The sequence below is a fragment of the Ranitomeya variabilis genome, chromosome 1 (assembly GCF_051348905.1).
Source record: "Ranitomeya variabilis isolate aRanVar5 chromosome 1, aRanVar5.hap1, whole genome shotgun sequence".
Taxonomy (NCBI): domain Eukaryota; kingdom Metazoa; phylum Chordata; class Amphibia; order Anura; family Dendrobatidae; genus Ranitomeya; species Ranitomeya variabilis.
In genome coordinates, this window is record NC_135232.1 from 874,635,500 (window position 1) to 874,923,857 (window position 288,358).

General features: G+C 43.7%; 1 protein-coding gene across 1 annotated transcript; it reads left to right on the plus strand.

The window, feature by feature from the left end:
* The first annotated feature begins 47,973 nt into the window (after window positions 1-47,973).
* LOC143788222 (alcohol dehydrogenase 1-like) lies at window positions 47,974-225,930 on the plus strand. Its single transcript, XM_077277730.1, has 9 exons — window positions 47,974-48,090; window positions 86,852-86,953; window positions 91,115-91,256; window positions 99,810-99,897; window positions 111,877-112,096; window positions 124,032-124,292; window positions 171,811-171,946; window positions 172,158-172,296; window positions 225,658-225,930. Exons 1-9 carry the CDS (start codon window positions 48,073-48,075, stop codon window positions 225,680-225,682), a joined length of 1,131 nt encoding a protein of 376 aa, XP_077133845.1. The 5' UTR covers window positions 47,974-48,072; the 3' UTR covers window positions 225,683-225,930.
* The last annotated feature ends 62,428 nt before the right edge of the window (window positions 225,931-288,358 follow it).

The following is a 288,358-nucleotide window of genomic DNA, read 5'->3' on the forward strand; positions in this document are numbered from 1 at the left end:
CAGACAACTAAAGGTTCGGGCCCGAGAACACATTCGGGGCATTCTTGCTGCTAAAGAAATAAAAGAGATATCCTTATTGAAAACAATCCCGAAGCACTTCAAGTTATATCATGAGTGTGACGCGTCACTACTAAAGATAACAGGGATTGATATGATAAGAACTAATGAGAGAGGAGGCAATATAAGTACAATTTTAGCGAAGAAAGAAACCAGATGGATTTGGACCTTGGATACTGTGTCACCTAAGGGATTGAATGAAAACTTGAGCTTTATACCCTTTTTATAATACTGTTTTATTAATTCTTGCTATCCCCCTTTTTATTCCCCCTTTTTATTTTTTATTTATTTTTTATTTATTTTTTTATTGCTTTTATAAAAAAAATTTTTAGGTCTCTTATGGCATATCTTGTTGTTTGGTGTGGCTAATTTTATAATGTAATATACTATATTGTTTTTCACAATTCTAGCCATCCACTTACCTTTCATTGGGATTGATTGCCCAGGTTATCGTCCGTGCGTATATGGATGGAGGTTTTTATCTGATCCATCAGAAGAATGTTCCTGGAAGATAGAAGAAATAATGCAATTGATGAGATACTTTGTGGAAAATGCAATTATATGTTGTCCCCCCTTTCTGATATGCTGTATCACGTATTATTTGTTTCTTCTTTTGGGTGAGCTTGTGCATTGATTAAAATGGTTGTATAATATATGTGGGATTAAAATTGTGGTATATTTGTATATATAGATTCTGTATTACCACTATCTACTGTATTGGCACATTTGTATATGTGCATATATGCGATCTGAGTGGATGGGGTAAATCCACGGCACTAAAAGGTCTTTACACGGCTAGTAAATGTCCATCGCTGCCCGGCACGTTATTGATCTTTGACGATCTGATTTGGGTTGTTTATTTACACCTATTCCCACGCTGTGTCCCTTGGTTGTGCGCATGCGTGGTCTGTGTCTGGGGGCTCGGGCTCCTTGTATCCATGTATCTGTGGTTACGCTGGGTACTCCGCCCCCATGCGGCCGATCATGTGATGCGGTGGGCCAGAGCTTCTGGACCTCCAGACTGCGCATGCGCCGATTATATCCGGGACGCAGCGCTCGGTTTTAGTCAACTATAAAAAGCCTCTCTTACCACCGTTTATTTAACCCCTGACGAAGGAGAGGAATTTTCCGAAACGTACGTAGGGTGTGCAAGAAGAGCTATTTGTCCCCTCAGGTATCTATGCATGTGATATTGCTGCACTTTATCTTATGCACTCATTTGCACATTGTGGCACTGATTTAGGTATTGGGTTACTCTCAGCATAAGCTGATTGAGCAACCAACACCCTATTGTGAGACACTTTTTGCACTTTAACAAGATTATCACCTGCGCTAAGAAGATGCGTTGGAGAATAAAGTCAGTATGAGGACATAGGTATATTAGTGCAAATGTGATGATTAGAGGGGAATTACCATCAAAACACAATAGTTGTTGCACAAGCACTTACTGAATAGAACCGAAGCCACGCCGCGGCGTGACTGGAACTAAGTCCGTCAGATGTCCAGTAAATAGTCCCGTAAGTTGGTGGAGCAGGAGGGGTGAAATCCGTAGGATAACTGTTCGTTTATCGCCGGAGATTCGGACGAGCCGCCAGCCTCTAGCGTGCCCCGGCCGGAAGCAACGCCGAAGCAGTGGCGGGGTGTGGAGAGGGCGTGGCTAAGGTGTGACGTCACACGAAGAGTAAGGACGGGGAGCGTGCAGGGACAAACCAACGCGTTTCGAAGGGTGAATACCTTCTTCGTCAGGGCTGTAGTTCCCTGTGGGTCCCGTCCTTATATAGTGCTAGATCATTAACCCTTTCCAGTCCAGTTCATAACATTCCCCAGAGAAGTAGCGAACAGTTCAGTTAGTATTTCTAAAGGCAGCATTTATATTTAGGACACTAATAACTGGGATAATATACAGATTGTACTGGATGTGTATTGCAAAATCAAAAACAAAACCAATAAACCGCTAATTGGTACATGCATAAATAAATGAATAAATAAACAAATGGATGAATAAATAAATCAATGAAAGCATGCCACACTTGCAAAAAATAAACCGACAATGAGTCCCTCAGGAACATGCCTTAATGGCTAATAGATTGGGAGTATCAGGGAGTAAATAGGAAATAATGTACAAATAGAATGGACAGTAATTAATTAAAAACACGCCTTTATTGAAATATTGGGCTGAAAAGTATATGTGTGTACATAAGTGCAATAAAATTGATCAGAAACAACTGATCTAAAGACTTCTTTCTATTTAATAAAACACCCCACACTAATGGGGCAAAAATAATGGGTATAATAGGAATATAATATGTGAGATTTAAAATACTAAATAATCCTAAAAAAGATAAAATAGTAGCAGGATGCTCGATAAAAAACTAGAAAACTAAAAGACTAGACTAGAAAGCATATAGTTCAATCTCCTGGTTGAGTCCTTTAGGTGCTAGAGTATCAAGAGTGAAAATCCATTTGGATTCCACCCTCGACATTTCTTTAATAAAATTACCACCTCTAGCATTCTGTTGAACTAATTGAATCCCACAAAAGAAAACATTAGAACACGAACAATTGTGATATTCAGCAAAGTGCCGGGAAAGAGGGTGTCCTTTATACCCTTTATTTATGTTATCCAAATGTTCTTTTATTCTGATTCTAAGGCGCCTTTTAGTACGGCCAACATAAATTTTGTTGCACGGGCATTTAAGTACATAAATCACTCCAGCTGTCTCACAGGATATTCTACTTTTGATGTTGAATTTTTGTGTCCCACTCGAGTCCAAAAACATGGTTTGTAGTGCCTTGTTGAAAGTAGTACGAGTGCAACAAGGACATATACCACATGGTTTAAATCCACAAGTGGGGCGTGTAGTGGTTAATTGGAGTGTAGTCTGATTCTGGTGCACCGATTTTGTAGTTGGTGCTAAAAGAAGGCCCAAGTTTCTGGCTTTCTTATAAACGAATCTTGGGTTACTAGGCAGTAAGTCTCCAATATTTTTGTCACCCTGTAAGATGGGCCAGTATTTATGGACAATATTATTGAACGTCTTATACCCTGAGTGAAACTCAGTCACTATTGGTAATTTATTGATTTGTTGTTGAATATTAGGCAAATCATTATTGTGTTTTACTTTGTTCAATAAAGTTGTTCTCGGTATAAGGCCTACTTGCTGCCTTATCGTATCTAAAGCTTGGATATCATAACCTTTGGCTTCAAATTGTTTGGTAATGCGCATAGTTTCCTTATTATAATTGTCTATATCCGTACAGTTTCTCCTAATGCGCATATATTGCCCTTTTGGGATATTCGTCAGCCAAATAGGGAGATGACAACTAGATATGTGTATAAAACTGTTAGAATCCACATCTTTGTGGTAGCATTTAGTTTTCAGTATATTGTTTTCCACATAAATTGTGAGATCTAAAAAATTGACCGACACCCTGCTGGTGGTGGGTGTGAATTCCAGACCAAACTGGTTATTATTTAGGTTCAAAATGAACTGATCCAGTTCAGTAGCCGATCCTTCCCAAATGAATAGAACATCGTCGATGAAGCGACGCCAGAACTTTAATCCTGTTTGGAGGGTACCGCTTTGGAAGATATGATGTCGTTCCCAGTTGCCTACATACAGATTCGCATAACTGGGCGCAAAGCGCGTACCCATTGCGGTACCCCACGTTTGCAGATAATATTGACCCTCATATTTAAAATAATTATGAGTAAGGATGAATTTAATACTATCCAAAATAAATTGAATTTGGGGTTCTTTATACGTCCCTAAAGAATGCAGAAAAAAATCTGCTGACAGGCAACCCTTCTCATGATTGATCACAGTGTAAAGTGATTTAATGTCCAGCGTACCCAAAATATACTCATTCTGCCAAGTAATGGATTCCAAAGTTTTTATAGTATGTGTGGTGTCTTTTAGGTACGCCGGCAATAATGGCATACATTTTTGTAGGTGTTGATCCACATATTTAGATAAATTAGCGGTTAAACAATTGATGCCAGAAATGATCGGACGACCAGGAGGGTTGGAAAAATCCTTATGTATTTTAGGCAGATGGTAAAAGACGGCTATTGTTGGGGTTTGGTTATTGATAAAATGAAATTCTTTTTTATTAAGAATACCCAAAGATTTCCCTTTTTGGGCTAAATGGTTCAATTCTTTAGTATAATTGCTAGTGGGATTAAAGCTCAACTTCTTATAAGTTATAGAGTCATTCAAAAGTCTTAAGGACTCGTTAGGACTCGTTAGGACTTAACGAGTCCTTAAGACTTTTGAATGACTCTATAACTTATAAGAAGTTGAGCTTTAATCCCACTAGCAATTATACTAAAGAATTGAACCATTTAGCCCAAAAAGGGAAATCTTTGGGTATTCTTAATAAAAAAGAATTTCATTTTATCAATAACCAAACCCCAACAATAGCCGTCTTTTACCATCTGCCTAAAATACATAAGGATTTTTCCAACCCTCCTGGTCGTCCGATCATTTCTGGCATCAATTGTTTAACCGCTAATTTATCTAAATATGTGGATCAACACCTACAAAAATGTATGCCATTATTGCCGGCGTACCTAAAAGACACCACACATACTATAAAAACTTTGGAATCCATTACTTGGCAGAATGAGTATATTTTGGGTACGCTGGACATTAAATCACTTTACACTGTGATCAATCATGAGAAGGGTTGCCTGTCAGCAGATTTTTTTCTGCATTCTTTAGGGACGTATAAAGAACCCCAAATTCAATTTATTTTGGATAGTATTAAATTCATCCTTACTCATAATTATTTTAAATATGAGGGTCAATATTATCTGCAAACGTGGGGTACCGCAATGGGTACGCGCTTTGCGCCCAGTTATGCGAATCTGTATGTAGGCAACTGGGAACGACATCATATCTTCCAAAGCGGTACCCTCCAAACAGGATTAAAGTTCTGGCGTCGCTTCATCGACGATGTTCTATTCATTTGGGAAGGATCGGCTACTGAACTGGATCAGTTCATTTTGAACCTAAATAATAACCAGTTTGGTCTGGAATTCACACCCACCACCAGCAGGGTGTCGGTCAATTTTTTAGATCTCACAATTTATGTGGAAAACAATATACTGAAAACTAAATGCTACCACAAAGATGTGGATTCTAACAGTTTTATACACATATCTAGTTGTCATCTCCCTATTTGGCTGACGAATATCCCAAAAGGGCAATATATGCGCATTAGGAGAAACTGTACGGATATAGACAATTATAATAAGGAAACTATGCGCATTACCAAACAATTTGAAGCCAAAGGTTATGATATCCAAGCTTTAGATACGATAAGGCAGCAAGTAGGCCTTATACCGAGAACAACTTTATTGAACAAAGTAAAACACAATAATGATTTGCCTAATATTCAACAACAAATCAATAAATTACCAATAGTGACTGAGTTTCACTCAGGGTATAAGACGTTCAATAATATTGTCCGTAAATACTGGCCCATCTTACAGGGTGACAAAAATATTGGAGACTTACTGCCTAGTAACCCAAGATTCGTTTATAAGAAAGCCAGAAACTTGGGCCTTCTTTTAGCACCAACTACAAAATCGGTGCACCAGAATCAGACTACACTCCAATTAACCACTACACGCCCCACTTGTGGATTTAAACCATGTGGTATATGTCCTTGTTGCACTCGTACTACTTTCAACAAGGCACTACAAACCATGTTTTTGGACTCGAGTGGGACACAAAAATTCAACATCAAAAGTAGAATATCCTGTGAGACAGCTGGAGTGATTTATGTACTTAAATGCCCGTGCAACAAAATTTATGTTGGCCGTACTAAAAGGCGCCTTAGAATCAGAATAAAAGAACATTTGGATAACATAAATAAAGGGTATAAAGGACACCCTCTTTCCCGGCACTTTGCTGAATATCACAATTGTTCGTGTTCTAATGTTTTCTTTTGTGGGATTCAATTAGTTCAACAGAATGCTAGAGGTGGTAATTTTATTAAAGAAATGTCGAGGGTGGAATCCAAATGGATTTTCACTCTTGATACTCTAGCACCTAAAGGACTCAACCAGGAGATTGAACTATATGCTTTCTAGTCTAGTCTTTTAGTTTTCTAGTTTTTTATCGAGCATCCTGCTACTATTTTATCTTTTTTAGGATTATTTAGTATTTTAAATCTCACATATTATATTCCTATTATACCCATTATTTTTGCCCCATTAGTGTGGGGTGTTTTATTAAATAGAAAGAAGTCTTTAGATCAGTTGTTTCTGATCAATTTTATTGCACTTATGTACACACATATACTTTTCAGCCCAATATTTCAATAAAGGCGTGTTTTTAATTAATTACTGTCCATTCTATTTGTACATTATTTCCTATTTACTCCCTGATACTCCCAATCTATTAGCCATTAAGGCATGTTCCTGAGGGACTCATTGTCGGTTTATTTTTTGCAAGTGTGGCATGCTTTCATTGATTTATTTATTCATCCATTTGTTTATTTATTCATTTATTTATGCATGTACCAATTAGCGGTTTATTGGTTTTGTTTTTGATTTTGCAATACACATCCAGTACAATCTGTATATTATCCCAGTTATTAGTGTCCTAAATATAAATGCTGCCTTTAGAAATACTAACTGAACTGTTCGCTACTTCTCTGGGGAATGTTATGAACTGGACTGGAAAGGGTTAATGATCTAGCACTATATAAGGATGGGACCCACAGGGAACTACAGCCCTGACGAAGAAGGTATTCACCCTTCGAAACGCGTTGGTTTGTCCCTGCACGCTCCCCGTCCTTACTCTTCGTGTGACGTCACACCTTAGCCACGCCCTCTCCACACCCCGCCACTGCTTCGGCGTTGCTTCCGGCCGGGGCACGCTAGAGGCTGGCGGCTCGTCCGAATCTCCGGCGATAAACGAACAGTTATCCTACGGATTTCACCCCTCCTGCTCCACCAACTTACGGGACTATTTACTGGACATCTGACGGACTTAGTTCCAGTCACGCCGCGGCGTGGCTTCGGTTCTATTCAGTAAGTGCTTGTGCAACAACTATTGTGTTTTGATGGTAATTCCCCTCTAATCATCACATTTGCACTAATATACCTATGTCCTCATACTGACTTTATTCTCCAACGCATCTTCTTAGCGCAGGTGATAATCTTGTTGTAGTTTTATACCTTTTATTAAACAGGGGTTACACAGACCCTGCCTGATCACCAGCAGCAGCGTTGTTTTAGCGTTCTTTCATATAGTGTAGCGCCAGTGTATCATTTTTATACATTACTTTTTGCACTTTAGTCTGGTTTTTATATAATCCAAAGGTTTTTTTTGAGTGACTTATAATATTTTACTCCTCTTTATAACATTTTGATGCACTTGGTCACTTTATTATATTTATTTACACTTTTTTGTAATAAAAGTTGAAGCAATAATTTGCAAAGAATTTTTTGTTAATCCTATGGGGACTAAGCTAGGATTTAATTTTTTACCCTGCGTGTTGAATATTTATATATGTTTTTAATTAATTGTTATTATTATCAATTCCATTGAATAAAAGATATATTGCACGATTCCCATGGGTGTATAGTTGTTTCTATCTTGGATCCACACCATATTGCGTTGTCTTACCTTGTAGGCAGTGGTCTCCACTGTAAACTTGCACAGTGCACCTGGTGGTCATTTCTCTGGTATCTATTATAGGGATTTTCTTTATAACATTGTATATGGTAATAGGAGATAAAAGGATCACCAGGGTTTGCATTGTGTTATTAATTATCTCGCGACAAGGAAGGCCACCAAAAGGACCTAGCCACCAAATATCTGGTACCAAAATCCCCGGATGACCCGCCAACACTGAACAATGAACCTCGGAAATAACTCTACTGGTCCATCTATCAGGGACAAACAGTCTCTCCGGTGGACAACGGTCAGGTCTATCGACCTGAAACTCCTGCAGCACCCGCCGCAAATCAGGGGAGATGACAGACAGAATCACCCCCTCTCTGAGGATACCAGCCGGTTCAGGAACTCCTGGGGAGTCAGGCACAAAACTCCTAGAAATGTCATCAGCCTTCACATTCTTAGAGCCCGGAAGGTACGAAACCACAAAATCGAAATGGGAGAAAAACAGTGACAATCGAGCCTGTCTAGGATTTAGCCGCTTGGCCGACTCGAGATAAATCAAATTCTTGTGATCCGTCAAGACCACCACACGATGTTTGGCTCCCTCAAGCCAATGACGCCACTCCTCAAATGCCCACTTCATTGCCAACAACTCCCGATTACCAACATCATAATTACGCTCGGCAGGCGAAAACTTTCTAGAAAAGAAAGCACATGGCTTCATCACAGAGCCATCGGAGCTTCTCTGAGACAAGACAGCCCCTGCTCCAATCTCAGAAGCATCAACCTGGACCTGGAAAGGGAGAGAAACATCCGGCTGACATAAGACAGGAGCCGAAGAAAACCGACATTTCAGCTCCTGAAAGGCCTCAACGGCCGCAGGAGACCAATTCGTCACATCAGCACCTTTTTTGGTCAGATCAGTCAAAGGCTTAACCACACTAGAAAAATTAGTGATGAAGCGACGGTAAAAATTAGCAAAGCCCAGGAACTTCTGAAGACTCTTCACAGATGTAGGTTGAGTCCAATCATAAATGGCCTGGACTTTAACTGGATCCATCTCGATAGTAGAAGGGGAAAAAATAAAGCCCAAAAAGGAAACCTTCTGGACTCCGAAGAGACATTTAGAGCCCTTCACAAACAAGGCATTAGCACGCAGGACCTGAAATACCATCCTGACCTGCTTCACATGAGATTCCCAATCATCAGAAAAGACCAGAATATCATCCAGGTATACAATCATGAATCTATCCAGATACTCTCGGAAGATGTTGGGCATAAAGGACTGAAACACAGAAGGGGCATTAGAAAGCCCAAATGGCATCACCAAGTACTCAAAATGACCTTCGGGCGTATTAAATGCTGTTTTCCATTCATCGCCCTGTTTTATACGCACAAGATTATACACTCCTCGAAGATCTATCTTGGTGAACCAACTAGCCCCCTTAATCCGAGCAAACAGATCTGTCAGCAGAGGCAGAGGGTACTGAAATTTGACCGTGATTTTATTAAGAAGGCGATAATCTATACAGGGTCTCAGAGAACCATCCATCTTGGCCACAAAAAAGAAAACTGCTCCCAAGGGTGACGAGGATGGGCGAATATGCCCTTTCTCCAAGGACTCCTTTATATAACACCGCATAGCGGCATGCTCTGGCACAGATAAATTGAAAAGTCAACCCTTAGGGAACTTACTACCAGGAATCAAATTTATAGCACAATCACAATCCCTATGAGGAGGTAGGGTACTGGATTTGGGCTCATCAAATACATCCTGGTAATCCGACAAAAATTCAGGGACTTCAGAAGGAGTAGAAGAGGCAATTGATACCAAGGGAACATCGCCATGTACCCCTTGACAACCCCAACTAGACACAGACATTGATTTCCAATCCAATACTGGATTATGAACCTGCAGCCATGGCAACCCCAAGACGACAACATCATGCAAATTATGCAACACCAGAAAGCGAATATCCTCCTGGTGTGCAGGAGTCATGCACATGGTCACTTGAGTCCAGTACTGAGGCTTATTCTTGGCCAATGGCGTAGCATCGATTCCCCTCAGTGGAATAGGGAACTGCAATGGCTCCAAGAAAAAACTGCAGCGCCTGGCAAAATCCAAATCCATCAAATTCAGGGCAGCGCCTGAATCCACAAATGCCATAACTGAGTAGGATGACAGAGAGCAAATCAAAGTAACAGACAAAATAAATTTAGACTGTACAGTACCAATGGTGACAGACCTAGCGAACCTTTTAGTGTGCTTAGGACATTCAGAGATAGCATGAGTGGAGTCACCACAGTAGAAACACAACCCATTCTGACGTCTGTGATTTTGCCGTTCAATTCTGGTCAGAATCCTACCACATTGCATAGACTCAGGCTTCTGCTCAGAGAACACCGCCAGATGGTGCACAGGTTTGCGATCCCGCAAACGCCGATCAATCTCAATGGCCAAGGACATTGATTCATTCAGACCAGCAGGCGTGGGGAACCCCACCATAACATCCTTAAGGGCTTCAGAAAGACCCTTTCTGAAAATCGCTGCCAGGGCACACTCATTCCATTGGGTGAGCACAGACCACTTCCTAAACCTCTGGCAGTAAACCTCCGCTTCATCCTGACCCTGAGACAGAGCCAGCAAGATCTTTTCTGCCTGGTCTACTAAATTAGGTTCCTCATAAAGCAATCCAAGCACCAGAAAAAACGCATCCACATTTAGCAATGCAGGATCTCCTGGAGCCAGGGAAAATGCCCAATCTTGAGGGTCACCACGCAACAAAGAAATAATAATTTTAACTTGCTGAGTAGGGTCACCAGAAGAGCGGGGTTTCAGAGCAAGAAACAATTTACAATTATTTTTGAAATTCAAAAACTTAGATCTATCTCCAGAAAACAAATCAGGAATTGGTATTTTAGGCTCTAACATAGGATTCCGAACTACATAATCCTGAATGCCTTGTACCCTTGCAGTGAGATGATCCACACTAGAGGTCAGACTTTGAATATCCATTTCTGCAGCTGAGTCCTGAACCACCCAGAGATTAAGGGGAGGAGAGAGGCAAAACACACTGCAGAGAAAAAAAAATGAGCTCAGAACTTCTCTTATCCCTCTTTTGCGATGCATTAACTCTTTAACGGCCAGCTGTACTGTTATGACGCTGGTGGTTAGGAACACTTGGAATGACCTGATAGGTAAACCAGAAATATAGGACAAGCTCTGGGGACGTGGGAACTTTACTGACCGCAAACCTGATCCTATCACACACACTATAGACAGCCGTGGAGCGTACCTAACTCTCCCTAGACGCCTCTTCACAGCCTGAGAGCTAGCTACCCCTAGAGAGAAACAAAAGCCTCACTTGCCTCAGATAAATTTTCCCCAAAGTAAAGTAAGCCCCCCACAAATAATGACAGTGAGTTAAGAGGAAAATACAAACATAGGAATGAAAACAGGATTTAGCAAAAGAGGCCCACTAGTACTAAATAGTATGAAGATAGCAAGGGAACTGTGCGGTCAGTATAAAATACTACAAAAATATCCACGCAGAGAATACAAAAGACCCTCACACCGACTCACGATGTGAGGGAGCACTCTGCTCCCCAGAGCTTCCAGCTAGCAAGAAAATAGTATATAAGCAAGCTGGACTGAACTTATCATATACTGAGAAACATTTTCCAAAAGCAATGAGCAAAAATGAACTAGCATGAACTTAGCTTCTCCAGGAGGAGACAGGTCACAAGGGAAGTCCCAGAGAGATCTGAACCAATACTGAATACAACGACAGCTGGCAACAAGTAAAGATCTAGGTGGAGTTAAATAGGCAACCAGCACAGCAGAAAATGAAGCAGCTGGGAGCCCAGCTAAAGACCAGCAGTATCACTCAAAGCCACCAGAGGGAGCCCACGAACAGAACTCAACAAAGCACCACTCATGACCACAGGAGGGAGCCCGAGAACGGAATTCACAACAGGTAATCCAGTGATCACCGGTGACATTATACACAGGAGCTCTGCATATAGTATACAGTGTATAGTGTCAGTGTATAGGTAACACACTGACTCACCAGTGGCGTCTCTAGGTGAAGTCCTTCATCTTTCATCCCGCACAGACCGCCATCACTTCATCCAGCCAGGACTCGTCTCTGCAGGAAATAACACTGTTATCTCGAGTTCCACTTGTAGAACACATTACTTAATTTTCCCAACTTCTACATTACACCACATGAAGAAGGCGCCCCTCCATTTAAAACAGTATACTCAAAAAATAAAATAAGTTCATCACTGCAGTAATAATATCCCTTAATTATCCCCTATGGTAATAATATTCGCCATCCTGGCCCCAGTGTGTCTCATTCCTGGCATCAGCCATATGTTCTCCCATCCTGCCCTAATGAGTATCCATCCTGCCCCATATGATCTCCCCATCCTGCCCCATCTGTCTCCATCATATGCATCCTGCCCCATCAGTCTCCAATCCTGCCTCCAGTGTCTCCAATCATGCCCGTATCACCATTCTTCCCCATCTCCAATCATGCCCCCAGTGTCTCCAGCATTCTGCCCCAGTGTCTCCAGCGTTCTGCCCCACTGTGTCCAGCCGTTCTGCCCCACTGTGTCCAGCCGTTCTGCCCCACTGTGTCCAGCCGTTCTGCCCCACTGTGTCCAGCCGTTCTGCCCCACTGTGTCCAGCTGTTCTGCCCCACTGTGTCCAGCCGTTCTGCCCCACTGTGTCCAGCCATTCTGCCCCACTGTGTCCAGCCGTTCTGCCCCACTGGGTCCAGCCGTTCTGCCCCACTGGGTCCAGCCGTTCTGCCCAACTGTGTCCAGCGTTCTGCCCCAGTGTGTCCAGCGTTCTGCCCCAGTGTTCTGCCCCAGTGTGTCCAGCCGTTCTGCCCCACTGTGTCCAGCGTTCTGCCCCACTGTGTCCAGCGTTCTGCCCCAGTGTGTCCAGCGTTTTGCCCCAGTGTTCTGCCCCAGTGTGTCCAGCCGTTCTGCCCCACTGTGTCCAGCGTTCTGCCCCACTGTGTCCAGCCGTTCTGCCCCACTGTGTCCAGCCATTCTGCCCCACTGGGTCCAGCCGTTCTGCCCCACTGTGTCCAGCGTTCTGCCCCAGTGTGTCCAGCGTTCTGCCCCAGTGTGTCCAGCCGTTCTGCCCCACTGTGTCCAGCGTTCTGCCCCACTGTGTCCAGCCGTTCTGCCCCACTGTGTCCAGCCGTTCTGCCCCACTGTGTCCAGCCGTTCTGCCCCACTGTGTCCAGCCGTTCTGCCCCACTGTGTCCAGCCATTCTGCCCCACTGTGTCCAGCCGTTCTGCCCCACTGTGTCCACGCGTTCTGCCCCACTGTGTCCAGCCGTTCTGCCCCACTGTGTCCAGCCGTTCTGCCCCACTGTGTCCAGCCGTTCTGCCCCACTGTATCCAGCCGTTCTGCCCCAGTGTGTCCAGCCGTTCTGCCCCAGTGTGTACAGCCCTTCTGCCCCAGTGAGTCCAGCCATTCTGCCCCAGTGAGTCCAGCCATTCTGTCCCACTGTGTCCAGCCGTTCTGCCCCACTGTGTCCAGCGTTCTGCCCCATTGTGTCCAGCCGTTCTGCCCCATTGTGTCGAGGGTTCTGCCCCACTGTGTCCAGCGTTCTGCCCCACTGTGTCCAGCCGTCCTGCCCCACTGTGTCCAGCCGTTATGCCCTGGGCCCCCCGGATCGCCGCTCAAAATAAAAAAAACAAAAAACAAAACACAAGTTCTGCTTACCTGCCGGCTGCTGCGCTCCTGCTCTCTCCACGCAGCTGCAGCGTGCACTCGCCGGCGACTGACAATGACGTCAGACGCCGGCGACATGCACGCTGCGGCTGACCCCAGCTGCCAGCCTCAGATTGGCTGGCGGCTGTTAACTATTGACGTGCGGGCGCAGGCCCGCACGTCAATAGCTTTAAAGAGCTGCAGCGCCGGCCGCCGCTAAGGGCCCGGTTCAGCCTGCGGCTGCCGGTAGGGGCCCGATGAGCAGATGAGAGGGCCCCTCTGCCCACCGGGCCCCATACGCCAGTCACGGCTGTAATGCCCTGATGGCGGCCCTGATTGTTATTGTAGTACAGTCCCTTTTTTATATATGTCTTCCAACCACTTTCTGCCACTTATACTGTGTAGTGTAATACAGTGGACCTGTTTTTTTTTCGCAGCAGTCTCCCACACATAAAAAGGGAGATTTATATTGCCACTAAGTGCATCTGGGTCAGTTCTGTGTGGCGTATATCTGCCAGTCACTTTCTGCCACTTATACTGTGTAGTGTAAAACAGTGGGCCTTATTTTTGCCGCAGTTTCCCACACAAAAAAAGGGAGATTGATATTGCCACTAAGTGCATCTGTGTCAGTTCTGTTTGGGGTATATCTGCCAGCCACGTTCTGCCACCTATACTGTATAGTGTAATACAGTGGGCCTGTTTGTTTTTTTTTGCAGCAGTCTCCCACACATAAAAAGGGAGATTTATATTGCCACTAAGTGCATCTGGGTCAGTTCTGTTTGGCGAATATCTGCCAGTCATTTTCTGCCACTTATACTGTGTAGTGTAATACAGTGGGCCTTATTTTTGCCGCAGTTTCCCACACAAAAAAAGGGAGATTTATATAGCCACTAAGTGCATCTGCGTCAGTTCTGTTTGGGGTATATCTGCCAGCCACGTTCTGCCACTTATACTGTGTAGTATAACACAGTGGGCCTGTTTTTTTTTTTGCAGCAGTCTCCCACACAAAAAAAGGGAGATTTATATTGCCACTAAGTGCATGTGCGTCAGTTCTGTTTGGGGTATATCTGCCAGCCACATTCTGCCACTTATACTGTGTAGTGTAATACAGTGGGCCTGTTATTTTGCAGCAGCAGCAGTCTCCCACACATAAAAAGGAGATTTATATTGCCACTAAATGCATCTGGGTCAGTTCTGTTTGGCGTATATCTGCCAGTCACTTTCTGCCACTTATACTGTGTAGTGTAATACAGTGGGCCTTATTTTTGCCACAGTTTCCCACACATAAAAAGGGAGATTTATATTGCCACTAAGTGCATCTGGGTCATTTCTGTTTGGCGTATATCTGCCAGTCACTTTATGCCACTTATACTGTGTAGTGTAAAACAGTGGGCCTTATTTTTGCCGCAGTTTCCCACACAAAAAAAGGGAGATTTATATTGCCACTAAGTGCATCTGCGTCAGTTCTGTTTGGGGTATATCTGCCAGCCACGTTCTGCCACCTATACTGTATAGTGTAATACAGTGAGCCTGTTTGTTTTTTTTGCAGCAGTCTGCCACACATAAAAAGGAGATTTATATTGCCACTAAGTGCATCTGGGTCAGTTCTGTTTGGCGTATATCTGCCAGTCACTTTCTGCCACTTATACTGTGTAGTGTAATACAGTGGGCCTTATTTTTGCCGCAGTCTCCCACACATAAAAAGGGAGAGTTAAATTCTCAGTAAGTTTACATACACCTTCTACCTTGCTTTACAGTACCATATAATGGTTGATAGTTTGTTTACACTTTCCCAAAAATGAGAAAGTCTGGTGGAATAGGCCGTGGGCGGTCGTTGCCAGCTGGTAATGATGGTGGTGGTGGTGGAAGAGCATCTGGTGGTAGTGGGAAAAGCAAAATAGCACCTAAGGCTCGAGTTGTTGAGCCAGCGTCATCATCTAGCTACACAAGGCCTCGAAGGCTCCCTTTTCTGGGAGTAGGAAAACCGCTTTTAAAGCCGGAGCAGCAGGAAAAAGTTTTGGCTTTCCTTGCTGACTCAGCCTCTAGCTCTTTCGCCTCCTCTTCCGAAAGTTCCAAATTTAAAAGCAGAGAGTCATCAGTGGATGCTCACGGTCAGTAACAAGTCGCTTCCTTGTGTCCTTCACCCAAAGCAAAAGTGAAGGATGCGGCAGGTGACACTACAGTTTACTCCATGGAGCTCTTTACACATACCGTGCCAGGGTTAGAAAGGGAAATAGTTCACAGCCCATTACAAGATGAATCGGACATGGAGTGCACAGATGCACAGCCACAGCTAGATTTTTATGCTGTTCCATTGACTCAGATCACAACATTGCCCTCGCAGTGTACTCAGCCAGAATCTGACCCTGATGAGACTATGGTGCCCCGTCCCGATTGCTGTAGCACCCTACACGGTGACACAGAGGAAGGTGCACAGGACATTGAAGAGGAGGTGATAAATGACCCAGTTGTAGACCCAGATTGGCAGCCATTGGGGGAACAGGGTGCCACTGGCAGTAGCTCTGAAGCCGAGGAGGATGAGCCGCAGCAGGCATCAACATCGCAACAGCTTTCATCTGGCAGGCACGTATCAGGCCAAAAATGTGTGTCGAAAACAAAACCATTTTTAGGACAGCGTGGCCATCCGGTGAAAGCAGCACAGCGTGCAATGCCTGAAAAGGTATTCGATAGTAGGAAGAGTGCAGTTTAGCAATTTTTTAACCAAGATCCGAATGATCAGTGCAAAGTTATCTGTAAGAAATGCTCAAAGACCTTTAGCAGAGAGCAGAATGTCAAAAATTTAAATACAACGTGCATGCATAGACATTTAACCAGCATGCACTTGCAAGCCTGGACTAACTACCAAATGTCCCGTACCATTGGTGCACCTGCTCAAAATGAATGTAGTCAGCAACGCTACATTGATTCCCTCACTGTAAGCCCACTGGTTAGGACACCACCAGCAGCAAATGTGGAGGTATCGTCGCAAGGCCAAAGCAGTCAGGGAATCACAAGGTATTTGGTAGGAAACACTGCATGTAGGTCAACATCAAGAATACCATCACCAACCCTCTCTCAATCCGCCATGTCCACCACCACCACCACCGCTTGTTCCACCATATGCACCTCTCCAGTCCAGCTCACCCTACAAGAGACTCTCATTAGGAAAAGAAAGTACTCAACCTCTCATCCGCGTACACAGGGTTTGAACGCCCACATTGCTAGACTAATCACATTAGAGATCATGCCCTACCGGTTGGTTGAAAGCGAAGCTTTCAAAGCCCTGATGGCCTACGTAGTACCACGCTATGACCTACCCAGTCGACACTTCTTTGCGAGAAAAGCCATCCAGCCCTCCACCAGCATGTCAAAGACCGCATTGTCCATGCACTCAGGCAATCAGTCAGTAGAAAGGTGCACCTCACAACAGATGCATGGACCAGTAGGCCAGGGATGTTACGTGTCCATCACGGTGCACTGGGTTAATGTGGTGGATGCAGGGTCCACAGGGGACAGCCATAGTGGGACAGTTCTGCCTAGCCCAACGTCTAGGAAACAGTTGGCAGTAGACTTTCGACAACCCTCCTCCTCCTCCACCTCCAGAAGTGAAAGCTCGTCCACAGAGCGCAGTCGCCCTACCACTCCATCCGCAGCTGCCAGTGTTGCACACGAGGTTTCCCATTATAAAACAGCTAGTGGTAAGTGTCAGCAGGCTGTGTTGGAAATGAATTGTTTGGGCAAAAACAGACACACGGCGGAAGTTCTGGCCGAGTTCTTGCAGCAAGAAACTCAGTCATGGCTGGGCAGTGTACATTTTGAGGCAAGCAAGGTAGTCAGTGATAACGGAAGGAATTTTATGGCTGCCATAGCCCTTTCTGAACTGAAACACATACCTTGCCTGGCTCACACCTTGAACCTGGTGGTGCAGTGCTTCTTGAAAAGTTATCCGGGGTTACCAGCCCTGCTCCTGAAGGTGAGAAGACTTTGCTCGCACATCCTCCGGTCGCCCGTACACTCCAGCCGTATGCAGAACCATCAGCGATCACTGAAGCTTCCCTAGCACCGCCTAATAATCGATGCTGCAACAAGGTGGAACTCCACACTGCACATGCTTCAGAGGCTGTGCGAAATTTGTTGAAATGATAGATGATAGTAAAAATATACAGGGGCCCTGCCCTCCATTGAGACCTGTGAATACTGTGCGCGAACTACCACTGCCTGCCTGCTACTCAGCAGAGGAACCCACCCCTGTACCTAGCTTTGCCACCTGTTTATTTAGGAACATTTTTTTGGCAGACATTTAGCCCACTTTACTATTTTGGCCAACTAACTGTGTCAGCCACTTCTTCCAGTTGTCCTCCACCGAACAAAGCAATGCTGCCAGTTCACTCCTGTTACCAGTTTTGAACTGCATTTAGCCAACTTATTTATTGTAGGCCTACTACCTGTGTCTGTCTGCGCCACTCATTACAGCTGTCCTCCACTGATCAAAGCAATGCCGCCCATTCACTCCTGTTACCTGTTTTGAACTGGATTTGGCCTACTTACTTTTTGGGCCTACAAACTGTGTCTGCTCCTCATTACAGCTGTCCTCCGCTGAACAAAGCAATGACGCCACTTTACTCCAGTTACCAATTTTTAACTGAATTTAGCCTACTTTTTTGTTTTAGGCCTACTACATGTGTCTGTCTGCGCCACTCGAGTCATTACAGCTGTCATCCACTGAACAAAGCTGAGCTTCAATCTTGAGGCTTTCGGCCTGTATTTAGAATATGAAACTGCATTTGGCCTACTAGTTTGGTTGGGCCCTACTAACGGTGTCTGCCGCTCCTTGGTGTTCTCCTCCACTGATCAAAGCTGAGCTTCAATCTTGAGGCTTTCGGCTTGTATTTAGAATATGAAATTGCATTTGGCCTACTAGTTTGGTTGGGCCCTACTAACGGTGTCTGCCGCGCCTTGGTGTTCTCCTCCACTGATCAAAGCTGAGCTTCAATCTTCAGGCTTTCGGCCTGTATTTAGAATATGAAACTGCATTTGGCCTACTAGTTTGGTTGGGCCCTACTAACGGTGTCTGCCGCTCCTTGGTGCTCTCCTCCACTGATCAAAGCTGAGCTTCAATCTTCAGGCTTTCGGCCTGTATTTAGAATATGAAACTGCATTTGGCCTACTAGTTTGGTTGGGCCTACTTATGGTGTCTGCCGCTCCTTGGTGTTCTCATCCACTGATCAAAGCTGAGTTCAATCTTCAGGCTTTCGGCCTGTATTTAGAATATGAAACTGCATTTGGCCTACTAGTTTGGTTGGGCCTACTTATGGTGTCTGCCGCTCCTTGGTGTTCTCCTGTGCTTCAATCTTCAGGCTTTTGGCCTATATTTAGAATATGAAACTGCATTTGGCCTACTAGATTGGTTGGGCCTACTTACGGTGTCTGCCGCTCCTTGGTGTTCTCCTCCACCGATCAAAGCTGAGCTTCAGTCTTCAGTCTTTCGGCCTGTATTTATAATATGAAACTGCATTTGGCCTACTAGTTTGGTTGGGCCCTACTTACGGTGTCTGCCGCTCCTTGGTGTTCTCCTCCACGGATCAAAGTTGAGCTTCCATCTTCAGGCTTTCGGCCTATGTTTAGAATATGAAACTGCATTTGGCCTACTAGTTTGGTTGGGCCTACTTACGGTTTCTGCCGCTCCTTGGTGTTCTCCTCAACTAATCAAAGCTGAGCTTCAATCTTCAGGCTCTCGGCCTGTATTTAGAATATGAAACTGCATTTGGCCTACTAGTTTGGTTGGGCCTACTTATGGTGTCTGACGCTCCTTGGAGTTCTTCTGTGCTTTTCTCCTGTGCTTCAATCATCAGGCTTTCGACCTGTATTTAGAATATGAAACTGCATTTGGCCTACTAGTTTGGTTGGGCCCTACTAACGGTGTCTGCCGCTCCTTGGTGTTCTCCTCCACTGATCAAAGCTGAGCTTCAATCTTCAGGCTTTCGGACTGTATTTAGAATATGAAACTGCATTTGGCCTACTAGTTTGGTTGGGCCTACTTATGGTGTCTGCCGCTCCTTGGTGTTCTCCTCCACTGTTCAAAGCTGAGCTTCAATCTTCAGGCTTTCAGCCTGTATTTGGAATATGAAACAGCATTTGGCCTACTAGTTTGCTTGGGCCCTACTAACGGTGTCTGCCGCTCCTTGGTGTTCTCCTCCACTGATCAAAGCTGAGCTTCAATCTTCAGGCTTTCGGCCTGTGTAACATATTAAACTGCATTTGCCCTTCTAGTTTGGTTGGGCCTACTAGTTTGGTTGGGCCTACTAACGGTGTCTGCTGCTGCTTGTTGTTCTCCTCCACTGAACAAATCAGTGCTGCCTGATTATTCCTGTTACCAATTTTGAACTTTATTTGGCCCACTTTATTATTTGGGCCTACTAACTGTGTCTAGCTGTCTGCCACTCATTACAGTTGTCCTCCACTGAAAAAAGCAATGCTGCCTGTTTAGTCCTGTTACCAATTTTGAACTGCATTTAGCCTACTTTATTATTCGGGCCTATATCTGTGTTTCCTCCTCATCCTGCCCATTGCCCAGCCACTGCTAGATGAGTCTGCTGGTACATTGACCCAGACCACTACATTCCCCTTGCACTCTACACAGCCAGTATCTGACCCTGCTGAATGTCTGGTTCCCCTTCCCGCATACTATACCACCTTACACGGGGACAAAGAGGAAGGTGCAGATGAAAGTGCAGGTTCCTTCATCAGGTGGGGGGGCATACTCGTTGGCGATGTCACTGGCACAGGGCCCCTCATAGTACGCAAAAGTGTCTCTGCCGGTGGGAGGAGCCCCCTCCGTCAAACACCGCCGTACTTTGAGGGGCCGTGTGCCAGTGCCAATGTGAACGAGTGTGCCCCCCCTGCTTGTTCAGGATCACAGCACTTGCAAAGTTGAAATACTTACCTCTCCCTGCTCCACTGCCATGACGTAGTCCGCGTTTCCTGGGCCCACGAAAAACTTGAGCCAGCCCTACCCCCCACAACTTTAGCCAAATGACCCCCAATTTTCAATGCCTAACTATTATTATAAGGTAAATTAAGATTGACAAGCTTAAGTAACAAGAATTGATGTTTTGGGCATTAAAATGGGCACTGTATGTGTTTTCCTGTCCTCCACTCAATGCTGACTTTGCTTCCCCATTGACTTGCATTGGGTTTCATGTTTCAGTCGGATCCCCGACTTTTCGCAATAATCGGCCGATTTCACCCGACCCGACTTTTGAGAAAGTCGGGTTTCGCGAAACCCGACTCGATCCTAAAAAAGTAAAAGTCGCTCAACTCTAGTAGTCAGAAATGGTTACTTTTTTTAACCAAGCATATGGAAAAATTATGGAATCACTCAATTCTGAGGAAAAAATTATGGAATCACCCTGTAAATTTTCATAACCAAAAATAACCCCTGCATCAAATTAGATCTGCTTGTTAGTCTTCATCTAAAAAGGAGTGATCACAACTTGGAGAGCTGTTGCACCAAGTGGACTGACATGAATCATGGCTCCAACACGAGAGATGTCAATTTAAACACAGGAGAGGATTATCAAACTCTTAAAAGAGGGTAAATCATACATACATGCTACATACATGCTACATACTACATATCTGCTACATACATGCTACATACTACATACATTCTACATACATACTACATACTAAATGCATGCTACAAACATACTACATACATGCTACATACTACATACATACTACTTGCTACATACATACTACATACATACTACATACATGCTACATACATGCTACATACATACTACATACATACTACATACATGCTACATACTACATACATACTACATGCTACATACATGCTACATACATGCTACATACATACTACATACATACCACATACATACTACATACATACATACACACACTACATACATACTACATACATGCTACATACATTACATACATACTACATACATGCTACATACAATACATTCATACATTACATACAATACATACATATAGACATACCGTACATTAAACATAGATTACATACTCACCATTACTTGTCACTTTGTTCCCCAAAGCCAGTGTCATCTGTAAAAAAAAGAATAACAAACAACCAATATACTCCTTGTCCACAGAAATCCACGAGTGTGCCACAACGATCTCCCGTGGAGAACGGCAGCATCAGCTGGTGCGACCGTTCTCCAGGGGCTCCAGGAACACAATGATGGGAGGAAGGTATCCTTCCGCACTGTATTCCTCCGCCGCTGTAAAAAAAAGTCCCTAGTCTCACTTTATGCCATTGCTGTGTGAGAAATTTTCCCACGCAGCAATTGCCATAAAGTAAGACTTTGAACTCAGGTAACCTCAGTGATACACTGCAGGAGCCATTGTCTCCTGTCAGTGTGTCACTGAGGGTCCTATAGAGCAGTGACATCACCCGATGTCACTGTTCTATAGGGGAGATCGTCGTGGGACACTCGTTATTAATTGGACTACGGCGGACAGGTAGTATATGGTTTATTATTTTACGTTTTTTGCAGGCGCTTAAGTATGGTTAAATGACGAATATTAAAATACTTTTTTCCTAATGTGTGTGTGTTTTATTAACCCTTTATTACTATTGGATTAATAATGGATAGGCGTCTTATTGACGCCTCTCCATTATTAACCCGGCTTAATGTCACCTTACAATAGCAAGGTGACATTAACCCCTTATTAAACATATCCCACCGCTGTGCTGTTTTTGATGTAGGTTTTTGGTGCAGTTTTTGATGCTGTTTTTCATGCAGTTTTTGGTGCTTTTTTGATGCAGGTTTTTGGTGCGGTTTTTGATGCAGTTTTTGGTGCAGTTTTGATGCAGTTTTTGGTGCAGTTTTGATGCAGTTTTTGGAAAATAAATAAACAGAAAATGTGCATGATTTGAAAGCAAACATGCATAAAAAAACGGATTTGGAGGCCGGATTCATCAGTTCACATCTCAGTTTCATATGTTTTTTGCCTGATCCATCGCTGTGCGTTTTTTCGCCGGACAGAAAAAACATTCCTCTGTATGTGTTTTCCGTCCGGCGGAAACAGCTTTTTTGACGGATCCGGCAAAAAACGGATGAAATGTGTGGCTGTCAGGCGCAATCCAGCGCTAATACAACTCTATGAGAAAAAACGGATCAGGCGGAAAAAACGGATCCAGCCGAAAAAAATGGATCCGGCAGAAAAAATGTATCCAGTGGAAAAAAAACGGATCTGGCGGAATAAAAAAAAAATCCGTCAAAAAAACCCGGATCCTGCGGAAAAAATGGATCCTGCAAATGTGCTCGCAGGATGCGTTTTTTACCCATAGACTTGTATTAGCGACGGATCACGACGGATGGCCACACGTCGCATCCGTAGTGCAATGGATCCGTCGTGTTTTGGCGGACCGTCGGCACAAAAAAACGTTCAAGTGAGCGTTTTTTTGTCCGTCGCGTCCGCCATTTTCTACTGTGCATGCGCGTCCAAAACTCTGCCCCATCCTCCCCGGACTTCAGAATGGGCAGCAGATGCGTTGAAATACTGCATCCGATGCCCACGTAGGGCACAAATTTCACAACATGCGTCGGTACGTCGGCCCGACGCATAGCAACGGACCCGTACCAATGCAAGGGTGAAAGAGACCTTAATGAGCGTTTAATTTAAGAAAAATGGAAAAAAAAGGCGTGAGCTTCTGCGCAATTTTCTGCGCCAGAGGGGGAAAGCTGACAGTCGGGGGCCAATATTTGTAGCCTGCTATGAATATCAGCCCGCAGCTGTCTGCGTAGCCTTTACTGGCTATTAAAATAGGGGACCCCCCCAAAAAATTACGTGGGGTCCCCCTATATTTTATAGCCAGAAAGGCTACGCAGACAGCTACGGGCTGATATTCATAGCCTAGAGAGGGGCCATGGATATTGCCCCCCCCGGCTACAAATACCTGTCCGCAGCCACCCCAGAAATGGCGTATCTGTAAGATGCACCAATTCCGGCACTTAGCCCCTCTCTTTCCACTCCCGTGTAGCGGTGGGATATGGGGTAATAAGGTGACATTAAGCCGGGTTAATAACGGAGTGGAGTCAATAAGACGCCTATCGATTATTAATCCAATAGTAATAAAGGGTTAATAAAACACACACACATTAGGAAAAAAGTATTTTAATATTCTTCATTTAACCATACTTACCATACTTCAGCGCCTGCAAAAACGTAAAATAATAAACCGTATACTACCTGTCCGCCGTAGTCCAATTAATAACAAGTGTCCCACGGCGATCTCCCCTATAGAACAGTGACATCAGGTGATGTCACTGCTCTATAGGAACTTCAGTGACACACTGACAGGAGACAATGGCTCCTGCAGTGTATCACTGAGGTTACCTGAGTTCAAAGTCTCACTTTATGGCATGCTGCCTGGGAAAATTTCTCACACAGCAATGCCAAAAGTGATACTAGGGACTATTTTATTTTCAGCGGCGGAGGAATAAAGTGCGGAAGGATACCTTCCTCCCGTCATTGTGTTCCTGAAGCCCATAGAGAGCGGTCGCACCAGCTGATGCTGCCGTTCTCCACTGGAGATCGTCGTGGGACACTCGTGGATTTCTGCGGACATGGACTATATTGGTTGTTTGTTATTTTAATCTTTTTTACAGATGGCACTGACTTTGGGAACAAAGTGACAAGTAACGGTGAGTATGTAATCTATGTTTAATGTACTGTATGTCTGTATGTATGTAATGTATGAATTTATTGTATGTAGTATGTATGTAGTATGTATGTATGTAGTATGTTGTATGTATGTAGCATGTATGTAGCATGTAGCATGTATGTAGTATGTATGTAGCATGTAGTATGTATGTAGCATGTATGTAGTATGTATGTGGCATGTATGTAGCATGTATGTAGCATATAGTATGTATGTAGTATGTATGTAGCATGTATGTAGCATGTAGTATGTAGTATGCATGTAGTATGTATGTAGTATGTTGTATGTAGCATGTATGTAGCATGTATGTAATATGTATGTAGCATGTATGTAGTATGTATGTATGTAGTATGTATGTAGCATGTATGTAGCATGTAGTATGTATGTAGAATGTTGTATGTAGCATGTATGTAGCATGTATGTAGTATGTATGTATGTAGTATGTATGTAGTATGTTGTATGTAGCATGTATGTAGCATGTATGTAGTATGTATGTAGTATTTTTTTTTTACATTCAACACATTAGCAGGATGATGGGACTACTACTGTCCCATCATTGGCTAATGTGTCAATCACTGTCACTGCAGCAGGCATCGTCCGATGGGACTTGTAGTCCCATCGGATGATGCCTGCAAACCGCACAGAGCCCCAGCAGCCCATAGAAAGCCCCGGCATGCCCGCACAGACCACCGGCAGCCCATACAGAGCCCCGGGAGGCCCGCACAGACCACCGGCAGCCCATACAGAGCCCCGGCACGCCCACACAGACCACAGGGAGCCCATACAGAGCCCCGCGAGGCCCGCACAGACCACCGGGAGCCCAGACAGAGCCCCGGGAGGCCCACACAGACCATCGGGAGCCCACACAGAGCTCCGGGAGGCCCACACAGACCACCGGGAGCCCATACAGAGCCCCGGGAGGCCCGCACAGACCACCGGGAGCCCATACAAAGCCCCGGGAGGCCCGCAAAGACCACCGGGAGCCCATACAGAGCCCCAAGAGACCCGCACAGACCACCAGGAGCCCATACACAGCCCCAGGAGGCCCGCACAGACCACCGGCAGCACATACAGAGCCCCATGAGGCCCACACAGACCACCGGCAGCTCATACAGAGGCCCGCACAGACCCCGCCCGCACACACAGACATGCAGTGTCCGCCCACGCACAGCCCACACTCTTCCTCTCTCCGGAACAGGATGTAGAAGCACAGAAAGGGCTTATTTACATTTCGATATTTCTGTCCCATTGACTTGCATTGGTATTGGATATTGGTATCGGCGATATCCGATATTTTTTGGATATCGGCCGATCCAATCCGATACCGACACTTTTGGATATCAGAAGGTATCGCTCAACACTACACATAAGGTGAATGTCATGGCCTGCAAATAGTCCAGATCTCAATCCATGATTCCATAATTTTTTATTCAGAATTGAGTGATTCCATAATTATTCCCTTATGCTTGGTTAACCCCTTCCCGACCTTTGATGCCACGTAGGCGTCATGAAAGTCGGTGCCAATCCGACCCATGACGCCTATGTGGCGTCATGGAATGATCGCGTCCCTGCAGATCAGGTGAAAGGGTTAACTCCAATTTCACCCGATCTGCAGGGACAGGGGGAGTGGTACTTCAGCCCAGGGGGGGTGGCTTCACCCGCTCGTGGCTACGATCGCTCTGATTGGCTGTTGAAAGTGAAACTGCCAATCAGAGCGATTTGTAATATTTCACCTAAAAAACTGGTGAAATATTACAATCCAGCCATGGCCGATGCTGCAATATCATCGGCCATGGCTGGAAACACTTATGTGACCACCCCCCCACCCCAACGATTGCCCCCCCAAGCCACCGATCTGTGCTCCGCTCCCCTCCGTCTTGTGCTCCGCTCCCCCATCCTCCTGTCCGCTCCCCCCGTGCTCCTATGCCACCCCCCGTGCTCCGACGCCCCCCGTGCCCCGATCTCCCCCCCTCATACTTACCGAGGCTCCCGGTGTCCATCAGTCTTCTCTATGGGCGCCGCCATCTTCCAAAATGGCGGGCGCATGCGCAGTGCCGGCAGATTCGTTACAAGTACATTTTGATCGCTGTGATAGGTTCTATCACAGCGATCAAAAAAAAAAAATCAATAAACCCCCCCCCTTTATCACCCCCATAGGTAGGGACAATAATAAAATAAAGAAAATATTTTTTTTTTCTTTTTCCACTAGGGTTAGGGTTAGAACTAGGGTTAGAACTAGGGGTAGGGTTAGGGGTAGGGGTAGGGTTAGGGTTATGGCATGTGCACACAGTGCGGATTTGGCTGCGGATCCGCAGTGGATTGGCCGCGGATCCGCAGCAGATTGGCCGCGGATCCGCAGCGGATTGGCCGCTGCGAATTCGTAGCAGTTTTCCATCAGGTTTACAGTACCATGTACACCTATGGAAAACCAAATCCGCTGTGCCCATGGTGCGGAAAATTCCGTGCAGAAACGCTGCGTTGTATTTTCCGCAGCATGTCAATTCTTTGTGCGGATTCCGCAGCGTTTTACACCTGTTCCTCAATAGGAATCCGCAGGTGAAATCCGCACAAAAAAACACTGGAAATCCGCTGTAAATCCGCAGGTAAAATGCAGTGCCTTTTACCTGCAGATTTTTCAAAAATCGTGCGGAAAAATCTCACACGAATCCGCAACGTGGGCACATAGCCTTAGGGTTAGGGTTGGAATTAGAGTTAGGGTTGGAAATAGGGTTAAGATTAGGCTTGTGGTTAGGGTTATGGATAGGGTTAGGGGTGTGTTGGGGTTACAGTTGTGGTTAGGGTTGGGATTAGGGTTAGGGTTGGGATTAGGGTTAGGATTAGGGTTAGGGTTGGAATTAGGGTTACGGGTGTGTTGGGGTTAGGGTTGTGGTTAGGGTTATGGCTACAGTTGGGATTAGGATTAGGGGTGTGTTGGGGTTAGTGTTTAAGTTAGAATTGAGGGGTTTCCACTGTTTAGGCACATCAGGGGTCTCCAAACGCAACATGGCACCACCATTGATTCCAGCCAATCTTGCGTTCAAAAAGTCAAATGGTGCTCCCTCCCTTCCAAGCCCCGACGTGCGCCCAAACAGTGGTTTACCCCCACATATGAGGTAGCAGCGTACTCAGAACAAACTGGGCAACAACTGTTGTGGTCCAATTTCTCCTGTTAACCTTGCAAAAATAAAAAATTACTTGCTAAAACATAATTTTTGAGGAAAGAACAATTATTTTTTATTTTCACGGCTCTGCGTTATAAACTTCTGTGAAGCACTTGGGGGTTGAAAGTGCTCACCACACATCTAGATAAGTTCCTTGGGGGGTCTAGTTTCCAAAATGGGGTCACTTGTGGGGTGTTTCTACTGTTTAGGCACATCAGGGGCTCTGCAAATGTAATGTGACGCCCGCAGACCATTCCATCAAAGTCTGCATGTCAAATGTCACTACTTCCCTTCCGAGCCCTGACGTGTGCCCAAACAGTGGTTTACCCCCACATATGGGGTATCAGCGTACTCACAACAAACTGGGCAACACATATTGGGGTCCAATTTCTCCTGTTACCCTTGTGAAAATAAAAAATTGCTTGCTAAAACATAATTTTTGAGGAAAGAAAAATGATTTTTTATTTTCACGGCTCTGCGTTGTAAACTTCTGTGAAGCACTTGGGGGCTGAAAGTTCTCACCACACATCTAGATTAGTTCCTTGGGGGGTCTAGTTTCCAAAATGGGGTCACTTGTGGGGGGTTTCTACTGTTTAGGCATATCAGGGGCTCTGCAAACGTAACATGATGCCCGCAGACCATTCCATCAAAGTCTGCATTCCAAAACGTCACTACTTCCCTTCCGAGCCCCGGCATGTGCCCAAACAGTGGTTTACCCCCACATATGGGGTATCAGCGTACTCAGGAGAAACTGGACAACAACTTTTGGGGTCAAATTTCTCCTGTTACCCTTGCAAAAATAAAACATTCTGGGCTAAAAAAATATTTTTGAGGAAAGGAAACACATTTATTATTTTCACGGCTCTGCATTATAAACTTCTGTGAAGCACTTGGGGGTTCAAAGTGCTCACCACACATCTAGATAAGTTCCCTTGGGGGTCTAGTTTCCAAAATGGAGTCACTTGTGGGGAGTTCCTACTGTTTAGGCACATCAGGGGCTCTGCAAACGCAACCTGACGCCCGCAGAGCATTCCATCAAAGTCTGCATTTCAAAACGTCACTACTTCCCTTCCAAACCCCGACGTGTTCCAAAACAGTGGTTTACCCCCACATATGGGGTATCAGCGTACTCATGAGAAACTGGACAACAACTTTTGGGGTCCAATTTCTCCTGTTACCCTTGGGAAAATAAAAAATTGTGGGCTAAAAAATCATTTTTGAGAAAAGAAAAATTATTTTTTATTTTCATGGCTCTGCGTTATAAACTTCTGTGAAGCAATTGGGGGTTCAAAGTGCTCACCACACATCTAGATTAGTTCCTTGGGAGGTCTAGTTTCCAAAATGGGGTCACTTGTTCGGGAGCTCCAATGTTTAGGCACACAGGGGCTCTCCAAACGCGACATGGTGTCCGCTAATGATTGGAGCTAATTTTCCATTCAAAAAGCCAAAAGGCGTGCCTTCCCTTCCAAGCCCTGCCGTGCGCCCAAACAGTGGTTTACCCCCACATATGGGGCATCATCGTACTCAGGACAAACTGGAAAACAACATTTGGGGTCCAATTTCTCCTATTACCCTTGGGAAAATAAAAAATTCTGGGCTAAAAATCATTTTTGAGGAAAGAAAAATTATTTTTTATTTTCACGGCTCTGCGTTATAAACTTCTGTGAAGCACCTGGGGGTTATAAGTGCTCACTATGCATCTAGATAAGTTCCTTGGGGGGTATAGTTTCCAAAATGGGGTCACTTGTAGGGGAGCTCCAATGTTTAGGCACACAGGGGCTCTCCAAACGCGACATGGTGTCCGCTAACGATCGGAGCTAATTTTCCATTCAAAAAGTCAAATGGCACGCCTCCCCTTCCGAGCCTTGCCGTGCACACAAACAGTGGTTTACCCCCAGATATGAGGTATCGGCGTACTCAAGAGAAATTGCCCAACAAATTTTAGGATCCATTTTATCCTGTTGCCTATGAGAAAATGAAAAAATTGAGGCTAAAAGAAATTTTGTGTGAAAAAAAAGTACTTTTTCATTTTTACGGATCAATTTGTGAAGCACCTGAGGGTTTAAAGTGCTCACTATGCTTCTAGATAAGTTCCTTGGGGGGTCTAGTTTCCAAAATGGGGTCACTTGTGGGGGAGCTCCAATGTTTAGGCACACGGGGGCTCTCCAAACGCGACATGGTGTCCGCTAAAGATTGGAGCCAATTTTTCATTCAAAAAGTCAAATGGCGCTCCTTCCCTTCCGAGCCCTGCCGTGCGCCCAATCAGTGGTTTACCCCCACATATGAGGTATCAGCGTACTCAGGACAAATTGTACAACAATGTTCGTGGTCCAGTTTCTCCTTTTACCCTTGGGAAAATAAAAAAATTGTTGCTAAAAATCATATTTGTGACTAAAAAGTTAAATGTTCATGTTTTACTTCAATGTTGCTTCTGCTGCTGTGAAACACCTGAAGGGTTAATAAACTTCTTGAATGTGGTTTTGAGCACCTTGAGGGGTGCAGTTTTTAGAATGGTGTAACTTTTGGGTATTTTCAGCCTTATAGAACCCTCAAACTGACTTCAAATGTGAGGTGGTCCCTAAAAAAAATGGTTTTGTAAATTTTGTTGTAAAAATGAGAAATCACTGGTCAAATTTTAACCCTTATAACTTCCTAGAAAAAAAAAAATTTGTTTCCAAAATTGTGCTGATGTAAAGTAGACATGTGGGAAATGTTATTTATTAACTATTTTGTGTCACATAACTCTCTGGTTTAACAGAATAAAAATTCAAAATGTGAAAATTGCGAAATTTTCAAAATTTTCGCCAAATTTCCGTTTTTTTCACAAATAAACTTAGAAATTACCAACCTAAATTTACCACTACCATGAAGCCCAATATGTCACGAAAAAACAGTCTCAGAATCGCTAGGATCCGTTGAAGCGTTCCTGAGTTATTACCTCATAAAAGGACACTGGTCAGAATTGCAAAAAACAGCAAGGTCATTAAGGCCAAAATAGGCTGGGTCATGAAGGGGTTAAAAACGTAACCATTACTGACTACCACAATTTTTGTTCTTGATATCTTTCAGTGTTTCTTAAAGCCAGAAAATTACCATTTGAAATGACTTTAGTTTTGTGCCATGTCTGTGATCTGCTTTTTTTCTACAAAATTAAACAACTGAATGAACTTCCTCCAAGGCCGATGATTCCATCATTTTTGCCCGGGGTTGTAGTATATAGTGTAATCACTTATTATGTATAGAACAGTCCCTTAGTGTATAGTGTATTCACTTTTTATATATAGTACATTCCCTTAGTATATAGTGTACTCACTTATGTATAGCACCATCCTTAGATGCATATTTTCCACTTTTATAATGTATAACACCGTCCCTTATTAAATACCATCCTCTCTAGTTATATATGATGCAGTCACTTATTATATAGCTTCCTCTGCTGTTATGTATAGCACTGTCTCTTACATAGTGTATTCTTTATTTTTTTTGTTTGTATTCACAGCACCCTCTTTTATTAATATAGTCTCCTTTCTTCTTAGAATATAAAATGAATGTTGATGGAGCAGCCAGTGACCAGACAAAAAGTCGATCAGCTTCTCCATTAGAAAAGAAACTCTCCCATGCTTAATCAGCTGTCATTGCATTTTGTATTTAAAAAGAGAGGACGCTATATAATAAAAAACAGGGCTCTATATAATCCGTAGTTTTGTCTCCATATAAGGAGGCAGGTCCAGACACATTTCTTGCACAGGGGCCCCAAGCTGTCAGTGTCCGCCCCTGCCCAAGTTCATTTATTTAATATAAAGTTCACTATGATTTCTTGTCAAAGCTTCCAGCTTTTTTAAATCCCTCTGTGATAAGATTATTTGACCTGCAACTTGGACAAATACACTCAATACATAGTTGTATAGTGCATGATTGCATGAGGAGTTTACACTCTGCAAAGAGATTTAATTTATTACATCATTGCATAGCATACTAAATTAATGTTTACATTTTGGCTGTTTACAGAAAATGAGATTGTGCAAGACACATATTCAGGATTAGACAGGCCCACAAGGAACCAAGTGAACATAGTTTCTACATTGTTTGCTTGGTCTCTGTTTTTTTTTTAAACTAAAAGGATATGGCCAAGTCAGTGGCGTATCAAGGGGGTCAAAGAAGGCGGGGCATGTGCCCCAGGAAGGCATCCAGCAGGGAGGCATCGTCTGGCAGCCTGATGCGGCAGTCCAAGGTGTTTCTCCGATGGCTGCATTTTGCCGCCCCCTGGACTGGGAGTCGGCCGTTCTCTGAACCAGCAGTCAAGCTAACAGCTGGCTCATAGAGCGTGCAGCATGTCAGCTCCCAGAGATAGAAAGTACTCTCATCTTTCAGACTGCCAGGTCAGGGCGACATCAGCAGCATGATAAGGTCATGTGATCACACTGTTAACCTTACTTGCCAGCGCGCGATCAAGATTGGTGAAAAGTTCGGGGAATGGGGAAGATTTAGTGAAGTGGGTGGAATATTTAGTGCAATTGGGGAAAATTTGAGGAAACAGTTTTGGAAGAGGGAGAAATTTGAGTGCACAATATTAGGAGCAAGGGGGGAGATGGGCACATGTACTGTATGAGGAAACAGTATGGTGGGATGGGTGCAGACATAGTATGGTGAGTGGGGGAATTGGTGTGGACACAAAATGGGGAGGATGGGTGCGGACATAGTATGGAAAGGAGAGAAAAGTTATTTATTCAGAGGCTCAGTGTAGGGCAGAGATTTTTATTGAGGAGAATTAAAATGACACTGCAATTTTTAATGGTATCGTTCTGTAGAAGACTGGAGGAAATGGATATCTGCAGAGACGAGCTGTGGCTGTGAGAAGTCATGAAGGCATCTGGGCAAGATGAAGAATAAATCAAAAAGGAAGACTCTAATCAAAGACAACGTCATCTATAAGGTACATAGATGTAAATGTTTATTTGAGACACTAATTCTCATCAGTACTGTGGTTCCTGTATGGTATGCAATCTGATGATGACTGGTAACTAGGGTTGAGCGAATTTTCATTTTTTGAGATCGAGTCGGGTTTCACGAAACCCGACTTTCTCAAAAGTCGGGTCGAGTGAAATCGGCCGATCTTATTGAAAAGTCGGGGTCGGGGATCGGCCAAAACACGAAACCCAATGCATTTCAATGGGGAAGCATACTTTTTTAATATTTGCTTCAACGCGATAATGTTGAAAAGCCGGTAATTCAATTGCCGGCTTTTCATTTCTCCTGCCTAAACCCGACATGATATGAGACATGGTTTACATACAGTAAACCATCTCATATCCCCCTTTTTTTGCATATTCCACACTACTAATGTTAGTAGTGTGTATGTGCAAAATTTCGGTGCTGTAGCTATTAAATTTAAGGGTTAAATCGCGGAAAAAATTGGCGTGGGCTCCCGCGCAATTTTCTCCGCCAGAGCGGTAAAGCCAGTGACTGTCGGCAGATATTAATAGCCAGGAGAGGGTCCAGGGTTATTGGCCCCCCCGTGGCTAAAAACATCTGCCCCCAGCCACCCCAGAAAAGGCACATCTGGAAGATGCGCCTATTCTGGCACTTGGCCTCTCTCTTCCCACTCCCGGGTAGCGGTGGGATATGGGGTAATGAAGGGTTAATGCCACCTTCCTATTGTAAGGTGACATTAAGCCAGATTAATAATGGAGAGGCGTCAATTATGACACCTATCCATTATTAATCCAATTGTTTGAAAGGGTTAAAAAACACACACACACATGATTTAAAAGTATTTTGATGAAATAAACACACCGGTTGTTTTAATATTTTATTGCTCTCTCAATCCATTTGAAGACCCTCGCTTGGAAAAATAATAAACCCACAATATACATACCCTCTGATGAACTGTCACGCCCCACGAGGTAATCCATCTGAAGGGGTTAAAATATTTTCCAGGCAGGAGCCCTGCTAATGCAGCTGTACTCGTGCCTGTAAGCCCCGGCGAATGAAGGAAATGTAGGTCAATGACCTATAGTTACCTTCAGTCGCGGTGATACGCCCCCTGCTGGATGTCCTCATATGACCTGGAGTGTGGGAAAAAGTTAAGTGAACTAGCTAAGTGAAAGCAAACAGCTGGGGGCTGGTATTCTCAGACTGGTAATGGGCCATAGATATTGCCCCCCCCCCCAGGTTGATGTCAGCTGTTATATAGCTGCTGATATCAAGCCCACATGTTAGTAATAGAGAGGCATCATTACTAATACCATAATTAAATTGTAAAAAACAAAAAAACAGAATAAAATCCTTTATTTGAAATAATGATAGACTCCTTCATTTGAAATAAAAAATAAAAATGCACAGTTATACTAACCTTTATGCCTAATCCATTGGATCCCATGTCACCTGTAAAAGACAGGAAATAACAAACAACCATAATAGTCACTGTGGAGATACGGGGGGTCAGCAGGTGCTGTAGTAATGATAATCCCTCCGAACGTCCTCTCTCCTTTTACCGTTTTCATAATACAACATACAACACAGGGTGAGGGTAAAAATGTGGCAACACCTTATTGAACTGCCAAACATGCAAATAACACATACAGCAGTCCCAGCATAATACCAAAGATGGTGCAAATGTACACCCTTACGCTGACTTGCTTTGATTAAAATTAAACCAGCTGCGTCTCCCATGGCCGACTATGGCTACATGTGGAATGCACAGCCAGGAGATAATGACAAGCTTAGAAAGCTGACAGTCCATTGAGGTACAAGGCCACTTGACCAGCGGGTCACACTCTAGCTTCTCCGAACATCTCCGTGGAGCCAGGAGACCTGTGGGTCCCAGTCCTGGCTTTCCAAAATGTATCCATGGAGCTCAGATGATGGGTGGGTCCAAACCTTGACTTCCCCAAATGTATACCTGGGTTAAGTGATCGTCAATGGAGCAGATCTGTATTCTTTCAGCCAGAGCTGGGGCTCCCTAAGCTGGCATTGTGTAGAATGTCAAATCTGTGTCCATCGTGTTGGAGCTATGATGTCTTGGCTGCTGACTGTAAGAGTGTTCCTGGTTGTAGTTTTGTAAAGATTCCATGGTTCTCTGGCTCTTTGGATCTCTTGCATGTCTGGATGTATTGTTACATCGACATATCCAATATTTTTAGTTCACAACTGTTCTTTGAGCCATTGTTCACAGGTCAAGGGGAAGAGGCAATGAGATTTGATTATTTAGCTTTTCCCTCAATGTTTGCAAGTCAACAAACTGCAAGTCCTGGTATAGTAAACAACATATCAGAAAACATCTTTGTTCAGTGACCCTGCATCCCTGTTTTGCAAATATAACATGTAGGAGCTGATATAAGAGGGAAATAACAACCATTCATCAATTTACAAATATCAATTCAGCCTACAAGAGGAGTCAACATTTCAGACTCTTAACCAACCAAATAAAGAAACACATACATTCAAAAGTGAACATATAGATAACAGTTTATGCCTCCTGGCTTACTGAAAGTTGACGTCTGAATAAATAAGATTAAATGATGTTTCGTCACACTCACCTTTATGCCTAATCCACCGATGCCCATGTCCCTTGGAAAAGAGAAAAAATTATAAACAAAAAACGGTCAAAGAGCTGCAGTTCTCACGCTGTCAGAAAGTTCCCACACAGTGAGCAGTACCGTAAGTGATGTTATCTGAGTTCATCAGCTATGAACTCCCGTGAACTTTCTCATGGCAGCAGATGACAGCGTGGCAAACAAAAGATGTTCATCTGAATGAGGTGCAAGTTCTGGTTCAGGTACCATTCTAGTACCCAAACGAAACTGTTTTTTTAGATGTTTTGCTGAACCTGCCAGACCCAAATATCCTCGGGTTGCACATCAATAGCTAGGAGTTATTATGTTTTTATTTATGTTAGGAACATTAAAGGGATTGTTCAGGTTTGTGATGAACTGAATTCTCATAGTGTGCACTGCATGCTGTCAGGATTCTCTGATGCTAGTAGTGAAAATGGGAAGTCACGAAACTGCATGTATTTAATTTGCATAAATGTGGTTACGTGCCAACTAGACATGCGTGGCCTCACTCAATTAAAATGAATTGAGTGAGACCAGACATATTTAGTTGGAATGTGGTGTAAGATGACCGCCGGACGAGTCCTTGAGGGAAATGTGTCATTACAGCTAATAGCTGCGGTGATATGAGCTCGGAAGTATGCTCCAGCATTCCAGGGTCAGGTTTTATGAGCGGTCATAAGAGATGAATGGAAGTGACCACTCACACATCCCAACCCCAGGGGCGTGGTTTGTCTAATAAAATGGAGGCCAAATGTCTCATTCAGTGTCTATGGCTGGAGGTGTGGAGACCTCCAGTGTGCGTTGCTAAAGACACTGACCAGAGGGGGTGGACCTGCACTACTATATGAACTGTTTATTTTTCTGTTTGCTTTTCACTTTGTGCCAGAAAAGGCTGTTCCTTTGTTTTCGCTATCCAGAGCAGAGCAATTTATGAAGTTTTAATAAACTTGCTTGGACATTTCAACTATACCGCTTCCTGTGCCTACCTCAACCGCATTTAAGTGAGTACAGATCCCTACAGTGGCCAGAAGTATATAAATGCTTGTCCTCACATGACTGTCCACTCCTGCTTCCAGCAAGGGAGAATCCTAAAAGTGTACAGTCCATCACTGTGAGAATTCAGAAGCCTGCAGTCATCTAGAGTGAATGCAGACTTTCATCTCAAACCTCGACAAGGCCTTTAATTATAAAATAAAGCACTGTGGCATGCTCAATCCTAACAGCGTGCAATGTGCTCACTGTCAGGATTCAGCTCTGTTCGATAGTTCTAGCAGTCATCACATGGTAACCTCACTCATATAAAATTTTCATACTTTTCAATGAAAGTTGAGAGAATTAGGGAGAGCAGCTAGTTAGCACATGACTGAGTATGTAAAATCTCATATGTGCTTAGGTTCCCTATGCAGATGAAGCTCCCAAATAAAGGAATGAATCATAGACTAAGGTAAAAGGATCATTAACGCACTCTTGTGCCCTTCCTATGGGCCAGGTAACAAGCTCTGATGACCACTTACACTAGAATTGTTACCTTTTTCACGATAAATACAAGCAAAAGAAAAAAAAAGGGATATACTGTAGTGGCAAGCCCCAATAGGAACAAATAGATGTAAAACAAATTAGTTAATAAAAACTAGTAATACATGACTATACTGGTTGTGGTTTGGTGGTTCTTAAATCCTATTCCTGTACTGATAGTGGTTCTGTTGTTGTATTCATACAATTATGACTGTTCTGGTGCTGGATTCATGTACTACTGATGGCTCTTGTGATGTATTCATGTAGTGATGATGGTTCTGGTGCTGTATTTATCACCAGAACCATCATCCCTACATGAATATGAAACCAAAATCATCATTAGAACATAAATAGAACCAGAGGAATCAATAGTAAATAAATACAGCACCAGATCCATAAACAGTAAATTAATACATTACTAGAATCACCATCAGCGCATGAATACATCACCAGAACCACCTTCAGAACATTAATAAGTGACTAGAACCTCAATCAGTACATGAATACATCACAAGAACCACAGTTTGTACCAGTATGTATATACAGTGCCTTGCGAAAGTATTTGGTCCCCTGGAACTTTTCAACCTTTTCCCAGATATCATGCTTCAAACATAAAGATACCAAATGCAAATTTTTGGAGAAGAATCAACAACAAGTGGAACAAAATTGTGAAGTTGGATGAAATTTATTGGTTATTTTAAATTTTAGTGGAAATTCAAAAACTGAAAAGTGTGGCGTGCAATATTATTCGGCGCCTTTAACTTAATACTTTGTTGTGCCACCTTTTGCTGCGATTACAGCTGCAAGTCGCTTGGGGTATGTCTCTATCAGTTTTGTATATTGAGAGACTGAAATTCTTGCCCATTCTTTCTTGGCAAACAGCTCGAGCTTAGTGAGGTTTGATGAAGAATGTTTGTGAACAGCAGTTTTCAGCTCTTTCCACAGATTCTCGATTGGATTGAGGTCTGGACTTTGACTTGGCCATTCTAACACCTGTATACGTTTATTTGTGAACCATTCCATTGTAGATTTTGCTTTATGTTTGGGATCATTGTCTTGTTGGAAGACAAATCTCCGTCCCAGTCTCAGGTCTTTTGCAGACTCCAACAGGTTTTCTTCAAAAATGGTCTTGTTTTTGCCTCCATCCATCTTCCCATCAATTTTAACCATCTTCCCTGTCCCTGCTGAAGAAAAGCAGGCCCAAACCATGATGCTGCCACCACCATGTTTGACAGTGGGGATGGTGTGTTCAGGGTGATGAACTGTGTTGCCTTTACGCGAAACATATCATTTGGCATTGTTGCCAAAAGTTTGATTTTGGTTTCATCTGACCAGAGCACCTTCTTACATATGTTTGGTGTGTATCCCAGGTGGCTTGTTGCAAACTTTAAAGGACACTTTTTAAGGATATCTTTGAGAAATGGCTTTCTTCTTGCCACTCTTCCATAAAGGCCAGATTTGTGCAGTGTACAACTGATTGTTGTCCTATGGACAGACTGTCCCACCTCAGCTGGTGATCTCTGAAGTTCATCCAGAGTGATCATGGGCCTCTTGGCTGCATCTCTGATCAGTCTTCTCCTTGTTTCAGATGAAAGTTTAGAGGGACGGCTGGGTCTTGGCAGATTTGCAGTAGTGTGATACTCCTTCCATTTCAATATGATCACTTGCACAGTGCTCCTTGGGATGTTTAAAGTTTTGGAAATCATTTTGTAACCAAATCCTGCTTTAACCCCTTCACCCCCAAGGGTGGTTTGCACGTTAATGACCGGGCCAATTTTTACAATTCTGACCACTGTCCCTTTATGAGGCTATAACTCTGGAACGCTTTGACGGATCTTGGCGATTCTGACATTGTTTTCTCGTGACACATTGTACTTCATGGTAGTGGTAAAATTTATTCGATATAACTTGCGTTTATTTGTGAAAAAAATGGAAATTTGGCGAAAATTTTGAAAATTTTGCAATTTTCCAACTTTGAATTTTTATGCCCTTAAATCACAGACATATGTCACGCAAAATACTTAATAAGTAACATTTCCCACATGTCTACTTTACATCAGTACAATTTTGGAACCAAAATTTTTTTTTGTGACGGAGTTATAAGGGTTAAAATTTGACCAGCAATTTCTCATTTTTACAACACCATTTTTTTTTAGGGACCACATCTCATTTGAAGTCATTTTGAGGGGTCTATATGATAGAAAATACCCAAGTGTGACACCATTCTAAAAACTGCACCCCTCAAGGTGCTCAAAACCACATTCAAGAAGTTTATTAACCCTTCAGGTGTTTCACAGGAATTTTTGGAATGTTTAAATAAAAATGAACATTTAACTTTTTTTCACACACAATTTATTTCAGCTCCAATTTGTTTTATTTTACCAAGGGTAACAGGAGAAAATGGACCCCAAAAGTTGTTGTACAATTTGTCCTGAGTACGCTGATACCCAATATGTGAGGGTAAACCACTGTTTGGGCGTATGGCAGAGCTCGGAAGGAAAGGAGCGCCATTTGACTTTTCAATGCAAAATTGACTGGAATTGAGATGGGACGCCATGTTGCGTTTGGAGAGCCCCTGATGTGCCTAAACACTGAAACCCCCTACAAGTGACATCATTTTGGAAAGTAGACCCCCTAAGGAACTTATCTTGATGTGTGGTGAGCACTTTGACCCACCAAGTGCTTCACAGAAGTTTATAATGCAGAGCCGTAAAAATAAAAAATCATATTTTTTCACAAAAATGATCTTTTCGCCCCCAATTTTTTATTTTCCCAAGGGTAAGAGAAGAAATTGGACCCCAAAAAATGTTGTGCAATTTGTCCTGAGTACGCTGATACCCCATATGTGGGTGTAAACCATTGTTTGGGCGCATGGCAGAGCTTGGAAGGGAAGGAGCGCCATTTGACTTTTCAATGCAAAATTGACTGGAATTGAGATGGGACGCCATGTTGCGTTTGGAGAGCCCCTGATGTGCCTAAACATTGAAACTCCCTGCAAGTGACACCATTTTGGAAAGTAGACCCCCTAAGGAACTTATCTAGATGTGTGGTGAGCACTTTGACCCACCAAGTGCTTCACAGAAGTTTATAATGCAGAGCCGTAAAAATAAAAAATCATATTTTTTCACAAAAATGATCTTTTTGCCGTCTATTTTTTATTTTCCCAAGGGTAAGAGAAGAAATTGGACCCCAAAAAATGTTGTGCAATTTGTCCTGAGTACGATGATACCCCATATGTGGGTGTAAACCATTGTTTGGGCGCATGGCAGAGCTTGGAAGGGAAGGAGCGCCATTTGACTTTTCAATGCAAAATTGACTGGAATTGAGATGGGACGCCATGTTGCGTTTGGAGAGCCCCTGATGTGCCTAAACATTGAAACTCCCTACAAGTGACACCATTTTGGAAAGTAGACCCCCTAAGGAACTTATCTAGATGTGTGGTGAGCACTTTGACCCACCAAGTGCTTCACAGAAGTTTATAATGCAGAGCCGTAAAAATAAAAAATCATATTTTTTCACAAAAATGATCTTTTTGCCCCCAATTTTTTATTTTCCCAAGGGTAAGAGAAGAAATTTGACCCCCAAAAATGTTGTGCAATTTGTCCTGAGTACGATGATACCCCATATGTGGGTGTAAACCATTGTTTGGGCGCATGGCAGAGCTTGGAAGGGAAGGAGCGCCATTTGACTTTTCAATGCAAAATTGACTGGAATTGAGATGGGACGCCATGTTGCATTTGGAGAGCCCCTGATGTGCCTAAACATTGAAACTCCATACAAGTGACACCATTTTGGAAAGTAGACCCCCTAAGGAACTTATCTAGATGTGTTTTGAGAGCTTTGAACCCCCAAGTGTTTCACTACAGATTATAACGCAGAGCCGTGAAAATAATTTTTATTTTTTTTCTCAAAAATGATTTTTTAGCACCCAGCTTTGTATTTTTACAAGGGTAACAGAATAAATTGGACCCCAAAATTTGTTTTCCAATTTGTCCTGAGTACGCTGATACCCCATATGTGGGGGGGAACCACTGTTTGGGCGCATGACAGAGCTCGGAAGGGAAGGAGCGCCATTTGGAATGCAGACTTAAATGGATTGGTCAGCAGCCGTCACGTTGCATTTGCAGAGCCCCTGATGTACCCAAACAGTACAAACCCCCCACAAGTGACCCCATATTGGAAACTAGACCTCCCAAGGAACTTATCTAGATGTGTTTTGAGAACTTTGAACCCCCAAGTGTTTCACTAAAGCTTATAGCGCAAAGCCGTGAAAATAAAAATTCTTTTTTTTTTTCACAAAAATGATTTTTTAGCCCCCAGTTTTGTATTTTCACAAGGGTAACAGGATAAATTAGACCCCAAAAGTTGTTGTCCAATTTGTCCTGAGTACGCTGATACCCCATATGTGGGGGGGAACCATTGTTTGGGTGCATGACAGAGCTCGGAAGGGAAGGAGCGCCATTTGGAATGCAGTCTAAATGGATTGGTCTGCAGGCGTCACGTTGCATTTGCAGAGCCCCTGATGTACCCAAACAGTACAAACCCCCCACAAGTGACCCCATATTGGAAACTAGACCTCCCAAGGAACTTATCTAGATGTGTTGTGAGAACTTTGAACCCCCAAGTGCTTCACTACAGTTTATAACGCAGAGCCGTGAAAATAAAACATCTTTTTTTTCCCACAAAAATGATTTTTAGCCTCCCAAATTTTTATTTTCCTAAGGATAACAAGAGAACTTGGATCCCAGAAGTTGTTGTTCAATTTGTCCCGAGTACGCTGATAACACATATGTTGGGGTAAACCCCTTTTTGGGCGCACGGGAGAGCTCGGAAGGGAAGGAGCACTGTTTTACTTTTTCAACGCAGAATTGGCTGGAATTGAGATTGGACGCCATGTCGCGCTTGTAGAGCCCCTGATGTGCCTGGACAGTGGAAACTCCCCAATTCTACCTGAAACCCTAACCCAAACACACCCCTAACCCTAATCCCAACGGTAACCCTAACCACACCCCTAGCCCTGACACACCCATAATTCTAATCCCAACCCTAATCCAAACGTAAATGTAATCCAAACCCTAACCCTAATTTTAGCCCCAACCCTAACTTTAGCCCCAACCCTAACTTTACCTCCAACCCTAGCCCTAACCCTAACCCTAACCCTAACCCTAAACGTGACTGAAATACGTGGCACTGAAATACGTGGCACTGAAATACGTGGCACTGAAATACGTGGCACTGAAATACGTGGCACTGAAATACGTGCAACTGAAATACGTGGTACTAAAATATGTGGCACTGAAATACGTGATACGTGGCACTGAAATACGTGATACGTGGCACTGAAATACGTGATACGTGGCACTGAAATACGTGGCACTGAAACACGTGGCACTGAAATACGTGGCACTGAAATACGTGGCACTGAAATACATGGCACTGAAATACGTGGCACTGAAATACGTGGCACTATGACTGTCAGAAAATGTTCATTAAACGGTTAGGGGTGAGGTTAGGGGTAGAGTTAGGGTTAGGGTTTGGATCCCTTTATCACCTTGATGGTGGTGGGTGGCTTTTCAGTGTGTTTTCTGTTTTTTTTCAATAAAAATGCATGCGTTTTTAACGCAAACAAACGCATGTGCTTAAAAACGCAAGAAAATACTGCAGGTTGTATTTCTGAAAATGAACGCATGCAGAAAAAAACCGCATGCGTTTGAAAACGCTACCAAACGCGTACAAAAAAACCGCATGCGTTTTCAATGTTAAATATAGGGAAAAAACGCATGCGTTTTTTTGTGCAAAAAACGCTGCAGACAAAAACGCAAGTGTGAAACCAGCGACGCTTTTTATAGCAAAAAAGTTTTTGCGTCTCCACATTTTGAGACCTATAATTTTTCCACATTTTGCTCCACAGAGTCATGTGAGGTCTTGTTTTTTGCGGGACGAGTTGACGTTTTTATTGGTAACATTTTCGGACACGTGACCATTTTTGATCGCTTTTTATTCCGATTTTTGTGAGGCAGAATGACCAAAAACCAGCTATTCATAAATTTCTTTTGGGAGAGGCGTTTATACCGTTCCGCGTTTGGTAAAATTGATAAAGCATTTTTATTCGTCGGGTCAGTATGATTACAGCGATATCTCATTTATATCATTTTTTTATGTTTTGGCGCTTTTATACGATAAAAACTAAAATATAGAAAAAATAATTATTTTGGTATCGCTTTATTCTCAGGACTATAACTTTTTTATTTTTTTGCTGATGATGCTGTATGGCAGCTTGTTTTTTGCGGGATAAGATGACGTTTTCAGCGGTACCATGGATATTTATATCAGTCTTTTTGATCGCGTGTTATTCCACTTTTTGTTCGGCGGTATGGTAATAAAGCGTTGTTTTTTGCCTCGTTTTTTATTTTTTTTTCTTACGGTGTTTACTGAAGGGGTTAACTAGTGGGGCAGTTTTATAGGTTGGGTCGTTACGGACGCGGCGATACTAAATATGTGTACTTTTATTGTTTTGTTTTTTTTATTTAGATAAAGAAATGTATTTATGGGAATATTATATATTTTTTTTTTATTATTTATTTAGGAATTTTTTTTTTTTTTTTTTTTACACATGTGGAAAAATTTTTTTTTTACTTTTTTACTTTGTCCCAGGGGGGGACATCACAGATCATTGATCTGGCAGTGTGCACAGCACTCTGCCAGATCGACGATCTGCTGTGCAGGGCTGCAGGCTTACCAAGTGTCTGCTCTGAGCAGACACTCGGTAAGCCACCTCCTTCCCTGCAGGACCCGGATGCCGCGGCCATCTTGGATCCGGGACTTGCAGCCAGGAAGGAGGTAGGAGACCCTCGCAGCAACGCAATCACATCGCGTTGCTCCGGGGGTCTCAGGGAAGCCCGCAGGGAGCCCCCTCCCTGCGCGATGCTTCCCTATACCGCCGGTACACTGTGATCATGTTTGATCGCGGTGTGCCGGGGGTTAATGTGCCGGGGGCGGTCCATGACCGCTCCTGGCACATAGTGCCGGATGTCGGCTGCGATATGCAGCTGACACCCGGCCGCGATCGGCCGCACTCCCCCCGTGAGCGCCGCTGATCGGTGATGACGTACTATCCCGTCGGCGGTCATACGGGCCCACCCCACCTCGACGGGATAGTACGTCTGATGTCAGGAAGGGGTTAAACTTCTCCACAACAGTATCACGGACCTGCCTGTTGTGTTCCTTCATGATGCTCTCTGTGCTTCAAACAGAACCCTGAGACTATCACAGAGCAGGTGCATTTATAAGGAGACTTGATTACACACAGGTGGATTATATTTATCATCATTAGGCATCTAGGACAACATTGGATCATTCAGAGATCTACAATGAACTTCTGTATTCAGTTTGCTGCACTGAAAGTAAAAGGGCCGAATAATATTGCATGCCCCAGTTTTCAGTTTTTGAGTTTGCACAAAAATTTTAAATAACCAATAAATTTCGATCAACTTCACAATTTTGTTCCAATTGTTGTTGATTCTTCACCAAAAATGGGGCTGAATACTTTCGCAAGGCACTGTATGTCACCAGAACCACCATCAGTACATGAATACATCACAAAAACAACCGTCAGTAAATGAATAAAAAACCAGTAGCATCAGCAGTACATGTATACATCACCAGAACCAAAATCAGTGCATGAATACTTCACTAAACTTAGTGGAGCAATCAATTCTAATGTCAAGTTAGGCATATATAGATTTGCATCTCATGGACCTACAACTTCCAATATGTCAATAACAATGGTAAGGAGATGATGGGAGTTGTTATCAGTCTATATCAAAATGCGGACCATGCAGGAACCACAGTACTGATAAGACATACCTGTAGTCAATATCAACAAGTAAACAATTACATCCAGGTACTACATTATAGGTGATATCTTCTCTGATTGAGTTGTTTTCATTTAATCTCCATCTTCTCCAGACACTATGGTAACCACAGCCTCCAATGCAGTGTTTACAGTTTACAGTTTGATGTCTCAATAGCCCCAATATTATGTCCCCCACAGTCCCCTATACATTATGATGTTCCCCACAGCCCCCTGTAAAATATGATGCCCTCCACAGCCCACTATGCAATATGATGCCTCCCAAGGTCCCCAGTATAATGTCCCCCACAGACCCTATACAATATCATGTCCCGAAGATATCCTATATAGTGTGATGTCCCTACAGCCCATGTATAATGTCCCTCACAGCTCTCAGTATCATGTTCCCCACAGTCTCTCAAATAAGGTGATATCTCCACAGCCAGCATCTCTTGTAATGTCCCCACAGCCGGTCCCAAGTGAGTTCCCACAGCCAGCTCCTCTTATGTCCCCACAGCCAGCCCCACATATATACTCACAGCCAACCCCATATACTGTATATATTCCCACAGACAGCATCTCTTGTTATGTCTCCACAGTCATCCCTTCCTTTTATTCTTTTTTTCATTTTTAGTTTTTATGCACTGTTACTTTAATGATTTCTATTGCACTGTCACTTTAAATTACTAATAAAGCATACTGAGTCCTTTTAATTTATATACTATTATAGGTCTGTGTTCCAATATGGGGTACCTGTGACTGCTATCTATCATTGATCTTGTATGTACTGTATATTAAATGCCACCAATTAATTAACTATATATTTAATATAAGGCATTCTTATTAATTATGCCCTGCTTTATTAACCTTCATTTTCCATTGTGGCATTATTACGATGGGTCTGATTTTTGCCCTTAATAGAGATGTCCATCCAAGCGATTGCCCTGACTTGAGAGACTGCCATCTATGCTGGTGCGCATGTGTTTTTTTTTTTTTTTAAGGCATTTCCAATTACCATGCATATCCTATTTTGAAGATATTTGGATGGAAGTTTTTGTCTTACCTCCTATTAAGGCCTTAAACCAGTACATGACATGGCACAAATGTTTTGTATGGTCACCAGCAGTGATATTTGTTTACTTTTATATTTTTTCCAGGTGATACAAACAGCACACCATTTGGGTTTATTTATTTTCACAACTGTTCTGTATTATATTTATAAAGATATAATGTACATCTTTTTTGTAACAGTGTGATATGTGTATACCAAATTACTGTAAGGTGATTATGCATCAACATTGTGTATACTGCTTTTTTCAGACTTTGCTCGTTATTCTGAAGAGTCCATGGATCCACTGGTCTTATTTCCATTGTACTGTTATCTGGATATTCCGTTCTGTGGCACAAATAGTTTCTGGCGGGCACTGCTACTATGGTTTCCTGCATGCCTATACTTTCCTGTTACCAGTATATGCTGACACAAAGTGCTTTTGTGCCACTACTTTTAGGGCGCCTCCGCAGTGGTATTGAACTTAGTTCTCTGACTTGCGTGGTATTGACACAGTCCGCGCATGTGCTGTATATATTGTTCTGACTTCCGGCGCTCCAGCGTTACACTTTTCCTGTCGGTCTCTGGGCGTCCCGGGTAAGCCTAACAGCTGATGTGAATACTGTTATTTATTTTGTATATATATTGCGCACAAAGCGTTCTAGGAGCAACCCTCCCCTGACGAAGCCACCGAGAGTGGCGACACGCGTCGGGCTTCTAGACCCTTTCTTGTGACACCTTTTTTGCAGGATCTGACTTATATATGCATTGACATATCTATTTACCTCCTGGGATCTCACGGCACTGACTCTTCTAGTGGCCAGCTGGTCTGTATACCATCTTCAGTATTATACTTGTGATCAGCTTGAATCTTTACATTTATGCCACTCATTTCACTTGCATCCTTATTAGGCCTTTATCCCCTGGCCATTTTTTTGCCCTGGTTATGGGGACACTTATATGTGGTGCCTATTGGATGTCTTTAAGGTGCTGATCCCATGTGGTTTTGGTATCTGGAGGGTTAAGTATACCGCGTTATCCTGCAATTGCTTTAGGCACCGACAGGTCACTTTTATGGACATATATACTTATTATTATCATCAATATTTTCTGCATTGATGCTTGAATCATGTTTTATGGGCTATGACTGGATAATAACTGTGTCATTTTTTTGACTGCACAATGCATGGCTTATATATTTGTATTGCCTCATGGCTCTTGATTGTCCATACACGCTATCATCGGTGTGGTGTGATGTTTGTATCCTGCACCTTTGCACCATTTAGGTTTTCATTAGTGTCACTTTGTTTTGGGTAGTACGCCATTATGGGTTATGATTGTATCTGATTAGTCACATGTGTGATGTTTTGAATGTTTTTAATTGTGTTGCTCTCACGCTTTTGTACTCAATAAACATTTTTTTACTATTTATTGTGTGGTGATCACCTACTTAGTGGCCTCAGCTTTCTTTTTTGTGCGTGTACCATTCCCGGACCACGTCACTGAAGGTCTCTGTAACTGGTGCATTCTGGTTGTATGACATCTGAAGGGGTGTTCCCCACCTGACTGCACGTGTTGAAGCCGGATGTGCGGCTCAGTGACGCGCCACACATGCGCCGATACAGCCCTGATGGTTGGAATTTAGTATTTAAAGGCAAGATAGTACACCTTTTGCCACAGCCCCCGAGGAAGCCCACACGAAACGCACGTTGGGGTTGCTGCGCTAGGTCCCCAGGTGGATAAAAATATGGGTAAGGACAGTTCTTGACTTATTGAGGGCACTCCTGTTCCCTTAAAGTGATACATACCTCCTTTTTTTACCAGTTGGTCTTATATGACTTCCTTGGTATTGATTGTTAGTATCCATCATATGCTATATTGTTCTGAATGAGCCATTTGTTATTTAGTGATCTTTATGGAATATTAGGCGAGTAACTGATTTGGGTGCTATTTCATTCTTTTGATTGACTGATATTAATAAGGGAACATCCCCATTTGAGTTGCACTTACACTTTCTTTATTTGGCTGTCACTTTCTGCCCTCCCTCCTCCTAGTACTCTGGGACCTAGTGTTTTACGCCTGTTATTCATTACTTGTATTTATCATGTATTTTGTTTGTATTGTATATGTGTTTTGAATAAATATTGAATTTTATCTTTGGGACGTTTTGTACTCTTTCTCCCTTTTCTGGAATTAAATATGCTTTGCTAACCTAGTCTGAATCATTCTTGGGTACAATCAGTGAAGACCATTTGGTCAACCCTGCCCTTCCATATGTGGATTGCTAAATGCACCCATAGTAAAGAGGTAAATTATTCACTCAGTTTTCTCAGAAACAAGAACTAAGGAATAACAAACATTTGTCTAAGAAATGTATAGAAGAAATAGCTCAGGATATAAACTAGGAATTTTTTTTCTCTATTTTTAGGAGTCCAATTCCATATCTAATTTCCTCATTCATGTGCAGGTAAATTAGGTATATGAAGAACTAAATGCAGAATTGAAGAGTGCTGCAAAATATCATATGGGAAGAAATGGGCGTTGTAATGTGACACTAATCCGATTTGCTGCATTAGTGTATGATTTTTGTCACACATTAGCTGTAAAAAAAACAAGAAAACTGCTGTTCTCAGAAAACAAGGCTGCATAGAAGCTGAAGTATTGGAATCATTTACAGGTACTGGGAGGGGTTATACATTTGTCTTGTACTTTTGTGCACAAATACCGTATACTCAAATATACTACACTACAAGTACTTGCAGTCCTCCGAAATCTTCTGTGATCGTTGAGCCAAAATGGATACTGCTGGAAAAGTAAGAAATTTTGCAATATACTTGGACATACTGATAATTACTGTAGGGGTTTCATTAGATCATTTGCTATAGGAGTAGACAACAAATTCAGTAGTTGTTGACAGATAAAAACTAGAACAATATAGATATACAATTCTGATACTTGAGATGCATTGAAATGTAATATTAAGGTTATTATTTGCAATATCAGTAAGAATTAGATAAGGTTACGGGAGTAGTAACTAATCCCTAGCATCCCAATTATTTTAGTGAGTGCTATGCGAATTACGTACTTAAAAGGATTGTGTCTCATCAGATCACTTCTGATTGACATAACTCTCGCTACTTGGCAGATCCAAAAGAAGAGAGATTATGACCATATTCTTGTAACAATAATAAAAGTGTACAAATTTGTCATTTTGGATGAATAATTTAAGAATGTTTCTTTATATAGTTGAAAATTAACTGAGTAACTTATGTGGTGTACAAACTTTTCTTATTGCCTTTTTTAGCCCTCACTTCCCCTTAACAGTGTGTGCTAGCAACAGATACTAAGGCTACGTGCACACGCTGTGGATTTTGCTGCGGATCTGCAGCAGATTTGACGCTGCGGATCCACAGCAGTTTTCCATACGGTGTACAGTACAATGTTACCCTATGGAAAACAAAATCCGCAGTGCCCACGATGCAGAAAAATCCGCGCGGATTCTCTGCAGAAAAAAAGGAGCATGTCACTTCTTTCTGCAGATTCCGCTGTGGATTTCAACTTGCACCAATAGGAAAGTGCAGTTGAAAACCCGCAGAGGAATCCGCAGAAGAAACCGCACAAAAATCCGCAGTGAAAACCGCAGCGGTTTTGCGCTGCAGATTTTGCAAATCCGCTGCGGAAAATTCCGCGGCAAAATCCACAGCGTGTCCACGTAGCCTGAAACTTCAGATACACAAAAAACCTAGGGCTTTAAGCTAAGTTCACACTAGGCATGTTTTCAACATTCTTTTATGTTTTTTTATGCACATTTTCAGCAGTGTTTTACAGAACCAGCAAAGCCTATGATATTTTACAAATCTCATTCACATACATTGTTTTTTTTGTCATCAGTATTATGTGCTTTTTTGCACAATGAAGAATGTCACTTCTTTTAGCACTTTTTCAGCATTTTTGACTTGAATGGGTGGTGAAAAAACTGTGAAAAAGCACACCAAAAACCGCAGGTGTGAAGTTTTGTGCCAAAACCTTGATTCTATGGAATAGTAAATTTTTTTTAACACTAAACTTTATCATTAGGGTTGAGCGAAACGGGTCGATCATTTTCAAAAGTCGCCGACTTTTGGCTAAGTCGGCGTCTCATGAAACCCGATCCGACCCCTGTGCTTGTCGGCCATGCGGTACGCGACTTTCGCGCCAAAGTCGCGTTTCAATGACGCGAAAAGCGCCATTTCTCAGCCAATGAAGGTGAACGCAGAGTGTGGGCAGCGTGATGACATAGATCCTGGTCCCCACCATCTTAGAGAAGGGCATTGCAGTGATTGGCTTGCTGTCTGCGGCGTCACAGGGGCTATAAAGGGGCGTTCCCGCCGACCGCCATCTTACTGCTGCTGATCTGAGCTTAGGGACAGGTTGCTGCCGCTTCGTCAGAAGCAGGGAGAGCGTTAGGCAGGGTCCACTAACCACCAAACCGCTTGTGCTGCAGCGATTTCCACTGTCCAACACCACCTTCGGTGTGCAGGGACTGTGGAAGCTATTTTTTTTTTTTTTTCCCCTCAGCGCTGTAGCTCATTGGGCTGCCCTAGAAGGCTCCGTGATAGCTGTATTGCTGTGTGTACGCCACTGTGGAAACCAACTGCTTTTTTCAAAGCACATATCCTCTTGTTCCTTCCTTTCTGCACAGCTATCTTTTTTGTTTGTCCACACCTTTTATTTAATTTGTGCATCAGTCCACTCCTATTGCTGCCTGCCATACCTGGCTTACATTACTGCAGGGAGATAGTAATTGTAGGACAGTTTTTTTTTTTTTTTTGTGGGAGATTAAGATTGGCATTTCTGCTACAGTGCCATCCCTGTGTGTGCCATCTCTCACTGAGTGGGCCATAGAAAGCCTATTTATTTTTTCCGTGATTTGTGTTCTAAAATCTACCTCAACACAAAAACACTACATCAATCAGTGGGAGAAAAATATTGGCCTCAGTCAGGGCTTGTGTGCCACTGCTGTGTGTGCTATCTCTCATTCAGTGGGCTATAGCAAGCCTATTTTTTTTTTTTTTTTTTAATATTATTTGGTTTCTAAAGTCTCCCTGAAAAAAAAAAAAAACCTAAAAAAACAGTGGGAGAGTAATATTGCCCTTTCAGCTTGTGTGCCAGTCTTGACTCCTGGGTGTGCCACCTCTCTCCCTCTCATTCAGTGGGCCATAGAAAGCCTATTTATTTTTTTTTTTAAATATTATTGGGTTTCTAAAGTCTCCCTGAAAAAACAAAAAATACATAAAAAAACAGTGGGAGAGTAATATTGCCCTTTCAGCTTGTGTGCCAGTCTTGACTCCTGGGTGTGCCACCTCTCTCCCTTTCATTCAGTGGGCCATAGAAAGCCTATTTATTTTTTCCGTGATTTGTGTTCTAAATTCTACCTCAACACAAAAACACTACATCAATCAGTGGGAGAAAAATATTGGCCTCAGTCAGGGCTTGTGTGCCACTGCTGTGTGTGCTATCTCTCATTCAGTGGGCTATAGCAAGCCTATTTTTTTTTTTTTTTTTTTTTTTTAATATTATTTGGTTTCTAAAGTCTCCCTGAAAAAAAAAAAAACCCTAAAAAAACAGTGGGAGAGTAATATTGCCCTTTCAGCTTGTGTGCCAGTCTTGACTCCTGGGTGTGCCACCTCTCTCCCTCTCATTCAGTGGGCCATAGAAAGCCTATTTATTTTTTTTTTTTAATATTATTTGGTTTCTAATTCTCCCTGAAAAAAAAAAAAAAACCTAAAAAAACAGTGGGAGAATAATATTGCCCTTTCAGCTTGTGTGCCAGTCTTGACTCCTGGGTGTGCCACCTCTCTCCCTCTCATTCAGTGGGCCATAGAAAGCCTATTTATTTTTTTTTTTAAATATTATTGGGTTTCTAAAGTCTCCCTGAAAAAACAAAAAATACATAAAAAAACAGTGGGAGAGTAATATTGCCCTTTCAGCTTGTGTGCCAGTCTTGACTCCTGGGTGTGCCACCTCTCTCCCTTTCATTCAGTGGGCCATAGAAAGCCTATTTATTTTTTCCGTGATTTGTGTTCTAAATTCTACCTCAACACAAAAACACTACATCAATCAGTGGGAGAAAAATATTGGCCTCAGTCAGGGCTTGTGTGCCACTGCTGTGTGTGCTATCTCTCATTCAGTGGGCTATAGCAAGCCTATTTTTTTTTTTTTTTTTTTTTTTTTTTTTAATATTATTTGGTTTCTAAAGTCTCCCTGAAAAAAAAAAAAAAAACCTAAAAAAACAGTGGGAGAGTAATATTGCCCTTTCAGCTTGTGTGCCAGTCTTGACTCCTGGGTGTGCCACCTCTCTCCCTCTCATTCAGTGGGCCATAGAAAGCCTATTTATTTATTTTTTTTAATATTATTTGGTTTCTAATTCTCCCTGAAAAAAAAAAAAAAAACCTAAAAAAACAGTGGGAGAATAATATTGCCCTTTCAGCTTGTGTGCCAGTCTTGACTCCTGGGTGTGCCACCTCTCTCCCTCTCATTCAGTGGGCCATAGAAAGCCTATTTATTTTTTTTTTAAAATATTATTGGGTTTCTAAAGTCTCCCTGAAAAAACAAAAAATACATAAAAAAACAGTGGGAGAGTAATATTGCCCTTTCAGCTTGTGTGCCAGTCTTGACTCCTGGGTGTGCCACCTCTCTCCCTTTCATTCAGTGGGCCATAGAAAGCCTATTTATTTTTTCCGTGATTTGTGTTCTAAATTCTACCTCAACACAAAAACACTACATCAATCAGTGGGAGAAAAATATTGGCCTCAGTCAGGGCTTGTGTGCCACTGCTGTGTGTGCTATCTCTCATTCAGTGGGCTATAGCAAGCCTATTTTTTTTTTTTTTTTTTTAATATTATTTGGTTTCTAAAGTCTCCCTGAAAAAAAAAAAAAAAACCTAAAAAAACAGTGGGAGAGTAATATTGCCCTTTCAGCTTGTGTGCCAGTCTTGACTCCTGGGTGTGCCACCTCTCTCCCTCTCATTCAGTGGGCCATAGAAAGCCTATTTATTTTTTTTTTTTAATATTATTTGGTTTCTAATTCTCCCTGAAAAAAAAAAAAAAAACCTAAAAAAACAGTGGGAGAATAATATTGCCCTTTCAGCTTGTGTGCCAGTCTTGACTCCTGGGTGTGCCACCTCTCTCCCTCTCATTCAGTGGGCCATAGAAAGCCTATTTATTTTTTTTTTTAAATATTATTGGGTTTCTAAAGTCTCCCTGAAAAAACAAAAAATACATAAAAAAACAGTGGGAGAGTAATATTGCCCTTTCAGCTTGTGTGCCAGTCTTGACTCCTGGGTGTGCCACCTCTCTCCCTTTCATTCAGTGGGCCATAGAAAGCCTATTTATTTTTTCCGTGATTTGTGTTCTAAATTCTACCTCAACACAAAAACACTACATCAATCAGTGGGAGAAAAATATTGGCCTCAGTCAGGGCTTGTGTGCCACTGCTGTGTGTGCTATCTCTCATTCAGTGGGCTATAGCAAGCCTATTTTTTTTTTTTTTTTTTTTTTTTTAAATATTATTTGGTTTCTAAAGTCTCCCTGAAAAAAAAAAAAAAACCTAAAAAAACAGTGGGAGAGTAATATTGCCCTTTCAGCTTGTGTGCCAGTCTTGACTCCTGGGTGTGCCACCTCTCTCCCTCTCATTCAGTGGGCCATAGAAAGCCTTTTTTTTTTTGGGTTTTTTTAATATTATTTGGCTTCTAAAGTCTCCCTGAAAAAAACAAAAAAAACATAAAAAACAGTGGGAGAGTAATATTGCCCTTTCAGCTTGTGCGCCAGTCTTGACTCCTGGTTGTGCCACCTCTCTCTCTCTAATTGTGGGCCATAGAAAGCCTTTTTTTTTTTTTTTTTTTAATATTATTTGGTTTCTAAAGTCTCCCTGAGAAAAAAAAAAAAATAAATTAGGTGGGAGATTAATATTGACATTAGTGCTTGAGTGACAGTCCTGCGTGTGTGTCATCTCTGTGATTTTGTGCCACAGAAAACAGAGTGTGTAACATTGTGCCTGATTTTCCTTGTGGTCTCACCAACCTGTTAAGGGATATTGAAATCATACTGAAGTTATAGCTCACCGTGTAAGTTGTTTGACAGCAACAAATAAAGTTACTTTGGTTAAGATTTTAAAACAATGAGGAAGTCTGGTGCAAGAGGTCGTCGTGGGCGTTCATTGTCAGCTGGTAATGATGGTAGTGGTAGTGGAGCATCAGGTGGTCGTGGGGATAAAAATATTCCACCTAAGTCTGGAGCTGTGGAGCCAGTTTCGTCGTCAGGCTACACAAGGCCTCGAACGCTCTCTTTTCTGGGAGTAGGAAAACCGCTTTTAAAGGCGGAGCAGCAACAGCAAGTTTTGGCTTACATTGCAGACTCAGCCTCTAGCTCTTTTGCCTCCTCTTCCGAAACTGGTAAATGTAAAAGCAGCGCGTCGCTTGTGGATGTTCACGGTCAGGGACAAGTCGCTTCCTTGTCCTCCTCAGCAAAAACTACAACAAGAGAGAAGGATGCAGCAGGCGACACAACGGGTCACTCCATGGAGCTCTTTACACATACCGTCCCTGGCTTAGAAAGTGAAACATTTAACAGGCCATGCCCATTACAAGTATATTCTGACATGGAGTGCACTGATGCACAGCCACAGCCAGAGTACTATGCTGCTCCTTTGACTCAGACCACCACATTGCCCTCTCAGGGTACAGATCCACAATCAGACCCTGATGAGACTATGTTGCCCCGCCACGAACGCTATACCACCGACCGACACAGTGACACAGACGAAGTTGCACACGAGCTCGAAGAGGAGGTAATAGATGACCCAGTTATTGACCCCGATTGGCAGCCATTGGGGGAACAGGGTGCAGGCGGCAGTAGTTCAGAAGCGGAGGTGGAGGAGGGGCCGCAGCAGGCATCAACATCGCAACAGGTTCCATCTGCCGGGCCCGTATCTGGACCAAAACGCGTGTCAAAGCCAAAACCTGTTGGAGCACAGCGTTGCCATCCGGTTAAAGCTCAGTCTGCAATCCCTGAAAAGGGATCCGAGTCTAGGAAGAGTGCAGTCTGGCATTTTTTTAAACAACATCCAACTGATCAGCGCAAAGTCATCTGTCAAAAATGTTCAACTAGCTTAAGCAGAGGTCAGAATCTGAAAAGTCTAAATACTAGTTGCATGCATAGACACTTAACCACCATGCATTTTCAAGCCTGGACTAACTACCAAACGTCCCTCAAGGTTGTAGCACCCTCGGCCAATGAAGCTAGTCAGCAACGCAACATCCCTTCCGTCACTGTAAGGCCACCATTTTCCGCACCACCGGCAGTATCTGTGCAGGTTTCTTTGCCAGCCAAAAGCAGTCAGGGTCAGGGAATCACCAGTTTTGTAGGAGGAAATATTGCATCTAGGGCACCGGCGGAAACAATACCGTCTCCAACCGTCTCTCAGTCTGCCATGTACACCGGCACACCCGAAAGTTCCACGATCTCCAGTTCTCCAGTCCAGCTCACCCTACATGAGACTCTGGTTAGAAAAAGGAAGTACTTATCCTCGCATCCGCGTACACAGGGTTTTAACGCCCACATAGCTAGACTAATCTCGTTAGAGATGATGCCCTACCGGTTAGTTGAAAGCGAAGCTTTCAAAGCCCTGATGGAGTACGCTGAACCACGATACGAGCTACCCAGTCGACACTTTTTTTCCAGAAAAGCCATCCCAGCCCTGCACCAGCATGTTAAACAGCGCATCGTCCATGCACTCAGGCAATCTGTGAGTACAAAGGTGCACCTGACTACAGATGCATGGACCAGTAGGCATGGCCAGGGACGTTATGTGTCCATCACGGCACACTGGGTGAATGTGGTGGATGCAGGGTCCACAGGCGACATCAATTTAGGGACAGTTGTGCCTAGCCCACGGTCTAGGAAACAGTTGGCTGTAGGCGTTCGCACCCCCTCCTCCTCCTCCTCCTCGTCCTCCTGCAGAAGCTACAGCTCTTCCACAGAACGCAGTCTGCCAACCACTCCATCGGCAGATGACACTGTTGCACACCAGTTGTCCCATTATGGGCCAGCTACTGCCAAGCGTCAGCAGGCTGTATTGGCTATGAAGTGCTTGGGCGACAATAGACACACCGCGGAAGTTCTGTCCGAGTTCTTGCAACAAGAAACGCAGTCGTGGCTGGGCACAGTAGATCTTGAGGCAGGCAAGGTAGTGAGTGATAACGGAAGGAATTTCATGGCTGCCATCTCCCTTTCCCAACTGAAACACATTCCTTGCCTGGCTCACACCTTAAACCTGGTGGTGCAGTGCTTATTGAAAACTTATCCTGGGTTCTCCGACCTGCTCCTCAAAGTGCGTGCACTTTGCTCACATATCCGACGTTCGCCTGTACACGCCAGCCGTATGCAGACCTATCAGCGGTCTTTGAACCTTCCCCAGCATCGCCTAATCATAGACGTTGCAACAAGGTGGAACTCAACACTGCACATGCTTCAGAGACTGTGCGAACAGAGGCGTGCTGTTATTTATTTGTGGGAGGATACACGGGCAGGCAGTAGGATGGCAGACATGGAGTTGTCAGGTGTGCAGTGGTCTAAGATACAAGACATGTGTCAAGTCCTTCAGTGCTTTGAGGAATGCACACGGCTGGTTAGTGCAGACAACGCCGTAATAAGCATGAGCATCCCCCTAATGCGTCTGCTGATGCAAAGTTTGACGCACATAAAGGAGCAGGCGTCTGCACCAGAGGAAGAGGAAAGCCTTGATGACAGTCAGCCATTGTCTGGTCAGGGCAGTGTACAGGACGAGGTAGCGGGCGAAGAGGAGGTGGAGGACGAGGAGGATGATGGGGATGAGTATATTTTTAATGCCGAACCTTTCCCGGGGGCACAGGAATTTGGTTGCGTGTCACGGCCGGGTTCTGGTTTTTTGAGGGACACAAGTGACGTAGATTTGCCTGCAACTGCCCCTCAACCAATCACAACCGGAGATTTGACAACTGGAACTTTGGCCCACATGGCGGATTATGCCTTACGTATCCTAAAAAGGGACACACGCATTACGAAAATGATGAACGATGACGATTACTGGTTGGCCTGCCTCCTTGATCCACGCTATAAAGGCAAATTGCAAAATATTATGCCACATGAGAACTTGGAACTAATATTAGCAACCAAACAATCAACTCTTGTTGACCGTTTGCTTCAGGCATTCCCAGCACACAGCGCACGTGATCGTTCTCACACGAGCTCCAGGGGGCAGCAGACTAGGAGTGTTAGGGGTGCACACATCAGAAGTGGCGTTGGACAGAGGGGTTTTCTGACCAGGTTGTGGAGTGATTTTGCTATGACCGCAGACAGGACAGGTACTGCTGCATCAATTGAAAGTGACAGGAGACAACATTTGTCCAGTATGGTTACTAACTATTTTTCATCCCTTATCGATGTTCTCCCTCAACCGTCATTCCCATTTGATTACTGGGCCTCCAAATTAGACACCTGGCCAGAATTGGCAGAATATGCATTGCAGGAGCTTGCTTGCCCGGCAGCAAGTGTCCTATCAGAAAGAGTATTCAGTGCTGCAGGTTCAATATTAACCGAAAAAAGGACTCGTCTGGCTACCCAAAATGTTGACGATCTAACATTCATTAAAATGAACCACAACTGGATTTCGAAATCTTTTGCCCCACCTTGCCCGGCCGACACCTAGCTTTCCTATGAAAAGCTCTTGCCTGTGAATTACTTTTCTAATGTCTAATTTGCTGCAGCTGATTGTACAGCATACGACATGTTTACACCTCCCTAAATGGCAAAACTCCCCACACGGGGCCGTGGTATCGCGACTTGGCGCAAGCACCCGTGAGACTGCTGTTTGTCTGAAGAGGTGGGTGTGCTCGCTTTTGGTTGACGGCATTGCTACTGGGTCCCTCATAGTACAATGTAGTGTCTCTGGCGGTGGTGGTGCGCACCCAACGTCAGACACACCGTTGTAACATGAGGGGCCCTGGGGCGGTCCCGCCGGCCTCAAGAGAGTTCCCCCCTACCCCAGCTCAAAATGTGCTCTACCACGTGCAAAATTATGTCGCACAGCTCCACCAATCTTTAGTCTATTCGCTGACATCATTCAATGTCTGGCACTGACAATACAAATTTGTAGACATCTATGATGCAACTTAAAGTAGTCTGTGTCTGTGTCCTATATTGGCACCATTAAATAGTTACTGCCAAATTACTATGTCAGAAACTCAGTAGATGAGCCCACCCCTGTACCTAAGTATGCCACCTTTTTTTTTTGTTTTGGTTGTTTTGCGAGACATTAACATCTATTTATATTTTGGGAGTACTGGGACAGACACTCCTTGCACTACTCCTCCACTCACCACCAAGCTGCCTGTGTATCCATGTAACCGCTGTAAAACTGCCATGAGCCTATTGTTTGTTATTTTAGGCCTTTGATAGCCTGTCTGCGGCCCCTACTTGCAATACTCCTCCACTGACCACCAAGCTGCCTGCCCGTGTATCCATGTAACCGCTGTAAAACTGCCATGAGCCTATTGTTTGTTATTTTAGGCCTTTGATAGCCTGTCTGCGGTCCCTACTTTAAATACTCCTCCACTGACCACCAAGCTGCCTGCCCGTGTATCCATGTAACCGCTGTAAAACTGCCATGAGCCTATTGTTTGTTATTTTAGGCCTTTGATAGCCTGTCTGCGGTCCCTACTTTAAATACTCCTCCACTGACCACCAAGCTGCCTGCCCGTGTATCCATGTAACCGCTGTAAAACTGCCATGAGCCTATTGTTTGTTATTTTAGGCCTTTGATAGCCTGTCTGCGGTCCCTACTTTAAATACTCCTCCACTGACCACCAAGCTGCCTGCCCGTGTATCCATGTAACCGCTGTGAAACTGCCATGAGCCTATTGTTTGTTATGTTAGGCCTTTGATAGCCTGTCTGCGGTCCCTACTTTTAATACTCCTCCACTGACCAGACCACTGCTGCCCGTGTACCCCTGGAACCAATTATAAAGTGCCTACAGCCAGCCCATTTTCTTATGTTAGGCCTTTGAAGCCTGTCTGCGGTCCCTACTTTAAATACTCCTCCACTGACCAGACCACTGCTGCCCGTGTACCCCTGGAACCAATTATAAAGTGCCTACAGCCAGCCCATTTTCTTATGTTAGGCCTTTGAAGCCTGTCTGCGGTCCCTACTTTAAATACTCCTCCACTCACCACCACCAAGCTGCCTGCCCGTGTATCCATGTAACCGCTGTGAAACTGCCATGAGCCTATTGTTTGTTATTTTAGGCCTTTGATAGCCTGTCTGCGGCCCCTACTTGCAATACTCCTCCACTGACCACAATGCTGCCTGGAGTGCCTGCCTGTGTATCCATGTAACCGATGTAAAACTGCCATGACTGCCTACTGTTTGTTATTTTAGGCCTTTGATAGCCTGTCTGCAGCCCCTACTTGCAATACTCCTCCACTGACCACACCAATGCTGCCCGTGTACCCCTGGAACCTATTTAAAAGTTCATAGAGCCTAGTTATATATTTTATTTACTATTAATAAGGCCATGATGGACTACGCTGTACCACGCTACAAGCTAACCAGTCGACACTTCTTTTGCGAGAAAAGCCATCCCAACCCTCCACCAGCATGTAGAAGACCGCATTGTCCATGCACTCTGGCAATCTGTGAGTACAAAGGTGCACCTGACAACAGACGCATGGACCTGTAGGCATGGCCACGGAAGATTACGTGTCCATTACGGCGCAATGGGTTAATGTGGTGGATGCATGGTCCACAGGGGACAGCCTACTAAGTCTGTCTGCAGTCCCTAATTCAAATTGTCCTCCACTGTCTAAATCGGAACTTCCACCTTCTGGCTTTCGGCCTATAGTATCAGAAATTAAACTGCATTTGGCCTTCAACTTTGGTTAGGGCCTACTAACGGCTTCTGCCCCTCCCTGGTGTTGCCCTCAACTAAATAAAGCTGAGCTTCAACCTTCTGCTCCAAATTACCATTTTGAAAAATGCAATAGGCTTTTCAGGCCTACTAAAGGTGTCTGTCTGTGTGCCCCTGCCTGGTGTTGTCCTCAACTAAATAAAGCTGAGCTTCAACCTTCCGGCTCTCATTAAGTGGTTTTAAAAAAAAAAATGGTGGTTAGGGCCTACTAACGGCTTCTGCCCCTCCCTGGTGTTGTCCTCAACTAAATAAAGCTGAGCTTCAACCTTCCGGCTCTCATTATGTGGTTTTAAAAAAAAAAAATGGTGGTTAGGGCCTACTAACGGCTTCTGCCCCTCCCTGGTGTTGCCCTCAACTAAATAAAGCTGAGCTTCAACCTTCTGCTCCAAATTACCATTTTGAAAAATGCAATAGGCTTTTCAGGCCTACTAAAGGTGTCTGTCTGTGTGCCCCTCCCTGGTGTTGTCCTCAACTAAATAAAGCTGAGCTTCAACCTTCCGGCTCTCATTATGTGGTTTTAAAAAAAAAAATGGTGGTTAGGGCCTACTAACGGCTTCTGCCCCTCCCTGGTGTTGCCCTCAACTAAATAAAGCTGAGCTTCAACCTTCCGGCTCTCATTATGTGGTTTTAAAAAAAAAAATGGTGGTTAGGGCCTACTAACGGCTTCTGCCCCTCCCTGGTGTTGCCCTCAACTAAATAAAGCTGAGCTTCAACCTTCTGCTCCAAATTACCATTTTGAAAAATGCAATAGGCTTTTCAGGCCTACAAAAGGTGTCTGTCTGTGTGCCCCTCCCTGGTGTTGCCCTCAACTAAATAAAGCTGAGCTTCAACCTTCTGCTCCAAATTACCATTTTGAAAAATGCAATAGGCTTTTCAGGCCTACTAAAGGTGTCTGTCTGTGTGCCCCTCCCTGGTGTTGTCCTCAACTAAATAAAGCTGAGCTTCAACCTTCCGGCTCTCATTATGTGGTTTTAAAAAAAAAAATGGTGGTTAGGGCCTACTAACGGCTTCTGCCCCTCCCTGGTGTTGTCCTCAACTAAATAAAGCTGAGCTTCAACCTTCCGGCTCTCATTATGTGGTTTTAAAAAAAAAAATGGTGGTTAGGGCCTACTAACGGCTTCTGCCCCTCCCTGGTGTTGCCCTCAACTAAATAAAGCTGAGCTTCAACCTTCCGGCTCTCATTATGTGGTTTTAAAAAAAAAAATGGTGGTTAGGGCCTACTAACGGCTTCTGCCCCTCCCTGGTGTTGCCCTCAACTAAATAAAGCTGAGCTTCAACCTTCTGCTCCAAATTACCATTTTGAAAAATGCAATAGGCTTTTCAGGCCTACTAAAGGTGTCTGTCTGTGTGCCCCTCCCTGGTGTTGTCCTCAACTAAATAAAGCTGAGCTTCAACCTTCCGGCTCTCATTATGTGGTTTTAAAAAAAAAAATGGTGGTTAGGGCCTACTAACGGCTTCTGCCCCTCCCTGGTGTTGCCCTCAACTAAATAAAGCTGAGCTTCAACCTTCTGCTCCAAATTACCATTTTGAAAAATGCAATAGGCTTTTCAGGCCTACTAAAGGTGTCTGTCTGTGTGCCCCTCCCTGGTGTTGTCCTCAACTAAATAAAGCTGAGCTTCAACCTTCCGGCTCTCATTATGTGGTTTTAAAAAAAAAAATGGTGGTTAGGGCCTACTAACGGCTTCTGCCCCTCCCTGGTGTTGCCCTCAACTACATAAAGCTGAGCTTCAACCTTCTGCTCCAAATTACCATTTTGAAAAATGCAATAGGCTTTTCAGGCCTACTAAAGGTGTCTGTCTGTGTGCCCCTCCCTGGTGTTGTCCTCAACTAAATAAAGCTGAGCTTCAACCTTCCGGCTCTCATTATGTGGTTTTAAAAAAAAAAATGGTGGTTAGGGCCTACTAACGGCTTCTGCCCCTCCCTGGTGTTGCCCTCAACTAAATAAAGCTGAGCTTCAACCTTCCGGCTCTCATTATGTGGTTTTAAAAAAAAAAATGGTGGTTAGGGCCTACTAACGGCTTCTGCCCCTCCCTGGTGTTGCCCTCAACTAAATAAAGCTGAGCTTCAACCTTCTGCTCCAAATTACCATTTTGAAAAATGCAATAGGCTTTTCAGGCCTACTAAAGGTGTCTGTCTGTGTGCCCCTCCCTGGTGTTGTCCTCAACTAAATAAAGCTGAGCTTCAACCTTCCGGCTCTCATTATGTGGTTTTAAAAAAAAAAATGGTGGTTAGGGCCTACTAACGGCTTCTGCCCCTCCCTGGTGTTGCCCTCAACTAAATAAAGCTGAGCTTCAACCTTCTGCTCCAAATTACCATTTTGAAAAATGCAATAGGCTTTTCAGGCCTACTAAAGGTGTCTGTCTGTGTGCCCCTCCCTGGTGTTGTCCTCAACTAAATAAAGCTGAGCTTCAACCTTCCGGCTCTCATTATGTGGTTTTAAAAAAAAAAATGGTGGTTAGGGCCTACTAACGGCTTCTGCCCCTCCCTGGTGTTGCCCTCAACTAAATAAAGCTGAGCTTCAACCTTCTGCTCCAAATTACCATTTTGAAAAATGCAATAGGCTTTTCAGGCCTACTAAAGGTGTCTGTCTGTGTGCCCCTCCCTGGTGTTGTCCTCAACTAAATAAAGCTGAGCTTCAACCTTCCGGCTCTCATTATGTGGTTTTAAAAAAAAAAATGGTGGTTAGGGCCTACTAACGGCTTCTGCCCCTCCCTGGTGTTGCCCTCAACTAAATAAAGCTGAGCTTCAACCTTCTGCTCCAAATTACCATTTTGAAAAATGCAATAGGCTTTTCAGGCCTACTAAAGGTGTCTGTCTGTGTGCCCCTCCCTGGTGTTGTCCTCAACTAAATAAAGCTGAGCTTCAACCTTCCGGCTCTCATTATGTGGTTTTAAAAAAAAAAATGGTGGTTAGGGCCTACTAACGGCTTCTGCCCCTCCCTGGTGTTGCCCTCAACTAAATAAAGCTGAGCTTCAACCTTCCGGCTCTCATTATGTGGTTTTAAAAAAAAAAATGGTGGTTAGGGCCTACTAACGGCTTCTGCCCCTCCCTGGTGTTGCCCTCAACTAAATAAAGCTGAGCTTCAACCTTCTGCTCCAAATTACCATTTTGAAAAATGCAATAGGCTTTTCAGGCCTACTAAAGGTGTCTGTCTGTGTGCCCCTCCCTGGTGTTGTCCTCAACTAAATAAAGCTGAGCTTCAACCTTCCGGCTCTCATTATGTGGTTTTAAAAAAAAAAATGGTGGTTAGGGCCTACTAACGGCTTCTGCCCCTCCCTGGTGTTGCCCTCAACTAAATAAAGCTGAGCTTCAACCTTCTGCTCCAAATTACCATTTTGAAAAATGCAATAGGCTTTTCAGGCCTACTAAAGGTGTCTGTCTGTGTGCCCCTCCCTGGTGTTGTCCTCAACTAAATAAAGCTGAGCTTCAACCTTCCGGCTCTCATTATGTGGTTTTAAAAAAAAAAATGGTGGTTAGGGCCTACTAACGGCTTCTGCCCCTCCCTGGTGTTGTCCTCAACTAAATAAAGCTGAGCTTCAACCTTCCGGCTCTCATTATGTGGTTTTAAAAAAAAAAATGGTGGTTAGGGCCTACTAACGGCTTCTGCCCCTCCCTGGTGTTGCCCTCAACTAAATAAAGCTGAGCTTCAACCTTCTGCTCCAAATTACCATTTTGAAAAATGCAATAGGCTTTTCAGGCCTACTAAAGGTGTCTGTCTGTGTGCCCCTCCCTGGTGTTGTCCTCAACTAAATAAAGCTGAGCTTCAACCTTCCGGCTCTCATTATGTGGTTTTAAAAAAAAAAATGGTGGTTAGGGCCTACTAACGGCTTCTGCCCCTCCCTGGTGTTGTCCTCAACTAAATAAAGCTGAGCTTCAACCTTCCGGCTCTCATTATGTGGTTTTAAAAAAAAAATGGTGGTTAGGGCCTACTAACGGCTTCTGCCCCTCCCTGGTGTTGCCCTCAACTAAATAAAGCTGAGCTTCAACCTTCTGCTCCAAATTACCATTTTGAAAAATGCAATAGGCTTTTCAGGCCTACTAAAGGTGTCTGTCTGTGTGCCCCTCCCTGGTGTTGTCCTCAACTAAATAAAGCTGAGCTTCAACCTTCCGGCTCTCATTATGTGGTTTTAAAAAAAAAAAATGGTGGTTAGGGCCTACTAACGGCTTCTGCCCCTCCCTGGTGTTGCCCTCAACTAAATAAAGCTGAGCTTCAACCTTCTGCTCCAAATTACCATTTTGAAAAATGCAATAGGCTTTTCAGGCCTACTAAAGGTGTCTGTCTGTGTGCCCCTCCCTGGTGTTGTCCTCAACTAAATAAAGCTGAGCTTCAACCTTCCGGCTCTCATTATGTGGTTTTAAAAAAAAAAATGGTGGTTAGGGCCTACTAACGGCTTCTGCCCCTCCCTGGTGTTGCCCTCAACTAAATAAAGCTGAGCTTCAACCTTCCGGCTCTCATTATGTGGTTTTAAAAAAAAAAATGGTGGTTAGGGCCTACTAACGGCTTCTGCCCCTCCCTGGTGTTGCCCTCAACTAAATAAAGCTGAGCTTCAACCTTCTGCTCCAAATTACCATTTTGAAAAATGCAATAGGCTTTTCAGGCCTACTAAAGGTGTCTGTCTGTGTGCCCCTCCCTGGTGTTGTCCTCAACTAAATAAAGCTGAGCTTCAACCTTCTGGCTCTCATTAAGTGGTTTTAAAAAAAAAATGGTGGTTAGGGCCTACTAACGGCTTCTGCCCCTCCCTGGTGTTGCCCTCAACTAAATAAAGCTGAGCTTCAACCTTCTGCTCCAAATTACCATTTTGAAAAATGCAATAGGCTTTTCCGGCCTACTAAAGGTGTCTGTCTGTGTGCCCCTGCCTGGTGTTGCCCTCAACTAAATAAAGCTGAGCTTCAACCTTCTGCTCCAAATTACCATTTTAAAAAATGCAATAGGCTTTTCCGGCCTACTAAAGGTGTCTGCCCCTCCCTGGTGTTGTCCTCAACTGAACAAAGCTGAGCTTCCACATTCTGGCTTTCGCCCTATACTATCAGATATTAAACTGCATTTGGCCTACTAGTGTGGTTAGGCCCTTGAAACAGTGTCTGCTGCTCTTGGGTTTGCTACTCCACTGAACAAAGCAATGCCGCCTGTTTAGTCCTGTTACCAATTTTGAACTGCATGTAGCCTACTTTATTCTTTGGCCCTATATCTGTTTCCTCCTCATCCTGCCCATTGCCCAGCCACTGCTAAATGAGTCTGCTGGTACATTGACCTAGACCACTACATTCCCCTTGTACTCTACACAGCCAGAATCTGTCCCTGCTGAAAGTAAGGTTCCCCTTCCCGCATGTTATACCACCTTACACAGGGACAAAGAGGAAGGTGCAGATGAAAGTGCAGGTTCCTTCATCAGGTGGGGGGGCATACTCGTTGGCGACGTCACTGGCACAGGGCCCCTCAGAGTACGCAAAAGTGTCGCTGCTGGTGGGAGGCGCCCCCGCCATGCAAACACACCGCCGTACTTTGAGGGGCCCTGTGCCAGTGGCAATGCGAACGAGTGGGCCCCCCCCCCCCTGCTTGCTCAGGATCACAGCACTTGCAACTTTTAAATACTTACCTTTCCCTGCAACACCGCCGTGACGTAGTCCGCATTTCCTGGGCCCACGAAAAACTTGAGCCAGCCCTACTCCCCCCACAACTTTCCCCCAATTCCCTATGCCCAACTATTATTATACAGTTAATTAAGATTGGCAAGCTTCAGAAACAAGAATGGATGTTTTTGGCATTAAAATGGGCACTGTAGGTGTTTTCCTGGCCTCCACTCACTGCCGACTATGCTTCCCCATTGACTTGCATTGGGTTTCGTGTTTCGGTCGATCCCCGACTTTTAGCGATAATCGGCCGACTGCACTCGACTCGACTCTGGACAAAATCGGGTTTCCCAAAACCCTACTCGATTTTAAAAAAATGAAAGTCGCTCAACCCTATTTATCATCATGCACAAGAGACATATCTAGCATGCTAAAACCGCCGCAAAAAATGCACACAAAACGCAGCAAAAAACACAAGGAAAACATGTTTTTTTTTCTGCAGATTCTTTCCTGCCAAGAGATCGGGATTTGATAAAAAAAAAAGACGCTGAAAAAACCCCTAGTGTGAACTTACCCTTACTGTGACTTATGGCTTTGCAACATAAGATTGCAGTGTCCCAAGGCTATATTGCAAGAAACGATTGTGAATGAATTTGCGCTTTGACACAACAGATATCAGAAATACAACCATGAGGGATTTATGCACAAACATATGTCTTTTCTATTTGCAATTCTGGCAGCAAGACAACAATGATTACTTTTACACAATAGTTGACCATTGAGATGATCAGGCAATTGTTTACTTTAACACATCACTAATTTAATTCATTTGCACTAATCCCAACTGCCATTCTCAGGTGCGGATACTAAAGGTACCGTCACATTAAGCGACGCTGCAGCGATACAGACAACGATGCCGATCGCTGCAGCGTCGCTGTTTGGTCGCTGGAGAGCTGTCACACAGACCGCTCTCCAGCGACCAACGATGCCGAGGTCCCTGGGTAACCAGGGTAAACATCGGGTTACTAAGCGCAGGGCCGCGCTTAATAACCCGATGTTTACCCTGGTTACCAGTGTAAAATGTAAAAAAACAAACACTACATACTTACATTCGCATCCCCCGGCGTCCGCTTCCTGCACTGACTGAGTGCCGGCCCTAACAGCAGAGCGGTGACGTCACCGCTGTGCTGTACTTTCACTTTACGGCCGGCGCTCAGTCAGTGTGGGAAGCGGACGCCGGGGGATGCGAAGGTGAGTATGTACTGTTTGTTTTTTTTACATTTTACACTGGTAACCAGGGTAAACATCGGGTTACTAAGCGCGGCCCTGCGCTTAGCAACCCGATGTTTACCCTGGTTACCAGTGTAAAACATCGTTGGCATCGTTGCTTTTGGTGTCAAACACGACGATACACGCCGATCTGACGACCAAATAAAGTTCTGAACTTTCTTCAACGACCAGCGATATCACAGCAGGATCCTGATCGCTGCTGCGTGTCAAACTAAACGATATCGCTAGCCAGGACGTTGCAACGTCACGGATCGCTAGCAATATCGTTTAGTGTGAAGATACCTTAAGATATTTTGGTTTAAATTTGAGAAAATCACAAAAATAAATGGGTGTCAGCCTGCTGTACATGTTTTTTTTCACTAAAAACGTTGCAAAAACAATGGCAACATTTTTTGCGCTGACAATCTATGAGAATGGTGTGGGGAGAAGCTGGCTGGGTAGCACACAAGACTAGTCAGGTCTCACCCTATATTCCTTGATTGCCCTTTCAAACTATGTTTTCTATGAAACGTCATCACTAAGCCAGGCTCAGATTTTTTTCCGATTGCCTTTTTTAGTGCTTTCTAAGTTCAGAAATCTTTATGGGTAGATGTATTTAACAATCATTTACATTAATATTTTTATGGATGAAGAATAAAGACGCATTGGGCAATTTGTTCTATTTAGTTAATGGCAGTGTAAATGCATGTTCACCATACTGGTAAAATATGAACTTCAACTTTGGACTCTTGTAGGAAAGGCAAATGATTTATCTTTCATGAGTGCAAAGTACAATCAGTTAAAACACCTTCTTTAAAGTAGCATTAAACACTGATTAATACAAAGGCATTAACACTGACCTATCAAAAAATAAATATATATATATATATATATATATATATATATATATATATATATATATATATATATATATATATATATATATATCCACATACAGGTGCTTCTCCCAAAATTAGAATATCATCAAAAAGTTAATTTATTTCAGTTCTTCAATACAAAAAGAGAAACTCATATATCGTATATTATATAGTTTCATTACAAACAGTGATCTATTTCAAGTGTTTATTTCTGTTTAACTTGATGATTATGGCTTACAGCCAAAGAAAACCCAAAAATCATTATCTCAGTAAATTAGAATATTTAACAGAAAACAGCTGAAAGGCTTCCTAAGCATTTAAGAAGGTCCCTTAGTCTGTTTCAATAGGCTCCACAATCAGAGGGAAGACTGCTAACTTGACAGATGTCCAGAAGGTAGTCAACAGGTCATTGCAAAAGAAGCTGGCTGTTCACAGAGTGCTGTATCCAAGCACATTAATGGAAAGTTGAGTGGAAGGAAAAAGTGGTAGAAAAAGGTGCTCAAGCCACCGGGATAACCGCAGCCGTGAAAGGATTATTAAGAAAAGGCTATTGGAAAATTTGTGGGAGATTCACATGGAGTGGACTGCTGCTGGAGTCATTGCTTCAAGAGCCACCACACACAGACATATCCAGGACATGGGCTACAAGTGTCACATTCCTTGTGTCAAGCCACTCATGACCAATAGACAACACCAGAAGCGTCTTACCTGGGCCAAGAAGAAAAAGACCTGGACTGATGCTCTGTAAGGAGGAATACCGGACCGGGGGTACCTGTACTAAACCGGGTCCGGAACTGTCGAGCCTGTGTCCCATGTTGTCTGGGGGAAGGCAAAAAGGCTCGGACAGATGCCCTGACCCGGAAGCCGGAAGCGCAGTTAAAAGAAAAAAGCACGTGCAGCATCAGGCAGTTTCCCACCAGCAGTGAGAGAGGCAAGGTGCATGTGCAGCGTGCTCCGTGGGGTGCGCAGCTGGGCCACAATGACATGCAGCTCATCTGACGCCAGGATGCTGCAGGGAGCCCACCACAGTAAAAGGGGGAGAGGCAGGAGCCCTGTTCCGCTAAGGGTCGCATGTCAGTCTAAGAGGCAGGGCAAAGTGCAGAACTGTTCGTCGCTGCTCTCCCTACCGGACATTACCATGCCACTCGACCAGTACTCTGACAGTACTGCAGCCTTGTTTGCATTGGCCACAGCCACTGATGAACTAGGGGCTCAGTGGAAGGTACCGGAGACTGAATGCTGCCACCAGAAGACGAATCACCGTTGCCTGCAGGACCTCATTGGACAAGCACTGCACCAGCCGTTGTTGGTGCTACTGATTTCCAAGCATCATCTACAGCCTGAGAGACCTCTGACATGATAAGTGGTTGAAAGAACTGCTGTTACCTTGTTTATTGCACATTAGCTCCACATATTCTTTACAATTGAACTGTTTATTCCCTCATTTAACTGTTTGTCTTCCTGCGAGGAGTATCCCATTGTTACATTAAATTGTTAGTCCTTGCTCTGCCTATCATGCATCAAGGCATCCCGCAACCTGCTCAAACTTGGCATAGTTGATAGGATACAGCCTACAAGCACAGAGACAGCAGACCCAGCAGCCATGGGTGCTATGCTCAGCAATCTACCAAAATTCGCTGGAAGCAATTCACTGCTGTGGTACTAGACTGAGCAAGTTAAGGGGATGCTGAGAATGCACCATATGATACCTGCTATGCAGGCAGAGATTGCTGTGATGGCACTGGATGGGGAAGCCAGATGTTATGTGATGTTTCGGCCCCTGCATGAGTGGAACACCTTTACCAAGGTTCTGCAAATTCTAGAGGAGATGCATGGAGACCCCACGTATATTGGGGATTTGCTCTTGTTCAGCCGAGTACAGAGTGAGGGGGAGTCTGTGACCCAATATATGAATGCTTTGCAAGAGATTCACGCAGCAATCACCAAGTGGGATGATGTGGGGGTGGGGCCTCCTGACGTGATACTAAGAGACCAACTGATAGCCAATCTCAGAAACCTATTGCCTAAGCAGGCCCTGCAAGAGCACTTGCATGCTAATCCTTGCATGTCCTTTCTAGAAATTGGGGTGGAAGCGCACGCGTGAGCAAGAACAGGGGACGAAAGCTTCTCGGCAGGGAAGGTCCAGAGCGGGGAGGTACCCGCTTCACCAGAAGCTGAACCAGGATGGGTCAGAGATCCGAAAGGAGATACAGGGAATGCGGGAAGAGTAGTCTGACTTCAGAAGAACCCATCCAGTGGACCCAGATCTGTCCAGAGATAGGACTAACCATGAGTCCTGCTTGCCTTCTACACCTCATCAGGATATGAGACAGCCCAAGACAGCAAGACAGATGGTCTGCTTCAGATGTGGAGACATTGGACATTATGCCCAAGGGTGCGTCAAGCGTGCAAGACCGCTCACTCGGCAGCCATTAAACTAGTGGGCTTCTTGGCCGGGGGGGTGACACCCGGAGCCTGAACAGCCAAAAAGGAGAGAAGGTAGTCCCAAAAGTTTAGTTTCCCTGAGCCCTTTCAATTGGGCCAAAATGGACTGCCAAGCCATTTGCTGCTTAGTTGACACTGGTTCTCAGGTCACGACCATGGCCGAAGCATACCTCAGACCTCATTTCTCGGGGGCCATACGACCTGAATGAGGCCCAGTAATTAAGCTGAAAGTGGCCAATCAATTGCCCATCCCGGTCGCATGGGTGGCTGGATGCAAGTTACCATATGTGGCCAAGATGTAGGCCGAAAAGGAACAGTGTTGCTCAGAACCCTTCTGATCAGTGAGTCATCAGATGCCTTTCTGGACTGGTGGAGCCTCCAGACTCCCCAAAGGAAGGTGTTCCAGCAACTGATTCGAGTAGCTCACGTGCAAGAGATGTCAAGTGACGGAAAGATCCTAGGAAAGGTGGTAGTCCCAGCTGCTAACACACTCATTCTACCACCTGGTCAGACGTGCTCACGCTACCCGTATGAGCCTGCACACCGCTTGAAGAGGTGGAAGTCCAATTAGAACCAACCACAGTGGACTAGACACCCCCAGGACTCCTCATTGCTCGGATTGGCCATTGTTTGTGACAGTAACCTAGTGATGTGGTGTAGCTACCTGGGGGAAGATAATTTAACCCTATTGTCCAGAAGTGAAGTGGAACAGGTGCTGGGTATGTCAGAAGAACTGGTGCAGCCAGAGACCATCCAGTTAGCAGTGAAACAGGGAGACCCGTGGACTGTAGCTGTTACTATGGCCCCGGAGCATCCATCTGGAAGTACCAGAGAAGGGCATCGGATCTTGTTACAGATGCGGGCCTGTGTGGACTCTCCCCACAGCAGGTGCAACAGGTGGAAGCCATGCTGGAGCATTACCAGGATGTCTTTGCCCGTCATGAGGATGACATTGGGTGCACTACTGCTATAACCCACGAAATACCCACAGGAAGTGCCACCCCAATCCGAGAGAGATATTACCAGATTCCGCCTCAGATGTACCAGGAGGTGAAGGAAATGTTGGCACACATGCTGCAATGTGGAGTCATCCAGGAAAGCCGGAGTCTGTGGGGGGCCCCCATCATGTTGGTTCAGAAGAGAGATGAGACCCTGTGCTTTTGTGTTGACTATAGGCCATTGAACACCTGCGCAGTGCGGGATTCATACCTCCTACCCAGAACTGAGGAGCCACTGTCTGCCTTGGGAAAGGCAAAGTATTTCTCATCTCTAGACCTGGCCAGTGGATATTGGCAGATGCCCATGGCTGAGCAGGACTGGCCAAAGATAGCGTTCATTCTGCCTATGGGATTGATTGAGTTCAATCAGATGGCCTTCGGCATGACTAACATTCCAGGGACATTTCAGCGCTTGATGGAAAGGTGTTTGGGGGATCTGAACTTCGAGGCAACCCTTATCTACCTGGATATCATTTTCTATTAGGCCACTTTTGAAGAACACCTGTGGCGAGAAGAACAAGTGCTGAGTCGGCTGCAGAAACATGGCCTGAAAGTGAAGCCCCAAATATGCCACCTTTTCTGCAACCAAATCAAGTATTTGGGACACATCGTATCTGCTGATGGAGTAATGCCTGCTCGAGAGAAGATAGCAGCAGTACAAGACTGGCCCATCCCGAAGACAGTGAAAGATATTCGGGCCTTTCTGGAGTTTACTGGATATTACCAAAGGTTCATGAAGAATTTCACCCGCATCACCAATCCACTGTTAGAATTACTCAAGAGGGTACCATCAGGGGCACAGAATTGGACTGTCCAGTGGGGAAGCAGCCAGGAGAAGGCCTTCCAGGCCTTGAAGATGTCTCTGACAGAAACTCCAATCTTGGCCTATGCCCACTTCACGCAACCTTTAATTCTACACACCGATAGGAGCCTCCATGTATTTCTATGCAGCTGAATGCTCCGGTCCCAAGTGTCGGCTGAAAGCCACAGATTTCTATTTTAAAAGCCCCCCACAAATGGGTTACTGAGGTCTTAGTGAGTCTGAGGTGTCTCAGGAGTCTCAGGTGTGTCAGGTCCAGAGTGAGTTGGTGTCTGCTGTTGTGCAGAGCAGTCGGTGTGTTTCAGAGCATGGCCTGTGTAAAGAAACACAGTACAGAATGGAGCCAATAGGCCTGGCACTCACAGCATACACAGGGGTGCTTCTGTCTGTGGGAATTGGCCAAAGGATGACTGGCATGTCACGGCTGCAGACGGGAGGATGTCAAGGTCTGTGTACAGCTGTGAGTAGAGACAGCGGTGCAGGACACCCACGGTAACTAGTCATAGGACTGGCATGTGTAGTGCCTGCGACATGTAATGCTGTGTGAAAAGAGACTTTGATACGATGCGCAAACACCCACGGGAAACGGGAACTAGTCAGAGGAGGACTGGCCTGTGTAGTGTCTGTACAATGGAAGGAAGCCATATAATATGTGATTGCAAAAGGTGAAATGGATGCTAATTATGCACTGAAGTTATATGCACTTGTGTGAAGTGGTCCTTTTAATGCTGTGAGGAAACACATTAAAGACATTTTATGTTTGAACTTTGTGAGTCCCTGCTTCATCACCGCTTACAGTGCTACCGCTGCACTACAATAGATATAGATAGATAAATAGATAGATATGAAAAGCTGGCAATTCAGCAGACACATACAGTAAAATCACAGGAGGACCCGACAGGATAGATTAGATGAATTACATACGGGGGCGTGGCTAGCAGCCGAGGCAGCAGGACGCATATTTCTGAGCTCCCTAACTAAGACTCTCAATCAGGCCAATCCGAGGGTCTTGAAAGCCCCTGCATAATATCTGAAGACTCAGTACACTTGCCTGAGACCACTGGAGTCACTTATTAGTGATTTGACTGGCCCCTTTATATCTTAGACCTCGAGGGAGGTTTGAGGCCTAGGCTAGACAGGCCTGAGGCCTGCGTCCTGAAGCGAGGAACAAAGCCTTGCCAGATAACACATCCACCTATTGCAGGGTATTATAAACAAACAACGCCGAGACGGATATCAGCGCATCGGCCAGAATTCCAGCAGACCTCGGATGATTCTGAAGCCTGCGGGAGGAGACTAGAACTGCTGATCCGGGAGAGGCTTCCCGCCCTTCACTCCCGCTTCCCCTCGTCGCTGTTGCGGCGCTGAGACTGAGCTGCGGAGTCGGCTCGTCGGACTACACACCTGAGGATCCCTCCAACCGAGCCGAAAAGGAACCCTCTTACCACTGCAGCTCCGGCCGGAGCTGTGAAGGTACGTCACCGGCTCGAACATCGTGCGTGGAGGAGCGGCGCTGATCGCTGCAGGAGGTGAGGGGACTGAAGACTGTGGTGCCGGGTGAGAGTCTGAGGCGCCTCCCGCTGTCCTTTACCGCTGTCCTTTACCTCTGCCCTTGTGGGGGAGCTGAGCACGGGGAGAAACAGAGACGCCAGAAGAAAGGGAGACGAGTGCCTTACCGGAGCGCTGGTCGTCCTGGGTCTGTCTCCAGCAGATCTGATCCCTGTGGTGCCCGTCTGTGGGGTGTGCTGTGAGAGGAGACGATCGCACACTGGGAGGTGGGTGCAGCAGGAGGGGTGCCTGCTGTTGGAATCGCTGGCACTAGATCGAGGTGGACGGATCTTTGCAGGGGTGAGCTGGGGCCCCTCTCTCCCCCCCCCCCTCCCTCTCTGACAGCTTATGCTCCTAGATCTAAATAGCTCAATCAACCCCACATAAAGAGGAGCACTAAACATAAGTGTTCCCTACTCTAAGAAGGTGCACTACTTAAGATACTGAAGTACACCACCCTTTCTGTGCGCTCGCAACATAGGGTGAAACAAGGGCATTATAAACCAAACTGCAAAAGATTACAACCCCACCCTAAGAATTTAAGCCCAGAGAAATACAGCAAAACGTCTACAAAAGAAGCTAGATTCCCTATATGAGATTAAATAGACCTATACTGACACCTACTGGTCACATAAGGGAACTATCAGCTTTAATATTTCATCAGAACTGCAGAACTCAGTGCATCACCGCCCTGATTGCCGTAGTATAACGGTTAAAACTTAGCGACTGTTGGGATCCCAAAAGGATGAAACTATAATATCTCCTATAGACAGCTAGAGGAGGAGCTAGAAGCATTCTTTATAACTTGAAACAGTGCACAATGGTTAGGTCCAACACCAAAACGCCTAGATCAACTAAAGCAAATACTCTCACTTCACAATCAGATATGGACAAGTATTTAAAAAAGCGTTTAACTGCTGCTAGTGCTATTAAAACAAACTACCCCTCTGATCCAGCTCCGGACGGAGAGACAGATACAGATATGGAGAGTGACTCGGATATAGGGTCCGAAGGCAGGGACCAGCAAGTAACGCGTTCCTTTATTAAACGAATATTGTCCAAGGTACTGGAACCTATTGGAAAGGAGCTGACTGACATTAAGCATGAGATATCTCAACAAGGCCACAGACTGGAGTCTTTGGAGAATGCCCAAAGCAACCATGTGGAATATTCCAATGCCATTTTGACCTGTATTAAAACACAAGAGGAACAGATACAAATTGTACACTCTACCCTAGAGGACCACGAGAATAGAGAGCGTAGAAACAATATCAGAATTAAAGGTTTGCCAGAATCTGTGGCGGCTGAGGCCCTAACCAAAGTGGCTACAGAAGTATTCCGCTCTCTCTTAACTGATCAAGATCCTCAAGATGTGGAGATCATTAGGATCCATAGAGCACTCCGTCCCAAGCCCAAACAAGGGGACCCACCTCGGGATGTTTTGTGTAGATTTCTGGATTTCCGTACTAAGGATCTAATTCTAAGACGTGCGAGAGAGGCGCAGGAAATTAATTTTGAAGGCTCATTACTCAAACTGTTCCAAGATTTATCAGCAATAACTCTGAAGAAACGCTACATTCTCAAACCGTTTACAGAGGCTCTCATCCAGAAGAAATTACAGTACCGCTGGCTCTACCCATTCGGGATACAAGTCATAGCAGGGGACAAGAGATTACAAGCCAGATCGTCGGCGGACATCAAGAAAATCTGCGAGGAACTGAACATCACCTTGGCCCAGTACCCGGACATTGAGTCCTTTCATGCGGCCTCTGTACTGCATCCCCTTCCTATTCCGACGCTGTGGCAGTCTGTCTCCACACCTAAATCTCAAAAGACTAAACGCAAAAATCTCAAAACGACTCCCACTAAGGATCAAGTTACTTGAAGAAAACACCAATTGTACAGATAACTTTAAAAGACCTGAGCCTTAATGATTCTTTCAGAGATCGAGCTCTTTCCAAATACTAATTTGGTACAAGTTTATTGCATTAGTTTAAAACAATGTTTCAGTTATTTAAAGCATTTAATGTTTAGTTAACTATCCTCCAAACTAGCTGATAGTATGTCTTTAATCATAGACAGGTGTTCAGATATGTTGCACTCGTACGAGTGTGTTGTTGTTCTAAATCCCCTTTTGTTATTTCACACTTTTCTATTTTCCACACTTTTCCCTCTTTCCTCTTCTCTGGCCCCCTCCCCCTCTTTATCTCCCCAGGCACCTCGTGATGATATCCTTCAAGTAACGATATATCCAGATGGCGGTTAACCAGAGAACATTCAAATTACTGACTTTCAACGCTAAAGGGTTCAACTCACCGACAACTAGAGGCCAAACTCTCTCGCACTTTAAGAAAAAAGGTATTGATTTACTCCTTTTACAGGAGACACACTTCACAGACAAAAAAGTTCCTACATTTGACAAAGCACATTACGACAGATGGTTTCATGCCACCTCACCACAAAAAAAGTCAAGAGGAGTGTCGGTGGCCATAGCCAAAGACATTCCTTTTCAACTTCATGATCAGATGGCAGATGCAAATGGTCGCTATATATTGGTGAAGGGGATTCTGGCGGGAGTAATTGTAACCATATGCAATATTTATGCCCCAAACACGAAACAGCTGAAATGGCTGCTAGCTACGTTAAAAAAAATAAGAGACTTTAGGGAAGGCATCCTATTGTTAGGTGGTGACTTTAACTTAGCCCTGGAACCAAGTATAGATACAACAAAGAAAAAAAGTGCGATCTCCTTAAGAGACTTGTCCAGATTAAAGCAATCCCTGCATTCTTTAAATATGGTAGATATATGGCGATACATGCACCCATCAACACGAGACTATACCTTTTACTCTTTCCCGCATGGCTCATACCACCGTATTGACTACCTGTTTGCACCACGATCTTTACTGTCCAAAATTAAACATGTGGAGATAGTTCCCTCCTTATTTTCTGATCACTCTTATGTAGTGACCGAATTAGTACTGTCCAAACAATTTTCCACATGCAGAACTTGGCAACTAAATGACTCTTTGCTCGATAATACTACAAATAAAATACGTATCCAAAAAGCCATAACAACATACTTTGAGTTAAACAATAATACGGAGACATCACCGCTAATAATTTGGGAGGCACATAAGTCCGTAATCAGAGGTGAATTTATATAAATAGCATCTTACTTGAAAAAATTGAAAGACAGGGAGATTGACTCTCTTTATGAAGAGATAAAGCTCTTAGAGTCACAACACAAAAAAACTCTACTATCCCAGGTCCTGTTAGAACTCACAACCAAGAGACAGAGACTAAAAGATATTCTGAGGGAGCAATCAGTTAAGTTTTTTGCCTCTCTCAAAAACCGAATATATGTACATGGAGATAAGGCTTCAAAGCTAACCATGTCACTAATAAAAAAAAGACAAGCTCGCACGTTCATTCATGTTATTAAAACAAAATCAGGTTTAAAGACCCAAAATTACTCTGAGATAGAGAAAGAATTCTTGTCCTACTATAAGTCTTTATATCAATTACGCCCTGAAGAAGGAGAAAATGAAAAGAGCCAAAAGAGGCAGGATATCCAATTTTTTCTAAAACACTTAAAGCTCCCAACCCTATCTATAGCCCAACAAGAACGATTACTTAAGCCGTTTACTATGGCGGAACTCCGGTCAACCCTGTCGAAATGTCCTAAAGGGAAAGCCCCAGGCCCAGACGGCTTTTCGACTCATTATTACAGCACCAATTCTGAGTTGTTACTTCCCCATCTGCTTAACATGTGTAATGGTCTCCGGGAGGGAGGGGTAGCGCCGCGGCAGTTACTTGAAGCCAGAATCTCTTTGATATACAAGGAAGGTAAAGATCCGGAGCAATGTGGCAGTTATAGACCCATATCATTACTGAATACGGATCTGAAGATATATGCGAGAATGATGGCGGATAGAGTTGCAGCGGTGCTCCCCCAGCTAATTTCCTTAAACCAATCTGGGTTTGTAAAGGGTAGAGAGGGGAAGGACAACACTTACAAAATTTTACACTTGATACAATTTGCTAAATGGAGAAAATTACCAATGGCACTAATGGGTATCGACGCAGAGAAGGCGTTTGACAGGGTCGACTGGGTTTTCTTGCAAGAAACATTATCACAATTCGGCTTCCCCTTATCAGTAATATCTGCCATCATGGGAATGTACTCATGCCCCTCAGCCAGAATTAAACTAAATGGTTCTTTGACAGACTCATTTCAGATACACAATGGCACGAGACAGGGCTGCCCCCTGTCCCCGCTACTATTCGTATTGTCGATTGAACCGCTTATACAAGCCATCCAACAATGCACTGAAATAACAGGCCTACAGGTCCAGGGAACCCACTACAAAACTGCAGCGTTTGCAGACGACCTCTTGTTGATAATCACTAGACCATTGAAGACTATTCCAGCCATACTAGCAATTTTGGAAAAGTTTAGCAAACTATCAAATTTCAAAATAAATGAAACAAAGTCTGAATTCTTAAATTTAGGCCTCCCTACACATGTGGAAAATATACTTAAACAAACGTACTCATTCCCTTGGCAAACGAAAAGCCTTAAATACTTGGGTATACAATTAAGTGCGGCAGAAAAGGACTTGTTTGAGCTTAATTTCAATCAGCTTTTAAAGAACACAACGAGAACCCTTCACTCCTGGAAGGACGCACACTTGTCGTGGGTGGGTAGAAAAAATATGCTAAAGTGCATAATTCTGCCAAAATTTCTTTATGTATTTAACATGCTCCCGATCCAAGTCCCTTCCTCCTTCCTCTCTAAAGTGCATTCACTCTTTTTTAGTTATATTTGGCGAAAAAACAAGCCACGAATCAATTCAAAAACCCTAACACTACCAAGAGAGATGGGAGGAATGAACGCTCCGGACATAATAAAATATTATCATGCAGCACACATCTCTAGAACAATTCATTGGATCAGAAATACTGAAAACAAACAATGGCTAAATATAGAAAGAGAAATGTCGCCTCCTCCTCTGCGTTCTATATTACTAGGACAAACCAATGTCCAGTCCCCAACAAAAATACGAAACATTCACACCTTAGCCACAATTAAAGTATGGGAAAAATATCGCCATAATTTGGCTCCTCCTATATCTCCATTAGCAGCAATTACAGACTTGCTAGATTCCCTCCCAAAACAGGCTACACAAATCTCATTGGAGCACATATTGGAAGATGGTGCCCTTATATCATTAGAGGAATTGCACAAAATTTCGGGTCTCTCAGGCCTCACATTTCTGCAACACAGAAAACTTTTCCATATAATAAATCAATATGCCCGCCAAGCCAATCTTAATAGATCTTTAACAGCTTACGAAAAACTATGTGCTGAACTGAGACCCCCTACCAAAATTTTGTCAACCATATATCAATCTTTAATCAAAATAGACACTACGTTGAAACGCGCCTACTTAGCCAGATGGGAGAGAGATCTAGGTTGCTCCTTTTCTGACTCACAAATCAAACATATTTATAGGAACTCTCATGGCCACTCAAAATGTGTGAGAATCCAAGAAAATTCTTTTAAATTGCTCACTAGATGGTATATCACGCCCAAACAAATCCAAAAATGGAATCCTACTACGTCTATAGACTGTTGGAGATGTGGAGTGGGGGAAGGAAATTATCTACACATATGGTGGTCCTGTTCGGCATTAGCCCCCCTCTGGAAAGAAGTTAACTCATTATTATGCAAGCTACTAAATAACCGAATTTCGTGTAGACCAGAAAATATATTCCTCCACTTCCCAATTGTGACAAATGACAAAGTAGCCGACAAACTAGCTCAATTTATTATAGCAGCGGGGAAATCCTTGATTCCTCAACATTGGAACTCCAAAATAACACCTACTAATAACCAACTACTTCTTAAAATAGAACAATTATATCACATCGAAGAATTGGCTGCCAAAGTTAACCATAATCTAGAAAACTTTAACCGCGTCTGGAAACCTTGGACTCTTTACAGAACGCAACAATCCTTTCTTACTGAAATAACAGAAACAACCTCATGATGAACCAACTCACTGATATCACAGGTGCCCTTTCTCTTCTCCCTTACCTACTCTTTTTACCCTAATTCTCACTCCTTTGCTTCTTCCTCTCTCCCTCCTTCTAATATACAGATAGATCTTTCTTTAAACCAGAATTATTTTTCAAATGAGTGCCAAGAATGCAGTTTATTTTATTGTTCTCATATGTTACTTTGCTGGTATGTGCTCATACATTTATCTGACAGTGGCGCTCAAAAAATGAGAAACTGTTGTTATTCTTGATTTTTACTCTATCTGCTAAAATTGCCTTATATTAATGTGTTTTCATTATATTGTTTATATAAACGTGCTTTTCAATAAAAAGAACATTGAAAGAAAGAAGATGAATTACATACAGTATATACACATAGAATAGAAAGATATATGGATGTCAGTGACATATACAATTAGAACAGTGTGCACCTTACTGTACATGTATTTAATTATAAAAACATTATTTTTCTGAAAAAATGGCATTTTCTCCCATGTAATTTTCATAACCAGCAGATGGAAAGCCGACAGCTAGGGCTTTCCAGGCTATTAATATCAGCTCACTACTGTATACTTATCCTTTACTGGATATTAAAATGGGGGACCCCAAAAAATATGCCATAGGGTCCTCCTATAATTAATATATATATATATATATATATATATATATTAGTAACCTAGGAAGGGGCCATGGATACTGGCCCTCCAAGACTAAAAACATCAGCTCTCGGCCACCCTAGAAAAGGCACATCTCTAAGATGTGCCAATTCTGGCACTTAGCCTTGCTCTTCCCATTTTCCCTGTAGCAGTGGCAAGTGGGTTAATAGTTGCGGAGGGTTGATGTCACCTTTGTATTGTCAGTTGACATCAAGCCCAGAGGTTAGTAATGGAGAGGCATCAATAAAGTCATATTGTATAAAAATATACACAGATTAAAGTCCTTTAATTGATAGAATGACCCAGATTCCTTTAATAAATCTTAATTAACCCCTTTACCCTCGAGGATGGTTTACATGTTAATGACCAAGCCAATTTTACAATTATGAACACTGTCCATTTATGAGGTAATAACTCTAGAGCACTTCAATGGATCCCTGTGATTCTGACACTGCTTTTTTGTGACATATTGTACTTCATGTTAGTAGTAAAATTTCTTTGATATGACTGAAAATTTTGCAATTTTCCAACTTTGAATTTTCATGCCCTTAAATCACAGAGATATGTGCAGCGCCCCAGAGTCCTGGTCGTTGCAGTACTGTGGCTCCGCCACTAAGGGGAGCCATGGTGCGTTCGATGGCACTGAAGGAGTTCCTCCAATCAGGTATCACAGACACCAATATGTTTCACAGCTGGGCCTCCGGGGGGAGCTAAGGGTGCTATTCATTAGGCCACTCCCCACCATAGTGGGTAAACTGGGGGTCAGGCAGGAAGTTAGTAGAGAAAGCTGACTGGATCGAACGAAGCAACACCTAGTGAGAGAGGGTGTTGTGGAGGAAGAGACAGTAGGGTCTCTGCCAGGGGTGGGATCCTGGCAGAGGCTTGGCATTGAAAGAACCTAACGGGACCGTGCCTGCTCAGAATAGCGGCGGTGCCCTAAGAAAGGATTAGAAGCGAGATAGATTGTGCTGAGTGAGAAACGAAATCAAGCAGAAGGAGAATACCAGCAGGGGTTTTGTTGAAAGAGGCAGCACCTTGCTGAGGCGCATTACCGGTGGCCGGAACGCCGAGGGAGTGGAATAATATACAGCTTTAAGCCATACTCCAAACAGCGGCAGGACAGTCAGTCTCAGGCGGGCTGTCTACCACATATCACCTATGAAGTCTTGGGGGGCAATTGCGGGAGAGGGGCGTCTCTAGGGTCCCGGAAGAACTCCAGGCCTACCTGACAAACGGGTGCCGTTCTTACTGTAACATCAGGAAGGGACGGAAGATTAGCAGAAGATCAGTTAATCGAGTTGTGAGGGAACTTAAGAAACAGACACAACAGTTGTGGGGTACTTTCCGTAAGCACAGCAGGGAAGGACTACAACACAAAGCGCTAAGAAGGAAGGCACTGATTTCCACCTGTGAGGAGAACTCTGGAAGTGCCATTGGACCGGCCGGACTTGCGCAGCCTGGTGGACCGGATTCTGGACTGAGGACCGAGAGATCTCCAGTAAAGAGGTAAAGAGACTGCAACCTGGTGTCCTCGTTATTTACCGCGACCTGCACCCCACAACTGCACCGCTATACCACCGTTAACAGCACCTATTTGCAACGGACGTCCCCCACTGACAGACAGGGCCACGGACCGGGTCTAGCCACCGTGACAACCCCAGGACTGAGATCCCAGAGGCCCGGCTCCGGGTACCCCTCGGCCCTGCGGCGGTGTGGGGGCGCGCCGCAGACTTGGCGTCACGAACAGGATCTACTTAAGCCTGAAGAATCAGGTCATGTGTGCCTTGGAACTGTGATTTGTTGTGCATGAACTGTAGCTTTATTGAGAGACTGTGTGCTACCACTGACCAATAGAAGTTCCCGCTAAAAGCCACCGCCATTGCTACTTTGGAGAAGAAGGAGGGCGTGCTATGGGAGGAGACTACCAGAATGGCGCGAGAAATGGATACCGCCCTCTGCGCTTCGGGCTACAAGGAGATGACCTGCCCCAAAGCAGAAGACAACCTCCTGATTTGCAACAGCGGGAAGCGGGTGATGGAGAAGCCCGACCTCAGAGAAATGGCGGAGCCAGGTGCATGCACTGCCACCGACTATCAGGCAGCGATGATGAGCAGCGAGTGCCTGAGCAAGGAAGGAGCGATCCCGGCCTGCCCTCCTTCACCAGAGACGGACCAGGAGCCTGCGGACCTGACAGCGGAGCTACGTCCACCAATCCCGATCTCGGAGTTAGAGGAGGAGGAACCACAGCGAGCGGGGCCGCATCCGGGGATCCCATTGGAGGAGCCGCGGTTCGGGCTGCGGCCGACTCCAGCGTCCTTGTTAGCGGACCGGATCGACATCGGTGGAACCACATCAGGCGTAGGTACGGAAGACGCCCCTGCTCCCCCTCACGAGTCCGCTTCCACGACCCACCTCCATCTCAGTAAAGGGCGACCCTTCTCGGCAGGGTTAATGGTGTTATCCCCTGGTGACCTGGGGAGGATGGTGCCACCGCTGTCGACTAGAGTGGGAGAGCCCGTGGATGTGAGTCTAGATGGAGTAGTTCTTCGGTGGGACAGCCCCTGGGTTGGGACAGATGGATCCCAGGAGAACGGGTTCACTCTTGCGGTGCTTACGTGGGAACAATATAGACAGTGCTTGATTCTACAGTGGAAAGGCCGGAAAGAGGCCGAGCCGATGGGTCCATCGAAAATACAACAATCCCCTCCGGCATGGGATGACAGAGACCTGATAAGGCGGGGCACTGTGTTGGCCTACCATGCAAGAAGGGGGTGGGGCCTCATACACGAGCCGGGATTGGATACTGACGTTTTTGTTGCGCACTGTAACGTGAGGGCTCCCTGCTGTGGCCGAAGTGGAGAACCATTGCAGAAGGGGGATCAGGTGACCTACAGCCGCCACCAGAACCCGCTCGGGTGGTATGCACGGAATGTTCGGCGGTGTATGTTTGGAGCCGCGACCCTTACCACCTCGGACCTGGTCCCAGGAGCACCCGACCTTGTCACCATCGCGACAGTGCGTCTGGTAGCGGCCACCGAGTTGGCCAGTCGAGTTCATTTGCACGTTCGAACCGCGGACACTGACACCACGGTGGTCGGGGGGCAAGAGCCCAAGCCACCTGAGAAAGAGTAAACCTCGGAAACCTGAAAATGTAAATAGTTACTGTTTGTTCTTTTGTTCCTGTTGCTGCTAAACCCGTCCAGGGTAAACTTTAAAAAGGTGACCCCTTTGTTGACCCGGGGTCACTATTGTCGTTTTCTTGAAGTTTTGCACAAAGTTACACGAACTGCAGTAATCATGGACTGTGCATGATTTAAACTTTCCTGTAAATAGTTTGCACCTTCTTAAAGGTGCTTCCTACTGGTTTTAGTTAAAGACATTTTGCGAAGATACCATTCCGGAGCCTTTGCATGGACTGGTAGGCTGAGAAGAAGAGCTACCTCAGAAAGACTTGATCTCCTCTTAAAGGGGAGGTTAGAATAGAACCTGAAAGTGATACTGTTTTGGAACAGTAATGTGATGATGATGCTTTGCAAGAAATGTAACCGTTTTACATGAAAAGTTATATGTGTTTTATATGTTTGAAATGTGAAGCTTGAATAATGTTCTTCAAAAGGAAAGATGCAGAAAGCCTGTTGAGGTAGACTAGAGTTCTGCATGGATAGAAACGTAAGAAAGTAATAATGAAGGTGAGGATAGAAGGTAAACCCTGCGTCCCCATAGAAAGTTAGTTCGTTACTAAGGACAGAAAGTAGACCCGTAGGGGTTAGTGAGTGAGTCCTTATAGGAGCCAGGCAGAGTGGGCTCCATGTTCTCAAACTGAAAGGAATGTTATGTCTATACTATGTATAGTAGAGAAAGGCAGTAGGCCCTGGCTGAACGGGGCGGTCCTGTAAAAGAAAGGAGAGGCAGTAGGTCTGGTGCCATAGGGACAGGCGGTCCTGCAGGTTCAAAAGTAGGAGAATGAAGAGTTACCTTGCCCTGTAATGTGATTATAGGAAGGCCTTTGATAAACTAAGAGTGTATGTTTCTAAAAGGCAATGTTAATTTATTGTTCCAGCATTTGCACTTAGTAGAATACCCGGTTGGGTAATGAGAGTAAATTGTAGCCTGTTGCTATGATATTTGATTATGTTTTGTAACGTTAAAAGTGTCCTCACCTCCCATAAAGGGAAGCCTGTTCAAGTATGCTTATTGTTTTGCACTCAACAAATTTGTATGTCTTTTTGCTAACCTGTATTGTTGTTTTCTTCCCAGTCCCGGAGTACTGTGTTTAACCAGGGGGGAGTGCAGCGCCCCAGAGTCCTGGTCGTTGCAGTACTGTGGCTCCGCCACTAAGGGGAGCCATGGTGCGTTCGATGGCACTGAAGGAGTTCCTCCAATCAGGTATCACAGACACCAATATGTTTCACAGCTGGGCCTCCAGGGGGAGCTAAGGGTGCTATTCATTAGGCCACTCCCCACCATAGTGGGTAAACTGGGGGTCAGGCAGGAAGTTAGTAGAGAAAGCTGACTGGATCGAACGAAGCAACACCTAGTGAGAGAGGGTGTTGTGGAGGAAGAGACAGTAGGGTCTCTGCCAGGGGTGGGATCCTGGCAGAGGCTTGGCATTGAAAGAACCTAACGGGACCGTGCCTGCTCAGAATAGCGGCGGTGCCCTAAGAAAGGATTAGAAGCGAGATAGATTGTGCTGAGTGAGAAACGAAATCAAGCAGAAGGAGAATACCAGCAGGGGTTTTGTTGAAAGAGGCAGCACCTTGCTGAGGCGCATTACCGGTGGCCGGAACGCCGAGGGAGTGGAATAATATACAGCTTTAAGCCATACTCCAAACAGCGGCAGGACAGTCAGTCTCAGGCGGGCTGTCTACCACATATCACCTATGAAGTCTTGGGGGGCAATTGCGGGAGAGGGGCGTCTCTAGGGTCCCGGAAGAACTCCAGGCCTACCTGACAAACGGGTGCCGTTCTTACTGTAACATCAGGAAGGGACGGAAGATTAGCAGAAGATCAGTTAATCGAGTTGTGAGGGAACTTAAGAAACAGACACAACAGTTGTGGGGTACTTTCCGTAAGCACAGCAGGGAAGGACTACAACACAAAGCGCTAAGAAGGAAGGCACTGATTTCCACCTGTGAGGAGAACTCTGGAAGTGCCATTGGACCGGCCGGACTTGCGCAGCCTGGTGGACCGGATTCTGGACTGAGGACCGAGAGATCTCCAGTAAAGAGGTAAAGAGACTGCAACCTGGTGTCCTCGTTATTTACCGCGACCTGCACCCCACAACTGCACCACTATACCACCGTTAACAGCACCTATTTGCAACGGACGTCCCCCACTGACAGACAGGGCCACGGACCGGGTCTAGCCACCGTGACAACCCCAGGACTGAGATCCCAGAGGCCCGGCTCCGGGTACCCCTCGGCCCTGCGGCGGTGTGGGGGCGCTCCATATGTAACACAAAATACTTAATAAGTAACATTTCCCACATGTCTACTTTACAGCAGCACAATTTTGGAACCAAAATTTTACTTTGTTAGGAAGTTATCAGGGTTAAAATTTAAACAGCGATTTCCCATTTTTACAACACAATTTGTTTTAGGGACCACATCAAATTTGAAGTCACTTTGAGGGGTTTATATGATAGAAAATGCCCAAAAGTGACACCATTCAAAAAAATGCACCCCTCAAAGTGCTCAAAACCACATTCAAGATGTTTATTAACCCTTCAGGTGCTTCACAGGAATTTTTGGAATGTTTAAAAAAATAAACATTTAACTATTTTTCACAAACAAATTAATTCAGACCAAATGTTTTTCATTTTACCAAGGGAAACAGGAGAAATTGGACCCCAAAAATTTGTTGTGCAATTTGTCCTGAGTACGCTGATACCCAATATGTGGGGGTAAACCACTGTTTGGGTGCATGGCAGAGCTCAGAAGGGAAGGAGTGCCGTTTTACTTTTTCAACGCAAAATTGGCTGAAATTAAGATGGCACACCATGTTGTGTTTGGAGAGCCCCTGATGTGCCTAAATAGTGGAAACCCCCCATAAGTGACACCATTTTGGAAACTAGACCCCCTAAGGAACTACTCTAGATGTGTGGTGAGCATTTTGAACCCTCAAGTGATTCACAGAAGTTTATAGAGCAGGAAAAATAAAAAATCATTTTGCGTTCACAAAAATGATCTTTTTGTCCACCATTTTATATTTTCCCAAGGGTAACAGGAGAAATTGGTCCTCAAAAAGTGAAGGAGCAATACAGCGATGTTATTTCTAACCAACCAAGTCTGGATTTTTTCTTTTGAAGCCCAACTGGTGCAGTACAAATGGCATATAATATTTCCCTGTTGACAATTTGTAGGATTACTATCGCAAGAAAAGTGCCCATTTCAGTTGGACTTCTTACAGCGCAGGAGCAATATAGCAATTCAATTACTAACCAACCAAGTCTGGCTGTATGCTTTTGATGCACAACAGGGCAGTATAAATGACGTATAATATTTCCCTTCAGAAAAAACTTTGCAGGATTAAAAGCAAAAATAATATTATTACCCTAAGAAATTGAAGAGCCTTTGGTGTGAGTTGCAGCAAAAAGGACATTCAATTCATCCTATCCTGTCCTTTCACAATCCCTTCAGCACAATCTTTCCCTAAGTGCTGCTATCCGCAGTATGAATATTGATTATACTTAGCCCTAATAAGGGCTGTTGTTGGAGTTGAAAAAAAGATTACAGACTCTGTCCTTGGTTCAGCAGCGCAGCACCTCTCCCTACTCTGCCTGTGTCTATTGGTAAACTGTGACGAGCATGGCGTAACAGGTCTTAAATAGACCCAAAGCCGCTATGCGGCCAGTCAATCTCAGAAAAGCCACAACCAAGAAGGCTACGGCATTACAGTGACTGGCAGGCCTTCTGTGTAAGTTTATTGTCTGTCTAAGAAGCTCAAAATATGAGAGCCGTGGACTCAAGCTTGTGCGTGAGCTTTCAAACATATTCGCCGACTAAAGAGCATCTCGAGCACACTGATGCTCAAGCGAGTAACCAGCAGCGACGAGCACGGTCACTCATCACTAGTGTTAACTTCTAAAGATGATAATAATTAATAAGTCATGCGGGATTAAAATGAACTACAAGAACCTCTCTCTATTAGGTCAACATTTAAGAGTGTTTTCTGGTTATTTACTGCATTAGAAAATGTAAGTATTAATATTATTATTAGGTTTAGGAACTGAGCAGTGGCTAAGAGGTGAAACAGTAATGCAATGAAATTCAATTTTAATTAATACTGTTACACAATAACCAATTATTTATGACCAATATACAGTTATATTTCCTATTTTCAGGTTATTAAATGCAAAGCTGCAGTCTTATGGGAGCCTCATCAACCACTGAAGATTGAAGAGATTGAAGTCGCCCCACCTAAGGCCCATGAAGTCCGAATAAAGGTAAACTGAACATATGCTTACCCTTCTCAGGCAGCTAAACAGAATCTTTGTTTTTAAATCATTCTATGTATAAAGGTCACCCTGCTGTTGGTATCCTAAGCGAAAACTTACTTTTTGTGTATTATTCACTGAGGGGGCAATGTATAGTCATATCAGAAAGCAACATTCATAGTCTACAGGCATTATCTTCTCTTTGGAGCTACCAGTAGTAAATAGTTTCTGTTGAACTGGTCAAAAAGACTAATTAAACATTATTACTGGAGGCAGCAGTATATCACACTTCATACTAACCGAATTAAAAAAATACAAATGGAAGAGAAAAAGGAGCTGGAAAATAAGAGCTTTTTAAAAACGAACAAACAGATTATTCACTAATATTCATTACAACCATACCTCGTGCCAGCAGAAAACTGAGCTCAATATTATGAATTACTTTGACTAAAATTGGTAAGAGGTAGCGATGAGCGAATTGATCCACAGAGTATCGAATTCAAGTAGGATTTCCTAAAATTTGAAGTTTCATGCGAATTGAAACATTTTAACAATTGATTTATGGTTTGCAAGAAAAATGGTAATAGCCTGGAAAAGCGCATGAATAGGCGCATCTATTAGTTGCAGGCTACTATTTTTAAGCTGGGGAAGCCAATATTCATGTCCCCTTACCAGCTTGAGAATGCCAGCCCCCAGCTGTCAGATTTGCATTGGCTGGTTATCAAAAATGGGGGGACCCATGCCGTTTTTCAAAATTATTTACTTAAATAATTAAAAAATCACCATGGGGACACTTCTCTTCTTGATAGTTAGCTTTCCTAAAGCTGACAGCTGAGTGTTGCAGCCTGCTGCTGTCAGTTTTCCCTGGCTGATTATCAAAAATACAGGGGAACCCACGTCAATTTTTTTTTCAAATTATTTATTTATAGCTCAATTGATAGGTTAATTGATGCCACTTTTCATGGTGTTTGCCCTTAATTTGAACTGTTTTGGCAGGTTTTGCCCCCCCAAAATGTGTTGTCTATGCATTAGATTTTGCCTCCCATGACAACCCGGGGTTAGACCCCTGTATTTGTCAAAGCCGGATAGTTATAAGCAACACCCAGTGGTCGGTGCTCATAGCAAGTGAGGTATGATCATGCAGGTGATCTGATTATCGCCTGCACGTAGCAGACCCAATTGGGTTATGGCAGCTTCTAGTCTGCCATGGAGACTATTGAAGCATGCTAAAAGTAAGAAAATAAAAAAAAATATAAAAGTGCAAATCACCCCCCTTTCACCCCATTCAAAATAAAACAATAAAAAATATACATATATTTGGTATTGCCGTGTTCCAAATCACCCCATCTATCAAAATAAAAAAATAATTAATCCAATTGGTAAATGGCATAGCAAGAAAAAAATTGAAACACCAGAATTATGTTTTTTTGGTCGCTGCAAAATTTCAATAAAATGCAGTAACAGGCGATAAAAAGTTCTTATACACACCAAAATGGTATCAATGAGAACATCATATTGGCACTCAAAAAATAAGCCTTCACCCAACCCAAGATCCCGAAAAATGGAGACGCTAAGGGTCTCAGAAACTTACAACATTTTTTTTTTTACAAACTTTGGCATTTTTTTTCACCACTTAAATAAAAAGAACCTAGACATGTTTGGTGTCTATGAACTCATAATGACCCGGAGAATCACAATGGCAGGTCAGTTTTAGCATTTAGTGAACATGGTAAAAAAAATCCCAAAAACAATTGTGAAATTGCACTTTTTATGCAATTTCACCACATTTGTAATTTTTTTCTCCAGTTCTAGTACATTATATGGTAAAATTAATGGTGAAATTGAAAATTACAACTCATCCCGCAGAAAACTAATGCTCACATGGCCATATTGATGTAAAAGTAAAAAAGTTATGGCCGTGGGAAGAAGGGGAGCAAAAAATGGAATCACAAAAATGAAAATACCCCTGGTCCTTAAAGGGAATCTGTCACCTCATTTTTCACATATAAGCTGCGGTCACCGCCATTAGAGGCTTATCTACAGCATTCTGTAATGCTGTACATAAGCCTCAGATGTAACCTGAAAGATAAGAAAAACAAGTTAGAGCATCAACAGAATCAAGGAAGAGGATATCATCACATGAAGATGGAAGGCATCGGACCCGGACTCGCGACGCCCATCGGACCCAAACCGGGACCGCCCCTGGGTGAGTATAATCTAACCTATTTTTCTTATCTTTACATCGGGGGCTTATCTACAGCATTACAGGATGCTGTAGATAAGCCCCTAATGGCAGTAGCCGCAGCTTATATGCAAAAAATGAGGTGACAGATTCCCATTCAGGGGTTAAACCACTCAAGTGTTGATTGGCTGCTATGGGCATAAAAGGAGAGCAACTCATGGTGTGGCCACCATCCTCGCATAACTACAAAAATTTTGAGAATCTTTGGAGTATTCTCAAGCATAAAATATGAGGGTGAGAGGCAGTTTACATCAAAGAAACAGCTCTGGGAGGCTATTCTGACAAAGAAATTCAAGCATAAACTATACAAAAACTCACAAGTTCAATGGATGCAAGAATTGTGCAGGTGAAATCAAAGAAAGAATCCTATTTTATCATTTAACTTGGCCTGTTAAGATGTTTTTGATTGGAAAAAACTTTTAGTTCAGTAAATGAGGCCTCTAAAATCTGCGAATTCAACAAATACCCAATTTTCAGCTCTTTACAACCTATAAAATGTTTGGAAACTATGTTCCTGGTTATTGGAAGTTCAGTGTCAGTTAGGGTGCTTTCACACTAGCGTCGTACGACGCATGTCGCAATGCGTCGTTTTGTAGAAAAAACGCATTCTGCAAAATTGCCTGCAGGATGAGTTTTTTCTCCATACACTTGCATTAGCGACGCATTGCGACGGATTGCCACACGTTGCATCTGTCGTGCGACGGATGCGTCGTGTTGTGGCGGACCGTCGGCACAAAAAAAGTTACATGTAACGTTTTTTTGTGCGTCGTGTCCGCCATTTCCGACCGCGCATGCGCGGCCGAAACTCCACCCCTTCCTCCCCAGACCTTACAATGGGGTAGTGGATGCGTTGTAAAACTGCTTCCGCTGCCCCCGTTGTGTTTTTCTTTCACAGTATGCGTCGGTACGTCAGCACATTGCATTGCGACGTGCGTCGTACAACTCTAGTGTGAAAGTATCCTAAGTGAAGTGCATAGTTGCCACACTCAGGTGTGGTGGGCTGCTAGAGGCAGCATGGGCCAACCATTTGAGGCAGTGAGAGGCCGAATAGAGTTCTCTAATGAAAATCCCTGCTGCGTCTGGAGCCTAGGGCTCGGGCCAGGTACCAAGGAGTGGGCCTGGTATTCTGACATAACGAGGTCAGTGGACATAGATTTACTAAGGGGCAGTTGACTGGTCCCTGGTTCTCTGCCGATGTGGACAATGAATCCCTGAGGCTCATGGAGTCAGCGGGATTGGGGGTAGTCCAGGATGAACAGGTGACAGGACTGGAGAGGAGTTGTACTAACGAGCATGGTTGTGCGAATTGCTGTGCCCTATTCTACCTGTACCTACCTGATGACCTTGGACAGTATAGTAAATGTTTGACTAGTATAAAGAATAAAGAACTGGGTGTCCTTTGAATTGTGTGTGGCTCACTCTGCACTTTACATATGTGCTGGGTGAAGGAAAACAAAAGTTATATATTGAAACATATGTATATGTATAGTTGGCATATGACTTTATCAAAGTTTTACCAAAGCTAAGTGACTAGAAGTTTACAAAAACAAAAACAGTTTTATTTAAAACATGACATATCAAAAGGAGACATAAACTAAAGCAGAAAAAAGAAGGTAAAATCATATGTAAAAAAATGCACTGAAAAATGAAATGAAAAAATGCAAGTAACATAACTTAGCTAGTTGGTGCAGAAATTCTGCAGAATATCAGGAGCATCAAAAATACACCAAATATTGATCATGGGAGCTAAGGGGGATCAGTAGCTGTGAGTTTCTTTTCTTTTACTATTTTTAATGAGTCTGAGCCATTTAAACAATAAATTAAGATATACTGTATGTGCTGCAGTTTGGCATCAAAAACTTGTTTGAATCATGAAAACATAAGAACTATTTGTTAACACATTTTTAAACATGTTTTTTTCTGAACAGATAGTTGCTACTGGAATATGTCGCTCAGATAACCATGTAATGGAAGGATTAATGCAACAAAGCAAATATCCAGTGATTTTAGGCCACGAGGCTGCTGGTATTGTAGAGAGCATTGGAGATGGAGTAACTACTATGAAGCCTGGTAAGTTCCACAAAACAAATGTCTAACCCGTTAATCAAATATAGGATTGTACATTAAAATTTAAGACCTCATTCAGCAACTGTGTTTCATGTACAAGTTCTATAAATGATTTACACGGACAGAATTCATATCAAAGTCTGTGGAACTACTAACACGTCCAAGTGTTTTTGCAGAGTGAATTGCAATCAAAACCAGAGAATTTTATGGCTCTATGGGTCCATGAAAATCTCAGACAGTACTCGTATGCTATGCTACTTGAATCTTAACCCCTTCCCGACCTGTGACACAGCGTATGCGTCATGAAAGTCGGTGCCTTCCCGACCTGTGACGCATATGCTGTGTCACAGAATGATCGCGTCCCTGCAGATCGGGTGAAGGGGTTAACTCCGATTTCACCCGATCTGCAGAGACAGGGGGAGTGGTGCTTCAGCCCAGGGGGGGTGGCTTCACCCCCCCGTGGCTACGATCGCTCTGATTGGCTGTTGAAAGTGAAACTGCCAATCAGAGCGATTTGTAATATTTCACCCAAAAAAACGGTGAAATATTACAATCCAGCCATGGCCGATGCTGCAATATCATCGGCCATGGCTGGAAAACCTAATCTGCCCCCACCCCACCACACCGATCGCCCCCCCAGTGCTCCGGTGCGCGGTCCGCCCCCCTAATAAGTTCTGTCCGCTCCTCCGTCCTCCTGTACGCTCCCCCCGTGCTCCGGTGCCCCCTCCCTGTGCTCCGGTCCCCCCCCCTGTGCTCCGGTCCCCCCCCCGTGATCCGATCACCCCCCCTTCATACTTACCGGGCCTCCCGATGTCCGTCCGGCTTCTCCATGGGCGCCGCCATTTTCCAATATGGCGGGCGCCTGCGCACTGCGCCCGCAGAGTCTGCCGGCTGGCAGATTCATTTCAGAAGTATTTTGATCACTGCGATATAGCCTATCGCAGTGATCAAAATGAAAAAAAAGTAAATGACCCCCCTTTATCACCCCCATAGGGACAATAATAAAAATAAATAAAATATTTTTTTTTTTTTTCTGCTAGGGTTAGGGTTAGAACTAGGGTTAGAACTAGGGTTAGAATTAGGGTTAGAATTAGGGGTAGGGTTAGGGTTAGGGGTAGGGTTAGGGCATGTGCACACAGTGCGGATTTGGCTGCGAATCCGCAGCGGATTGCCGCGGATCCGCAGCGGATCGGCCGCGGATCCGCAGCGGATCGGCCGCGGATCCGCAGCGGATCGGCCGCGGATCCGCAGCGGATCGGCCGCGGATCCGCAGCGGATCGGCCGCGGATCCGCAGCGGATCGGCCGCGGATCCGCAGCGGATCGGCCGCGGATCCGCAGCGGATTGGCCGCTGAGAATTCGTAGCAGTTTTCCATCAGGTTTACAGTACCATGTACACCTATGGAAAACCAAATCCGCTGTGCCCATGGTGCGGAAAATACCGTGCGGAAACGCTGTGTTGTATTTTCAGCAGCATGTCAATTTTGTGTGGATTCCGTAGCGTTTTACACCTGTTCCTCAATAGGAATCCGCAGGTGAAATCCGCACACAAAAACACTGGAAATCCGCTGTAAATCCGTAGGTAAAACGCAGTGCCTTTTACCTGCGGATTTTTCAAAAATGGTGCGGAAAAATCTCACACGAATCCGCAAAGTGGGCACATAGCCTTAGGGTTAGGGTTGGAATTAGAGTTAGGGTACCGTCTCACAGTGGCACTTTGATCGCTACGACGGTACGATCTGTGACGTTCCAGGGATATCCATACGATATCGCTGTGTCTGACACGCAGCAGCGATCAGGGACCCTGCTGAGAATCGTACGTCGTAGCAGATCGTTTGGAACTTTCTTTCGTCGCTGGATCTCCCGCTGTCATCGCTGGATCGTTGTGTGTGACAGCTATCCAGCGATGCGTTCACTTGTAACCAGGGTAAACATCGGGTTACTAAGCGCAGGGCCGCGCTTAGTAACTCGATGTTTACCGTGGTTACCAGCGTAAAAGTAAAAAAAAAACAAAAACGTACATACTCACATTTCGGTGTCCTTCAGATCCCTTGCCGTCTGCTTCCCGCTCTGACTGTCTGCCGGCCGGAAAGTGAGAGCACAGCACAGCAGTGACGTCACCGCTGCGCTCTGCTCTCACTGTACGGCGGCACTCAGTCAGAGTGGGAAGCAGACGGCAAGGGACCTGAAGGACACCAAAATGTGAGTATGTACGTTTTTTTTTTACTTTTACGCTGGTAACCACGGTAAACATCGGGTTACTAAGCGCGGCCCTGCGCTTAGTAACCCGATGTTTACCCTGGTTACCCGGGACCTTGGCATCGTTGGTCGCTGGAGAGCGTCTGTGTGACAGCTCCCCAGCGACCACACAATGACTTTCCAACGATCACGGCCAGGTCGTATCGCTGGTCGTGATCGTTGGTAAATCGTTATGTGAGACGGTACCCTTAGGGTTGGAATTAGGGCTAGGGTTGGAAATAGGGTTAAGATTAGGCTTGTGGTTAGGGTTAAGGATAGGGTTAGGGTTGTGTTGGGGTTACAGTTGTGGGTAGGGTTGGGATTAGGGTTAGGATTAGGGTTGGATTTAGGGTTACGGGTGTGTTGGGGTTAGGGTTGTGGTTAGGGGTGTGTTGGGGTTAGGGTTGTGATTAGGGTTATGGCTACAGTTGGGATTAGGGTTAGGGGTGTGTTGGGGTTAGTGTTGAACTTAGAATTGAGGGGTTTCCACTGTTTAGGCACATCAGGGGTCTCCAAACGCAACATGGCGCCACCAATTATTCCAGCCAATCTTGCGTTCAAAAAGTCAAATGGTGCGCCCTCCCTTCCAAGCCCCGACGTGTGCCCAAACAGTGGTTTACCCCCACATATGGGATACCAGCGTACTCAGGACAAACTGGGCAACAACTATTGGGGTCCAATTTCTCCTGTTACCCTTGCAAAAATAAAAAAATACTTGCTAAAACATAATTTTGAGGAAAGAACAATTATTTTTTATTTTCACGGCTCTACGTTATAAACTTATGTGAAACACTTGGGGGTTGAAAGTGCTCACCACACATCTAGATAAGATCCTTTTGGGGTCTAGTTTCCAAAATGGGGTCACTTGTGGGGTGTTTCTACTGTTTAGGCACATCAGGGGCTCTGCAAATGCAACGTGACGCCCGCAGACCATTCCATCAAAGTCTGCATTTCAAATGTCACTACTTCCCTTCCGAGCCCTGACGTGCGCCCAAACAGTGGTTTACCCCCACATATGGGGTACCAGCGTACTCACAACAAACTGGGCAACAAATATGGGGGTCCAATTTCTCCTGTTACCCTTGTGAAAATAAACAATTGCTTGCTAAAACATCTTTTTTGAGGAAAGAAAAATGATTTTTTATTTTCACGGCTCTGCGTTGTAAACTTCTGTGAAGCACTTGGGGGTTGAACGTGCTCACCACACATCTAGATAAGTTCCTTGGGGGGTCTAGTTTCCAAAATGGGGTCACTTGTGGGGGGTTTCTACTGTTTAGGCACATCAGGGGCTCTGCAAACATAACATGATTCCCGCAGACCATTCCATCAAAGTCTGCATTCCAAACCGTCACTACTTCCCTTCCGAGCCCCGCCATGTGCCCAAACAGTGGTTTACCCCCACATATGGGGTATCAGCGTACTCAGGAGAAACTGGACAACAACTTTTGGGGTCAAATTTTTCCTGTTACCCTTGGGAAAATTAAAAAATTCTGGGCTAAAAAAATATTTTTGAGGAAAGAAAACACATTTTTTATTTTCACGTCTCTGCGTTATAAACTTCTGTGAAGCACTTGGGGGTTCAAAGTGCTCACCACACATCTAGATAAGTTCCCTTGGGGGTCTAGTTTCCAAAGTGGGGTCAATTGTGGGGAGTTCCTACTGTTTAGGCACATCAGGGGCTCTGCAAACGCAACGTGACGCCCGCAGAGCATTCCATTAAAGTCTGCATTTCAAAACGTCACTACTTCCCTTCCGCTCCCCGATGTGTGCCAAAACAGTGGTTTACCCCCACATATGGGGTATCAGCGTACTCAGGAGAAACTGCACAACAACTTTTGGGGTCCAATTTCTCCTGTTACCCTTGGGAAAATAAAAAATTGTGGGTTAAAAAATCACTTTTGAGGAAAGAAAAATAATTTTATATTTTCATGGCTCTGCGTTATAAACTTCTGTGAAGCACTTGAGGGTTCAAAGTGCTCACCACACATCTAGATTAGTTCCTTGGGAGGTCTAGTTTCCAAAATGGGGTCACTTGTGTGGGAGCTCCAATGTTTAGGCACACAGGGGCTCTCCAAACGCGACATGGTGTCCGCTAATGATTGGAGCTAATTTTCCATTCAAAAAGCCAAATGGCGTGCCTTCCCTTCCGAGCCCTGCCGTGCGCCCAAACAGTGGTTTACCCCCACATATGGGGTATCATCGTACTCAGGACAAACTGGACAACAACATTTGGGGTCCAATTTCTCCTGTTATCCTTGGGAAAATAAAAAACTCCGGGCTAAAAATCATTTTTGAGGAAATAAAAATATTTTTTTATTTTCATGGCTCTGCGTTATAAACTTCTGTGAAGCACCTGGGGGTTTTAAGTGCTCACTATACATCTAGATTAGTTCCTTGGGGGGTCTAGTTTCCAAAATGGGGTCACTTGTAGGGGAGCTCTAATGTTTAGGCACACAGGGGCTCTCCGAACGCAACATGGTGTCCACTAACGATTGGAGCTAATTTTCCATTGAAAAAGTCAAATGGCGCGCCTTCCCTTCCAAGCCTTGCCGTGCACCCAAACAGTGGTTTACCCCCACATATGAGGTATCGGCGTACTCAAGAGAAATTGCCCAACAAATTTTAGGATCCATTTTATCCTGTTGCCCATGTGAAAATGAAAAAATTGAGGCTAAAAAAATTTTTTTGTGAAAAAAAAGTACTTTTTCATTTTTTACGGATCAATTTGTGAAGCACCTGAGAGTTTAAAGTGCTCACTATGCATCTAGATAAGTTCCTTGGGGGGTCTAGTTTCCAAAATGGGGTCAAATGTGGGGGAGCTTCAATGTTTAGGCACACAGGGTCTCTCCAAACGCGACATGGTGTCCGCTAACGATGGAGATAATTTTTCATTCAAAAAGTCAAATGGAGCGCCTTCCCTTCCGAGCCTTGCCGTGCACCCAAACAGTGGTTTACCCCCACATGTGAGGTATCAGTGTACTCAGGAGAAATTGCCCAATACATTTTAGGATCCATTTTATCCTGCTGCCCATGTGGAAATTAACAAATTGAGGCTAAAAGAAATTTTTTGTGAAAAAAAAAGTACTTTTTCATTTTTACGGATCAATTTGTGAAGCACCTGGGGGATTAAAGTGCTCACTATGCATCTAGATAAGTTCCTTGGGGCGTCTAGTTTCCAAAATGGGGTCACTTGTGGGGGAGCTCCAATGTTTAGGCACACGGGGGCTCTCCAAACGCGACATGGTATCCGCTAAAGATTGGAGCCAATTTTTCATTGAAAAAGTCAAATGGCGCTCCTTCGCTTCCGAGCCCTGCCGTGCCCACAAACAGTGGTTTACCCCCACATATGAGGTATCAACGTACTCAGGACAAATTGGACAACAACTTTTGTGGTCCAGTTTCTCCTTTTACCCTTGGGAAAATAAAAAAATTGTTGCTAAAAGATCATTTTTGTGACTAAAAAGTTAAATGTTCACTTTTTCCTTCCATGTTGCTTCTGCTGTTGTGAAACACCTGAAGGGTTAATAAACTTCTTGAATGTGGTTTTGAGCACCTTGAGGGGTGCAGTTTTTAGAATGGTGTCACTTTTGGGTATTTTCAGCCATATAGAACCCTCAAACTGACTTCAAATGTGAGGTGGTCCCTAAAAAAAATGGTTTTGTAAATTTTGTTGTAAAAATGAGAAATCACTGGTCAAATTTTAACCCTTATAACTTCCTAGCAAAAAAAAAAATTATTTCCAAAATTGTGCTGATGTAAAGTAGACATGTGGGAAATGTTATTTATTAACTATTTTGTGTCACATAACTCTCTGGTTTAACAGAATAAAAATTCAAAATGTGAAAATTGCGAAATTTTCAAAATTTTTGCCAAATTTCCGTTTTTTTCACAAATAAACTCAGAAATTATCGACCTAAATTTACCACTAACATGAAGCCCAATATGTCACGAAAAAACAATCTCAGAACCGCAAGGATCCGTTGAAGCGTTCCTGAGTTATTACCTCATAAAGGGACACTGGTCAGAATTGCAAAAAATGGCAAGGTCATTAAGGCCAAAATAGGCTGGGTCATGAAGGGGTTAAAGGGTCTGAAATACAACCTAATTTTCATTCTAAATCTCCATCCATTTTAATGCCATAATGGAAACTATTTTCTAATATACTTGAATTGAAAACTCCCCTATCCTTCCCTCACTACATTATCTGCTTTTTTTTTTAATAACTTCCGTTTTAATGACACTTCGTTTGAGATTCCGAGTTCGTGCTGGGATACTCAAACGAAGCATCCTCAGGAGGCAGAGACTGCATTTACAGCTGCAGGCTGTGCCCCATCTCTGATATGATGCTCATTTCAGGGTCTGCGCTGATCTTGGCTCGATGTGCACAAAGACATTGCACTCTCTCGCCTGCTCAGATCAGCAGTAACAAGCTGGCAATGGAGCACACTGTTTGTGTGTATTATAAGAGAGAATACCCAGGTTGCAGAGGCTAGCGCTGCCTTCATAAGTGACATCATGAGCGCTGGTCTTTGCATGCCGGGTAGGCTAACAATAGACAGTAACAGTGCGCTCTGATCTCGGCTTGTTACTTGCTGATCTGAGCCGGTGAGAGAGCGCACATCGAACACTGCACATCACTCAGGGATAAGCCCAGCAAAGTATATCATTTGCAAGAAAAACCAATGAAACTATGACAGCTAAAACTGACAAACTGACCAAATGCATCTTTGTTCCATCCACATAGATAGAGCCTACAATTGTTTATTGAATATTGAGCAAAACCATGTTATGACCATGTTAAGCCTAAATATCCAGGCACAAACATGTGAAATATACCCACTGGGAGGAATATAAAATAAAAATTAAAATTACAAACATCTGAGTGCTCTACTCATTTAAAACTTTACCTTTTGCAAGGTGTGGGATATATTGCATCCTGTCTGAATGAGAAAAATAAAATAAATGTCACTTTTTTATGAAGTCAACACTGTATGGTATGATTTAGAGCTGGCTAAATCCTCGAAATGCGTAGGCTCTGCACATAATTTATGATGTCACTCTGTCATAACATGTTATTACTCAATATTCAATAAAGAAGATTTTATGCTCTATCCACGTGGCTGGACTAACGATGCACTGAATTTTCATTGGAATGCTTACACAGGATTAAACCTGGATCAAGCTGGTACACTTTTTGCTTTCTAAAGTGACCAAATACTGAAGAATATCTGATCCAAATCATTAATAAAAATGTGTCAATTTATTTGGATTTGAGAAAAATCACTGATATCTGAATGAATCTATAGCTTCAGAAAGCTCCTTTAAGATTTAGTATAGTTTATTAAAATTGAGCTTTTGTTGTATATCAAGGGCTTATTTAGACAAGCTTAATATATGAGTATGTGCTTTCCATGAGCAAAGACAGATAGCATACAGTGTACAAACCAATGCAAGTCAATGGTGCAGTTTTACATACAAGGGCTTCTCACTAAATTAACAGGTCATCAAAAAGTTAAATTATTTCAGTTCTTCAATAGAAAAACTGAAACTCATATATTGTATAGAATCATTACAGAGTAATCTATTTCAAGTTAAATATTTAGAACTGAGAGTCCTCAGTGGTTCATACCTTTCAATGGCTAACTGAAAAGATGGTAACAAACTGCAAGCTTTTGAGACTACTCAGGTCTCTTCATCAGGCATAGACTAATAGAAATTCTGAAGAATCGCATATTTATGCACAACACAGCACAGAAATAATGCCACAGATAAAATTTTAAAGGGGTCACAAAAATCACTTATTAGTGCGCAGAAAAATCTTTAATTTTTTTGTGGTACGGTAGAGTAGAAATTTTTTTGAGTGTCTTGCACAATTTCTTGACACCATTTTCCTGAACCCCCCCAAAAAATAAATACAGGCCACATATTTTACATTGTGTTATATCTGTCACATGCCTCATACATCCGTGTGCTAAAAATGTGGGCATTTTAGGCATAAATTCCACTTTTTTTTGTATGATTGAAAATATGGATGGAAAATTGTCCTCTTTTTCTGAATAAAATTTGGATGATTTTTTATATGCTTGCATGAACCTGGCACGAAGCAGATCTGTATATTTCAGTGGTATTTCATAATTATTGATTTTAAAACTATTATTACAGACAATAGGATTATGGAATTCTTCAATTATACATCACAAATCCTACAGAGATATTCTGTTTTCTTCCATTTATAATTTTTGCTACTTGTCATTTATTGGGTCTATGATCTTGCTGATAACATTTTAAAACCATTTTTTTCTTATTCTACCGATACTAGGAGACAAAGTAATACCATTATTTCTTCCTTACTGTGGAGAATGCAGAGGTTGTGCTGAACCTAAAAGTAACCTGTGCTACAAAGCTGAGTATGTTTATTATTAATAATATTATTATCATTAGTTGTAATAGCAGAAGTCAGAGGTGTATCTAGGTTTTCTGACACCCATGGCAAAAATTCAGTTTTTTGGCTACCTCCCCCACCCCTCCAAGGACATATGCAATTTGCACACTTAGTCATGTACCCACGAGCTGCTCTCCCTAATGCTCTCAATGTTCAGTGAAAAACTAAGAGAAGCAGGAAGAGAAGCTCGTTGTCACAGGACTAAGTATGAAAATTGCATATGAGTGAAGTGTCCATGTGATGACTGCTGGAACCTGCAGAGCTGAATCCTGAGAGTGAGCTGAATCCATACAATGCAGGCTTCTGAATTCTCACATCGAATGCACGGCACACTTTTAGGATTCTCCCTTGCTGGTGGCAAGAGTGGACGGTCATGTCAGCACAAGAATGCAATTGTATACTTCTGACCACATTCCGACTAGTCGTGTCTGGCCTCGCTCAGCTAATTTTCATTGAGTGAGGCCACTCATGTCTAGTCAGCACATGACCACATGAATGTAAATCGCCAGCGCAAGAGAATCCTGATATCTAGCAGTACGCAGTGTGAGAATTCAGAAGCCTGCAGTCATATAGAATGACTGCAGACTCATCACAAACCTGCACAACCCCTGTAATGCTCATAACAGAAATAAAAACAAGATAATTAGTCAGTATCACAAATAAAATTTACATCAAGTACCTTATAGATGATGTCGTCTCTGGAGTCGTTCTCCTTCTTTAATTCATCTTGTCCAGACCCCAAGATTATTATTATCATTTATTATTATAGTGCCATATATTCAATGGCGCTTTACATGTGAGGAGGGGTATACATAATAAAAACACGTACAATAATCTTAAAGCATAAAAACCACGACTGGAACAGGAGGAGAGAAGACCATGCTCCTGAGAGTTCACAGCCTACAAGGGATGGGTGAGGAATGAGGATACAGTAGGTGAGGGTAGAGCTGGTCATGCAGCGGTTTGGTGGATAGGTGGTTACTGCAGGTTGTAGGCTTGTCAGAAGTGGTAGGTCTTCAGTTTCCTTTTGAAGGTTTCCATGGTAGACAAGTGTCTGATATGTTGGGCTAGAGAGTTCCAGAGTATGGGAGATGCCCAGGTTAAATCTTGTATGTGATTGTGGGAAGAGGAGATAAGAAAGGAGTAGAGAAGGAGATCTTGTGAGAATCAGAAGTTGTGTGCAGGTAAGTACCGAGACGAGGTCACAGATGTATGGAGGAGACAGATTGTGGATGGCTTTGTATGCCATGGTTAGGATTTTGAACTGGAGTCTCTGGGTAATGAGGAGCCAGTGAAGGGATTGATAGAAGGGAGAGGCTGGGGAATAGTGGGAGGACAGGTAGATTAGTCGGGCAGCAGAGTTTTGAATAGATTGGAGGGGTGCAAGAGTATTAAAAGGGAAGCCACAAAACAGGAGGTTACAGTAGTTAAGGCACACATCATGAGTTTTCTCATTCACAGCACGTCTCTGCTGACTTCCATCTTCTTTGCTCTTTTGCCACAAATCTCCACATGATGCCTTTAAAGATAGAATTGTCATTTTAATGCTACTGAATAAAATATATATTCTCTACGCTGAGGCCCTGAATAAATAATTGCTCCTCACTATATTGTCTGCACAAAATATGACCCCCACACTGTCCTTCTTAGGGTACATGCTCTCTGCACTGACCTCTCCTTTCTATACTGGCCCTCCTCTTCACACTGTCCCCCTTATAGGGCCCAGTCTCTTTACTGTACCCTCTCATCACACTCCCTCTCCTCGGCATACTGTCCTCTCCTGCTGTGCCCTTTCACTGTCCCCCCATGCTATGCCTCCACTACTCAGTCTCTATTCTGTGCCCACTCACTTTTCTCCCATCATACTGTCTCCTCATTTCATTCCCCTCCCTCCTCAAACTGTCTCCTCTCACATCCCCCCCTGTTCACCATACTGTCTCCTCATATATTTACCCCCTTACTTTCATTACTGCCTGCTCACACATACCCCTGACTCCACATACTGTGTCTGCACACATCCCATCACCCTCACTCCCCACATACATTTTTCCCATCGCTACTCATACTGTGTCCACATACATTCCCGTTTGCTCCCCATACTGTCTGCACCCATTCCCCCACTCACCATACTGTGTCTGCACCCATCCACCTATACTGTTTCCTCATACATGTCCCCATTCTCATGTACTGTTTCCTCATACATGCCTCTGCATTAGGCAGCCCGACAGCGCCCCCCTTCCAGCTGCACCTGGGGCACATGCCCCGGCGGCCCTCCCCCTAGATATCCCTCTGGCAGAAGTATTAATAGCAATAATATGTCAAAGGCAATGCAACTGGCTTGGCTTCAGTGATGTCACATAATGTATATATTCAAACATTTTAGGCCTTAGCTTTCATTATCCCAAATCATAAATTGTGACTATTCTTGGCAGAATAATAATTGGCAACTGAAAATAAAATGTTAGTGGGAACAATAGATATGTTAGTTCATTTCTTTCTGTGTGCAATTATTCTAGGCTAGGTTCTTGCTATTATTTTTGCTTATTCTTTTTACTGTTTTTATTATTTTTTAATCTAGGCACAAAAAAGAGACATACTTGTGCAGCGCCCCCTCCACCGCCGCAGGGCCGAGGGGTACCCGGTACCGGGCCTCTGAGTCTCTGCTTCTGGGGTTGTCACGGCGGCTAGGCCCCGGTCCGTGACCCTGCCGTGGGGGGCGCACAGTAAAATGCAAGGTGTGGGTGTTGGTAGTAATGATAGCGATGTAGCGGTGCAGTTGTGGGGGTGCAGGTCGCAGTAAATAACAAGGACACCAGGTTGCAGTCTCTTTACCTCTTTACTGGAGATCTCTGAGTCCTCAGTCCAGAACACGGTTCACCAGGCTACGCAAGTCCAGCCGGTCCAATGGCACCTCCAGAGTCCTCCTCTCAGGTGGAGATCTGTGCCTTCCTTCTAGCGCTATGTGTTGTAGTCCTTCCCTGCTGTGCTCACGGAAAGTGACCCCACAACGGTTGTGTTTGTTTCTTAAGTTCCCTCACAACTCGATTTGATGTTCCTCTGTAATCCACCCCTTCCCTGTATTCAGGTTGGAATGGCACCCGTTTGTCAGGTAGGCCTGGAGTTCTTCCGGGACCCTAGAGACGCCCCTCTCCCGCAATTGCCCCCCAAGACTTCATAGGTGATATGTGGTAGACAGCCCGCCTGAGACCGACTGTCCTGCCGCTGTTTGGAGTATGGCTTGAAGCTGTATTCTAATCCACTCCCTCGGCGTTCCGGCCACCGGTATTGCGCCTCAGCAGGGTGCTGCCTCTTTCAACAAAACCCCTGCTGGTATTCTCCTTCTGCTTGATCTCGTTTCTCACTCAGCACAATCTGCCTCGCTTCTAGTCCTTTCTTGGGCACCGCCGCTAAGCTGAGCAGGCACGGTCCCGTTACGTTCTCTCAATGCCAAGCCTCTGCCAGGATCCCACCCCTGGCAGAGACCCTACAGTCTCTCCCTTCACAACACCCCCTGCCACAGGGTGTTGCTCTGTTCAATCCCGTCAGCGTTCTCACTAACTTCCTGCCTGACCCCCAGTTTACCCACTATGGTGGGGAGTGGCCTAATGAATAGCACCCTTAGCTCCCCCCGGAGGCCCTGCTGTGAAACATATTGGTGTCTGTGATACCTGATTGGAGGAACTCCTTCAGTGCCATCGAACGTACCATGGCTCCCCTTAGTGGCAGAGCCACAGTACTGCAACGACCAGAACTCTGGGGCGCTGCACTCCCCCCTGGTTAAACACAGTACTCCGGGACTGGGAAGAAAAACAACAATACAGATTAGTAAACAGACATACAATTTTGTTGAGTGCAAAACAATAAGTATACTTGAACAGGCTTCCCTTTATGGGAGGTGAGGACACTTTTAACGTTACAAACATAGTCAACATTATAAATTACAGGCTATACATAACTCCTGTTACCCAACCGGGTATTCTACTTAGTGCAAATTCTGGAACAATAAATTAACATTGCCTTAAGAAACATACACTCTTAGTTTACCAAAGGCCTTCCTATAATCACATTACAGGGTAGGGTAACTTCACATTCTCCTACTTTGAACCTGCAGGACCGCCTGTCCCTATGGCACCAGACCTACTGCCTCTCCTTTCTTTTACAGGACCGCCCCGTTCAGCCAGGGCCTACTGCCTTTCGCTACTATACATAGTATAGACATAACATTCCTTTCGTTTAAAGAACTCTGAGCCAGCTCTACTCGGCTCCTTTAAGGACTCACTCTCTAACCCCTACGGGTTCGCTTTCTGTCCTTAGTAACAAAGTAACTTTCTATGGGGACGCAGGGTTTACCTTCTATCCTCACCTTCATCATTACTTCTTTACTTTCAACTACGCAGATCTCTACTTCCACCCCTGCGGGCTCTCTGCATCTTTTCCTTTCACAAAACATTATTTTCAGATTTCACAATTCAAACAATTTAAACACATATAACTTTTCATGTAAAACAGTTACATTCTTTCTCAAAGCATCATCATATTACCGTTCTAAAACAGTATCGCTTTCAAGTTCAATTCCACGCATCCCCTTTAAGAGGGGACCAAGCCTTTCTGAGGTAGCTCGTCTTCTCAGCCTACCAGTCCACGCAAAGGCTCCGGAATGGCATCTTCGCAAAGTGTCTTTTAACTAAAACCAGTAGGAAAGGTATCTTCGCAAAGTGTCTTTTAACTAAAACCAGTAGGAGGCACCCTTAAGAAGGTGCAACTATTTACAAGGAAGTTCGAATCATGCACAGTCCATGATTACTGCAGTTTGTGTAAAACTTCTGGAAAACAACAATAGTGACCCCGGGTCAACAAAGGGGTCACCTTTTAAAGTTTACCCTGGACGGGTTTAGCAACAAACAATCAGGAACAGTTAAAGGAAAACTATTTACATTTTTATAAAGCAATAAAATCTTACTGGGGTTCTGCGGAAGGCGACCTCTTATCCGGCCTCACCAGGCCAACAGATCGCACCGGTGAGCCAGGACGCCGTTCCGGTCCCAGTAATGATAAAATCCCTCGCCGGGAGGTCCTCCTTGTCGGCAGGTGCACCCGTCCTTCTGGGGCGCGGCGAGGCTGTGCTTCTCGTGATTCCGCGGGGCCGGGTCCCGCTGCCTTCCCTACGGGATCATCCCCTTCTTGTGTTCCAGCAGCCTGGAGGGCAACGCATCGCTGAACACCTCGGGCGAACCAGCCCGTCTCGCCAGTGTCCTTCCTCCACCTCGTGTAGGTGACGGCATCTCCTGGCTCCAGGTCACGATCGAGCCTCCCGCTGCAAGGCTCCACCTCCTCCCGATCCACGCGGACCTGCAGCGGCTCTCCAATTTCCTGAATCACCCCTCTTCCATACCGGGGATTGAAGGCCACCACTACACCCCAGTGTGAGGACGAAATCTCTGGAACACTGACCAGATCAATTTGCTCCGCAAGTTGGGGCCGGCTCCGCCATGCTGCCATCAGACGCCGTAGATGCTCGGCGTCCGGCATGATCTTTAAATCCGGTGTTGATAGCGTACTTCCAGCCGCGGTCAGTTGGGAGGGGACAGGAGACGCTGGAGTCAGACGGATCTCCGTGGGCTCACCTAACCGGGTGAGCACTCGGGCAGCGGCCTTCAGCCGGCGGCTTAGCTGTCTGGCCTCGGCTGCAGCCACACATTCCTCGGACAGCGGCAAAGGGGGTCGACCCATCGGTGGCTCTGTGGGGATCAGACCCCGCAGTGTTGGCGTCCCCGGGGTTATTTCAGGCTGTGCAGGCTCAGGCCGAACCGGGTCGGCGCCACGTGGTGCTCCGGGTGTCGCCATTTCTCGTTCTTTTCCCGCGTCTTCCTCCCGCGGTCTCTTCCGTGGGCGGCCCCGTCCCCATGGTCTCCACCCTCCGACCAAGATCAGGAGGCGTACCTCGGCTGTTGACGGGCACGTCCTCAGGACACAGAAATACTTAGACTGGGCGGCCATTGCTGTTCGCGCTCTCCAGCTTGTCTACGCCCACTCCACGCCCCTCTTCTCTTCCTGCGCTCTCCTCAGCGCTACAATGGCGGCGGATTTTGGCGGCAAATGGCACAACACACAGTCCTCTCAATAAAGTACAGTTCAAGCACAGTAAATCACAGTCTCTAGGCACACATGACCTGATTCTTCAGGCTTAAGTAGATCCTGTTCGTGACGCCAAGTTCTGCAGCGCCCCCTCCACCGCCGCAGGGCCGAGGGGTACCCGGTACCGGGCCTCTGAGTCTCTGCTTCTGGGGTTGTCACGGCGGCTAGGCCCCGGTCCGTGACCCTGCCGTGGGGGGCGCACAGTAAAATGCAAGGTGTGGGTGTTGGTAGTAATGATAGCGATGTAGCGGTGCAGTTGTGGGGGTGCAGGTCGCAGTAAATAACAAGGACACCAGGTTGCAGTCTCTTTACCTCTTTACTGGAGATCTCTGAGTCCTCAGTCCAGAACACGGTTCACCAGGCTACGCAAGTCCAGCCGGTCCAATGGCACCTCCAGAGTCCTCCTCTCAGGTGGAGATCTGTGCCTTCCTTCTAGCGCTATGTGTTGTAGTCCTTCCCTGCTGTGCTCATGGAAAGTGACCCCACAACGGTTGTGTCTGTTTCTTAAGTTCCCTCACAACTCGATTTGATGTTCCTCTGTAATCCACCCCTTCCCTGTATTCAGGTTGGAATGGCACCCGTTTGTCAGGTAGGCCTGGAGTTCTTCCGGGACCCTAGAGACGCCCCTCTCCCGCAATTGCCCCCCAAGACTTCATAGGTGATATGTGGTAGACAGCCCGCCTGAGACCGACTGTCCTGCCGCTGTTTGGAGTATGGCTTGAAGCTGTATTCTAATCCACTCCCTCGGCGTTCCGGCCACCGGTATTGCGCCTCAGCAGGGTGCTGCCTCTTTCAACAAAACCCCTGCTGGTATTCTCCTTCTGCTTGATCTCGTTTCTCACTCAGCACAATCTGCCTCGCTTCTAGTCCTTTCTTGGGCACCGCCGCTAAGCTGAGCAGGCACGGTCCCGTTACGTTCTCTCAATTTGGCATTGAGGGCCTCTGCCAGGATCCCACCCCTGGCAGAGACCCTACAGTCTCTCCCTTCACAACACCCCCTGCCACAGGGTGTTGCTCTGTTCAATCCCGTCAGCGTTCTCACTAACTTCCTGCCTGACCCCCAGTTTACCCACTATGGTGGGGAGTGGCCTAATGAATAGCACCCTTAGCTCCCCCCGGAGGCCCTGCTGTGAAACATATTGGTGTCTGTGATACCTGATTGGAGGAACTCCTTCAGTGCCATCGAACGTACCATGGCTCCCCTTAGTGGCAGAGCCACAGTACTGCAACGACCAGAACTCTGGGGCACTGCACTTGTAGTTAAAAAAAAGTTGAAGCTTATAAAGAAGACTGAGCTAAAGAAAAACTGTTGTAAAGGTCAACTTCCTTTTTTATCACTTTTTTCAGTTATCTTTACACAAGCCAAAGATGTAGCATTCTGTGTTTCTGGACTCATATAAACAAGTTTTGTTTCACTTTCATCCCATAGAAAACAATCAGACTAGACTACATACACACTAATCATATGTCTATTATCTTAGATAACCCAACTGTCATTAAAGAAGCACTCTCATACAAATTGTTATCCTCTTAATGTATTGCAGTCATCATATTCTATAGCAATGTGTACTTACAATTGCTCATTTTGCCTTTCTACCCAGCTAATTCTTCTTCCATTAGGTCTATAACATCACATGAATAAAAGCTGACTAGCTGAATCATTCTAAGCTCTATATAAAAACAGGAACATTCTTTTCCCTGCATGACTGACTGAAAAAGTCCCTGGCAGGGGGAGGAGAGAAGCAGCTGGGTCAGGAGTTGAAGTGAGGAAAATAGACTTCCTGTTTCCACATAGAGCAGAGAAAAGAGAAAAATTAAATTGGTAGAAAGGCAAAATGAGTAATTTTGAGTACACAGTGCTATATAGTATGGTGATTGCAATATATTAATAGGATTTTTTTATGAGAGTGCTTCTTCAATTTGGTCAGTCATAGACAAGTGTCTTATCTGAAAGATAAATGCCTGTGCCTGTAACCTCTGTACTGGTAAAAGTCATTCTTAACTTTTCTTTTGAAACAAGCATTCCCAAGAATTGATTCATCTTTTAGCCCCTGTTCTGTTATGTTGATAATTCTAACACAGTGTATGTGTATAGGGCAGGTACACATTACATTGGTTGTGCACTGTCAGGCACATATGCTAACAAGGCCAGAGTCAGGATGAATGCCAATGAACTACTGTAAAAAACAAATACCTCATGGTATAAATTTCCTTGCAGTAACCTTCTGTATAAGGCTGCTTTCACACTAGCGTCGGTACGGGGCCGTTGCGCTGCGTCGGCCCGACGTACCGACGCATATTATGAAAAAAATGCCCGACGTGGGCAGCGGACTCAGTCTTACGACGCTTCCGCTGCCCCATTGCAAGGTCTGGGGAGGAGGGGGCAGAGTTTCGGCCACGCATGAGACGTCGAAAATGGCAGACTCGAAGCACAAAAAAACGTTACATGTAACTTTTTTGTGGCAGCGGTCCGCCAAAACACGATGCAACTGTGTGTGGCAATACATCGCAATGCATCGGTAATGTTAGTCTATGGGGAAAAAACTCATCCTGCAGACAGCTTTGCAGGATGCGTTTCTTCTCCTAAACGACGCATTGCGACGTGCAGCCAAAAACGCTAGTGTGAAAGTAGCCTAAGGCTGATTTCACACATCAGTTTTTTGCCGTCAGGCACAATACGTCGAAAGTTGAAAAAAACAGATCCGTCGCAGATTGTGAAAAACTGATGCGACGGATCCAGCTAATTGGATCCTAAAAAAATCGGAGCATGCTCAGTTAAAAATACTGGAATCAGTCGCTGGATTCCGTTATTTGACTGATCTGGCGCCATAGGGTTCCATTATAGCAAACGACGGATGGCAACAGATCCGTTGCTGTCCGTTTTTTCAACGGACACAAAAAATGTTACTATGTCCGTTTTCTCCAGCCGCCGGAAAAACAATTTTTGACGAATCCGGAGAAAAACGTATGAAACGTGATGCCATCTGTCGCAATCCGTCGCCAATAGAAGTCTTTGAGAAAAAAACTCACTTTTGGCCACCGTCTGGTAAAAGAGGGACTATGACAACGTTGCTGCATGTGTTTGGAAAAGCTACCGACATACACTGTAGAGTAAGTGCACACATACACAATGTGCACCTAGCCTTACCAACTGTTGTCACGTTCCTCCTCTGCACCATGTGACCCCCAGTGAGACAGCTGTATCATATAGTGTATTCTGTGTGAACCTGAGGTCACTCTGTCAATTCCAGGCTTTGAAAGCCTCAAAATGAGTCTCTTTGGTTTATATTTAGAAATTAACTTCTGATCCTCGTTGTGGGATTTAGCTTATCCCATTGTCATTCTTCTGGTGTAGAAATGGATCACAATTGGGAGAAGGCAGTGATTGCTACATATTTTAACACTATGCACTGTATACACAATCAACATTGCAAAGCATATATAAAAATAAAAGATTTTTCTTGGGAGCACCACTTAAAAAAACTTAGCTTGTGTCACAACATGTTCTTATAATAAACCTTGTTTTATCTACACTCACCGGCCACTTTATTAGGTACACCTGTCCAACTTCTTGTTAACACTTAATTTCTAATCAGCCAATCACATGGCGGCAACTCAGTGCATTTAGGCATGTAGACATGGTCAAGACAATCTCCTGCAGTTCAAACCGAGCATCAGTATGGGGAAGAAAGGTGATTTGAGTGCCTTTGAACGTGGCATGGTTGTTGGTGCCAGAAGGGCTGGTTTGAGTATTTCAGAAACTGCTGATCTACTGGGATTTTCACGCACAACCATCTCTAGGGTTTACAGAGAATGGTCCGAAAAAGAAAAAAAATCCAGTGAGCGGCAGTTCTGTGGGCGGAAATGCCTTGTTGATGCCAGAGGTCAGAGGAGAATGGGAAGACTGGTTCGAGCTGATAGAAAGGCAACAGTGACTCAAATCGCCACCCGTTACAACCAAGGTAGGCCTAAGAGCATCTCTGAACGCACAGTGCGTCGAACTTTGAGGCAGATGGGCTACAGCAGCAGAAGACCACACCGGGTACCACTCCTTTCAGCTAAGAACAGGAAACTGAGGCTACAATTTGTACAAGCTCATCGAAATTGGACAGTAGAAGATTGGAAAAACGTTGCTTGGTCTGATGAGTCTCGATTTCTGCTGCGACATTCGGATGGTAGGGTCAGAATTTGGCGTAAACAACATGAAAGCATGGATCCATCCTGCCTTGTATGGAGCATCTTTGGGATGTGCAGCCGACAAATCTGCGGCAACTGTGTGATGCCATCATGTCAATATGGACCAAAATCTCTGAGGAATGCTTCCAGCACCTTGTTGAATCTATGCCACGAAGAATTGAGGCAGTTCTGAAGGCAAAAGGGGGTCCAACCCGTTACTAGCATGGTGTACCTAATAAAGTGGCCGGTGAGTGTATATTGTAGCAGTCAAGAAAATTGAATTGTGCAAGGATAGCTTTGCAGAAAGAATATTCTGTATGAGATACTGTTCTGAGGGAGGAGGAAACATTCTTTCATGCTTTAAGGGTTCAATCACGCAACTATTTTATGGCTCCAAGCAATCCTGTATATCTTCCTAAAACTCAAGTGTATACAACTTTTTTTTTCATTTAGCTCATATAGATGTGGTAGGAGTTGCAGTTACATTGCAAAGTGTAATGGATGAAGTCTCTGTAAACGTGCACAGCTTAGTCATTCACACTCAGTGATCTCATATACTTGAGCAGCAGAACAGAAGAACTATAGAACATTTGCCAAAAATATACCTTTGTTGAGTCCTGATTTTCAGGTTGCACCACAAGATGGCTGATGGTTCTAGCCTCAGCTTACATGGTATGGGTCTAAGGAAAGCTTCTCCCTAGCAGAGTATAACCCATGTCAACGTATTTTACCAGGGTTGAAGTAGCCTTTTGCATTATATTACCCTAGTACCTCTGGAGGTGATAGTAACCGCTAGGCCATTAGACAGTTTCAAATCCCGACTGACCACCCCCACTACATGCTTGTAGCGCACGCTGCATTTGCACTTGCAATTAAGAGACAGATTACTGCAGGAAGAGGATTACTACAGACACTGATTCCCCATCAGTAACTAGCCTGGTGGGGTCACTTGTACATACAATCCTTTCTTTTTTCACTCATGGTGCACGTTCTCTCAGCTTAAGTCATTCAATAGCTTTTCACTAGGCCTTACAGCAACCATTTCTAATACAATGTTAAACTGTTGCTTCTGGTTCGGTTATCTCTCAGGCTCACCTGCCTCTGCAAGTCTTCATTTATCTCTGACTGACCCCTTTGAGGGCTTTAAATTCTAGGATGCATTTTTGTTTGTTTTCATAGTCTTCACATGGTAGCCATATTGACTCCACTCCCCCTCAGCCTCTGGTTAGGTTCTGGTTTCTCTCATAGGACACTAGCCTGCTCCTTAGTGGATGTATAAGCTCAAATTTCACAATGTGTCTAACATACGTTTGTGTACTCTTTCACCGAACATGCCAAACACACATGGTCATGTGGACTCATCTCAGACCCACCTATCAATACTTCAGTGGAAAGCCATTGGGTCAGAAACAGGCAATGGCCCTTTTGGCTAACACCTCCCCGGAAACACCAGTCACTTTATTATATATAGTTTCATTTTTGAAAATTTTACAGAAATACTTATATTGCATGCAAAATTGTGAATGATATTGTTGTATGCTTCATGAGGAGTTATTTTAGTTACGTTAGGTTTTTGTGTTAGATGTTACAATGCAATATGTATAATTGTTCTCATTGTATTTACTTATAACAGCGTTGGCAAGCATATTGGGCTGATGTCAGATAACACCAGCAGATTTACCTGCAATGGGAAATTGATCCATAATTTCATTAGCACCAGTACATTTACTGAATACACTGTAGTGGAGGAAATGAGTGTGGTCAAGATACATGATGATGCACCCCTGGACAAAGTATGTTTGATGGGATGTGCCTTTTCTACAGGATATGGATCCGCGGTTAATTTGGCTAAGGTAAGTGATGAAGCCAACTACAAGTAAGTGATAAAAGTAAAATACAGCCAACCTTTATCTATTCCTTTGTATTTAGTAAAACAAATTCCCGGAACATTTTAAATAAATATCAGGTCGTTATAGACCCTAAATGCATCTACAATAGAAAATCCAGTCCTCAAAAACCAAAGAGAAAAGAGGAAAACCAATTGGAGTGTTTTAGGCAAAAAATATTGTTTTTATTAGTTAAAAAAAAAAAAAAAACACCTACAGGGGGTAAAAAAGGACATGCAAATCATGACAAACTATGAAAGGCTATCATTTATGCAGACAGGCATTAGGAGTGTGTGAGTGAGGAGGAAATGCCAAATTATATGCCATAAAGGCCATAAAATTCCCTCCATCAACACTTCCCACCACACTTCACCACAGTAATCAAGACAACAAGGAATTCTTACCCATTCTGCACAAAACAATCCCCAACACACATGCATATGAATCCCCAATGCGTGTTTCGCTTAATTGTGTTTTTGCTTTCCCTAGGAGACGTGATAAATAATGTCACATTATGGAGTGAGTTAAAACCAATCCCACACCATTTTAATACTCATCATGACTATAACCCCCAAACCTTCAAAGTACGAGGGATTCATATAATTCACTCTGCTATAAGGGGAGGAGATATAAAGAAACTTTTGTTACAATATAAAAATTGTCTCTTCAGAGAGGAATAGGACCAGAACTCTAGTGCCACCTATTGTGAAGTAGCAATCCTAGAAGTCAATATTGACCCTTTAACGAGCCTTGTCACATGGCTTAGGATAAAAGCCAAAACCAGAATCTCAATTTGCTGACACTGTGTTTTGCGGTACTGACCCTCGTTAGTGCAAAGTGTGAGATCTGGTTTGGCTGTGTGAGAGGCGTCTGATAACAGTCACAATGTGAAACAAGATGGATTGTTTCTCTGGGCACGCTGACCCCCTCTGGCTTAAATGAAGTTTGACATTGAGTTTTACATCTTTTTTTGTAGAGGATATGGAGCGCCCCCACACCGCCGCAGGGCCTAGGGGCACCCGGAGCCGGGCCTCTGAGTCTCAGTCCTGGGGTTGTCACGGTGGCTAGACCCGGTCCGTGGCCCTGTCTGTCAGTGGGGGACGTCTGGGCATCTGCTGCAGCAGAGGTAGCGGCTGCTGCAAGATCAGTCACTGGAACGGAGTCAGACGCTGTGGCACTAGCAGTCACTGGAGTGGTGTCGGTCGTCAGGGCAGGGTGGCTCTTCCTACCTGCTTCAGATGCGGTTCCTCCGGTGCTGGTCTGCTCCGTCTCCGCTGGGGTCTGGAACGCTGGCTGCGGGGCCTTGTGCTGCGACGCTGTCATCTCTGCTTGCAGCACCTCGTTTTCCAGCAGGGCCTTGCTTTCTGGCTTCGGAGCGCTGGAACTTCTTTCTTGCTCCGGACCAGACGAGGCTGCCGACAGATGTCTGGCGAGGCTCCCGATGATGGTCTTCTTCCACCCGGCCTCAGTGCTCAGCTGCATCCGCCGGGGTTGATGGATCAGCCCGTCCGCTCCGGTCTGCAGGAGGTCAGCGTCAACTGTGGAGGTCTGGCTGCGGTGCCTCTCCGGGTAGCTGGGGGAGTCCTCGGCTCCGACCCCACGCTCCGGCTCCGGGCGGCTGGCCATGGCGGCCTCCATGTTGCTCGCTCCTTCTTCCTGGTCCTTTTCCCGCTCTCTCCTTGGTGGGCGGTTTCGTTTTCGCTGTCTCTGCCCACCATTGAGGATCAGGAGGCGGATCTCGGCTGCTGACGGACACGTCCTCAAGGGGCCGAGATATTTAGAATGGGCGGCCATTGTCTTTCGCGCTCTTCAGCTTGTTCACGCCCACTTCCACGCCCTTCTTCTTCTCCTGCGCTCTCCTTAGCGCTGTAATGGCGGCGGTTTTGGCGGGAACTTCTGGCGGCAAGTGGCAACACACAGTCCTTGTAATAGCGCACAGTCCAAGCACAATAAATCACAGTTCCAAGGCACACATGACCTGATTCTTCAGGCTTAAGTAGATCCTGTTCGTGACGCCAAGTTTGGAGCGCCCCCACACCACCGCAGGGCCTAGGGGCACCCGGAGCCGGGCCTCTGAGTCTCAGTCCTGGGGTTGTCACGGTGGCTAGACCCGGTCCGTGGCCCTGTCTGTCAGTGGGGGGACGTCTGGTGCAATAAGTCGTGTTGATGATGCAGTAACGGTGGTGTAGCGGTGCAGTTGTGGGGTGCAGGTCGCGGTAAATAACGAGGACACCAGGTTGCAGTCTCTTTACCTCTTTACTGGAGATCTCTCAGTCCGCAGTCCAGAATACGGTTCACCAAGCTGCGCAAGTCCGGCCGGTCCAATGGCACCTCCAGAGTTCACTTCACAGGTGGAAATCAGTGCCCTCCTTCTTAGCGCTATGTGTTGTAGTCCTTCCCTGCTGTGCTCACGGAAAGTACCCCACAACTGTTGTGTCTGTTTCTTAAGTTCCCTCACAACACGATTCACTGATGTTCTTCTCGTATTCCATCCCTCCCTGTTATTCAGGTTGGAACGGCACCCGTTTGTCAGGTAGGCCTGGAGTTCTTCCGGGACCCTAGAGACGCCCCTCTCCCGCAATTGCCCCCCAAGACTTCATAGGTGATATGTGGTAGACAGCCCGCCTTAAACTGACTGCCCTGCCGCTGTTTGGAGTATGGCTTGAAGCTGTATGCTATTCCACTCCCTCGGCGTTCCGGCCACCGGTAATGCGCCTCAGTAGGATGTTGCTCCGGTCCTACAGCATGACCCCTACTGGTATTCTCCTTTTTGCTTGATCTCGTTTCTCACTCAGCACAATCTATCTCGCTTCTAGTCCTTTCTTGGGCACCGCCGCTATGCTGAGCAGGCACGGTCCCGTTACGTTCTTTCTAATGCCAAGCCTCTGTCAGGATCCCACCCCTGACAGAGACCCCACTGTCTCTTCCTCCACAACACCCTCTGCCACAAGGTGTTGCTTCGTTCAATCCAGTCAACCTTCTCTTCTAACTTCCTGCCTGACCCCCAGTTTACCCACTATGGTGGGGAGTGGCCTAATGAATAGAACCCTTAGCTCCCCCCGGAGGCCCTGCTGTGAAACATATTGGTGTCTGTGATACCTGGTCAGATGAACTCCTTCAGTGCCATCGAACGCACCATGGCTCCCCATAGTGGCGGATCCACAGTACTGCAACGACCAGGACTCTGGGGCGCTGCAGATACTTGCCACCATTCCCTTATTCATGTTTGCTATCTTTTTACATTTTTAAGTTTTTTTACTGTGTATATACTTTGTGACACTTCTTGTTCATCTTCAGTTCCATTACAGACATGATAAATCTATTTTTTTGGTAAGGTGGGATCAATTACTATTCATTCACAACAATTAAATATTGGGAGAGGATGCCTGTGACAATTTATGACACTTGTGGCTTATGCTACCTACCCAGAGGAATTCATCAATCGACAATTGCATCGGGAGGGCGGTAGTCGTGATGGGGGCAGGCTTTGCAGCGTTGAGAATCTCTCCTCCCATGTTCTCGCCCACCTATCCACTCTCTCTTTCCCCATGTGCTGACTTCTCCCATCTGTGCTCTCTTCTTTGACCTGTCTACCTTATGTGCTATCCCCCTTGTCTGCTGTCTTTCTCCTTCCTGTGCTGTGTTCTCCCCTCATGTGCTGTCCAGTTTGAGCTGTCTCCCCCCTGTGCACTCTTTCTCTCCCCATGTGCTGTCTTCTCCTCTCATGTCATCTCTTCTTTGATCTGTGTACCCAATGTGCTCTCCCCCTTGTGTGCTCTCTTTTTCACCACCACTGTGCTGTCTTCTTCCCTCATGTGTCCTCTCATTTGAGCTGTCTCCCCCCTGTGTGTCCTCTTTCCTATGTGCACTCACCCCTCCCCCTGTGTTAAAATGAAAGCAAAGTAGGTAAAGGTAACATTTTATTAACATGGAAAAATGTATGACAAAGGTGCTTTAATTTACATTGTATCCACAAAAGGACAAAAAATAAATTTTATACTATAATATACAGTATGTCTATCTATCTATCTATCACTGTATCTATCTATTATATATGTATTTTATATTGATCTATAATCTATCTATGTCTCCATCTTCTGTTATTTGTCAATGTGTCTCAATCTATATTTAATGTATGTATGTCATTTCTAAATTGTCTGTGTCTGACCGCGAATAGAACATACCACAGCTCCTGGGCAGGGGAGGAAGCAAAAGACAATACTGACATATTGACATTACAGCAGGAGATCGCAGAGGATACATTTTGTGAGGTAAAATATTGTTTAAAAACAGTCAGTGAAATATTTTACCTGACAAAATGAATCCTCTGTGATCCCCTGCTGTAATGTCAGTTGTTGTGAATTCCGCTCTTGGGCTCCCTCCGGTGGTTGTAAGTAGCACTTTTGTGAGTTCTGCTCTTGGGCTCCCTCCGGTGGTTTTGAGTGGTATGGCTGCTTCTTGGATTTAGCATCAGCAGCTGCCTCCACTGATCGTTTTTCTGGCTCGGCTATTTTAGTCTGGCCTTATCCCTCAATCAATGCCAGTTGTCAATTGTTCCTGCTTGGAGTCACGGCTCTTTTGGATTTCCCTGACACTCTGACCTGTTCAGCAAAGATAAGTCCTTGCTTGTCCTTTTGCAGTCCTCTTGTTGTGGACTTTATTGTTCAGCAAATTCTATGTTTTGCTCATTTGTCCAGCTTATCAGTATGGATCTATTCAGCTAAGCTGGAAGCACAGGGCAGCAGATTTTGCCCTCCACATCTTTAGTCAGGTGTGGAGATTTTTGCATTTCTCTGCGGTGGACTTTTTCTAGTTTTTATTACTGACCGCACAGTGTTCTATCCTGTACTATCTATCTAGCTAGAAGTGGCCTCCTTTGCTAAATCTTGTTTCATTCTACGTATGTAATTTCCTTCTCCTCTCACAGTCATTATTTGCGGGGGGCTGTCTTTCCTTTGGGGATTTTCTCTGAGGCAAGATAGCTTTCCTGTTTCTACCTTTAGGGGTAGCTAGTTCTCCGGCTTTGACGAGGTGTCCAGGGAGTGACAGGAACATCCCACGGCTACTGCTAGTGTTGTGTTAAGATCAGTAACTGCGGTCAGTATAGTTACCACCTGCTCAGAGCTAGTCGCATGTCGCTCCTTAATCATCAGTCCATAACAGTACAACTGGCCCAAAAATGAGTTGAATGCATCTCAAAAGAAGGAAAAGAAAAAGAGTTCTGAGCCATTTTTTTTCTTTAGTCTGTTTTGTCTTTTTCCTTCCTCTTAATCTCTGGGTGGTTCAGGATTTGGGCACGGGCATGGATGTTCAGGGTTTGTTTTCTCGTGTCGATCAGCTTGCTGCAAGAGTACAGAGTATCCAAGATTATGTTGTTCAGACTCCGGTTTTAGAGCCTAGAATTCCTACTCCAGATTTGTTTTATGGGGATAGATCCAAGTTTTTGAACTTTAAAAATAACTGCAAATTGTTTTTTGCTCTGAAACCCCGTTCCTCTGGTGATCCCATTCAGCAAGTTAAAATAGTTATTTCTTTGCTGCGTGGTGACCCTCAGGACTGGGCATTCTCCCTTGAGTCAGGGGATCCGGCATTGCTTAATGTAGATGCATTTTTTCAATCGCTCGGATTATTGTATGACGAACCTAACTCTGTGGATCATGCGGAAAAAACCTTGTTGGCCCTGTGTCAGGGTCAGGAAGCGGCAGAGTTATACTGCCAGAAATTTAGAAAATGGTCTGTGCTCAATAAATGGAATGAGGACGCTCTGGCAGCAATTTTCAGAAAGGGTCTTTCTGAAGCCCTTAAAGATGTTATGGTGGGGTTCCCAACGCCTGTTGGTTTGAGCGAATCTATGTCTCTAGCCATTCAGATTGATCGGCGCCTGCGCGAGCGCAAGGTGGTGCACCATATGGCAGCGTCCTCTGAACAGAGTCCTGAGCCTATGCAATGTGATAGGATTTTGACTAGAGCGGAACAGAGGGGATACAGACGTCAGAATGGGCTGTGTTTTTACTGTGGTGATTCTGCTCATGCTATTTCTGATTGCCCTAAGCGTATTAAGAGGGTAGCTAGATCTGTTACCATCAGTACTGTACAGCCTAAATTTCTCCTGTCTGTGACCCTGATTTGCTCATTGTCATCCTTTTCTGTCATGGCATTTGTGGATTCAGGCGCTGCCCTGAACTTAATGGACTTAGAATTCGCCAGGCGCTGTGGTTTTTCTTTGCAACCTTTGCAGAGCCCTATTCCTTTGAGGGGTATTGATGCTACACCGTTGGCCAAGAATAAACCTCAGTATTGGTCTCAGCTGACTATGTGCATGGCTCCAGCACATCAGGAAGATTGCCGTTTTCTGGTGTTGCATAATTTACATGATGTTGTTGTACTGGGTTTCCCATGGTTACAAGTACACAATCCAGTGCTGGATTGGAAATCTATGTCTGTGACTAGTTGGGGTTGTCAAGGGGTACATAGTGACGTTCCTTTGATGTCAATTTCCTCTTCCCCCTCTTCTGATGTTCCTGAATTTTTGTCAGATTTCCAGGATGTATTTGATGAGCCCAAGTCCAGTTCCCTTCCTCCACATAGGGACTGTGATTGTGCTATTGATTTGATTCCTGGCTGTAAGTTCCCTAAGGGCCGACTTTTCAATCTATCTGTGCCAGAGCATGCCGCCATGCGGAACCATGTTAAGGATTCTTTTTTGTTGCCAAGAAGGATGGCTCCTTGAGACCCTGTATTGATTATCGCCTTCTTAATAAGATCACGGTCAAATTCCAATACCCTTTACCTCTGCTTTCTGATTTGTTTGCTCGGATTAAGGGGGCTAGTTGGTTTACCAAGATTGACCTTCGAGGGGCATATAATCTTGTTCGTATTAAACAGGGTGACGAATGGAAAACTGCATTTAATATGCCCGAAGGCCATTTTGAATACCTTGTGATGCCTTTCGGGCTTTCTAATGCTCCTTCTGTATTTCAGTCCTTCATGCATAATATTTTCCGCAATTATCTTGATAAATTCTTGATTGTGTATTTGGATGATATTTTGATTTTTTCCGATGATTGGGAGTCTCATGTGAAGCAGGTCAGGATGGTATTCCAGATCCTTCGTGATAATGCCCTATTTGTCAAGGGGTCTAAGTGCCTATTTGGAGTTCAGAAGGTCTCTTTTTTGGGGTTTATTTTTTCTCCTTCGTCTATAGAAATGGATCCTGTTAAGGTCCAAGCCATTCATGACTGGATTCAGCCCACATCTGTGAAGAGCCTTCAGAAATTTTTGGGCTTTGCTAATTTTTATCGCCGTTTCATTGCCAACTTCGCCAGTGTGGTTAAACCCCTGACCGATTTGACGAAGAAAGGCGCTGATGTGACGAATTGGTCCTCTGCGGCTGTGGAGGCCTTTCAGGAGCTTAAACGCTGATTTACTTCCTGTGTTGCGTCAGCCGGATGTTTCTCTTCCTTTTCAGGTTGAGGTTGACGCTTCTGAGATTGGGGCAGGGGCCGTTTTGTCACAGAGGAATTCTGATGGTTCCTTGATGAAACCATGTGCCTTCTTTTCCCGAAAGTTTTCGCCTGCGGAACGCAATTATGATGTTGGCAATCGGGAGTTGTTGGCTATGAAGTGGGCATTTGAGGAGTGGCGACATTGGCTTGAGGGAGCCAGGCACCGCGTTGTGGTCTTGACCGATCATAAGAATCTGATTTACCTCGAGTCGGCCAAGCGGCTGAACCCTAGACAGGCTCGATGGTCCCTGTTTTTCTCCCGTTTCGATTTTGTGGTTTCGTATCTTCCGGGATCTAAGAATGTTAAAGCGGATGCCCTCTCTAGGAGTTTTTTGCCTGATTCTCCTGGAGTTCTTGAGCCGGTTGGCATTCTTAGGGAAGGGGTGGTTCTTTCTGCCATCTCCCCTGATTTACGGCGGGTGCTTCAGGAATTTCAGGCTGATAAACCTGATCGCTGTCCTATGGGGAAGCTGTTTGTTCCTGATAGATGGACAAGTAAGGTAATTTCTGAGGTCCATTGTTCGGTGTTGGCCGGTCATCCTGGGATTTTTGGTACCAGAGATTTGGTTGCTAGGTCCTTTTGGTGGCCTTCCTTGTCGCGGGATGTACGTTTTTTTGTGCAGTCCTGTGGGACTTGTGCTTGGGCTAAGCCTTGCTGTTCCCGCGCTAGTGGGTTGCTTTTGCCTTTGCCTGTCCCTGAGAGGCCCTGGACGCATATTTCCATGGATTTTATTTCGGATCTTCCTGTGTCCCAGAGGATGTCTATTATCTGGGTGGTTTGTGACCGGTTCTCTAAAATGGTCCATTTGGTACCTTTGCCTAAATTGCCTTCCTCCTCTGATTTGGTTCCATTGTTTTTTCTGCATGTGGTTCGTTTGCATGGCATTCCGGAAAATATTGTGTCTGACAGAGGTTCCCAGTTTGTTTACAGGTTTTGGCGGGCCTTTTGTGCTAAGATGGGCATTAATTTGTCTTTTTCTTCGGCGTTCCATCCTCAGACAAATGGCCAAACTGAGCGAACTAATCAAACCTTGGAAACCTATTTGAGATGCTTTGTGTCTGCTGATCAGGATGATTGGGTGGCTTTCTTGCCGTTGGCCGAGTTTCCCCTTAATAATCGGGCCAGTTCGGCTACTTTGATTTCGCCTTTTTTTTGTAATTTTGGTTTCCATCCTCGTTTTTCTTCAGGGCAGGTTGAGCCTTCTGATTGTCCTGGTGTAGATTCTGTGATGGACAGGTTACAGCAGATTTGGACTCATGTGGTAGACAATTTGACGTTGTCTCAGGAAAAGGCTCAGCGTTTTGCTAACCGCCGTCGGTGTGTTGGTCCTCGGCTTCGGGTGGGGGATTTAGTCTGGTTATCTTCTCGTCATGTTCCTATGAAGGTTTCTTCCCCTAAGTTCAAGCCTCGGTTTATTGGTCCTTATAAGATTTCTGAGATTATCAATCCAGTGTCTTTTCGTTTGGCCCTTCCAGCCTCTTTTGCCATCCACAATGTTTTCCATAGATCTTTGTTGCAGAGATATGTGGTACCCGTTGTTCCCTCTGTTGATCCTCCTGCCCCGGTGTTGGTTGAGGGGGAGTTGGAATATGTGGTTGAGAAAATATTGGATTCTCGTTTTTCGAGGCGGAGGCTTCAGTATCTTGTCAAGTGGAAGGGTTATGGCCAGGAGGATAATTCTTGGGTGGTTGCCTCCAATGTTCATGCTGCCGATTTGGTTTGTGCTTTTCATTTGGCTCATCCTGATCGGCCTGGGGGCTCTGGTGAGGGTTCGGTGACCCCTCCTCAAGGGCGGGGTACTGTTGTGAATTCCGCTCTTGGGCTCCCTCCGGTGGTTGTAAGTAGCACTTTTGTGAGTTCTGCTCTTGGGCTCCCTCCGGTGGTTTTGAGTGGTATGGCTGCTTCTTGGATTTAGCATCAGCAGCTGCCTCCACTGATCGTTTTTCTGGCTCGGCTATTTTAGTCTGGCCTTATCCCTCAATCAATGCCAGTTGTCAATTGTTCCTGCTTGGAGTCACGGCTCTTTTGGATTTCCCTGACACTCTGACCTGTTCAGCAAAGATAAGTCCTTGCTTGTCCTTTTGCAGTCCTCTTGTTGTGGACTTTATTGTTCAGCACATTCTATGTTTTGCTCATTTGTCCAGCTTATCAGTATGGATCTATTCAGCTAAGCTGGAAGCTCAGGGCAGCAGATTTTGCCCTCCACATCTTTAGTCAGGTGTGGAGATTTTTGCATTTCTCTGCGGTGGACTTTTTCTAGTTTTTATTACTGACCGCACAGTGTTCTATCCTGTACTATCTAGCTAGCTAGAAGTGGCCTCTTTGCTAAATCTTGTTTCATTCTACGTATGTCATTTCCTTCTCCTCTCACAGTCATTATTTGTGGGGGGCTGTCTTTCCTTTGGGGATTTTCTCTGAGGCAAGATAGCTTTCCTGTTTCTACCTTTAGGGGTAGCTAGTTCTCCGGCTTTGACGAGGTGTCCAGGGAGTGACAGGAACATCCCACGGCTACTGCTAGTGTTGTGTTAAGATCAGGAACTGCGGTCAGTATAGTTACCACCTGCTCAGAGCTAGTCGCATGTCGCTCCTTAATCATCAGTCCATAACAGTCAGTATTGTCTTTTGCTTCCTCCCCTGCCCAGGAGATGTGGTATGCTCCATACACAGTCAGACACAGACAACTTTTAAAATGAACTTTTGTTCATGGAAAAACCCCTTTAATGTGACCGGCTTCCTCTACCTGTAGACACATTGCGCATCTGCCGCCGGGATCAGCTGAATGATTCACTGCACCTTTGTGGAATTTGCGCAGGCGCAGTAAATCAGTCCACCGCCATCTTTGTTTAGACAGATAGCGATGGTCACATTAAAACTGTGCATGCGCTCCTCCTGTACAAAGATGGCGGCGATCAGTGAATCATTCGGCTGATCCCAGGGGCGGCGTGTTCGCAACGGTATTCCGCTGGTGGTACCGTGCAAGAGGCTGCATACGGCGTACACAGTGTGTGTGTGTGTGTGGTGCGTACGGCATATACAGTGTGTGTTTGTGTGTGTGGTGCATACAGCGTATACAGTGTGTGTGTGTGTGTGTGGTACGACAATGTTCCACTGGTGGTACCGGGCAAGAGGCTGGTACCACCAGCCGTTTCCATATTGAGACACCCATCACTTGGGTGTCCCAATATGGTGGTTGGTGAACTTCTGCCACTTGGAATTCTGGGATCTGGACACATCTGGACAGAACAGGATGTGAAGACCTTACAAGGTAAGTATATATTAAGAAATGGATATGTTGTTTAATTTTCATCCTCACTCACCTCCTCCTAAAGATTGTATGCATAAATGATTGGCATTCATTGTTTTTCACTAGTGTTGAGCATTCCGATACCGCAAGTATCAGGTATCGGCCGATACTTGCGGGTATCGGAATTCCGATACCGAGATCCGATACTTTTGTGGTATCGGGTATCGGTATCGAAACAACATTAATGTGTAAAATACAACATTAATGTGTAAAATAAAGAATTAAAATAAAAAATATTGCTATACTCACCTCTCCGACGCAGCCTGGACCTCACCGAGGGAACCGGCAGCGTTATTTGCTTAAAATGCGCGCGTTTCCTGCTTCCCGCGACGTCACGGCTTCTGATTGGTCGTGTGCCGCCCATGTGGCTGCGACGCGACCAATCACAGCAAGCCGTGACGTAATTTTAAGGTCCTCGATGCCTAATTCTAGGCATTCAGGATTTTAAAATTACGTTCCGGCTTGTGATTGGTCGCGTCGCGGTCACATGGGCGACGTGACCAATCACAAGCCGTGACGTCACGGGAGGCAGGACACGCGCGCATTTTTAAAATTACGTCACGGCTAGTGATTGGTTGCGTGCCGCCCATGTGGCAGCGACGCGACCAATCACAGCAAGCTGTGACGTAATTTCAGGTCCTGAATGCAGAAATAGGCAAAATGCCTATTATTTTAATTCTTTATTTTTTACATGAATATGGATCCCAAGGCCTGAAGGAGAGTTTCCTCTCCTTCAGACCCTGGGAACCATCCAGGATACCTTCCGATACTTGTGTCCCATTGACTTGCATTGGTATCGGGTATCGGTATCGGCGATATCTGATATTTTTTGGATATCGGCCGATACCATCCGATACCGATACCTTTGAGTATCGGAAGGTATCGCTCAACACTAGCAATCATCATTTTCACTTCCTGCGATACTGATGAAGCTCTCTACCTTATCACTATGTATGAACACTTCTTCACACCATTTTTTGTATATTTAAATAAAAAAAATTAATTAAATAAAAAGAGAATGTTTGAACCTATTTTAACTTAGAAAATAAATTCAATGATGATCATTTTATATAAACAGATTTTCTTTTCCAGGTCGAGCCCGGATCTACTTGTGCTGTATTTGGTTTGGGTGGCATTGGCCTCTCAGTGATTATAGGATGTAAAGTAGCCGGTGCTGCCAGAATTATTGCAATTGATGTAAACAGTAAAAAATTTGAGAAAGCCAAAGAGCTTGGAGCCACTGAATTTATCAACCCTGAGGACTATGAAAATCCAATTCATGAAGTGATACAGAAGATGACTAATGGTGGAGTCCATTATTCTTTTGAATGCATTGGAAACACTGATATCATGGTAAATAGATCAAGTTATTACAGATTTTACATAGACAATAGGGATGAGTGAATGTACTCAGCAATAGTGTTGAGCGATACCGTCCGATACTTGAAAGTATCGGTATCGGAAAGTATCGGCCGATACCGGCAAAGTATCGGATCTAATCCGATACCGATACCCGATACCAATACAAGTCAATGGGACTCAAGTATCGGACGGTATCCCTGATGGTTCCCAGGGTCTGAAGGAGAGGAAACTCTCCTTCAGGCCCTGGGATCTATATTAATGTGTAAAATAAAGAATTAAAATAAAAAATATTGATATGCTCACCTATCCGACGCAGCCTGCACTTTACCGAGGGAACCGGCAGCCTTCTTTGCTTAAAATGCGCGCGTTTACTGCCTTTCGTGACGTCACGGCTTCTGATTGGTCGCGTGCCGCCCATGTGACCGCGACGCGACCAAACACACAAGCCGTGACGTATTAGGCATTCAGGACCTGAAAATTACGTCACAGCTTGTGTGATTGGTCGCGTCGCGGTCACATGGGCGGCACGTGACCAATCAGAAGCCGTGACGTCACGGAAGGCAGTAAACGCGCGCATTTTAAGCAAAGAAGGCTGCCGGTTCCCTCGGTAAAGTGCAGGCTGCGTCAGAGGATGAGTATATCAATATTTTTTATTTTAATTCTTTATTTTACACATTATATCGATCCCGATACCGATTCCCGATACAACAAAAGTATCGGATCTCGGTATCGGAATTCCGATACAGCAAATATCGGCCGATACCCGATACTTGCGGTATCGGAATGCTCAACACTACTCAGCAATACTCGAATATCACTCAAGGTTGTGCTGATGTGCTCAGCACTCGACGAGCATTGGCTGGTGTTTGGATTTGAAGCTTGAATCCCCGCCTGCCATTTTTGCACCTATTACACAGCCAAAAAGCATGTTGGAATTGCCTGCCAGTCACTGTACTGCCGTAGCCGTCTTGATAGTAGCATTATTGTGATTGGCTGGCTGCATTACCTCATAAGAGGTTATAAAAAGACTGACGCCGCCGCGCTTGGCTCACTGAGGCCATTGCACAGCTCAGGGAATGTTCTGATTGGAGGAAGAGTGCAGTTATCCTGTGTGTGCACAGTTTAACTAATGAGAGTCCTCTAGTATTTATACTGGTGCTGAGGCTGATTCGTCATACTAACAGCCCTTCTAAGGGCTAATATTTTGCTTTGCTGTTTGTATCAGATACATTCTGCATTGAGACTAGGGACAGTTGCAGGAGCAGGGAGAGTGGCAGAATACAGGGTCTAGGCAGGTCTTAAGGCATTGCAGTCCATTGCTAAATACATAGCTGCTGCACGTGACCATATGCTTTTCTTGGGGATAAAAAAAAAATTGACTATATTGTCATCCATAGAGTATTATGTGCTTTGTGTAGCATTATGGTACTATAGAATACTCAAAAAATATGTTCACCAATTTTTCTGGATTCAATTAGTCATCTATAAAGTATTACGTGCTTTCTGTGACATTTCAGTTGTATTTATCACTCCAAAAAAATTGAAATTTATTTCTAGATTCAGTTAGTCATCTGTAGAGTATTACGAGCTTTCTGTTACATTTCGGTGGTATATCACTCAGCAAAAAAACATCAAAACCATTTTCTGGATAGAATTAGTTTTCCATAAAACACAGCATGCTTATTATGTGCTTTGTGTTGCATTATGGTACTATAGAATACTCAAAAAATATGTTCACCATTTTTCTGGATTCAATTAGTCATCCATAGAGTATTATGTGCTTTCTGTTAAATTTTAATGGTATATAACAATCCAGAAAAGTATCAAAACTTTTTTCTAGATAGAATTAGTTTTCCATAAAACACAGCATGCTTAGTGGGCTACAATGCACAAAAGAGAACAGAATAGCGCAACACTCTTGATGGAGCAACCGGAGGATATCGGAGCCAGACCAAGCTGGTGTAACAGCGGAGTTGTCAAGAGCCTGTGGTCTGGAATCACAAAGGTCCAAACACAGCCACAGTATTCACTGCTGGCGTTATTGCAGACTGCAAGGGCAGAACCATAATCCAGCAACTAGTGAGCATACTGTGGGGCCTAGGCTGGTTGGAAAAGAGAAGGAGATAAGCTAGGACCATGCCTGGAAACACACTAATGGGCTCGCTGGCCACATGGTACCAATAGTTGGCATCCCTAGAGGGGGGTCGTTATGTCCGACCAATAACAGAGATGGGGGTCCATAGAAGAGTTTAAGAACTGTCATCACATCTCATTCAACCAGACGGTAGTAGAGACTGAACACGTGCCTCGCAGGCTGCAATAGTTGATGGCTGGAACTAGGGTCACATTTCTCAAAAAGGAGGGGCAACATCGCTGGCATACAGTGGGTGTGATCTGAGAAGGAAGGGAACAGGATGAACCCTTCTTGCAAAATAAATGGGCCTGGGAGAATCTCCTTGAGGTGGCTCGAGATGGGGATACTACCCCAAGATATCAGACTGTCCTAGGGGTTAATCACCTATGAGGGAGCAGGTGATGGTGCAGGTGACACAGGGAGCTGTTGCTCATTTCTACCTGAACCAAGTCACTTACAGTCCAGGCACCTGGGAATCAGACTCCAGGAAGCAGGTGGAGGCAGGCCCCCAAGACTCCTGAGGAAGGAGAAATAGAAGCAGACACCTGAAGAAGATTAATGTATTACCCTCCTTATAATTTTTTTTTCTGGCTTTGCTCTTTTTGCAAAGCCTTTATGAGTGTAGGAGACTAGAATACATTATTTACACTTTGAAAATAATCGAATGAGCCTCCAGTTGCAGTCTTTCAGGAGTCTATGGATGACTGAATGACCCTCCTTATAATTCTTTCCTAGCTTTGCAGTTTATGCAAAATCTTTATGAGTGTAGGAGTACATCAAATAAACTTTCAAAATATTTGAAAGTGGCCTGCCAGTTGTTGCTTTTCAGAGGTCTATGGATGACTGGATGACCCTCCTTATAATTTTTCCTGGCTTAGCACTATGTGCTAAACCTTTATGAGTGTAGAAGTGCTACAACCACATTTTCTCAATTTTTTTGTTTGGCCCACCAGTTGTTCCCTTGAAGGGCGTATGGATGACCCTGTTCGTAATTTTTGGCAGGCATTGCACTGTGAGCAGAATCTTTATGACTGTAGAAGTACCACAACTACTCTTTCTTAATATTTGAATGAGGTATTACAGTTGGTGCCTTGAAGAGTTTATGAAGACCCTGCTTGTAATTTTTTGCTGGTTTTGCACTATATGCAAAACTTTTTTGAGTGTAGAAACATAATTTGCTCACAATATTTGAATGATGCACAACAGTTGGTGCCTTCAAGGGTCTATAGATGACCCTCCCTATATTTTTTTCCTGGCTTTGCACTTTGTGCAAAGCCTTTATGAGTGTAAGTGTACATCAAATACACTTTCAAAATATTTACTTTCAAAAAATCGAATTTGTCATTCATATAGTATTATGTGCTTTGTTTTTCCAGGATTCTATTATTGATTCATAGATTATTGCGTGCTTTCTGATACATGTTGGTGGTATATAACACTCCAAAAAGTGTTGAAAATGTTATATTGATTCAATATATCTGAAATCTGTTAAATTTCAGAGGTATATAACACTCCAAGAAAGCTTTAAAAAAATTCTGGATTCAATTAGTAATCCATAGAGTATTACGTACTTTTTGTTACATTTTGGTGGTATATAACAGTCAACAAAAAGTGTTAAAATATGTTCTGGTTTCGATTAGTCAAGTATTACATTCTTTGTGTTAAATTTCGGTGGTATAAACTGTAACATAAAAAAAGTTTAAATATTTTCTGGATTGAATTTGTCATCCATAGCATATTTTGCTTTGTGTTCAATTTCAGTGGAATATAACATTCCAAAAAAAGTTAAAAAAAATCTTTCTGGATTGAATTTGTCATCCACAGAGTATTATGTGCTTTGTTTTACATTTTGGTTGTATATAACACACCAAAAATCATTCAAAATTTTTGCTGGATTTAATTTATCATCCATAGAGTACTACATGTCTTGTTTTACATTTCAGTGGTATATAATGCTCCAAAATAGTGTTAAAAAATATTTCTAGATTGAATTTCTCATCTGTACAGTGTAATGTGCTTAATGGGCAACAAAGAAGGCAAAAACCTGGAGGAAGTGACTGGAGGAATATCGGAAACAGACCAAGCTGGCGCAATAGTGGCAGGAGCCTGTAGTCCGGAAATGGCTGCTTTCTGGAACCACCAAGGCCAGAACTCAAGCCACAACCTTCATCGCTGGGGTTCTCTTAGACAGCAGACGAGAGAGCCAGGATTTAGAAACTAGTGAGCAAACAGCTAGATCTAGGCTGGTGAGAAGAGAGAGTTAGGCAAGCTAGGACCAGGACTGGAGATATGCTAGCGGGCCTGCTGGCCACAAAGTATGGAGAGTTGGCATTCCGGGGGAGGTCTTTATGTACAACCGGCAGCGCAGTTGGGGTCTATAGAAGAGTTTGGGACCCTTAATCTCATCTTGTTCAAACATCTGGCAGTAGAGATGGATCACTTGCTTTGAAGGCTGCAAGAACTGATGGCTGGAACTAGGGTTATGTTCCTCAAAATGGAGAGGCAACATTGCTGCCGCTGATTGGCATGTGGTGGATGTGATCTGAGAAGAAAGGGAGCAGGATGAACCCTTCTTGCTAATTGCACTGGCCTGGGAGAGTCTCCTCAAGGCGGCTTGAGATGGAGCTACAACCCCCCGAGAGATCAGACTGTCCTTGGGGTTCCCCACTTCCTATGCAGGAGTAGGCGATGGTGTAGGTGACACAGGGGAATGTCACACATTTCTACATGTCGGAGGCTCCGGCACTACCCAAAACTGTGACACAGCCTAGGCACCTGGGAATTTGTCTCCAGGAATCAGGTGGAGGCAGTCCTCTCAGCCTCCCAAGGAAGGAGAAGAAGAAGCAGACACCTGAAGATTACTGTATTACTTTTTATTCTGGGTTTGAGTTAAAAAAAAAATTCTGAATTGAATTTGTCATCCTTAGAGTATTTGTGCTTTGTCTTACATTATAGTGATATTTGAAACTTTAACAAAGTTTTTTTTCTGTATTCAATTAGTTATCCATACAGTTTAACACGGTTATTGTTACATTACGGTGGTATACTAAGTTAAAAAAAAGTTATTTTTCCCCAGTTGCAATTAGTTATACAGTTTAATGTGATTTGTGTAAAATTACGGTGGTTTAACTTTTTAAAAAAACGCTTGGCCTGATGCACTTCACAAAATATTTTTGTTTCAAAAATATCATACATAGTGTATTACCTGCTGTGTGTGAAATTTGATTGGCTTGAAATAAAAAAGAAAAATTGGCCTGCTACAGGTGTGCAAATTTGGTTGCTCAAAAGTTGACTATTGTCATACATACTGCAGAACCTGCTTTGTGTGAAATTTCTTTGGTTTGAAATAAAAACCAAAATTGGCCTGGTCATTTGATTGTTCAAAAATGTACTACTGTCATATATACTGTAGAACGTTGTGTGAAATTTTGTTGTCTTGTACCAGCACGTGTCCAGGAGCATCACCCGTGCCCTTACCAATGGGGTTACAGGGACTGTCCACTTAACTACGCACACATGGACAAGAAATTGTGGGCAGAGACGTTACATGTTCCCGATGGCACACTGGCTGAACATTGTAGAGGCCGTGGCAGATTCCTACCCTAGCACGACACACATGTGCTACCAACGCTGAGGATTGCTGGCCCTACTTCAATCAGGGTTTCCTCAACCTCCTACAGTTCCTGCAACCCCTCTTGGTCCTCCTCATCCTCCATCTCAGTCCACATCAGCCAGAAGCTCGAAGCTCTGTAGCACTGCCTCAGCGAAGTGGCAACAAGCTCTGCTGAAGCTAATTTGTCTAGGAGTCAAACTGCACACTGTAGCAGAGTTATTGAAAGGAATAACAGACCAGACAGATCTGTGGCTCTCACCGCTGAACCTACAACCAGGCATGTTTATGTGTGATACAATAAATATTAAATATCACTGGCGCTCACCACTAGATCACCACTAGGTTAGTAGCAGTAAGATGTAAAATCCCCCAGCTGCTGGAATCACCAGAATATGTGCCACTTCTGTACAAAAATCAACAATAGTAAGATATCAGATACCACGCCCAGGGGATATAATCAAGGATGCCACTATACGGTAATGGGCGCAACCAAAACGTGTTTGTACTAAACACCAGATACATGTAACGCCAAGCTAAATAGTGGTATTGGAGACAACGTAGCATAAACCGTCCTTACATGGCTGCTGCAGCACCTTGGCTGCAGGAATGGTATAGCCATGTGCACGTGAATGATAAGGCACTTACCCCGCTGAGTCTGTGTCTGTGCCCTGATGATGCGGCTGCTGCGTCCGGCTATGCACCTGGGAGCTGGGAGAGCAGAGGCAGAGTGGTGAAGGGTGCAAGCGGCTAAGCCGTACCTGAGGAGCCCCGGCCGGTGGCATCCCTGGATACGGCTGGGGAAAAAATGGCCACCAGTGTCTGCTAGCGTGTGCTCGGGTGTGACGTCACAGAGCTACGGAGCAGCGTTAGGGACAAAAAGGTAACTAACGCGTTTTGAAGGGATGCGCCCTTCTTCGTCAGGGTTGAAGCTCAATGCTAGATCTTCCCTTATATATGTGCCCTAGCTGAGAGTGTATACCTGCCCCCAAATCTCCAAATCCCGCCCCAGCTGTATTTATCTATATAAGCCTATATTAGCATCCAAATGCCATCATGCAGTGCCGGGCCCTATGGTGATATCAGGATTACTGCAGGGAACATGCCTTGTGCCAGATAATATTTCGGAAAACTAAATAATGCGTGTATATATATATATATATATATATATATATATATATGTCACCCATTCAAAAAATCATGCATGCATGTAAAAAATAATAAACTTTATTACTGGATAAATACTAAAAGACACTAAAAATCATCGATGTGATGTCACAACACGGCCATCAAATGATACAAACCTCTATACGCAGAAATTGTACACCTTTAAAATATATATATATATGTACGTGTAACTATATATGTTTAAATACATGTGAGGCTGTGTGCCGCTAAAAATGTCAAAGTGTACCTGAAAGTGTCACACGGACACCGCAAAAGACCTGACACTCACAAATATGCTAAAAATATGTATACACTAAGACACAAAAATTAAAAGATAAAAATTAAAATTAAAATTAACTACCACTAACACCGCTCAAAAGGCATGTAGTTCAAGTTCATGATTAAGGCCTTTGAGGGTAAGGCAATCCAAACTGAATATCCATTCTGATTCAATTTTGGACATCTGTTTCAGGAAGTTGCCTCCCCTTGGGTTTTGTTGGACCTTTTGGATTCCACAGAAGTGCACATCCTTAATACTCCTATTACGCTTCTCGTTGAAATGACGAGATAGGGGGTGACCCAAAACTCCTTTTTGAATGTTCTTCAGATGTTCCTTTATCCGTATCATTATTTCCTCTTAGTTCTGCCAACGTAAAGTTTTCTACATGGACATTGGATCAGGTAGATTATTCCTGTTTAGAAGCATGTGAGTTTATCGCGGATACTAAATAATTCGGTATTATTCGAGTCCCTAAATGTCACTTGGCGGGTTTTCTTGAAAGCTGTATGAACACAGCAGAAGCACCCCCACATAGCGTGAATCCCTTATTTGAACATGACGGCTGACTAAAAAACAGATCCTGCCTATTATAGGCCAATTTGGCTGTAGGGGCTAAAAGTTTGTTCAATGTCTGTGCTTTTCTGTACACAAACCTGGGAAAGGATGGTAGGTATTCCCCTATAACCCTATCCCTCTGTAGGATTGCCATTGCCCAATGCTTCCGAGTAATCCCCTGAAAATGCCTGTACCCCCGCATGGAACTGTGTTATGATTGGTAGTTGTTTGATCTGTTCGGGGATAGTTGCAGTTCCTTGGATATTTGATTTTGGTTTATGCACCAGTGCCTTATCATTCATGTGCACACGGCTATACCATTCCTGCAGCCAGGGTGCTGCAGCAGCCATGTATAGACGGTTTATACTATGATTATGTGTGATGATAGTGATGGTGGCTGCGAAGCTTGGCAAGCTCACACATGTACCATGCTTGGCACACATGCTCAACTTGGTAATTCAGTGGTTTCTGAAAACCCACTCAGATTTGTCAGAGCTTCTGGTCAAGGTACGCCTTGTCATTGCCCATTTCCACAAGTCAGCTACAGCTGTCGGCACTCTGGCGGTGCTGCAGCAGCACATGCAAGTGCCAGCTCACTGAATGGTGTACGATGGAACCCCACACTGCACATGCTGGCAAGGCTTTGTGAGCAGCAGAGGCCAGAAGTGGGATGCCAGCTCTAATTCGCTTGTCGGAATACTGGTCAGCCTCCGCATGTAATAATGGATGAGTGAGCATGGATGGCTGACATTTGTTTAGTTCTCCAAGACTTTTAGGACTCCACAAAGATTGTGACCTGTGATGACGCCATCATCAGCGCGATGATTCCGCTTCTGTGCCTACTTAAACTGTCGCTGCTGACAAACTGCTGATGAAGGAACTAGATTCCGAAATGCATGTCGGGGTGCGCGGTATCAAGAACGGGCGGCTCTTAAAGGTACAGCCCCACACTTTTTTTTATATTTTATGGCACTTGAGCGCCATGCACTTTTTGCATACTATTGAGGCATTTACTATTTGACATTTGTGCATTTTTTCAATTGTGGTTTTCTAGTGTTTAAATTTATGGAATAATTATCCCTTTTTTTAGGATTATTTATTATTATTTTTTTTATGCCACTTATATTACAATGAAGGCACCACCAGCCGCACCACCAGCCCTTTGATCTCACATGCATATGGGGTCCATGAAACTTTCACACCACTTGTCTAACCTTACCTAGTTAAGGATTCTCTCTTTAAGCTCAGGGTTTGTTTATTTAAATGTCCATGTATCACACCTTGCCTGTGCTCATTACTGTATATAATTGAGTTTCTTCATATATTTTGTTATACCAGCCTGATGAAGAGACGCAAGCCGTCTTTAAAGCTTGCTTTGTAACATCATTCACTATATTTTGTTAGCCATTAAAATGTATCACACCCACAAGATTCCTATTTTGTCTCTCAGACTGAGAGCACTCTACTTATATTATGACACTTTGTGCACTTTAGGTTGCCTCTCTTGAGGCTTCCCCCCTTTGTATATATTTCTTTATTTTAAATATTTTTCCGTAGGGTGTTACTGTGTTACTGTTATGTTTATTTTACAAATAAACATGAAGCTTTGGAGATGGATGAAGCCATGAGAGAGGGAGATACTACCCAGGCCAGCCTCATCTCATCTGCTTAGCATGAATTGGGTAACAATGAGAAGGTGGAGGCTGAGGAAAAGGAGGAGAACAGGAGCTGGATGATAATACAACAGAGGATAGTACCCACACAAGCTTCCTCCCTTCTCTCCTAGATGGATTGTCTGAGGAGGAGAATGATGAAGAATAGATGGAGGAGATGGAGAGTAGTCATCATGGTGGAGACATGGGAAGTGTTGGCTTGGTACATATGGACAATTTTATGTACCGCTGTCTTTGCCGTGACCCTCGCATTACAGTCCACTTGGACAAAAAAAGAGTACTAGTTGTTCACCCTGATAAACCCATGCTACAAGGAGAACCTTGCATCTTTCCTTCCTGATGCTATGCCAGAAGGCCAATGTAGAAAAAATGTTGAAAAAATTGCCATGAGGCAATGTCAGCAGCAGGAGGAAAGCTTCCTTGCCCAACCAAGGAGGAGAAGCGAGGGAGACACACACCAGGTACAACAGAAGCAGGGGTACACTGTCAAAGGTCTGGAACAATTTCCTGACACCATCCTAGGGTCCAGGCTCTGGCGACCAGGGTATTTTTGACAAGGCAGGAAAAGTTTTTAAAGGTAGTCAAACAATACGTAGCCAACAAACATGCATACTTCCTAATTCCTCTGCGACCTCCACTCCAGCTATTGGGTGTCAAAGCTGCACACCTGGAATGAGCTGTCCCTCTATACCTTGGAGATGTTGCGATCATAACATACAGGTGATATCGACTGTCAACAGAAAATGCAAGCAGGCTCACTCTGATAAAAATGAACAATGCTTGGATTAGCCCCAACTGGATATTCACATGATGCTTCATGAACAGGTCACCAACCAGTATGTACAGTGGATACAGACAGTATTCAGACCCCTTTACATTTTTCACTCTTTGTTTCATAACAGCCATTTGGTAAATTAAAAAAAGATCATTTATTTTCACATTAATATACACTCTGCACCCCATCTTGACAGAAAAAAACAGAAATGTAGAAATTTTTGCAAATTTATTAAAAAAGAAAAACTGAAATATCACATGGTCATAAGTATTCAGACATTTTGATCGGACACTCATATTTAAGTCACATGCTGTCCATTTCCTTGTGATCCTCCTTGAGATGGCTCTACTCCTTCATTGGAATCCAGCTGTGTTTAATTAAACTGATAGGACTTGATTTGTAAAGGCGCACACCTGTCTACATAAGACCTCACAGCTCACAGTGCATGGCCAAGGAGCTCAGAGACAGAATTGTGGCAAGGTACAGATCTGGCCAAGGTTACAAAAGAATTTCTGCAGTACTCAAGATTCCTAAAAGCACAGTGGCCTCCATAATCCTTAACTGGAAGAAGTTTGGGACTACCAGAAGTCTTCCTAAACCTGGCTGTCCAGCCAAACTGAGCAATCGTGGGAGAAGAGCCTTGGTGAGAGAGGTAAAGAAGAACCTCAAGATCACTGTGGCTGAGCTCCAGAGATGCAATAGGGAGATGGGAGGAAGTTCCACAAAGTCAACTATCACTGCAGCCCTCCACCAGTCGGGCCTGATGGAAGCCTCTTTTCAGTGCAAGACATACAGTATGAAAGCCCTCATAGAGTTTGCTAAAAACACATGAATGACTCCCAGACTATGAGAAATAAGATTCTCTGGTCTGATGAGATAGAATTATCACCAAAAAGGTCTCTCTTTAAGTGGTATGTGTGGATAAAACCAGGCACTGCTCAGCACCTGCCCAGTACAATCCGAACAGTGAAACATGGTGGTGGCAGCATCATGCTATGAGGGTGTTTTTCAGCTCCAGGACAGGACGACTGGTTGTCATTGAAGGAAACATAAATGTGGCCAAGTACAGAGATATTATGGATGAAAACCTCTTCCAGAGTGCTCTGGACCTCAGACTGGGCAGAAGGTTCACCTTCCAACAAAACAATTACCCTAAGCACACAGCTAAAATAACAAAGGAGTGGCTTCAGAACAACTCTGTGACCATTCTTGACTGGTCCAGCCAGAGCCCTGACCTAAACCCAATTGAGCATCTCTGTAGAGACCTGAAAATGGCTGTCCACCAACGTTCACAATTCAACCTGACGGAGCTGGAGAGGATCTGCAAGGAAGAATGGCAGAGGATCCCCAAATCCAGGTGTGAAAAATTTGTTGCATCATTCCCAAGAAGACTCATGGCTGCATTAGCTCAAAAGGGTGCTTCTACTCAAGACTGAGCAAAGGGTCTGAATACTTATGACCATGTGATATTTTAGTTTTTCTTTTTTTAATAAAGTTGCAAAAAATTCTACATTTCTGTTTTTTTCCAGTCTAAATGTAATGGAGAGTGAACATAAATGAGAAAAAATTTACTTTTTTGAATTTACCAAATGGCTGCAATGAGACAAAGAGTGAAAAATTTAAAGGGGTCTGAATACTTTCCGTACCCACTGTATATGGGGCGACCATATGTGAGGTTGAAGCTTTTTTCCATAGTGGAGTCTGTTCCCAAGGTATCGTACCGTTTAATAAAATTGATTCCAGCTAGTTGCATATTGTATAATTTTACTATTGCCTCTTACCTTTTGCCTTCTATCCTTATCTAGATGACTTCTGACATCCCGTCACTTGGTTTTAATGGATGGGATATATAGATATAAATTGATAGTATGCTGTGTAGGTACTTATCTACACATATTAGTCTATAACATCAGCTCCTTTCTTGTGCGCCCTGTGCACTTTGTACTGCACATACGCACTTTCCTTGCTCCTCTTCCTCTATGCAATATTTTTCTTATAAAATTGATATACCTTTTGAAGCACACTTTGGACTTTTGATTGTTCTTTTTTCTTCTTTGCACCAACTAGTATGTGTACAGACTTACACATCCTAGCTAGCACACACACCGGTCTCCTCAGGACGCACATGGATTAAGGTTGGCTGATTCCCCTTAAGTTGTTTACAGATTTAGTCAGGATCCAGACTTCCTTGAAAAAGGCTAAAAAAGCCGAAACGTTGGAGATTGTCTGTTTAAATGTGACCGGTAGTGAATAAATCCATTAATTCAAAGCAAAGAAAGTTGTATTTTTTGAGTGCCAGAGGTTACACATACATTTTATACTGAATTTTTTTCCTCTGAGCACCATCCGATAGCAAAGAGAGTGCGCCCCTCTTGTTCTTGTTTATGATCTGCTGAAAGAAATCATGATATTGGGAATCATGAGTTACTCGCTGTTAAATTAGCCTTTGAAAAATGGTGAAATTTTTTGGAGGTGCAGTTTGTCAAGTCATTGTGAGGCTAACTGTTAGACAGGCCAGATGGTCCTTATTTTTCTCTATGTTGAATTTTCTATCATGTTCAAGAATGGTAAGGCTTATGCAGTCTTGATTCAGTTTCTCCTCCAGAACCTCCATCCTCCATTGTCCCTAAGGGAATTGTGGTTTCTGTGGTATCCATGGAATTGGAAGCTAGCTGATATCTATAACATCCAATCGTTGGCTCCTTCCATCTCTCGAGAGTCCAAATTATTTGTACCCGTGTACCTAAGATTGCGTCTGTTGCAGGGGTTTCATGAGTCCGTCTTGAGTGATCATCCTGTGGTCACATCTATGCAAAAAGCCACTGAGAGACTCGTTTGGTGGTCATCCATGTATTATATATTAAAGAACTTTCATTTGCTTTGTGAAATTTGTGCCATGCTAAAGTCTGTCATAATGGGCCGGCCGAGGAAATGGCTCCATTGCCAATTCCAGTTAGACCATGGACACATTAGTCTACGGATATCATCATGGATTTGCCTCTGTCTAGTGGGAAACTATTATTTGGGTGGTAGTTGACCATTTCAGTAAACAGACTCATTTTGTTCCTTTATCACTGTTACCTAACGTTGAGACATCTTTCAAGTTGTTTATTTGGCATGTTGTGAGGTTGCATGAAATTCCTCTTAACATTGTGTCTGATAGGGGATATCAATTTGTCTGCAAATTCTAGAGAGTTTTTTGTAAGAAACTGAAGATTGACTTGCCATTTTCCTCTGCCTACAACCCTGAAACCAATGGTCAGACAGAAATGACAACTCAATCTTTGAAACAAATTTTAAGGTGTTTTGTTGTGGCTCATCAGGAGGACTGGTTTTCATTTTTACCCTTTCCTTAGTTCGCCTTTAACAGTCAGGTCAATCAGTCCACTGGAACCTCTTTATTTTTTTGTGATTATGGTTTTCATTGCAATTTTGTTGAATTTTCTAGGATAAGCTCTGATTAACCTGGGGTGGAGGTCACCATGCAGAAACTTGGGGATGTCTGGATGGAGGTTCAAAAGAATATTGGGGCCCAAAATAGAAGGTTGATAGAAAATGTTCAGTGGGTCCTGTCTTTGAAGTAGGTGATAAGGTTTGGTTTTCATCCAAAAATATTAACGAATCTTAACAAATCTTCGTCGAAGTTGGGTCTGAACTTCATGATTCTGGAAGTGATCAATCTTGTGGCTTTTAGGCTGAAGCTTCTTCCATCCCTTCACATCCCTGACATCTTCCATATGTCCCTTTGATTTTGTTTCCGCCAACCCCACCTCCTCTGGTTTCTGGCAATCACAGTTTAGAGTACGAGGTACAAAAATCTCATCTATTGGATTAGATATGAACCAAGCTGTGAAGGCAAATTGCCTGTTCAGCGCTTTCCATTGTAGGTTTCCTAGGAACATGGGGGTCCAGCGGCCTTCCTTGATGAGGAAGTACTGTCATTACTCCACCATGCTGTGAGTGACAGCTCATCCGCTATTTTGAAAGTGTTTAGCTCTGTTTATGATGAGCTCTCTTGGTATGTGAACCTCTTTACTAAACTGCCTAATTGCTTGTTTGTGAGTAGTGATTCATCCTACCAAATACACTGCCGTAACTGACATTTTAGGCTACCTAAATAAAAAAAAAAATGGTACAATAAATATTTCTTTTCTTAGGCTGGGTTCACACTGCATTGCTGGCATCCGTTAGACGGACTACGTTACACAGCAGCATAACGCGTTGTAACGTAGTCTGTTTAATGCTGCCATTGACTCCAATGTCGGACGCATCACTAGCGCCCACCCACAATGGGCATGTGCTAGGGATGTGCTGTCATTGAGTGACGGACCCTGAGACGCGGGCTTCAGCGTTTCTGGGTCCGTCACTGCTAGCGCAGATAGAGCTAGCAGATGCTCTATCTGCGCTAGTGTGCTGCCATACCGGCACTTACGTTTACAGCAGCCCATTACCATATGTGTTGAATGGGCTGCTGTAAACGTAATGTGAACCTAGCCTAAAGGCCCCGTCACACTTAGCGACGCTAAAGCGATCCCGACAACGATACGACCTGTCAGGGATCGTTGCTGCGTCGCTATGAGGTCGCTTGTGAGATGTCAAACAGTGAGATCTTCCCAACGACGCAGCAGCGATGCGTCGACCTGTAGCGACCTGTACAACGATGTTGTTGGTCGTTGTGACCCTGTCACATGGCAGCTATTATGACGATTCAGACCTCGATGAGGGACGTCCTGTGTGACGTTGTAGTCAACGAGGTCGTTGGTAAGGTGTCAAACACAGCGATGTGTGCTACCCAGCAGGACCTCAATGATCAAAAAAAGGTCCAGGCCATTCCGACACGACCAGCGATCTCACAGCAGGGGCCTGGTCGCTGCTAAATGGTCAAACATAGCGAGATCGCTACTGAGGTCGCTGTTGCGTCACAAAACTTGTGGCTCAGCAGCGATCTCGCTAGCGACCTCGCTTAGTGTGACGGGGGCTTTAGGGCAGAAAACTGCCTTGCTGGTGTTAACACACAGGTGGTGTTTGCATAACCTTAAGGGTACCGTCACACAGTGCAATTTTGATCGCTACAACGGCACGATTTGTGACGTTCCAGCGATGCATTTACGATATCGCTGTGTCTGACACGCTACTGCGATCCGGATCCCCGCTGAGAATCGTACGTCGTAGCAGATCGTTTGAAACTTTCTTTCGTCGTCTAGTGTCCCGCTGTGGCGGCATGATTGCATTGTGTGACACAGGTTGTATACGACGTGCGCACAGTAACCAACGGCTTCTACATCGCAAATACGTCATGAAATTATCGCTCCAGCGCCGTGTATTGCAACGTGTGACCGCAGTATACGACGCTGGAGCGATACTTATACGACGCTGCAACGTCACGAATCGTGCCGTCGTAGCGATGAAAATGGCACTGTGTGACGGTACCCTTAGAGTGTACGTTTCTTATCAGCAATACAGTCTGCAGCAATGAGATGTTTGGCTGTCATGGCTGTTGTGATCCGCTTTTTGGGCTCCCCTAGTGGTGGCTGGTGGTACTGGAGACTTGTGTGTTCTTTTCTGCCTCAGCTCACCTGCTTCCATCAGTTTTGGGAGTTCCCTATTTAGCCTTGCTCTCCAGTCACTTCCTTGCCGGTCATCATTGTAACCTGAGTCTTTCAGTTGCATGTTCCTGCTACCAGTCTGCTGATCAGCTAAGTGGACTCTTGTCCTTTTTGTTTTGTATTTTTTGTCCAGTTTACAGTTTGTCATTTCCTGTTACTGGAAGCTCTTGTGGACTGAAATTGCCACTCCTGTGTCATGAGTTGACACAGGAGTCTTAAAGTAATTTCAGGATGGGTTTTTGAAAGGGTTTTTCAGCTGACCGTGAAGTCCTCTTTTGTATCCTTCCTCTATCTAGTAAGTGGACCTCGCTTTGCTAAATCTACCTTCATACTGTGTATGTCTTTTCCTCTGAACTCACCGTTAATATATGTGGGGGCTACTATCATCTTTGGGGAATTTCACTAGAGGTAAGCCAGGTCTGTTCCTTCCTCTTCCAGGCGTAGTTAGTTCTCCGGCTGGCGCGTGGCATCTAGGCAGCCGTAGGAATGCTTCCTGGCTACTGTTAGTTGTGTGGTAGATTTAGGTCACGGTCAGCTTGAGTTTCCATCACCCGAGGGCTAGTCTGTTATTTTGTGTTTCTGATGTTCCCATGCCATTGGGGAATCATGACAGTATGACCGGCCACTGTTAAAGTAATTGGCAGAAGAAAGGAGAGTAAAAGAAGTCTGTAGATTTTTTTTTTTTTTTTTCCCTCACATGTTTGCTACTTAGTTGGCTCAGTTGTATTTCTGCTCTATTTACAGCCTTGCCTTTCTCTCCTTCTAATCCTTGAATGGCTCTGATCTCTCCGGTTTAAGGATGGACTCTCAGAGTTTGGCTGCAGGTTTAAATAATCTTGCTACGAAGGTTCAGAATTTACAAGATTATGTTATACGTACTCCTATTTCTGAACCTAAGATTCCTACACCAGAGGTATTTTCCGGAGATAGATCTCGGTTTCTGAATTTCAAATGTAATTGTAAATTATTCCTTTCTCTCAGACCTCACTCCTCTGGAGATCCTGTTCAGCAGGTTAAGATTGTGATTTCTTTGCTGCGAGGTGACCCTCAAAATTGGGCATTTTCATTGACACCAGGGGATCCTGCGTTGCTCAATGTGGATGCGTTTTTTCTGGCTTTAGGGTTGCTGTATGAGGAACCTAATTTGGAGATTCAAGCTGAAAAAGCTTTAATAGCCCTGTCTCAAGGGCAAGATGAAGCTGAGATATACTGCCAAAAATTTCGTAAATGGTCTGTGCTTACTCAGTGGAATGAGTGTGCCCTAGCGGCAATTTTCAGAGAAGGCCTTTCTGATGCCGTTAAGGATGTCATGGTGGGGTTTCCTACGCCCACAGGTCTGAATGAGTCCATCACAATGGCGATTCAGATTGATCGGCGTTAGCGGGAGCGCAAACCCGTGCACCATTTGGCGGTATCTTCTGAAGGGACGCCAGAGAAAATGCAATGTGACAGAATTCTGTCAAGAAGCGAGCGGCAGAATTATAGGCGCAAAAATGGCTTGTGCTTCTACTGTGGTGATTCCGCGCATGTTATATCAGCATGCTCTAAACGTACTAGGAAGGTTGACAAGTCTGTTTCTATTGGCACTTTACAGTCTAAATTTCTTCTGTCTGTAACTCTGATTTGTTCATTATCAGTTATTACTGTGGAGGCCTTTCGGGAACTTAAGCGCCGCTTTTCGTCTGCCCCTGTGTTGCGCCAGCCTGATGTCTCTCTCCCCTTTCAGGTTGAGGTCGATGCTTCCGAGATCGGAGCGGGGGCGGTTTTGTCGCAGAAAAGTTCCGATTGCTCAGTGATGAGACCTTGTGCGTTCTTTTCTCGAAAATTTTCTGCCGCCGAAAGAAATTATGATGTCGGTAATCGGGAGCTTTTGGCCATGAAGTGGGCATTTGAGGAGTGGCGTCATTGGCTTGAGGGTGCTAGACATCAGGTGGTGGTTTTGACTGATCACAAGAATCTGATTTATCTTGAGTCTGCCAGGCGCCTGAATCCTAGACAGGCGCGCTGGTCGTTGTTTTTCTCTCGGTTTAATTTTGTGGTCTCATATCTACCAGGTTCTAAAAATGTGAAGGCAGATGCCCTTTCTAGGAGTTTTGAGCCTGATTCCCCTGGTGATTCGGAACCTACAGGTATCCTTAAGGATGGGGTGATATTATCCGCTATTTCCCCAGATCTGCGACGTGCTTTGCAAGAGTTTCAGGCGGATAGACCTGATCGCTGTCCACCTGGTAGACTGTTTGTTCCTGATGATTGGACCAGTAGAGTCATCTCGGAGGTTCATTCTTCTACGCTGGCGGGTCATCCTGGAATTTTTGGTACCAGGGATTTGGTGGCTAGATCCTTCTGGTGGTCATCTCTGTCTCGAGATGTGCGTGTTTTTGTGCAGTCTTGTGATGTGTGTGCTCGGGCCAAGCCTTGTTGTTCTAGGGCTAGCGGGTTGTTGTTGCCCTTGCCTATTCCGAAGAGGCCTTGGACGCACATCTCGATGGACTTTATTTCTGATCTTCCTGTCTCTCAGAGGATGTCTGTTATCTGGGTGGTGTGTGACCGTTTTTCTAAGATGGTTCATTTGGTGCCATTGCCGAAGTTGCCTTCCTCGTCTGAGTTGGTTCCTTTGTTTTTTCAAAATGTGGTTCGCTTGCATGGTATTCCTGAAAATATCGTTTCTGATAGGGGTACCCAGTTCGTTTCTAGATTTTGGCGGGCATTCTGTGCCAGGTTGGGCATTGATTTGTCTTTTTCGTCTGCCTTCCATCCTCAGACTAATGGCCAGACGGAGTGAACTAATCAGACTTTGGAGACGTATTTGAGGTGTTTTGTGTCTGCGGATCAGGATGATTGGGTTGCCTTTTTGCCGTTGGCGGAGTTTGCTCTTAATAATCGGGCTAGTTCGGCCACTTTGGTTTCCCCTTTCTTTTGCAATTCGGGGTTTCATCCCCGTTTTTCTTCTGGTCAGGCGGAGTCTTCGGATTGTCCTGGAGTAGATGCTGTGGTGGATAGGTTGTATCGGATTTGGGAACAAATGGTGGACAATTTGAATTTGTCCCAGGAGAGGACTCAGCGGTTTGCTAACCGCCAGCGTCGGGTTGGTCCTCGCCTTCGTGTTGGGGACTTGGTGTGGTTGTCTTCCCGTTTTGTCCCAATGAGGGTTTCTTCTCCTAAATTTAAGCCTCGGTTCATCGGTCCCTATAGGATTTTGGAGATTATTAACCCTGTTTCCTTTCGTTTGGACCTCCCGGCATCTTTCGCTATCCATAATGTGTTCCATCGGTCGTTGTTGCGGAGATACGAGGTGCCGGTGGTTCCTTCTGCTGAGCCTCCTGCTCCTGTGCTGGTTGAGGGTGAATTGGAGTACGTTATAGAGAAGATCTTGGACTCCCGTATTTCCAGGCGGAGACTCCAGTATCTGGTTAAATGGAAGGGCTATGGTCAGGAAGATAATTCTTGGGTAACTGCCTCTGATGTTCATGCCTCGGATTTGGTTCGTGCCTTTCATAGGGCTCATCCAGGTCGCCCTGGCGGTTCTTGTGAGGGTTCGGTGCCCCCTCCTTAAGGGGGGGGGTACTGTTGTGATCCGCTTTTTGGGCTCCCCTAGTGGTGGCTGGTGGTACTGGAGACTTGTGTGCTCTTTTCTGCCTCAGCTCACCTGCTTCCATCAGTTTTGGGAGTTCCCTATTTAGCCTTGCTCTCCAGTCACTTCCTTGCCGGTCATCATTGTAACCTGAGTCTTTCAGTTGCATGTTCCTGCTACCAGTCTGCTGATCAGCTAAGTGGACTCTTGTCCTTTTTGTTTTGTATTTTTTGTCCAGTTTACAGTTTGTCATTTCCTGTTACTGGAAGCTCTTGTGGACTGAAATTGCCACTCCTGTGTCATGAGTTGACACAGGAGTCTTAAAGTAATTTCAGGATGGGTTTTTGAAAGGGTTTTTCAGCTGACCGTGAAGTCCTCTTTTGTATCCTTCCTCTATCTAGTAAGTGGACCTCGCTTTGCTAAATCTACCTTCATACTGTGTATGTCTTTTCCTCTGAACTCACCGTTAATATATGTGGGGGCTACTATCATCTTTGGGGAATTTCACTAGAGGTAAGCCAGGTCTGTTCCTTCCTCTTCCAGGCGTAGTTAGTTCTCCGGCTGGCGCGTGGCATCTAGGCAGCCGTAGGAATGCTTCCTGGCTACTGTTAGTTGTGTGGTAGATTTAGGTCACGGTCAGCTTGAGTTTCCATCACCCGAGGGCTAGTCTGTTATTTTGTGTTTCTGATGTTCCCATGCCATTGGGGAATCATGACACATGGCTATGCAGTGGTAGCGGCAGTAGCCACACTATAGAAAAAGGAGGATGTTATCCGCTGCCTTGAGTGAAATCGCACTGGCCAATTTTTTTCTTTTTTTGCAATCCCTGCAAAGCTAATTGAATTTCTGGGAACCTGAAAATGTTAGTAAATTGATCCACATCAGATCCTCATCAGATCGATTTTCTCATCTACAGTTAATATCCTTTCACTCTAACAACTTCAAGCAATTAATGGAGCTGCTTAAATAATCCGATATTTTCATGTTTTCCTACACCCATTGCAAGACCAGGTTAATACATAAGCTAATTTCTACTTCTTTACCTTTGGGGTCACATCAGAGGCATAGCAAGGGGTTCAGCTCAAGGGGGGCAAAACATATGAGTGGGCCCCTAACAAGCGGACATATCATTAGTGCAACCTGCGCAGACGAACAAGGGCGCAAGAGGTAAGGGGGCCTATTTCTACCTCTAAAGAAGGTGCAATTTTGAATATTTAGGAGTTCTTGGGCTGCAAAGGGTCCATATATTGTTCTTGCACATGGGCCTTTTTCTGTCTGTGTCCACCTGTGGCCCCTAACCAGATAATCATGATTATCACTACGGTGGTATAGGGGAACCTCGGAGATGACTGTACTGTTATTGAAAATAAATCTCTATACAAAGACCAGAACTGATTTTACCGCCATATGGTGACCCATAGTGGTAGATACCTGTCCTGCAGGACATATAGAGATTACAGCACAGTTATCGATGGTGACTTTCAGAGGACGAGGACGTTCTTTCTGGTGGAGTCGTTCACTTTTCCTGTCTTTTCCATCTGGCCCAGACCGACAACTTCTCCAGCCAGGACTTATCTGCAAAGATTACAAAAAGACACATTTGACTTCACACATTTCCAGCCCTGTTCACATCTATACCCAACCTACACAAATTTCTCATCCTGCTGATACCTCAATACTGAGCTGCAGCTGCCGTATGTGTCCCTATTCCTTCACCTAATGTGTGGTACAATAACAGTTCCTCTTAGTGCCCCGCATAGTAATGCCACCACTGTGCCCTCACATAGTATTAATGCCACTTCTGTGCTCTCTAGATGGTAAAATTGCCCCCTAGAAAATATTAATTTCCTGTGCATGTGCCCTCCACATTCCATGTGAAACTTTGATGGTCACAATACTGAGTGCCCCTCTTTATAATAATGTTTAAGTGCCCACTTAACATTTAATAACTTCCCCTGAGTTCCCCATTACAACACCCCTATATACAGTATGCTGGGCTAACAGCTCCCCTATACACCATATGGTGATCGCACAGCTCCCCTATACACAGTATAATGCTGACAGAGCTCCCCTATACACAGTATAATTCCCCCACAGCTTCCTTATACACAGTATGATGGGCCCACAACTCCTCTACATATAGCATGATGTGCCCCAGAGTCCCTCTATAGAATTATGCCCCCACTGCTGTCCCAAAACACAGAAGACTGACTCCCACAGTAGTCCTCACACTTTATGATGTCCCCCACACACTATATTGGCCCCCACAGTAGTATCGACAATGTTTATTGGTCCTCACAGTAGCCCCCATACTGTATAATGTCCCTCACACTTCATAATAGCTGCCACAGTAGTCCACACATTATGAGGGCCATGCACAGTAGTCCACACTGTATAATGGCCCTCCCATTAGCTCCCACACTGTATAATGGCCCCCACAGTGGTCCCCGCACTGTATATGGGTTCACTCATTGTATGCTGACCGGCCCCCACACTGTATAGTGACCCTCTCATTAGCTCACATTCTGACATTCTGTGCATGCGCTGGTGACAATGCATCACCCTGCCGTTCTGTAGATGGCAGGCTTAAAGCGACCTGTGGTCTACAAAATGGAGAGCAGTAGTGCAGGGAGATCATGTCCGTCTACTGCAGAGCTTAAAAGGAACCTGTCATTTAAAGTAATGCTATTAACCTGCAGATATGGGTTTAATCTGCAGGTTAATAGTGTTTTGACACCATGCGGCTCCGCATTGAGAGCCCTACTGCCGGGAAGAAGTTAACTTTATTCCTCCCGACAGCCTTGCTCTTCCAGTCATAAGGGCGACGCCGGCGCCGGTTTTCAGTCACCGCTCTGTGTATAGAGAGCAGCAGCTGTAACCGATACCCCGGGACAGATTAAAAGCCGGTTCAGCACGGTCTGACCCCATATCTAGGCTCCAAATAATAATGCTTCGTGCCTATTTAATATTTAACAATGAGTCCCCTATGTACAGTAATAATGGCCCCAGCATCGCTGATGTAAGCAGGGGGTCGTATGACAATTCTATTGATAGAAGTCAAACTTATCTAGTCAACACGTGCAAATAGCAAACATGGTCGCAAGACCACCTGATCGCACCAGTGGTATTGGGGTCTCAAGACGGCAGGCGCACCCCATCATGACTCGGCAGTCTGTAGTCTCATGGTGGCTGCAGGCATTTATCCCAACCTTTAATAACTTAATAATTTCATAACAAGCAATTTATTATTATAACACAGAATGTAGCTCGTGGATACTGTACTGTTAGGCTTTGTGCACATGTTCCGGAATGGGTTGCAGAAATTTCTGCACAAAATTCGCATCTCCTGGCTGAAACCGCAGGTGCAGATTTGCCACAGATTTTGTGCGGTTTTTATGCGGAATTGATGTGGATTTTGTGCGGATTGTCTGCAGATTTCTACAATGGAAGGGTGCAGAAACGCACAAAAGAAGTGACATGCACTTCTTTTAAATCCGCAGCGTTTCCGCATTGATTTTTCCGCACCATGTGCACAGCTTTTTTTTTCACTATTGATTTACATTGTACTGTAAATCACAGTGTGGATCTGCAGCGTTTCTGAGCGGAAAAATCCGCTGCGGATCCGCACTAAATCCGCATCGTGTGCACCTAGCCTTTTACTTGTTAGGGGGCAGAGAGACGGGACGTATTTTTATCGTGCGAGGATCGCATCGCAATCCTTGGACTGACCGTCGGCTCTCCTGACCTGAGCACGACATCTACATAGTAGTCCATCACACTGTGACACTCATGTCAGGGGAGGTGTCGGGCCAATCCGAGGATTGCAAAGCGATTGTTATACGGCTGTCTGCCTGGCCACTTATGCTAATACTTATCCTTGTCACACTAATAATTAAATATTAACCTATTAGTAAAGTATTAACGATAGTAACCTGTATTGTTATGCTTGTTATACTAATACTTATAAAAGACCCAGCTCACAAGTGTAAAAATCCCCTGACCTACCCACCTCCAGCCCCCCAGACAGCAGCTATTACATGTGATGGAGTGCAAATAGTATCATAAGATTAAACAGTATAATAATAATCAGCCCCCCAGTGCCCTGTCCCCGCTCACACACCTCAGCCCTCACAATACCCTAAAACAATCACATTCACCCCCCAGCACCCTGTCCCCCTCCCCAACACCCATTTTCTCATATTCACCCCCACTTGCCTATGAGATTTAGGCCGGTTTCACACGTCAGTGTCTCCGGTACATGTAGTGACAGTTTTCTCACGTACCGGAGACACTGACACACGTGGACCCATTCAAATGAATGGGTCTATGCACATGCCTGCGTGTTTTCACAGACCGTGTGTCCGTGTTGAAAACACGTAGACATGTCCGTTTTTCTCTGGCAGCACGGTCTGCAAAGCGTCCCGCACACATGCACACAGAGAACAGTGTGCACTCTTCTCCGTGTGCACGTACCGCGGTAGGAGAGACAGCGCTACAGTAAGCGCTGTCCCGTGCGTGTTGTGCTGAAGCCGGCATTCATCCTGTCTCTTCTGCTCGGCTGAAAGCAGCGCTAGCAGGTGAGAAGGGATGAAAGATCAAGTTTTTTTTGTTTAAATTAAAGTTTGGGGTCACCTCCCGCCTCAAACCACCCCACCCCCAGTGCGCTCGCCCGCCCGCTTGAAGAGAAATACTCACCCAACTCCTGCGATGCCTGCTCTCAGCGCCGGCAGCTCGTTCTGTGTGAGCGGTCACATGGTACCGCTCATTAAGGTGATGAATATGCGAATGACCCCAAACTTTAATTTAAACAAAAAAAACTTGATCTTTCATACCTTCTCTCTTGCTAGCACTGCTTTCAGCCGAGCAGGAGAGAAGGGATGAATGCCGGCTTCAGCACCACATGCAGGGGACAGCGCTTACTGTAGCGCTGTCTCTCTTGCGGCGGTCTGTGTGGTCCTCAGGCGGCACACGGCTGCCGCACGTGTGCCACACTGATGTGCCACGTGAGTACACGGACACAGATATTTCCGTTACTGATTTTTCTGGTACCAGAAATATCTGGAGGTGTGAGACTGGCCTTACAGGCAGTGACTGAGGTAAAACCAGGAAGTGTCCAGCTGAATGAAAGACAGCACTAGTAGAAAGCATGCCTGAGACAATCAGAGCCTGCACAGCCAGAAAGTAACTGCAGCTGCTGCCGGACCAGCAGAAGCTCCTCAGGTGAGACAGCATCGTCGCACACACTGCATTGACTGAGGCTCTGCAGCTGGCCGCTGTGTCAGACATGAGAGTTGGCACTCTGTTGTTCTCTCCAGGACGCCTCAAGACAAAAGCAGCCATGGCTCCCGATCGGCCCTTTCATGTGTCAGGGCCCTGAGGCAACGGCCCCCTCTGCCCCCCAGTAGCTAGGCTACTGGGTCACATAAATGATACTATTCGTTTTCCATGGTTCTTGAGTAGGCTGCTCCTCCTGAAATATTAGACATATCCTTCTGATATCACTACTCTCCCTCATACTGCTATAAACCAGGGAGGGAGTCTCCCTCTGGGATATACTGCAGCTGCATCTCCTACTGCCCTCTCCTATCTGGTTTTCATAAAATTTCTTGGTAAATAGGTCCATTCACATGACCGTATTTTCAGTCCAAATGCTGTCCATGCAAAAGCGGATCGCACTTGGACTAATCTTAATCAATGGGGCTGCACAGATGAGAGATTTTTTTCACTGACCGAATTGTGTGTGAAAAAAAATCCCTGCGTGAACTTGTTTCTACAGTAAATTGGATGAGCCTCACTTCTTCAAGTCTATGGATGCTTAAAAAAATCAGATGCCATATGTAGCCACAGTATATCATCTGATTTATATGGATACATTGCAATTCTTTAACATAGAAAACTGTAAACTGTTCTGTAAATGATTACCGTATATACTCGAGTATAAGCCAAGGTACCTAATTTTGCCACAAAAAACTGGGAAAACTGATTGACTCGAGTATAAGCCTAGGGTGAGAAATGCAGCAGCTACTGGTAAATTTCAAAACTTAAAATAGATAACAACAAAAGTAAAATTAATTGACACATCAGTAGGTTAAATGTTTTTGAATATCCATATTGAATCAGGAGCCCCATAAGATACTCAATACAAAATACACCCCATATAATGCGCCATAAAGTTCACGATGGGCCCCATAAGATGCTCCATACAAAAATATGCCCCATATAATGCTGTATAAAGGTTAATGAGGGCCCCATAAGATGCTCCATACAAAAATATGCCCCACATAATGCTGCATAAAGGATAATGATGCCCCATAACATGCTCCATAGAAAATAATGCCCCATATAATGCTGCATAAAGGATAATGATGCCCCTTAGCATGCTCCATAGAAAAATATGCCCCATATAATGCTGCATAAAGGATAATGATGCCCCTTAGCAGGGCCGGACTGGGACTAAAATTCAGCGCTGGCATTTGAAGTTACACAGGCCCACTTGTCACATGGTGACTGTATAATATCTTTGTACACTTGTAGGCAGGGCCGGTTTTAGGGAAAGTGGGGCCCTTTGCCTAGGCAAAGTTTAAAATGGGGCCCCAAATGCTAACATATTGCACATCACACAAAAGCATTTCGGTTGTATTTACATGCGCTGAGTTCAGGCCGCTAAATGAGTTTGATCGACAATACTGAAGTTGTTCAACGCTTGTTTCCCGGCCTCTTTCCACCGTCTGAGACAGAATGATGGGACAGAACGATCACTAACAGATCACCATACAGTATCATGTTATAAGCAGCACATCTGCAGTTTACTCTGGCGATGTGCTGCTGAGAACAATGATTTTTGTTCCGGCAAAAACAATCTGAATATGCAGCATTTTACTTGTTTAGTAAAATACACCCCATAGTCCTCCATATATTATAATGCACAGCACAGTCCTCCATATAGTATAATACACTCCCTATAGTCCTCCATATATTAAAATACACTGCTCAGTCCTCCACAGAGCATAATACACTCCTCATAGTGCTCCATATAGTATAATGCACCGCTATAGTCATCCATGTAGTACAATTCACTTCCCATAGTATAATGCACCCCATAGTTCTTCATATAGTATAACGTATTCCCCATAGTCCTTGATACAGTATAATGCAGCCCACATACAGTATAATGCAGCCACCACCCTCCAGAGTATAATGCAGCCACCCCAGAGTATAATGTAACCCCCCATAGAATATAATGCAGCCCCCCCATAGAGTATCATGAAATCACCCCTCATAGACTATAAATATAATACAGCCCCCCATAGAATTTAATGTAGCCCCGAATAGAATAGAATACAGCCCACCTCCCCATAGAATATAATGCAGCCCCATCAGAGTATGATGCAATCATCCCTCATAAAATCTAATACAGCCCCCCATAGAATATAATACAGCCCACCTCCCCATAATATATAATGTAGGCCCCCATAGAATATAATGCAGCCCCCCATAGTATATAAGACAGCCTCCCCCATAGAATATAATATACCCCCTATAGTATATAGCAAAGCCCGCATAGTATATAGCACAACTTGCATAGTATATAGCACAGCCTGCATAATATAGCACAGCCCGCGTAGTAGTATACAGCACAGCCCACACAGTGGTATATACAGCACAGCCCACACAGTGCTATATACAGCACAGCCCACACAGTGCTATATACAGCACAGCCCACACAGTGCTATATACAGCACAGCCCACACAGTGCTATATACAGCACAGCCCACACAGTGCTACATACAGCACAGCCCACACAGTGCTATATACAGCACAGCCCACACAGTGTTATATACAGCACAGCCCACACAGTGCTATATACAGCACAGCCCACACAGTACTATATACAGCACAGCCCACACAGGGGTATATACAGCACAGCCCACACAGGGGTATATACAGCACAGCCCACACAGGGGTATATACAGCACAGCCCACACAGGGGTATATACAGCACAGCCCACACAGGGGTATATACAGCACAACCCACACAGGGGTATATACAGCACAGCCCACACAGGGGTATATACAGCACAGCCCACACAGTGCTATATACAGCACAGCCCACACAGTGCTATATACAGCACAGCCCACACAGTGCTACATACAGCACAGCCCACACAGTGCTATATACAGCACAGCCCACACAGGGGTATATACAGCACAGCCCACACAGGGGTATATACAGCACAGCCCACACAGGGGTATATACAGCACAGCCCACACAGGGGTATATACAGCACAGCCCACACAGGGGTATATAAAGCACAGCCCACACAGTGGTATATACAGCACAGCCCACACAGGGGTATATACAGCACAGCCCACACAGTGGTATATACAGCACAGCCCACACAGGGGTATATAGAGCACAGCCCACACAGGGGTATATACAGCACAGCCCACACAGTGGTATATACAGCATAGCCCACACAGGGGTATATAGAGCACAGCCCACACAGGGGTATATACAGCACAGCCCACACAGGGGTATATAGAGCACAGCCCACACAGGGATATATAGAGCACAGCCCACACAGGGGTATATAAAGCACAGCCCACACAGGGGTATATAAAGCACAGCCCACACAGGGGTATATACAGCACATTCCACACAGGGATATATAGAGCACAGCCCACACAGGGATATATAGAGCACAGCCCACACAGGGATATATAGAGCACAGCCCACACAGGGATATATAGAGCACAGCCCACACATGGATATATAGAGCACAGCCCACACAGGGATATATAGAGCACAGCCCACACAGGGATATATAGAGCACAGCCCTCACAGGGGTATATACAGCACAGCCCACACAGGGGTATATACAGCACAGCCCACATAGGGGTATATACAGCACAGCCCACACAGTGGTATATACAGCACAGCCCACACAGGGATATATAGAGCACAGCCCACACAGGGATATATAGAGCACAGCCCACATCTCATCTCTCCCCCACCAACCCCCCCCCCGATAATGGCCCCACAGTCCAGCTAAAAAAAAACCACTCTCCTCACCCTTCCTTTTGCCCACGCTGCTCCCTGCTCCTGTCTCGGTGGCTGCAGTCTGCCCAGGACACAGCAGGTGTGCGATGATATGACGTAATCGCGCACCCGCAGTGTACTGTCAGAGGCAGAGCGGGGAATGATGGGAGAGGGAGCATCAAGAGACGCTCTCTCCTCCATCATTGCATTGAACTATACCGGCGTCATAGACGCCGGTATAGTTAAATGCGGCGGCAGCACTGGCAGGGGGAGGGGGAGGAACAGTGCAGCGGCCCACTACTGGCACCGGCCCTTCTGGCATTTGCCAGAAGTGCCCGATGGCCAGTCCGGCCCTGCCCCTTAGCATGCTCCATAGAAAAATATGCCCCATATAATGCTGCATAAAGGTTAATGATGCCCCATAAGATGCTCCATAGAAAATTTTCCCCATATAATGCTGCATAAAGGTTGATTATGGCCCCATAAGATGCTCCATAGAAAATTTGCCCCATATAATGGTGCATATAGGTTGATTATGGCACCATAAGACGCTCCATAGAAAATTTGCCTTATATAATGCTCATCATATCAGTGCAGCTTATGCTGATATGATTACTGTATATCTGCTGCTGCTGTAATTAAAAAAAATGACATACTCCCCTCTCATCGCTGCCTGCTGCTCCTGAGCCGGCTCTCTGCAGTGTCTGTTCCAGCAGAGGGCACGCACTAACCACGTCATTGCGCCCAATGACCTGAACGTCACAGCCAGAGGATGCGGAAGACACAGCGCGGCAGTGGAACAGGGACAGTTGAGCATCGCAAGTGCCGGTGTCCTGAGCAAGCTGCGGCACAGGCACCTGCCCCCCATAGTGCGTCGGTGTCCCCACCTGCTCAAGACACCGGCACTTGTCCTGGTGGCAACGCTGACTGCCAGCCCTGTCAGCAGCCACCAAGAATACTTACTGAGGCTGCAGGGGAGCGCGGACATGTTCCGGAGATGCCGGGGACCTCAGCACTGGGACCATGACTCGTGTATAAGCCGAGGGGGGTCTTTTTCAGCCAAAAAAGGGGCTGAAAAACTCATGTATACACAGTAGTAGATGATACTGTAAAAAAAAAATGGATTGTATAAGGATTGCACACGAATTGCACACAGATGACAAGTGACAAAAAATGGTCCCACTTTTCTGGATGTAACATATGTAGCATAGAAAGGTGCATTCGCAGTATGTAAAGGTACAACATAGCTCTGACAAAAGATATTACAGTTTCGCTCCAAATTGTCTGTATTTAAAATGCTTTTGATTCTGAAATAATGCCTTATTATATAAAAGCTTGATTTGTATCCAAGCCCTGATTAGAGTCCAATAAAAACACATCTCTTGAAAGAATAATGGAAGATTGGCATTCCCACAGATAGAAAAAAGAAAAGACAAAATGGTATGGACATGATTTATTCCCAGCTGTGTTTACTTTCCATGCAAACAAAGGAAACTAAGCTTACCAAAACAATGATAGCCAAGACGTAGACTCTTATTATCATCACGAATTGTAAATACCAGGGTCATTTCGGGACTGCATTATTTTGTAGGTTTCCTGTTGCTTGCCATGCACAACCATAACCAAGATAAAGGATTTCACTCTAGGTCTAAGACTTTCATATTCTATAGTAGGAGTATCCCAAATAATTTAGCCTCTAGAGTTGAATATAATATTATCCTGCTTAAACAAGTTTACTCCATGATTTTATTTTGGCAACTTACTTTATTTTGCGTAGACTGTATGCATAAAAAAGGATCTGTCATCATTTTCAAAATATCTGTTTTTGGCCAGTTTCATACATCCTGATATTTCCTGTTCCAGAAAAAATGGTATCAGAGATGTCAGTGTCCTTGTCCTATACTTGAGGCACACGTGTGGCAACCGTGTGCCGCCCATGTCCCGCATCAGTACCACACGGACGGGAGCCAGAGAAGCAGTGCTACAGTAAACGCTGTGCTGAAGACGGCTCTCATCATTCTCCCCTGCTCTGTCGGTGATCAGCACGAGCAGGGGAGAATGATGAGAGTTGTATTCAAGTGATAACAATGAGAGCAGGTGGCAGCTGATGGGACTGTTACTTCCATCAGCCTACACTTGCTGCCGCTACTAACAGTGACAGCAAGAGCGGCTGATGGGAGCAGTCATCAGCCAGCTCTTGCACTGTCAATACATAATTTAACCCCTTCATGACCCAGCCTATTTTGGCCTTAATGACCTTGCCATTTTTTGCAATTCTGACCAGTGTCCCTTTATGAGGTAATAACTCAGGAACGCTTCAACGGATCCTTGCGGTTCTGAGATTGTTTTTTCGTGACATATTGGGCTTCATGTTAGTGGTAAATTTAGGTCGATAATTTCTGAGTTTATTTGTGAAAAAAACGGAAATTTGGCGAAAAATTTGAAAATTTTGCAATTTTCACATTTTGAATTTTTATTCTGTTAAACCAGAGAGTTATGTGACACAAAATAGTTAATAAATAACATTTCCCACATGTCTACTTTACATCAGCACAATTTTGGAAACAAATTTTTATTTTGCTAGGAAGTTATAAGGGTTAAAATTTGACCAGTGATTTCTCATTTTTACAACAAAATTTACAAAACCATTTTTTTTAGGGACCACCTCACATTTGAAGTCAGTTTGAGGGTTCTATATGGCTGAAAATACCCAAAAGTGACACCATTCTAAAAACTGCACCCCTCAAGGTGCTCAAAACCACATTCAAGAAGTTTATTAACCCTTCAGGTGTTTCACAGCAGCAGAAGCAACATAGAGGGGAAAAATTAACATTTAACTTTTTAGTCACAAAAATGATCTTTTCGCAACAATTTTTTTATTTTCCCAAGGGTAAAAGGAGAAACTGGACCACGAATGTTGTTGTCCAATTTGTCTTGAGTACGCTGATACCTCATATGTGGGGGTAAACCACTGTTTGGGCGCACGGCAGGGCTCGGAAGGGAAGGAGCGCCATTTGACTTTTTGAATGAAAAATTGGCTCCAATCTTTAGCGGACACCATGTCGCGTTTGGAGAGCCCCCGTGTGCCTAAACATTGGAGCTCCCCCACAAGTGACCCCATTTTGGAAACTAGACCCCCCAAGGAACTTATCTAGAAGCATAGTGAGCACTTTAAACCCCCAGGTGCTTCACAAATTAATCCGTAAAAATGAAAAAGTACTTTTTTTTCACACAAAATTTCTTTTAGCCTCAATTTTTTCATTTTCACATGGGCAACAGGATAAAATGGATCCTAAAATTGGTTGGGCAATTTCTCCTGAGTACGCCAATACCTCATATGTGGGGGTAAACTACTGTTTGGGCACATGGTAAGGCTCGGAAGGGAAGGAGCGCCATTTGACTTTTTGAATGAAAAATTATCTCCATAGTTAGCGGACACCATGTCAGGTTTGGAGAGGCCCTGTGTGCCTAAACATTGGAGCTCCCCCACAAGTGACCCCATTTTGGAAACTAGACCCCCCAAGGAACTTATCTAGATGCATAGTGAGCAGTGCACTTTAAACCCTCAGGTGCTTCACAAATTGATCCGTAAAAATGAAAAAGTACTTTTTTTTCACACAAAATTTCTTTTAGCCTCAATTTATTCATTTTCACATGGGCAACAGGATAAAATGGATCCTAAAATTTGTTGGGCAATTTCTCCTGAGTACGCCGATACCTCATATGTGGGGGTAAACTATTGTTTGGGTGCACGGCAAGGCTCGGAAGGGAAGGCGCGCCATTTGACTTTTTGAATGGAAAATTAGCTTCAATCATTAGCGGACACCATGTCGCGTTTGGAGAGCCCCTGTGTGCCTAAACATTGGAGCTCCTGCACAAGTGACCCCATTTTGGAAACTAGACCTCCCAAGGAACTAATCTAGATGTGTGGTGAGCACTTTGAACCCCCAAGTGCTTCACAGAAGTTTATAACGCAGAGCCATGAAAATAAAAAATTATTTTTCTTTCCTCAAAAATGATTTTTTAACCCACAATTTTTTATTTTCCCAAGGGTAACAGGAGAAGTTGGACCCCAAAAGTTGTTGTCCAGTTTCTCCTGAGTACGCTGATACCCCATATGTGGGGGTAAACCACTGTTTGGGCGCACGGCAGGGCTTGGAAGGGAAGGCACGCCATTTGGCTTTTTGAATGGAAAATTAGCTTCAATCATTAGCGGACACCATGTCGCGTTTGGAGAGCCCCTGTGTGCCTAAACATTGGAGCTCCTGCACAAGTGACCCCATTTTGTAAACTAGACCTCCCAAGGAACTAATCTAGATGTGTGGTGAGCACTTTGAACCCCCAAGTGCTTCACAGAAGTTTATAACGCAGAGCCATGAAAATAAAAAATTATTTTTCTTTCCTCAAAAATTATTTTTTAACCCACAATTTTTTATTTTCCCAAGGGTAACAGGAGAAATTGGACCCCAAAAGTTGTTGTCCAGTTTCTCCTGAGTACGCTGATACCCCATATGTGGGGGTAAACCACTGTTTGGGCACATGCCGGGGCTCGGAAGGGAAGTAGTGACGATTTGGAATGCAGACTTTGATGGAATGGTCTGCGGGAATCATGTTACGTTTGCAGAGCCCCTGATGTGCCTAAACAGTAGAAACCCCCCACAAGTGACCTCATTTTGGAAACTAGACCCCCCAAGGAACTTATCTAGATGTGTGGTGAGCACGTTCAACCCCCAAGTGCTTCACAAAAGTTTACAACGCAGAGCCGTGAAAATAAAAAATCATTTTTCTTTCCTCAAAAAAGATGTTTTAGCAAGCAATTGTTTATTTTCACAAGGGTAACAGGAGAAATTGGACCCCAATATTTGTTGCCCAGTTTGCTGTGAGTACGCTGATACCTCATATGTGGGGGTAAACCACTGTTTGGGCGCACGTCAGGGCTCGGAAGGGAAGTAGTGACGTTTGAAATGCAGACTTTGATGGAATGGTCTGCGGGCGTCACGTTGCATTTGCAGAGCCCCTGATGTGCCTAAACAGTAGAAACACCCCACAAGTGACCCCATTTTGGAAACTAGACCCCAAAAGGATCTTATCTAGATGTGTGGTGAGCACTTTCAACCCCCAAGTGCTTCACATAAGTTTATAACGTAGAGCCATGAAAATAAAAAATAATTGTTCTTTCCTCAAAAATTATGTTTTAGCAAGTAATTTTTTATTTTTGCAAGGGTAACAGGAGAAATTGGACCCCAATAGTTGTTGCCCAGTTTGTCCTGAGTACGCTGGTATCCCATATGTGGGGGTAAACCACTGTTTGGGCGCACGTCGGGGCTTGGAAGGGAGGGCGCACCATTTGACTTTTTGAACGCAAGATTGGCTGGAATCAATGGTGGCGCCATGTTGCGTTTGGAGACCCCTGATGTGCCTAAACAGTGGAAACCCCTCAATTCTAACTTCAACACTAACCCCAACACACCCCTAACCCTAATCCCAACTGTAGCCATAACCCTAATCACAACCCTAACCCCAACACACCCCTAACCACAACCCTAACCCCAACACACCCGTAACCCTAAATCCAACCCTAACCCTAATCCTAACCCTAATCCCAACCCTACCCACAACTGTAACCCCAACACAACCCTAACCCTATCCTTAACCCTAACCACAAGCCTAATCTTAACCCTATTTCCAACCCTAGCCCTAATTCCAACCGTAAGGGTACCGTCTCACATAACGATTTACCAACGTTCACGACCAGCGATACGACCTGGCCGTGATCGTTGGAAAGTCGTTGTGTGGTCGCTGGGGAGCTGTCACACAGACCGCTCTTCAGCGACCAACGATGCCAAGGTCCCGGGTAACCAGGGTAAACATCGGGTTACTAAGCGCAGGGCCGCGCTTAGTAACCCGATGTTTACCATGGTTACCAGCGTAAAAGTAAAAAAAAAAAAAACGTACATACTCACATTTCGGTGTCCTTCAGGTCCCTTGCCGTCTGCTTCCCGCTCTGACTGAGTGCCGCCGTACAGTGAGAGCAGAGCGCAGCGGTGACGTCTCTCACTTTCCGGCCGGCAGACAGTCAGAGCGGGAAGCAGACGGCAAGGGACCTGAAGGACACCGAAATGTGAGTATGTACGGTTTTATTTTTTTTACTTTTACGCTGGTAACCACGGTAAACATCGGGTTACTAAGCGCGGCCCTGCGCTTAGTAACCCGATGTTTACCCTGGTTACAAGCGAACGCATCGCTGGATCGCTGTCACAACGATCCAGCGATGACAGCGGGAGATCCAGCGACGAAAGAAAGAAAGAAAGTTCCAAACGATCTGCTACGACGTACGATTCTCAGCAGGGTCCCTGATCGCTGCTGCGTGTCAGACACAGCGATATCGTATGGATATCGCTGGAACGTCACGGATCGTACCGTCGTAGCGATCAAAGTGCCACTGTGAGACGGTACCCTAACTCTAATTCCAACCCTAACCCTAAGGCTATGTGCCCACGTTGCGGATTCGTGTGAGATTTTTCCGCATGATTTTTGAAAAATCCGCAGGTAAAAGGCACTGCGTTTTACCTGCAGATTTACAGCAGATTTCCAGTGTTTTTTTGTGCGGATTTCACCTGCGGATTCCTATTGAGGAACAGGTGTAAAACGCTGCGGAATCCGCACAAAGAATTGACATGCTGCAGAAAATACAACGCAGCGTTTCTGCACGGAATTTTCCGCACCCTGGGCACAGCGGATTTGGTTTTCCATAGGTGTACATGGTACTGTAAACCTGATGGAAAACTGCAACGAATTCGCAGCGGCCAATCCGCTGCGGATCCGCAGCCAAATCCGCTGCGGATCCGCGGCCAATCCGCTGCGGATCCGCAGCCAAATCCGCACATGCCATAACCCTAACCCTAACCCTACCCCTACCCGTAACCCTAACCCTACCCCTAACCCTACCCCTAGTTCTAACCCTAACCCTAGTTCTAACCCTAACCCTAGTGGAAAACGAAAAAAAAAAAAAAATTCTTTATTTTATTATTCTCCCTACCTATGGGGGTGATAAAGGGGGGGGGGGTATTTATTATTTTTTTTATTTTGATCGCTGTGATAGAACCTACCACAGCGATCAAAATGTACTTGTAAGGAATCTGCCGGCTGGCAGATTCGGCGCGCGCACTGAGCATGCGCCCGCCATATTGGAAGATGGCGGCGCCCAGCGAGGAGACGTACGGACACCGGGAGGATCGGTAAGTATGAAGGGGGGGTGGATTGGAGCACAGGGGGGGTGATCGGACCACAGGGGGGGTGAATTGAAACAAGGAGGGAGCGGACAGGAGGACGGGGGAGCCGGCAGGCGGACGGAGGGGACCGGACCCGATAACGGAGGACTGGGGGGGCGATCGGTGGGTGTGGGGGGGGTCACTTAAGTATTTCCAGCCATGGCCGATGATATTGCAGCATCGGCCATGGCTGGATTGTAATATTTCACCATTTGTTTAGGTGAAATATTACAAATCGCTCTGATTGGCTGTTTCACTTTCAACAGCCAATCAGAGCGATCGTAGCCACGGGGGGGTGAAGCCACCCCCCCTGGGCTGAAGCACCACTCCCCCTGTCTCTGCAGATCGGGTAAAATGGGAGTTAACCCCTTCACCCGATCTGCAGGGACGCGATCATTCCATGACGCATACGCTGCGTCATAGGTCGGATTGGCACAGACTTTCATGACGCAGCGTATGCGTCAAAGGTCGGGAAGGGGTTAAAAAAATCCAGCTTAGGTTCTCCTATATTTTCTATAACCTGGAAGGCATAACTCACAGTTGGGGTCTGCAACCCTCAGCTGTCAGCAAGGTTGGTTATCAGGAATAAAGGGATCCCCACACTGTTTTTTAATAAATTATTTAAATGAATAATTAAAACAAAAGGTGTGGGATCCCCCCCATTTTTTACAACCAGCCTTGCTAAAGATCACAGCTGGAGACTGGTATTCTCAGGCTGATAAGGGGCCATGAATGTTGACCCCTCCAGCCTAAAAATAGCAGCCCACAACCACCCTGAAAAAGCACATCTATTTAGATGTTCCAATTCTGGCACTTTGCCTGGCTCTTCCCAATTGCCCTGTAGCAGTGGCAAGTGGGGTGCATGTTTTGGGGGTTGATGTCACCTTTTCAGGTGACATCAAGCCCATGGCTAAAGGCCCCGTCTCACTTAGCGATTTACCAACGATCACGACCAGCGATATGACCTGGCCGTGATCGTTGGTAAGTCGCTGTGTGGTCGCTGGGGAGCTGTCACACAGACCGCTCTCCCCAGCGACCAACGATCAGGGGAACGACTTCGGCATCGTTGAAACTGTCTTCAACGATGCCGAAGTCCCCCTGCAGCACCCGGGTAACCAGGGTAAACATCGGGTTACTAAGCGCAGGGCCGCGCTTAGTAACCCGATGTTTACCCTGGTTACAAAAAAAAACAAACACTACATACTCGCCTTTCGGTGTCCAGGTCCCTTGCCGTCTGCTTCCTGCTCTCACTGACTCCCGGCCGTACACTGAGAGCAGAGCGCAGCGGTGACGTCACTGCTGTGCTCTCACTTCTCACTGTACGGCAGTCAGTGAGAGCAGGAAGCAGACGGCAAGGGACCTGGACACCGAAAGGCGAGTATGTAGTGTTTGTTTTTTTTTGTAACCAGGGTAAACATCGGGTTACTAAGCGCGGCCCTGCGCTTAGTAACCCGATGTTTACCCTGGTTACCAGTGAAGACATCGCTGGATCGGTGTCACACACACCGATTCAGCAATGTCAGCGGGGCCTCAACGACCAAAAAAAGGTCCAGGCCATTCCGACACGACCAGCGATCTCGCAGCAGGGGCCTGATCGCTGGTACGTGTCACACATAGCGAGATCGCTATGGAGGTCGCTGTTGCGTCACAAAACTTGTGACTCAGCAGCGATCTCGCTAGCGATCTCGCTATGTGAGACGGGGCCTTAAGTAATGGAGAGGTGTCTATAAAACACCTCTCCATTACTAATCCTATAGCTATATGGTAAATAAAGATATAGCCAGAATAAAGTCCTTTGCTAGAAATAAAATAAAACACAGTTTTCCATTTTTATTTAAAAATAATAAACACAGTTATACTCACCTAATTCCCTTGTAGCTCCCATCTCCTGTAATAAACCAAAAATAAAAAACAACAATATTTCTCACTTCTCTGTAATTCTGTCCCATGCAGTAATCTGTGTCTGGGGGATAAACCGTTTTCAACCTGGACAGTGCCAAGATGCGACCATCCAGGCAGAGAACCACTGGTGAATGAGCTGCTGCAAGCACAGCATCACTGACCAGCGGTGACATCATTGAGGTTAGTGCCGGTCATTGAGGCTGTGTCCGCAGCAGGGCTGAACTGCAGTGACGTCAACACCATGGGAAAAGCCAATGATGAGATCACCGCAGTTCAAGCTCAGTGTCTTCACAGTAGATCACCATGAGAATTTTTCTCTCATTGTTATCACTTGACTACAACTCTCGACATTCTCCCCTGCTCCCTCTGATCATCGGCAGAACAGGGGAGATTGATGAGTACCGTCTTCAGCATCCAGCGCCAGGGAACAGCACTTACTGTACCGCTGCTTCTCAGGTGCTGGTACGTGTCCCACAGATGACATCCCAGTGTGTCATCCGTGTGCACGTGTGCGGGGCATTTTGCAGCCTGTTATGGTAAAAAAATGGACATTTCTACATGTGGGTCACATGGACACATGGTCAGTGGAAACACATTGACATGTGCACAGACCCATTCACTTGAATGGGTCTACATGTGTAAGTGTCTCTGGTACGTGTGAAAACTGTCACCACAGATACTGGAGACACTGACATGTGAAAGAGGCCTTAGCAAGTACTTGAAACCCCATGAAAAAACAGTAATGAAACATGTTTTGTTTTTTTAAGATCGAAGTACTTGTTAGCCAGTTTCTCTGTATTTCCTCCCAGAAATGTATAAACAAACATGTTATGTGTCCCCCCCCTATAATCTGATACTATTAGCAATAACACAGGTCTACAAAAAAAATTTTTTGTAATCATTAGAGTTGAGCGACTTTTACTTTGTTAGGATCGAGTCGGGTTTCGCGAAACCCGACTTTCTCAAAAGTCGGATCTGGTGAAATTGGCCGATTATTGCGAAAAGTCGGGGGCCGACTGAAACACGAAACCCAATGCAAGTCAATGGGGAATCAAAGTCGGCAGAGAGTGGAGGACAGGAAAACACCTACAGTGCCCATTTTAATGGCAAAAACATCAATTCTTATTACTGAAGCTTGTCAATCTTAATTTACTTTATAATAATAGTTAGGCATTGAAAACTGGGGGTCATTTGGCTAAATTTGTGGGGGGTAGGGCTGGCTCAAGTTTTTTGTGGGCCCAGGAAACGCGGAATACGTCACGGTGGTGGAGCAGGGAGAGGTAAGCATTTAAACTTTGCAAGTGCTGTGATCCTGGGCAAGCAGGGGGGGCCCACTCGTTCGCATTGGCACTGGCACAGGGCCCCTCAAAGTATGGCAGTGTGTATGACGGCGGGGGTGCCTCCCACCGGCAGACACTTTTGCGTACTATGAGGGGCCCTGTGCCAGTGACATTGCCAACGAGTATGCCCCCCCACCTGATGAAGGAACCTGCACTTTCATCTGCACCTTCCTCTTTGTCCCCGTGTAAGGTGGTATAGTATGCGGGAAGGGGAACCTGACTTTCAGCAAGGTCAGATTCTGGCTGTGTAGTGCAAGGGGAATGTAGTGGTCTGGGTCAATGTTCCAGCAGAGTCATCTAGCAGTGGCTGGGCAATGGGCAGGATGACGAGGAAACACAGATATATGCCCAAATAATAAAATAGGCTAAATGCAGTTCAAAACTGGTAACAGGACTAAACAGGCGGCATAGCTTTGTTCAGCGGAGGACAACTGTAATGAGAGGCTGACAATTAGTAGGCCCAATAAAGTAAGTAGGCTAAAAGCAGTTCAAAATCGGAAACAGGACTAAACTGGCGGCATAGCTTTGTTCAGTGGAGGACAACTGTAATGAGAGGCTGGCAGTTAGTAGGCCCAATAAAGTAAGTAGGCTAAATGCAGTACAAAACTGGTAACAGGAGTGAACTGGCGGCATAGCTTTGTTCAGCAGAGGACAATTGTAAGGAGTGGCGCAGACAGACTTAGTAGGCCTAAAATAAAAAAGTAGGCTCAATGCAGTTCAAAATTGGTTACAGGAGTACACAGGCGGCATAGCTTTATTCAGCGGAGGACAATTGTAAGGAGTGGCAGACACAGTTAGTAGGCCCCAAAAAGTAAGTAGGCTAAATGCAGTTCAAAACTGGTAACAGGAGTAAACAGGCGGCATAGCTTTGTTCAATGGAGGACAGCTGTAATGAGTGGCGCAGACACAGTTTGTAGGCCAACATTAAAAAAGTAGGCTCCAAGCAGTTCAAAAATGGTAACAGGAGTAAACAGGCGGCATAGTTTTGTTCAATGGAGGACAGCTGTAATGAGTGGCACAGACACAGTTTGTAGACCCACATTAAAAAAGTAGGCTCCAAGCTGTTCAAAAATGGTAAAAGGAGTAAACAGGTGGTGCTTGCGCTAGGTGGTGACCACGGCCCTGTGGGGGGAGTCAGCCCATTTAGGGAGGTAAAAAAATGGCCTATTGTGGACATTCAGCAGCTGCAAATGGAGGAATTGGAGAAGTCAGTAAGAGGAGGCCAAAAGCAAGACATTTTTTAAGCAATTCATAGAAATTCATGATTGGTTCATTTTAATAAAGGTTAGATCATCAACATTTTGGGTAGCCAGACGTGTCCTTTTTTCGGTCAGTATTGAACCAGCAGCACTGAAGACTCTTTCTGATAGCACACTAGCACCAGGACAAGCGAGCTCCTGTAATGCATATTCTGTCAATTCAGGCCAGGTGTCTATTTTAGATGCCCAGTAATCAAAGGGGAATGACCTGTGAGGGAGAACATCGATAAGGGAGGAAAAATAGTTCGAAACCATACTGGAAAAATGCAGTCTCCTGTCGCTTTGAATCGATGTAGCAGTACCTGTCGTGTCTGCGGTCATTGCGAAATCACTCCACAACCTGGTCGTAAAACCCCTCTGTCCAACGCCACTTCTGATTTGTGCACCTCTAACACCTCTGCCACATTGCCCCCTACAGCTCATGTGAGAACCATCACCACCGCTGTGTGCTGGGAATGCCTGAACCAAACGGTCTACAAGAGTTGCTTGTTTGGTAGCCAATATTTGCTCAAGGTTCTCATGTGGCATGATATTTTGTAATTTTCCTTTATATCGTGGATCCCGGAGGCAGGCCATCCAGTAATCGTCATTGGTCATAATTTTGATAATGCGGGGGTCCCTTTTTAGGATATGCAAGGCATACTAAGCCATGTGGGCCAATGTTCCAGGTGTCAATTCACTGCTTGTGCTGGGTTGAGGAGCACTTTCTTGCAAATCAACATCACTTGTGTCTTGCAAAAACCCTGTACCTGACCTTGCAACGCCACCAGTTTCTATTGCCCCCTGAGAAGCATCCTCCTCCCATAAATATTCATCCCCATCATCCTCCTCCTCCTCCTCTTCATCCACCACCTCGTCCAGGAGAGTTCCCTGAGCAGACAATGGCTGACTGTCATCAAGGCTTCCCTCCTCCTCTGCTGCAGACGCCTGCTCCTTAATGTGCATCAAACTTTGCAGCAGCAGACGCATTAGGGGGATGCTCATGCTTATGATGGCATCGTCTGCACTTACCAGCCGTGTGCATTCCTCAAAACACTGAAGGACTTGACAGAGGTCTTGTAGCTTCGACCACTGCACACCTGACAACTCCATATCTGCCATCCAACTGCCTGCCCGTGTATGTGTATCCTCCCACAAATACATAACAGCACGCCTCTGTTCGCACAGCCTCTGAAGCATGTGCAGTGTGGAGTTCCACCTTGTTGCAACGTTGATTATTAGGAGGTGCTGGGGAAGCTTCAGCGATCGCTGATGGTTCAGCATACGGCTGGAGTGTACGGGCGACCGGCGGATGTGCGAGCAGTTTTCGCACCTTCAGAAGCAGGGCTTGTAACCCCGGATAATTTTTCAGGAAGCACTGCACCACCAGGTTCAAGGTGTGAGCCAGGCAAGGTATGTGTTTCAGTTCTGAAAGGGCTATGGCAGCCATAAAATTCCTTCCGTTATCACTGACTATCTTGCCTGCCTCAAGATGTACACTGCCCAGCCATGACTGAGTTTCTTGCTGCAAGTACTCGGCCAGTACTTCCGCGGTGTGTCTGTTGTTGCCCAAACACTTCATTTCCAACACAGCCTGCTGACGCTTACCACTAGCTGTTCCATAATGGGACACCTCGTGTGCAACACTGGCAGCTGCGGATATAGTGGTCGGGCGACAGCGCTTTGTGGACGAGCTTTCGCTTCTGCTGGAGGAGGAGGAGGAGGGGTGGCGAACGCCTACAGCCAACTGTTTCCTTGACCGTGGGCTAGGCAGAACTGTCCCACTATGGCTGTCCTCTGTGGACCCTGCATCCACCACATTAGCCCAGTGTGCCGTGATGGACACGTAACGTCCCTGGCCATGCCTACTGGTCCATGCATCTGTTGTGAGGTGCACCTTTCTACTTACTGATTGCCTCAGTGCATGGACAATGCGGTCTTTGACATGCTGGTGGAGGGCTGGGATGGCTTTTCTCACAAAGAAGTGTCGACTGGGTAGGTCATAGCGTGGTACTGCGTAGGCCATCAAGGCTTTGAAAGCTTCGCTTTCAACCAACCGGTAGGGCATCACCTCTAATGAGATTAGTCTTGCAATGTGGACGTTCAAACCCTGTGTCCGTGGATGAGAACTTTCTTTTCCTAACGAGAGTCTCTTGTAGGGTGAGCTGGACTGGAGAGCTGCATATGGTGGAACAAGCGGTGGTGGTGGTGGTGGACATGGCGGATTGAGAGAGGGTTGGTGATGGTATTCTTGAGGTTGACCTACATAAGGTGTTTCCTACCAAAAACCTTGTGATTCCCTGACTGCTTTGGCCTTGCGACGATACCACCATATTTGCTGCTGGTGGTGTCCTAACCGGTGGGCTTACAGTGAGGGAAGCAATGTAGCATTGCTGACTACCTTCATTCTGGGCAGGTGCACCAACGGTACGGGACGTTTGGTAGTTAGTCCAGGCTTGCAAGTGCATGCTGGTTAAATGTCTACGCATGCACATTGTATTTAAATTTTGGGGATTCTTCCCTCTGCTTAAGGTCTTTGAGCATTTCCTACAGATAACTTTGCACTGCTCATTCGGAGCTTGGTTAAAAAATTGCCACACTCCACTATTCCTACTATGGAATACCTTTTCAGGCATTGTATGCTGTGCTACTTTCACCGGATGGCCATGCTGTCCTAAAACTGTTTTTTTGGTTGACAAACGTTTTTGGCCTGAGACGGGCCTGCCAGATGAAAGTTGTTGCTATGTAGATGGCTGCTTCGGATCATCCTCCTCCGCTTCTGAGCTACTGTCAGCGGCAATTTCCCTTTTATTTTGGGGAAACTGCACCACAACTCAGCCCCAGTGTATAACACAACACAATGTAAGTGGCAGCAAGTGGCTGGCTGATACACCACAAACTAAGAGGACTGAGGTATATCCACTTTGTGAGAATTTCAATCTCACTTTTTTTTTTTGGACACAGAACCCAAACTCAGGCCCAGTGTATTTTACAACGCAATGTGAATGGCAGCAAGTGGCTGGCTGATACACCACAAACTAAGAGGACTGAGGTATATCCTCCTACTGTACCAGTTATGACTTGTATTGTTCAAGATTATTGTACTTGTTTTTATTATGTATACCCCTCCTCACTTGTAAAGCGCCATGGAATAAATGGCGCTATAACAATAAATAATAATAATAATAATAATATCCACTTTGTGAGAATTTCAATCTCACTTTTTTTGGGGGGAGACTGAACCCAAACTCAGGCTCAGTGTATAAAACAACGCAATGTAAGTGGCAGAACGTGGCTGGCTGATATACGACAAACTAACAGAACTGAGGTATATTCACTTTGTGAGAATTTGAATCTCCCTTTTTTGGGGGGGAGACAGCACCACAACTCAGGCCCAGTGTGTAACACAACGCAATGTAAGTGGCAGCAAGTGGCTGGAAGATATCTGAAAAAATTCAAGGACTGTAGTACAATTTCTATCTCCCTACAATGATCTCAGGACAAGTATGGCAGCAACAAAAAGGACTGCTGCACACAAAAGTGTGGACAAATAAACAAGATAACTGCAGAAAGGAGCAACAGGATTTTTGCTTTTAAAAAAGCAGTTGGTTTGCACAGCAGCGGTGCAAACAGCAATGCAGCTATCAGGGAGCCTTATAGGCAGCCTAATACGCTACAGAGCTGATGCACAGAAATCTAGCCTCCACTGTCCCTGCCAAACAAAGGTGGTGTTGGACAGCTACAGCACAAGTGGTTTGGGGGTTAATCTTCCCTCCCTAAATATATACCTGCTTCTGACGAAGCTGCAGCAACCTCTCCCTATGCTGAGATCGGCAGAAGTAAAATGGCGGTCGGCGTGCACGCCCCTTTATAGCCCCTGTGACGCCACAGAAAGCAAGCCAATCACTGTCATGCCCTTCTCTAAGATGGTGGGGACCGAGACCTATGTCATCACGCTGCCCACACTCTGCGTCCTCCTTCATTGGCTGAAAAATGGCGCTGAACGTGTCATATGAAACGCGACTTTGGCGTGAAGATCGCCGACCGCATGGCCGATCCCACACTAGGATCGGGTCGGGTTTCATGAAACCCGACTTTGCCGAAAGTCGGCGATTTTTGAATTTGTCCGATCCGTTTCGCTCAACCCTAGTAATCATCACAGGTGACTTTGTACTTTTCTGAATCATCTTTTTGTCCTGATTTCAAAAATGTATATAGTTTTTCAGTAACATGTATAGTTTCCATGGACCAGCATCATTATTATAAGGTATAGAAAATATAAGAAAACAGTAATCTACATATCAGAAAAAATGCTTCACCTTACAAAACAATTTCACATGCAAATTAGAAACCAAATTATGAGCAGAAATTAAAAGTCCTTGACATTAGACTGTCGCTGATACGATTGTTCAGGGTTGTCCCTATATAACATCCAACAGGTAGCTCCCGGTAGCCAAGACCCCCAGAGAAATTCCGACGCTGCGCGGGTGCTATACACTTATTTCTCAGTCCCTTTAAAAAGCGGCGCTGAGGCATAAGTACCCTTAACTGCTGCTGTTAAAAGGCGTACCGGCGGTCGTTAAGGGGTTAAAGGGTTTTTCCTACAAACAAAGTACATTTTAGTCTATAGATGTTGGAATAAAAATAAGTTCCACAGTTGGATTTTTTTTTTTTAAATGTTTATGTTCCTGTGCTGAGAGAAACAAATACATGTGCCCCTGCTATGTACTGTGTATTGGCTGAGTCTGACCCTACAGGAGCACAACCTGTGCATACCACATCTCCTGGGCAGGAGAGGACACAAAAGAGTATACAGACTGCATGGGATCTCAGATGATTCTTTCTCTGAGTTAAAGCATTTACTGCTTGTTTTTAACTATGTTTACCTCACAGAAATCAGCAGCTGAGATCTCGTGCTGTCCTGTCTGTATACTCTATTTTGCTTTCTCCCTGCCCAGGAGCTGTGGTATGATCAGACCATGTTCCAAGCATGGTGTGACACGGCCATTACACAATTACCCAGCATGGACACATTTATAAAATTATCTCAGCACAGGAAAAAAATTAAAAAATTTGTGGAATTTATTTTTGCTACAGAATTGGCCAGCAATAGGAAGTTGTCCTGATGCTGGGACATCTGACGATGTGATGTAACCTGTTGGGATAACCCAACAGCAAGTGTTTAATGTCATGCAACACCATATCAGAAGAGTTACACGTCCTGATAAAATAGACTTTTTTTAACCCCTTAGTGACCTGGACAAATTGTTAAAATCTGATCAGTATCACTTTATGTGGTAATAACTCTAGAACGCTTCAACATATCCCCATTGATTTGGAGACTGTTTTTTCGTGACACATTATTCTTTATGATAATAGTAAATTCAGGTCGAGATGTTTTGGGTTTATTTATAAAAAATATCAGAAATTTGTCAAAAATGTAAAGAAAATAGAAATGTTCAAACTGTGAATGACTAGCCTTTTAATCCAGATAGTCATACCATAGAAAAATATTAACAAATAATATCTCCCACATGTTTGCTTTACATCAGCACCATTTTGTAAAATGTTATTTTATTTTGTCAGCATTTTAGGAGGTAGCAGCAATTTTTGCTTTTTTTCCAAGGAAATGTACAAAATTATTTTCTTTAGGGATCTATCCAGATTTGAAGTGATTTGGGGGGTCCTATATATTGGGAAAAAAACAGAAGTGATACCATTTTAAAAACTGCGCTCCTCGACATATTGGAAACTGCTGTCAGGTAGTTTATTTACCCTTCAGGTGATTTTCAGGAATTAATGCAAAGTGACATGAACGGAATGAAAAAAATGTATTTTTTACCACCTAAATGTCGCTGACTTCTGAACAGGCCGCTGTAGCTGGCAGACTCTAAGGCCGGTATTTGATTGTAAATTGCCATGGCAAACATCAGGACTACACAACCATGATCTGAGGGTGCAGATGGGGATAAACAGGAAGCTCCCACACTCTGTTAACCATTTATATGATGTAGTCACTATTGACCACAGCATCTAACAGGTTAAACAGATTTGCACTGTGAAAACACTGATCGTTGCTGATGCAGCCAGTTTTCAGCTATAGAGTACAGCCGACAGCTGCTGGATTGTCACCTGTATGGGGAGGCTATTCTCTTATATCTCATGTCAGTAAAAAGACATATTGGCGGTCATTAAGGCCTCTTTCACACGTCAGTGTCTCCGGTACGTGTAGTGACAGTTTTCTCACGTACCGGAGACACAGACACACGTAGACCCATTCAAATGAATGGGTCTATGCACATGTCTCCGTGTTTTCACGGACCGTGTGTCCGTGTGCAAAACACGGAGACATGTCCGTGTTTCTCCGGCAGCTCGTACAGCAATACGTCCTGCATACGTGCACACGGAGAACAGTGTGCACTCTCCTCCGTGTGCACGTACCGCCCACAGGAGAGACAGCGCTACAGTAAGCGCTGTCCCCCTGTGTGGTGCTGAAGGCGGCATTCATCTCTTCTCCCCCGCGGGAGAGAAGAGATGAATGATCAATTTTTTGTTTTGGTCACGTGGGACCGCTCATTACAGTGAGGAATATGCGCATATTCCTCGCTGTAATGAGCGGTCCCACGTGACCGCTCACACAGGAGAAGGGGCCAGCGCTGAGAGGAGAAAGGAGACATCGCGGGAGCCGGGTGAGTATTTCTTCTGCAAGGGGCCGGGCGACGCACTGGGGTATTGGAGGCGGGAGGTCCCAGCAACTTTATTTTTAACAAAAAAAACCAAAAAATTGATCATTCATCTCTTCTCTCCCGCGGGGGAGAAGAGATGAATGCCGCCTTCAGCACCACAGCGGGGGGGACAGCGCTTAGTGTAGCGCTGTCTCACCTGCACGGTCCGTGTGGTCCTCAGGCGGCACACGGATGCCGCACGTGTGCCACACTGATGTGCCACGTGAGCACACGGACACACGGACATGGATAACTCCGGTACTGATTTCTCCGGTACCGGAATTATCTGGACGTGTGAAAGTGGCCTAAGGTGTAATGCATGGATGAGTCATATCCTCTAGACCAGTGTTCCCCAACTCAAGAGCCACCAACATGTCACGTTTTCAGGATTTCCTTAGTTTTGCACAGGTGATGCAGTTATCACATCTGCAATACTAAGCAAATCCTGAAAACGTGACATGTTGGTAGCTCTTAAGGCCCGTAGTTGGGGAACACTGCTCTAGAGAGAGGCATTCATTTTAGCTGCATTCATTCTGACTTATAGATAAAGGTAATTCTTATTGTGTTATGGTACCAACCACCAACTAAGCTCTGATCTTTTTATTCTGTGCTATCCACCCAGGTTTCTGCAATACAGTCCAGTCACTTGTCTTGTGGCACTGCTGTTATAGTTGGAGTAGCACCTTCAGTTTCAACACTCTCATTTTCACCAAGATTATTTCTCACTGGGCGAACTCTGAAAGGAGGTTTTTTCGGAGGTGCGTAAAAACTCAAAAAAGTGACGATCTACAAGTTTTTTTAATTTTACTGTATAAGTTTCTTAATACACAAACATACAGTATATATATATATTTTTTTTTTTTCCCGTTTATATACACACACACACGTATATAAATATATTATATATATATCATAATACTGTATATACTTACCTAAAGCTAATTGATTTTATCATCATTGTTTGTTTAGGCTTTAGAGGCAAGGAAAGTGTACCACAACTAGTATCAGATCTGATTGCTGAGAAGTTCAAAGTGGATGTTTTGCTGTCTCACAAATTGCCATTTAGTGAAATAAATAAAGGTTTTGACATGCTGCGTAGTGGTGAGAGGTATGTTTCAAATTTACTCCTGATAAAACAAATAACAAATGTAGAATTTTATATGACTTGTCCTTCACATCCTTAGTGATCTGTTGTTGATGAAACACAATGTAAATACACAAAAAAGCAATGTTTTTATTTTAGATACAACTAAATTAATGAACAATTTTGTTGTGGGATAGACATAGTTAACATATTCCGCAAAGTGGCATGGTAAGCGATATACAAACCCTTTGCCACAAATTGTGCATCTACATTCTTCAATCTATAAAAGTAAGAATCTGAAAATATAGCTATTGCTAAACATAGAAATGTTTATCTCAACCCTGATATTTCTGCATTATATCATTATTGTGGTATACTACTATGCTGTTATATTCCAGATCATGTTATTATTTTGGGTATTCAGGTCTGGAAACCCTCTGTTTATATTTTTAATTGATTTTAATTAATTTTTGCTAGTTGTTTTCTTGTCTAATAAAATTATGCACTTTTTATACATTGGAGTGTGCACGTCTCTACAATTATACTTTAATTCTGGCTTCAATATTTTCCTGATTTGTGGTGCGCCCTTACCTATATATTACTAGTCCAGTTAAATCTTCAACACAATGAACAAGAAAACAAGTCCCCACTTAGGTCCATCATCTGTCAATGGAAATATAAGGGGGTCAAAGTTACTGGTAACAGAAAGGCTCTAGAAAAGCAAATTGGCTTCTCACCAATTCAGCAAATTTTGTGCTCACAAATCCTCATGCCTCTCTTCCTACAATGTGCATAAACCAAAGTTAGGATCTACATGTTTGTCAGTACTGTAGTGATGAAAGCCCATTTAATTTAAAGGGATGCGTGTCTCCAGAAGCACTAGCTGGGCACAATGCACGGCCACTAGATTGTACTGGGCACGACAATGTACAAACGCTACAATGTACGGGCATTATAATTGCAGAAGTGCAATTTTAACTCAGCAACATCTATTGCTGTTTGTTTCTGGAAGATAAATTCCCAGAGAAATGTAATTTCTGGAATAGGGTCACTTGATGGGAGGGATTCTGCACTTCTAGCCCTTAGGGGCTCTATATATGGAATCTGCAAACTATTCTATGAAAACCTGTTCTCAAGAGGCAAATAGTACTTCTTCCCTCCTGAGTCTCACCATGTGGCTAAACAGTACTGTGCAGCTACTTATGGGGTAATGCCACGTTCAGCAGAAATTGTGTGACAAATTTTGCTGCCAGTTTAACTTGTTTCATCTTGTGAAAATATAAAATCTGGGGCTAAAATAAAATTTTAGTGGTAAAAATGTAATCATTTTTTCTTCACTGCCCAATGGTATAAAATTTTGTGACAAGTGTGTAGTCAATTTGATCACTGCTCCCTTATATTCATTGAGAGGTATAATTTGTAAAGTGGGGTCACTTTCGAGGGTTCTGCTTTTCTGGCACATCAGGGGCTCTGCCATTGTGACATAACATCTGCAAATCATGACAGCAAAATCTGAACTATAATAGCTGTGCTTTTCTGGGCAGCTGTCAGCTGCTGTTTTTTAAGATGGGGGGCCTATATCAATGGCCCCTTACCAGTCTGAGAATAGCAGCCCCCAGCTGTGAGCTTTTGCAAGACTGGTTGTCAAAAATGGTGGACCTCACTCCGTTTTTTTTTTTTAATATTTATTTAAATCATTAAAAAAACAGTGTGGGGACCTCTCTATTCTTGATAACTAACCTTGATGAAGCTGACAGCTGGGGGTTGCAGCCCCCAGCTGTGAGTTTTGTCTGGTTGGTTCATAAAATAGGGGGGAACCCACGTTGGGTTTTTCATTAATTTATTTTCAAACCATTGTATATGGCGGCTGTGGAATACCCCCATCCTCTGCACCTACCGTCACTGTTATTAGCGACAGCAGGTGTCAGATGATGGGGTAAGAGTCCCAAAAGCCCCCGCCTGCTGTTATTTGGACTTTAATATATCACCCATCATTCTCCTCTGCATGCCAGCAGAGTAGGGGAGAATGATGACAGCCAGCTTCAGCACCAGCTGCCGGGGAACAGCGCTTACAGTAGCGCTTCTTCCCCAGCAGCCGTCCGTGTCACATGGATGACATCAAAGTGTGTTCTCCATGTGCACGTGTGCGGGACGTTTTGCCGTCTGTGCTGACAGCAAAAAACGAACATGTCAGCGTGTTTTGCTCACATCCACATGGTCCGTGTAAACACACTGACATGCATATCCCCATTCATTTGAATGGGTCTACGTGTGTACTTCTTTCTGGTACGTGTGAAAAGTGTCACCACACGTACCGGAGACACTGACGTGTGAAAGGGGCCTAACTTTGATTCGAAAAGGGATACTGCATGCATGTCATCTATTCACTGAAATCTTTAACAAACTGAATGGGAATCCTGGTTTGGAAACCCATTATGTAATCTTTAAAAGGGTTTACCCCAGAATAAAAGGGTTTAGACTGGATAAATAAAATACAAGTAAAACTCAGCTTCTCCTTTTACTTTGCAGTCCTGTCTGGACAAAGTGCAGATGGTAGGAAAAGTCAGCTCTGAAGCAGTGAACCTTAGCCACTGATTGGATGAGAAGGCAATTCTGGCAATTTCCTGTGTATTGAATCACGACCTATAAGTAGGGTCAGGGAGCCCATTTTTATTCAGAATCCATCAGATGCAGAGCCTATTGGGATGTATCTTTGTATAATACATTGTAGTAAAGAAAGATCGCAGTGTAATACATCAGTGATAAAGTTCCCTAGTGTTGAACAAAGAGGAATTAAAAATCTGAAAAAATAACATTTAAAAATGTAAAACAATGAACACAAAAAACATTTCACTTTTAAATATGCTTTCCTAAGTAAAAAATAATAGTAAAAAATAAAACATACATTTCGACTAATTAGTATTACCATGTCCACAATGGCCCAACCTATTAAATTGCTGCATTTGATAACCAGCACAGGGATTTCCACATGAAAGAATTGCTTTCTTTGCTTGTAAATATACTTTAAAATGGTACCAAAAAAAACTACAGCTCGTCACACACAAAAAAGCACTTACTAAGCTCCAGAAATATAAGAATGTTGTGCCTTTAAAGTCAGCAATGCAAAAAAAATCTTTTTTTGTTAGTGGTTGAAGTGGTTCTATGGTCTTAGAGCGACTGCAGACTTTTAGCTTATGCGACTGCAGACTTGTGAATCCTCACATTGTGAGCACTGTTCATTGTTGGGATTCTCTAAGGTTGGCGTAGGGAGCGAGTGGTCATGTGACTGCAAGTATGCCATTTCTATTTTTCTGGCCACATTCCGACTAGACTGCATCCGGCTTAGCTTAATACAATTGCATTGGGTGAGGCCTCGCCCATCTAGTTAGCACATGACCGCATGTATACAAATCACATCCTTTCTGTCACGCACCCACCACTTTCGCTGCCGGCAACAGAGAATCCTCACAGCAAGAAGAATATGTGATGTGAGGATTCATAAGTAGTTCATAAGTAATTCTTAAGACTGAAAAACTCTTTTAAGTAGTTATATAAAACAATAAACTTTTGGTTTTCATGTAATAATACCGATCCGCAGAATAAAGTTAAAGGGCTTTTCAGCAATACATTTTTTTAAAGAATTATTCAAAAAATACAGGTACATTGTAGTGATCAAAAAGAAATTGCACATTTAATTGGGTGGAGTACAAGGGGATGGGCTAACGTAACTGACGAGAAGGAGCAGCGGGTAAAGGAGGGGAAAAGGAGCCTGAGGGTGGTAGTCGAGTCTAAATTCAATATAAAGAATTAGGATGAATCGGGGGAGTCAGGAGCACGTAAATGAAGTGAAGGTGTGGTGAAGGGAGTGTGGTTGGTGTATTCCGCAGAGGGAAGCCACATTTTTCTTTAATCATATACCAAGAAAGGCGTCTCTTGACTTCTGATAAATCTAAACCTGATTTTTTCCAGGCCAATGTTATAGTTTGCTTGGCCACTAGAGCTATAAATGATATGAGAAGGTGGGTGTGTTTAGTTATAGCAGGGATATGTTTTGTAATTAAGGCTTCCCAAGGGTTTTTTTTTAAGGTTAGTGATTGTGACTGAAAGAGTATCTTGCAACGTAGCAGATGAATCCAAATAAGTCTGAGTTCAATATGTGGCAGGTGAGTGCAGGTCCCACTGGTAAGCACAGCCAAAAGTAAGACAAGGAAAAAGGATCTTCTCAGGAACACCAAAAAATATTTTGGCCTGTTTTTTTCTGTATATGATCATATGTGTTGCCATTGTTGTATCCTATGACTAAGGGCACCAGTACCACAAAAGAAAAGCATCAGGTTCTTTTATCCCTTTTAAAGTTTTCTGATTTTACCTTACGGGTCAGTGTGCCGAAGAAGATCCTTTTTCCGTGTCTTACTTTTGGCTGTGATATACTACTGTAGTCAAGTTACATGGCTTTTCCTGTCTTGAGCTAAATTTCTGCAGTCTCGCAGTCACATGATTTCTGCTCGAGAAGACAGCAAAGTGAAATATTGAACATTGCCCTCAGTCAGGATTCAGCAATCTGCAGTCACATAGGGTGATTGCAAAATTTTACATGAAGCACAGAAAACCTCTTTAACAAGTCATGCTAAATGATGTTAAAAAAATAGGTAAATAGTCAATTATGTAATTGCCATTGTTTTTAATCTCAGAATAAAAAGTGCTCAAAAATTCATATGTAAGTCAAAGTCATATTAATGAAAACATCAATTAATAGCAAAAAACAAGCTCAAGCACTCTTTTGTTAACAAAAAAAATAAAAAAAAAGTTGTGGCTTCCAAAAAATAGCAATGCAAATTATTTTTCTTGCAAAAAGTGCTAAAGATTTTTTGTGCAAAAGTAGTGAAAAAAAGCTATGTAAATTCAGTAGAGGAGTGAGCATTCTGGCACACATAACTAAGTTACCATGAGAAATGATGATGATGATAATATACAGTAGGAATCTGCTGTTGCTTCATTTTGCAATAGGAACGAAAATGTGAAAAAAATATTACATTCCATAAGTGTCCATAGCATTTACATTTTAGCTGAATATTTTAATTGCATGGTTTCTTTCTTTGAGTTGTTGATCATTTTTGCGTTTTTTTTAAAGATTTTAGAGTTATGCTTAGAGTATTGTTTTACTGCAGCTGCAGTCTGTAGAAATCCTAAGCACATCATAGCAAAACCATTTGCATTAGGAGAGTTTTTACCTTTAAGAAGTGGATTTTTGATCATACGCCCTTTAATTATACTGGTCTCCGCTGCCAACAAAGCCAACTGTTTGTTATTCTGGACTAGAAATGACTCACTAGAAAAATATTCCAGTTTAAACATGATCACAAATCCGAGCATTGAAAGCATATGTAAGAAATGGTAATAGGGTGATGGCAGTGGATTATCATGCAACATTTATTTATTAATGCATACATACAGTACTTGTAAAATTGAATAAGCATAACATGTTACATAATCTACAGCTGAAACCAGAAGTTTGCATCCACTACATAAAAAGACACATATGCATGTTTTTCTCAATATCTGACATAAAATCAGAATAAACCTTTCCCATTTTAGGTAAATTAGGATTACCATAATTATTAATATTTGCCAAATGCCAGAATAATGAGAGAGAGAATGTTTTACGGCATTTTTATTACTTACTGAAAAGTCAAAAGTTTACATACATTTCATTAGTATTTGGTACCATTGCCCTTAAACTGAATGACTTGGGTCAAATGTTTGGGATCTCCTTCCACAAGTTTCTCACAATAGTTGGTCAGAATTTGGGCCCATTCCTCCTGACAAAACTGGTGTAACTGATCCAGGTTTGTAGGTCGCCTTGCTCTCACCTGCCTTACAGCTTTGCCCAGATAAAAATAAGTTATTGCTAATTTAAAGGACATTGTCATAGGTGACTCACTAATTCACTTCCAAAATTTACAACAGGAATTTGAGATCTCGGATAAGGAACTTGGTAACTGGCAAGTCATTAACTATTTTCTTAAAAAAAAAAAGCTATCTCATTTAAATTCCTCTAATAAGGTGACTCAATGGTTAGCACTGCAGCCTTGCTGGGGTCCTGGGTTCAAAATCCCACCAAGGACAACATCTGCAAGGAGTTTGTATGCTCTCCATGTTTACGTGGATTTCCTCCGGGTTCTCCGGTTTCCTCCCACATTCCAATGAAATACTGAATCTAGATTGAGAGCCCTATTGGAGACATTGATGATAATGTCTGTAAAGCACTGCGGAATAAGATAGCGCTATATAAGCAAAAGCATAATAATAATGAAAAGTAATCTATTAAATAATCCTTTAACTGCACTTTTCTGGGAAACAAAGAAAATGCATCAACAATTCAATGTAGATTCCTCTTTAGTTAACAGTTCAAATATTCTATCTGGGAGAGGGAGTTAAATTTTCAGTTTGATAATGACCATCTGTTAAAAGCTTACACAGCTGCGACACATGCAGCTGTGGAGCCGAACAGCTGATCTGCAGGCACGTTCCATGTTTTCGGGTTCCCTCTGCACCTTATTTGGTAAGCGCTATAGCTTGCCAAAAAAGCAGGGACCTGATCAAATTCTCTCATCTCTACTCTTGATATCACATATGCCAACACATTTTGTGCAAAATTACAAGAAACGTATTATAAATAGTGGTGATCGAACAACGAAATATTCGGATTTGAGAAAATCGTCCCAAATAATTTCTAATATCCGTGTATTCATACCGAATAACAAATCCACTGCAAGTCAACGGGAAGCCAAATATTTTTCTGCTGGACCCAACTTACAGATCTGGGAGCTTGAGAAAAAATTTGAAATGGATGGGAAAGAGCTAAAACTAAATGGGAACAGCATGGAGAAGATGCCTGCATGCCTTTCTGACTCACATATGGTATCTGGGAATAATGCTGTCAGACTATTGCGCCGGTTTTACTGATTTTTAAATAGACCTACTAAACCAAACAAATTTTTTTTTTAAATGGAAAAATGGTAAGAAACATTTTTCCTTCATAATTACATGTATATAATGCAAAAAAAAAATATATATATATTTTTAAAAGTTATACCTCTCCTTTATTCACACAGAGCATTTTGGCTTTAGTTTTTCCTTTAATCCTTTAGGTCCCTCCCTCGTGCCAAATAGATAGCAAGATAGTGGACTACATATTCCCCATCCATTTACAATGCCATTTCAAACATGCACATTTGAATTTTGGGCTTTTCTCGTCATCACCACCATGTCCATCACTATGTCATTATGTAGCCCTTGCTTACAATTTGCAGAGTGCCAGCAGGTGCCGTGAAATCTGAGTTTGTTAAGGGCCCTCAGGTGGCCCTGTATTATACATTTTAGAGAGCTCTCCTACATTTGGGAGGTCCTTCCCTTATGCCAAGTAGTTAGCAAGATAGTGGAATACATATTCCCTATCCCCAGGTGTTCTTTGGCAAACTTGTGCCTTCTTGAGCAGGGGGATCTTGCGGGCACTGCAGGATTTTTAACCTTTACGGCGTAATGTGTTACCAATGGTGACTGTGGTCCCAGCTGTCTTGAGATCATTAACAAGTTCCTCAGAAGGAGGTTCAGATTGATGAATTGGAAGACGACGTGGTTGATGATGAGGCCACTGATCCAACCTGGCACGATGGCACGCCTAGGGAGCACAACAGTGCAGAGAGGGATGGATCTGTAGCAAGAAAACAGGCAAGTAGAGGTAGTGGTTTGACCAGATTGAGAACTCGGTAAGTTTATTTCTATAGCACCAACATATTCCACAGCACTTTACAGTTTCGAGGGAACTTGTACAGACAACAAAAGACATTACAGAATTTCAGTAATCACATAAACAACAGATACAAAGAGGAATGAGTTACCTGCTCACAAGCTTACAATCTATGAGGAAATAGGGGAGACACAAAAGGTGGATGGTAACAATTGCTTTCATTGTTCTGAGAGAGGCCTGTAATTGATATCATAGGTAGACAACAACTATGAGAGTCAATATCAGAAAACAAATCCAGAAAATTACCTTGTCTGATTTGGAAACATTTATTTTGCAAATTATGGTGTAAAATAAGTATTTGGTCATTAACAAAAGTTCATCTAAATATTTTGTTATATATCCTTTGTTGGTAATGACAGAGGTCAAACGTCTTCTGTAAGTCTTCACAAGTTTGGCACACACTGTTGGTGGTATGTTGGCCCATTCCTCCATGAAGATCTCCTCTAGAGCAGTGATATTTTCGGCCTGTCGCTGGTCAACATGGACTTTCAACTCCCTCCAAAGGTTTACTATGGGGTTGAGATCTGGAGACTGGCTAGGCCACTCTAGGACCTTCATATGCTTCTTACGAAGCCACCCCTTCGTTGCCCTGGCGGTGTGCTTGGGATCAATATCACACTGAAAGACGAATCCCTCATCTTTTTAAGTGGGATAACTTGCACAATTAGTGGCTGACTAAATAGTTTTTTTTCCCACTGTATATACAGTACATTATTACAGTGTCATGATATGTACTTTGTTCCCTGTCCTGTATTTTGTATAATATGGCATGATGTGGCGCGACTTCTCTTTGGTTGTATTTACTGTACACTTTGCAATGTCATGGGATGTGTTGTGAATTCCGTTCTTGGGCTCCCTCTGGTGGTTGTAAATGCACTTTTGTGAATTCTGCCCTTGGGCTCCCTCTGGTGGTTTCAAGTGGAACTGCTGCTCCTAGGGTTTAGCATTAGCAGCTGTTTCCACTCATCTTCTCTCCTGGCCTTGCTATTAACCTGGCTCTGGTCTTCAGTTCGTGCCAGCTGTCAATGTTTATGGGTTGGATTCAGATCTCTCCTTGGATTTCTCTTATGGCCTGTCCATTTCAGCAAAAGATAAGTTCTTGCTAATTCTTTTGTTGTCCATTTGCTTTGGACTTAATTCAGCTCATGTTATGTCTCTTTTTGTCCAACTTGTCAGTATGATTTATTCAGTCTAGCTGGAAGCTCTGGGGAAGCAGATTTGCCCTCCACACCGCGAGTCGGTGTGGAGATTATTTTTGTAAACTCTGCGTGGACTTTTAGTTTTTAATACTGACCGCACAGTATCCTTTTCTATTCTGTCTATCTAGATTAGTAGTGGCCTCCTTTGCTAAAATCTGTTTTCATTTCTGTGTATGTCATTTCCCTCTCCACTCACAGTGGAGTGTGGGGGGCTATCTTTCCTTTTGGGGTTTTTCTCTGAGGCAAGATAGCTTTCTGTTTCCATCTTTAGGGGTAGTTAGTTCTCAGGCTGTGATGAGGTGTCTAGGGAGTGACAGGAACATCCCACGGCTACTGCTAGTGTTGGTGTTAGGATTAGGAACTGCGGTCAGTACAGATACCACCTCCTCAGAGCTCGTCCCATGTTGCTCCTTAACCACCAGGTCCTAACATGGACGTATGTAACTTAACTTGTCTCCTTCCCCCAATACTTGCAGCCCTAAGCTATAATGTAATTAAGCTTTGTCAACACCACTAGTGAAGGAATAGCCATTCTTCCTCACAGCAGGTGGCTAGTCAAATGCACATACTGGATAGACTAAGCGGAGGGAACTGCTGCAGGCGACATTGAGGGCTTCTTCCAGGACTTTCAGCATCAGTGTTGATTAATGGAAGTCCTGGAAAGGGAGCAAGTCTGACATCTGGTGGGGCTCTTAGAGGGTGGAGCTGCCACAGCCTATAGAGCTATGGACCCTCGGGGGAACTGTGAGTATGCGGAGATTAAACAGACTATTCTAGAACATTATGCTGTTACCCCAGACACTTACAGGACTCAGTTCCATACTTTAGCCTGTGATGAGGAAGTGTCTTTCAAGATGTATGCCCACAGACTCAAGCAAATATGTCATCACTGGCTGGAGGCAGAGGAGGCCTTAACCTGGGAGACCTTCCTCCAGGTTATCCTAAAAGAGCAGTTTTACTTCAAGTGCCCTGCTGAGATCCGGGAATGGGTGCGTGATAGGAGACCAGCCACTGTGGAGCAAGCTGCTGCTTTAGCTGATGAGGTTCTCACCATTATGCCTCAGTGGAAAAATTTACTGGTGGATGGAGTAAAAACTACTAACACCCCACCACCAGTGGTCTCTTGTCCTTCAGTACCCAAAGTTTGCTGTCCCACTAGACCACCACCTCATGTTGATACCCATGTGACTCACCTTCCAGCTAGTCCTGCCCCTTCCTCTGAAATGCTACAAGGAGAGAAAGTAGTAGAGCACAGGTGTTATGGATGTGGGCATCCCGGGCATCTGCAGGCCACCTGCCCAGCTATACAGTGGAGAAATCGGTCTCAACCCCAACAACCACCGCATGCACTATCACATAGATATCAGCCTCCAGGTTCCCTTATCTCCATCCCCAGAGTGCACATGGGAAGGAGTGCGATACAGAGCAGATGTTACTGATGTGGGCAGGTGTTGTGAACTCTGTTCTTAGGCTCCCTCTTGTGGTCACAAGTGGTACTGTGTGAGTGCTATCTTTGGGCTCCCTCTGGTGGCTCTTTTTGTCATTCTGCAGGTCTGTGGCTGGGATCAGCTGTCTAGTTATCTGCTAGTTGGTTTCCTATTTAGCTCACCTGGACCTTTAGTTTTTGCCTGCTGTCGATGTATTCAGTGCTATTTTGATCTTTCCTGACTACATTCTTTATCAGTCTCTCCACGAGAAGCTAAGTCTCTGTTTGTTCATTTTTTGCTCATCAGTGTTCAAGGCGTTTCTTTGTTTATCATGAGTTTTGTCCAGCTTGCTAATGTGATTTCCTCGCTTGCTGGTAGCTCTAGGGGGCTGAGTTTCTCCCCTCACACCGTTAGTTGGTGTGGGGGTTCTTGAACTCTCAGCGTGGATATTTTGTATAGGGTTTTCTACTGACCGCACAGCTTCCTATCTATCTTCTGCTATCTAGTGATTAGCGGGCCTCATTTGCTAAATCTGTTTCATTTCTACGTTTGTATTTTCCCCTTACCTCACCGTTATTATTTGTGGGGGGCTTTCTATATCTTTGGGGTTATTTCTCTGAGGCAAGTGAGGTCTTTACTTTCTCTCTAGGGGTAGCTAGTTTCTAAGGCTGAGTCGAGACGTCTAGGAATTCTAGGCACGTTTACCGGCTACCTTTAGTGTGTGCGGTTAGGATCAGGATTGCGGTCAGTCCAGTTACCACCTCCCTAGAGCTCGTCCTATGTTCAGTTACTTAGCTGGTCAGTTCTGTGATCCTCAGCCACTAAGGATCATAACAGTACAGCAGGCCAAAAAGTGTTTAATGCATCGCAGAAGTGGGATAAGAGAAGTCCTGAGTGTAATTTTTTTTTTTTTTTTCCCTTTGCGGCAGTCTGTCCAGCTTCTCTCCTCCCCTTAATCTTTGGGTGGCTTTGAGTTCAGCTGCAGACATGGATATTCATAGTTTGACTTCTAGTATGGATCATCTTGCTGCAAAGGTACAAAGCATTCAGGATTTTGTTGTTCACAGTCCTATGTCAGAGCCAAAAATACCTATTCCTGAGTTGTTTTCTGGAGATAGATCTAGGTTTCTGAATTTTAAGAATAATTGTAAATTATTTCTTTCTTTGAGACCTCGTTCCTCTGGTGATTCTGCTCAGCAAGTTAAAATTGTTATCTCCTTGTTACGTGGCGACCCTCAAGATTGGGCTTTGTCCCTGGCGCCAGGAGATCCTGCATTGCGGAATGTGGATGCGTTTTTTCTGGCACTTGGACTGCTTTATGAGGAACGTAATCTTGAGAACCAGGCAGAAAAGGCTTTGCTAGCCCTCTCTCAGGGTCAGGATGAAGCAGAGGTGTATTGTCAAAAATTTAGGAAATGGTCGGTGCTTACTCAGTGGAATGAGTGTGCCCTGGCTGCAAATTTCAGAGAAGGTTTTTCTGAAGCCATTAAGAATGTTATGGTGGGGTTCCCCACGCCTGCAAGTCTGAGTGACTCAATGGCTTTGGCCATTCAGATTGATCGGCGTTTGCGGGAGCGCAAACCTGCGCACCATCTGGCAGTGTTTTCTGAACAGAAACCTGAGTCTATGCAATGTGACAGAATATTGACCAGAATTGAACGGCAAAATCATAGACGTCAAAATGGGTTGTGCTTTTACTGTGGTGATTCTGCTCATGTTATCTCAGCATGCTCTAAGGCTGCTTTCACACTTGCGTTTTTGTCTGCAGCGTTTTTTGCACAAAAAACGCATGCGTTTTTTTTTCCTATATTTAACATTGAAAACGCATGCGTTTTTTTGCACATGCGTTTGGTCGCGTTTTCAAACGCATGCGTTTTTTGACTGCATGCGTTCATTTTCAAAAATGCTACCTGCAGTATTTTCTTGCGCGTTTTTTTGCCGCGAAAAAACGCATGCGTTTTTTCGCGGCAAAAAAATGCATTGCTGTCTATGTAAACGCATGCGTTTTTAAGCACATGCGTTTGTTTGCGCTAAAAACGCATGCGTTTTTATAGAAAAAACCAGAAAACACACTAAAAAGTCACCCACCACCATCAAGGTGATAAAGGGATCCAAACCCTAACCCTAACTCTACCCCTAACCTCACCCCTAACCGTTTAATGAACATTTTCTGACAGTCATATTGCCACGTATTTAAGTGCCACGTATCACGTATTTCAGTGCCACGTATGCCACGTGCCACGTATTTAAGTGCCACGTGCCACATATATAAGTGCCACGTGCCACATATATAAGTGCCACGTGCCACATATTAAAGTGCCACGTGCCACGTATTTAAGTGCCACGTATTTAAGTGCCACGTGCCACGTATTTAAGTGCCACGTGCCACGTATTAAAGTGCCACGTGCCACGTATTTAAGTGCCATGTGCCACGTATTTAAGTGCCACGTGCCACGTATTTAAGTGCCACGTGCCACGTATTAAAGTGCCACGTGCCACGTATTTAAGTGCCACGTGCCACGTATTTAAGTGCCACGTGCCACGTATTTCAGTGCCACGTATGCCACGTGCCACGTATTTAAGTGCCACGTGCCACATATATAAGTGCCACGTGCCACATATATAAGTGCCACGTGCCACATATATAAGTGCCACGTGCCACGTATTTCAGTCACGTTTAGGGTTAGGGTTAGGGGTAGGGTTAGGGTTAGGGTTTTCTTGTTTTTTCTTGTTTTTTCTTGTGTTTTCTTGTGTTTTCTTGTGTTTTTCTATAAAAACGCATGCGTCTAAAAAACGCATGCGTTTTACCGCGTTTACATGCGTTTTTCACACATGCGTTTTTTTTAAAAACGCATGCAGACAAAAACGCAAGTGTGAAACTAGCCTAAGCGCTTAAAAAAAATCGCTAAATCTGTCACCATTGGTACTATACAGCCTAAATTCATTTTGTCTGTTACTTTAATTTGTTCTCTGTCATCCTACTCGGTTATGGCTTTTGTGGATTCAGGTGCTGCACTGAAGCTGATGGATTTGTCGTTTGCCAGGCGCTGTGGTTTTGTCTTGGAGCCTTTAAAATTCCCTATTCCACTGAGGGGAATTGATGCTACACCGTTGGCTGAGAATAAGCCTCAGTATTGGACTCAAGTGACCATGTGCATGACTCCTGTACATCAGGAGGTGATTCGCTTTCTTGTGCTACATAATTTGCATGATGTTGTCGTGTAGGGTCTGCCATGGCTGCAGGCCAATAATCCAGTCCTGGATTGGAAAGCTATGTCTGTGTCAAGTTGGGGTTGCCAGGGGATTCATGGCGATGCTCCTTTGGTGTCAATTGCTTCTTCCACTCCTTCTGAAGTCCCTGAGTTTTTGTCGGACTACCAGGATGTATTTGATGAGCCCAGATCCAGTGCCCTACCTCCTCATAGGGATTGTGATTGTGCTATAAATTTGATTCCTGGTAGTAAGTTCCCTAAGGGACGACTTTTTAATTTGTCTGTACCAGAACATGCCGCTATGCGGAGTTATATAAAGGAGTCTTTGGAGAAGGGACATATTCGCCCGTCCTCCTCCCGTCTTGGTGCAGGATTCTTTTTTGTGGCCAAGAAGGATGGTTCTCTGAGACCTTGTATAGATTATCGTCTTCTAAATAAAATCACGGTCAAATTTCAGTATCCTTTGCCATTATTGTCTGATCTGTTTGCTCGGATTAAGGGGTCCAGTTGGTTCACCAAGATAGATCTTCATGGTGCGTATAACCTTGTGCGTATTAAGCAGGGTGATGAATGGAAAACAGCATTTAATACGCCCGAAGGCCATTTTGAGTACTTGGTGATGCCTTTTGGACTTTCTTATGCTCCTTCTGAGTTTCAGTCCTTCATGCATGACATCTTCCGAGAATATCTGGATAAATTTATGATTGTGTATCTGGATGACATTTTGGTATTTTCTGATGATTGGGAGTCCCATGTGAAGCAGGTCAGGATGGTATTTCAGGTCCTGCGTGCCAATGCCTTATTTGTGAAGGGCTCAAAATGTCTCTTCGGAGTACAGAAGGTTTCCTTTTTGGGTTTTATTTTTTCTCCTTCTACTATTGAGATGGACCCAGTCAAGGTCCAGGCTATTCATGACTGGACTCAGCCTACATCTGTTAAGAGTCTTCAGAAGTTCTTGGGTTTTGCTAATTTTTACCGTCGCTTCATTGCTAATTTTTCTGGCGTGGTTAAACCCTTGATGGATTTGACCAAGAAGGGTTCTGATGTGACTAATTGGTCTCCTGCGGCCGTGGAGGCCTTTCGGGAGCTGAAGCGCCGGTTTTCTTCGGCTCCAGTCTTATGTCAGCCTGATATCTCTCTTCCTTTTCAGGTCGAGGTTGATGCTTCTGAGATTGGAGCAGGGGCTGTTTTGTCGCAGAGAGGCTCTGATGGCACTGTGATGAAGCCTTGTGCTTTCTTTTCAAGAAAGTTTTCGCCGGCCGAGCGGAATTATGATGTTGGTAATCGGGAGTTGTTGGCTATGAAGTGGGCATTTGAGGAGTGGCGACATTGGCTCGAGGGAGCTAAGCATCGTGTGGTGGTCTTGACTGATCACAAAAATCTGATTTATCTCGAGTCTGCCAAGCGGCTGAATCCTAGACAGGCTCGTTGGTCGTTGTTTTTCTCCCGTTTCGATTTCGTGGTCTCGTACCTGCCTGGTTCGAAGAACGTGAAGGCTGATGCTCTTTCTAGGAGTTTTGTGCCTGACTCTCCTGGAGTTTCAGAGCCGGCTGGTATCCTCAGAGAGGGAGTGATTTTGTCTGCCATTTCCCCAGATTTGCGACGAGTGCTGCAGGAATTTCAGGCGGATAGACCTGACCGTTGTCCACCAGAGAGACTGTTTGTCCCAGATAGATGGACCAGCAGAGTTATTTCCGAGGTTCATTCTTCGGTGTTGGCAGGCCATCCTGGGATTTTTGGTACCAGAGAAATTTGGTGGCTAGGTCCTTCTGGTGGCCTTCCTTGTCGTGGGATGTGCGTTCCTTTGTGCAGTCCTGTGGGATTTGTGCTCGGGCTAAGCCTTGCTGTTCTCGTGCCAGTGGATTGCTTTTGCCTTTGCCTGTCCCGAAGAGGCCTTGGACGCACATTTCCATGGATTTCATTTCGGATCTTCCAGTCTCTCAGAGAATGTCTGTCATCTGGGTGGTGTGTGATCGTTTTTCTAAAATGGTCCATTTGGTGCCCTTGCCTAAGTTGCCTTCCTCCTCCGATTTGGTTCCTCTGTTTTTTCAGAATGTGGTTCGCTTGCACGGCATCCCTGAAAATATTGTGTCTGACAGAGGATCCCAGTTTGTGTCTAGATTTTGGCGGATCTTTTGTGCTAAGATGGGCATTGATTTGTCTTTTTCGTCGGCCTTCCATCCTCAGACGAATGGCCAAACCGAGCGAACTAATCAGACCTTGGAAACTTATTTAAGATGTTTTGTTTCTGCTGATCAGGATGATTGGGTTACTTTTTTACCATTGGCCGAGTTTGCCCTTAATAATCGGGCTAGTTCTGCTACTTTGGTTTCACCTTTTTTTTGTAATTCTGGTTTTCATCCTCGTTTTTCCTCAGGTCAGGTGGAACCTTCTGACTGTCCTGGGGTGGATTCTGTGGTGGATAGGTTGCAGCAGATTTGGAACCATGTGGTGGTCAATTTGAAGTTGTCACAGGAGAAGGCTCAGCGCTTTGCCAATCGCCGTCGTGGTGTGGGTCCCCGACTTCGTGTTGGGGATTTGGTATGGCTGTCTTCTCGTTATGTTCCTATGAAGGTCTCCTCTCCTAAGTTCAAGCCTCGCTTCATCGGTCCTTATAAGATTTTGGAAATCCTTAACCCTGTGTCATTTCGTTTGGACCTCCCAGCGTCGTTTGCCATTCATAATGTGTTCCATAGGTCTTTGTTGCGGAGGTATGTGGTGCCTGTGGTTCCTTCTGTTGAGCCTCCTGCTCCGGTGCTGGTTGAGGGCGAATTGGAGTACGTGGTGGAGAAGATCTTTGATTCTCGTATTTCTAGACGGAGGCTTCAGTATTTGGTTAAGTGGAAGGGCTATGGTCAGGAGGATAATTCCTGGGTTGTCGCCTCTGATGTTCATGCGGCCGATTTGGTTCATGCCTTCCATGTGGCTCATCCTGATCGCCCTGGGGGTTTTGATGAGGGTTCGGTGACCCCTCCTCAAGGGGGGTACTGTTGTGAACTCTGTTCTTAGGCTCCCTCTTGTGGTCACAAGTGGTACTGTGTGAGTGCTATCTTTGGGCTCCCTCTGGTGGCTCTTTTTGTCATTCTGCTGGTCTGTGGCTGGGATCAGCTGTCTCGTTATCTGCTAGTTGGTTTCCTATTTAGCTCACCTGGTCCTTTAGTTTTTGCCTGCTGTCGATGTATTCAGTGCTATTTTGATCTCTCCTGACTACATTCGTTATCAGTCTCTCCACGAGAAGCTAAGTCTCTGTTTGTTCATTTTTTGCTCATCAGTGTTCAAGGTGTTTCTTTGTTTATCATGAGTTTTGTCCAGCTTGCTAATATGTGATTTCCTCGCTTGCTGGTAGCTCTAGGGGGCTGAGTTTCTCCCCTCACACCGTTAGTTGGTGTGGGGGTTCTTGAACTCTCAGCGTGGATATTTTGTATAGGGTTTTCTACTGACCGCACAGCTTCCTATCTATCTTCTGCTATCTAGTGATTAGCGGGCCTCATTTGCTAAATCTGTTTCATTTCTACGTTTGTATTTTCCCCTTACCTCACCGTTATTATTTGTGGGGGGCTTTCTATATCTTTGGGGTTATTTCTCTGAGGCAAGTGAGGTCTTTACTTTCTCTCTAGGGGTAGCTAGTTTCTCAGGCTGAGTCGAGACGTCTAGGAATTCTAGGCACGTTCACCGGCTACCTTTAGTGTGTGCGGTTAGGATCAGGATTGCGGTCAGTCCAGTTACCACCTCCCTAGAGCTCGTCCTATGTTCAGTTACTTAGCTGGTCAGTTCTGTGATCCTCAGCCACTAAGGATCATAACAGGCAGGCTGGGCATCTGCAAGAAGCCTGCCCTTAGGGTCAATTGAGGAATGACCCTGCACCAAATCGGCCTATCAATTATTTACAGCCAAATACAATGGAGGAAGAGGTGCCACCGCTACAAATTGTTTTGCCTAATAGCTCAGAAACCCATGTTTGACCATTAGGGGTTTATGGGGTGCGGGCCACAGCCACAAGTTCCTTTTATCCGCAAAGAAAGCACGTACAGGAGGTCATGCTGGATGGTCGTAGAGTTCTTGGCTTTTGCGACTCTGGGGCATTTCTCACCATAGCTGATCCCAGAGTGGTTCGGCCAGAGGCAATACAGCATGGACCTGGGATTACCATTGAATTAGCTGGAGGCCAATGGAAGAATATCCCAAAAGCAAGTGTAGAACTGGACTTTGGCTTTGGGGTCAAGCAATGCATGGTTGGGGTGATGAGGGGCCTGCCTGCAGATATTGTCCTAGGAAATGATGTGGGAGAGCTACAATGTCGATTTGTGGGTGCAGGAAGCAGAGTTTAAGTCAAAGAGGATGTAAAATGGAGCCCGCCTTTAAGTCTACAACTGCACCATACAATAAAGATGAGCCAGTTGACCAAAATGCAGATGGACTGTCCAGGCAAGAGGAGCCCTGAGTCCGGTCAGCCATGCCTGTGTGTACTTAACCTGTAGAGGTCCCTAGTATGTACACAAATTTGGAGGGGAAGGGATGTCATGATATGTACTTTTTTCCCTGTCCTGTATTTTGTATAATATATCATGATGTGGTGCGACTTATCTTTGGTTGTATTTACTGTACACTTTGCAATGTCATGGGATGTATGTAACTTAACTTGTCTCCTTCCCCCAATACTTGCAGCCCTAAGCTATAATGTATTTAAACTTTGTCAACACCACTAGTGAAGGAATAGCCATTCTTCCTCACAGCAGGTGGCTAGTCAAATGCAAATACTGGATAGACTAAGGGTACTGTCACACAGTGCAATTTTTGTCGCTACGACGGCACGATCCGTGACGTCGCAGCGTCGTATGATTATCGCTCCAGCGTCGTAGACTGCGGTCACACTTTGCAATCACGGCGCTGGAGCGATGCCGAAGTCCCCGGGTAACCAGGGTAAACATCGGGTTACTAAGCGCAGGGCCGCGCTTAGTAACCCGATGTTTACCCTGGTTACCAGCGTAAACGTTAAAAAAACAAACAGTACATACTTACATTCAGGTGTCTGTCCCCCGGCGTTCTGCTTCTCTCCACTGTGTAAGCACCATAGCCGGAAAGCAGAGCGGTGACGTCACCGCGTGTTGTGAATTTGCTTTTTGCTCCCTCTAGTGGTTACTAGTTTTTTGACTCTGGTTTTTCTGTCATTCCTTTTATCCGCACCTGGGTCGTTAGTTAGGGGTGTTGCTATATAAGCTCCCTGGACCTTCAGTTCAATGCCTGGCAACGTAGTTATCAGAGCTGGTCTGCTGTGCTCTTGTCTACTGATCCTGGTTCCAGTTATATCAGCTAAGTCTGCCTTTTGCTTTTTGCTATTTGTTTTGGTTTTGTATTTTTGTCCAGCTTGTTCCTAATCTATATCCTGACCTTTGCTGGAAGCTCTAGGGGGGCTGGTGTTCTCCCCCCGGACCGTTAGACGGTTCGGGGGTTCTTGAATTTCCAGTGTGGATTTTGATAGGGTTTTTGTTGACCATATAAGTTACCTTTCTTTATTCTGCTATCAGTAAGCGGGCCTCTCTGTGCTAAACCTGGTTCATTTCTGTGTTTGTCATTTCCTCTTACCTCACCGTCATTATTTGTGGGGGGCTTCTATCCAGCTTTGGGGTCCCCTTCTCTGGAGGCAAGAAAGGTCTTTGTTTTCCTCTACTAGGGGTAGCTAGATTCTCCGGCTGGCGCGTGTCATCTAGAATCAACGTAGGAATGATCCCCGGCTACTTCTAGTGTTGGCGTTAGGAGTAGATATATGGTCAACCCAGTTGCCACTGCCCTATGAGCTGGATTTTTGTATTCTGCAGACTTCCACGTTCCTCTGAGACCCTCGCCATTGGGGTCATAACAGTTTGCCAGGCCAGTATTAAATGTTTAATGCATTGCAGAAGAGGGATTATAAGAAAGAAGATTCTGAGTTTTTTTTTTTTTTTTCTTCTTCCCCTTTACCTCAGAGTGGCTATGCTTGCTGCAGACATGAATGTCCAGACCTTGATTACAAGTGTGGACCAGCTGGCTACTCGTGTGCAGGGCATACAAGACTATGTTATCAGAAATCCTAGGTCAGAACCTAAAATACCGATTCCTGAACTGTTTTCCGGAGACAGGTTTAAGTTTAGGAATTTCGTGAATAATTGTAAATTGTTTTTGTCCCTGAGACCCTGTTCATCTGGAGATTCTGCTCAGCAAGTAAAAATTGTTATTTCGTTCTTACGGGGCGACCCTCAGGATTGGGCTTTTTCGCTGGCGCCAGGAGATCCGGCATTGGCTGATCTTGATGCGTTTTTTCTGGCGCTCGGTTTACTTTATGAGGAACCCAATCTTGAGATTCAGGCAGAAAAGGCCTTGCTGGCTATGTCTCAGGGGCAGGACGAGGCTGAAGTGTATTGCCAAAAATTTCGGAAATGGTCCGTGCTGACACATTGGAACGAGTGTGCACTGGCCGCTAATTTTAGAAATGGCCTTTCTGAAGCCATTAAGAATGTTATGGTGGGTTTTCCCATTCCCACAGGTCTGAATGATACTATGGCACTGGCTATTCAAATTGACCGGCGGTTGCGGGAGCGCAAAACCGCAAATTCCCTCATGGTGTTGTCTGAACAGACACCTAATTCGGTGCAATGTGATAGAAAAACCGCAAATTCCCTCATGGTGTTGTCTGAACAGACACCTGATTTAATGCAATGTGATAGAATCCTGACTAGAAATGAGCGGAAAATTCATAGACGCCAGAATGGCTTGTGCTACTACTGTGGTGATTCTACACATGTTATCTCAGCATGCTCTAAACGTATAGCTAAGGTTGTTAGTCCTGTCACCGTTGGTAATTTGCAACCTAAATTTATTCTGTCTGTAACTTTGATTTGCTCACTGTCATCTTATCCTGTCATGGCGTTTGTAGATTCAGGTGCTGCCCTGAGTCTCATGGATCTCTCATTTGCTAAGCGCTGTGGTTTTACTCTTGAACCATTAGAAAATCCTATTCCTCTTAGGGGTATTGATGCTACACCATTGGCAGCAAATAAACCGCAGTATTGGACACAGGTTACCATGTGCATGACTCCTGAACACCGCGAGGTGATACGTTTCCTGGTTTTACATAAAATGCATGATTTGGTTGTTTTAGGGCTGCCATGGTTACAGACCCATAATCCAGTCCTGGACTGGAAGGCTATGTCAGTCTCAAGTTGGGGCTGTCGTGGTATTCATGGGGATTCCCTGCCTGTGTCTATTGCTTCTTCTACGCCTTCGGAAGTTCCGGAGTATTTGTCTGATTATCAGGATGTCTTCAGTGAGTCTGAGTCCAGTGCACTGCCTCCTCATAGGGACTGTGACTGTGCTATAGATTTGATCCCGGGCAGTAAGTTTCCTAAGGGAAGACTGTTTAATCTGTCGGTACCTGAACATACCGCTATGCGTTCATATATCAAGGAGTCTCTGGAGAAGGGACATATTCGTCCGTCTTCTTCCCCTCTTGGTGCGGGATTCTTTTTTGTGGCAAAAAAGGACGGATCTTTGAGACCTTGTATTGATTATCGGCTTTTGAATAAGATCACTGTCAAATTTCAGTATCCTTTGCCGCTGTTGTCTGACTTGTTTGCCCGGATTAAGGGTGCCAAGTGGTTCACCAAGATAGACCTTCGTGGTGCGTACAACCTTGTGCGCATTAAGCAAGGTGATGAATGGAAAACCGCATTCAATACGCCCGAAGGTCATTTTGAGTACTTAGTGATGCCTTTTGGGCTCTCCAATGCGCCTTCAGTTTTTCAGTCCTTTATGCATGACATTTTCCGGAAGTATCTGGATAAATTTTTGATTGTTTATCTGGATGATATTTTGGTTTTTTCTGATAATTGGGATTCGCATGTGGAGCAGGTCAGGTTGGTCTTTAAAATTTTGCGTGAAAATTCTTTGTTTGTCAAGGGCTCAAAGTGTCTCTTTGGTGTACAGAAGGTTCCCTTTTTGGGGTTCATTTTTTCCCCTTCTGCTGTGGAGATGGACCCAGTCAAGGTCCGAGCTATTCTTGATTGGACTCAGCCCTCGTCAGTTAAGAGTCTTCAGAAGTTCTTGGGCTTCGCTAACTTCTACCGTCGTTTTATCGCTAATTTTTCTAGCATTGTGAAACCTTTGACGGATATGACCAAGAAGGGCTCCGATGTAGCTAACTGGGCTCCTGCTGCCGTGGAGGCTTTCCAGGAGTTGAAACGCCGGTTTACTTCGGCGCCTGTTTTGTGCCAGCCTGACGTCTCACTTCCCTTTCAGGTTGAGGTGGATGCTTCGGAGATTGGGGCAGGGGCCGTTTTGTCGCAGAGAGGCCCTGGTTGCTCTGTTATGAAACCTTGTGCCTTTTTCTCTAGGAAGTTTTCGCCTGCCGAGCGAAATTATGATGTGGGCAATCGGGAGTTGTTGGCCATGAAATGGGCATTTGAGGAGTGGCGTCATTGGCTCGAGGGTGCTAAGCATCGTGTGGTGGTCTTGACTGATCACAAAAATCTGATGTATCTCGAGTCTGCTAAACGCCTTAATCCGAGACAGGCCCGCTGGTCATTGTTTTTCTCCCGCTTTGATTTTGTTGTCTCGTATTTACCAGGTTCAAAGAATGTGAAGGCCGATGCTCTTTCCAGGAGCTTTGTGCCTGATGCTCCTGGAGTCACTGATCCTGTTGGTATTCTTAAAGATGGAGTTATCTTGTCAGCTATTTCTCCGGATCTGCGACGTGTGTTGCAGAGATTTCAGGCTGATAGGCCTGAGTCTTGTCCACCAGACAGACTGTTTGTCCCGGATAAGTGGACCAGCAGAGTCATTTCCGAGGTTCATTCCTCGGTGTTGGCAGGTCACCCGGGAATTTTTGGCACCAGAGATCTGGTGGCCAGGTCCTTTTGGTGGCCTTCCTTGTCAAGGGATGTGCGGTCATTTGTGCAGTCCTGTGGGACTTGTGCTCGAGCTAAGCCTTGCTGTTCTCGTGCCAGCGGTTTGCTCTTGCCCTTGCCTGTCCCGAAGAGACCTTGGACACATATCTCCATGGATTTCATTTCTGATCTTCCGCTATCTCAGGGCATGTCCGTTATCTGGGTGATATGTGATCGCTTCTCCAAGATGGTCCATTTGGTACCTTTGCCTAAGCTGCCTTCCTCTTCCGATCTGGTTCCTGTGTTTTTCCAGAACGTGGTTCGTTTGCACGGCATCCCTGAGAATATTGTGTCAGACAGAGGATCCCAGTTCGTTTCCAGGTTCTGGCGATCCTTTTGTAGTAGGATGGGCATTGATTTGTCGTTTTCGTCTGCTTTCCATCCTCAGACTAATGGACAGACGGAGCGAACCAATCAGACTTTGGAGGCTTATTTGAGGTGTTTTGTCTCTGCTGATCAGGACGATTGGGTGACATTCTTGCCATTGGCTGAGTTTGCCCTTAATAATCGGGCTAGTTCCGCCACCTTGGTTTCGCCTTTTTTCTGCAACTCTGGTTTCCATCCTCGCTTTTCTTCGGGTCATGTGGAGCCTTCTGACTGTCCTGGGGTGGATTCTGTGGTGGATAGGTTGCAGCAGATCTGGAATCATGTGGTGGACAACTTGAAGTTGTCACAGGAGAAGGCTCAGCGCTTTGCCAACCGCCGTCGCGGTGTGGGTCCCCGACTACGCGTTGGGGATTTGGTATGGCTTTCTTCCCGCTTTGTTCCTATGAAGGTCTCCTCTCCCAAATTTAAACCTCGTTTTATTGGGCCTTACAAGATATTGGAAATCCTTAATCCTGTATCTTTTCGTCTGGATCTTCCTGTGTCGTTTGCTATTCACAATGTATTTCATAGGTCCTTGTTGCGGCGGTACATTGTGCCTGTAGTTCCTTCTGCTGAGCCTCCTGCTCCGGTGTTGGTTGAGGGCGAGTTGGAGTACGTGGTGGAGAAGATCTTGGATTCTCGCCTCTCCAGGCGGAGGCTTCAGTACCTGGTCAAGTGGAAGGGCTATGGTCAGGAGGATAATTCCTGGGTGGTCGCCTCTGATGTTCATGCGGCCGATTTAGTTCGTGCCTTTCATGCCGCTCATCCTGATCACCCTGGTGGTCGTGGTGAGGGTTCGGTGACCCCTCACTAAGGGGGGGGTACTGTTGTGAATTTGCTTTTTGCTCCCTCTAGTGGTTACTAGTTTTTTGACTCTGGTTTTTCTGTCATTCCTTTTATCCGCACCTGGGTCGTTAGTTAGGGGTGTTGCTATATAAGCTCCCTGGACCTTCAGTTCAATGCCTGGCAATGTAGTTATCAGAGCTAGTCTGCTGTGCTCTTGTCTACTGATCCTGGTTCCAGTTATATCAGCTAAGTCTGCCTTTTGCTTTTTGCTATTTGTTTTGGTTTTGTATTTTTGTCCAGCTTGTTCCTAATCTATATCCTGACCTTTGCTGGAAGCTCTAGGGGGGCTGGTGTTCTCCCCCCGGACCGTTAGACGGTTCGGGGGTTCTTGAATTTCCAGTGTGGATTTTGATAGGGTTTTTGTTGACCATATAAGTTACCTTTCTTTATTCTGCTATCAGTAAGCGGGCCTCTCTGTGCTAAACCTGGTTCATTTCTGTGTTTGTCATTTCCTCTTACCTCACCGTCATTATTTGTGGGGGGCTTCTATCCAGCTTTGGGGTCCCCTTCTCTGGAGGCAAGAAAGGTCTTTGTTTTCCTCTACTAGGGGTAGCTAGATTCTCCGGCTGGCGCGTGTCATATAGAATCAACGTAGGAATGATCCCCGGCTACTTCTAGTGTTGGCGTTAGGAGTAGATATATGGTCAACCCAGTTGCCACTGCCCTATGAGCTGGATTTTTGTATTCTGCAGACTTCCACGTTCCTCTGAGACCCTCGCCATTGGGGTCATAACACCGCGTCACCGCTGTGCTTGCTTTCCGGCCGGCAGGCGCTCACACAGTGCAGAGAAGCTGAGACGCCGGAGGACAGACACCGGAATGTAAGTATGTACTGTTTGTTTTTTTAACGTTTACGCTGGTAACCAAGGTAAACATCGGGTTACTAAGCGCGGCCCTGTGCTTAGTTACCCGATGTTTACCCTGGTTACAAGCGAACACATCGCTGGATCGCTGTCACACACAACGATCCAGCGATGTCAGCGGGTGATCAAGCGACGAAAGAAAGTTCCAAACGATCTGCTACGACGTACGATTCTCAGCGTGATGTCTGATCGCAGTAGCGTGTCAGACACTGCGATATCGTAACAATATCGCTAGAACGTCACGAATCGTACCGTCGTAGTGATCAAAATTGCACTGTGTGACAGTACCCTAAGAGGAGCCGACCTGTCTAGAATCTTCTGGTGGACCCAACCATTGAATAGAAGGTGTGACCCCTACCCCCTTCATGGGCTGATTCCAGGTGCTCAGACAATCCATTCTTATTTTTGAGATCAGATGTGAGTTGACCCTTGAAGGAGGAGTGGGGATTCTTAGCTGAGGCAAGACCCCACGTCTATCTGTGACTGTGGAAGCGAATGGGGCGATACTTGAGCTGAGGCCATATCCCGTCGTTCGTGGGATTGTTTTGGGATCCCTTGGACTCGTGTGGACTATTGCTTTGTTAGCTGGCACAAGGATTATCGGGAGGTGCCCCCGAACCTATTCCGTTGGTCTAATTGTGGACTCTGTAGATCTACCTGCATGTGTTGTTCCAGCGTTCTTGATAATAAATCTGTTGAATCATTCCTTGGCCTGTTGTCCCTTCTTGCTCTGCAGTACACCCCGTCACATACAGTGTATATATATATATTGTATATATATATATATTATATATATTATATAAGTGATGAGCGAATGTACTCATTGCTCGGGTGGTCTCCGAGTATTTGTGACTGCTCGGAGATTTAGTTTTCCTTGCCGCACCTGAATGATTTGTGGCTATTAGACAGCTTGATTGCATGTGGGGATTCCCTAGCAACCAGACAACCTCCACATGTACTCATGGTTAGCAGCTGTAAATCATGCCTCTGCATCAACAAAAACTAAATCTCCGAGCAGTCACAAATACTCGGAGACCACCCAAGCGTGCTCGGGAAAACCAGAGCAAAGAGTATATTCGCTCATCATTAACCCCTTCACGACATGCGCCGTACTAGTACTGCGCTGCCGGCACTGCATTTGTGCCAGCCGCAGTACTAGTACGGCGCATTGATCACCACGGTCTCACGCTGAGCGCCGCGGTGATCGGGTGCGGGTGTGAGCTGTATATGACAGCTGACACCCCGCAGCAATGCTAGCGCCGATTGCGGGCATTTAACCCCTCTGATGCCGCTGTCAGTAGTGAGATCGCGTTGCTCCGGTGAACCGGAAGGAGTCCCCGGATACAAGATGGCCACGGGACTCCTTCCGGGTCATAAAATGACCTGGTTGGCCGGTGCCTGCAACAGCTGCTGAGAGCAGGCGCCGGAAAGCTTCCCGAAGTTGCCTGTCAGATCGTTGATCTGACAGAGTGCTATGCACACTGTCAGATCAACGATCTGATGTAATACAGTGATGTCCCACCCTGGGACAATAGTAGAAAGTAAAAAAAAAAAAATAGAATGTATAAAAAAAAAAAAAAATCCCCAAATAAAGGAAAAAAAAAACATTTCCCAGTAAATCCATTTATTTATGTAACTTAAAAAAAACAATAAAAGTACACATATTTGATATCGCCATAACGACCCGCTCTATAAAACTATCCCACTAGTTAACCCCTTCAGTGAACACCGCAAAAAAAAAAAAAACAAGGCAAAAAACAACACTTTATTATCATACAGGCAAACATAAAGTGGAATAACACGCGATCAAAAAGATGGATATAAATAACCATGGTGCCGCTGAAAACGTCATCTTGTCCCGCAAAAAAAAAGCCACCATACAGCATCATCAGCAGAAAAATAAAAAAGCTATAGCTCCCAGAATAAAGCGATGCAAAAACAATTATTTTTTTTATATAAAATAGTTTTTATTGTGTAAAAGCGCCAAAACATAAAAAAATTATATAAATGAGGTATCGCTGTAATCAAACTGACCTGAAGAATAAAGCTGCTTTATCAATTTTACCACACGTGGAACGCTATAAACGTCCTCCCTAAAAGAATTTCAGGAATTGCTGGTTTTTGTACATTCCGCCTCCAAAAAAATCGGAATAAAAAGCGATTAAAAAATGTCATGTGCCCGAAAATGTTACCAATAAAAACATCAACTCGTCCCGCAAAAAACAAGATCTCACATGACACTGTGGGCAAAAATATGGATAAATTATAGCTCTCAAAATGTGGTGATGCAAAAACTATTTTTTCCAATAAAAAGCATCTTTTAGTGTGTGATGGCTGCCAATCATTAAAATCCGCCAAAAAATGCTATAAAAGTAAATCAAACCCCCCTTCATCACCCCCTTAGTTAGGGAAAAATAATAAAATTTAAAAAAATGTATTTATTTCCATTTTCCCATTACGGTTAGGGTTAGGGCTAGGGTTAGGGTTGGGGTTAGGGCTAGGGTTAGGGCTAGGGTTAGGGCTGGGGTTAGGGTTTCAGTTAGAATTGGGGGGTTTCCACTGTTTAGGCACATCAGGGGCTCTCCAAACGCGACATGGCGTCCGATCTCAATTCCAGCCAATTCTGCTTTGAACAAGTAAAACAGTGCTCCTTCCCTTCCGAGCTCTGCCGTGCGCCAAACAGTCGTTCCCCTCATATACAGGGCATCAGCGTACTCAGCACAAATTGCACAACAACTTTTGTGGTCCAATTTCTCCTGTTACCCTTGGGAAAAAAAATGTGGGGGCTAAAATATCATTTTCGTGGAAAAAAAAATATTTTTCATTTTCACGGCTCTGCGTTATAAACTGTAGTGAAACGCCTGTTGCTTCAAAGTTCTCACAACACATCTAGATAAGTTCCTTGGGGGGTGTAGTTTCCAATATGGGGTCACTTGTGGGGGGTTTCTACTGTTTAGGTACATCAGGGACTCTGGAAATGCAACATGACACCTGCAGACCAATCCATCTAAGTCTGCATTTCAAACGGCGCTCCTTCCCTTCCGAGCTCTGCCGTGCACCCAAACAGTGGTTTCCCCCCCAGGTATGGGGTATCATCGTACTCAGGACAAATTGGACAACAACTTTTGTGGTCCAATTTCTCCTGTTACCCTTGGGAAAAAAAATTGCGGGCTAAAACATTTTGTGGAAAGAAAAAATTATTTTTTAATTTTCACGGCGCTACATTCTAAACTTTAGTGAAACAATTGGGGGTTAAAAGGGCTCACCACACATCTAGATAAGTTCTTTAGGGGGTCTTCTTTCCAAAATGGGGTCACTTGTGGGGGGTTTCTACTGTTTAGGCACGTCAGGGGCTCTCCAAACGCGACATGGGTTCCAATCTCAATTCCAACCAATTTTGCATTGAAAAGTCAAACGGCGCTTCTTCCCTTCCGAGCTCTGACATGCGCTCAAACAGTGGTTTATCCCCATATATGAAGTATCAGCGTACTCAGGACAAATTGCACAACAACTTTTGGGGTCCAATTTATCCTGTTACCCTTGGAAAAATAAAAAATTTGGGGCGAAAAGATAATTTTTTGTGAAAATTAATATGAACATTTTTTTACGGCTCTACATTGTAAACTTCTGTGAAGCACTTGGAGGTTCAAAGTGCTCACCACACATCTAGATAAGTTCCTTAGGGGGTCTACTTTCCAAAATGGTGTAACTTGTGGGGGTTTCCACTGTTTAGGTACATCAGGGGCTCTCCAATCACGACATGGGTTCCGATCTCAATTCCAGCAAATCTTGCATTGAAAAGTCAAATGGCGCTCCTTCCCTTCCGAGCTCTGCCATGTGCCCAAACATTGGTTTACCCCAACATGTGGGGTATCGGCGTACTCAGGACAAATTGTACAATGACGTCTGTGGTCCAATTTCTCCTGTTACCCTTGGTAAGATAAAACAAATTGGATCTGAAGTAAAAATTTTGTTAAAAAAAAGTTAAATGTTCAATTTTTTTTAAACATTCCAAAAATTCCTATGAAGCACATGAAGGGTTAATAAAATTTTTGAATGTGGTTTTGAGCACCTTGAGGGGTGCAGTTTTTATAATGGGGTCACTTTTGGGTATTTTCTGTCATATAGACCCCTCAAAGTCACTTCAAGTGTGAGGTGGTCCGTAAAAAAAATGGTTTTGCAAATTTTGTTGCAAAAAAGAGAAATCGCTAGTCAACTTTTAACCCTTATAACTCCCTAACAAAAAAAAATTATGTTTCCAAAATTGTGCTGATGTAAATCAGACATGTGGAAAATGTTGTTTATTAACTATATTATGTGATATAACTCTCTAATTTAAGGGCATAAAAACGAAAAATTTGAAAATTGCTAAATTTTCATAATTTTTGACAAATTTCCGTTTTTTTCACAAATAAATGCAAGTCATATCGAAGAAGTTTCACCACTCACATAAAATACAATATGTCACGAGAAAACAGTGTCAGAATCACCTGGATCTGTTGAAGCGTTTCAGAGTTATGACCTCATAAAATGACAGTGGTCAGAATTGTAATAATTGGCCGTGTCACTTAGGTGAAAACAGGCTTCGGGGTGAAGGGGTTAATATATATATATATATATATATATATATATATATATATATATATATATATATATATATATATGTATACAGTACAGACCAAAAGTTTGGACACACCTCATTTAAAGATTTTTCTGTATTTTCATGACTATGAAAATTGTACATTCACACTGAATGCATCAAGACTATGAATTAACACATGTGGAATTATATACTTAAAGGGAACCTGTCACCCCCAAATCGCTGGTGGGGTAAGCTCACCGGCATCAGGGGCTTATCTACAGCATTCTGTAATGCGAGACCACCCCTGGGTGAGTACAATCTAACGTCTTTTTCTCCTCTTTTAGGTAACATCGGCGGCTTACCTACAGCATTCCAGAATGCTGTAGATATGCCCCTGATGCCGGTGAGCTTACCTCACCAGCGATTTTGGGGGTGACAGGTTCCCTTTAACAAAAAAGTGTGAAACAACTGAAATTATGTCTTATATTCTAGGTTCTTCAAAGTAGCCACCTTTTGCTTTGATGACTGCTTTGCATACTCTTGGCATTCTTCTGATGAGCTTCAAGACGTAGTCACCAGGAATGGTCTTCCAACAATCTTGAAGGAGTTCCCAGAGATGCTTAGCACTTGTTGTCCTTTTGCCTTCACTCTGTGGTCCAGCTCACCCCAAACCATCTCGATTGGGTTCAGGTCTGGTAACTGTGGAGGCCAGGTCATCTGGCTTAGCATCCCATCACTCTCCTTCTTGGTCAAATAGCTGTACACAGCCTGGAGGTGTGTTTGGGGTCACTTGATGGTCCAACTAAACGCAAACCGGATGGAATAGCATGCCGCTGTGAAGTGAAAACCATTCCAGGTGACTACCTCTTGAAGCTCATCAACAGAATGTCAAGAATGTGCAAAGAAGTCATCAAAGCAAAAGGTGGCTACTTTGAAGAACCTAGAATATAAGACATAATTCCAGTTGTTTCACACTTTTTTGGTATATAATTCCACATGTGTTAATTCATAGTTTTGATGCCTTCAGTGTGAATGTATGATTTTTATAGTCATGAAAATACAGAAAAATCCTTAAATGAGAAGGTGTGTCCAAAGTTTTGGTCTGTACTGTGTATATATATATATATATATATATATATATATATATATATATATATATATATATACACACACATTTTCTCTGGCTATGTCTCTACATGTAGTTGTTTTTTATAGGCACATTGTTCTGGTGAATAGGGATGCAGCTCTATGTTCCAGTACATCTGTGTAATAAACAGATGAATGTACTGGATGTTTTAAATGTGGTCACTAAACAAACACATTTGTTCAGCTTCAGTACAAACTCCAAAACTACTGAACTAACCCAGCTGCTGTTATTAGGCCTGTAGTCCCCAGAGTGGATTATGAGAATGACCTTTTTCATAAAATTAGCAGGGACCCACGAGGGGCAGAGTGATCCAATGAGGATAAATCACTAACAGCAGGAATCCAATATACTGTTAAAAAGTAACTTTAATAGATAATATTAAAACTGAAGCCAACCCAACAATTGGCCACCAATACAAACAAAATATATGTAAAAAAAAAGTGCAAAAGTGAACCAGTGCAGTATTAATAATAGTATGATGTCACCACTTACAGTGTTCTGAAGAGGCCATCCATATACTCATGAAGGCACATGGATACTCGGGCATACCCTGTCAAGCCCCAAGCATGTCTCACGTGACGTACAAGGACAGAACCCAAGTGTCTTTCTCTATACAGACCCTCCCTTCGCGTTTAATCTACCTGTGATGTAAGACTACTCAGTGGAGATGGGTGTACAGTGGCATATAAGAGTTTGGGCCCCACTGATCAAAATTACTGTTATTGTGAACAGTTAAGCAAGTTGAAGATTAAATGATCTCTAAAAGGCCTAAAGTTAAAGATGACACATTTTTGTTGTATTTTATGCAAAAAAATGTATACAGTAAATATTTTTATCTTTTACATTTTAAAAAAACTACAAAAGGGAAAATGGGCCGATGCAAAAGTTTAGGCACCCTGCATGGTTAGTACCTAGTAGCACCCTCTTTTGACAGTATCAATTTTTTGCAGACAGCCCAGACTGTTTGAAATCTTGTTTGAGGTATTTCCATCCATTCTGCCTTGGAAAATTTTTCAAGTTCTATGAAATTCCTGAGTCGTCTTGCATGCAGGCTATTTTGAGATATAGCCACATATTTTCAATTATTTTCAAATCAGGGGACTGTGAGGGCCATTATAAAACATTCAGCTTGTGCCTTTTGAGGTAATCTATTGAGGATTTTAACTTCCTTATCCATTTGTAGAAGCCATCATCTTTTCAACTTCAGCTTTTTTTTACAGATGGTGTTATGTTTACATAAATTTTTTTATTTAAATTTCATTAATCTACTTGGCTGCAACACAACCCCAAATTATGAAAAACAGAAAACTGAGCCAGAGTATGACTTGAAAACATGCATGATGTAAAAGTATGTTCACACTGGCTATGGAAACAAACAAAACCAAAGAAAAAAACATGCACATTTTCAAGTCATACTCTGGCTCAGTTTTCTGTTTTTCTTCAGTATTTTTGAATTCAGTACAATAAAGTGTGGTCCCCTTTTCACTGAGCTGGCTGTTCATATATAGTTCCTCCAAAGCTGTGTGTCCGGTTGGGACCCTGTGACTTTCTGCCATTATTCACACTAGGTAGGTTTTAACATTAGAGAGTGTAGTTACTGTCCCAATTGGGTGCACCTTGCCGTGGTGGGACAGCTTTATGTTTTTTTTATCAAAAACATTGTTTACTATGTACCCTATGTTGATTATTTAATGCACTTGCTTTTTTACTTATTTATTTTCATTAGGGTATATGCACATATTGCTTTTTCTTTGGTTTTGTTTGACAACCCCAAAACATGATTGATCCACCCCCATGCTTAGAAGTTGGCTAGATGTTCCTTTCCTGAAATTCTGTGTCCTTTTTTTTCCACACATACCTTTGATCATTGAGGTCTAAGAGTTCTATTGTAAGCTCACTGGTCCTCAGGACTTGTTTCCAACATGCATCAGGCATGTTTAGATGTTATTTTGCATATTTCTGACTCTGCATTTTATGATGAAGACGCAGGAGAGGTTTTCTTCAGATGACTCTTACATGAAGTCCAAATACGTGCAGGTGTTTCTGATTCACCGATTTTAAATTAGATAGTGTAAGGAAAAACTGTATATATCATCGAATTAACACTAATTACAAATGTTGAAATGTGAAAACATCACCTTTATTTAAAATATTAAATGTAAAAATGATCTATAATGGTAAATGTATCATTCTTTTTTAGGGCATAAACATATGTCACTCATCTAGGGTAATTGGGATGAATCTGCACCCAAGTGTGGGATCTATCCTATCACTACCTGGCTGCTGAGGCTGGCACCTGCACAGTGACGTCCCTGCTCGTACATCGGCTCTCCCTATTTTACCCTACAAATCCCTATTGGGGAATATATATAGGGAGGGATACCTAAATGAATACCAGGTAGTATTACACTTCACAGAGATAGAGAAATAATCTCTTCACTAGCAACACAAATAGAATCATAGACTCAAAGAAGGGTTGAGTTGGAAGGGACCTCCTGGGTTATCTGGTCCAACTCCCTGCTCAAAGCAAGATTCACTAAATCATCCCAGACAGATGTCTGTCCAGCCTCTGTTTGAAAGCTTCCATGGAAGGAGAACTCGCCACCTTTCGTGGCAGCCTGTTCCACTCATTGATCACCCTAACTGTCAATAAGTTTTTTCTAATATCTAATCTGTGTCTCCTCCCATTCAGTTTCATCCCATTGCTTACAGTCTTTCCTTGTGCAAATGAGAATAAAGATTATCCTTCTATATTGTGAGAGCCCTTGAGATATTTGTAAACAGATATTAAGTCACCTCTCAGTCTTCTTTTTTGCAAGCTAAACATTCCCAAATCCCGTAACCATTCCCCATAGGATATGGTTTGCAGACCGGTCATCATTCTGGTCGCTCTTCTCTGAACTTGCCCCAGTTTGCTGATGTCTTTTTTAACCCCTTAAGCCCCTTAACCCCTTAACGACCGCCGATACGCCTTTTAACGGCGGCCGCTAAGGGTACTTAAACCACAGCGCCGTTAATTAACGGCGCTGTGGAAAAAGTGAATAGCGCCCCCCAGAGTCGGATTTTCTCTGGGGTCTCGGTTGCCGAGGGTAGCCGAGACCCCAGAGAACATGATTCGGGGGGTTTTTACCGACCCCCGAGTTGCGATCGCCGGTAATTAACCGTTTACCGGCGGTCGCAACAAAAAAAAACAACGCGATTTGCCGTTTAATTTCTCTGTCCTCCGATGTGATCACTGATCGCACATCGGAGGACAGAGAAATGTGGTCCCCGATGGCCCCCAATAGCCCCCCAATACTTACCTACCTCCCCCGGTGCTCCTCGTGTCTCCCCATGGGCGCCGCCATCTTTTTTCCGGGAAAAAATGGCGGGCGCACGCGCAGTGCGCCCGCCGCCCGGCACCCGGATGTTCTTTGGGGTCTCGGCTGCCGGGGGTAGCCGAGACCCCAAAGAACATGATCGGGGTCGATTTGCACCGACCCCTGCTTTGCGATCGCCGGTAATTAACAGTTTACCGGCGACCGCAAAAAAAAAAAAAAAAAAAAAAAAAAGCGATCAGTTATTTCTCTGTCCTCTGATGTGATCGCACATCAGAGGACAGAGAAATAGGGGGATTCGGGGACCCTATCATACTCACCCGGGGTCCCTGGGTCCTCTTCTGTCTTCTCCTGCCAGCCGGCTTTTTCATCATGGCGGGCGCATGCGCAGTGCGCCCGCCATCTGCTGCCATCTGCCGGCCGGCAGGAGAAGACAAGTTTGGGCTAAAATTAGGGTTAGGGTTAGGGTTAGGGTTAGGGTTAGAGTTAGGGTTAGGGTTAGGGTTAGAGTTAGGGTTAGGGTTGGGGCTAAATGTAGGGTTAGGGTTAGGGCTAGGGTTAGGGTTAGGCTACTTTCACACTAGCGTTTTTTGGCTTCCGTCGCAATGCGTCGTTGGAGAAAAAACGCATCCTGCAAAAGTGCTTGCAGGATGCGTTTTTTCTCCATTGGCTTGCATTAGTGACGCATTGCAACGGATTGCCACATGTCGCATCCGTCGTGCGACGGATGCGTCGTGCTTCGGCGGACCGTCGACACAAAAAAAACTACATGTAACTTTTTTGTGCGACGTGTCCCACATATTTCAGTGCCACGTGCCACGTATTTAAGTGACACGTGCCACGTATCAAAGTGCCACGTGCCACATATTTCAGTGCCACGTATCAAAGTGCCACGTGCCACGTATCAAAGTGCCATGTGCCACGTATCAAAGTGCCACGTGCCACGTATCAAAGTGCCACGTGCCACATATTTCAGTGCCACGTGCCACGTATCAAAGTGCCACGTGCCACATATCAAAGTGCCACGTGCCACATCTTTCAGTGCCACGTGCCACGTATTTAAGAGACACGTGCCACGTATCAAAGTGCCACGTGCCACATATTTCAGTGCCACGTGCCACGTATTTAAGTGACACGTGCCACGTATCAAAGTGCCATGTGCCACATATTTCAGTGCCACGTATCAAAGTGCCACGTGCCACGTATCAAAGTGCCACATGCCACGTATCAAAGTGCCACGTGCCACGTATCAAAGTGCCACGTGCCACATATTTCAGTGCCACGTGCCACGTATCAAAGTGCCACGTGCCACGTATCAAAGTGCCACGTGCCACATCTTTCAGTGCCACGTATTTAAGTGACACGTGCCACGTATCAAAGTGCCACGTATCACATATTTCAGTGCCACGTATTTAAGTGACACGTATCACGTATAAGTGCCACGTGTCACGTATTTAATTGCCACATATTTAAGTGCCACGTATCAAGATTTTCCATGGAGAACAGACACATCCAGAGATATGTCTGCTCTCCACGGCTGCAGCAACACACTGACAGGAGCCATAGTTCCTGTCGGTGTGTCACTGCGCATGCGCGAGCGAGTTTACCGGCGGTCATTGACCCCGGCACTCTCGCTTAACGGCAGTGCTGCGTGGGAAAGTTCAACGCAGCTGTACTGCTGTTAACCGAGACGCCGGAGACATTGAACTCCGGAACAGTACGCGATACACTGCTAGGAGCTTCGCTCCTGGCAGTGTATCGCCGGAGAGCAGCCGATCGGCGTGGGACACTCGTTTTATGGATTCTGCGGACAGGGAGTATGAATTTGGTTTATTATTTTTGGATTTTTTCCTGGAGGATCGAGGGCTTCGCCTACAAGTGTGCTGTTGGTGAGTATATACTCTGTGTTATATGTTGTATGTACTGTGTGTCATGTATGTGTATTGTGTGTAGGTGTTTTGTGTAATTTTACAATTGTGCTAAGTCGCCGGACACAGGGACAACTCTCCCATCCTAATACCGGATGGGAGTAGTAGTCCCATACGGCGACTTAGCACAATGGTGGCACTAGCGTCGCATGGGGACACACACACGCACACACACGCACACACACGCACACACACACACACAGAAGGACTCCATGCTGCTTCACTGGGGGGCGGGGGCTTCCCTCTTCCTGTCCGACGTCACGTCCGGTCCTGGGTGTCAACCCCTCCGTACAAAGACGCCGACACCCAGGACAAAGGCGCTGTGTGTGGAAGGTAATATGGGGCCCTAGGGGGATACGCAGACACGCCGCTGCGTAAAGAATTGACATGTCAATTCTTTTTACGCCGGCGTGTTTGCAGACAAAAGCGCCGCGTTTTTTTGCGGTGTGTCTGAACGGCAAAGTGAATTTCTCATTCACTTTGCCGGCAGACGAAAATGACATTGCGCATTTTTGAAAAGCGCCCGCAAAATAGCGCTCAAAAATGCGCTATGTCTGAAAGTAGCCTAAGGCTTCTTTCACACTTGCGTCGGTACGGGGCGGTCGCAATGCGTCGGCCCGATGTACCGACGCACGTTGTGAAAATTGTGCACAACGTGGGCAGCGGATGCAGTTTTTCAACGCATCCGCTGCCCAGTCTATGTCCTGGGGAGGAGGGGGCAGAGTTACGGCCACGCATCCGCGGAAATGGCGGACGCGACGTACAAAAAAAGGTTACATTGAACTTTTTTTGTGACGACGGGGGCTAAAGTTATGGTTAGGGTTGGGGCTAAAGTTAGGGTTGGGGCTAAAGTTAGGGTTAGAGTTGGGATTAGGGTTAGGGTTTGGATTAGGGTTGGGATTAGTGTTACGTTTGGGATTAGGGTTGGGATTAGGGTTAGGGTTGGGATTAGGGTTAGGGGTGTGTTGGATTTAGGGTTTTGATTAGGGTTATGGTTAGGGTTGAGATTAGGGCTGTTTTGGGGTTAGGGTTGTGATTATCGTTAGGGTTGTGATTAGGATTATGGATCGGGTTGAGATTAGGGTTAGGGCTGTGTTGGGGTTAGGGTTGGAGTTAGAATTGGGGGGTTTCCACTGTTTAGGTACATCAGGGGGTCTCCAAACACGACAGCCAATTTTGCGCTAAAAAAGTCAAATGGTACTCCCTCCCTTCTGAGCTCTGCCGTGCGCCCAAACAGTGGTTTACCCCCACATATGGGGCATCAGCGTACTCGGGATAAATTGGACAACAACTTTTGGGGTCCAATTTCTCCTGTTACCCTTGTGAAAATAAAAACTTGGGGGCTAAAAATCTTTTTTGTTGGAAAAAAATATATTTTTTTATTTTCACTACTCTGCATTATAAATTTCTGTGAAGCACTTGAGCTTTCAAAGTTCTCACCACATATCTAGATAAGTTCCTTAGGGGGTCTAGTTTCCAAAATTTGGTCACTTGTGGGGGTTTCTACTGTTTAGGTACATTAGGGGTCTGCAAACGCAACATAACGCCCGCAGACAATTCTATCAAAGTCTGCATTGCAAAATGGCGCTCCTTCCCTTCCGAGCTCTGCCGTGCGCCCAAACAGTGGTTTACCCCCACATATGGGGTACCAGCATACTCAGGACAAATTGGACAACAACTTTTGGGGTCCAATTTCTCTTGTTACCCTTGTGAAAATAAAAATTTGGGGGCTAAAATAATCTTTTTTGTGGGAAAAAAAATATTTTTTATTTTCACTACTCTGCATTATAAACTTCTGTGAAGCACTTGGGCATTCAAAGTTCTCACCACATATCTAGATAAGTTCCTTGGGGGGTCTATTTTCCAAAATGGGGTCACTTGTTGGGGGTTTCTACTGTTTAGGTACATTAGGGGTCTGCAAAGGCAACATAACGCCCGCAGACAATTCTATCAAAGTCTGCATTCCAAAATGGCACTCCTTCCCTTCCGAGCTCTGCCATGCGCCCAAACAGTGGTTTACCCCCACATATGGGGTACCAGCATACTCAGGACAAATTGGACAACAAGTTTTGGGGTCCAATTTCTCTTGTTACCCTTGTGAAAATAAAAACTTGGGGGCTAAAAAATCTTTATTGTTAAAAAATATATATTTTTTATTTTCACGACTCTGCATTATAAACTTCTGTGATGCACTTGGGCATTCAAAGTTCTCACTACACATCTAGATAAGTTCCATGGGGGGTCTAGTTTCCAAAATGGGGTCACTTTTGGGGGGTTTCTGCTGTTTAGGCACATCAGGGGCTCTCCAAACGCGACATGGCGTCCGATCTCAATTCCAGTCAATTTTGCATTGAAAAGTCAAATGGCGCTCCTTTGCTTCCGAGCTCAGCCATGCGCCCAAACAGTGGTTTACCCCCACATATGGGGTGTCGGCGTACTCAAGACAAATTGTACAACAGCTTCTGGGGTCCATTTTCTCCTGTTACCCTTGGTAAAATAAAAATTTGGAGGCAAAAAGATCATTTTTGTAGAAAAAATGCGATTTTTTTATTTTCACGGCTCTACGTTATAAACTTCTGTGAAGCACCTGGGGGTTTAAAGTGCTCACCACACATCTAGATAAGTTCCTTAAGGGGTCTAGTTTCCAAAATGGTGTCATATGTGGGGGGTCTCTACTGTTTAGGCACATCAGCGGCTCTCCAAACGTGACATGGCGTCCGATCTCAATTCCAGCCAATTCTACATTGAAAAAGTAAAACGACACTCCTTCTCTTCCAAGCTCTGCGGTGCGCCCAAACAGTGGTTTACCCCCATATATGGGGTATCGACGTACTCAGGAGAAATTGCACAACAACTTTTGTGGTCTAATTTCTCCTGTTACCCTTGTGAAAATAAAAATTTGGGGGCAAAAAGATCATTTTTGTAGAAAAAATGAGATTTTTTATTTTCACGGCTCTACGTTATAAACTTCTGTGAAGCACTTGGGGGTTCAAAGTGCTCACCACACATCTAGATAAGTTCCTTGGGGGGTCTAGTTTCCAAAATGGTATCACTTGTGGGGGGTTTCCACTGTTTAGGCACATCAGGGACTCTCCAAACGCGACATGGCATCCGATCTCAATTCCAGCCAATTCTGCATTGAAAAAGTCAAACGGTGCTCCTTCACTTCCAAGCTCTGCGGTGCGCCCAAACAGTGGTTTACCTCCACATATGGGGTATCGACGTACTCAGGAGAAATTGCACAACAACTTTTGTGGTCTAATTTCTCCTGTTACCCTTGTGAAAATAAGAATTTGTGGGCGAAAAAATCATTTTTGTGAAAACAAATGCGATTTTTTATTTTCACGGCTCTACGTTATAAACTTCTGTGAAGCACTTGGGGGTTCAAAGTGCTCACCACACATCTAGATAAGTTCCTTGGGGGGTCTAGTTTCCAAAATGGTGTCACTTGTGGGGGGTTTCCACTGTTTAGGCACATTAGGGGCTCTCCAAACGCGACATGGCGTCCGATCTCAATTCCAGCCAATTCTGCATTGAAACAGTCAAACGGTGCTCCTTCACTTCCAAGCTCTGCGGTGCGCCCAAACAGTGGTTTACCTCCACATATGGGGTATCGGCGTACTCAGGAAAAATTGCACAACAAAATTTGTGGTTAAATTTCTGTTTTTACACTTGTGAAAATTAAAAAAAATGGTTCTGAATTAAAATGTTTGCAAAAAAAAGTAAAATGTTAATTTTTTTCTTCCACATTGTTTTAGTTCCTGTGAAGTACGTAAAGGGTTAATAAACTTCTTGAATGTGGTTTTGAGCAGCTTGAGGGGTGCAGTTTTTAGAATGGTGTCACACTTGGTTATTTTCTATCATATAGACCCCTCAAAATCACTTCAAAGGTGATGTGGTCCCTAAAAAAAACATGGTGTTGTAAAAATGAGAAATTGCTGGTCAACTTTTAACCCTTATAACTCCCTAACAAAAAAAAAAAATTGTTTCCAAAATTGTGCTGATGTAAAGTAGACATGTGAGAAATGTTATTTATTAACTATTTTTTGTGACATATCTCTCTGATTTAAGGGCATAAAAATACAAAGTTTGAAAATTGCAAAATTTTAAAAATTTTCGCCATATTTCCATTTTTTTCATAAATAATCGCAAGTAATATCGAAGAAATGTTACCACTAACTTGAAGTACAACATGTCACGAAAAAACAATCTCAGAATCAGCGGGATCCGATAAAGCGTTCCAGAGTTATAACCTCATAAAGTGACACTGGTCAGAATTGTAAAAATTGGCTCGGTCATTAAGTACCAAATTGGCTCTGTCACTAAGGGGTTAACGTGGTTTGCACGTTAATGACGGGCCAATTTTTACAATTCTGACCACTGTCCCTTTATGAGGTTATAACTCTGGAACGCTTTAACAGATCTTGGCGATTCTGACATTGTTTTCTCGTGACATATTCTACTTCATGGTAGTGGTAAAATTTATTCGATATAACTTGCGTTTATTTGTAAAAAAAAATGGAAATTTGGCGAAAATTTTGAAAATTTTGCAATTTTCCAACTTTGAATTTTTATGCCCTTAAATCACAGAGATATGTCACACAAAATACTTAATAAGTAACATTTCCCACATGTCTACTTTACATCAGCACAATTTTGGAACCAAAATTTTTTTTCTTAGGGAGTTATAAGGGTTAAACGTTGACCAGCAATTTCTCATTTTTACAACACCATTTTTTTTTAGGGACCACATCTCATTTGAAGTCATTTTGAGGGGTCTATATGATAGAAAATACCCAAGTGTGACACCATTCTAAAAAATGCACCCCTCAAGGTGCTCAAAACCACATTCAAGAAGTTTATTAAACCTACAGGTGTTTCACAGGAATTTTTGGAATGTTTAAATAAAAATGAACATTTAACTTTTTTTCACACAAAATTTATTTCAGCTCCAATTTGTTTTATTTTACCAAGGGTAAAAGGAGAAAATGGACCCCCAAAGTTGTTGATTTGTCCTGAGTACGCTGATACCCCATATGTGGGTGTAAACCATTGTTTGGGCGCATGGTAGAGCTTGGAAGGGAAGGAGCGCCATTTGACTTTTCAATGCAAAATTGACTGGAATTGAGATGGGATGCCATGTTGCGTTTGGAGAGCCCCTGATGTGCCTAAACATTGAAACCCCCCACAAGTGACACCATTTTGGAAAGTAGACCCCCTATGGAACTTATCTAGATGTGTTTTGAAAGTTTTTAACCACCAAGTGTTTCACTACAGATTATAACGCAAAGCCGTGAAAATAAAAATTATTTTTTTTTCACAAAAATGATTTTTTAGCCCCCAGTTTTGTATTTTCACAAGGGTAACAGGATAAACTAGACCACAAAAGTTGTTGTCCAATTTGTCCTGAGTACGCTGATACCCCATATATGGGGGGGGACCACTGTTTTGGCACATGACAGAGCTCGGAAGGGAAGGAGCGCCATTTGGAATGCAGACTTAAATGGATTGGTCTGCAGGCGTCATGTTGCATTTGCAGAGCCCCTGATGTACCCAAACAGTACAAACCCCCACAAGTGACCCCATATTGGAAACTAGACCTCCCAAGGAACTTATCTAGATGTGTTGTGAGAACGTTGAACCCCCAAGTGTTTCACTACAGTTTACAACGCAGAGCCGTGAAAATAACACATCTTTTTTTTTACCACAAAAATGATTTTTAGCCCCCCAAATTTTTATTTTCCCAAGGATAACAAGAGAACTTGGACCCCAGAAGTTGTTGTTCAATTTGTCCTGAGTACGCTGATAACCCATATGTTGGGGTAAACCCCTTTTTGGGCGCACGGGAGAGCTCGGAAGGGAAGGAGCACTGTTTTACTTTTTCAACGCAGAATTGGCTGGAATTGAGATCGGACGCCATGTCGCGTTTGGAGAGCCCCTGATGTGCCTGAACAGTGGAAACTCCCCAATTCTACCTGAAACCCTAACCCAAACACACCCCTAACCCTAATCCCAATGGTAACCCTAACCACACCCCTAGCCCTGACACACCCATAATTCTAATCCCAACCCTAATCCCAACCGTAAATGTAATCCAAACCCTAACCCTAATTTTAGCCCCAACCCTAACCCTAACTTTAGCCCCAACCCTAACCCTAACTTTACCTACAACCCTGGCCCTAACCCTAACCCTAACTTTAGCCCCATCCCTAGCCCTAACCCTAGCCCTAATGGGAAAATGGAAATAAATACATTTTTTAAATTTTATTATTTTTCCCTAACTAAGGGGGTGATGAAGGGGGGTTTGATTTACTTTTATAGCATTTTTTATATCGGATTTTTATGATTGGCAGCTGTCACACACTAAAAGACGCTTTTTATAGCAAAAAAGTTTTTGCGTCTCCACATTTTGAGACCTATAATTTTTCCACATTTTGGTCCACAGAGTCATGTAAGGTCTTGTTTTTTGCGGGACAAGTTGATGTTTTTATTGGTCACATTTTCGGACACGTGACCGCTTTTGATCACTTTTTATTCCGATTTTTATGAGGCAGAATGACCAAAAACCAGCTATTCATGAATTTCTTTTGGGGGTGGCGTTTATACCGTTCTGCGTTTGGTAAAATTGATAAAGCAGTTTTATTCGACGGGTCAGTACGATTACAGCGATACCTCATTTATATCATTTTTTTATGTTTTGGCGCTTTTATACGATAAAAACTATTTTATAGAAAAAATAATTATTTTGGTATCGCTTTATTCTCAGGACTATAACTTTTTTATTTTTTTGCTGATGATGCTGTATGGTGGCTCATTTTTTGCGGTACAAGATGACGTTTTCAGAGGTTACCATGGTTATTTATATCCGTCTTTTTGATCGCGTGTTATTCCACTTTGTGTTCAGCAGTATGGTAATAAAGTGTTGTTTTTTGCCTCGTTTTTTTTTTTCTTACGGTGTTTACTGAAGGGGTTAACTAGTGGGGCAGTTTTATAGGTTGGGTCGTTACGGACGCGGCGATACTAAATATGTGTACTTTTATTGTTTTGTTTTTTTTATTTAGATAAAGAAATGTATTTATGGAAATAATATTTTTTTTTATTATTATTTATTTAGGAATTTTTTGTTGTTGTTTGTTTTACACATGTGGAAACATTTTTTTTTTACTTTTTTACTTTGTCCCAGGGGGGGACATCACAGATCGATGATCTGATAGTGTTAGATCTGATAGTGTGCACACACATTACCGATCTCACTGACAGGGCTGAAGGCTTACCAGCGTCTGCACTGAGCAGGCACTCGGTAAGCCACCTCCCTCCCTGCAGGACCCGGATGCCGCGGCCATCTTGGATCCGGGACCTGCAGCGAGGAAGGAGGTAGGAGACCCTCAGAGCAACGCGATCACATCGCGTTGCTCCGGGGGTCTCAGGGAAGCCCGCAGGGAGCCCCCTCCCTGCGCGATGCTTCCCTATACCGCCGGTACACTGCGATCATGTTTGATCGCGGTGTGCCAGGGGTTAATGTGCCGGAGGCGGTCCGTGACCGCTCCTGGCACATAGTGCCGGATGTCAGCTGCGATAGGCAGCTGACACCCGGCCGCGATCGGCCGCGCTCCCCCCGTGAGCGCGGCCGATCGCATATGACGTACTATCCCGTCACTGGGAATTAAGTCCCAGGTCACCTTGATGGGATAGTACGTCAGATGGGATTAAGGGGTTAAAATGTGGTGCCCAAAACTGGACACAGGGTATATTAGTATACCCAAGTCTTTTTCACATGTGCTGTTGCTTAGCCCTATTCTTCCCATTCTGTATATGCTTTTTTCATTTTTGTTGCCCAGATGTAGATGTCCTTGTTAAAAACCATTCTGTTAGTTGCTGCCAACAGTTCCAGTTTATTTATATCTATTTGAATCCTCTCTCTCTCTTCTCTAGCATTAGCTATGCCTCCTAGCTTTGTGTCATCAGGAAGTTTAATCAGTGTACCCTCAATTCCTTCATCTAAATCATTGATAAAGATGTTGAACAATACAGGGCCTAGGACAGAACCCTGTTGTACCCTACTTGAGGCATTCTTCCAATTGGATGTGCAGCCATTTGTTATGATCCTTAGTGGTTGAGGATCACAAATTACTCCAGCAAGGTGACTAAACATAGGACAAGCTCTAGGGAGGTGGAAAACTGGACTGACCGCAAAACTGAACCTATCCAAACACACTAGAGGTAGCCGGTGAACGTGCCTAAAATCCTAGACGTCTCGAGCCAGCCTGAGGAACTAACTACCCCTAGAGAGAAAGAAAGACCTCTCTTGCCTCCAGAGAAATAATCCCCAAAGATATAGAAGCCCCCAACAGATAATAACGGTGAGGTAAGAGGAAGGCACATACATAGAGGTGAAAGCAAATTCAGCAAAAGAGGCCCACTAATAGATAGCAGAAAATACAAAAGGGGTCTATGCGATCAGTAAAAACCCCTTACAAAATATCCACACTGAGATTTCAAGAACCCCCGCACCAACTAACGGTGTGGGGGGAGAAACTCAGTCCCCTAGAGCAACCAGCAAGCAAGAAATCATATTTTAGCAAGCTGGACAAAAAAACATGATGAACGCTGATAATCAGAAAATGAACAAACAAGAACTTAGCTTGCCTTGGAGAGACTGGGAGCAAGGTAGTCACAAGGAATCTGAAGAGCACTGAATACATTGATAGCAGGCAAGGAACTGAGTATCCAGGTGAGCTAAATAGGAAACCAACCAAGGATAACGAACCAGCTGATGAAGTCAACCTGCAGAAAGACAACACTACACAGTACCGCTTGTGACCACTAGAGGGAGCCCAAAAATAGAGTTCACAACAGCCATTTACGACCACTCTTTGGGTCCGATCACTAAGCCAGTTACGAATCCACCTAACAGTTGCCTTGTCCATTCCATACTTAGTCATTTTTTCAATAAGGATGGTGTGAGATACTTTGTCAAATGCTTTGCTGAAGTCAAGATATACTATATCTACAGCATTTCCCTTATCTAACCAGTCAGTGATTCTGTCATAGAAGGAAATTAAGTTAGTCTGACATGACTTATTAGTTACAAACCCATGCTAAATCTGGTTAATCACTTCATTCTTATCCAGGTACTTACATACATGTTGTTTAATAATTTGTTCAAAGATCTTTCCTGGTATAGAAGTCAGACTCACCAGCCTATAGTTCCCTGGGTCCACCTTCCCCGTTTTGAAGATAGGATCAACATTTACTCTTTTCCAGTCTTCTGGGACTTCTCCTGTAATCCAAGAATTTTCAAAGATTATGGAGAGTGGTTCAAAAATGTCTTCTGCCATCTCCTTCAGTACTCTGGGGTATAATTCATCTGGACCTGGAGACTTGAATTCATTTATGTTAGCTAAATGTTTCCTCACTATCTTTCTATTTATAGATATCCTGGATTCTTTTATTCATTCAAAAGATCAGTTGATGTTACAATTCCTTTCTGAGAGAAAGCAGATGCAAAATAGCAATTTAAAAGTCGGCCTTCTCAACATCCTTTCCTACCATTTCATCATTTTCATCCTGTAAAAATCCCATAGCATCTTTGACTTTTATTTTACTTTTGACATATCCCCCAAATCCTTTTTTATTGCTTTTGACATCTCTTGCAAGCTTTAATTCATTGTCAGCTTTAGATAATCTGATTCTTGCCCTGCAGGTTCTGCAGACAGCATTATATTCTTCTTTAGATATGCCTCCCTCTTTCCATTTGATAAACATTTCTTTCTTCCTCTTTAGCATGTGTTTAAGTTCTGTGTTCATCCATCCTAGTTTTCTTAAATGCTTTGTATTCTTCCCTCTTTTTGGAATTTCCCATCCTTCCTGGACATTTTTGTCCTTAAGGATATCCAGCCATTGGATCCCTCCGATTCTCTTTCTGAGTCCCTTAAAATCTGCCTTTCTGAAATCTAACCTTGAGGTCTGATTCTTCACAGGTCTTCCTCCTCTAGTTATCCAAAATTCTAAAATAGCATGGTCACTACCTCCTAGGGTCCCAGCCACTCTTACCTCCTTAACCATTTCATCCCTGTTTATAAGGATTAGATCCAAGGTAGCAGATCCCTTTTTGTATATCTCATTTAGTGTTGCATTTTGCACATCACCTCCTATTAGATTAGTCAAACCAAACAGAAAGGAAACCAAAATTACCTTACAAACAATCTGCCTCATCCCTGCCTTGCTGCGGAGGTAGGCACCCTTCACCTGTGCAGTGGCACCACCGCTCAGACGTCAACTGACCCTGACTGACCCTGTGAGGCTCTGAGAGGGGAAAGATAAATAGAAAATACAGAAAAAAATAAGAGATGAGTGGCCATAAGTACTGGACTAGTGTCTCTGTATAACATGATTATGCCACATTCTGTCTCATGTGTTGCTTAAGCTGGTGAGAGATTGTATTGTTTAATGTCAATTAGTGTTTGATTGAGAGAAAGAGGAATTCTGGTACATATAAATAATGTTAAACAAGGAGGGAGGGGAGAAGGGAAGTCAGCTCACAGCATCCAGATGCACTTTGTAAAGTCAAACTAAGCAGCACGTTGTCGACCCAGTCTAGGATGTGGTAAGTGGCTGAAGAGAAGAAGGAAAGATCTCCAGAGGCAAACATCCAAAGAATAATTACTTTTTCTTGATGGAGAAAAAAATGTTTTTATTGTGCCAACATAAAAGATATAAAAGCTGGCCACCTAGGGAGTGGCATTAATTGAAACCAACGCGTTTTAGCAAAGAACCTTAATAATGGTGTGTATCATAGAGAGCAAATTAAAACTTGCAAACAGAAAAAAAAAATTATACTTCTATAAAACGCATCAAAAAGACAGACAACAGGTAAGGAAATAGCTACAACAAATAGACTGTTAATTGTATTGCAAAATGAAATCCTGTCTAGAATTCATACCATAAAGAACCCTGGTCAGAAGTTTAAAAATCCAACAAGATTTTGAAATCTCCTCCTCTTTTAGGTTTAGAAATTTTTTCAATGAAACAAAATTTAAAGGAATTAATCTTTCCATGGAGTATTTGGGAAAATGTTTGGAGACTGCTGAAATGCTAACCGCAGTAGTATTAACTGCATCAGACAGCTACCTCCTTTTCCGTTTCTTAAGTGCTCTGGTAGAGCAACCAGTATTTTGTATATTACACTCTTCACATTCAAGAAGATAATAATTCCTGTTTTATTACATCTGATGAAATTTTTTACTATAAATTCTTTATTTGTAGTATTAGATTTACATCTAAATACAAATTTACATTTGCACGCATTTGTAAAATCCTTTTAGGGAAAGCCATGTTGAATGCGTCACTTGTTGGTTAGCTGAGAAATAGGAAGTTGAAAGTATGTTATCTAACATGGATGCATTTTTTTTACAATGAATCTGATCTCAGATTTATTAAGGACTTCTCAAAACTTTCTGTCTTCATTCAGTACTGAATAATATTGGTGATCTCTGAGTATTGTGGGCTATACTGCATAGAGAAAATAATAGAAGAATTCGAATTTCTATTTTTGGGGGCAATCCAATAATAAACTTTCTGCCTGCCAATATTATTAGCTATGGTATTAGCTCTATTTAACATGCAATTCACGTATCCCCTGGAACTACACATGTGGTCAAAATTGTTGGTACCCTTCATTTAATGACAGAAAAACCCACAATGGTCTCAGAAATAATTGAATCTAACAAAAGTAATAATAAATAAAAAAAATCTATAAAAATGAACAAATGAAAGTCAGACATTACTTATCAGCCATGCTTCCACAGAATTAAAAAAAAAATAATACTCATGAAATAGGCCAATATTTTGTTGCATGACCTTTTGAGGCAATCACTGCAAACAAACGATTCCTGTAACTGTCAATGAGACTTCTGCACCTCTCAACAGGTATTTTGGCCCACTCCTCAAGAGAAAACTGCTCCAGTTGTCTCGTGTTTGAAGGTTGCCTTTTCCAGACAGCATGTTTCATCTCTTTCCAAAGATGCTCAATAGGATTTAGGTCAGGGCTCATAGAAGGCCACTTCAGAATAGTCCAAATTTTTCCTCTTTGCCATTCTTGGGTGTTTTTAGCTGTGAGTTTAGGGTCATTATCCTGTTGTAATACCCATGACCTGTGACTGAGACCAAGCTTTCGGACACTGAGAAGCACATTTCTCTCTAGAATCCCTTGATGGTCTTGAGATTTCATTGTACCCTGCACAGATTGTAGACACCCTGTGCAAGATGCAGCAAAGCAGTCCCAGAACATAACAGAGCCTCCTCCATGTCTCACAGTAGGGACAGTGTTCTTTTCTTGATATGCTTCATTTTTCCATCTGTGAACATAGAGCTATTGTGCCTTGCCAAAAAGTTAAACTTTTGTCTCACTGTCCATAGGACATTCTCCCAGAAGCATTGTGGCTTGTAAAAACGTAGTTTGGCAAATTCCAGTCTAGTTTTTTTATTATTTTTTTCAACAATGATATCCTCCTTGGCATCTCCCATGAAATCCATTTTGACTCATACAATGATGGATGATGCGATCTGACACTGATGTTCCTTGAGCTTGAAGTTCACTTTTAATCTGTTTAGAAGTTTTTTGGGCTCTTTTGTTACCGTTTGTATTATCCATCTCTTTGATTTGTCATCAATTTTCCTCCTGTGGCCACGTCCAGAGAGGATGGCTACAGTCCCATGGATCTTAAATTTCTGAATAATATGTGCAACTGTAGTCACAGGAAAATCAAGTTGCTTGGAGATGGTCTTATAACTTTTACCTTTAACATATTTGTCTATAATTTTCTTTCTAATCTCCTGAGACAACTCTTTCCTTCGCTTCCTCTGGTCCATGTTGAGTGTGATACACATCATGTCACCAAACAGCACAGTGAGTATCTGTAGCCCTATATACAGGCCCACTCACTGATTCCAAGATTGTAGACACCTGTGATGATAGTTTGTGGACACACCTTGATTTAACATGTCCCTTTTGTCACATTATTTTCAGGGGTACCATCATTTCTGTCCAGGCCTATTTCATGAGGTTTATTTTTTAAAAAAATTCTGCGGAAGCATGGTTGAAAAGCAATGTCTCACTTTCATTTGTTCATTTTCATAGATTTTTTAGTTATTATTACTTTTGTCAGATTCAAGTTATTTCTATGACCATTGTGGGTTTTTCTGTCATTAAACGAGGAATACCAACAATTTTGACCATGTGTGTAAGTGTATTAGTAACCTTATAAGCCTCCTTAGTATAATGATCTATAGAGGAGCAATTTCTCTTTGTTCTAATGAGCTCCCCTACAGGAATGTTTTTAATGACATGTGAGGGATGGCAAGAACTCGTCTCTAGAATGGAATTACTGTCCACTGTTTTTTTTATAGGGAAGTATGAAGATTTTGTCTATATTAATGTCACAAGATAGATTGACATCCAGGTAGCTAATAGAAGTATTGATAAGGCAATGTGTGAACCTGAGATTAAAGTTATTAACATTGATATAGGACAATAAAGTTCATAGCTTCCAATTCCGAACCTTTCCATATTATGATCAGGTCATGAATATAGCGACCATAAAATTCAATATTTTTAAGAAAAACAGTATTGGGAGAAAACAAAAAAAATCCTCTCAAACAGCAACCACCAAGTTAGCAAAGGAGGGGGAAAATTTGCCTCCCATGCTAACTCTCTTTGTTTGTAGGAAAAAATAGCCTGCAAAGGAAAGTTTGTAGCAAAGGATAGTTATGTAACAACAAAAAAGAAACTGACAAATGTAAAAATCTTGTATCTCCCTCTTATATGTACGGAACCTTTTAAGAACATTTTTTAAACTGGATATAGGGAAATCATGTGGGATAGAGGAATTGAGGTTGATGATTTCGCAACCGAGACACTTGAAAGACGCATCCCAAGGATATTTGTCTAATGTTATAATGAGCATTTTAGTATCCCTGATGAAACCAGGTAATGTGCTAACTAAAGGTTGAAGATACATGTCCACTCATTCCCCTATTTTTCTCCTAATGCTCAAATCCCTGCAATAATGGGTCTGAAAGGGGAACAGGAGCATTCTTATGAATTTTTGGAAGGGCATGATATATGGGTACTATAGGATGGTTAACAAAAAGGTTTTCAGACAGTTTCATGCCAATACCACCCATGTACATGCTGAAAAAGAGAATGGACAGCACCTCCAAAAATCATAAATTGATCTAATGCCACTAGGCAAAAATATATACAACTGAACATGAGCTTCTTAGTTTAACATTCTGATCACACTATTGGAAGCCCACTGTAATGTCACGGCAAACCTTGTAGTGGGTCCCTATCGCCCTAACAGAGTGGAAAAAAACGACATAGGAGGGCAGGTGATTTTAATTAGGAGACTGCAAAGAAAGGGGTCTAACCCATTTCTGCTCTCACTTGAGAGCTTGAGGAAGGTGAGTTTTAATGCTCCTTACATTTGGTGTGGGTGCTGTGTGGCAGCCCTTGTTGCTGTGGGTTTGTGCTGGTTGGGCGGTGCGGTATGGAGTCATGTGGACTCAGTCTTGCAGCATGGGCGCTGTGAGGCACCAGACACCGTATGAGATGAACCCGGTAACCGATTATGGAAGGTAAAATCTCTTACTGGGCCCAGCCGATGCATCAAATAGATCTTCCAATGAAACATATGAGTTGGAGGATGTTGCAGACAGATGTAAATTGGAAAAGCTGACTTTCTGTCCCTAGTTGTTACTGTGACGTCTCTGATAGCGTTTATTTTTCAGGATAGACTTACAAGATTTGTTACTTTTCCATGTATATACTTCATTAAGCTCATAGTCTCTGGTGTCTCTTTCAAATTTTGTCTTTTTTCAGACTAGAGATAGTCTTCCAATGCCTGTAAGTTTTTAAGCAAGTAAATTCCTCTGTATGAGTATAAGATTTAAGAGAGGACTGGATTTTAATGATGTCATCTTTAATATTAGTATGTTCATTTTCTTCATGCTTAACTAGGAGTTCCATAAGTTTAATGGAACAAGAGGAAAGTATAAGCTTTCGGTAACGCAGAAAAGTATCTGTAAATAAAAACATGCAATTTTTATGAATCCATAAACGTCTGGGAATGATTTTTGGAAATATATGATTTGAGGGATGTAGAGTCCCACCATAGTTTAATCTCATTTGATTTTTTATTTTCCAACTGCTTTCTAAGAATTATCTGAGGTCCCAGCTACATTGTTTTGCAGTTTATTAAAAATGGAGGCAAATTTATTCATATGATAGGTATAATTATTCATATTTTTGAAGCAGTGTAGGATCCATGGGTGCCAATCATGTAATGATTCAATATATAGTGGGAGCAAAGACAAGAGACTATATAAACACATAGGGTTTTATTATCTTTATTGTATGCTCAATAGAAACTGAAGACACTCGTTCTCCTGAAAAAAAAAGGAAAATAAAAAAGCAACAATATCCCATACCTATACGCCGTACAGACATGTCCCCAAAGCTACGTTTCATTCATTTCATTCATTCCCCAGTCTCTTACAGCGGGGAGCAGCTGCATTAGCAGGCTTCTGGTTGTAACTGTATTTAACCCCTTCAGATGGATTTACATCGTGGGATATTACTGTACAGCGGACAGGTATGGGATATTGTTGCGTTTTTATTTTTCCTTTTTTTCTGGAAAACTAGTGTTAAAACCCCATGCGTTTATCCATTTCATTAAAATACTTTATTCTTAATGTGTGTGTGTATTTTTAACCCTTTACTAATATTTGATTAATAATGGATAGGTGTCTTATTGACATCTCTCCATTATTAACCAGGCTTAATGTCACCTTACAATAGCAAGGTGATATTAACTCCTTATTACCCCATATCCCACCGCTACAGGGGAGTGGGAAGAGAGTGGCTAAGTGCCAGAATAGGCGCATCTTACAGATGTGCCTTTTCTGGGGTGGCTGTGGGCAGATGTTTTTAGCCGGGGGGGGCCAATAACCATGGTCCCTCTCTAGGCTATTAATATTTGCCCTCGGTCACTGGCTTTCCCACTCTGGCGTAGAAAATTGCGCCGGATTTAACCCTTTATTTTAACACCTAGAGCTCCCAGATTTTGCACACAAACACTACTAACATTATTAGTGAGGAATATGTAAAATATAACGGATATGAAATGGTTTACTGTATGTAAACCATGTCTTTTATCCTGTCGGGTTTGGTAAGAATTGAATTACCAGCCTTTATGCTATCTAGCTCTGTATTTAATATATATATATATATATATATATATATATATATATATATATATATATATATATATATATCTATTCTATGTGTAGATATTTATTTTATCTATTCTATTCTAACCTGTCAGTGTGATTTTACTGTACACCGCAATTGATTACCGGCTTTTCTATAGGACACCGGTGCGTATTAATGCATATTTTTCTTGCCACCATAGGCTTTCTTTGACGTACTTTTGGAGGAATATGCTAACAGTCGCAGCATGCTGCGATTTTCTCAGCCCGTAAAATACGGCCGAGAAATATACGGCTGATGGAAGCTGCCCCATAGAGAAACATTGGTCCTTGTGCAATGCGTTGTTTTTGCATCTCTCCCTTTTCCGTATTTCTCTCTAGTGTGACGCCGACCAATTACTTAATTTTCTGAAACAATTTCAAGGGTGGCAGCACTTGACTGTATCTATTTTGTTTGCCACTTTTGCATAATAAAATCCCTTCAAAAATATAAATAATTTGTGTTTGTACAGCCATATTCTGAGCTGTAACTTGTTGAGATGGCAATTTCACTGGCACCATTTTGGGACAAATGTCATTTTTGTTAACTAATTATTCCATTTTGGGGAAACTAAAACAAAAGAGCAATTTTGTATTTTTGTTTCCTTAATAGCATACACTGTATGGGTTAAATGACATTATTTTTTTATAGATGAGATCATTATGAAAGTGATAGTACCAATTATATGTGTTTTGATAGCATGATAAAAAAGGAACATGGGGAAAAAAGGTAATTATTATTTTTTTTATTGTTTTAGATGTTGCAGTAAGCAGGAACTTGACTATGTGTAGAGGCAGTATCCGCATGACCAATATGACATAGATCCATCATTGAACTGCAATTAATGAGTACTTGTATGTAGCATTAGTTGGTTAACTTTGAATACTAAATGAAGTGTCTTCACAGGGTAATGCCAAAGTGTTGGTTGTAGCTATACCAGGAACCACATTATTATCTATTATATCTGTAGCCAGGGTTATAATTATAGATGGTGCAAAGGAATGTTTGGGGAAGCCAAAGGTCAAGTCAAAAGAAATCAGTATTGTCGATGGCAGGAGGTACAAATTCATGCTGCTTTTCAATCTGAGAAAATACCATTGTTTCAAAAACGGGCAATGACAGAAGAGAGCCCCTGTGCAAGAACAATATATTGACCCTTTGTAGACCACCAGCTGATAATGCGAAGGACCACCTATTTTGGAGGTAGCAGCGGCCTCCTTACCTCTTAGGCCCCTGTGCGGCTGCACAGTTTACCCCAATGATATATCTGCACCTGGTTGTTTTCTGTAAAATTTCTCACTGTAGATTATTAAAATCTTATAAAATATGGGTTAGATCTATAATTTACTGATCCTAATAGCTAATATTTTACTGAGTAGTAATTATCACTATGTATTTTCCTGAATTATTTTTGCTTTAACAATTAGCAGTAATCTTGGCTTCTGTTTTCTTTGTCCACAGCATACGTACAGTGCTAAACCTCTGAAACCATCTATTGTACAGAAGAAAAGCCCTTTGTTGATTCAAGAATAACGTATTAATTCATTGGATTGTTGGAAATTATGTAACTCACCCTCTCTTGAGATCATAGGAGTGAAATGTGTGAAAATGATGATTGCAGAAATTAAAGAATTCCAGCGTAATTATATTAAACTTTTTGTATAAATTGGAAATTTAAAAAGGTTGTATGTGACATGCATGAGATATAATTAAACATCATATACTAACCCTTTCATTCCTGACTGTTCCAATATTTACATTGACTTCAGATGTCAAAGCCTGTGCCCCTCACTTGATGTTTGCGGTCAGTCTCAGCGGTATACTTCCTGAGACAAAGAACATTTTATTTTTTATCCATATTGTAAAACAACCGAAAGTGGTTCCCACAACTTAAAAATTGTATTTACTTCATCCTGGAATATAAAAAATGTTTCTCTGTGTTAAAACATGTTCACCAGTTGCTGACATTAGGCAACACACCATACCTGTTCACACATGCTTACCTTTTGGAAAGTTCCATAAAAATCTCTTCACCCAGAGCATTGGTTTTATGTTATGGCATGCCCTCTGTTAATTAAACAGAACCTGTCAGGTTGAATAAGCAGTCTGATCTGCCAGCATCATGTTAAATGATGAGAAGCTTGACAGGTTGATATTTAGTTTTGTGGGAAAATATTACTTTAAATCCCTTCTTATTCTTGGATCATGTCCAGTGGGTGGTCTTATCAGTGACTGACAGCTATCCATAGATGCATGCTTACAGTTGTGCTCAAAAGTTTACATACCTCGGAAGAATGATAACACCAAAACTTGTTCTCCTGTTATGATCCCAATGGTAGAGGATCTCAGGGTTTTCAGCAAAGTCTGCAAACATAAAAAACCAGCTCATAGGGAGGTGGTAACTGAGCTGACCGCATACCTGATCCTAACCCACAACTAATTGCAGCCGGGGAACGTACCTACGTTGGTTCTAGATGTCTCGCGCCAGCCGGAGAACTAACTAACCCTTTCAGAGAAAATCAGACCTCACTTGCCTCAAGAGAAAGGTACCCCAAAGTAAAGACACGCCCCCAACAAATAATAACGGTGAGGTAAGAAGAAAGGACAAACGTAAGTATGAACTAGATTCAGCAAAGAGAGGCCCACTATATAATAGCAGAAATATAGAAAGCGGACTTATGCGGTCAGCAAAAAACCCTACAAAAATATCCACACTGAATATCCAAGAACCCCCGCACCGACTAACGGTGTGGGGGGAGAATATCAGCCCCCTTAGAGCTTCCAGCAAAATCAGGAATCACATTATGAACAAGCTGGACAAAAAAACAAAACAATACAAATGAACAAAAATAAGAAAGCAGGACTTAGCTTATCTTGCAAAAATAAGGACCAGTAGACAGGAGCAACCAGACAAGGACTGATTACATTGATGCCAGGCAATGGACTAAGAATCCAGGAAGTTTAAATAGGAACACCCAGGGTCTAACGAACCAGGTGACTACCAACCTGGGGAAAGACAATCTAAGGCCATACCGCTAGTGACCACAAGAGGGAGCCAAAAAGTATAGTTCACAACAGTACCCCCCTTTAAGGAGGGGTCACCGAACCCTCACTACGACCACCAGGGCGATCAGGATGGGCAGCGTGAAAGGCACGAACCAAATCGGCCGCATGAACATCAGAAGCGACCACCCAGGAATTATCCTACTGACCATAGCCCTTCCATTTGACCAGATACTGAAGCCTCCGTCTAGAGAGACGAGAATCTAAGATCTTCTCCACCACGTACTCCAACTCGCCCTCAACCAAGACCGGAGCAGGAGGGTCAACAGCAAGAACCACAGGCACAATGTACCGCCGCAACAAAGACCTATGGAACACATTGTGAATGGCAAACGACACAGGAAGATCCAAATGAAAAGACACCGGATTAAGGACCTCCAATATTCTATAAGGACCAATAAAGCGAGGCTTAAACTTAGGAGAGGAAACCTTCAGAGGGACATACCGAGAAGACAACCAAACCAAATCCCCAACACGAAGTCGGGGACCCACACCGCGGTGGCGGTTGGCAAAACGCTGAGCCTTCTCCTGTGACAACTTCAAGTTGTCCACCACATGATTCCAAGTCCGCTGCAACCTATCAACCACGGAATCCACCCAGGACAGTCAGAAGGCTCAACATGACCTGAGGAGAAACGAGGATGAAAACCAGAGTTGCAGAAAAATGGCGAAACCAAAGTAGCGGAACTAGCCCGATTATTGAGGGCAAACTCAGCCAATGGCAAAAAGGTCACCCAATCATCCTGATCCGCAGAAACAAAACATCTTAAATAAGCCTCCAGCGTCTGATTAGTTCGCTCCGTTTGGCCATTAGTCTGAGGATGAAAGGCAGACGAGAACGACAGATCAATGCCCATCTTAGCACAAAAAGATCGCCAGAATCTGGACACAAACTGGGATCCTCTGTCAGATACGATATTCTCAGGAATGCCATGCAAACGAACCACATTCTGAAAAAACAAAGGAACCAGATCGGAAGAGGACGGCAACTTAGGCAAGGGCACCAAATGGACCATCTTGGAAAAACGATCACACACCACCCAGATGACAGACATTCCCTGAGACACCGGAAGATCTGAAATGAAATCCATGGAAATGTGTGTCCAAGGCCTCTTCGGGACGGGCAAGGGCAAAAGCAACCCGCTGGCACGAGAACAGCAAGGCTTAGCCCGAGCACAAGTCCCACAGGACTGCACAAAAGAACGCACATCCCGTGACAAGGAAGGCCACCAAAAGGACCTAGCCACCAAATCTCTGGTACCAAAAATCCCAGGATGCCCTGCCAACACCGAGGAATGAACCTCGGAAATAACTCTGCTGGTCCATTTATCAGGAACAAACAGTCTGTCAGGTGGACAAGGGTCAGGTCTACCAGCCTGAAATCTCTGCAACACACGTCGCAAATCAGGAGAAATGGCCGACAAGATTACTCCCTCTTTAAGAATACCAGCCGGCTCTGAGACTCCAGGAGAGTCAGGCACAAAGCTCCTAGAGAGAGCATCAGCCTTCACATTTTTCGAACCAGGCAGGTATGAGACCACAAAGTCAAAACGGGAGAAAAACAATGACCAACGAGCCTGTCTAGGGTTCAGGCGTTTAGCAGACTCGAGATACATCAGATTTTTGTGATCAGTCAAGACCACCACACGATGCTTAGCCCCCTCGAGCCAATGACGCCACTCCTCAAATGCCCACTTCATGGCCAACAACTCCCGATTACCAACATCATAGTTCCGCTCAGCAGGCAAAAACTTCCTGGAAAAGAAAGCACATGGTCTCATCATAGAGCAACCAGAGCCTCTCTGCGACAAAACAGCCCCTGCACCGATCTCAGAAGTGTCTACTTCAACCTGAAAGGGAAGTGAGACATCAGGCTGGCACAAAACAGGCGCTGAAGTAAACCGGCGCTTCAGCTCCCGGAAGGCCTCCACAGCCGCAGGAGCCCAATTAGCAACATCAGAACCTTTCTTGGTCATATCCGTCAGAGGTTTAACAACGCTAGAAAAGTTAGCAAAAAAACGACGGTAGAAATTAGCAAAACCCCAAAACTTCTGAAGACTCTTAACAAACGTGGGTTGAGTCCAATCATGAATAGCTCGGACCTTGACTGGGTCCATCTCCACAGCAGAAGGGGAAAAAATAAAACCCAAAAAGGAGACCTTCTGCACTCCAAAGAGACACTTTGAGCCCTTCACAAACAAAGCATTATCGTGCAAAACCTGAAACACCATCCTGACCTGCTTTACATGAGAATCCCAATCATCAGAAAAAACTAAAATGTCATCCAGATAAACAATCACAAATTTATCTAGATACTTCCGGAAGATGTCATGCATAAAGGACTGAAACACTGAAGGGGCATTAGAGAGCCCAAAAGGCATCACCAAGTACTCAAAATGACCTTCGGGCGTATTAAATGCAGTTTTCCATTCATCTCCCTGCTTAATGCACACAAGGTTGTACGCACCACGAAGATCTATCTTGGTGAACCAACAGGCATCCTTAATCCGAGCAAACAAGTCCGACAATAGTGGCAAAGGATATTGAAATTTAACCGTGATTTTATTCAGAAGCCGATAGTCTATACAAGGTCTCAAAGACCCGTCTTTCTTGGCCACAAAAAAGAATCCCGCACCAAGAGGGGAAGAGGAGGGACGAATATGTCCTTTCTCCAAAGACTCCTTTATATAAGAACGCATCGCGGCATGCTCAGGTACCGACAGATTAAATAATCGTCCCTTAGGAAACTTACTACCAGGAATCAAATCTATAGCGCAGTCACAGTCCCTATGAGGAGGAAGAGCACTGGACCTGGACTCACTGAATACATCCTGATAGTCAAACAAATACTCAGGAACTTCTGAAGGAGTGGAGGAAGCAATAGACACCGACGGGGAATCGCAATGAATTCCCTGACAACCCCAACTTGACACAGACATAGCCCTCCAATCCAAAACTGGATTATGGGCCTGTAACCATGGCAGACCCAAAATGACCAAATCATGCATCTTATGCAGAACAAGAAAACGAATCACCTCCCGATGTTCAGGAGTCATGCACATGGTCACTTGTGTCCAATACTGCGGTTTATTCTCCGCCAATGGCGTAGCATCAATTCCTCTAAGAGGAATAGGATTTTCTAAAGGCTCCAGGACAAAACCACAGCGCTTGGCAAACGACAAGTCCATAAGACTCAGGGCAGCACCTGAATCCACAAACGCCATAACAGGGTAGGAAGACAATGAACAAATTAAAGTCACAGACAAAATAAATTTAGGCTGCAAGTTACCAATGGCGACAGGACTAACAAACTTTGTTAGGCGTTTAGAGCATGCTGATATAACATGTGTAGAATCACCACAGTAAAAACACAACCCATTCTGACGTCTATGATTTTGCCGTTCAGTTCTAGTCTGAATTCTATCACATTGCATTAAGTCCGGTGTCTGTTCAGACAACACCGCCAGAGGATTAGCGGATTTGCGCTCCCGCAAACGCCGATCAATCTGAATGGCCAGCGTCATAGAATCATTCAGACTTGTAGGAATGGGGAAGCCCACCATCACATTCTTAATGGTTTCAGAAAGGCCATTTCTGAAATTTGCGGCCAGAGCGCACTCATTCCATTGAGTAAGCACGGACCATTTCCGAAATTTTTGGCAATACACTTCAGCTTCATCCTGGCCCTGAGAGATAGCCAGCAAAGCTTTCTCTGCCTGAATTTCAAGATTGGGCTCCTCATAAAGCAATCCGAGCGCCAGAAAAAACGCATCAATATTTGCCAATGCCGGATCTCCTGGCGCCAATGAGAAAGCCCAATCCTGAGGGTCGCCCCGCAAGAAGGAGATAACAATTTTAACTTGCTGAGCTGAGTGTCCAGACGAACGAGGTCTCAAAGATAGAAACAATTTACAATTATTCCTAAAATTCCTAAATTTAAATCGATCTCCAGAGAACAGCTCAGGAATAGGTATCTTAGGCTCTGACATAGGACTGCTAATAACAAAATCCTGAATGCCCTGCACACGTGCAGCAAGCTGATCCACACTAGTAATCAGAGTCTGAACATTCATGTCTGCAGCAGAGCTTCAAGCCACTCAGAGATAAAGGGGAGGAAGAAAAAAAAACAAAAAAAAAACCTCAGAACTACTTTTCTTTTAATCCCACTTCTGCAATGCATTAACTATTCACTCGGCCTGGCATTCTGTTATGATCCCAATGGTAGAGGATCTCAGGGTTTTCAGCAAAGTCTGCAAACATAAAAAACCAGCTCATAGGGAGGTGGTAACTGAGCTGACCGCATACCTGATCCTAACCCACAACTAATAGCAGCCGGGGAACGTACCTACGTTGGTTCTAGACGTCTCGCGCCAGCCGGAGAACTAACTAACCCTTTCAGAGAAAATCAGACCTCACTTGCCTCAAGAAAAAGGTACCCCAAAGTAAAGACACGCCCCCAACAAATAATAACGGTGAGGTAAGAAGAAAGGACAAACGTAAGTATGAACTAGATTCAGCAAAGAGAGGCCCACTATATAATAGCAGAAATATAGAAAGCGGACTTATGCGGTCAGCGAAAAACCCTACAAAAATATCTACGCTGAATATCCAAGAACCCCCGCACCGACTAACGGTGTGGGGGGAGAATATCAGCCCCCTTAGAGCTTCCAGCAAAATCAGGAATCACATTATGAACAAGCTGGACAAAAAAACAAAACAATACAAATGAACAAAAATAAGAAAGCAGGACTTAGCTTATCTTGCAAAAATCAGGACCAGTAGACAGGAGCAACCAGACAAGGACTGATTACATTGATGCCAGGCAATGGACTAAGAATCCAGGAAGTTTAAATAGGAACACCCAGGGTCTAACGAACCAGGTGACTACCAACCTGGGGAAAGACAATCCAAGGCCATACCACTAGTGACCACAAGAGGGAGCCAAAAAGTATAGTTCACAACATTCTCCACTCATGGTTAGTGGTTGGGTGAAGCCATTTATTGTCAAACTACTGTGTTTTCTCTTTTTAAATCATAATGACAACCCAAAACACCCAAATGACCCTGATCAAAAGTTTGCATACCCACTTTCTTAATACCGTGTATTGCCCCCTCTAACATCAATGATAGCTTGAAGTCTTTTGTGGTAGTTGTGGATGAGGTTCTTTATTTTCTCAGATGATAAACTGCCCACTTTTCTTGGCAAAAATCCTCCAGCTCCTGTAAATTCCTAGGCTGTCTAGCATGAACTGCGCGCTTGACATCACCCCAGAGTGGCTCAATGATATTGAGGTCAGGAAACTGAGATGGCCACTCCAGAACCTTCACTTTGTTCTTCTGTAGCCAATGACAGGTCGACTTGGCCTTGTGTTTTGGTTCGTTGTCATATTGGAGCGAAAATCTCTGAGAACAAAAGGTTAGAGCCATAGAAAGTTTATCAGAATATTAAAGTTCTGTATTACGGAACTATATTGAAAGTTTTAATTCTATAAGGGCCTTAGGGAAAATGCACATACAAAATGATAAAGGTAGAATATATGTTTCAACTGGACCATTTCCAATATATTTTCTTTGCTCAAAAAAGCAGCTACTTTATTATTTTTTTAGTGCTATATAAAAGCAAACAGTGATAATTTTACAGTCATTAAATTTTACATAATTTTACAATCAGTTTTATCGTCATAATTAGAAGTAACAGGTAAATCTGCTCACTTTTGCGAGTTTTAATTATATGTGTAAACATTTAGTACAGAAAATGTTGACATTTATTTTCCAAATGATTTATATGTAACATTTCTTCCCTGATATGATTACATTTTTTTGTTGAAAGAAATACGAGCCAATAAAAAATGCAATATTTATGATTTGTCGCCCAGTTGAGAGCTTTTAAAATAAGCTTTTAATAGCTTTAATAAGCAAATTCGTACTCAAACTTTCAATTTACTATACGTTTACATTTTCTTTGTTCATTAACATTTTTTCTTAATTAATCAGGTAAATGTGAAACATTGAAAAATAATCAAAGTAAATTTACTTACTGTGCAATTTAAACATTTTTCATAGCTCTGTATCTAATCGAAGTACACTTCCACTTTCAAATTTGCTTCTTCTCTAAATAAATCCAGACACAGTTAGATATCAGCAGCTAACAGCCATGAAAAAGGATTTGACAAAGTGTCTGGTCATATAATTTAAATGAATAGCAGCCTCTCCCTGTAGTAGTTTTGATTTCATATTAGAATGGGTATTAATATGTATGGAGAAGTAGTATCTATCTAAAGTGGCATGGAACGGTTTGGGCACCCATGGTCAAAATTACTGTTATTGTGAACAGTTAAGCAAGTTGAAGATGAAATTATCTCTAAAAGGCTTAAAGTTAAAGATGAATCATTTACTTTGTATTTTAGGCAAAAATATACAAATAATTTATTCTTTTACATTTAAAAAAATTACAAAAAGAAAAATGAAATGTGACTGTGAAGGCCATTCTAAAACCTCCAGCTCATGCCTTTTGAGGTAGTTTTTGTGTATTTTGAAGTGTGTTTAGGATCATTATCCATTTGTAGATGCCATTCTCTTTTTCACTTCAACTTTTTTAAAGATGGTGTTTTTATTTGCATCATGAATTTTTTTAAATTTAATTGAATCCATTATTCCCTTTATCCATGAAATGTTCCCCATGCCATTGACTACAACACAACCCCAAAGCATGATTGCTCCCATGTTTAAGAGTTGGCTAGATGTTCTTTTCCTGAAATTCTGTGCCCTTTTTCTCCACACATACCTTTGATCATTGTGGCCAAGAGTTCTATTTTAACCCTATCAGATCCATAGGACTTGTTTCCAGAATACATCAGGCTTGTTTAGATTTTTTTACATACTTCTGACACTGAATTTTATGGTAAGGATGCAGGAGAAGTTTTCTTCGGATGACTCTTCCACAATTCTAGAGTCTGATAAATGTTTCTGAAGGTCCTCTGCAGTCAATCAGGAGTTTTCATTTGCCTCTCCAGCAATCCTATGATAAATTTATCACTGAAATTTTGTTTGGTCCTCTGGACCTTGTTTTGCCGTCCACTGTTTCTGTTTTCTACCATATCTTAATTACATTTCATACTGAGGAATGGGCAACTGGAAAACATGTTTCTGTCTTTTTATAGCCTTCTTTTTGCTTTGTGGGTCTCCACCATTTTCTTTTTCAGAGTGCCAGGCAGCTGCTTAGAAGAACTCATGGCTGCTGTTTTTTGGCACAATGTTCGAGGAGGCTGTTTTTCATAAAGGTGGGAAATTTGAATCACCTGGCCTTTCATAATAATGGTAGTGAACAATCCCTAACCCTAATTAAGGTCTGAAACTTTGGTCAAAGTTATCTGAGCACATAAATCTCCAAGGATGCCCACAGTTTTGCATTGATTCGTTTTTCTTTTTGTAATTTTTAAAGTGTTAAAAAATAACTATATAAATATCTATCTACAAATATATCTATCTATCTATCTATCTATCTATCTATCTATCTATCTATCTATCTATCTATCTATCTATCTATGTATCTATCTATCTACATATATATACACACACACAGTACAGACCAAAAGTTTGGACTCCTCATTTAAAGATTTTTCTGTATTTTCATGACTATGAAAATTGTACATTCACACTGAAGGCATCAAAACTATGAATTAACATGTGGAATGAGATACTTAACAAAAAAGTGTGAAACAACTGAAGTTATGTCTTATATTCTAGGTTCTTCAAAGTAGCCACCTTTTGCTTTGATGACTGCTTTGCACACTCTTGGCATTCTCTTGATGAGATTCAAGAGGTAGTCACCGGGAATGGTTTTCCAACAATCTTGAAGGAGTTACCTGAGATGCTTAGCACTTGTTGGCCCTTTTGCCTTCACTCTGCGGTCCAGCACACCCCAAACTATCTCGATTGGGTGCAGGTCTGGTAACTGTGGAGGCCAGGTCATCTGGCGTAGCACCCCATCATTCTCCTTTTTGGTCAAATAGCCCTTACACAGCCTGGAGGTGTGTTTGGGGTTATTGTCCTGTTGAAAAATAAATGATGGTCCAACTAAACGCAAACCGGATGGAATAGCATGCCGCTGCTAGATGCTGTGGTAGCCATGCTGCTTCAGTATGCCTTCAATTTTGAATAAATCCCCAACAGTGTCACCAGCAAAGCACCCCCACACCATCACACCTCCTCCTTCATGCTTCACGGTGGGAACCAGGCATGTAGAGTCCAACCGTTCACTTTTTTTGCGTCACACAAAGACACGGTGGTTGGAACCAAAGATTTCAAATTTGGATTCATCAGACCAAAGCACAGATTTTCACTGGTCTAATGTCCATTCCGTGTGTTCTTTAGCCCAAACAAGTCTCTTCTGCTTGTTGCCTGTCCTTAGCAGTGGTTTTCTAGCAGCTATTATACCATGAAGGCCTGCTGCACAAAGTCTCCTCTTAACAATTGTTGTAGAGATGTGTCTGTCATCTTACAGATGCGCCATTTCGGGGGCGGCTGCGGACTGGTATTTGTAGCTGGGGGGAGCCAATATCCATGGCCCCTCTCTAGGCTATGAATATCAGCCCGCAGCTGTCTGCATAGCCTTTCTGGCTATAAAATATAGGGGGACCCCACGTCATTTTTTTGGGGGGTCCCCCTATTTTAATAGCCAGTAAAGGCTACGCAGACAGCTGTGGGCTGATATTCATAGCATGCTACAAATATTGGACCCCGGCCATCGGCTTTCCCCCTCTGGCGCAGAAAATTGCGCGGGAGCCCACGCCGTTTTTTTCAGTTTTTTTCTTTTTTAAATTAAACGCTCATTAAGGCCTCTTTCATACTTGCGCTGGTACGCAACATCGGCCTTTCTATTATATATGTATGGATATATCTATCTATAGATATATTTATAGATAGATATATCTATAGATACATAGATGTATCTATCCATATATCTGGCTGCTTTCTCACATCAGGTTTTTGCTGTCAGGCACAATCCGGCGAGTTTTGAAAGAAACGGATCCGTTTTTTTTCGCCGGATCCGTTTTTTCTCATAGAGTTGTATTAGTGCCAGATTGTGCCTGATGGTCACACGTTTCATCCGTTTTTTGCTGGATCCGTCGCTGTGCATTTTTTCGCAGGACAGAAAAGCTGTGCCTCTGTATGTGTTTTCCGTCTGGCGGAAACAGCTTTTTTGACTGATGAAACGTGTGGCCATCAGGCGCAATCTGGCACTAATACAACTCTATGAGAAAAAAACAGATCCGGTGGAAAAAACGGATCTGTTTTTTCAAAACTCGCCGTATTGTGACTGACGGCAAAAACCTGTTGTGTGAAAGCAGCCAGATATATGGATAGATACATCTATTTATCTATAGATATATCTATCTATAAATATATCTATAGATAGATAAATCCATAGATATATAATAGAAAGGCTGATGTTTCTAAGGCTACTTTCACACTTGCGTTTTTAGCAATTCGTCGTTTTGGGAAAAAATGGATCCTGCAAATGTGCTCACAGGATGCGTTTTTACCCATAGACTTGTATTAGTGACGGATCGCGATGGATGGCCACAGGTCGTCCGTCGTGCAATGGATCCGTTGTGTTTTGGCGGACCGTCTGCACGAAAAAACGTTCAAGTGAATGTTTTTTTGTCCGTCGCATCTGCCATTTTCTACTGCGCATGCGCGGGTGAAACTCTGCCCCTCCTCCCCAGACTTCAGAATGGGCAGCGAATGCATTGAAAAACTGCATCCACTGCCCACGTCGTGCACAAATTTCACAATGCGCGTCGGTACGTCGGCCCGACGCATAGCGACGGACCCGTACCGACGCAAGTATGAAAGAGGCCTTAATGAGTGTTTAATTTAAAAAACTGAAAAAAACAGCGTGGGTTCCCGCGCAATTTTCTGCGCCAGAGGAGGAAATCCTACGGCCGGGGGCCAATATTTGTAGCCTGCTATGAATATCAGCCTGCAGCTGTCTGGCTATTAAAATAGGGGGACTCCCCAAAAAATGATGTGGGGTCCCCCTATATTTTATAGCCAGAAAGGCTACACAGACAGCTGTGGGCTGATATTCATAGCCTAGAGAGGGGCCATGGTTATTGCCCCTCGGCTACAAATACCAGTCTGCAGCCGCCCCAGAAATGATGCATCTGTAAGATGCGCCAATTCCGGCACTTAGCCCCTCTTTTCCCACTCCCGTGTAGTGGTGGGATATGGGGTAATTAGAGGTTAATGCCACCTTGCTATTGTAAGGTGACATTAAGCCTGGTTAATAATGGAGAGGCGTGAATGAGACGCCTATCCATTATTAATCCAATACTAGTAAATGGTTAATAAAACACACACACGTTAGGAAAAAAGTATTTGACTATTCTTCATTTAACCATACTTACCATTCTTCAGCGCCTGCAAAAAACGTAAAATAATAAACCGTATACTACCTGTCCGCCGTAGTCCAATTAATAACGAGTGTATCACGACAATCTCCCCTATAGAACAGTGACATCGGGTGATGTCACTGCTCTATAGGACCTTCAGTGACACACTGACAGGAGACAATGGCTCCTGCAGTGCATCACTGAGAGGTTACTAGAGTTCAGAGTCTCACTTTATGGCAATTGCTGCGTGGGAAAATTTCTCACACAGCAATGCCAAAAGTGAGATAGGGACTATTTTTTTACAGCGGCGGAGGAATACAGTGCGGAAGGGTACCTTCCTCCCGTCATTGTGTTCCTGGAGCCCCTAGAGAGCGGTCGCATCAGCTGATGCTGCCGTTCTCCACGGGAGATCGTCGTGGGACACTCGTGGATTTCTGTGGATTAGGGAGTATAGTGTTTGTTTGTTATTTTCATATTTTTTACAGATTACACTGGCTTCGGGGATCAAAATGACAAGTGATGGTGAGTATGTACTCTATGTTATATGTACTGTATGTCTATATGTATGTAATGTATGAATGTAATGTATGTAGTATGTATGTAGTATGTTGTATGTATGTAGTATGTATGTAATATGAATGTATGTAGTATGTAATAATAATAATAATAATAATTTTTATTTATATAGCGCCAATATATTCCGCATCACTTTACAATTAAGCGGGGACATGTACAGACAAATTCAATACAAGATAAGACAATTTAAACAGTGACATTAGGAGTGAGGTCCCTGCTCGCAAGCTTACAATCTACAAGGAAATGGGGGGGGACACAATAGGTGAAAAGTGCTTGTTATTTCAGGTCTGGCAATTCTAATAAATAGGGATTTTCATATAAAGCTGCATGATCCGGTCATCAGCCCGTGTGTTTAAGTGCAATAGTCAAGTATCAAGTGCAGTTATCATGTGCATGGAGGGTGTGGAGACAGATGAATAGTAGGGTGCAGATTTAGAATAATATTTGGAAGGAGGGAACAGGGCAAAGTTAGTTTACTGAGTAGTTGATGTGGTAGACTTGTTTGAAGAAATGGGTTTTCAAAGCGCGTTGAATAGGTCGGGGCTAGGTATCAGTCTGATCGTCTGGGGAAGTGCATTCCAGACAGCTGGCGCAGCACGAGAGAAGCCTTGGAGATGGAGGTGCGAGGTTCGGATTACGGGTGATGTTAGCCTTAGGTCATTTGTAGAAAGGAGGGCACGTGTAGGGCGATAGACAGAGATGAGAGAGGAGATATAAGGCAGAACTGTGGAGGGCTTTGTGGGTGAGAGAGATGAGTTTATACTGGACCCTGTAGCGAATGGGTAGCCAGTATGTATGTAGTATGTATGTAGTATGTATGTAGTATATATGTATGTAGTATGTATGTAGTATGTATGCAGTATGTATGTAATATGTATGTAATATGTATGTATGTAGTGTGTATGTAGTATGTATGTAGTATGTGTGTATGTTGTATGGATGTATGTAGTATGTTGTATGTATGTAGTATGTATGTATGTAGTATATAGTATGTTGTATGCATGTTGTATGTATGTGGTATGTTGTATGTATGTATGTAGTATGTATGTATGTATGTAGTATGTATGTATGAATGTATGTAGTATGTATGTAATATGTATGTAGTATGTATGTGGTATGTGTGTATGTTGTATGGATGTATGTAGTATGTTGTATGGATGTAGTATGTATGTTGTATGTATGTATATTGTATGTAGTATATAGTGTTATGACCCCAATGGCAGAGGATCTCAGAGGTTTCAGCAAAGTCTGCAAACACAAAAACCAGCTCATAGGGAAGTGGTAACTAGGCTGACCGTATACCTGATCCTAGCACAACAACTAGCAGTAGCCGGGGAACGTACCTACGTTGATTCTAGACGTTTCGCGCCAGCCGGAGAACTAACTAACCCTATAAGGGAAAATAAGACCTTTCTTGCCTCCAGAGAAAAGACCCCAAAGTTTAATACAGGTTTCCAACAAATAATAACGGTGAGGTAAGAAGAAAAGACAAACGTAAGAATGAACTAGGTTTTAGCAAAGAGAGGCCCACTGACTAATAGCAGAATATAGGAAGATGACTTATACGGTCAGCAAAAAACCCTATCAAAATATCCACGCTGAATATTCAAGAACCCCCGAACCGACTAACGGTGTGGGGGGAGAATATCAGCCCCCTAGAGCTTCCAGCAATATCAGGAATCACATTTTGTACAAGCTGGACAAAAATCAGAACAATGCAAATAAACAAAAATAAGGAAGCAGGACTTAGCTTATCTTGCAAAGAACCAGGACCAGCAGACAGGAGCAAACAGAAATGAACTGATTACAACGATGCCAGGCACCAGACTAAGAATCCAGGAAGTTTAAATAGCAACACCCCTGGCCTAACGAACCAGGTGGGTACCAAGCTGGGGAAAGACAATCCCAGTGAAATACCACTAGAGACCACAAGAGGGAGCCAAGAAGTATAGTTCACAACAGTACCCCCCCTTTAAGGAGGGGTCACCGAACCCTCACCAAGACCACCAGGGCGATCAGGATGAGCAGCGTGAAAGGCACGAACCAAATCGGCTGCATGAACATCAGAGGCGACCACCCAGGAATTATCCTCCTGACCATAGCCCTTCCATTTGACCAGATACTGAAGCCTCCGTCTAGAGAGATGAGAATCCAAGATCTTCTCCACCACGTACTCCAACTCGCCCTCAACCAACACCGGAGCAGGAGGCTCAACAGAAGGAACCACAGGCACAACGTACCGCCGCAACAACGACCTATGGAACACGTTGTGAATGGCAAACGACACCGGAAGATCCAAACGAAAGGACACTGGATTAAGGATTTCCAAAATCTTATAAGGACCGATGAAGCGAGGCTTGAATTTAGGAGAGGAGACCTTCATAGGAACAAACCGAGAAGACATCCATACCAAATCCCCAACACGAAGTCGGGGACCCACACCGCGGCGGCGGTTGGCAAAACGCTGAGCCTTCTCCTGTGACAACTTCAAGTTGACCACCACATGATTCCAAATCCGCTGCAACCTATCCACCACAGAATCCACCCCAGGACAGTCAGAAGGCTCAACATGTCCCGAGGAGAAACGAGGATGAAAACCAGAGTTGCAGAAAAATGGCGAAACCAAAGTAGCGGAACTAGCCCGATTATTAAGGGCAAACTCAGCCAATGGCAAGAAGGTCACCCAATTATCCTGATCCGCAGAAACAAAACATCTCAAATAAGCCTCCAGTGTCTGATTAGTTCGCTCCGTTTGGCCATTAGTCTGAGGATGAAAGGCAGACGAAAACGACAAATCAATGCCCATCTTAGCACAAAAGGATCGCCAGAACCTGGACACAAACTGGGATCCTCTGTCAGACACAATATTCTCAGGAATGCCGTGCAAACGAACCACATTCTGAAAGAACAAAGGAACCAGATCGGAAGAGGAAGGCAACTTAGGCAAGGGCACCAAATGGACCATCTTAGAAAAACGATCACACACCACCCAGATGACAGACATTCCTTGAGACACCGGAAGATCTGAAATGAAATCCATTGAAATGTGTGTCCAAGGCCTCTTCGGGACAGGCAAGGGCAAAAGCAACCCGCTGGCACGAGAACAGCAAGGCTTAGCCCGAGCACAAGTCCCACAGGACTGCACAAATGACCACACATCCCGTGACAAGGAAGGCCACCAAAAGGACCTAGCTACCAAATCTCTGGTGCCAAAAATCCCCGGATGCCCTGCCAACACCGAGGAATGAACTTCGGAAATAACTCTGCTGGTCCATTTATCAGGAACAAACAGTCTGTCAGGTGGACAAGAGTCAGGTCTACCAGCCTGAAATCTCTGCAACACACATCGCAAATCAGGAGAAATGGCCGACAAGATTACTCCCTCTTTAAGAATACCAGCCGGCTCTGAGACTCCAGGAGAGTCAGGCACAAAGCTCCTAGAAAGAGCATCAGCCTTCACATTCTTTGAACCAGGCAGGTACGAGACCACAAAGTCAAAGAGGGAGAAAAACAATGACCAACGAGCCTGTCTAGGATTCAGGCGCTTATCAGACTCGAGATACATCAGATTTTTGTGATCAGTCAAGACCACCACACGATGCCTAGCACCCTCGAGCCAATGACGCCACTCCTCAAATGCCCACTTCATGGCCAACAACTCCCGATTCCCAACATCATAGTTCCGCTCAGCAGGCGAAAACTTCCTAGAAAAAAAAGCACATGGTCTCATTACAGAGCAACATCAGGCTGACACAAAACAGGCGCCGAAGTAAACCGGCGCTTCAGCTCCTGGAAGGCCTCCACGGCTGCAGGAGCCCAATTAGCAAAATCAGAACCTTTCTTGGTCATATCCGTCAAAGGTTTAACAACGCTAGAAAAGTTAGCGATAAAACGACGGTAGAAGTTAGCAAAACCCAAGAACTTCTGAAGACTCTTAACAGACGTGGGTTGAGTCCAATCATGAATAGCTCGGACCTTGACTGGGTCCATCTCCACAGCAGAAGGGGAGAAAATAAAACCCAAAAAGGGAACCTTCTGCACTCCAAAGAGACACTTTGAGCCCTTCACAAACAAAGCATTATCACGCAAAACCTGAAACACCATCCTGACCTGCTTTACATGAGAGTCCCAATCATCAGAAAAAAACAGAATATCATCCAGATAAACAATCACAAATTTATCCAGATACTTCCGGAAGATGTCATGCATAAAGGACTGAAACACTGAAGGAGCATTAGATAGCCCAAAAGGCATCACCAAGTACTCAAAATGACCTTCGGGCGTATTAAATGCAGTTTTCCATTCATCTCCCTGCTTAATGCGCACAAGGTTGTACGCACCACGAAGATTTATCTTGGTGAACCACCTGGCACCCTTAATCCGGGCAAACAAATCCGACAATAGAGGCAAAGGATACTGAAATTTAACAGTGATTTTATTCAGAAGCCGATAGTCTATACAAGGTCTCAAAGATCCGTCCTTCTTGGCCACAAAAAAGAATACCGCACCAAGAGGGGAAGAGGATGGACGAATATGCCCCTTCTCCAAAGACTCCTTGATATAAGAACGCATTGCGGCATGCTCAGGTACAGACAGATTAAATAATCTTCCCTTAGGAAATTTACTACCCGGAATCAAATCTATAGCGCAGTCACAGTCCCTATGAGGAGGAAGAACACTGGACCTGGACTCACTGAATACATCCTGATAGTCAAACAAATACTCAGGAACTTCTGAAGAAGTAGAGGAAGCAATAGACACCGGCAGGGAATTGCAATGAATTCCCTGACAGCCCCAACTTGACACAGACATAGCCCTCCAATCCAAAACTGGATTATGGGTCTGTAACCATGGCAGACCTAAAACGACCAAATCATGCATTTTATGCAGAACAAGAAAACGAATCACCTCCCGATGTTCAGGAGTCGTGCACATGGTCACTTGTGTCCAATACTGCGGTTTATTTTCCGCCAATGGCGTAGCATCAATTCCTCTAAGAGGGATAGGATTTTCTAAAGGCTCCAGAACAAAACCACAGTGCTTGGCAAACGACAAGTCCATAAGACTCAGGGCAGCACCTGAATCCACAAACGCCATAACAGGGTAGGAAGACAATGAGCAAATTAAAGTCACAGACAAAATAAATTTAGGTTGCAAATTACCAATGGCGACAGGACTAACCACCTTTGTTAGGCATTTAGAGCATGCTGATATAACATGTGTAGAATCACCACAATAAAAACACAACCCATTCTGACGTCTATGATTTTGCCGTTCGGTTCTAGTCAGGATTCTATCACATTGCATTGAGACAGGTGTCCGTTCAGACAACACCGCCAGAGGACCAGCGGATTTGCGCTCCCGCAAACGCCGATCAATCTGAATGGCCAGCGCCATAGAATCATTCAGACTTGTAGGAATGGAGAAACCCACCATCACATTCTTAATGGCTTCAGAAAGGCCATTTCTGAAATTTGCGGCCAGAGCACACTCATTCCATTGAGTAAGCACGGACCATTTCCGAAATTTTTGGCAATACACTTCAGCTTCATCCTGGCCCTGAGAGATAGCCAGCAAAGCTTTTTCTGCCTGAATTTCAAGATTGGGCTCCTCATAAAGCAATCCGAGCGCCAGAAAAAATGCATCAACATTTGCCAATGCCGGATCTCCTGGTGCCAATGAGAAAGCCCAATCCTGAGGGTCGCCACGCAAGAAGGAGATAACAATTTTAACTTGCTGAGCTGAGTCTCCAGACGAACGAGGTCTCAAAGATAGGAACAATTTACAATTATTCCTAAAATTCCTAAATTTAAATCGATCTCCAGAGAACAGCTCAGGAATAGGAATCTTAGGTTCTGACATAGGACTACTAGTAACAAAATCCTGAATGCCCTGCACCCGTGCAGCAAGCTGATCCACACTAGTAATCAGAGTCTGGACATTCATGTCTGCAGCAAAGCTTCAAGCCACTCAGAGAAAAAGGGGAGGAATAAAAGAGAAAAAAAAAAAACAACTCAGAACTTCTTTTCTTTTAATCCCACTTCTGCAATGCATTAACTATTCACTAGGCCTGGCATACTGTTATGACCCCAATGGCAGAGGATCTCAGAGGTTTCAGCAAAGTCTGCAAACACAAAAACCAGCTCATAGGGAAGTGGTAACTAGGCTGACCGTATACCTGATCCTAGCACAACAACTAGCAGTAGCCGGGGAACGTACCTACGTTGATTCTAAAATTGAAGAAAACAACCGCACTCAATTTGTATATTTGCATCATGAATGTGAAAAGTCTTTTAATAGGAACACCACCGTGATACAGACAATAGCTGAGGTTCGGATTACGGGTGATGTTAGCCTTAGGTCATTTGTAGAAAGGAGGGCACGTGTAGGGCGATAGACAGAGATGAGAGAGGAGATATAAGGCAGAACTGTGGAGGGCTTTGTGGGTGAGAGAGATGAGTTTATACTGGACCCTGTAGCGAATGGGTAGCCAGTATGTATGTAGTATGTATGTAGTATGTATGTAGTATATATGTATGTAGTATGTATGTAGTATGTATGCAGTATGTATGTAATATGTATGTAATATGTATGTATGTAGTGTGTATGTAGTATGTATGTAGTATGTGTGTATGTTGTATGGATGTATGTAGTATGTTGTATGTATGTAGTATGTATGTATGTAGTATATAGTATGTTGTATGCATGTTGTATGTATGTGGTATGTTGTATGTATGTATGTAGTATGTATGTATGTATGTAGTATGTATGTATGAATGTATGTAGTATGTATGTAATATGTATGTAGTATGTATGTGGTATGTGTGTATGTTGTATGGATGTATGTAGTATGTTGTATGGATGTAGTATGTATGTTGTATGTATGTATATTGTATGTAGTATATAGTGTTATGACCCCAATGGCAGAGGATCTCAGAGGTTTCAGCAAAGTCTGCAAACACAAAAACCAGCTCATAGGGAAGTGGTAACTAGGCTGACCGTATACCTGATCCTAGCACAACAACTAGCAGTAGCCGGGGAACGTACCTACGTTGATTCTAGACGTTTCGCGCCAGCCGGAGAACTAACTAACCCTATAAGGGAAAATAAGACCTTTCTTGCCTCCAGAGAAAAGACCCCAAAGTTTAATACAGGTTTCCAACAAATAATAACGGTGAGGTAAGAAGAAAAGACAAACGTAAGAATGAACTAGGTTTTAGCAAAGAGAGGCCCACTGACTAATAGCAGAATATAGGAAGATGACTTATACGGTCAGCAAAAAACCCTATCAAAATATCCACGCTGAATATTCAAGAACCCCCGAACCGACTAACGGTGTGGGGGGAGAATATCAGCCCCCTAGAGCTTCCAGCAATATCAGGAATCACATTTTGTACAAGCTGGACAAAAATCAGAACAATGCAAATAAACAAAAATAAGGAAGCAGGACTTAGCTTATCTTGCAAAGAACCAGGACCAGCAGACAGGAGCAAACAGAAATGAACTGATTACAACGATGCCAGGCACCAGACTAAGAATCCAGGAAGTTTAAATAGCAACACCCCTGGCCTAACGAACCAGGTGGGTACCAAGCTGGGGAAAGACAATCCCAGTGAAATACCACTAGAGACCACAAGAGGGAGCCAAGAAGTATAATTCACAACAATATAGTATGTTGTATGCATGTTGTATGTATGTGGTATGTATGTATGCAGTATGTATGTATGTAGTATGTATGTAGTATGTATGTTTTTTTACATTCAACACATTAGCCGGATGATGGGACTACTACTGTCCCATCATTGGCTAATGTGTCAACCACTGCCATTGTAGCAGGCATAGCCCGATGGGACTTGTAGTCCCATCGGACAATGCCTGCACACCTGCACAGACCCTCGGCAGGCCACACAGACCCCCAGCAAGCCGCACAGACCCCCGAGAGGTCCGTACAGACCCCCGGCAGACCGTACAGACCCCCGGCAGGCCGCACAGACCCCCGAGAGGCCCGTACAGACCCCCGGCAGACCGTACAGACACCCAGCAGCCTGCACAGACCCCCAAGAGGCCCGTACAGGTCCCCTGCAAGCCCGCACAGACCCCCCACGGTCTCACACAGACACGCAGTCTCCGCCCGTTCACCGCCCACACTCTTCCCCCCTCCGGAACAGGATGTACAAGGAAAGAAAGGGCTTATTTTCATTCCAATATTTATGTCCCATTGACTTGCATTGGTTTCCGGTATCGGTATAGGCGATATCTGATATTTTTTGGATATCGGCCAATCCAATCTGATCCCGATAAAATAATAATGCAATAGATAAGATAAGTGACGTGAAGCAGAACTATCATTATGGGAAAGGGATAAACAGTTGTGGCCATAAATATTGAAACAGTTCATAGGTAAGCAGTGTGAATGTTTTTTTGTCCTTTGATTGGAGTCTGGTTCTGTGTTGTGATGTCCCCACCCGGTCTGAGGAGAAAATTCCTTAATTGATCTAAAAAGACATAAATCCATGTTACACATTCATTTCTGATTGTGTCAAAACTTGTCATGAGTTTATGCTCCCAGAATCTTCTGTCTCTCTGAGATTTTGAGTTACCTTTTAACACAAGTAATTTCATGTCCATTGTGCTGTGATCAGTAATACAAAAATGTTTGGCCACAGGTAGATCCTTTCTTTTTTCTCTTATTGGGCGGCATTGACAATTCCTCCTTGTTCTAAGCTTTTGCCCTGTCACCGCTCAGTGTCTCAGTTGCCTGACATGTTGAACACTCGTATCATGCCAGTGTTCAGCTTAGCAAGTAGATGTTGAAGATCTAGAGTAGTCAATGGAGTTCTGGATGTGCCTGGAAGGCCGACTGCATAGTCACATCATGCAAAAGTCGAGCCTGCCATCTAGATGTATCAGTGCTCGATGCCAATTGGATTATTATCTTCTCACCAGACAGGTGAAAAATATGGTTGTTTATTTTTTAAAACTCTTTTACAAGTGACATGGGCATCATTGGATTGGGCATAAAGGTGAGTATACATGTTTTGGGTAAATTTAGATTCAATAAAGGAGTCTGTGTTATTATTTCAGATAAATTACTTTATTCTGGGTGTTATTTTTTTTTCAATTTGACTATGGGGTTAGTAATGATGGCATCTTATAGACTCGTTTCCATTACTAACCCCTGGGCTTGATGTCAGCTGCCAATACAAAGCTGACATCAACCCCAACAGAGTGATCTATTTCAAGTGTTTTTGTTAATGTTGATGATTATGGCTTATAGCCATTGAAAACCCAAAAGTCATTGTCTCAGTAAATTAGAATAATTAACAAAAACACCTGTAAAGGCTTCCTAAGCATTTAAAAAGTTCCCTTGTTTCAAAAGGCTCCACAATCATGGGGAAGACTTGCTGACTTGACACATGTCCAGAAGGCAATCATTGACACACTCTACAAGGAGGGTAATCCACAAAGGGTCATTGCTAAAGAAGCTGACTGTTTACAGAGTGCTGTAAACATCTGTACCATCTTGGGTGTCAGGTCTGAGTATTCCTACATGAACAGTTTAATGGAAAGTGGATTGGTTGTCATGGGCCAGTTGAATGGCCACTAAGGTCTCCCAATCTGACCTCCTTAGACATTTATCTTTGAGGTCATCTGAAGGCAATTGTCTATGCTGTAAAGATATGAGATGTGCAGCATCTGAAATGACAGATACTGGAAGCCTGTGCTAGCATTTCTTTTGCGGTGTTGCTTTCAGCGTGTCAAGAGTGGGAGAAGAGGGTTGCATTGGCAATCCAACACAATGTAAAATTTAGAAGACACCGCACACTCTTAGTAGATATTAATGCAAATTGTGCAAGGTTTATTCAATATAACACGTTAGTGACACATGGGAGCAATGTACAATTATAAGGTAAGCGACCACTCGTAGTAACAATTGACGTTTCGGCTCTCCTGAGCCTTACTCATAATATTGCTTAGTGAAGCAATGATAGGTACACATAGCGAATTTCTTGCTTACAGGTATAAGTGGTGCTATTAGCAGATAAGGCGGTGTATGACCAGTCGTGGTATGCTGCCCGTGTGCGGAACCTGGGGTGGTTGTCTTGTAATGCGGCGCTCCCGCGCCTTGCAGATGCCAGCGGGAGCGCCGCATTACAAGACAACCACCCCAGGTTCCGCACACGGGCAGCATACCACGACTGGTCATACACCGCCTTATCTGCTAATAGCACCACTTATACCTGTAAGCAAGAAATTCGCTATGTGTACCTATCATTGCTTCACTAAGCAATATTATGAGTAAGGCTCAGGAGAGCCGAAACGTCAATTGTTACTACGAGTGGTCGCTTACCTTATAATTGTACATTGCTCCCATGTGTCACTAACGTGTTATATTGAATAAACCTTGCACAATTTGCATTAATATCTACTAAGAGTGTGCGGTGTCTTCTAAATTTTACATATACGGGGACTGATCTGTCCATGACACCTGCACCTCACCCTCCAAATTGACTGAGTGCACACCAATTATACCTTATTAATCCAACACAATGGGCAGCACTTTGAACACATCTTATAAGTGTTCATAAACTTGTAAATAACTCATGAAAGAATAAACTTACATTAAAGCCAAGCACACCATTGTTTTTATTGTGAAATTCTCAATATGTTTGATGTGTCACACGACCCTCTCCCTTTAAAAAAAAATAAAGTTGGATCCAAAATGGCTGACTTCAAAATGTCCACCATGGTCACCACCCATCTTGAAATTTTTCCCCTTCCCATATACTAATGTGCCACAAACAGGAAGTTGATATCACCAACCATTCCCCTATTATTTAGGTGTATCCATATAATTGGCCCACCCTGTATAGACACTATATTGCCTGAATAGTTGTGTACTCATCTTAATTTCCTCTTCTTCTGATGCATTTCCCCCCTCTTTTGGTCAATCAAGGTTTTACCAGGGAATTCTTAAAATTGGGACAAGAAATTGAGACTATAAGCTGTACTGCAATGAGGACAACAGCTCAAAGGCCCAGGCAATATGCCCCCACATAGCACTCTAGATCCCTACATACCACATGAGCCCCGATATACCCTCCCTTTATACAGCATGAGCCCACACATAGCTCCCTAGATGCAGTATGAATGTCCACAAAGCCCCTTACATACAGGTGATTCTCACAAAATTAGAATATCATCAAAAAGTTAATTTCAGTTCTTCAATACAAAAAATTAAACTCATATTTTATATCAAGTCATGACAAACAGAGTTATCTATTTCAAATGTTTATTTCTGTTAATGTTGTTGATTATAGCTTACAGCCAATAAAAACTCAAAAAGTCATTACTTCAGTAAATTAGAATAATTAACAAAAAATGCCTGCAAAGGCTTCCTAAGCATTTAAAAAGGTCCCTTAGTCTGTTTCAGCAGGCTGTACAATCATGGGGAAGACTTGACAGATGTCCAGAAGGCAGTCATTTACACATTCCTCAAAGAGGATAAGCCACAAAAGGTCATTGCTAAAGAAGCTGGTTGTTCACAGGGTGCTGTATCCAAGCATATTAATGGAAAATTGAGTGGAAGCAAAAAGTGTGGTAGAAAAAGGTGCACAAGCAACCAGGATAACCACAGCCCTGAAAAAATTGTTAAGAAAAGGCCATTCAAAAATTTGGGGGAGATTCACAAGGAGTGGACTACAGCTGGAGTCATTGCTTCAAGAGCCACCACACACAGACACATTCAGGACATGGGCTACGAGTGTTACATTCCTTGTGTCAAGCCACTCATGACCAATAGGCAATGCAAGAAGCATCTTCTCTGGGCCAAGGAGAAAAAGAATTGGACTGTTATTCAGTGGTCCAAGGTGTTGTTTTCAGATGGAAGTAAACTTTGCATTTCATTTGGAAATCAAGGTCACAGAGTATGGAGGAAGAGTGGAGGGGCACACAATCCAAGCTGCTTTAGGTCTAGTGTGAAGTTTCCACAATCAGTGATGGTTTAGGGAGCCATGTCGTCTGCTGGTGTAGGTCCACTGTGTTTTATCAAGACCAAAGTCAGCACAGTTGTCTACCAAGAAATTTTAGAGCGTTTCATACTTCCCTCTGCCAACAAGCTTTTTGTGGATGAAAATTTAATTCTCCAGCAGGACTCGCCACCTTTTCACACTTCTAAAAGTACCAATACCTGGTTTAAAAACAACTGTATTACTGTACTTGTATACCAACAGAACATCAGTACAAATATCAATCAAAATATCCTTAATGGTGACTCAAAAATAGAAGTATCATAACTAAGGAGAACTATAAGTCATAAATAGCCAAAAAAAAAAATTAAATTTTTTTTAAAAAAATTTTATTGAAAAATTGTTTACATATAACATTAGAATGATATACCATAATCAATACATAAATGTGATAAATCCATAAGTGCATCCAAAATCCAAGGTACGTAGAACAGGATACTGCTAAATATGCCTAGATGTACTGTGTAACAAAATGCATCTGAATTATTACTATCAGATCTGACCACAGGTATATGGGCCGTGACACTCTAACTATAGTAAGATCAGTGCATTTCATGCCCGTAACTTAGCCACAAGTCCAGTAATGGTCAGATTTATGATGTAAATACAAATAAATTAAGCATAATTACCCATAATAGTGCAGCAGATCCAGTTCTGGTACCGAAGGGTTACCCCAACGCGCGTTTCGCGTGCTAATAATAGCCTCGCTTCCTCAGGGGGCGTGGTATTACTGTACTTGATTGGCCAGCAAACTCGCCTGACCTTAACCCCATAGAAAATCTGTGGGGTATTGTCAAGAGGAAGATGAGAGACACCATACGCAACAATGAAGATGAGCGGAAGGCTGCTATCAAAGTAACCTGGGCTTCCATAACACCTGAGCAGTGCCACAGGCTGATCACCTACATGCCACGCCACATTGATGCAGTAATTGATGCAAAAGGAGCTTCAACCAAGTATTGAGTGCATTTACTGAACTTACATTTCAGTAGGCCAACATTTCAGATTTTTAAATCATTTTTCAAGCTGGTGTTATAAAGTATTCTAATTTACTGAGATAATGACTTTTGGGTTTTCATTGGCTATAAGTCATAATCATCAACATTGAAAGAAATGACTCTATATGTGAGTTTCACTTTTTATATTGAATAACTGAAATAAATTAACTTTTTGATGATATTCTAATTTTGTGAGAAGCACATGCACAGTATAAATCCACACAAAGCCCCCTACATACAATGAGTCCACACACAGCCTCCTACATACGTTATAAGCCCACATAGCTCCCTACATATAGTATGTGCACTCATATAGCTACCTAGATACAGTTTGAGCACTGACATAACTCACTTTATACAGTACAAACCCCACATAGCTCAGTATATACAGTATGAACCCCCAAATAGCCTCTTATATACAGTATGAGCCCAGACATTGCCTCCTATATACAGTATGACCCTGCACATAGCCTCCTATACACAGTATGAGCCCGCACATAGCCTCCTATACACATTGAGTCTGCACATAGCCTCCTTTATATAGTATGAGCCCCCATATACAGTATGAGCCTGCACATGGCCTCCTATATACAGTATGAGCACCCAATATAGCATTCTATACATAGTATAACATCCCATATATACAGTATGAGCCCACACATAGTCTCCTGTTTACAGTATAAGCCCAATATATACAGTGGGAAAAAAAGTATTTAGTCAGCCACCAATTGTGCACATTCTCCCACTTAAAAAGATGAGAAACAAATCCAGAAAATCACCTTGTCTGATTTGGCAAGATTTATTTTGCAAAATATGGTGGAAAATAAGTATTTGGTTACCTAAAACATGCATGATTTCTGGCTCTCACAGACCTGTAACTTCATCTTTAAGAGTCTCCTCTGTCCTCCACTCATTACCTGTAGTAATGGCACCTGTTTAAACTTGTTATAAGTATAAAAGACACATGTCCACAACTTCAAACAGTCACACTCCAAACTCCACTATGGTGAAGACCAAAGAGCTGTCGAAGGACACCAGAAACAAAATTGTAGCCCTGCACCAGGCTGGGAAGACTGAATCTGCAATAGGCAAGCAGCTTGGTGTGATGAAATCAACTGTGGGAGCAATAATAAGAAAACGGAAGACATACAAGACCACTGATAATCTCCATTGATCTTGGGCTCCACGCAAGATCTCACCCTGTGGGGTCAAAATGATCACAAGAACGGTGAGCAAAAATCCCAGAACCACTCGGGGGACCTGCATAGAGCTGTGACCACTGTAAACAAAGGCTACCATCAGTAACACACTACGCCGCCAGAGACTCAGATTCTGCAGTGCCAGACGTGTCCCCCTGCTTAAGCCAGTACATGTCCGGGCCCGTCTATGGAAGACAAACTGAGAAAAAAAAATCCAGAAAATCACATTGTCTGTTTTTTTATCATTTTATTTGCATTTTATGGTGGAAAATAAGTATTTGGTCAGAAACAAACAATCAAGATTTCTGGCTCTCACAGACCTGTAACTTCTTCTTTAAGTTCAATGTAAATGTACATTTTTATGGAGTAATGACTCCACTCATTACCTGTAGTAATGGCACCTGTTTAAACTTGTTATCAGTATAAAAAGACACCTTTTAAACTTGTTATAAGTATAAAAGACACATGTCCACAACTTCAAACAGTCACACTCCAAACTCCACTATGGTGAAGACCAAAGAGCTGTCAAAGGACACCAGAAACAAAATTGTAGCCCTGCACCAGGCTGGGAAGACTGAATCTGCAATAGCCAACCAGCTTGGAGTGAAGAAATCAACAGTGGGAGCAATAATTAGAAAATGGAAGACATACAAGACCACTGATAATCTCCCTCGATCTGGGGCTCCACGCAAAATCCCACCCCGTGGGGTCAGAATAATCACAAGAACGGTGAGCAAAAATCCCAGAACCACGCGGGGGGACCTAGTGAATGAACTGCAGAGAGCTGGGACCAATGTAACAAGGCCTACCATAAGTAACACACTATGCCACCATGGACTCAGATCCTGCAGTGCCAGACGTGTCCCACTGCTTAAGCCAGTACATGTCCGGGCCCGTCTGAAGTTTGCTAGAGAGCATTTGGATGATCCAGAGGAGTTTTGGTAGAATGTCCTATGGTCTGATGAAACCAAACTGGAACTGTTTGGTAGAAACACAACTTGTCGTGTTTGGAGGAAAAAGAATACTGAGTTGCATCCATCCAACACCATACCTACTGTGAAGCATGGGTGTGGCAAAATCATGCTTTGGGGCTGTTTCTCTGCAAAGGGACCAGGACGACTGACCTGTGTACATGAAAGAATGAATGAGGCCATATATCGTGAGATTGTGAGTGCAAACCTCCTTCCATCAGCAAGGGCATTGAAGATGAAATGTGGATAGGTCTTTCAGCATGATAATGATCCCCAGCACATTGCAAGAGGCAATGAAGGAGTGGCTTCGTAAGAAGCATATCAAGGTCCTGGAATGGCCTAGCCAGTCTCCAGATCTCAACCCTATAGAAAACCTTTGGAGGGAGTTGAAAGTCCGTGTTGCCAAGCGAAAAGCCAAAAACATCACTGCTCTAGAGGAGATCTGCATGGAGGAATGGGCCAAAATACCAACAACAGTGTGTGGCAACCTTGTGAAGATGTACAGAAAACGTTTGACCTCTGTCATTGCCAACAAAGGATATATTACAAAGTATTGAGATGAAATTTTGTTTCTGACCAAATACTTATTTTCCACCATAAAATGCAAATAAAATGATAGAAAAACAGACAATGTGATTTTCTGGATTTTTTTTTCTCAGTTTGTCTCCCATAGTTGAGGTCTACCTATGATGTAAATTACAGACGCCTCTCATCTTTTTAAGTGGTGGAACTTGCACTATTGCTGACTCACTAAATACTTTTTTGCCCCACTGTATAGTATGAGCCCCTTACAGCCCCAATATACAGTATGATCCCACACATAGCCTCTTATATATAGTGTGAGCCCCAAATAGCCTCCAATATAAGCCCGCGCATTGCCTCTTTTATACATTATGAGTATACAGTATGACCCCATACATAGCCATACTGCATACAGTATGATCCCGCACATAGCCTCCTGTATGCAGTTTGAGCCCCTATATAGCCTCCTATACATAGTATGAGCCCCTATATACAGTATAAGACCACACATAGCCCCCTGTATAGTGTGAGCCCGCATATAGCCTCCTATATAGAATATGCGCACACACATAACCTCCTGTATACAGTATGAGCCTCTATGTAGCCTCTTATATATAGTATAAGCCCCCAAATAGCCTCCTGTATACCGTATGAACCCCCATATAGCCTCCTGTATACAGTGTGAGTCAGTACATATTTCCCTATATACAGTATGAATACTCACATCCCATACACATGTTAATAAAAAAAAAAAGACATACTCACCTGTAAAGTAATGCACCTAGGACGGAGTAATCCTTTTGCTGCACATACATTAAATGGGAGTATACTCGGGACTACAGATCAAGAGAAGGACTTGGGTATTCTGGTTACAAGTAAACTGAGCAGCAGTATTCAATGTCAAGCAACAGCTGCAAAAGCAAACAAGATTTTACGATGTATAAAAAGAGAGATAAAATCCTGCAATCCCAACATATTATTACCCCTTTATAAATCACTGGTGAGGCCACATCTAGAGTATGGGATCCAGTTTTGGGCTTCACATTTTAAAAAGGATATTCAGAAATTAGAATCAGTTCAACGATGGGCAACTAGATTATTACAAGGGATGGAAGGCCTCTAATATGAGGAGAGGTTGGAAAAGTTGGGCATATTTAGCTTAGAAAAAAGATTCCTCAGAGATGCCTTATTCCTTCCAAGGACTGTACTGAGGACTAAGGGTACATATTATGGGTGGAAGAAAGGCAATTCCGACAGCTAAACAGGAAAGGGTTATTTACAGTTAGAGCAGTCAGACTATGGAATGCCCTACCACAGGAGGAGGTAATGGCAGACACTATAACAGCTTTTAAAAAAGGGCTGGATGATTTCCTTGATATGTAAGATGCTAGCAGGTGCATAGGATGCAGTGACACACAGGAGAAAGAGCAAGGGTTAACAGGGATTTTATATAACACAACAATTGATCAAGCAGGGGGGTATTATAATAAAGGAAACAACAGTTCAACATATCATTCTCTGGGACTTGGTAGGAGGTGGCTGGAAGATCCCTCGGTGGCGCCCCAGGTGGTGCGAGAAGTGTCCAATTCGGTCCTGCAATAAGGCGATGCGCTCTCCTTGCGGTGGTGAATCCTCCGGGTCCTTGGTCATGTGGTCTCCTGGTACGAGCACGAGATGTTGTGGAGGTGTAGGTGTAGCAAACAGTTCAGCAGGCAAGCCCGCAGAAGTAGCATGCAGTCCAGCAGTTACGGCCACAGGAGCAGGCCAGCACTCAGTAGGCACCGCAGGGATAAGACTCAGCGGTGCCTCTGCGGTGGTGAGCGGAATGATGCTCTAAAGTCCGTACTGGTCACTGTGCGGTGCGGGAACCTCTCCAGGCTCTGTATCGTCAGTCGAGATGGCACTGCTAAACGAGTGGGAAGGCACGGATAGCTGGCATGAGTCTGTTGAGAGGGAGTCAACCATGTCTGAGCTCTCATGCTGGTTCCCTGCCAAAAGCCCTGTCTTCCCGCGCACACCACTATTTAAGTTGGACCCGCCCCATCAGTCAGGTGTCCTGAACTGCTCCGGTCAGAAATCTCTTCCCCCTGGAATAATGGTGACAGCCCCAACAGTTCCACGCAAGTGGGACCATTAGCTTGGCTCTCCTCCCTACACTCCCCCACTCTTTTTCCTCACCATTCCACGGGCGAGACTCTTCGAGGAGTGTGTGCCTGTCTCTTCTTCTGTGTGGATTGTTGCCAGACAAAATTTTCTTGTTCATAGCGATTGGGGGGCTTGCCAGCTGTTGTTCTTTTGGAGCATCTCAGATCAGGAAAAGTAGTGGAGCTCTTTTGTGGGGCAGATTCTGGCTGTGAGGGCAGAGCCATGGGTGAGGCTGTATCCTCTGGTTCTAACCCCTCAAAGCCCTCAGTCCTCAACTCTTCACCCCCTTCTTCGTCCTCTTCTGCCACTGGTGTCTGGATCATTTTGGAAGCCTCGGGCTCCTCTTCCACCCATACAGGGTTTTTAGATAAGCAGAGTCAGAGCATATTTCGGTGGAGAGTTCGAGTGGGGGCATCCTCTTTTCCCTCAGGCTGGACTTCGTACACGAGTCTCTCAGGACTAACTCTTCTCTTTACCCGTTACGGGTCTTTCTCCCAACGGTTTTCCAGCTTGTCCCGAGGACGCTTCTCCTGCACTAAGACAACTGGGGCAGCCCATGGACTCTGGCTCTCTCTAATGACGCAAACCTGCAATATCTGATTCAACATGCTCTTCACCTCCTGGTATGACTGTGGGGGAATTTGTCTGTAACGCTCTCTTATAGGTGCAGTGCTTCCAGTTGGTATCTCGTGCGTAATGGCCGTGATGCAGCCAAAATCATCTTGGTGGAGGGCAAAAACATCTTTATACCTCAGCAGCATAGCTTCTACCTGTTGTACCTGGGTGAGTGTGAGTTAACTTGGCCTGTATTCGTTAAAGTATGGGTCGGCCCTCTTTGATGTATTGAGGTTCTGGTTCTTTGATGTAGTTCACTGCCAAAGTCCAAGGGTCTCCAGGTTGTATTTCCAGTTGTACTGCTAGGGAAGGTCTTACTCCTTCAGGTGGATTCATTACTCGGGCCACCACATTTCTTGGAACAATGCTGATGTCCTGATCTCCTAAATTAATACACCATACAGGAGCAGTCCCTTCTCATACAATGGCTAATGTATGCGCCACTAGGAGTCTCGTGGGTAATTGTTCTGAAGAAAATGATTCAATTTGGACCTAATCCCCCTCCAAGGGGACACCAGCACGGATGGGCAGTGACAGCACTGTTTGTCCCCGTGGAAGAACAAGTTTGAGGGAAGCAGGGACGATCACTTTTCCCAAGACTGTGCCGAGCATGACGTTACAGGCATTATAGACCGGATGACACTTTGCGGCCAGCCAATCATAGTAGTGCCACAATCAAGATGGCTACAGCATTATAGTGACTGGCATGCAATCCCTGCATGTTTATTGGCTGTTCAAGATGTGCCAAACATGTGGGGTGAGGACTCAAGCTTGCGCGCAAACATTCAAAAATACTTGTCGAGTAATGAGCATATCAAGCACACTGATGCTCGACGGAGTAACGAGCAGTGACGAGCATGCTCGCTCATCACTGGTTATAACTAGAGAATGCTGTATTCTAAAAAGAATGTTACTGACTCCTAAAACACACTAAAAAGCCCATAAGCCAAAATAATTTGTATGTAGTGCATTTTATTCTTAAATTAACATCTGGTTGCAGAAAGAAGTCATGAAAAGCCCTTAAAACATCTACCAAAATACTTTTGAAAAAGTTTACAAAGCACTGTGTATGAAACAGGCATATATATAGGCACAGTTGGTAAAAAAAAGCACCTCCAATATGCACGAAAATGGATAAGAATTAGCTGTTATGTACTAAATACCACATTAAACTTGGTGTTATTAATCCCCTTGGCTTGGATTTTTGTCTGGTGCTTTGATGCATTACGGCCATAAAAATATTGATTTAAGCTACAATACAATACTTTCATGGGTGATTTCTTATTAACAATAGGAATGAGAAACAAAATGCAACAAACAGAAGGAGACGCTGGGTGCAAAGAAAAGAATGTGGATAAACAGATATTCAGTATATTGAATAGAACGGATTATAAATGATGCAATGACAGTGGGATGAGGAATAAACCGTTTAACTTTAGGTGAGATGACTATGCAATTTTGAACATTGAATTTTCTGAAAAAGTGGCTAAAGGGTCCAATCATCCAACCCATTTCACACTCTTTATTTTAATTTTGGAAAATTAAATGTATGGATATTCATGCAAAAATAGGGGCGATAAATTAGGATGTTTTCAGAGGTCAAGAGTGAACTGGCCAGAATTTGTGGAAAATTAACTGTTGAAGAATAAAATGAATTCTTAACTTGGGACTCTACTGTCCTGAACTTTTAACTAACTAAACCCCAGGAAGCGAATTGCAAAACTGGTTTCCAACTCACTAGTGGGGATTTACCAGTGCCTATTGGGGTATACAGTGTTTTTCATGTTTAATTGTGTCCATTTAGGTCAGTGTATTCATTTTAGCATTATGTGCACTTCAGCACATGGTTAAACTTTTTAGAAAAGATACAGTGATTCATGTGGATGACTGATCTAGATGTTGGGCTTCCCAGAGAGCAAGAAGGGAAAGATATGAGAGAATTTGCTAAGGAATGGTTAATTAACCCCTTAACGACCGCCGATATGTCTTTTAACGGCGGCCGCTAAGGGTACTTAAACCACAGCGCCGTTAATTAACGGAAAAAAAAAAGTGAATAGCGCCCCCCAGAGTCGGATTTTCTCTGGAGTCTCAGTTGCCGAGGGTAGCCGAGACCCCAGAGAACATGATTCGGGGGGTTTGTACCGACCCCCGAGTTGCGATCGCCGGTAATTAACCATTTACCGGCGGTCGCAACAAAAAAAAAAATGCGATTTGCCTTTTAATTTCTCTGTCCTCCGATGTGATTGCACATCGGAGGACAGAGAAATAGGGTCCCCGATGGCCCCCGATAGCCCCCCAATACTCACCTATCTCCCACGGTGCTCCTCGTGGCTCCCGATGGGCGCCGCCATCTTTTTTCCGGGAAAAAATGGCGGGCGCACGCGCAGTACGCCCGCCGCCCGGCACCCGGAAGATCTTTGGGGTCTCGGCTGCCGGGGTAGCCGAGACCCCAAAGAACATGATCGGGGTCGGTTTGCACCGACCCCTGTTTTGCGATCGCCGGTAATTAACAGTTTACCGGCGACCGCAAAAAAAAAAAAAAAGCGATCTGTAATTCTCTGTCCTCTGATGTGATCGCACATCAGAGGACAGAGAAATAGGGGGATTTGGGGACCCTATAATACTCACCCGGTGTCCCTGTGTCCTCTTCTGTCTTCTCCTGCCGGCCGGCTTTTTCCTCATGGCGGGCGCATGCGCAGTGCGCCCGCCATCTGCTGCCATCTGCCGGCCGGCAGGAGAGACGAGTTGGGGCTAAAATTAGGGTTAGGGTTAGGGTTAGAGTTAGGGTTAGAGTTAGGGTTAGGGTTAGGGTTAGAGTTAGGGTTAGAGTTGGGGCTAAATTTAGGGTTAGGGTTAGGGCAAGGGTTAGGGTTAGGCTACTTTCACACTAGCGTTTTTTGGCTTCCGTCGCAATGCATCGTTGGAGAAAAAACGCATCCTGCAAAAGTGCTTACAGGATGCGTTTTTTCTCCATTGGCTTGCATTAGCGACGCATTGCGACGGATTGCCACATGTCGCATCCGTCGTGCGACGGATGCGTCGTGCTTTGGCGGACCGTCGGCACAAAAAAAGCTACATGTAACTTTTTTGTGCGACGTGTCCGCCATTTCCGACCGCGCATGCGCGGCCGGAACTCCGCCCCCGCCTCCCCACACCTCACAATGGGGCAGCGGATGCGTTGAAAAAACAGCATCCGCTGCACCCGTTATGTGGCGCTTACAACACTAGCGTCGGTACGTCGGCCCGACACACTGCGATGGGCCGAGTACGACGCTAGTGTGAAAGTAGCCTTAGGCTTCTTTCACACTTGCGTCGGTACGGGGCGGTCGCAATGCGTCGGCCCGACGTACCGACGCACGTTGTGAAAATTGTGCACAACGTGGGCAGCGGATGCAGTTTTTCAACGCATCCGCTGCCCAGTCTATGTCCTGGGGAGGAGGGGGCAGAGTTACGGCCACGCATGTGCGGAAATGGCGGACGCGACGTACAAAAAAAAGGTTACATTGAACTTTTTTTGTGACGACGGGGCTAAAGTTATGGTTAGGGTTGGGGCTAAAGTTAGGGTTAGGGTTGGGGCTAAAGTTAGGGTTAGAGTTGGGATTAGGGTTTGGATTAGGGTTGTGATTAGGGTTACGTTTGGGATTAGGGTTGGGATTAGGGTTACATTTGGGATTAGGGTTAGGGGTGTGTTGGATTTAGGGTTTTGATTAGGGTTATGGTTAGGGTTGAGATTAGGGCTGTTTTGGGGTTAGGGTTGTGATTATCGTTAGGGTTGTGATTAGGATTATGGATCGGGTTAAGATTAGGGTTAGGGGTGTGTTGGAGTTAGGGTTGGAGTTATAATTTGGGGGTTTCCACTGTTTAGGTACATCAGGGGGTCTCCAAACACGACAGCCAATTTTGCGCTAAAAAAGTCAAATGGTGCTCCCTCCCTTCTGAGCTCTGCCGTGCGCCCAAACAGTGGTTTACCCCCACATATGGGGCATCAGCGTACTCGGGATAAATTGGACAACAACTTTTGGGGTCCAATTTCTCCTGTTACTCTTGTGAAAATAAAAACTTGGGGGCTAAAAATCTTTTTTGTTGGAAAAAAAAATATTTTTTTATTTTCACTACTCTGCATTATAAACTTCTGTGAAGCACTTGAGCATTCAAAGTTCTCACCACATATCTAGATAAGTTCCTTAGGGGGTCTAGTTTCCAAAATTTTGTCACTTGTGGGGGGTTTCTACTGTTTAGATACATCAGGGGCTCTGCAAACGCAACATAACACCCACAGACAATTCTATCAAAGTCTGAATTCCAAAATGGCGCTCCTTCTCTTCCGAGCTCTGTCGTGTGCCAAAACAGTGGTTTACCCCCACATATGGGGTACCAGCATACTCAGGACAAATTGGAGAACAAATATTCGCATCCAATTTCTCTTGTTACCCTTGTGAAAATAAAAACTTGGGGGCTAAAAAATATTTTTTGTGAAAAAAAAAAATATTTTCTATTTTCACTACTCTGCATTATCAACTTCTGTGAAGCACTTGGGCATTCAAAGTTCTCACCACATATCTAGATAAGTTCCTTGGGGGGTCTAGTTTTCAAAATGGGGTCACTTGTGGGGGGTTTCTACTGTTCAGGTACATCAGTGGCTCTGCAAACGCAACATAACGCCCGCAGACCATTCTATCAAAGCCTGCATTTCAAAATGGCGCTCCTTCCCTTCAGAGCTCTGCCGTGCGCCTAAACAGTGGTTTACCCCCACATATTGGGTACCAGCATACTCAGGACAAATTGGACAACAACTTTTTGGGTCCAATTTCTCTTGTTTCCCTTGTGAAAATAAAAACTTGGGGGCTAAAAAATCTTTTTTGTGAAAAAAAAAAATATTTTCTATTTTCACTACTCTGCATTAGAAACTTCTGTGAAGCACTTGGGCATTCAAAGTTCTCACCACATATCTAGATAAGTCCCTTGGGGGTCTAGTTTTCAAAATGGGGTCACTTGTGGGGGGTTTCTACTGTTCAGGTACATCAGTGGCTCTGCAAACGCAACATAACACCCGCAGACCATTCTATCAAAGCCTGCATTTCAAAATGGCGCTCCTTCCCTTCCGAGCTCTGCCGTGCGCCTAAACAGTGCTTTACCCCCACATATTGGGTACCAGCATACTCAGGACAAATTGGACAACAACTTTTTGGGTCCAATTTCTCTTGTTACCCTTGTGAAAATAAAAATTTGGGGGCTAAAAAAATCTTTTTTGTGGGAAAAAAAAATATTTTTTATTTTCACTACTCTGCATTATAAACTTCTGTGAAGCACTTGGGCATTCAAAGTTCTCACCACATATCTAGATAAGTTCCTTTGGGGGGTCTATTTTCCAAAATGGGGTCGCTTGTTGGTGGTTTCTACTGTTTAGGTACATTAGGGGTCTGCAAACGCAACATAATGCCCGCAGACAATTCTATCAAAGTCTGCATTCCAAAATGGCGCTACTTCCCTTCCGAGCTCTGCCGTGTGCCCAAACAGTGGTTTACCCCCACATATGGGGTACCAGCATACTCAGGACAAATTGGAAAACAACTTTTGGGGTCCAATTTCTCTTGTTACCCTTGTGAAAATAAAAACTTGGGGGCTAAAAAATCTTTATTGTTAAAAAAAATATATTTTTTATTTTCACGACTCTGCATTATAAACTTCTGTGATGCACTTGGGCATTCAAAGTTCTCACTAGACATCTAGATAAGTTCCATGGGGGGTCTAGTTTCCAAAATGGGGTCACTTTTGGGGGGTTTCTACTGTTTAGGCACATCAGGGGCTCTCCAAACGCGACATGGCGTCCGATCTCAATTCCAGTCAATTTTGCATTGAAAAGTCAAATGGTGCTCCTTTGCTTCCGAGCTCAGCCATGCGCCCAAACAGTGGTTTACCACCACATATGGGGTGTCGGCGTACTCAAGACAAATTGTACAACAACTTCTGCGGTCCATTTTCTCCTGTTACCCTTGGTAAAATAAAAATTTGGAGGCAAAAAGATCATTTTTGTAGAAAAAATGCGATTTTTTTATTTTCACGGCTCTACGTTATAAACTTCTGTGAAGCACCTGGGGGTTTAAAGTGCTCACTGCACATCTAGATAAGTTCCTTAAGGGGTCTAGTTTCCAAAATGGTGTCATTTGTGGGGGGTCTCCACTGTTTAGGCACATCAGCGGCTCTCCAAACGTGACATGGCATCCGATCTCAATTCCAGCCAATTCTACATTGAAAAAGTAAAACGACACTCCTTCTCTTCCAAGCTCTGCGGTGCGCCCAAACAGTGGTTTACCCCCACATATGGGGTATCGACGTACTCAGGAGAAATTGCACAACAACTTTTGTGGTCTAATTTGTCCTGTAACCCTTGTAAAAATAAAAATTTGGGGGCAAAAAGATCATTTTTGTAGAAAAAATGCGATTTTTTATTTTCACGGCTCTACGTTATAAACTTCTGTGAAGCACTTGGGGGTTCAAAGTGCTCACCACACATCTAGATAAGTTCCTTAAGGGGTCTAGTTTCCAAAATGGTATCACTTGTGGGGGGTTTCCACTGTTTAGGCACATCAGGGGCTCTCCAAACGCGACATGGCATCCGATCTCAATTCCAGCCAATTCTGTTTGTTTCCAAAATTGTGCTGATGTAAAGTAGACATGTGGGAAATGTTATTTATTAACTATTTTTTGTGACATATCTCTCTGATTTAAGGGCATAAAAATACAAAGTTTGAAAATTGCTAAATTTTAAAAATTTTCGCCATATTTCCATTTTTTTCATAAATAATCGCAAGTAATATCGAAGAAATGTTACCACGAACTTGAAGTACAATATGTCACGAAAAAACAACCTCAGAATCAGCGGGATCCGATAAAGCGTTCCAGAGTTATAACCTCTTAAAGTGACACTGGTCAGAATTGTAAAAATTGGCTCGGTCATTAAGTACCAAATTGGCTCTGTCACTAAGGGGTTAAAACCATAAAGAAACATGTTTCCCCACTCTTTCTTTGTAGAGAAGGTCCATTGCTTTCCTGCCGCTGCCTGTATCTGCTGGAGAGGATCTCCAAGCAGCAATGCCGCGTGACAAACAAGCTACATAGACGAAGATAAGTGCTAATTGACTGGCTTTGAGGCCATCATATGGTAGGGCCATCACACTTTATATAGGGAACCTTAGTCTGTATTTTGGGGTGGCTATGTGGCCACCAAAATGTGTAAAGGAGGCTGTGAAGAAATCATGCTATGTATACAGGATCTGTGGGGCCATCGTCCTGTGTATAGGTTGACTGTGAGGTAATCTAACTGTAAGACTGTAACTTGCTTGATGCAGTTGCAATTTACTTATACGAAACAGCGATGTAGCAACTTTCAAAACCAAAGTTGCTGTGTAGCTCCAGCCCAGATTTAACAACGTGGCTTGGACCCCATTTTAGTTTGAATACTCTGGTATACACTAGCCAAAACATCTATGGAGAGACTATATAGGCTGATGTTAGAATATAAATAAAATGTTTGGATTTGGTATGTACTGTGAATACTGACTGCAAGCAATTTGCATACTTATTTTAACCCTACAGTAAGCAAAATAAAGTTATATACAAAAGAAGATTGTGTGTGCCAAGAGACTTCAAAACATAAATGACCCTCCAAGCCATGTTGGCACTTGATACAATGTACGTCAGTGAGCAGAATATTGAGATGTTGATATCAAATAATCCAGCTTTAATTTCATTTGATTCATGTTCCGTGTTGAAGGCCAATCTAAACATTTTTGCAGCTCACCAAGCATGGAACACTGGAAAAGCTCTTTTAGCTATCCATTCTACATCCAAGTTTTGAAAGCATGGAGAGAAATCAACAGCAATTTGGATGAATTTGAAATAGACTAGTAGTCACAGTAATTAGAAACGTATGTATTCCCTTGTACCTTCAATTTGTGACTATTTTGGAAGGTAGAAAACTCACATAAATAACAGCACGTTACACTCAGCTATAAAAACTTAAATTGCAACATGAAGAAGGAAAAGTCGTGGAACTAAATAAATCACTTGATCGATAGACATGATAATGATTTGCAAATAATGAAAAATTAAAAAAAAATGTCAAAACATCTTGCTCTATTAAGATCTAGTATTAGCGCCATGTGCAAAAATACATGCACTTACCCACCTTGGCATGCTATCAGTGACATTATTAACCCCTTCATTACCAGAGATATTTTCATTTTTGAGTTTTCATTTTTTGCTCCCCTTATTCCCAGAGCCATAACTTTTTTATTTTTTGTCAATATGGCCATATGAGGGCTTTTTTTTGCGGGACGAGTTGTACTTTTGAATGGCAGCATTGGTTTTAACATATTGTCTATTGGAAAATTGGAAAAAAAAATCAAAGTGCGGTAAAATTGCAAAAAAAGTGTAATCCCACACTTGTTTTTTATTTTACTTTTTTACTGTGTTCACTAAATGCTGAAACTGACCTGCAGTAATGATTCTCCAGGTAATTACAAATTCATAGACGCCAAATATGTCTATGTTCTTTTTCATCTAAGCGGTGAAAAAAAATTCCAAAGTTTGTTAAAAAAAATCCCTATTTTCCGATATCCGTAAGTTAACGTCTCCATTTTTCTTGATCTCAGGTTGGGTGAGGGCTTATTTTTTGCGGGTAGAGCTGACGTTTTTAATTATAACTTTTTGGTGCAGATACAGTCTTTTGATAGCCCGTTATGTTGCGGCAACCAAAAAAAATGTATTTCTGGCATTTTGACTTTTTTCTCGCTATGCCGTTTAGCAATCAGATTAATCCTTGTTTTAATTGATAGATGGGGTGAATCTGAATATAGCAATATCAAGTATATGTATGTTTGATTTATTTTTATTTTATTTTATTTATTTTATTTTGAGAGGGACAAAAGGGGCGTGATTTGAGCTTTTATATATTTTTATTTTTTAAATATTTTTTAAAACATTTTTTTTTAACTTTTTGCATGCTTTAGTAATCTCCATGGGAGACTCGAATCTGCCATAACCCGATCACCTACACTAACAGTTCTATGCCTGGGCTGTAAGTGACCCAGTTCTGGGTAGTGCAGGAGCCCCTGACATGTAGAAATGGGAAACAGCCCCCTGTGTCACCTGCACCATCGCCTGCTCCACCATAGGAGGTGGAGAACCACAAAGAAAGTACGAACTCCAGGGGGACTCTCCATCAGAAATAAATGGGCCTTAGAGAGTTCATCTTGCTCCTTTCCTTCTCGGACCACACACCGCATACCAGTGATGTTGACCCTACATTTTGAGGAACGTAACCTTGGTTCCAGCTATCAACTCTTGCAACCTTTGAGGCAAGTGTTCCATCTCTTCCTCACCCCTGGTTGAACTCTTCTATGGATTCCCATCTCTGCTGCCGGTAGCACGTAACAACCTCCCCCCAGGATGCAAACTGTTGGTGCCTTGTGGCTAGAGAGCCCACTAGTGTTTCTCCGGCCCTGATCCTGGTCCGCCTCCTTCTCTCTTCCAACCAGCCTTGGCCCTACAGTCTGCTCATTAATTGCAAGATCCTGGCTCTCCCATCTGCAGTCTTAATGGTTCTAGGAAAGTGCCCGGTTCTGGACCACTGGCTACTGCTTTTTTAGAATTTTATATACCACTGAAATTTATCAGAAAGAGCATAATACTGTATGGATGACTAATTTAATCCAGTCAAATTTTTAAATGCTTTCTTGGAGTCCTACATACTATCTAAATGTCACAGAAAGCACATAGTGCTTTATGGATAAATAGTTGAATACAGACAAATGTTTTAGCGCTTTATTGGAGTCTTATATACCACTGAAATGTCATCCAATAATGTATGGATAACTAAATGAATCCAGACACATGTTCCAAGGCTTTTTTGGAGTCTTATATACCAACGATATTTAACAGAAAGCACCTAATACTATATGGATGACTAATTGAATCCAAACAAATTTTTCAATGCCTTTTTTTTTTATACCACCAAAGTGTCACATAAAGCACCAAATACTATATCGATGGCTAATTGAATATAGACAAATTTGTGAATGCTTTTTTGGAGTCTTATATAAAACCAAAATGTCATTGAAAGCGTTAAATACTATATGGATGACTATGTGAATACAGACAAATTTTTAGAAACTTTTTTTGTCTAATATACCATCGAAATGTCACTAAAAGCACCTAATGCTCTATGGATGACTAATTGAATCCAGACAAATTTTTCAGTGCTTTTTTGAAGTCTTATATAGCGACGAAAGCACCTAATGCTAAACTAATGACTATTTGAATCCAGACAAATTTGTCAATGCTTTTTTGGGGTCGTACATACCAATGAAATGTCACAGAAAGCATCAAATATTATATGGATGATTAATGTAATCCAGACAAATTTTTAAACGCTTACCATATTTTTCGGATTATAAAACTCATTTTTATGATCCCCAAAATTAGGGGGAAAATGGATGTGCGTCTTATAAACCGAACACTATTCTTATCAATGCTGCGGACCCGGAGCTGGGGGTGTTGCGGTGGTGGGTCGGTAGTCCTGCGGTGTGTGGCGGTGGTACAGTGGTGAGCAGTGGTCGTGCGGTGGTGGTACGGTGATGAGCAGTGGTGGTACGGCAGTAAGTGATAGCCCTACGGCGGGGGCATATCACCATTCTTCTTCTGTGGTCATGCGTCTGGCTTCTGGCTTCTCACTCGGCGCAGGTGCAGATGGAGGAAAGCTGAGATCTCCATCCGCACCTGCCTCTACATGATGTCTCCAGGAAAATGGCTGTGCATGTGGCGCAGGCACAGATGGAGATCTCAGCATCAAGATCTTGAGAGATGAGATCTCAGCGCCAAGATCCCCATCTGCGCATGCACCGCCCTGGCAGCCATTTTCTCAGAGTCCACCATATAGTAAACAGTGTGGGGCTCTGGGCTTTCACAAAATGTTTGCAGAGCCCCTGCACCACCGAACAAACGCAGCGCCACTCATGTCTCCAGCAGCGACCCTGGGACCCTGATCCACTGCGGCTTGCACCATCAAACACTCGCAGCATCCCACATCTGAAAAACCCTTTCTCTCAGTCTGGGGTCCATAGCATCACCCCACTCTTGCCTCCTCCAGCAGCGACCATGGGACCCAGCTTCACCGCAGCCACCACCCCCGGTAAGCAATAAGACGCCAGGATTGTAAGAAGTACAACCATTTTTTTTTGTTTTGTTTTATTTCTTATTTTTCTCTTCAAAATTTGGGTTGCATCTTATAATCCGGTGCATCTTATAAACAGTAAAATACGGTATTTGGAGTATTATATACTATATTGAAATGTCACAGAAAACATCTAATAATCTATGGATAACTAATTGGACACAGACACATTTTTCAATACTTTTTGGAGTCTTTTATACCACTGAAATTTAACAGAAAGCACCTAATACTGTATGGATGACTAACTGAATCAAGACAATTTTTTCAATGTTTTTTGGAGTCCTATATACCACCAAAATGACACAGAAAGCACAAAATACTTTATAGATGACTATTTGAATCCAGACATATTTTTCAACTCTTTTTTATAGTCTTATATACCACTGAACTTTAACAGAAAGCACCCAATACTGTATGTATGACTAATAGGGTTGAGCGATACCTTCCGATAAAAAATTTGAAGCAGGCTGCACTAATTGCAAAACAGGACAATGGATTTAACGGTATGAGGCAGTGACACACCCTGAGCTTACTGCAACCTGCTGTGGCTGCGGACAGACTACTGTTGTGAATTCCGTTCTCGGGCTCCCTCCTATGGTCATTAGTGGTACTGTGTGCGTTTGTTCTTGGGCTCCCTCTGGTGGCCTTTAGCGATATGGCTGGTCTTGGCTGGGTTCAGCTGTTTCACTTCCTGCTATGTGGGGCCTATTTAATTCAGCTGGACCTTCACTTGTTGCCTGCTGTCGGTGTATTCAGTCCTGATTCTGTGCTCTCCTGAATATTCCTTGTGACCTGTCTCTTGCTAGGAGAAGCTAAGTTTGCTTGTTCATTTTCTCATTATTTCCTTGAAAACGTTTCTCAGTATATGATGAGTTCTGTCCAGCTTGCTTTTATGTGATTTTTCGCTTGCTGGTTAGTTCTGGGGTGCAGAGTGCGCCCCTCACATCGTGAGTCGGTGTGGGGGTTCTTGTATTCTCTGCGTGGTTTATTTTTGATAGTTTTGTACTGACCACACAGACACCTATCTATTTTCTGCCTATCTAGTATCAGCGGGCCTCATTTGCTAAACCTGTTTCATCTCTACGTTTGTGTTTTCCCCTTAACTCACCGTTATTATTTGTGGGGGGCTATCTCAAACTTTGGGGATATTTCTCTGAGGCAAGTGAGGTCTTTGCTTTCTCTCTAGGGATAGTCAGTTTCTCAGGCTGTGACGAGGCGTCTAGGTTTTCAGGTAACGCTCCACAGCTGCCTTTAGTGTGTGTGGATAGGATCAGGATTGCGGTCAGTGTAGCTTCCACATCCCCAGAACTTGTCCTATATATTCAGGTTATATGTGTCAGGTCAGTTTGAGATCCTACCACCGGATCATAACAGACTACAGATGTGCACTCACACAGAGACCGTGCAGACAGTGGTAAACGGCGCTGCAAGGCCCTAAAAAAAGCTCCTCTATGTAATCCTATGTAGTGTTTTTCCACAATTTTGCTGGATACGGGTGGAAAGCCACTAATAGGAAATATTTGAAAAAAATGTGAAGCAGGCTGCACTAATTGCAAAAAAGGACAATGGATTTAACGGTATGAGGCAGTGACACACACTGAGCTTACTGCAACTGGCTGTGGCTGCGGACAGACTACAGAGCGATGTGCACTCATACGGAGACCGTGCAGACAGCCGTAAACGGCACTGCAAGGCCAAAAAAAGCTCCTCTATGAAATCCTATGTAGTGTTTTTCCACAATTTAGCTGGATACGGGTGGAAAGCCACTAATAGGAAATATTGGAAAAAAAAGTGCAGCAGGCTGCACTAATAGCAAAAAAGGACAATGGATAGAACGGTATGAGGCAGTGATGCACCCTGAGCTGAATACAACCGGCTGTGGCTGCACACAGACTACAGAGCGATGTGCACTCACACACAGACCGTGCAGACAGCCGTAAACGGTGCTGCAAGGCCAAAAAAACCTCCTCTATGTTATCCTATGTAGTGTTTTTCCACAATGTAGCTGGATACGGGTGGAAAGCCACTAATAGGAAATATTGGAAAAAAAGTGCAGCAGGCTGCACTAATAGCCAAAAAAGGACAATGGATAGAACGGTATGAGGCAGTGATGCACCCTGAGCTGAATACAACTGGTTGTGGCTGCACACAGACTACAGAGCAATGTGCACTCACACAGAGACCTTGCAGACAGCTGTGAACAGCGCTGCAAGACAAAAGCAAGGTTCTCACACAGCGGTTGCTAAATTAGCCTGGGTAAAGCACAATGAAGCAAATCACTATCTCTAAACTGGCCCTCAGTCAGAACACAGCGTCCTGTCCCTAATTGAATTCACAGCAGAGTTAGCCCTAAATGGCGGCAGCGACTTTAATAGTGCATCATGACATCATTTCAGCAGCCAATCACAGCCATGCCAGTACTTACATGCCCACCATGCAGAACAGGATGTGCCCACACTTCTAATCATTCTTCATTGGCTGAATTCGGGCACTTTGAATTGTGGGAACTTCCGATTCCGGTATCCGATATACTGAAAATATCGGAACTTGGTATCGGAATTCCGATACCGCAACTATCGGCCGATACCCGATACTTGCGGTATCGGAATGCTCAACACTATTGTCCAATACTTTTAACAAATAGTGGCATACTCTTGGTTGCGTCTGCTGTTATTTTATGCATTCTCATGCTGAATGTAATATTTAATGTGCCAAACATCCCACACTACTGGAGATTGCTTGTGATTAGTTAACTATTTTTTTTCCAAAAGACATCTCTGATGAGATGTGTTCTTCATTTGATATGGGAATATACAATAATTACCGTAGGTCAGTTTGCCAATAAATAAGTACAGATGACTGGACATATATTTAATTTATACTTGCCACTACTTTTCCAAGTGATATCAGTTTCACTAAAATAATTTTCACTGTACTAGATTTAGATTTTAAAGTACACATTTTATTATTATACACTTTACTGAAACCCTAACACAGATTCTGGTTTCTTTAATCCTGCATTATCAGATTGTATATATTTATGGGTTAATTTAATGTCAGTACACCATTAAGAACTAGGTCAATGTTATGAGTTATTATTCTGCTTTAAACTTTAATAGATATTTATGTTTCTTCCTCCCGATAATTGATGTTTATCAGCAGCGACTAGTGTGCACTCAAGATGCCAAAAAAAATTCACAAATGTTTTTCTACACTTTTAGGAGCATCAAAAACATAAAAACATTGTGAAAATTTATAACATTTTACAATCAACTTCAGTCATTAAAAAATGCTACAACTCAACAAAATAAGTTGTTGAGTTCCAGCATTTTGATAACAGCTCCAAAGCTCAATAGAAGGGTATTGCTTTGGACAGTCAACACTTTTTAGAAAAGTCTTTTGAGAATAAACTGATTAAAGATTGTCCCTATGCTGTGACCCTCAGAAATCAGCTGGTATTTCTGGGAAACTTATCAATAAGTGTACATTTTCCCAGCGGCTCCATCAGAGGGGAAATGAATCATTAAATAGTGTTCAGTAAAATCACAGGGATATCTATGTAATGCAGAAAGGAACAGGTCCTACATAGTGAGATATGCTCTTTCTAGCCCTTTTGCCGCTCTGCCCAAAATAACAAGATCCTAATAAAATAAGCTTTCTTTTAGCGCAGAATTTTATAAAGGTGTATATAACAGTTTCTCCCCTAGACAACACCTTTAACATCTTCACGACCTGAAATGTAGCCATACATCATCATCAGATAGGGGTTTCTGACATTTGACATATGGGTACATCATGTTGATCAATCGCCACCGGGAGATCGGCTAAAGTTACAGTCAAGCTCTGGCTGTCACTGCCACGAGCCCTGTCCGCAACACCCCAGGCCATTTAACCCCCTAAATGTCACGATTGATATCAATCGGACCATTTAGGCTGAGAGAAGGAGTGGACTCCCTCTCCCTTCCAATCAATGCCCACGTGACATCATCACGACGTCCGATCATTGCCATAGCAACCTGAGGTCGTTATGAAAACCTCCGGGTCAGCTAGCTACAGGAAGCTTGTGAGACCATGCCAGGAACATGGTCTAAGAGACTTTTGTCTGTGCAGCACTGACAGGTATAGTGCATTATACCAGTGATCAGAGTGATACAAATTAAAATCACAAAGAGGGACAAAGTAAAATAGATTACAAAAAAATTGTAAAAATATTCTAAAAAACCCCCCACAAAATAAAGAACCCAAAAAAATATAATACCAATAAATAGACATATTTATGTAAAAAAGTAAGCAAAAAAAAAGTACTTAAATTTGGTATCGCCGCATCTGGAACAACCTGACCTATAAAACTGTCACACTAGTTAACACTTTCAGTTAACACCTTAAAAATTAAATAAAAACGTGGCAAAAATAACATGCTTTTTCATCGTACCGCTGATCAAAAAGTGGAATAAAATGCGATCAAAAAGTCAAATGGAAAAAAGATGGTATTAATGAAAACGCCATCTTGCCCCACAGAAAACAAGCCTCCATATAATCTTTGTCTGCAAAGGATTCAAAAAGTTATAGCTCTCAGAATATCATGCAAAAACTTTTTTCTCTAAAAGTATTTATTGTGTAAAATTGTGTCAGCTTACTGATTAAAGGGAATCTGTCAGCAGGATTTACGAGAACCACCACAACAGCCCCGAAACTGTTTACATGCACATGCAGCTCTTTCAAAGATAAGTCCAGCAATATATTTGCATGGCCAGATGTTTGTTCATTACTGAGAAATCATCATTTGAATTGATATGCCATCTGTAGTTCTGAATCCTCTGTCACTCCGCTCCTCCTGCTCGACTGACAGCCTCTCACTGTGTGACTTCAGGCAAAGAAAAAGTCAGTCAAGCAGGAGACGGTGGCACTGGGAGTGGAACGCATGAAAAAATTTCAAGGAGTAAATACACAAACTTCAAATTATCAAAAATACACAGTTACACACAATAAAAAAAAAATAAATAAATAACATACTGGTGAGCGTCGCCATTCTTGCACTGTATTCTATTTCAACAATTTGATCTAACTATTGTAATTTCCATTATGTGAACTGTATGTGGAAATGTGTGGGTGACTAAAAAACCTCCAGGTCTATCAGCCTTGATAGTTTGTAAATAACTATGTTTAAGAGGGTTATATTTGTGTTCATTATTTCACATTTAGAATAAAAAGAGCGGGAAGTAATTTTTTTTGCAGTGCAGTAAATATCTTTACACGTTTGGTTTATGCATCAAAGTTTGCATTAAAATCCTGCATTATTTGAATAATGTGTGGTGTTTCCAAATTGGTTTGTGCGGTACTAATATGTGTCATAGTGTGGCACACTGAATAAATGAGGGTTTACACTACTAAGCATTGAAAATGTAGTTTCCATTCCATAACTGGCATATAGTTAACATGCATATTGACCTTGTTATTCCATATCTCCACTACTTGTATTTCTTGGTGTTGCAGTTTCAATGTCGAGGCATATTTAGTCTCTTAGCATACATAAAATAAAGTCCTTTTCTAACTATTTCTGAAGGAGGAAAAGAACATATCTGCCAAATAATATACGTTCAATCAGGTCCTGAATAAATCGCATGATGCTCTGGGCACTAACACTGGGCATGCCTCAATTTGTTGCTATACACTTTTCTCAGCACAAAGTTATTTATTTATTTATTCACTTTCTTATTGATACAGAAATTACAATAACACTGTATATTACATTTTGGTAATAAAAACATTGCAAAGTGCTGACAATAAAGGCACATACTGCCAGGAGCAGTTTTAGACAAAGTGTCGCCTGGGAAAAAAAAAGTCTATTTGGGGCACAAATCCTTCTTCAGTCTCCTTGTCTCCGCCGGCACCACATAATGATATAAGCCTGGCAGTGTGTATAAAATATGTGGTTGGAGATTCCTTACACCTTTTAGAAGTACTGCAGCTTGGTGTTTAGCACCGTTGGCTGCTAGTGCCAGGTTCCTGTGTTCATTTCTGACAGTTTGTATGTTCTCCCTACATCAGTGGGATGTCCTTCCACACTCTAAAGATATCTACTTCCTATAAATTTGACCCTAGTGATGTGAGAGGAGGATGAGCACCTACAGTCATGATCAAAAATTTTGCTGCTTCAGTGTTTTTCGATCTTTTAGTGAGATCTTTCTGTAGCTACTGAAGTACAATTAGAAGCATTTCATAAGTTTTTAAACTTTTATCGACAAATACATCAAGTTTCTCAAAAAAGAATCAATATTCACAGTGTTGAGCCTTATTTGCCAAGACTTCAGTGTTGGTTCTTGTGGTTCTTTGGAGGATGATCAGATACCATTCTTTATTCATGACAGTGCTCTTAGGCAAAATTGTGCCCGAGCCCACTCATTTGGATGAAAAACGACTCCACACATGAATGGTCACAGGATGCTTTACTGAAGGCATGACACAGGGTAGTATTCACTTTTTCCTCCTAGGACAATCATTCTTTCAGATATCCCAAATAGTCTAAATGCAGCTTTATAAAAAATAATATTTTTATCCCAGCCCTCTACAGTCCAATGCTGTTTCCTGCTAACTTAGATGACCATACAAAAACATACAAACCTGAGTGTTTTTAGATATCGCCCTTTATATATATATATATATATATATATATATATATATATATATATATATATATATATATATATATACATATTTATGTACACAAACACCTTTGGCATGTGTGACTATAGATTCATGTATACAGTATATGTCTATGGACCAAAAGTTTTTTTAATTCACAAGTCATATAATGAAAAAGAACAATCAAAAAATACAAATATAAATGATCAGAAAAAAATACTGAGGCACTAAACTAGTAATCTGATCACCAAAAAATATCAATGCATAATAATGTAAACATATAATTATTAGTAATAAAAGAGAAATAAATCCTTAGGCAAAATAACAGACGTCTTAATATAAACAAAAGCAATCCATAGAAACACGACTGAGGTAATAAATTATATAGTCTATGACAAAGTAAAAAAAACCCTTAGATTATAGCATAGACAGTAGCTAGTAAAGGGAATCTATCAGCAAGTTTTTACAATGTTATCTGAGGACAGCATGAGGTAAAGGTTAAAACACTGAATTCAATGATTTGTCACATGTCAGGCTGTGTGCTGTTGTTTTCTTACACTGAAGATTTTATCACCTGGTGATTATCACTGTCTGGACTACAGTAGCTTGTGCTTGCTAGTCCTACTTTAACAACAAACAATTGCTGTTCAAACAAGTCAGTGTAGGGTAATAATGACATACATTAGAAATTGCTAGAGGCAAATAATCCCTAACTGAGGACTCTAAAATATAACTTTTATTGGTGCTATTAAAGGAAATTCTAATTATTAAAACATGCACTTGTCAGTGTGTATCATTGGACACTAGCATATTAGTTTGCAAACTCCAGTCTTTTTAGTTTGCTCACAGTCCTAGTCCTAATATACAACAGTATTCAGGGGTATGGGGTAAGGTGCGGCCACTACCTATATCCCCTCAAGATCTCACTCTACACAACCACTGACTAGTGCTATTAAAATTTGCTCCTAAGCCTCCCCAACTTGTTTTGCCAGCTAGACTGACATCATCGGGGGGTTGAGGCTGCAATGACCCCTTTATTAAGTGAACATTAGAGATGAACAGAAATTTGTACTCTTTGATTCGATCTGCAGGGTTCAGCAAAAGAAAAAAAAATGCCCATTGTTAATTGTGTCTGTTGCTGCCGAGCGGGTTCCCCATCCTTGCAGCCATCATATCACATGGTCTAGCGCAGCCAATCAAGGGGGCTATTACAGCCAGTATTATTCACGAGAGCCAGCCAAGGAGTTCCATTTAAATCTCAGTCCACCTAGAGATAAAAAGAGGCCTTATCTGATTGCGGGTACTTCTCTAATGCTGAAGCAGATTGACAACAGGAGTGCTCGTTTCAGTCTATGAATCAGGTTGAAGGTTCACCCACACCAGCATATATGTGTTTTATTGGATAGCACTTGGACCGGTGTCATTCAATTGGGCAGTGCTGATGCACAATTTTTTTCACTAACAATCTGTCTGTGAAAAAATAGCAGCATGCTAAGATTTCTGTGAACTTAGAAGCAAATCGCCCATTCAAATCTATGGGTGAGCCAAAAACATCGGAATGCAATTGAATGGAGTGCTGCCCAATTCACGCAAATTAATAGAATGGAGAGCATGAAGACATTTTATTCTCCATCTTTTCCTCACAGTGTGCTGCAATTCTCTCATCCGAGAACTGTATCACACTCCGATCAGAGTTTGATCAGGGTGTCAATTGCATAATCAGCCCAATTCTCTCGGATGACAGAATGATATTAATTTTTATTTCTATAGCATCAAAATATTCTGCAGCACTTTACATTACAGAAGCGACTTGTACAGACAATAAAGACATAGAGTAATCACATAAATCAACAGTTACCAAGAGGAGTGAGGGTCCTGCTTACAAGCTAACAATCTATGAGGAAATAGGGGAGACACAAAGTAAAAATAAAAGTGTAAAGTTCAGCCATCAGTATAAAAAATAGGGTCATTCAAATAACTGTCCATGAACCCAGTCACCAGCCAGTATGTGCACAAATACAGAAACAGTGCTATTGAGTGCATGGAAGGGAAAGCAGGGAACAGTTAGTTGAATTAGTGAGGTGAGGTAATAGGTCAGTTTACAAGAATGTTCTTTTAGGGCACAATTAAAAGTGTGAACTAACTGGATTGCATGGGTTAGTGCATTGCAGAAAACTAGTACAATGCCAGAGAAATCCTGGATACAGAAATAGGAGTTTCAGAGTACAGAGGATGTTAGTCTTAGGGGTGCTGGTGTCATTCACCATGCTTCTACAGAAAAAGAATGAAAATGTAGCAACACCACATAGCATGGTAGTAAATTGTACAGTTGATAAATTGGAGTTCATCTGGCGTTTCTGGTGTTTCTGGCATGTAGCCGCTCATCATAGTGAATCTCTGACATAATAATAATAACTTTATTTATATAGCGCCAACATATTCCCAGCACTTTACATTATAAAGGGGACTTGTACAGACAATAGACATTACAGCATAACAATAAGCACATAGATCAACAGATACCAAGAGGAATGAGGGCCCTGCTCGCAAGCTTACTATCTATGAGGAAAAGGGGAGACACGAAAGGTGGATGGTAACAATTGCTTTACTTGTTCACACCAGACAAAGTGTAAGAATCGGGTGTTCATGTAAGTCTACGTTCACATTTGCGGTCTGCGCCACAGCGTCGGGCGCCGCAGCGTCGCCGCATGCGTCATGCGCTCCTATATTTAACATGGGGGCGCATGGACATGCGTTGCACTTGTGTTTTGCGACGCATGCGTCACTGCGGCGCACGCGTCCGGGCGCAGAGGACGCGGCAAGTTGCATTTTTGCTGCGTCCAAAATCAACCAAAAAAAGGACGCATGCGGCGCAAAACGCAGCGTTGTGCATGCGTTTTGCTGCGTTTTTGTTTGCGTTGTGCGTTGCGTCGCCGACGCTGCGGCGCACAACGCAAATGTGAACGTAGCCTAAAGCTGCATGAACTGGTTATCAGCCTAAGGCCACGTGCACACGTTGTGGATAAGGCTTCTTTCCACTTCCGTTTTTACAATCTGCACAGGATCCGTCAAAATGTTGAAATGACGGATCCTGCACAGATTGTAAAAAACGGGTGCACTGGGCCCGTTTTTCTGACAGACCCGTCGAGGCTATGTGCACCTGTTGTGTATGCGTCTTCGAAGCGGCTTTCCGCTGCGAAAACGCATACACAACACAACCCAGGTTTAAAAATAATAAAAAAAATTAAAAATCGCAATATTTTTAACTTCCAGCATCCTGCGCAGCGTTACCGATGCTCGCGATGCTCCCAGCAGCTAGCGTTCCCATGGATGCATTGCGACGTCATCGGGTCATTTCGCAATGCATCCATGGGAATGCTAGCTGCCGGGAGCATCGCGAGCATCGGTAACGCTGCGTGGGACGCCGGAAGGTAAGAATATTGCGATTTTTTTTATTTTTAACATTATATCTTGTTACTATTGATGCTGCATAGGCAACATCAATAGTAAAAGGAGGGAGAGAGAGAATTTCCCTGATGGGAAATTCTTCCACGCATGCTCAGTTTCAAAAGACGGAACCCGTCACTGGATTCCTGCTTTTCACAGTCAGCGACGGATCCTGCGCCCATAGGCTTCCATTATAGCCAACGACGCGCAGCGCAGGACCCGTCGCTGAGCGATTGTCCGACGTGCAAAAAACGTTCCTCTGAACGTTTTCTCCGCCCGACGGACAGCAGTTTTCCCTCGGATCCAGTGCACGACGGATGAAACGGATGGTCATCTGTCATAATCCATCACTAATACAAGTCTATGGAAAAAAACAGGATCCAGCAGAAAAATTTGCTGGATCCTGTTTTTTCAAAAATCGACGGATTGTGACGGGAGCTCAAAGACGGAAGCGTGAAAGAGGCTTTAGTCTACATTCACACTAGCGTCGGTACGGGGCCGTCGCTATGCGTCGGCCCGACGTACCGACGCATGTTGTGAAATAAAAGCACAACGGGGGCAGTGGATGCAGTTTTTCAACGCATCCGCTGCCCCATTGTAATGTCCGGGGAGGAGGGGGCGGAGTTGGCAGACACGACGCACAAAAAAAGTTACATGTAACTTTTTTTGTGCCGACGGTCCGCCAAAACACGATGCATCCGTCGCACGACGGATGCGACGTGTGGCCATACTTCGCAATGCGTCGCTAATGTAAGTCTATGGGGAAAAAATGCACCCTTCAGACAGCTTTGCAGGATGCATTTTTTCTCCTAAATGACGCTTTGCGACGTAGGCAAAACGACGCTAGTGTGAAAGTAGCCTTACTCTGTGGATTTTTCCGGACTGATTTTGGTAAATACGCAGGTAACCTGCACTGCGGAATTACCACGGATTTACCATGATTTTTACCATGATTTTTATGCGGATTTTGTGTGGATTTAACCTGCGGTTTTACACCTGCGGATTCCTATTATGGAGCAGGTGTAAACCGCTGAGGAATCCGCACAAAGAATAGACATGCTGCAAAATAAACAACGCTACTTTTCCGCTCGTTTTTTTCCGCAGCATGTGCACTGGGATTTAGTTTTCCACAGGTTTACATGGTACTGTAAACTCAGGAAAATCCGCAACGTGTGCACATACCCTAATGTATTAAAATACGGTCCGTTTTTTACAGCTCAGATACGCAGAAAAGTTCCTGAACAGTGATCCGTATTCAATGCGAGGATGCAATTTTTTCTCCAAAAATTACCCGTGTGTCACCATATGGCATCCGCATGGCATCCGTAAGGCAAGATTTTCTCGCCGGCTTGCAAAATGGACATAGAATGGATCCATGGGCTTAAATATTCGTGAAAACATATATACAGTCTATATAGCTATATATAGATATATAGATATATATATGTCAATGAGACACACATATATATATTTATATTATTTATATTTATATTACAATAGCAAGGTGACATTAACCCCTTATTACCCCATATCCCACCTCTACTCGGAAGTGGGAAGAGAGAGGCTAAGTGCCAGAATAGGCGTATCTTCCAGATGTGCCTTTTCTGGGGAGGCTGGAGCAGATGTTTTTAGCCAGGGGGGGAAATAACCATGGTCCCTCCCTAAGCTATTAATATCTGCCCTCAGTCACTGGCTTTCCCACTCTGGCGTAGAAAATTGCGTGGGAGCCCACACCAGTTTTTTCCATGATTTTACCCTTTATTTTAACACATAGAGCTCCCAAATTTTACACACAGACACTTCTAACATTATTAGTGAGGAATATGTAAACAAATAACGGATATGAAATGGTTTACTGTATGTAAACCATGTCTCATATCCTGTCGGGTTTGATAAGGAGATAGCAAAAGCTGGCAATTGAATTACCGGCTTTTAAGCTATCTAGCTCTGTATTAAACATAAATATATATATATGTGTGTGTGTGTGTGTCAATGATTATATATATATATATACACCATATATACTCGAGTATAAGCCGAGATTTTCAGCCCATTTTTTTGGGCTGAAAGTCCCCCTCTCGGCTTATACTCGAGTCATACCCGGGGGTCGGCAGGGGAGGGGGTCGGCAGGGGAGGGGGGCGGGGGCTATCTAATTATACTCACCTACTTCTGGCGCAGTCCCTGCGCATCCCTGCTTCTTCCAGCGCTGCAGCTTCTTCCTGTACTGAGCAGTAACATGGTCCCGCTCATTACAGTCATGAATATGCAGCTCCACCTCCCATAGAGGTGGAGCTGCATATTCATTTCGGTAATGAGCGGTAACGGTGACCGCTCAATACAGGAAGAAGATGCAGCGCTGGAAGAAGCAGGGACTGCAGGGACCGCGCCAGGAGTAGGTGAGTATACAACGCTGCGCAGCGCTGCACGATATTTACCGCTCCTCGTTCCGGTGCGGCTCAGTCATCAGCGTCCTCTGGCTGTGACACTCAGGTCAGAGGGCGCGGTGATGTAGTCAGTGCGCGCCCTCTGCTGAGCATCAGTGCTGGAGACGGAGCCGCTCGAGGAGCAGGTAAAAATTGAAAGCGCCGGTTTCCTGAGCGAAGAGAGGTGAGTATGTGATTTTTTTTTTATTGCAGCAGCAGCAGCATTATATATTGCACAGCTTTATATGGAGTATCTATGGGGCAACAATCAACGGTGCAGAGCATTATATATGGCACAGCTTTCTATGGAGCATCTATGGGGCCAAAATGAATGGTGCAGAGCATTATATATGGCACAGCTTTCTATGGAGCATCTATAGGGCCATAATGAACGGTGCAGAGCATTATATATGGCACAGCTTTCTATGGAGCATCTATGGGGCCATAATGAATGGTGCAGAGCATTATATATGGCACAGCTTTTTATGGAGCATCTATGGGGCCATAATGAATGGTGCAGAGCATTATATATGGCACAGCTTTCTATGGAGCATCTATGGGGCCATAATGAATGGTGCAGAGCATTATATATGGCACAGCTTTCTATGGAGCATCTATGGGGCCATAATGAACGGTGCAGAGCATTATATATGGCACAGCTTTCTATGGAGCATCTATGGGGCCATAATGAATGGTGCAGAGCATTATATATGGCACAGCTTTTTATGGAGCATCTATGGGGCCATAATGAATGGTGCAGAGCATTATATATGGCACAGCTTTCTACGGAGCATCTATGGGGCCATAATGAACGGTGCAGAGCATTATATATGGCACAGCTTTCTACGGAGCATCTATGGGGCCATAATGAATGGTGCAGAGCATTATATATGGCACAGCTTTCTATGGAGCATCTATGGGGCCATAATGAATGGTGCAGAGCATTATATATGGCACAGCTTTATATGGAGCATCTATGGGGCCATAATGAACGTTGCAGAGCATTATATATGGCACAGCTTTATATGGAGCATCTATGGGGCCATAATGAACGGTGCAGAGCAATAATCAACGGTATGGAGCATTATATGTGGCACAGCTTTATATGGAGCATCTATGGGGCAATAATGAACGGTATGGAGCATCTATTTTTATTTTTGAAATTCACCGGTAGCTGCTGCATTTCCTACCCTAGGCTTATACTCGAGTCAATAAGTTTTCCCAGTTTTTTGTGGCAAAATTAGGGGGTCGGCTTATACTCGGGTCGGCTTATACTCGAGTATATACGGTATATATATACCTATTCTATGTGTAGACATTTATTTTATCTATTCTATTCTAACCTGTCAGTGTGATTTTACTGTACACCGCACTGAATTCCTGGCTTTTCTATAGAACACCGCTGCGTATTTCTCGCAAGTCACACGCATGGTCCGTGTGTAATCCGTATTTTTCTCGCCCTCATAGACTTTCATTGGTGGATTTTTTGTGCACTACGCTGACAAATGCAGCATGCTGCAATTTTCTCAGCCCGTAAAATACGGCCGAGACATATACGGCTGATGGGAGCTGCCCCATAGAGAAACATTGGTCCGTGTGCAATGCGTTGTTTTTCCGCCTCTCGTCCGTCCGTATTCCTCTCTAGTGTAACCCCGGCCTAAGTATGTAACAGTATAGACACAGAAGGCTAATAAATGCATAAAGTGTATGAGACCATGATGCGAGAAACCAGATTATGGTTTGAGTTTTTTGTATGGGCCACACAGTTAGGTTAATGCGTTGAGGCAGTAGGCCAGTCTAAACAAATACGTTTTTAGGGCATGCTTAAAACTGTGGGCATTTGGGATTAATCGTATTAACCTGGGTAATGTATTCCAAAGAATTGGCGCAGCACGTGAAAAGTCTTGGAAACAGGAGTGGGTGGTTTTGATTATTGAGGGTGTTAATCTCAGATCATTAGCACAATGGAGAGCACAGGTAGGGTGGAGGCTGAGACCAGGGAGGATATGTAGGGTGGTGCTGAGCCGTAGAGTGCTTTGTTGATGAGGGCAATAAGTTTGCACTGGATTCTGGAGTGGATGGGTAACCAGTGTAATGACTAGCACAAGGTAGAGGCATCGGTATAACGATTGGTGAGGAATATGATCCTGGCAGCAGCATTCAGGACAGATTGGAGAGGGGAGAGTTTGGTAAAAGGGAGGATGATTAGTAGAGAATTACAATAGTCCAGATGAGAATGAATAAGAGAAACAGTAAGAGTTTTTGCAGTGTCGAAAGTCAGAAAAGGTCGAATTCTAGAAATGTTTTTGAGGTGCAGATAATAAGAGTGAGCCAGTGATCTGTTGTGGGAGGTGAATGAAAGCTTGGAATAAAGTATGACCCCAAGGAAGCAGGCATGTTGCTTGGGAGTAATGGTGGAACCACACACGGAGATGGCAATGTCAGGCATAGATAGGTTAGCAGAGGAAGAAAACACGAGTTGTTCAGTTATTGACAGGTTCAGTTTCAGATAGAGGGAGGACATGATGTTAGAGACAGTGGTAAGATAATCATTGGTGTTTTCTAAAAAGGCAGGCGTGATGTCAGGAGAAGTGTATAATTGGGTGTTATCTGCTTAGAGATGGTACTGGAACTCAAATCTACTGATTGTTTGCCCAATAGGGGCGGTATACAAAGAGAAGAGGAGGGGACCTAGGACTGATCCTTGAGGAACTCCGACAGTAAGGGGAAGATGAGAGGAGGAGGAACCAGCAAAGGATACAGTGAAAGAGCGGTCAGAGAGATAGGAGGAGAACCAGGAGAGAACGGTGACCTTGAGGCCGATGGAGTGTAGCATAGTTAGGATGAGCTGATGATCCACAGTGTCAAATGCTGTGGAGAGATCCAAGAGAATTAGCATGGAGTAGTGACCATTATATTTAGCTGTTAGTAGATCATTAGAGACTTTTGTGATGTCAGTTTCAGTAGAGTGCAAAGAGCGGAAGACACATTGTAGAGGGTCAAGAAGAGAGTGATCTGAGAGATAGCGGATAAGAAGGAGTTACATAGTTACATAGTTACATAGTTACATAGTTATTAAGGTTGAAGGAAGACTTTAAGTCCATCTAGTTCAACCCATAGCCTAACATGCCCTAACATGTTGATCCAGGGGAAGGCAAAAAAAACCCATGTGGTAAGAGTAAGCTCCATCATGGGGAAAAAAATTCCTTCCCGACCCCACATATGGCAATCAGACTAGTTCCCTGGATCAACGCCTTATCAAGGAATCTAATATATATACCCTGTAATATTATACTTTTCCAGAAAGGTATCCAGTCCCCTCTTAAATTGAAGCAATGAGTCACTCATTACAACATCATACGGCAGAGAGTTCCATAGTCTCACTGCTCTTACAGTAAAGAATCCGCGTCTGTTATTATGCGTAAACCTTTTTTCCTCCAGACGTAGAGGATCCCCCCTTGTCCCTGTCACCGGTCTATGATTAAAAAGATCAGCAGAAAGGTCTTTGTACTGTCCGCTCATATATTTATACATTAACATAAGATTACCCCTTAGTCTTCGTTTTTCCAAACTAAATAGCCCCAAGTGTAATAACCTATCTTGGTATGGCAGACCCCCCAGTCCTCTAATAACCTTGGTCGCTCTTCTCTGCACCCGCTCCAGTTCAGCTATGCCTTTCTTATACACCGGAGACCAGAACTGTGCACAGTATTCTAAGTGTGGTCGCACTAGTGACTTGTATAGAGGTAAAAATTATGTTCTCCTCATGAGCATCTATGCCTCTTTTAATGCATCCCATTATTTTATTTGCATTTGTAGCAGCTGCCTGACACTGGCCACTGAATATGAGTTTGTCATCCACTCATACACCCAGGTCTTTTTCATTGACGGTTTTTCCCAGAGTTTTAGAATTAAGCACATAGTTATACATCTTATTACTTCTACCCAAGTGCATGACCTTACATTTATCCCCATTCAAGCTCATTTGCCATTTATCAGCCCAAGCTTCTTGTTTACATAAATAAGCCTGTAATATAAAATTGTCCTCCCCTGTATTGATTACCCTGCAGAGTTTAGTGTCATCTGCAAATATTGAAATTCTACTCTGAATGCCCCCTACAAGGTCATTAATAAATATGTTAAAAAGAAGAGGGCCCAATACTGACCCCTGTGGTACCCCACTACTAACCGTGACCCAGTCCGAGTGTGCTCCATTAATAACCACCCTTTGTTTCCTATCCCTGAGCCAACTCTCAACCCACTTGCACATATTTTCCCCTATCCCCATTATTCTCATTTTATGTATCAACCTTTTGTGTGGCACCGTATCAAAAGCTTTTGAAAAGTCCATATACACTACATCTACTGGGTTCCCTTGGTCCAGACCGGAACTTACCTCTTCATAGAAGCTGATCAAATTAGTCTGACATGATCGGTCCCTAGTAAACCCGTGCTGATACTGGGTCATGAGGTTATTCCTCTTCAGATACTCCAGTATAGCATCCCTTAGAATGCCCTCCAGGATTTTACCCACAGTAGAGGTTAAACTTACTGGCCTATAATTTCCGAGTTCAGTTTTTGTCCCCTTTTTGAATATTGGCACCACATTTGCTATACGCCAGTCCTGTGGTACAGACCCTGTTATTATGGACTCTTTAAAGATTAAAAATAATGGTCTACCAATGACTGTACTTAATTCCTGCAGTACTCGGGGGTGTATCCCATCCGGGCCCGGAGATTTGTCAATTTTTGTGATTTTTAGACGCCGCCGTACTTCCTGCTGGGTTAAGCAGGTAACATTAAATTGGGAATTATTATCACTAGTCATATTGGCTGCCATGGGATTTTCTTTTGTAAATACTGATGAAAAAAAGTCATTTAGCATATTGGCTTTTTCCTCCTCCTCATCCACCATTTCACCCAGACTATTTTTAAGGGGGCCAACACTATCATTTTTTCGTTTCCTACTATTTATGTAGTTAAAGAATATTTTGGGGTTATTTTTGCTCTCTCTAGCAATGAGTCTCTCTGTCTCAATCTTTGCTGCCTTGATTTGCTTTTTACATAATTTATTTAATTTTTTGTATTTATTTAATGCCTCCTCACTACCTACTTCCTTTAATTCTCTAAATGCTTTCTTTTTGTCACTTATTGCGCCCCTTACAGCTTTATTTAGCCATATTGGTTTCCTCCTATTTCTAGTATGTTTATTCCCATACGGTATATACTGTGCACAGGTCCTATCCAGGATGCTAATAAATGTCTCCCATTTTCTTTGTGTACTTTTATGTCTCATGATATCGTCCCAGTTAATTGCACCAAGATCCTCTCTCATCCGTTGGAAATTTGCCCTCCTGAAGCTTAGTGTCCTTGTCACCCCTCTACTACACATCTTATTAAAGGAGACATGAAAACTTATTAATTTGTGATCACTATTCCCCAAGTGACCCCCAACCCTTATATTTGATATGCGGTCTGGCCTGTTGGTTAATATTAGGTCTAGCAGTGCCCCCCTTCTTGTTGGGTCCTGAACCAGTTGTGAAAGATAATTGTCTCTCATAGTTGTCAAAAACCTATTACCTTTACTGGAACTGCAGGTTTCTGTTCCCCAATCTATTTCAGGGTAGTTGAAGTCCCCGATAATAATGACTTCTCCTTGAGTCGCAGCTTCATCTATTTGCTTTACAAGGATATTCTCCATTCCTTCCATTATTTTTGGAGATTTATAACAAACCCCTATCAGTAATTTATTATTTTTTTCCCCTCCCCTTATCTCCACCCACAGGGACTCTACATTTTCATTAGATTCACCTATATTATCACGCAGGATGGGTTTTAAGGTCGATTTTACAAACAGACACACCCCACCCCCTCACTTATCTGTTCAGTCATTTCTGAACAGACTATAGCCCTGCAAGTTAACAGCCCAGTCATGGCTCTCATCCAGCCATGTTTCAGATATCCCCACCATCTCATAATTATGTTCCAACAACATTAGTTCTAATTCGTCCATTTTGTTGGCGAGGCTTCTGGCATTAGTATACATGCACTTGATGTTCCTCTCAGTACCTCTATTCTTTCTTAAATTACTAACTGTTCTAACCCCACCCCCATGCCTCCGCCACCCCCAACTTCCTTATTTGTGCCCAGGTCTCTATCTGCACTATCTTCCCCACCTATAAAATGAATACCCTCCCCCCCATTCCCTAGTTTAAACACTCCTCCAACCTTCTAACCATTTTCTCCCCCAGCACAGCTGCACCTTCCCCATTGAGGTGCAGCCCATCCCTAGCATAGAGCCTGTAGCCAACTGAGAAGTCGGCCCAGTTCTGCAGGAGAGTGGACCAGGCATTCCAGGAGTTTAGAGATGAAGGGAAGATTAGAGTCAAGTCTATAGTTAGCGGCATTGTTTTGGTCGAGGGATGGTTTTTTAAGTTATGGATGTATGATGGCATGCTTAAATGAGGGAAAGATACCAGAAGAGAGAGAGAGAGGTTGAATACTTTTGTTAGGTGAGCGGTGACAGCAGGGGAAAGGGACTGGAGGAGATGTGACAGAATGGGTCACTGGTGCAATTGGTCAGGTGAGAAGATGCAAGGAGCCTGATTACTTCTTCTTCTTCTGTGACTGGTTCAAAGTCAGAGAGTGAGCTAGATGCAGTGGGGGAGGGAAGACAGTGCATGGTATGAGGGGATTGGGAGATAATTTCCTGTTGGATATTGTCAATGTTTTATTTGAAGTAATTGGCCAGATCGTCAGTGTGGAGATCCGTGGTTGGGGCCTGCACTCTTGGGTTGAGTAGGCAGTGAAAAGTGTCAAAGAGAAGTTTAGGGCTATTGGACAATGAGGTGATGAGGGTGTTGAAATAGGTTTGTTTGGAGAGGTGAAGGGCAGAGTTGAATGTTTTAAGCATAAACTTATAGTGGATAAAATCTTCTGTTAGATTAGATTTTCTTCACAGACGTTCGGGGCACCTGGAGCACCGCTGCATGAAACGTGTTTGCAGCGTGTGCCACAGTTGTCGCTGTCTGTGCCGAATTGTTCTATGTATTGGAGGTGCAATTTCATCCAGGGTACTTTGAAGTGTTTCATTATAATTCTTCAGTGCAGAGTCAGGGCATGAGAGGGAGAAGATAGGGGCCAATGATGACTGCAAGTTCTTCATAAGTTTCTCGGTGTTAATGGCCTGTATGTTTCTATAAGTATGGAAAGTGGGGGTGACCTTAGCAGGATGGCAGTTCTTGAAAGAGAATGAAAGAATGTTTTGGTCAGAGAGCAGGAGAGGGGAGTTTGTGAAATCATCTACTGAGCAAAGCCAAGAGAAGACCAAGTCAAGGGAGTTTCCGTCTTCATGCGTTGGAGAGTTAGCATGCTGCGAGAGGCTGAAAGAGGAGGTTAGAGATAAAAGGTGAGAAACAGATGGGGAGAGGGGAAAAGCAATGTGGATAGTGATGAGCGATGTGCTCACCACTACTCATTACTCACCCGAGTATCACTATGCTCGGTGTACTCAGCGAGCACCGGGTATTTCCGGGATTATTCCGTGGGAACTCGGGTCTCCGCCCTGCAAATCTGGCTCTCTTTAGAGCATCAATGACAGTGCATGGATTGTCAGCCATGCACTGTAATGCCGCAGCCATCTTTGTTGTGGTATTACAGTGATTGGCTGGCCACACAGCGTCATTAGATCTATATGAGACCTGGAGCTGCCCTGCTTGCCACATTCTGTTCCGGACTTAGCAAGTGTAGGGAGAGCTGCTGCTGAGATAGGGTCAGAATCGTGCTTTTAATAGTTAGTGTAGGTCTGCAACTGTTCAGTCCACAACTCCTGAGAAACCAACAGTCCTTTTTACGGCTAATTCGGGGGTCCCAAGATTACAGTGCTAGGTAGGCAGGGGAGT

Excerpts from the sequence above, each read along its gene's own strand:
- LOC143788222 (XM_077277730.1), top strand. Across the intron at positions 99,898-111,876 it reads AACCTGTGCTACAAAGCTGA|CGTTGGCAAGCATATTGGGC; the intron begins GTATGTTTATTA and ends TACTTATAACAG. Across the intron at positions 112,097-124,031 it reads CCGCGGTTAATTTGGCTAAG|GTCGAGCCCGGATCTACTTG; the intron begins GTAAGTGATGAA and ends TTTCTTTTCCAG.